The sequence below is a fragment of the Bubalus kerabau genome, chromosome 16 (genome assembly GCF_029407905.1).
Source record: "Bubalus kerabau isolate K-KA32 ecotype Philippines breed swamp buffalo chromosome 16, PCC_UOA_SB_1v2, whole genome shotgun sequence".
Lineage (NCBI taxonomy): Eukaryota > Metazoa > Chordata > Mammalia > Artiodactyla > Bovidae > Bubalus > Bubalus kerabau.
This window is the reverse complement of record NC_073639.1, coordinates 74,455,979-74,672,265: the sequence shown is the minus strand read 5'-3', so window position 1 is coordinate 74,672,265 and position 216,287 is coordinate 74,455,979. Positions and strand designations below refer to the sequence as shown.

General features: G+C 45.6%; 3 protein-coding genes, 1 long non-coding RNA gene, 2 other non-coding genes, 2 pseudogenes and 8 gene segments (V, D, J or C); 7 read left to right on the top strand and 9 right to left on the bottom strand.

The window, feature by feature from the left end:
* Positions 1 to 3,411: 3,411 nt before the first annotated feature.
* LOC129629704 (immunoglobulin lambda variable 5-39-like) lies at positions 3,412 to 4,794 on the bottom strand. The segment is given in 2 exon segments: positions 3,412 to 4,631; positions 4,749 to 4,794. Coding segments are annotated over 2 exon segments (393 nt in total).
* Positions 4,795 to 6,678: 1,884 nt separating this feature from the next.
* Positions 6,679 to 7,810, bottom strand: LOC129629766 (immunoglobulin lambda variable 1-40-like). The segment is given in 3 exon segments: positions 6,679 to 6,791; positions 7,377 to 7,655; positions 7,765 to 7,810. Coding segments are annotated over 3 exon segments (438 nt in total).
* An 11-nt stretch (positions 7,811 to 7,821) lies between these two features.
* LOC129629765 (probable non-functional immunoglobulin lambda variable 5-48) lies at positions 7,822 to 12,626 on the bottom strand. The segment is given in 3 exon segments: positions 7,822 to 7,895; positions 12,147 to 12,464; positions 12,581 to 12,626. Coding segments are annotated over 3 exon segments (438 nt in total).
* A 752-nt stretch (positions 12,627 to 13,378) lies between these two features.
* LOC129629764 (adenylosuccinate synthetase isozyme 2-like) lies at positions 13,379 to 15,332 on the top strand (annotated as a pseudogene).
* Positions 15,333 to 31,725: 16,393 nt separating this feature from the next.
* Positions 31,726 to 32,201, bottom strand: LOC129629763 (immunoglobulin lambda variable 8-61-like). The segment is given in 2 exon segments: positions 31,726 to 32,042; positions 32,153 to 32,201. Coding segments are annotated over 2 exon segments (363 nt in total).
* A 6,110-nt stretch (positions 32,202 to 38,311) lies between these two features.
* On the bottom strand, positions 38,312 to 38,852 carry LOC129629762 (immunoglobulin lambda variable 1-40-like). The segment is given in 2 exon segments: positions 38,312 to 38,691; positions 38,801 to 38,852. Coding segments are annotated over 2 exon segments (426 nt in total).
* Positions 38,853 to 43,164: 4,312 nt separating this feature from the next.
* On the bottom strand, positions 43,165 to 47,021 carry LOC129629761 (immunoglobulin lambda variable 1-40-like). The segment is given in 5 exon segments: positions 43,165 to 43,277; positions 46,136 to 46,238; positions 46,349 to 46,716; positions 46,826 to 46,852; positions 46,994 to 47,021. Coding segments are annotated over 5 exon segments (639 nt in total).
* Positions 47,022 to 49,488: 2,467 nt separating this feature from the next.
* On the bottom strand, positions 49,489 to 49,998 carry LOC129629728 (immunoglobulin lambda variable 5-39-like). The segment is given in 2 exon segments: positions 49,489 to 49,835; positions 49,953 to 49,998. Coding segments are annotated over 2 exon segments (393 nt in total).
* Positions 49,999 to 52,347: 2,349 nt separating this feature from the next.
* On the bottom strand, positions 52,348 to 52,927 carry LOC129629760 (immunoglobulin lambda variable 1-40-like). The segment is given in 2 exon segments: positions 52,348 to 52,763; positions 52,873 to 52,927. Coding segments are annotated over 2 exon segments (471 nt in total).
* Positions 52,928 to 59,060: 6,133 nt separating this feature from the next.
* Positions 59,061 to 60,193, top strand: LOC129629759 (adenylosuccinate synthetase isozyme 2-like; annotated as a pseudogene).
* Positions 60,194 to 76,088: 15,895 nt separating this feature from the next.
* LOC129629657 (solute carrier family 5 member 4) lies at positions 76,089 to 103,779 on the top strand. The gene is made up of 15 exons (XM_055549782.1): positions 76,089 to 76,223; positions 77,246 to 77,317; positions 78,204 to 78,308; positions 80,633 to 80,692; positions 82,396 to 82,500; positions 84,755 to 84,860; positions 86,137 to 86,217; positions 88,387 to 88,607; positions 92,090 to 92,225; positions 93,999 to 94,106; positions 96,195 to 96,345; positions 99,013 to 99,181; positions 102,527 to 102,742; positions 103,112 to 103,214; positions 103,565 to 103,779. The coding sequence occupies exons 1-15, from the start codon at positions 76,089 to 76,091 to the stop codon at positions 103,777 to 103,779; spliced, it is 1,983 nt and encodes a 660-aa protein (XP_055405757.1).
* Positions 96,405 to 96,477, top strand: TRNAG-CCC (transfer RNA glycine (anticodon CCC)). The gene has a single exon. It is a non-coding gene; the product is annotated as a tRNA-Gly (tRNA).
* A 5,913-nt stretch (positions 103,780 to 109,692) lies between the features above and the next one.
* On the bottom strand, positions 109,693 to 127,947 carry LOC129629857 (sodium/glucose cotransporter 1). 6 transcript variants are annotated; one of them, XM_055550021.1, is made up of 11 exons: positions 127,864 to 127,947; positions 126,668 to 126,773; positions 125,535 to 125,615; positions 124,149 to 124,369; positions 123,763 to 123,898; positions 122,425 to 122,532; positions 119,840 to 119,990; positions 116,936 to 117,104; positions 115,641 to 115,856; positions 113,830 to 113,935; positions 109,693 to 112,037 (listed from the first exon to the last, which is right to left on the bottom strand). In XM_055550021.1, the coding sequence occupies exons 3-11, from the start codon at positions 125,566 to 125,568 to the stop codon at positions 111,814 to 111,816; spliced, it is 1,365 nt and encodes a 454-aa protein (XP_055405996.1). In that variant the 5' UTR covers positions 125,569 to 125,615; positions 126,668 to 126,773; positions 127,864 to 127,947; the 3' UTR covers positions 109,693 to 111,813. The 6 variants fall into 6 exon arrangements, with proteins under 6 accessions (XP_055405996.1, XP_055405995.1, XP_055405993.1 ...); XM_055550020.1 differs by lacking the exon at positions 127,864 to 127,947 and adding an exon at positions 127,636 to 127,796; XM_055550018.1 differs by lacking the exon at positions 127,864 to 127,947 and having other exon boundaries at positions 126,668 to 127,617.
* LOC129629858 (uncharacterized) lies at positions 126,726 to 130,513 on the top strand. Its single transcript, XR_008703352.1, has 3 exons — positions 126,726 to 126,845; positions 129,222 to 129,424; positions 129,817 to 130,513. It is a non-coding gene; the product is annotated as an uncharacterized LOC129629858 (long non-coding RNA).
* Positions 130,514 to 168,564: 38,051 nt separating this feature from the next.
* On the top strand, positions 168,565 to 169,648 carry LOC129629854 (small vasohibin-binding protein-like). The gene has a single exon (XM_055550017.1). It carries the CDS (start codon positions 168,617 to 168,619, stop codon positions 168,815 to 168,817), a length of 201 nt encoding a protein of 66 aa, XP_055405992.1. The 5' UTR covers positions 168,565 to 168,616; the 3' UTR covers positions 168,818 to 169,648.
* Positions 169,649 to 180,002: 10,354 nt separating this feature from the next.
* On the top strand, positions 180,003 to 180,074 carry TRNAW-CCA (transfer RNA tryptophan (anticodon CCA)). The gene has a single exon. It is a non-coding gene; the product is annotated as a tRNA-Trp (tRNA).
* Positions 180,075 to 216,287: the final 36,213 nt, after the last annotated feature.

Here is a 216,287-nt window from a genome sequence, read left to right as displayed (position 1 = left end):
GGGGTGCACGGGGTGGGCTCTAGGGGCTCTTCCCTTCCTCTGTTTCTGGGAAGAGTGTGGGGACTGATGACCACCTGACCCCTTCACCCTCCACTTCTAGGTGCTCAGCCCCGGGTGCAGCTTCACTCCCAGCAGGAGGCCTGGGGGCCACAGCTCTGAGTCTGTCCCCTGAGAGGAAGCACCTGCCGCCACGTCCAACTCAGGCTGCTGAGCCCAGGTGCAGGGCCAGCTCAGGGGACCATATGGGTGTGGTGGTGAGGCTTTGCCAGTTCTGAGCAGGTGCACAGAGCCCCTGGTGGCGGATGCGGGGAACGTTCACGGCGGTGAGAGTGGGAGCAAGGTGCTGCTCACCTGCTTGGTTCCCAATCCTGTCTGACTCTTGTGACCCCGTGGACTGTAGCCCACCAGGCTCCTCTGTCCATGGATTCTCAGGCGTGAACAGTGGTGTGGGTAGCCGTTTCTTGCTCCAGAAGGTCTTCCCAACCCGGGGACAGAGCCCAAATCTCTTATGTCCCTTGCATTGGCAGGCAGATTCTTTACCACGAGTGACACCTGGGAAGCCTTATGAAGAAGTAGGGGCTGCCTTTTTTCCTGTCACCAAATACTCTGTCAATGAACAAATAAATGAATTAAATAATAAGTTTTACATGTCTTTGATAACATACGAAGAATTCTCTTTTATTTCCATGTATTTTATTTTCAAAAGATTCTGACTACTTTTTCGCATGATTATTTTTTTTGTTGTTGTTCATTTATCTCCTTTTCCTTAGGACCCAAGAGTGTTTGTATTTGCTCATCAAATAGATTTGAAGATTTATCCCTCAAAATATCTGTCACCTGATTTCCTCATCTGAGGCATCTCAGCATTAATGTCTATGCAATCTCACTTCCCTTCAATAATTAATTTCCTGGTTCTTGATAGAAGTGACAGTTTTTACTGGACCCTGGACTGTGTGGAAATTGCTTGTAGAAACTCTGGGTTCCATTTCCTTTTCCTTTAACAGGAGATGCTTCTGTGGCGGAAGCTCAGGAATGTGCGTTCACTGCCCAGTGACCCAGCAAGGGCGGCACTGACCCCCCTGCTCTGTGCTGCCGACTCCGACCTGGGAACCGGGGGCAACCGCTGTGAGCAGCTCCTTCACCCAGGGGCGTGTGACCACCCCTGTGTGCCACTGGCCTAGGGAGGGGAGTCGAGCTGAGGGGGCAGCTGTGCTGCAGTCAGGGCACACTCAGTCTGCTGGGTTCCGTGGTCTCAGGGACTCCAGGAAGGGAGGGGCAACACCTTGCCCTGGAAGCCCCATGGCTGTTGGGGAAGCAGGTTTTTGTCTCCTTCTCTCTGGCCTGAAGCACTGTGCAAACTTTCAAGCCGTCAGCCCATGAGAAACAGTAATAATCAGTGTCGTCCTCAGCATGAACTGAGGTGGTCAGAGAGGCTGAGTTGTCAGACTTGGAGCTAGAGAATCGATCTGGGACCCCTGGGGGTCGTTTGCTAATTTCATAGGTCAGGAGTCTGTGGGCCTTTCCTGAGAGCTGTTGGTACCAGCTCACATAACTCCCAATGTTGTTGCTGCTTCCAGTACAAGAGATGGTGACTCTCTGACCCAAAGTCCCAAACACGGAGGACGGCTGAGTCAGCACAGCCTGGGCCCAGGATCCTGGAAGGGGGACAGACAGAGATGGTGACTCGGGGGTCCAGACACGAGAGCAGGGAGCAAGGCCTGTGAGGCTTCCCAGGGCCCTTCCCCTGTCCCTGCATCCAGTCACCTGTACAGAGAGCGACCAGGGTGAGGAGCAGAGGGAACCAGGCCATGGTGGACACGGTCAGGGTGTCCTGCCGTCTGTGGCCCCACAGCTGACCAGAGGGTCCCCACACAGCTCCTTCCCCTCTTCATACCCTGAGAGGGGGAGGGTCCATTCATTCAAATGACTCCTACCCACCCGTCCCTGGGCAATGGCTCAGGCCCCTGTGCCTGAGGGTGGCCAGTGGGTGGGCTGGGGCGGGGCTGTGTGTGGCCCTGGGGTGGGAGGTCACAGCTGGGAGCTGTGAGCAGAGGCCACCAGGCAGCACCAGGGTCCCAGCTCCCATCCCCTAACCACCCTCGGAACGCCCCCCGAGCGCCCCCTGGTGTCCTGGCCCAGACACACATCCTGTGACCTGGTGACCAGAGCCCTCAGAGAAGCCCCTGACCTGCTCTGTGCTCTGTCTCTTTCTTGCCTTCAGGCCAGGAGCCCGTTCTGTGTCCCCTGTGACCTCAGGGCCGTCTGTGGGCTCTCCTCCGACCCTCAGGGTCAGTCTGTACACGGCGCGCTTGGCAGCTCAGGGGTCAGGACTGAGGGGGCGTCTGGGACACATACTCCTTTTATCAGGGTCAGGTCAGGACCGTGACGACCCCGTGGAAGCAGCCTCCCGACCGTGCAGGACGGGGGTGCTTTCTCCTTCATTAGAAATGAAGCAGTGCCTTACACACGCACACACACACACACACGGATTGCTTCGAGGTCCTTTCCCAGTGGATAATAAGCATTTTGTTTTTATACTCCGTGACCCCACTGTACTAGTTCCTGGTCTCCTCTTTCCCAAGTGAAATAAAACATTTTCCACGTGTTCACTCCCTGTAGGCTTGGGAAGCAGAAGCCACCTTTCTGAGTGCGGCTAACTCTGCTCCCAGCTCCCAGGACACGGATGAAGGTGTCTGTGGTGGCACCACCTGTGTCCACAGCCCGGATCACGATCAGCCCTGTCCTCCTCCTCTTTCATCCGAGGATAGGAGCCCCCAGTCATCAAGGAACCTGAGCGACCGCGTCTGGAGCCAAAGGACCAATCGCGGCTCCTGAGGGCTGGGGACCCGCAGGCATCGTGGTTTGGGGTCTCTGGCTGGGACCTGTTGGTTCCCGGACACCTCACACCGCCAGCTCTGCCGCTCTTTCCAGGACTAGAGGCCCTGAGCACTGAGCTGGACACTGGGCCCGGCTGAGACAGCGCAGACTGCGCTCAGGACTCTGTGCTCAGCGGGGAGGGGCAGGTGGCACGTCACTGCTGCAGAGCCTGACTCTGAGCAGGCAGAGTGACCCTTGTGTGGCGTCAGGAACCATCATCCTTCCTTTGACCTCTAAGAGCTCCGCCCCGTCCCCGCTGCTCACACCCCCTCCAACTTCTCAAGGGAAACAGGTATAAGGAAGCACCACTGTAAATAATACAGGGACTGCACAGCCCGGCTACTCACTGTTTTCCTGGAAGAAAATATTTCACTCTTGCTCAAATTTTCTTTTATCTTTCTTGCTGAATGTTTATTGTTATCATACAAATGCGGTCAAATCTTAAGTTTTTTTTTTTATTTCTGGGACCAAAGTAACACATTTTTGAACTACTTTTAAATTTACATAATTTAAAAATTATATACTATTTTAAATAATTGTCGACTTGAACATTTCCCTATTCATTCTCATTAATTTTCAGCATAATTTTATATTTATGACTCATTGGAAAACACCTTTTGCTAGGAAAGATTGAGGGCAGGAGGAGAAGGCGATGACAGAGGTTGAGATGGTTGGGTGGCCTCACGGATCCAGTGGACTTGAACTTGGGCACACTCCAGGATGGTGAGGGACAGGGAAGCCTGGTGTGCTGCAGTCCATGGAGTCAGACATGACTTCGCAACTGAACAACAAGTTGCTTTACAATGTTATGTTGTGCTACTTTTAATGACTTATCTCAGTGACACTCAGTGTTTTGAACGACAGATGAGGAGTGACTGTTCACCGTGCCTTTAATTTCTCTTGCATGTTTGTCTTTTCAGCGCACAGCCTTCTGATCTTCCTCAGATTTATCTTTAAGTGTTTTCTGTTGATTGTGTCATACATGTTAGTGGTTTTATTTTCAGAAACTGGAGGTTCGTTACCGAACTACAAAATACAATTCATTTCTGCATGTTGACTTTTATATCACAAAATCCCAAGTGAAACAGTCACAGAAGCCTGTCTTATTGAGCCCTTGACCCTGAGCTGGGCCTGGCCTGAAACCACCTCTTCTGGGCTCAGCCAATGTCTTCATCAAAAAGTTTTTATCTCGGAACAGGCAATGTTTGCCCAAGAAAACTGGCATTGGATAAGAGTATCTTAGCAATCTAAAAGCTAAATTGAAGCAAAAGATACAATATTATCAAATCTGCTGGTGTGAGGAAAATGGGTTGCTTGTCTACCATCTGACAGTTGGAAGTCACCCCCTGAACTAGGCTTCATCCGAGCCACGAGCAGGCTGGGTGGGGAGGCCTCTGTCTCACTGCCTCACTGGTCTGGAGCCGTGTAAGCGCTAGTGTCGCCATGCCACACAGCACAGTAGTAGTCGGCCTCGTCCTCGGGCTGCAGCCCAGAGATGAGCAGGAGCCCTGCGTTGGTCGAGGCATCTTTGGATCCAGAGAAGCGGCTGGGGACCCCGGAGCCCTGGTGCTTATCTGAGTCTGACTTGAACCTCAGGAGGTACCGGGGAGGGCTCCCTGCCTTCTGCTGATACCAGTATATGCTATAGTTGCTCACATTGTAGCCACTGCTCAGGGTGCAGGAGAGTCTGGCTGATGCTCCCAGAGATGCAGAGAGGGTGACCGGCTGAGTCAGCACAGGCTGGGAGAGGGAACCTGCAGACACAGACACAGGGGAGAGGGGGCAGGAGCTGCAGGAAAGGTTCCCAGAGTCTGTGCCCCAGGGGCTGATGAGGCTGGGACTGAGCCCTGGTGCCCGGGGCCTGTGCCTACCTGTGTAGAGAGAGAGGAACACGAGCAGGAGAGGAGTCCAGGCCATGGTGCTCACAGCTTCCTGGTCCCCACCGTGGGGCTGGGCTGCCCCAGGTCTTCTTTTCTCGCCCAGCCTCTGCCTGAGAAGGGGCTGCCATGCAAATAGGGGTCCACCCAGGACCCGCCCAGCCCATCTCTCAGCCCGGATGCTGGAGCTCAGCTCACAGCCCAGACTCAGGGGGTGGAAGGGAGTTCCCTCTTGGGAGACCCTGGAGGAAGCACCTGCTGAGACCACATGACAGGGGACTCTGCAGCCAGAGAGGACACTGCTGAGTGCCCCTAGGGGTGCATACGCCGCCCCCAGCCCAGCTCCAGGAGTCAGTGATGCTCCCTGAGCAGCGGTGCATGGACCCCAGGGCTGTCCCACAGCGCCGCCTGCTGGGCACATGTGGAAAATAAAAACAAAAAGCAAAAAAAAAACCTCTAGAATTAAGGAGGTAAAATGCAAACTTTTCTAGGAAGCTGCATCGCTGAGCTAGTAGAGAAAACAAGCAAGAAGATTAATTTCCTTGGAAAAATATGGAAATCTTACTATTGAATTACTCCACAAAAAGACATAACATGCATTTCCTCACCTGAAATATGTGACAAACTTGAGCCACTACATTGTTCTACATTGCATTGTATGCATGTCTTTTTAAAAACATTGAAAAAGATGCAATTATTTCCTAGTTTTTTGAGAATTAGTTAAAACATTTGTACATATACCTGAAAAATTTATGAGAGGAAATATTACAAGCCACTAACATTAAGTATTGATCAAAATGTTCTAATCAGAAAGTTAACAAAAAATTCAAAATTTAAGAACTTGATACTGATACCGAATGTTATTTTTACCATCTACAAGTTGTATTTTATATTAAGACATATTAAAAAATAAATTTAGAACCAAGAATAAAATCCATGTAAAAATAGAAACACCTAGACATGATTGTAGTATTGCTGGTATATACTCATTTGCTGCTGGTACCTACTCATTTGGTGCTGCTGCTAAGTCGCTTCAGTCGTGTCCGACTCTGTGCGACCCCAGAGACGGCAGCCCACCAGGCTCCGCCGTCCCTGGGATTCTTCAGGCAAGAACACTGGAGTGGGTTGCCATTTCCTTCTCCAATGCATGAAAGTGAAAAGTCAAAGTGAAGTCGCTCAGTTGTGTCCAACTCCTAGCAACCCCATGGACTGAAGCTCCTCTGTCCATGGGATTCGTGTAATTTCGTGCAGGAGGACTTAATGTCTCCATTAATTGGGAAAGTTAAGGGACAAAAATAACGCTAATCAATGTAAAGTAAAATTATGGTTTTGTGTTCAGATTAGATGTTCTTATAACTTAGCTATTTAATAAAATTCATAAGATTATTTTCATTTCTCAACATGTGTTTGTAAGAATCATCTCATATCAAACAAAATGTTCATACTAAATCCTTTTCCTATTATTCCAAAGCATGGATGATTGTGTAGGGAAAAATACAAAAATAGGTGAGGAGAGGAACTGATAAAGGACAGACCATCAGCACCAACCTTGAAGGAGGGTGAGACAGGAACCATGGATGCCCCACACCCTGTGCCCAGATGCCAGGAGCACAAGGCAGGGCAAAGGCCTCCAAACCCACATCCCATCACTTTCCCCTAAAGGACAGTCTTGGTTCAGGAGTGAGGACACAAAGGGAGGGGTCCAGGTCGTGGAGGAGGGCCCCCAGGACCCTGCTCTTGAGACGAAGTTGTTGACATGGAAAAAGTCCCTCCCCTGGGTCTCTTATCCTCTGTCCAGTTATCACTGCAGGTCAAGGTTATTGATATTTTTGTTGTGTAATTTCCCATCCATCCTAGCCTGGACCTCAGGTCTAGGCACTGGCCCCCAGGATAGAGGAGCGGAAGTAAGAGGCAAGACTGTTGCTCACAGCTGACAGCTCTCTTGTTCCCTGGGGCCCAGGTGCAGGAAAGTCACTCTCCAGGGAGCACCCTGCTTCCCACGTGGGCAAAGGCCAGTGGAGGAGGTTCCCAGGTTGCCTGGCCAGGAGCCTGGAGCCCTGGGTGATCCTGAGAGGCTGTCACAGGAAAGGCAGGAGCAGCATCCTGGGCTGCAGCTCAGCCCAGTGATGGCCAAAGAGCCTGAACGCCAGACCAGAGGCCAGGGAACCAAGCAGGGACCCCCTGTGTCCACTATTAGCCTCAGAGAGAAGGAGAGCTGCTGGGACCAGGACACATACTGGATGCATTGATGCACCCAGAGTCAGGCAGAACTGTACTGTGTTCCTCTGGTTCTGACCCGACCCATCATGGACTCTGACCCCAGGGCATCTGCCCCTGGCACTGGGGATTTCTGCTCAAATTGAGAAAATCAGATAATGATTTGCTACAAAGGAAAGCTGGAGAAGGGGTGAATTAAGAAACATGTGAACAGATTTTTCTGGACCAAGTTCCGTGGTGTGACTGAGCACAGTCTTAGGCCAAACATCAAATAAAGCGGCTGCCTTTGCAGAGGATGTTTCTGCCCCCAGAGCCCCGACTCTGAGAGGACAGCAGGTTTTTGTCGCACTTCCCCCTTGACCTGGAGCACTATGGGACCACTAAGACTGAGGTCAGCAGACGCACAGTAATAATCAGCCTCGTCCTCAGCCTGGAGCGAAGTGATGGTCAGGGTGGCTGTGTTGCCAGACTTGGTGCCAGAGAATCGGTCAGGGACCCCCAAGGGTCGTTTGTTACGATTATAGATCAGGGTTTTGGGGGCCAATCCTGAGATCAGTTGGTACCAGCTCACATGATTGCCACGCCCAACATAGCTGCTGCTTCCGGTGCAGGTGATGGAGACCCTCTGGCCCAGGGACCCGGACACGGAGGGCAGCTGAGTCAGCACAGCCTGGGCCCAGGAACCTGGAATGGGGAGAGACAGAGATGGTGACTTGGGGGTCCAGACACGAGAGGAGGGAGCAGCGCCTGTGAGTCTTCCCAGGGCCCTTCCCCTGTCCCCCCATCCAGTCACCTGTGCAGAGAGCGACCAGGGTGAGGAGCAGAGGGGACCAGGCCATGGTGGACATGGTCAGGGCGTCCTGCTGTCTGTGGCCCCACAGTTGAGCAGAGCGTCCCCACACTGCTCCTTCCCCTCTTCATACCCTGAGAGGGGGCGGGGCCTTTCATTCAAATGACGCCCAGCTCTCTGACCCCTCCCTGGGCCCCGAGTCAGGTCCCTGTGCCTGAGGGGGGCAGGGTGTGGACTGGGGCGCGGCTCTTGGGGCCCAGGGGTGGGAGGTCCCATCCAGGAGCCCTGAGCAGTGGTTGCCAGGCAGGGTCAGGGCCTGGGCCCAGCTCTCACCCAACTAACCACCTCAGGAATGGCCCTCGAGTGCCCCCTGGTGTCCAGGCCCAGACACGCTTCCTGTGACCTGGTGACCAGAGCCCTCATGGACAATTCCTGCCCCTGCTCTGTGCGCTGTCCCCGCCTCAGAGCCTGTTCAGGGGTCTCCTCTGTATCCGCTGTGACCTCAGGGCCCCCTGTGTGCTCCCCTCAGGCCCCTCAGGCTGAGTCTGTCCATGGCTCCCTGGGCTCCTCAGGGTCAGGACTGAGAAGGCTTCTGGGGCACAAGTTCCTCTTGCATCAGGATCAGGTCAGGGCGGTGCTGGCCCCGGGGAGGCCCATCCCCTTCTGGGCAGAATAGCGGGTCCCTCCTCTGTGTGTCCCCTCCCTGGTGGCCGGAGCCCTGCTTCCTCTCTGTGTCCCCTCAGCCGTGAGGAGGAGGGGGCTCTTATCTGTTGAGGTGGGAAGGTGCAGGGGGAGAGGCCTGGGGTGGGACCCTTGATTCCTAAACGCCTGGATCTTTACTATGTGCAAACCTTCCCACACTCTGGACCCCATGCCCATGTCCTGTCTTATGAAGTGACCCCTCCTGGGCGTCTCTCCTGAGGCACAGGGCACAGGCTGCAGGGAGCAGGCCTGATGGTGCTCCTGGCCGTTTTTATTGAGACTCTGAAGGGCTCTGAGCAGCATGTGTTCCCAGGGAGCGTGATATGTGGTGGCTGTTAGGACGAATTGTTCCAAGCAGTGGGTTCGAGAAGATACAGTTCAGGGAGTTTGGTTGGAGAAGAGGCCCTACTATAGTTTGCCCCGCACTGAATGTGTGTGGTACACTGTAGGTGTGTGACTGTGAGATTCCTAAAAAATATTTATTTATTCATTATCTGGGTGCTGTCTTAGTTGTGGCTTGTGGGATCTAGTTCCCAGACCAAGGATGAAACCAGGCTGACGGCACTGGGAACATGGAGTCTTAGCCACTGGACCACCTGGGAATTCCCTGAGACAGTAAATGTATGAAAATATGTTAATGGATTAGTGAAAATTTTAAGGTCGTTGCTTTAAATACATGCATGAAATTTAACTGAAGGACAATCTATGTTTATTTCAATTTTTCATTGATAAGAGTTACATATCTGAAATATAATTCTTTGTAAGGTTTTATTAAGAAAATATTAAATAAATGACACAAGACAGATCTTTTGAAATTTTTTCTTAAGAAGTAAAACTTGATTTTTACGCAGATATTTGCATTATTAATATTTAGGAGTCTGAGTGAAGCAGAGCAGGAACCAGCCTCTTTCTGCCACTTATAGCATATCCACTGGGGGATTTTGATTTCTGATTAGGAAGATGTGAAGACCTACAAGACCTTTTAGAACTAACACCCAAAAGAGATATCCTTTTCATTATAGAGGACTGGAATGCAAAAGTGTGAAGTCAAGAAACACCTGGAGTAACAGGCAAATTTAGCCTTGGAGTACAGACTGAAGCAGGGCAACGGCTCATAGAGTTTTGCCAAGAGAACACACTGGTCATAGCAAACACCCTCTTCCAACAACACAAGAGAAGACTCTACACATGGACATCAGCAGATGGTCAATACTGAAATCAGATTGATTATATTCTTTGCAGCCAAAGATGGAGAAACTCTATACAGTCAACAAAAACAAGACCAGGAGCTGACTGTGGCTCAGATCATAAACTCCTTATTGCAAATTCAGACTTAAATGGAAGAAAGTAGGGAAAACCACTAGACCATTCAGGTATGACCTAAATCAAATCCCTTATGATTATAGAGTGGAACTGAGAAATAGATTTAAGGGACTAGATCTGATAGACAGAGTGCCTGGTGAACTATGGACAGAGGTTCATGATATTATACAGGAGACAGGGATCAAGACCATCCCCAAGAAAAACAAATGCAAAAAAGCAAAATGGCTGCCTGAGGAGGCCTTACAAATAGCTATGAAGAGAAACCAAAGCAAAGGAGAAAAGGAAAGATATACCCATTTGAATTCCAAAGAATTCCAAAGAATAGAGTTCCAAAGAATAGCAAGAAGACATAAGAAAATCTTCCTCAGTGATCAATCCAAAGAAATAGAGGAAAACAATAGAATGGGAAAGACTAGAGATCTCTTTAAGAAAATTAGAGATACCAAGGGATCAGTTCATGCAAAGATAGGCTCAATAAAGGACAGAAATGTTATGGACCTAACAGAAGCAGAAGATATTAAGAAGAGGTGGCAAGAATATGCAGAAGAACTATACAAAAAAGATCTTCACGACCCAGATAATCACGATGGTGTGATCACTTATCCAGAGCCAGACATCCTAAATGTGAAGTCAAGTGGGCCTTAGGAAGCATCACTACGAACAAAGCTAGTGGAGATGATGGAATTCCAGTTGAGCTATTTCAAATCCTAAAAGATGATGCTTGAAAATGCTGCACTCAGTATGCCAGCAAATTTGGAAAACTCAGTGGCCACAGGACTGGAAAAGGTCAGTTTTCATTCCAATCCCAAAGAAAGGCAGTGCCAAAGAATGCTCAAACTACCGCACAAGTGCCCTCATCTCACCCGCTAGTAAAGTAATGCTCAAAATTCTCCAAGCCACACTTCAGCAATACAAGAACTGTGAACTTGCAGATGTTCAAGCTGGTTTTAGAACAGGCAGAGGAACCAGAGATCAAATTGCCAACATCCACATGGAAAAGGAAGAGAGTTCCAGAAAAACATCTACTTCTTTGTTGACTATGCCAAAGCCTTTGACCGTGTGAATCACAATAAACTGTGGAAAATTCTAAAAGAGATGGGAATACGAGATCACCTGACCTGTCTCTTGAGAAACCTATATGCAGGTCAGGAAGCAACAGTTAGAACTGGACATGGAACAACAGACTGGTTCCAAATAGGAAAAGGAGTATGTCAAGGCTGTGTATTGTCACCCTGCTTATTTAACTTATATGCAGAGTACATCATGAGAAATGCTGGACTGGAGGAAGCACAAGCTGAAATCAAGATTGCTGGTAGAAATATCAATAACCTGAGATATGCAGATGACACCACCCTTATGGCAGAAAGTGAAGAAGAATTAAGAGCCTCTTGATGAAAGTGAAAGAGGAGAGTGAAAAAGCTGGCTGAAAGCTCAACATTCAGAAAACTAAGCTCATGGCATCTGGTCCCATCACTTCTTGGAAAATAGATGGGGAAACAATGACAGACTTTATTTTTGGGGGGCTCCAAAATCACTACAGATGGTGACTGCAGCCATGAAATTAAAAGACCCTTACTCCTTGGAAGGAAAGTTATGACCAACCTAGACCCGTCCCTACCTGAGCAGTGAGAGAGGAACACGAGCATATGAAAAAGCAGAGACATTACTTTGCCAATAAAGGTCCATTTAGTCAAAGCTATAGTTTTTCTAGTAGTCATGTATGAATGTCAGTGTTGGACTATAAATAATGCTGAGCGCTGAAGAATTGATGCTTTTGAGCTGTGGTGTTGGAGGAGACTTTTGAAAGTCCCTTGGAGTGTAAGGAAATCCAACCAATCCATCCCAAAGGAGATCAGTCCTGAGTGTTCATTGGAAGGACCGATGCTGAAGCTGAAACTCCAATCCTCTGGCCACCTGATGCAAAGCACTGACTCATTTGGAAAAGACACTGATGCTGGGAAAGATTGAAGGTGGAAGGAGAAGGGGAGGACAGAGGATGAGTTGGTTGGATGGCATCACCGACTCAATGAACACGAGTTTGAGTAAACTCCAGGAATTGGTGATGGACAGGGAGGCCTGGCGTGCTGCAGTCCATGGGATCGCAAGGAGTTGGGCACAACTGAGCGACTGAACTGAACTGAACTGAGGAAGATGTGTGTCAAAACACAGCAGTCTGAGCGATCAGAGCCGTGGGTGAGTCTCAGATCTGAGATGAGGGGCAGTACATGACAGGAAACTCAGAAGTGACCACAGGAGGTTAAGCGGAGTGAGAGTGGAACAGCAGTGATGGGCGCAGCAGGGAGGACACAGGGGCGCAGTGCCTGTTCAGCCTTGTGCAGTGTGAAGCACCTCATAAATACCAGTGTTTTGGGGACAGTAGCAGTTATAATCAGCCTCATCCTGAGTCTGCAGCCCAGAGATGAGCAGGAGCCCTGTGTTGGCCAAAGCAGCCTTGGATCCAGAGAAGTGACAGGGGACCCTGGAGCCCTGGGGCTTATCCGAGTCTGACTTGAACATCAGGAGGGACTGGGGAGGGCCCCCTGGCTTCTGCTGGAAACAGGACATTTGGTAGCCACCAACACTGTACCCACTGCTCAGGGTGCAGGTGAGTCTGGCTGTTGCTCCTGGAGACGCAGATGGGGAGGCCGGCTGAATCAGCACAGGCTGGGAGAGGGAACCTGCAGACACAGACACAGGGGAGATGGGGCAGGAGCTGCAGGAAAGGTTCCCAGAGTCTGCGCCCCAGGGGCTGATGAGGCTGGGACTGAGCCCTGGTGCCCGGGCCCGTCCCTACCTGAGCAGTGAGAGAGGAACACGAGCAGGAGAGGAGTCCAGGCCATGGTGCTCACAGGACCCTGGTTGCCACAGTGGGGCTAGGCTGCCCCAGGCCTCCTTTTCTCCCCCTGACTCTGCCAGAGGAGGGGCGCCATGCAAATAGGGGCCTACCAAGGGCCCGTCCAGCCCATCTCTCAGCCCTGATGCTGGAGCTCAGCTCACAGCCCAGATTCAGGGGGTGGAGGGGAGTTCCCTCTTGGGAAACCCTGGAGGAAGCACCTGCCGAGACCACACAGGTCCCTGCTCACGGGTCTCTGCACTCAGACAGGACACACTGCTGAGTTCCCCCAGGAGCACAGGCCCTGCCCCCAGCCCAGCTCCTGGAGGAAGTAGTGCTCCCTGAGCAGCTGTGCAGGGACCCCAGGGCAGTCCCACAGCGCCGCCTGCTGGTATCATGTGGGAAAAATTTGCAGAAAAAGGGAATGAATTTCAGTGTTCTAAGAAGGTACATTTGTTCTAGTAGAGAAAATAAGTAAACAGTGAAGATGCTTAGAAGAAACAGGATATTTTGTCATGAACTTACTCCACAAAAAGACATAATGTATCCTTATTTAGCATAAATATGTAACAAACTTCAGGACTTATATGCTTCCCATACATTGGGTTTGTATTTTTTTAAGCATTGAAAAAGATGTAAAACTTGTGGTTCTCTGAGAAAGCAGTTAAAGTGTTTTACATACAACCCATAAATAAAGCACAGAAGAGGCAAATTTATAGGACTTCCCTTGCTTTCCTGTGTTTAAGGATCTGCCTGTCGATGGAGGGGACATGGTTGCAGTGCCAGATGCAGGAAGCTCCTGCATTCTGCAGAGCAACTCACAGGAAAGCCGAACTGCTGAAGCTCCATCCCCCGGAGCTGGTGGCCTGCAGCAAGAGAATCCGCCCCAATGAGAACCCAGTGCACTGCAGTGAAGAGCGGCCGCGCCGCCCCGCAACCAGAGCCCAGGAGCAGTGAAGACCCCGCACAGCCATCAGTCAACCAATAAAGTGTAAAAAACAACCTGACAACCAAACCAGTAGAAGGGGACATTGCAGACCACGGTCATTAAACATTGATCCAAGTCCTCTCGACAAAATGAAACATTAGAAAAGTAGAAAAATCCTAATATCAGGTTAAGACATTGACAGTGTTACCAAATGTTATTTTTTTGAATATATGTTATATTTTATATTAAGACTCTCAAACATAGATTTACGAGGCAATCCAGTTCACATGCTCCCAGCCGCCCCCAACCCCTTAGGGCTCTTCTCGTGTCTCTGGAGCCTGGGCGTTTTCCAAGACAAATCTGGGGTCATCCTCCTTGTCCAAGGCAACTGAGGCTGCCTCAGGGAGCAGCCTGGGGGGAACCTGGCGACCCTGGTGCTTGGCGGGCAGTGGGACCACGAAGCCAAGGGGAAGGTGCTGGATCTGCTGGTGAGGACACCAGCACACTGTGCCACCGCCGAGGAGGAAGTAATGCTGCCTGAACAGCTGCAGATTCTGTGGAGGGTGATTTTTCTCTTTTACCCAGTGGAATGATTACCCAGTGGAACAACTCAGGCTCCCAGTGGGGCCTGAATATTACTGCGTTCATTGGAAAGGAAGTGGTAATTCATCTAGATGGATTGTTTAAAGAAGCAGAAAAAAACATTCAAACAGGGGAAGGTCTAGAAGGCTGGACAAAGAATTCTCATACCTGACAGAGCTCATATTGTGCTTGATTTTCATCAGACAGCTGATGGTATCCAGGAACAACAGAGAGGAGAACAAGCAGGAAAAAATTCGGGTACCACAAAAAGGGCATTTGCCCCATTTATCCTTCTCAAAAGGACCAGAGTGGACTTAGGATATGTGATCTTGTTTCTGACTTTGAAGGCTTTTCTGAGAGGTTCCAAGTTCTGGCTAACCACTACAAATCTATATACCCCACATAGGAAATAGACATTGAAGATGAATTCCAAAAACTCAAGGGTTAAATGGAAAGGGTGAAACCAACTGTGAGATATATGGAGTTTATTTCCTATATCGGGCTTTCAAAGAAAGACCATCAAAGAAAATCTTGGTAGAAGGTGCAAATGCAGCACTGCTAGATACTGATTTTGAAAGTTATCCTTTCATAACCTCTTTGAACTGTACAGTTGGAGGTGTTTCTACTGGCTTGGGTATGCCGCCTTAAAATGTGGAGAAGTGTATGGAGTTGTGAAAGCTTATACAACTAGAGTTGGGATTGGTCCCTTTCCTACAGAGCAAGACAATGCAATTGGAGAATTATTACCAAAAAGGGATAGAGAGTTTGGTGTAACTACAGGAAGGGAGAGAAGATGTGTCTGGTTGGACCTTGTTTTGATTAAATATGCTCATATGATTAATGGATTTACTGCATTGGTAGTCAAAAATTTTGATATTTTGGACATATTTATGGAAATCAGAGTTGAAGTTGCATACAAGTTAGATGGTGAGGTAATAACTCATTTCCCAGTAAACCAAGAACTCTTAAATCAATGGACTTAAATGTAAGACCCTCCGTAATGGAAGACACAGATATGAAAAGCAAGGACATTTAAGAAACTACCTATTAATGTCCAGAATTGTTTGGTTTATTGAAGATGAAGTTCAAATTCCAGTTAAATAGATTGGCTTAGATAAATCCAGAGTCTATGATTCAACTCTTTTAAGGATTTCCAGTGATACAAGAAGCATTCCTGGAGAGGTGGGGAAAGGACTTTCTTAAATATTTCATTTATGATCTACGAATTCTGAGAATAAAGACACTGAAATGAGGTTTAGGCCCAAGAGTCGCTTCCAATCTTTCAAGATGGATGGCTGGTGTGGAGATACATTTTGGCAATTTGCAGTGTCAGCTGTCTTGCCTGGCATGATTGTCAAATCTTTGTTGTTCCTCTTACTTATGGTGCCGTACAGCTACTGCTAAGTCGCTTCAGTCGTGTCCGGCTCTGTGCGACCCCATAAATGGCAGCCCACCAGACTCCTCCTTCCCTGGGATTCTCCAGGCAAGAACACTGGAGTGGGTTGCCATTTTCTTCTCCAATGCATGAAAGTGGAAAGTGAAAGGGAAGTCAGTCAGTCGTGTTCGACTCCTAGCGACGCCATGGACTGCAGCCCACCAGGCTCCTCCGTCCATCGGACTTTCCAGGCAAGAGTACTGGAGTGGGTTGCCATTTCTTTTAATTTGAGTAGTAATATAATCACTGTTGTTTGAAATCAGATAGAATGATCTCTGTTCATTTCCAAGGCAAGCCAGTCAATATCACAGTAATCCAAGTCTATACCCTGACCAGTAATGCTGAAGAAGCTGAAGTTGAATGGTTCTATGAAGACCTAGAAGACCTTCTAGAGCTAACACCCAGAAAAGATGTCCTTTTCAATATAGGGGACTGGAATGCAAAAGTAGGAAGTCAAGAAATACCTGAAGTAACAGGCAAATTTGGCCTTGGAGTACAGAATGAACCAGTGAAAAGCCTAATAGAATTTTGCCAAGAGAACACACTGGTCATAGCAAACACCCTCTTCCAACAACACAAGAGAAACCTTTACACATGGCCATCACCAGATGGTCAATACCAATATTCTTTGCAGCTAAAGATGGAGAAGCTCTATATAGTCAGCAAAAACAAGACTAGAAACTGACTGTGGCTCAAATCATGAACTCCTTATTGCCAAATTCAGACTGAAATGGAAGAAAGTAGGGAAAACCACTAGACCATTCAGTTATGACCTAAATCAAATCCCTTATGATTATACAGTGGAAGTGACAAATAGATTCAAGGGATTAGATCTGATAGACAGAGTGCCTGAAGAACTATGGATGGAGGTTTGTGACATTGTACAGGAGGCAGGGCTCATGATCATCCCCAAGAAAAAGTAATGCAAAAAGGCAAATGGTTGTCTGAGGAGACCTTACAAATAGCTGTGAAAAGAAGAGAAGCAAGAGGCAAATCAGAAAAGGAAAGATATACCCATTTGAATGCAGAGTTCCAAAGAATAACAAGGAGAGATAAGAAAGCCTTCCTCGGTGATCAATGTAAAGAAATACAGGAAAGCAATAGAATGGGAAAGACTAGAGATCTCTTCAAGAAAATTAGAGATACCAAGGGAACGTTTCATCCAAACATGGGCACAATAAAGGACGAAATGGTATGGGCCTAACAGAAGCAGAAGATATTAAGAAAGAGCTGGCAAGAATATACAGAAGAACTGTACAAAAAAGATCTTCATGAGCCAGAAGATCACAATGGTATGATGATTCACCTTGAGCCAGATCCTGGAATGTGAGTCAAGTGGGCCTTAGGAAACTAGGGATTACTGAGGTGAAATGTGACAAAAACTAGGGTGTTCAGAGGTAAAATCCGACAGAAACTAAGGGGTTCTGAATTAAAATCTGACAGAAACTCGGGGCGGGTGATGATCTGAGGAAAAGTCAGACAGAAACTAGGTATCACTGAGATCAAATCTGGCAGAAACTAGGGGGTTCCAAGGTGGAACCTGAGAGAAATTAGGGTTTCCTGAGGTAATAACTGACAGAAACTATGAACTTCTGAGGTAAAATGTGACAGAAGCTAGGGGGTTCTGAGGTAAAATCTGACAGAAACTAAGGGTTGTGTGGTAAAAATCTGACAGAAAAAAAGGGTTCTGTGGTAAAATCTGACAGAAACTAGGCAGTTCTGAGGTGAAATTTGACAGAAACTAAGGGATACTGAGGTAAAATTTAACAGAAACTATAGTCTTCTGAGGTAAAATCTGGTAGAAACTAGGGGATTCTGTGGTAAAATCTGACAGGAATTAGGTGCTTCTGGCATAAAATCTGACATAAACAGGGGCTTCTGGGGTAAAATCTGACAGAAACAAGGGGGTTCTGAGGGAAAATCTCACAGAAACTAGGGGGTTCTGAGGTAAAAACCTGACAGAACTAGGGGGTTCTGAGGTAAAATTTGACAGAAATGAAGGGATTCTGAGGTAATATCTAACAGAAACTTGGGATTTTGAGGTGAAATGTGACAGAAAATAGAGGCTTCTGAGGTGAAATCTGACAGAAACTAGGGGGTTCAGAGGTAAAATGTGACAGAAACTAGGGGGTTTTGAGGTAAAACTTGACAGAAGATAGGGGCTCCTGAGGTAAAATCTGTGAGAAAGTAGGGGGATTGTGAGGTAAGACTTGACAGAAACTAAGGGGTTCTGTGGTAATATATGAGGGAAACTAGGTTCTCCTTAGGTAAATCTGACAGAATATAATGGGTTTTGTGGTAAATCTGACATAAAGTAGGGGCTTCTGACATAAAATCTGACAAAAACTTGGGGGTTCTGAGGTAAAATCTGACAGAATTACATGCTCCAGAGGTAAAATCGGATAGAAACTAGATGATACTGAGGTTATAGTCCAAGAGAAACTAGAGACTCTTTTGGTAAAATGTGACAGAAACTAGGGGGTTCTTAGGTAAAATCTGACAGAAATCAGGGGGTATGGAGGTAACATGTTAGAGAAACTGGAGGCTTCTGAGGTAAAAACTGACAGAAAGCAGGGGGTACTGAGGTAAAATGTGACAGAAATTAGAGGCTTCTGATGGAAAATCTGGCAGAAGCTAGGGGCTTCTAGGGTAAAATCTGATAGAAACTAGGTTGGTTCTGTAGTAAAAATCTCACAGAAACTAGGGGCTCCTGAGGTAAAATCTGTGAGAAACTAGGGGGATTCTGGGGTAAACACTGACAGAAACTGAGGGGTTCTGTGGTAAAATCTGAAAGAAACTAGGTTTTTCCTTAGGTAAATCTAACATAGTATGGGGCTTCTGAGGAGGAGAAGGGGACGACAGAGGATGAGATGGTTAGATGGTATTATCGACTCAATGGGCATGAGTTTGAGCAAGCTTCAGGAGTTGGTGATGGACAGGGAAGCCTGGCATGATGCAGTCCACGGGGTCGCAAAATGTCAGACAGGACTGAGTGACTGAACTGAACTGAGGTTAAAATCTGACAGAAACTAAGGGGTTGTGTGGTAAACTCTGACAGAAATTAGATGGCTCCATGGTAAAATCAGACAGAAACCAGGGGATTCTGAGCTAAAATCTGACAGAAACTAGGTGGTTCTGAGATAAAATCTGACAGAATTACAGGCTCCAGAGGTAAGATCTGATAGAAACTAAGCAATAGAGAGCTATAATCTGAGAGAAACTAGAGACTCCTTTGGTGCAGTCTGACAGAAACTAAGGGGTTCTGACATAAAATCTGAGAGAAACTAGGGAGTCTCTGAAGTAAAATCTGGGAGAAACTAAGGGATTCTGTAGTAAAATCTGACAGAAACTAGGTTCTCCTTAGGTAAAATCTGACAGAAATTGGGTGGTTCTGTGGTAAAATCAGACAGAAATTAGGGGGTTCTGAGGTAAAATCTGACAGAAACTAGGTGGTTCTGAAGTAAAATTTGACAGAACTTGTTGGGGAGCGTAGTACAAAATAGCCATAAAAGGAGAAAATCCTTGGGAAAATGGCGAAGGGCCAGAAGTACTCGGCTTTGTACTGTGGACAGAAAAACATCTCCTGCCTTTGGTTATGCTCGGCACCAAGATTTAATAATAAATAGGGATGTTACTTGAGAAAACGGGTTGTGGGATAAGCACATGAGTCACTTAGAGCGCGCTGTCCTTGAAATGTTTTTACTGATTATGTGTTAACCCCGTATGCGCTCTGCTGGCCGTATACTTTAAGCTCTTTGTTCCTGCTTCTATAAGAAGGCTTGACTGCAGAAATAAACTTGCCAGTCCTTGCAAGAGACTGTCCGAGTGTCATTCTTTCAGGTTCGTCGCTTCCAAGTCCCGGGGAGAAAATCCCCAACAGAATTATACAGGCTCCGGAGGTAAAATCTGATAGAAACGAGGCAATACATAAGTATAGTCTGACAGACACTAGGGACTCCTTTGTCAAAATCTCACAGAAACTAAGCACTCCGAGGTTAAATCTGACAGAAACTAGGGACCCCTTAGGTAAAATCGACAGAAACTAGGGCATTCTGAAGTGAAATTGACAGAAACTCTGGTCGTCTGAGATAAAATCAGACAGAAAGTGGGATTCTCTTGTGAAATCTGACAGAAACTAGGGGGTCTGAGGTAATATCTGACAGAAACTGGGAAGTTCTGAGGTACAATCTGACAGAAACTAAGATGTTCTCAGGTAAAATCTGAGAGAGTGAAGAGGTTCTGAAGTAAAATCTGAAAGAAACTAGGGGTTCAGAGGTAAAATCTAACAGAAACTAGGAGATTTTGAGTGAAAATCTGACAAAAAGATGGAGGTTCTGAAGCAAAATTTCAGAAAATATGAGGTTCTTAGGCAAATTACAGAAACGAGGAGATTCTGAGGTTAAATCTGATGAAAACTAGGAAGTTCTGATTGAAAAACTGACAGAAGGAGGTTCTCAGCTAAAATATTAGAGGACATACAGAGTCTTCCTGTGACCTGAAAAGACACAGACCTACCAGGAAGCCAACAGCTGAGGACAGAGACCTCATGCCCCTCCCTCTATGTCTGAAGTAAATTCATCATAGCAAATGCTGTATCTGAACTAATGATCCCACCGTTATTGAGTTGAAGTCCACTCTGCTCATTACATGACAGGCCAATGAATTGGAGGAGATGTGCTGTGGCAAGGAATATGACTATTCAGAATGCTGGCTCACTGAGATGACATATTAATGTCTCAAAATAACCAACTCCTAGAGGTCAGAAGGCCAGGTTCTTTTATATTACCAGAGAGTGACATGGTATAGAAATACAGTCAAAAGGCCAAATAGAGAGGGATAGGCTATAAGGAAGCAAAGTGAATAGGGCCACCAGTCTTTAAAACATTTTGATGAAGAGCCAGCCTTTGGAAGTAATGTGTTAATCTCTTCTCTTCACAGGTGAGCAAGGTCAGAAAATGAAGACACTTCAGCTTAGCAATCAGGCAGAGGAGTAGGGCCTTCTGATTGTCACTTTTCAGTTAATAAATCCTGTCTAACTCTTTGAGACTCCAACATGCCTGGACCAAAGACTGCAGCACGCCAGGGCAAAGACTGCCTGGGCCAAGACTGCACCACCCCAGGCTTCCTTGTCCATAGCCAAATCACAGAGCTTGCTCAAACGCATATCCTTCAAGTTGGTGAGACCATAAAGCCATCTCATCCTCTGTCATCCCCTTCTCCTCCTGCCCTCAATCTTTCCCAGCATCAGGGTCTTTTCCAGTGAGTTGACTCTTTGCATCAGGTAGCCAAACTATTGAAGATTCAGCTTCAGCATCAGTCCTTCCAATGAATATTCAGAATTGATTTCCTTTAGGATTGACTGGTTTGATGTCTTTGGTGTCCAAGGGACTCTCAAGAGTCTTCTCCAGCACCTCAGTTCAAAAGCATTAATTCTTTGGCCCTCAACCTTCTTTCTGGCCTGAATCTCACATGCGTACATGACTCCTGGAAGAACCATAGCTTAGACTATAAGAACCTTTGTCAGCAGGTGATGTCTCTGCTTTTAAATATGGTGTCCAAGTTGGTCTTAGCTTTTCCTCCCTGGAGCAAGTAGGTTTTAATTTCCTGACTGCAGTCACTGTCCACGGTGATTTTGGAGCTCAAGAAAATAAAATCTGCCACTGTTTTCACTTTCCCTGCATCTGATTCCATCAAGTGATAGGACGAGATGCCATGATCTTCATTTTCTGAAAACTGAGTCTTAAACAGGCCTTCTCACTCTGCTCTTTCACTCTCATCAACAGGCTCTTCATTTTCAGCCATGAGAGTGATATAATTTGCATATCTGAGGTTGTTGATATTTCTCCTGGCAGCCTTGATTCCAGCCTATGATTCATCCATACCAGCATTTTCCATGATGTACTCTGCATATACATTAAATAAGCAAGGTGACAACATTCAGCCTTGACATACATTTTTTTCCCGATTTCAAAGCAGTTCTTTGTTCCATATCCAGTTCTAACTGTTGCTTCTTGTCCTGATACAGGTTTCCCAGGAGGCAGGTAAGTAGGATTGCTATCCCCATCTCTTTAAGAATTTCTCACAATTTAGTTTAAATAAATCACAAATTAGTTTATTGTGATTCATGCAGTCAAAGGTTTTAGCCGAAGAATTGATGCTTTTGAACTGTGGTGTTGGAGAAGACTCCAACTGCAAGGAGATACAACCAGTCCATCCTAAAGGAGATCAGTCCTGGGTGTTCATTGGAAGGACTGATGTTGAAGCTAAAACTCCAATACTTTGGCCACCTGATGTGAAGAGCTGGCTCATTTGAAAAGACCCCGATGCTGGGAAAGATTGAGGGTGGGAGGAGAAGGGGACGACAGAGGATGAGATGGTTGGATGGCATCACTGACTCAATGGACATGGGTTTGGGTAGACTCTGGGAGTTGGTGGTGGACAGGGAGGCCTGGCGTGCTGCAGTCATGGGGTCGCAGAGTTGGACATGACTGAGCGACTGAACTGAATGAAGCAGAAGTAGAATGGTTTTCTGGAATTATCTTGCTTTTTCTGTAATTCACCAAATGTTGACAATTGGATCAGTGATTCCTGTGCTTTTTCTAAATCCAGCATATACATCTGGAGTTCTCAGTTCAGATACTGTTGAAGCCTAGTTTGAAGGATCTTGAGGATTTCCTTGCTAGCATGTGAAATGAGCACAATTGTACAGTCGCTCCTCCAAATAAAACACAAATGTCAGTGAAAAAATATCCCCTTATTTACACCCTAAAATCCTCTTTAACTGAGTTTTGAAACCAGTGAAGGTGCGTATTTTTCTACAGCCTCAGATCCACTCACAGTGAAGCTGACCATGTGCTTTGGGCCTCGTGAAGGTCCTGGCTGTATCACTGACATTATTATGTTTAATCTGTCAACTAGAAAAGAGGCACTACTTGAGAGTTGTGAGTTAAGTTTTATTTGGGGGCAAAATGAGGACTGCTGCCCAGGAGGCACCATCTCAGAGAGCTCTGAGAGACTGCTCCAAAGGGCAGTGGGGAAAGGTCAGTATATAAGGTTTTGGTGACGGGGGAGCTAAATACCATGAAGCACTCATTTTACAAAAGGTTTTTTGCTAGTCATGAGGATCTGATGTCACCATGAAGGGATTTAGTTCTTCTCTAGATATGAATCAATGTAAATTGGAAATGGTCAACAGAAAATGGCAACAGTGAACATAGACATTTTAGGAATCAGTGAGCTAAAACGGACTGGAATGGGTGAATTTAACTCAGAGGACCATTATATCTACTACTGTGGGCAAGAATCCCTTCCAAGAAATGGAGTAGCCATCATAGTCAACAAAAGAGTCCAAAATGCAGTACTTGGATGCAATCTCAAAAATGACAGAATGGTCTCTGTTCGTTTCCTAGGTAACCCATTCAATATCACAGTAATCCAAGTCTATGCCCCAACCAGTAATGCTGAAGAAGCTGAAGTTGCATGGTTTTATGAAGACCTACTAGACCTTCTAGAACTAATACCCAAAAATGATGTCCTTTTCAATATAGGGGACTGGAATGCAAAAGTAGGAAGTCAAGAAACACCTGAAGTAACAGGCAAATTTGGCCTTGCAGTACAGAATGAAGCAGGGCATGGGCTAATAAAGTTTTTCCAAGAGAATGCACTGGTCATAGCAAACACCCTCTTCCAACAACACAAGAGAAACCTCTACACATGGACATCACCAGATGGTCAATACCCAAATCAGATTGATTATATTCTTTGCAGCTAAAGATCGAGAAGCTCTATACAGTCAACAAAAACAAGACCGGAAGCTGACTGTGGCTCAGATCGTGAACTCCTGATTGCCAAATTCAGATTCAAATGGAAGAAAGTATGGGAAACCACTAGACCATTCAGTTATGACCTAAATCAAATTCCTAACGATTGTACAGTGGAAGTGAGAAATAGATTCAAGGGATTAGACCTGATAGAGTGCCTGAAGAACTATGGACACGTTCATGACATTGTACAGAAGGCAGTGATCAAGACTATCCCCAAGAAAAACAAATGCAAAAAGGCAAAATGGTTGTCTGAGCAGGCCTTACAAATAGCTTTGAAAAGAAGAGAAGCAAGAGGCAAAGCAGAAAAGGAAAGATACACCCATTTGAATGCAGAGTTCCAAAGAATAGCAAGGAGAGATAAGAAAGCCTTCCTCAGCAATCAATGTAAAGAAATAGAGGAAAACAATAGAATGGGAAAGACTAGAGATCTCTTCAAGAAAATTAGAGACACCAAGGGAACATTTCATCCAAACATGGGCACAATAAAGGACAGAAATGGTACGGACATAAGAGAAGCAGAAGATATTAAGAAGAGCTGGCAAGAATACACAGAACTATACAAAAAAGACCTTCATGACCCAGATAATCACGATGGTGTGATCACTCACCTAGAACCAGACATCCTCAATGCAAAGCCAAGTGGGCCCTAGGAAGCATCACTACAAACAAAGCTAGTGGAGGTGATGGAATTCCAGTTGAGCTATTTCATATCCTAAAAGATGATGCTGTGAAAGTGCTGCACTCAATATGCCAGCAAACTTGGAAAACTCAGCAGTGGCCTCGGGACTGGAAAAGGTCGGTTTTCATTCCAATCCCAAAGAAAGGCAATGCCAAAGAATGCTCAAACTACTACACAATTACACTCATCTCACACGCTAGTAAAGTAATGCAAAATTCTCCAAGCCAGGCTTCAACAGTACCTGAAACATGAACTTCAACACGAACTTCCAGATGTTCAAGCTGCATTTAGAAAAGGTAGAGGAACCAGAGATCAAATTGCCAACATCCGTTGGATCATTGAAAAAGTGAGACAGTTCCAGAAAAACGTCTGTTGCTGCTGCTAAGTTGCTTCAGTCATGTTCGATTCTGTGCTATCCCATAGACGGCAGTCCACCAGGCTCCCCCGTCCCTGGGATTCTCCAGGCAAGAACGTTGGAGTGGGTTGCCATTTCCTTTTCCAATGCATGAAAGTGAAAAGTGAAAGTGAAGTCGCTCAGTCGTGTCCAACTCTTTGCGACCCCATGGACTGCAGCCTACCAGGCTCCTCTGTCCATGGGATTTTCCAGGTAAGAGTACTGAAGTGGGATGCCATTACCTTCTCTGAGAAAAACATCTACTTCTGCTTAATTGACTATGTCAAAGGCTTTGACTGTGTGGATCACAACACACTATGGAAAATTGTTAAAGAAATGGGAATACCAGACCACCTGACCCTTGAGAAATCTGTATGGAGGTCAGGAAGCAACAGTTAGAACTGGACATGGAACAACAGACCGGTTCCAAATTGGGAAAGGAGTACACCAAGGCTGTATGTTGTCACCCTGCTATTTTAACTTCTATCTATGCAGAGTACATCATGAGAAATGCTGGATTGAATGAAGCACAAGCTGGAATCAAGATTGCTGGGAGGAATATGAATAACCTCAGATATGCAGATGACACCACCCTTATGGCACAAAGTGAAGAAGAGCTAAAGAGCCTCTTGATGAAAGTGAAAGAGGAGAGTGAAAAAGTTCAATCTCTGTAGAGGCAGGTGGCAAATGCCTTGTTCAGTCGTTGGCAAAGCACTTGACAAGTGCCAATTTGTAGTTGACAAATACTTTGCACAGTACCCTGCAGTGTCAGTGGAGACCCAGCGTGTTCTTGTATGGGCACCTTAGATGGTGCTCTATGAGCCACATGTGCTAGGTGAGGCCTGGCGCTCAAGGTTCTTGATTCACTTCTCCCCTGGTCTGAAGACCCTGATGAGCAGAAGGGTTCACCTTTCAGCTGAGCGGTGGCAATCAGCCTCGTCCTCGGGCTAGAGCCCAGAGATGGTCAGGGGGCTTCACCTGACCAGGGGCCCAAAAGCTTCTCTGAGACTCTGGGGGCGAGTTGTGACTCCTGAGGGTTAGGAGTTTAAGGACCCAGCGTAGATGTGGTTGCAGCCAACCTGTCCCCTCGCTGCCAGCATGGTTAATGTTTCCAGCACAAGTGAGTGTGGCCTTCTGTCCTAGGATGTAGTCACTGAATGTGGCTGAATGAACCCTGCCAGAGCCATGGTCATTGTGAGGGGGCAGAGAGGAGGCTGAGAGCAGGACCCACGCCCTGTGCAGGCGAGGTGAGGAGCAGAATGGGGGCCTCATAGGGGACCTCACCCAGACCTCCCACCTCAGCCCCTGAGCTTCAGGACAGAGAGACACTGTGACTCTGGTGATGGCGATGTGGACCTTCTGTTTCCTTTGAGACCCTCTCCTGGGAATGGGCTGCTGGAGGGACTTTGAGGACAGAGAGGCGAGGAGGAACCTCCACACCCAGGCAGCCCCCCTGGATGACCTGGACCCAGGGTATAGCAGCAACAGCAGGAGAATGTCCAGGCAGAACCTGAGCAGGAAGTCGCGGGGTGGCCCTGCCATCTGTGGCCCCACAGCTGAGCACAGCGTCCCCACACCGCTCCTTCCCCTCTTCATACCCTGAGAAGGGGAGGGGCCTTTCATGCAAATAAACCCCCCAGCTCTCTGACCCCACCCTTTAGCTCTCTGACCACCCCCAGCTCTCTGACCCCTCTCTGGGCCCCGGGTCAGGTTCCTGTGCCTGAGGGTGGCCAAGGGGCGTGCAGGGGTGGTGCTGTGGACTACCCATGGGTGGGAGGTCACAGCTGGGAGCCCTGAGCAGAAGCCACTGGGCAGTGCCAGGGGCCTGTTTCCCAGCTCTCACCCCCAGACCCACAGGAGCGGCTGACAAGCGCCCCCTGGTGTCCAGGCCCAGAGACACAGACTGTGACCTGGTGATCAGAGCCTCTCAGGGACAGTTCCTGCCCCGGCTCTATGCACTTTCCCGCCTTAGGGCCAGATCAGGCGCCCTTCTGTGTTCCCTGTGACCTCAAGGGCTTACCTCAGACCACTCAGGTAAGTCTCTCCACAGCACCCCAGGCTGCTCATATGTCCATGACAACCCCATGGATGTAGCTACCTGGCTGTGCAGGGCATTGGATTCTCTTCTCTTCTATTAGAAGTTAACCACTGTGACTTACACACACACACATACACACACACACAACACTCAAGGTCCTTTCCAAGGGACAATGGCATTTTGTTCTTAAATATACTCCCTGATCCAATTGTACTGTTTTCCTGGTCTCCTCTTTCCTATGTGAGCTACATAAACTATTTCCCACTGTTCCCTCTGTATCTGCTTGGGAGTCAGAAGCTGTCTTCATTAGTCAGGCTTACTCTGCCCCCAGCTCCCAGGACACAGAGGAGAAGGTGACCTTGGTGGCACCGCCTGTGACCAGGTGTCTGTATCATACTCACTCTCCTGGTCTTCCCCTTCCATCCTAGGACGGGAGCCCAGAGTCGTCAAGGAAATTGAGTGGCTGCGTCTGGAGCCAGAGGAACAATTGCGGATCCTGAGGGTTGGGAACCAGCAGACATCAGTGCTTGGGTTTTCGATGGGGCCTGTTGGTGTCTGGGCACATCACATGCCCAGTTTTGTCGCTCTTCCCAGGACCAGAGAACCTGATCGCTAAACTGGATGATGGGCCTGGCTGAGGCAGCACAGACTGTGCAGGGGACCCACGTCGCTGCCGCAGAGCCTGACACTGACAAGACCCCTGCATGGTGACGGAACTAGTGTCCCTCCTTGTGACACCTGAAGGTTCTGCCCCGTCACCTCTGCTCACATCACACCACCTTCTCAAGAGATAACACGTAGAAGGAAGCAACATTATCAATAATGAAGTGCTTTACAATCCGGCTAAGCACTGCTGACATTTCTACTCAGTGTGTCTTATAAGAAAAATGTTACCACTTGTTCGAATTTTCTTCTATGTTCCTTGCTAAATTTTTACTGTTATCCTACTGACATGGTCAAAGTGCATGCTATCTTTTATTTGGCTGGTACCAGAATATCTTACACTTTGAACTACTTATCAGAGATCAGATCAGATCAGTCGGTCAGTCGGGTCCGACTCTTTGCGACCCCATGAATCACAGCACGCCAGGCCTTTCTGTCCATCACCAACTCCCAGAGTTCACTGAGACTCACATCCATCGAGTCAGTGCGGCCCTCCAGCCATCTCATCCTCTGTCGTCCCCATCTCCTCCTGGCCCCAATCCCTCCCAGCATCAGAGTCTTTTCCAATGAGTCAACTCTTCGCATGAGATGGCCAAAGTACTGGAGTTTCAGCTTTAGCATCATTCCCTCAGAAGAAATCTCAGGGCTGATCTCCTTCAGAATGGACTGGTTGGATCTCCTTGCAGTCCAAGGGACTCTCAAGAGTCTTCTCCCACACCACAGTTCAAAAGCATCAATTCTTCAGTGCTCAGCCTTCTTCACAGTCCAACTCTCACATCCATACATGACCACAGGAAAATCCATAGCCTTGACTAGACGAATCTTTGTTGGCAAAGTAATGTCTCTGCTTTTGAATATGCTATCTAGGTTGGTCATAACTTTCCTTCCAACTAGTAAGCGTCTTTTAATTTCATGGCTGCAGTCACCATCTGCAGTGATTTTGGAGCCCCAAAAAATAAAGTCTGACACTGTTTCCACTGTTTCCCCATCTATTTCCCATGAAGTGGTGGGACCAGATGCCATGATCTTTGTTTTCTGAATGTTGAGCTTTAAGCCAACTTTTACACTCTCCTTTTTCACTTTCATCAAGAGGCTTTTGAGTTCCCCTTCACTTTCTGCCATAAGGGTGGTGTCATCTGCATACCTGAGGTTATTGATATTTCTCCCTGCAATCTTGATTCCAGCTTGTGTTTCTTCCAGCCCAGCGTTTCTCATGATGTACTCTGCATATAAGTTAAATAAACAGGGTGACAATATACAGCCTTGACGAACTCCTTTTCCTATTTGGAACCAGTCTGTTGTTCCATGTCCAGTTCTAACTGTTGCTTCCTGACCTGCATACAAATTTCTCAAGAGGCAGGTCAGGTGGTCTGGTATTCCCATCTCTTTCAGAATTTTCCACAGTTTATTGTGATCCACACAGTCAAAGGCTTTGGCATAGTCAATAAAGCAGAAATAGATGCTTTTCTGGAACTCTCTTGCTTTTTCCATGATCCAGCAGATGTTGGCAATTTGATCTCTGGTTCCTCTGCCTTTTCTAAAACCAGCTTGAACATCAGGAAGTTCACAGTTCACATATTGCTGAAGCCTGGCTTGGAGAATTTTGAGCATTACTTTACTAGCATGTGAGATGAGTGCAATTGTGCGGTAGTTTGAGCATTCTTTGGCATTGCCTTTCTTTGGGATTAAAATGAAAACTGACCTTTTCCAGTCCTGTGGCCACTGCTGAGTTTTCCAAATGTGCTGGCATATTGAGTGCAGCACTTTCACAGCATCGTCTTTCAGGATTTGGAATAGCTCAACTGGAATTCCATAACCTCCACTAGCTTTGTTCGTAGTGATGCTTTCTAAGGCCCACTTAACTTCACATTCCAGGATGTCTGGGTCTAGGTCAGTGATCACACCATCGTGATTATCTGGGTCGTGAAGATCTGTTTTGTACAGTTCTTCTGTGTATTCTTGTCATCTCTTCTTAATATCTTCTGCTTCTGTTAGGTCCATACCATTTCTGTCCTTTATCGAGCCCATCTTTGCATGAAATATTCCTTTGGTATCTCTGATCTTCTTGAAGAGATCTCTAGTCTTTCCCATTCTGTTGTTTTCCTCTATTTCTTTGCATTGATCGTTGAAGAAGGCTTTCTTATCTCTTCTTGCTATTCTTTGGAACTCTGCATTCAGATGCTTATATCTTTCCTTTTCTCCTTTGCTTTTCACTTCTCTTCTTTTCACAGCTCTTTGTAAGGCCTCCCCAGACAGCCATTTTGCTTTTTTGCATTTCTTTTCCATGGGGATGGTCTTGATCCCTATCTCCTATACCATGTCACCAACCTCATTCCATAGTTCATCAGGCACTCTATCTATCAGATCTAGGCCCTTAAATCTATTTCTCACTTCCACTGTATAATCATAAGGGATTTGATTTAGGTCATACTTGAATGGTCTAGTGGTTTTCCCTACTTTCTTCAATTTAAGCCTGAATTTGGCAATAAGGAGTTCATGATCTGAGCCACAGTCAGCTCCTGGTCTTGTTTTTGCTGACTGTATAGAGCTTCTCCATCTTTGACTGCAAAGAATATAATCAATCTGATTTCGGTGTTGACCATCTGGTGATGTCCATGTATAGAGTCTTCTCTTGTGTTGTTGGAAGAGGGTGTTTTTATGACCACTGCATTTTCTTGACAAAAACTCTACTAGTCTTTGCCCTGCTTCATTCCGTATTCCAAGGCCAAATTTGCCTGTTACTCCAGGTGTTTCTTGACTTCCTACTTTTGCATTCCAGTCTTCTATAATGCAAAGGATATCTTTTTTGGCTGTTAGTTCTAAAAGGTCTTATAGGTCTTCATAGAACCGTTCAACTTCAGCTTCTTCAGCATTACTCTTGGGGCATAGACTTGGATTACTGTGATATTGAATGGTTTGCCTTAGAAACGAACAGAGATCATTCTGTCGTTTTTGAGATTGCATCCAAGTACTGCATTTCAGATTCTTTTGTTGACCATGATGGCTATTCCATTTCTTCTGAGGGATTCCTGCCCGCAGTAGTAGATATAATGGTCATCTGAGTTAAATTCACCCATTCCAGTCCATTTTAGTTCACTGATTCCTAGAATGTCGACATTCACTATTGCCACCTCTTGTTTGACCACTTCCAATTTGCCTTGATTCATGGACTTGACATTCCAGGTTCCTATGCAATATTGCTCTTTACAGCATTGGACCTTGCTTCTATCACCAGTCACATCCACAGCTGGGTATTGTTTTTGCTTTGGCTCCATCCCTTCATTCTTTCTGGAGTTATTTCTCCACTGATCTCCAGTAGCATATTGGGCACCTACTGACCTGAGGAGGTTCTCTTTCAGTATCCTATCATTTTGCCTTTTCATACTGTTCATGGGGCTCTCGAGGCAAGAATACTGAAGTGGTTTGCCATTCCCTTCTCCAGTGTACCACATTCTGTCAAATCTCTCCACCATGACCCGCCCGTCTTGGGTTGCCCCACGGGCATGGCTTAGTTTCATTGAGTTAGACAAGGCTGTGGTCCTAGTGTGATTAGATTGACTAGTTTTCTGTGAGTATGGTTTCAGTGTGTCTGCCCTCTGATGCCCTCTTGCAACACGTCTTACTTGGGTTTCTCTTACCTTGGGCGTGGGGTATCTCTGCACGGCTGCTCCAGCAAAGCGTAGCCATTGCTCCTTACCTTGGACGAGGGGTATCTCCTCACTGCCACCCTTCCTGACCTTCAATGTGGGATAGCTCCTCTAGGCCCTCCTGTGCCCACGCAGCCATGGCTCCTTGGACATGGGGTTGGTCCTCCCAGCCACTGCCCCTGGCCTCGGACTTAGGGGCTTGGGGTAGCTCCTCCCGCCCGTCGCCCCTGGCCTCGGGCTTGGAGCGTGGGGTATCTCCTCCTGGCCGCCGCCCCTGACCTCGGATGCGGGGTAACTCCTCTCGTCACCGCCCCTGGCCTCAGGCGTGGGTTGCTCCTCCCAGCCGCCACCCCTGGCTTCGGGCGTGGGGGCGTGGGGTAGCTCCTCCCGGCTGCCGCCCCTGACCTTGGACGCTGGGTATCTCCTCTCGGCCACTGCCCCTGACCTCGGACGTGGGGTAACTCCTCTTGGCTGGGGCCCTTTGGGCATGGGGTCCTCCCGGCTTCTGCCCCTGACCTCGGATGTGGGGTGGCTCCTCTCGGCCGCGCTATGGCGCGCCCGTCACAGCTTACTTTATTCTGCATCATCAAGTTAATGAAATTCAGTATGTCTCTTAAAAGTCTTAGAACAAGAAGGGTCGTACTGGCTGTGTTGGGGTCTCTGAGTCTCAATGTTGTTAATAAAATGGGCACCTGAGCCCCCCATTATGGGCTGAGGGGTCCTCTTGGAGACCTGCACGAACCCGCGGGGAGACTGCAAGAGGCACGGGGCCGTGAACAACGGGTCAGGAGATGGGCCCGGAGCCTCCTTCCCCACAGGGGTGCTGACCACTTCCACCCTCTCCTGCCTCTCCTGCCTCTAAAGGCTGACCCCCCGAGCACATGGGCAGGTTAGTAGCGCTTCCCCATGGGCTCCCCTCACTGTGCAGCTGTAACTACCACTGCCCGGTACAGCGAGCAGGGATAGTCAGCCTCGTCCTCGGGCTGGGCCCCTGTGATGGTGAGGGTGGCTTTGTTCCCAGAGATGGAGGCAGAGAAGCGATCAGGGACCCCAGAGGCGCGGGTGTTTGTGTTGTAGATAACATTTCTGGGAGCCTGGCCTGGGGTCTGCTGGTACCAGCTGGGTTCGTTGTTAGTAGTGACTGACCCAGAGCTCAGTCCACAGGTGAGGGTGACCATCCCTCCTGGAGACACCGACAGTGACTGTTCCTGGATCACAGTCTGAGCTTCTACCCCTAAGAGAGACAGAAGAGAGACAGAAGAGAGAAAGCGGTTGTTATGGAGATGAAGTGCCCTGAGACTCTGCTTGGAGGTGCCCCAAGGGTGCAGAGTCCCGGCCCCTGACCTGAGCCATAAGCGAGCAGCCCGAGCAGAAGCAGCGTCCAGGCCATGGTGGGGACCCTCCCAGGACGCAGCCTCCTGAGTCTCCTGGGCTGGAGGTGGGGTCCTGGGCCTTTTCATGCCTCCACCCGCGTCAGGAGGAGGTGCCTCATGCAAATCACTTCCTCCTCTCCCTGCCCAGGTCACCTGAGGTCCCAGGGGTGGGGGGACTTGAAGGATATAGATGCTGGAACTCATGCAGAGCGGGAACAGCACAGGGAGGAGCCCGAGAGATGGGGTGACAACTTTCAGCAAATGTGCCCCCGTGACCTGGTGACCTCGGTCCTCTATCTCCTTCCCGGAGTGTCTGAGGCTGAAGGAGGAGTTTGCAAGTCTGTCTCTCTTGCTGCAATAATCCAGCCTTTCCCGCACCTGAGCCCGTCTTTAGAATACTCTCTGTCTTCTCAGGGAACCCTGAGTCCCGTCTGTGCGGTGCTGTCCATCCTCCTCTCCATCCCTGAGCCGAGCAGGAAATCCGGAGCCTATGTCTGCTGTGAAGGGTGAGCGATCGCCCTGGAACACAGAGTAAAGTGTCTCTGATCCCGGCAGTTGGGGGACTAGGGCAGGGGTGGTGACATGCAGAGCCACACGGCCAGGCTTGGGGTGACAGCCTCCTGTGCTGTAAAGAGATATGACAGTGTGGACTAGCTTCAGTAGAACTTTGGATTTTAGGGGTAAAAAGGTCACCATCTCGTCATGCAATGATGATAGCTGGCAAGTTCAGTTACAACAAAGTTGTCTCATCATCAGAAATAGGAAAACCCCGTGTGTGAAGAGGTAGGTGTGGTGAGCATCGTGGACCTTGTGAAACTCCCTTCCCTGTGGTTCCGGGTGGAGCCAATGGACCCGGGACGGAGGAGGGGTGTCGGGGCAACGAGGAGGAGAAGGAGCTCAAACATCTCAAGTTAACGTGTGGAAGAGACGGGAAAAGTCTTGTTCACCTCTTGTTTCTTTGACATAAAAATGTAAATGCTCTTCTTATTTTGTATTCATGTTAGATTTCCTGCTAAACTAGCTGTTTAATAAAATCCACATGATTTTTGTCAGAGGTATTTGAGAAGCTCAACTCATAGAGGTTAAAACTATGTATTGCTGCTGAATTCTTTTCTTATTATAGGAACATATTGATGACAGTTTGGCAGAGCTTGTGATTTCATATATTTCATGTTACAAGTGTTAATATAAAGTATTAGTATAATGGGAAGGAACGAGTAAGGCCGCCACAAAAACTGACACAATATCAGTTTCCATGGTTCAATTCAAAATGTTGAAATTGCCAAATAACACGTCAGGGAACATTTTTAAATGTCACAAATGTGACAGAGGGTCCTTGCCTGCATCCCTCTTCCACTGGGAACACCCGGGCGTTCTGTGGGCAATGGGGCAGCCTCTGCAGGGGTCTCTCATCCCCTGTCCAGGTATCCCTGGAAGTCGAGGTTCTTGAAGGAAGTTCATTTTTTTTTTGTATGACCGTCCCTCTGTCCTTGGTTGGATGTCAGGTCTGGGCACTGACCCCACGACAGAGCAGCAGGAACTGAGAGGCACGCCTGTGGCTCCGAGCTGAGAGCTGCCGTGTCCCCTGGGGGCCCAGGTGCAGGATGTCACCCTCCAGTGAGGACCCTGCTGCCCACGTGGGCAAGAGGCAACAGAGGAGGTGCCAGCCGGCCTGGTCAGGACCCTGAGCTCTCCAGACAGACACACAGCGCCCCCTGCTGGACTCAGACCTCCTCCTCCCCTACTTCACACCACAGCCTCCTGGAAGGGCTTTCTCACAGTTGCAGCTGGGTCTTCCTGATGTCACCGCCCAGGGCAGTAGTATGAGTCGCCTTCGCCTAGTTTGTCCTGGTCATTGACTTTTCCAAATATCTAATGACCTCAGAGCCCTGAATGGTATGCTGATACACTAATGAATTTCAGGATTCCCTGATGTCTGAGTTTGTTCTGCCTGGCTCGTGGGTTCACTGCCAGAACACAACCATTTGAACCTGAATTTCCAGGGTTCAAACTCCCAGCATGCCCGTGGGTGGTGCCTGGTCATGATTCTGTCTGAGTTTCCTTCCCAGCTTGATAGGTAGTCAAGGTTGAATCTGCAGGGCCTCCTGGGAAGGTCGGACTGCATGGCTCTGTTCTTATTTCTCTCTTTGCAAAGAGGAGGCTCTCAGGAACAACAAATCTCTTCTTGGTCACTTCCAGGGGTTCTCATTTACCTTGATCATGGTCCTCACAGTACATCTTTTTGACTCAGATATTTAAATATGTTTTTAGTCTAATTTTATAATCTTTCAATATTAAATGTTTGATATAAAAGATTATGACACTAAGTGGGAATCTCATTCTTGTCTGGGCTCCTGTTTCATCTCTGGTTGAGAAACCCTTATGACCGTTACCTGATCTTCAATGGACATGGTGAAGTCTAAGGTTCTAACCTTTGATTGTTAGAATCCATTGATTTGATGGAGGTGGGTTTATAAGGTTTAAAATAGTGACATTTAGCCAATATCATCTCAAGCAAGGAACCAGGGAGGGAAAAGGGGGAGAGACCATAGGCAAAAGACAAGGGTATGGGCAAGTGAGGAGTCTGAGAGCCACATCCTAACGGGGAGGGTCTCTCAGTACCTGGAGAGGAGGGCTTTTCAGGCAGCAATCCCTGGAGAAAGGGAGGACCCAGGTTCCCTAAGGGTCAGGGTTCAGGGCAGAGCACAAAGGCTGGAGCAGGAGAGGGTCGTGCAGGGGGTGGGAGAGGCCCCCTGGGGCTCCAGGGCACAGATGCTGGGCTTCTGCTTCCTCGACATCCTGCTCAGTACCCGTGAGGGACTCTGTGTATCTGGGCACATGGGCACTCTGCTTGTATATGGAGACCAGACAGAAAAAGAGACAATTTCATGGACCCCATAATGATGGAGCAGGATGAGAGGTGAGACTGCCTGGATGTAATAGCACAAGTGACAGCAGAGACCTGAACCAGCACTGGGGACGTCACAGTCAGGGTCAGGGCAGTGATGGGTCGACACGGGAGCAGAGGGCAAGCTTTCATCAGACATCCCCATCACACGGGGATTCCCTGTGGCTGTGGTTAGTGATGAGCTGTGTGACGCTGATGACCAGCCTCCTCACCAGGCTGGGGTCCAGAGTGATCCAGGAGGGCATGTGGACCCACCAGGAGCCAGAGAACAAGGTAGAACACCTTAGTGTCTCTCACCTCTTCCTTGGGTCACAAAGGCAGGGACTTTGCCTGGAATCTCTTGTCATCATGGCTATGGTGATCCCCGCTTCCTCACTGTTCCTTCTATAGGACATGGAGCCCTTGGATATGGATTCATCGGGGGCGTTACAAGCATAGGGACATGGGCAGATCTTGGGGAGCCCCTGCTCCTGACAGTCCACAGACCACCCCAACCCTGAAGTAGGAAATGCTCCAATGGGGTGGAGAGGAGAGGAGGGGAGGGCAGGACAGAGCCAGCACCTGTGGGTCAGGAGAACCACTCCCGGGCTTCCCTGCCTCCTGCGATGTATCACCAGTGCCCCTCACCCCTCACGCTCTCTGCTCTGCCCCTTCAGGAGCGGGTTCACACCATGGGGGATCTGCCTGCTGGGATGGTCCACAGACTCTGCTGAAGGCTCATCTGGGAAAGACTCCTGCTCCTGATCTCAAGTGAGGGAGCTCAGCTCCAGGGCTCCCTTGATCACACAGATGACCAGGGTCCACCTCAGTGGTATGAGAATCTGTTTACATTTTTGGAGACTTCAGCAAAACTGACTGTACAACTGGGAGCAGACATACTATGAACCAGAACATACCTCAGGAATTAATGGATTCTGGAGGATTATTTACAATTTGACGGTTCTCTAAGAACAAGCCCCTGACAGGCTGAGGCTCTCGTCCCAGTTTCCCATCTACCTGTGTTGCTGTGAGGAGCCCTGTTGCACCAGCCTGCATGGTCAGAGTCAGCCTCGTCCTCAGGCTGCAGCCCAGAGACGAGTAGGAGCCCCTAGTTGGCTGAGGCATCTTTGGATCCAGAAAACCCGCGGGGACCCCGGAGCTTGGTTCTTACTGGAGTCTGAGTCGTAGGAACAGAGGACCGAGGAGGGCTCTCTGGCTTCTGCTGGTTCCAGTAACAGCAGAGCAGCCGACACTGATGTCACTGCTCAGGGTGCAGGGAGCCACAGAGTCAGCTGTGGTCTGTGAGGGGACAGGGGTCTCCCCCCACACAGGCCCTGAAACCAATGCTGGTCACAAGAGTCCAGGGCCTCAGGGCTGCAGTGTGGTCACTCACAGCAGCACCAGCTCTAGGGGCTAAGCTAGCCTCTCCTCAGAGAAACCATTAATAAACGGGTGGCCCCATCTACCTGCAACTTTTTAGAAGAAAGTTAACAATACAACCATTAAATTAAAATTCTTTCGAGATACCAAATGAAAATATTAGAAAAACACGTGAGTTATGATCAGAACTTAAAATGATCACGTGTCTGTACAAGTCAGTGGGAATGTTGTGGAGTATTCTGGATTCACTTTCCCTTATGCTCTTACATGGAGCAGAAGAACAGGAAGAGCAGGTGAGGGGCTTCGGGGGGAAATATGTGCAGTAAGTTGTGAAGTGTGGCCCCTACATGCTTATTCTCACCACATGAAACGAAATACGACTTTATGTCCATTTCTGAGCTGCTGCTACAGTGTCCGCTTCCACAACGTGCGGTAATTGTGTTCCTTGCTCAGTAGCTGTGTCTGAGGCCCGATTCCACCAGACAAAGATCTGCACTTCTTGATTTGGAGCCTATCAAGCAAAGTTCCTCTGACACAGTGGAAAATATGCCATTTTGTGTGTATGAAAATTGAGGATAAGGCAAATTTAAGGCTTAAAGGAAAAGGGAGAATTAGAAGGAATAATCCCATTTATTCCAAAATACATCACTGTTAACTGTGGCCCCACAGCCCAGGCAGCCAATGTGCAGACCCCGCACGTGTGTGTGAAAAGGCAGTGACAGGGAGCAGGACACAGGCGTGTGACGTGTGCTCCATGAACCCATGTGCGGGTGAGGCCGGAAGCTCAGGGTTGGGGTCATTTCCCGTTGGATGAGGCCTCCTGTGAGCAGCAGGGCTGAGTCCCAGCAGAGCAGGAATAATCAGCCTCTTCGTCAGACTTGGCCCAGAGATGGTCAGGCGGCCCCACCCCACCCGGAGCCCGCCAGCCTTGCTGAGACCCTGCGGGCGGGTTGTGACTCCTGTGCTCAGAGCTTGGGACTCAGCACGACTGAGACGGCAGCCAAGTCGCCCCCTTGGTGCCAACAGTGTTGCTGTTCCCAGCCAGGTGAGTGTGGCTCAGCGTCCATGGAGTCACCGACCCTGGCTGAGTCCCCGTGGCCTGAGCCCCGAACACCAAGAGGGGACAGAGGAGGCTGAGAGCAAGACCTGCTCCCTGTGCGGGAGAGAGGGCCAAGGGCTTGGGGGCCTCCCAGGGCTGAGATGCGCTGATGGACCCCGACCTCGGACACTGAAATAGAGAACTAACAGACCCTGTGTTCCCAGTGATGGGAGACAGATTTTTCTGTGTCTTTTGAGACCCTCTCCTGGGAATGGGCTGCTGGAGGGACTTTGAGGACAGAGAGGAGAGGAGGAGCCTCCATGCACCGGCAAAGCCCCCAGTGACCTGGACCCAGGGTGGGGCAGCAGCAGCAGAAGGTCCAGCAGAGCCTGAGCAGGAAGCCCCTGGGCTGCCCCACCTCCCCCAGTGAGACAGGAGTCCTGGTCTAGTCCCTGAAGGCTTGGAGCCCTGGGGGAGCCTGAGAGGTGGTCACAGGAAAGGCAGGAACAGCAGCCTGGGCCTCAGCTCAGCCCAGAGACAGCCGAGGAGCTGAAGTGTCCTGAATCAGCCACAGCTGGACGCTGTCTGTCTGGTTCTGACCTGACCATCATGGACTCTGTCCGCCAGGACCTGCCTCTGGCGTTCAGGGCCTTCTGCTCAACTTCAGATATTCATATAAATATGGTTGCCGAAAGCAAAGCCTTGGTGAGGGGGCAGAATGAAGCAGAACTGAAAGGATTTCCCGACCAATTTCCTGGTGTGGGGCTCAGACCCCCGTTTTAAATCAAACAAACAACAGAAGTGTCTGCACTGCAGAAGATGCTTCAGCCCGGGAGGCCCGTGACTTGGGGGAGGGCAGGTTTTTGTCTCACTTCCCCCCCGGCCTGGAGCACGGTGCCATTATCGCTACTACTGTCATAAGTTGCACAGAAATAATCCGCCTCGTCCTCAGCCTGGAGCGAGCTGATGGTCAGGGTGGCTGTGTTCCCAGACCTGGAGCCGGAGAATCGGTCGGGGACCCCCGAGGGTCGACTGCTAGTACCATAGATGACGGTTCTGAGGCCCGATCCTGGGAGCTGTTGGTACCAGCTCACAACAACTATTCCAATGTTGTTGCCGCTTCCGGTGCAGGTGATGGAGACCCTCTGGCCCAGGGACCCGGACACGGAGGACGGCTGAGTCAGCACAGCCCAGGCCCAGGATCCTGGAAGGAGGAGAGACAGAGATGGTGACTCGGGGGTCCAGACACGATAGCGGGGAGCACAGCATGTGTATCTTCCCAAGACCCCTCCCCTGTCCCCCCATCCAGTCACCTCTGCAGAGAGCGACCAGGGTGAGGAGCAGAGGGGACCAGGCCATGGTCGACACGGTCAGGGCGTCCTGAATTCTGTGGCCCCACAGCTGAGCAGAGTGTCCCCACACCGCTCCTTCCCCTCTTCATACCCTGAGAGGGGGCGGGGCTTTCATGCAAATGGCCACCCTCCCCGCCCAGTCCCCACAATGCTCTGATGATCTCTGGGACCTGGGTCAGCTTCCTGTGCCTGAATGAGACCAGTGGGTGATCAGAGGGGGTTTGTGTGGGGCTTGGGGGCGGGAGGTCATAGCAGGGAACCCTGACTAGAAAGCACCAGGAGGTACCAGGTCACTCATCTCGGCTCTCATAGCTGCAGACCCACAGGAATGGCTTGGAGCGCCCCCTGGTGTCCTGACCCAGCAATACATCCTGTGACCTAATGATCAGAGCTCTTAGAGTCAACTTGCTCAAAACTGGCTTTGAAGCTACACAGTTCAGGAAGGGTTGTGTTGGAAAAAAAAGATCCAGATGTAATTTACCCTGTAGTGCATGTGAGTGTTACACAGTGGATGCGTGACTTTGAGATTTTAAATGAACCAAAATATGTTCATGGAGTAGTAAAAATCTAAGGTCATCATTTAAAATAGAGGCCTAAACTTAACTGAAGAAAATGTTGTGGTTCAGTCACTAAGTTGTGTCCGACTCTGGCTCTGATTTAATTTTGCATTGCCATGGTACTATTTCTAGAACATAATTTTCCTTGTAGATTCTGTTCTTTAAATAAGATCATTTTAAAGCCTTTCTGACATGTATGGCATCTCCACTGAAGGATTTTCATGTCTTAGCGGGACGTTCTCTCTGTGAAACAGGGCAGGCTGAGTTATCAGAGCCATGGGTCAGTCTCAGATCTGAGATGAGGGACAGGACATGACAAGGCAGATCAGTTGTTCTCAGGAATCTCAGACGTGATCATGGGGATCAAACCTGACGTAGGCATGGTCCAGACAGAGCAGCAATCATGGCCCCGGGGGCAGAGCCCCAGGACAGGGTCTGTTTTCCCAGCCCACGCCCCAGCAGCTTCTCCCGGGCTCACTGGGCATAAAGTCAGTCCCAGAGCAGCTGAGGACAGACACTCCTCAGCCAGGAATCATTTCCCAGGTGTCAGGACCGGGTTTCTCTCCCCTTCTGACTCCTGACTTGATGGGCATACGGGATGAAGTGTGAACGTTCACGGGATAAATCAGCTGCTGGGGGGCCATCACTCGAGCTTGGGTCACACCTGAGAGCCGGAAACCTGAGGCTTCTCGGGAGGAAGGGTTAGAGACGTTCAAGGAGGGGGATGAGGAAGTGAGTGTTTCAGGAAGATCTTGAAACTCGTTCATGACTTTCTAAGAGCATGAGCTTGGTCATCACTGTGGAGGTCAACAGTGTATGTTTGTAGAAAGAGCGAGGCCCAGAATTGGGAGGAAAGTCATGAATGAGGGGAGCGGGAGGGCAGGCTCTGAGCAAAGAGATGAGGAGGAGCGGGCACAGGCTGAGGAGAGCTGGAGGGGTGCACGGGATGGGCTCTGGGGGCTCCTCCCCTCCTCTGTTTCTGGGAAGAGGGTGGGTGCCGGGGTCCAGCCCCAGCTGATCCAGGGTATTAGAAGGAGAGACAGCGTAGGCAAGGGTCAGGGAACAACTGCTTAATTAAACGTTAATTAAGGATATAAAGAGTAATAGAATGAGGATAGCTCAGTAGGAAAATTCAGTGGAGAAAAGAGGCTGAGTAGCTTGGTTTACGCGGGGGACCAATAAAACTTCAAGACAAGAAGTTTGCACCACTTACGTAGGCCGCAGGCGTCCTTCCGTTCTCCCGAAGGAGAGGAGACACTGAGGCCTCCCCGGTCGGATCTTAGAAGCCCAGGCATAATTAGTAAGCATGGTGGGTTCCGCGCTCCAGATGGAGACTCAACCAGAGTGAGAGAGAGAGAGACATGGGGAGACCAGTCTTTCGAGGAACTGATCCCAATTCTTTATTTTCCATGGTCTACTTTTATACACTGAGATGTTATGCAAAAGTCACGCGGGGTCAGCAGTCCTGACTTTTATCAAAGTCAGGTGCTTCATACAAATGTATACAGAGGTCTTAGGGGTGTTACATCATCTTCTGGCCAGGGGGCCTGCTGACAATTTACGACCCTCTCCTTGTGACAGCGGTCAGTCAACCAGGACACTTATTTCTCCAGGGGTGATTATTCTTAAAACAGACGTCACCCAAATAAAGTTACATTCCTATAGGGTGAGGGTGTATTGGGTTTTAGTTAAGGAAAGAATTTACTTAGCCTAAGGTCTAACGTGATTTATATCAAAGGTAATACTTATTTCTTCTATATATTCATTAATGTGTGTAAGGGCAGGGGATATGGAGACTTAGCAACAAACATTGGCTCAACAAATGAAAAACCCTTCACCAATACAATTTCTAATCAGCCCACTATACTTATACTAATGGTTTTCTAACTTCTCTAAAGAACCTGTTTTTAGAAGGTTTAAAGCATCTCTTGCCTCTCACGGTTGGGAGGCTGTGAGCAATCACATGTGGCCGGACAAGCCTGTCAGGCAGGCTAGAGAACCTTCAGAGGAGTTTGTAGGTTAAAACATTCCTATCACACCCAGGAGTTTTTATTAACTGGAGCTCTAAGTTAACTCCTTCTCCGAAAGAGGTGGTGGGGGACAGCCCCCCGTAAAGCCAGAGGTGTAGCAGAGAGCACAAAGTAGTAAAGTAGGCAGGCTCTGGTTATGGGGGTAGATGCTCGAGGATTTCCAGGGGGACTCCTGAGGCTCGATCCCGCCTTTGCGTATGTCGAGCCTCCTTCCTCATGACCTTTGCCATGGGCGGAGTGCCTCACGCCGGCCCCCAACAGGTGGGGACTGATGACCACCTGACCCCTTCACCCTCCAATTCTGGGTGCTCGGCCCCGGGTGCAGCTTCACTCCCAGGAGGAGGCCTGGGGTCGCGGCTCTGAGTCTGTCCCCTGAGAGGAAGCACCTGCTGTCACATCCAACTCAGTCCGCTGAGCCCGGGTGCAGGGCCAGCTCAGGGGACCACCGGGTTATGTTGAGGGGCTGCCAGTTCTGAGCAGGTGCACAGCGCCCCCTGGTGACGCACCCGGGGAACGTTCACGGCGGTGAGAGGGGGAGCAAGGTGTCTCTCAGTCACTTGGTTCTCAATCCTGTCTGACTCTTTTGCGACCCCGTGGACTCTAGCCCACCAGGCTCATCTGTCCATGGGATTCTCCAGGCAAGAACACTGGAGAGGGTTGCCGTTTCTTGCTCCAGAGGATCTTCCCACCCCACGGACAGAACCCACATCTCTTATGTCCCTTGCATTGGCAGGCGGGTTCTTTACCTCTAGAGACACCTGGGATGCCTTATGAGAGGAAGCAGGGGCACTCTTTTTTCCTGTCACCAAACACTCTTTCAATAAACAAATGAATGAATTGAATAGCAATAAGTATTACATGTCTTTGGTAGTGTACACATACTTCTTTTTTATTTCTCCTATTGTATTTTCAGGTGATTCTCACTACTTTTTCTCCTTTTCCTACATTTATCTCCTTTTCCTTAGGATCCAAGAGTGCTTGTATTTGCTCATCAGATAGATTTGATGATTTGTCCCTAAAAACATCTGTCACCTGATTTCATCATCTCAGGCATCTCACCAGTGATGTCTATGCTGTCTCATTTCCCTTCATTATTTAGTTTCCTGGTTCTTGATAGAAGTGACGATTTTACTGGACCCTGGACTGTGTGGAAATTGCTTGTAGAAACTCGGAGTTCCATTTCCTTTTCCTTTAACAGGAGATGCTTCTGTGGTGGCAGCTCTGGGATGTGCATCCGCTGCCCAGTGACCCAGCGAGGGCGGCACTGACCCCCCTACTCCGTGCTGCCGACTCCGACCTGGGAGAAGGGGCAACTGCTGTGAGCAGCTCTTCATCCAGGGGCGTGTGACCACCCCTTGTGCGCCGCTGGCCTAGTGAGGGGAGTCGAGCTGAGGGGGCAGCTGTGCTGCAGTCAGGGGACACTCGGACACCTGGGTTCCGTGGTCTCAGGGACTCCAGGACGGGAGGGGCAGACACCTTGCCCTGGGAGCCCCATGCCTGTGGGGGAAGCAGGTTTTTGTCTCCTTCTCTCTGGCCTGAAGCACTGTGCAAACTTTCAAGCCATCAGCCCATGAGAAACAGTAATAATCAGTGTCGTCCTCAGCATGAACTGAGGTGGTCAGAGAGGCTGACTTGCCAGACTTGGAGCCAGAGAATCAATCTGGGAGTCCTGAGGGTCATTTGCTATTTTCATAGATCAGAAGTGTGGGGGCCTTTCCTGGGAGCTGTTGGTACCAGCTCACATAATAACCCCAGTGTTGCTGCTGCTTCCAGTGCAGGAGAGGTTGACCATCTGACCCAAAGTCCGGGACATGGAGGACGGCTGAGTCAGCACAGCCTGGGCCCAGGATCCTGGAAGGGGGAGAGACAGAGATGGTGACTTGGGGGCCCAGACACGAGAGCAGGGAGTAGGGCCTGTGAGTCTTCCCAGGGCCCCTCCCCTGTCTCCCCATCAAGTCACCTGTGCAGAGAGCGACCATGGTGAGGAGCAGAGGGGACCAGGCCATGGTGGACACGGTCAGGGCGTCCTGAATTCTGTGGCCCCACAGCTGAGCAGAGTGTCCCCACACCGCTCCTTCCCCTCTTCATACTCTGAGAGGGGGCGGGGCCTTTCATGCAAAACACCCCCCAGCTCTCTTACCCCGCCCAGCTCTCTATCCCCACACCTTAGCTCTCTGACCCCCCCAGCTCTCTGACCCTCCCTGGGCCCTGGGTCAGGCCCCTGTGCCTTGGGGTAGCCAGATCAGGGGCTGGGCTGTGTGGGGCTTGGGAGTGGGAGGTCACGGCTGGGAGCCTTTCATGACCACTCCCTGACTCCGAGTTACACTGTGGGTGCATAACTCTTCAGAACTGCCTGGGAATGTCCCCTGGTGTCCCATCAAGACACACTCCCTGTGACCTGGTGATAAGAGCTCTTAGAGTCAACTCTCCTAAAACTGGTTTTGAAATTACACGGCTCAGGAAGTGTTTGGTTGGAAAGGAACAGCCAAGGCAGTTTACCCTGTAGCGCACGTGCGTGTTACAGTGTGGGGGTGTGACTTGGAGATTTTAAATGAACCACAATGTGTTCACGGATTAGTGAAAATCTAAGGTCGTCACTTTAAATAGGTGCATAAATATAACTGAAGGAAATGTTGAGTCACTAAGTTGTGTTGGACCCTGGTTCTGTTTTAATTTTGCATTGCCTCGGTACTGTTTTTAAAACATCATTTCTTTGTAGGTTCTGTTCATTAAATACAATTTTAACTAAATCACATGAGAGGTATCTTATGAAATTTTATTATTAAGTAAAAGAACATATTTAGAAAGATATTGGCATTCTTAATTATACTGGCCTCTGAACGAGGCAGGGCCAGAACCAGTCTTTCTAATAGTTATGGATCTCCACTGAGGGATTTTCACGTCTTAGCAGGACGTTCTGTCTGTGAAACAGGGCAGGCTGAGTTATCAGAGCCATGGGTCAGCCTCAGATCTGAGATGAGACACAGGACATGACAAGGCAGATCAGCTGTTCTCAGGAATCTCAGACGGGACCATAGACATGGTCAGACAGACCAGCAGTGATGTCTCCTGGGGCAGAGCCCCGGGAGAGCATCTGCTTTCCCAGCCAAGGGCCCCAGCAGCTTCTCTGCTCACTGTGCATAAAATCAATCCCACAGCAGCTGAGCACAGACACTCCTCAGCCAGGAATCGTTTCCCTCATCTCAGGACCAGGGTTTCTCTTCCTACCTGATTCCTCACTCGATATGCACACAGATTGGAGTGTGAGCACTCGGGATAAATCAGCTCCTAGAGGGGTTCATGGATCCCCTGGGAAACAAGGGGAACCTGGAGAGGAGCAGGGGGATAACGAACTTGGGTCACACATAGACCCAGAGACCTGAGGCTTCTCGGGAAGGAAGGGTTAGAGAGGTTCAAGGAGGGGCCGAGGAAGTGAGTGTCCAGTTCAGGAAGATTGGAAACACGTCCATGACCTTCTGACATGGTCATGACCATGCAGGTCAACAGTGCAGGTTTGTAGAGAGAGAGGCTCATGATTGGGGGGAAAGTCATGAATGAGGTCAGCTGGAGCAGAGACTCTGAGCAAAGAGATGAGAGGCAGCGGGAGCAGGCTGAGGAGAGCTGGAGGGGTGCACGGGGTGGGCTCTAGGGGCTCCTCCCCTCCTCTCTTTCTGGGAAGAGGGTGGGGACTGATGACCACCTGACCCCTTCACCCTCCAATTCTGGGTGCTCGGCCCCGGGTGCAGCTTCACTCCCACCAGGAGGCCTGGGGCGCATGGCTCTGAGTGTGACCTGAGAGGAAGCACCTGCCGCCACGTCCCACTTAGGCACTTAGGCCGCTGAGCCCCGGAGCAGGGCCAGCTCAGGGGACCATGTGGGTGTGGTGGTGAGGCTTTGCCAGTTCTGAGCAGGTGCACAGAGCCCCCTGGTGGCGGATATGGGGAACGTTCACGGCGGTGAGAGTGGGAGCAAGGTGCTGCTCAGCTGCTTGGTTCCCAATCCTGTCTGACTCTTGTGACCCCGTGGACTGTAGCCCACCAGGCTCCTCTGTCCATGGATTCTCAGGCGTGAACACTGGAGTGGGTAGCCATTTCTTGCTCCAGAAGGTCTTCCCAACCCGGGGACAGAGCCCACATGTCTTATATCCCTTGCATTGGCAGGCAGATTCTTTACCACGAGTGACACATGGGAAGCCTTATGAAGAAGTAGGGGCTGCCTTTTTTCCTGTCACCAAATACTCTGTCAATGAACAAATAAATGAATTAAATAATAAGTTTTACATGGCTTTGATAACATACAGAGAATTCTCTTTTATTTCCATGCAGTTTATTTTCAAATGATTCTGACTACTTTTTCTCACGATTCTTTTTTGTTGTTGTTGTTCATTTTTCTCCTTTTCCTTAGGTCCCAAGAGTGTTTGTATTTGCTTATCAAATAGATTTGAAGATTTATCCCTAAAAATATCTGTCACCTGATTTCCTCCTGTGAGGCATCTTAGCATTAATGTCTATGCAATCTCACTTCCCTTCAATAATTAATTTCCTGGCTCTTGATAGAAGTGAGGATTTTTACTGGATCCTGGACTGTGTGGAAATTACTTGAGGAAAGTCTGAGTTCCATTTCCTTTTCCTTTAATAGGAGATGCTTCTGTGGCGGAAGCTCAGGGATGTGCGTTCACTGTCCAGTGACCCAGCAAGGGCGGCACTGACCCCCCTGCTCTGTGCTGCCGACTCCGACCTGGGAACCGGGGGCAACCGCTGTGAGCAGCTCCTTCACCCAGGGGCGTGTGACCACCCCTTGTGCGCCGCTGGCCTAGGGAGGGGAGTCGAGCTGAGGGGGCAGCTGTGCTGCAGTCAGGGCACACCCAGACAGCTGGGTTCCGTGGTCTCAGGGACTCCAGGAAGGGAGGGGCAACACCTTGCCCTGGGAGCCCCATGGCTGTGGGGGAAGCAGGTTTTTGTCTCCTTCTCTCTGGCCTGAAGCACTGTGCAAACTTTCAAGCCGTCAGCCCATGAGAAACAGTAATAATCAGTGTCGTCCTCAGCATGAACTGAAGTGGTCAGAGAGGCTGAGTTGTCAGACTTGGAGCTAGAGAATCGATCTGGGACCCCTGGGGGTCGTTTGCTAATTTCATAGGTCAGGAGTCTGTGGGCCTTTCCTGAGAGCTGTTGGTACCAGCTCACATGACTCCCAATGTTGTTGCTGCTTCCAGTACAAGAGATGGTGACTCTCTGACCCAAAGTCCCAAACACGGAGGACGGCTGAGTCAGCACAGCCTGGGCCCAGGATCCTGGAAGGGGGACAGACAGAGATGGTGACTCAGGGGTCCAGACACGAGAGCAGGAAGCAAGGCCTGTGAGGCTTCCCAGGGCCCTTCCTCTGTCCCTGCATCCAGTCACCTGTACAGAGAGGGCCCAGGGTCTGCGCTGTCTCAGCTGGGCCCATTGTCCAGCTCAGTGCTCAGGGCCTCTAGTCCTGGAAAGAGCGGCAGAGCTGGCGGTGTGAGGTGTCCGGGAACCAACAGGTCCCAGCCAGAGACCCCAAACCACGATGCCTGTGGGTCCTGCTCCTGAGGAGCAGAGGGGACCAGGCCATGGTGGACACGGTCAAGGCGTCCTGCCGTCTGTGGCCCCACAGCTGACCAGAGGGTCCCCACACAGCTCCTTCCCCTCTTCATACCCTGAGAGGGGGAGGGTCCATTCATTCAAATGACTCCTACCCACCCGTCCCTGGGCAATGGCTCAGGCCCCTGTCCCTGAGGGTGGCCAGTGGGTGGGCTGGGGCGGGGCTGTGTGTGGCCCTGGGGTGGGAGGTCACAGCTGGGAGCTGTGAGCAGAGGCCACCAGGCAGCACCAGGGTCCCAGCTCCCATCCCCTAACCACCCTCGGAACGCCCCCCGAGCGCCCCCTGGTGTCCTGGCCCAGACACACATCCTGTGACCTGGTGACCAGAGCCCTCAGGGAAGCCGCTGACCTGCTCTGTGCTGTCTCCTTCTTGCCTTCAGGCCAGGAGCCCGTTCTGTGTCCCCTGTGACCTCAGGGCCATCTGTGGGCTCCCCTCCGACCCTCAGGGTCAGTCTGTTCACAGCGCACTTGGCAGCTCAAGGGTCAGGACTGAGGGATCGTCTGGGACACATATTCTTTTAAATCAGGCTCAGGTCAGGACAGTGACGACCCCGTGGAAGCAGCCTCCCGACCGTGCAGGACGGGGGTGCTTTCTCCTTCATTAGAAATGAAGCAGTGCCTTACACACGCACACACACACGGATTGCTTCGAGGTCCTTTCCCAGTGGATAATAAGCATTTTGTTTTTATACTCCGTGACCCCACTGTACTAGTTCCTGGTCTCCTCTTTCCTACCTAAGTGAAATAAAACATTTGCCACGTGTTCACTCCCTGTAGGCTTGGGAAGCAGAAGCCACCTTTCTGAGTGAGGCTAACTCTGCTCCCAGCTCCCAGGACACGGATGAAGGTGTCTGTGGTGGCACCACCTGTGTCCACAGCCCGGATCACGATCAGCCCTGTCCTCCTCCTCTTTCATCCGAGGATAGGAGCCCGCAGTCGTCAAGGAACCTGAGCGACCGCGTCTGGAGCCAAAGGACCAATCGCGGCTCCTGAGGGCTGGGGACCCGCAGGCATCGTGGTTTGGGGTCTCTGGCTGGGACCTGTTGGTTCCCGGACACCTCACACCGCCAGCTCTGCCGCTCTTTCCAGGACTAGAGGCCCTGAGCACTGAGCTGGACAATGGGCCCGGCTGAGACAGCGCAGACTGCGCTCAGGACTCTGTGCTCAGCGGGGAGGGGGCAGGTGGCACGTCACTGCTGCAGAGCCTGACTCTGAGCAGGCAGAGTGACCCTTGTGTGGCGTCAGGAACCATCATCCTTTCTTTGACCTCTAAGAGCTCCGCCCCGTCCCCGCTGCTCAGACCCCCTCCAACTTCTCAAGGGAAACAGGTCTAAGGAAGCACCACTGTAAATAATGCAGGGACTGCACAGCCCGGCTACTCACTGTTTTCCTGGAAGAAAATATTTCACTCTTGCTCAAATTTTCTTTTATCTTTCTTGCTGAATGTTTATTATCATACAAATGTGGTCAAATTTCACGTTTTTTTTAATTACTAGGACCAGAGTAACACATTTTTGAACTACTTTTAAATTTATATAATTTTAAAGTTATATACTATTTTTAATAATTGTGGATTTGAACATTTTCCTATTCATTCTCATTAATTTTCAGCATAATTTCATATTTATGACTCATTGGAAAACACCTTTTGCTAGGAAAGATTGAGGGCAGGAGGAGAAGGCGATGACAGAGGTTGAGATGGTTGGGTGGCCTCACGGATCCAGTGGACTTGAACTTGGGCACACTCCAGGATGGTGAGGGACAGGGAAGCCTGGTGTGTTGAAGTCCATGGAGTCAGACACAACTTAGCGACTCAACAACGAGTAGCTTTACAATGTTATGTTGTGCCACTTTTAATGACTTATCTCAGTGACACTCAGTGTTTTGAACGACAGATGAGGAGTAACTGTTCACTGTGCCTTTGATTTCTCTTGCGTGTTTGTCTTTTCAGCGCACAGCCTTCTGATCTTCCTCAGATTTATCTTTAAGTGTTTTCTGTTGATTGTGTCATACATGTTAGTGGTTTTATTTTCAGAAACTGGAGGTTCGTTACCGAACTACAAAATACAATTCATTTCTGCATGTTGACTTTTATATCACAAAATCCCAAGTGAAACAGTCACAGAAGCCTGTCTTATTGAGCCCTTGACCCTGAGCTGGGCCTGGCCTGAAACCACCTCTTCTGGGCTCAGCCAATGTCTTCATCAAAAAGTTTTTATCTCAGAACAAGCAATGTTTGCCCAAGAAAACTGGCATTGGATAAGAGTATCTTAGCAATCTAAAAGCTAAATTGAAGCAAAAGATACAATATTATCAAATCTGCTGGTGTGAGGAAAATGGGTTGCTTGTCTACCATCTGACAGTTGGAAGTCGCCCCCTGAACTAGGCTTCATCCGAGCCACGAGCAGGCTGGGTGGGGAGGCCTCTGTCTCACTGCCTCACTGGTCTGGAGCCGTGTAAGCGCTAGTGTCGCCATGCCACACAGCACAGTAGTAGTCGGCCTCGTCCTCGGGCTGCAGCCCAGAGATGAGCAGGAGCCCTGCGTTGGTCGAGGCATCTTTGGATCCAGAGAAGCGGCTGGGGACCCCGGAGCCCTGGTGCTTATCTGAGTCTGACTTGAACCTCAGGAGGTACCGGGGAGGGCTCCCTGCCTTCTGCTGATACCAGTATATGCTATAGTTGCTCACATTGTAGCCACTGCTCAGGGTGCAGGAGAGTCTGGCTGATGCTCCCAGAGATGCAGAGAGGGTGACCGGCTGAGTCAGCACAGGCTGGGAGAGGGAACCTGCAGACACAGACACAGGGGAGAGGGGGCAGGAGCTGCAGGAAAGGTTCCCAGAGTCTGTGCCCCAGGGGCTGATGAGGCTGGGACTGAGCCCTGGTGCCCAGGGTCTGTGCCTACCTGTGTAGAGAGAGAGGAACACGAGCAGGAGAGGAGTCCAGGCCATGGTGCTCACAGCTTCCTGGTCCCCACCGTGGGGCTGGGCTGCCCCAGGTCTTCTTTTCTCGCCCAGCCTCTGCCTGAGGAGGGGCTGCCATGCAAATAGGGGTCCACCCAGGACCCGCCCAGCCCATCTCTCAGCCCGGATGCTGGAGCTCAGCTCACAGCCCAGACTCAGGGGGTGGAGGGGAGTTCCCTCTTGGGAGACCCTGGAGGAAGCACCTGCTGAGACCACATGACAGGGGACTCTGCAGCCAGAGAGGACACACTGCTGAGTGCCCCCAGGAGTGCACGCACCGCCCCCAGCCCAGCTCCAGGAGTCAGTGAGGCTCCTGAGCAGCGGTGCATGGACCCCTAGGCTGTCCCACAGCGCCACCTGCTGGGCACATGTGGAAAATAAAAACAAAAAGCAAAAATAACCTCTAGAATTAAGGAGGTAAAATGCAAACTTTTCTAGGAAGGTGCATTGGTGAGCTAGTAGAGAAACTAGCAAGAAGGTTAATTTCCTTGGAAAAATATGGAAATTTTACTATTGAATTAGCCCACAAAAAGACATAACATGTATTTCCTCACCTGAAATATGTAACAAACTTGAGCCACCACATTGTTCTAATTGATTTGCATCGTATGCATATTTTTTAAAAAACATTGAAAAAAGATGCAATATTTCCTAGTTTTTTGAGAATTAGTTAAAACATTTGTACATATACCCAAAAAATTTATGAGAGGAAATATTACAAGCCACTAACATTAAGTATTGATCAAAATGTTCTAATCAGAAAGTTAACAAAAAATTCAAATTTTAAGAACGTGATACTGATACCAAATGTTATTTTTCCCATCTACAAGTTGTATTTTATATTAAGACATATTAAAAAATAAATTTAGAACCAAGAATAAAATCCATGTAAAAATAGAAACACCTAGACATGATTGTAGTATTGCTAGTACATACTCATTTACACAGGTGTAAGTTCGTGCAGGAGGACTTAATGTCTCCATTAACTGGGACAGTTAAGGGACAAAAATAACGCTAATCAATGTAAAGTAAAATTATGGTTTTGTGTTCAGATTAGATGTTCTTGTAACTTAGCTATTTAATAAAATTCATATGATTATTTACTTTTCTCAACATGTGTTTGCGAGATTCAGCTCATATCAAAGAAAAGTGAAAGTGAAGTCGCTCAGTCGTGCCCGACTCTTTGAGACTTCATGGACCGTAGCCTACCAGGCTCTGCAGTCCATGGGATTTTTCAGGCAAGAGTACTGGAGTGGGCTGCCATTTCCTTCTCCAGGGATCAAAGAAAATGTTCATACTAAATCCTTTTCATATTATTCCAATGCATGCATGATTGTGTAGGGAAAAATAGGAAAATAGGTGAAGAGAGGAACTGGTAAAGGACAGAACCATCACCACCACCCTTGAAGGAGGGTGAGAAGGTGACAGGAAGCACGGATGCCCCACACCCTGTGCCCAGATGGCAGGAGCACAAGGCAGGGCAAAGCCTCCAAACCCACATCCTGTCACTTTCCCTAAAGGACAGTCTTGGTTCAGGAGTGAGGACACGAAGGGAGGGGTCCAGGTCGTGGAGGAGGGCCCCCAGGACCCTGCTCTTGAGACAAAGTTGTTGACATGGAGAAAGGCCCTCCCCTGGGTCTCTTATCCTCTGTCCAGGTATCACTGTAGGTCAAGTTTACTGACATTTTTGTTGTGTAGTTTCCCATCCATCCTAGCCTGGACCTCAGGTCTAGGCACGGCCCCCCCGGATACAGGAGCAGAAGTAAGAGGCAAGACTGTTGCTCACAGCTGAGAGCGCTCATGTCCCCTGGGGCCCAGGTGCAGGAAAGTCACTCTCCAGGGAGCACCCTGCTTCCCACGTGGGCCAAGGCCAGTGGAGGAGGTTCCCAGGTTGCCTGGCCAGGAGCCTGGAGCCCTGGGTGAGCCTGAGAGGCTGTCACAGGAAAGGCAGGAGCAACAGCCTGGGCCTCAGCTCAGCCCAGTGATGGCCAAGGAGCCTGAAGGCCAGACTTGAGAGAACCAAGCAGGGACCCCCTGCGTCCACTACTAGCCTCAGAGAGAAGGAGAGCTGCTGGGACCAGGACACATACTGGATGCATTGATGCACCCAGAGTCAGGCAGAACTGTACTGTGTTCCTCTGGTTCTGACCCGACCCATCATGGACTCTGACCCCAGGGCACCTGCCCCTGGCACTGGGGATTTCTGCTCAAGTTGAGAAAATCAGACAATGTTTTGCTACAAAGGAAAGCTGGAGAAGGAGTGAATTAAGAAAGATGTGAACAGATTTTTCTGGACCAAGTTCCGTGGTGTGACTGAGCACAGTCTTAGGCCAAACATCAAATGAAGCGGCTGCCTTGGAGAAGATGTTTCTGCCCCCAGAGCCCCGACTCTGAGAGGACAGCAGGTTTTTGCCGCACTTCCCCCTTGACCTGGAGCACTGTGGGACCATTAAGACTGAGGTCAGCAGGCACGCAGTAATAATCAGCCTCGTCCTCAGCCTGGAGCGAAGTGATGGTCAGGGTGGCTGTGTTGCCAGACTTGGTGCCAGAGAATCGGTCAGGGACCCCCGAGGGTCGTTTGTTACTATTATAGATCAGGGTTTTGGGGGCCAATCCTGGGATCAGTTGGTACCAGCTCACATGATTGCCACGCCCAACATAGCTGCTGCTTCCGGTGCAGGTGATGGAGACCCTCTGGCCCAGGGACCTGGACATGGAGGGCAGCTGAGTCAGCACAGCCTGGGCCCAGGATCCTGGAAGGGGGAGAGACAGAGATGGTGACTTGGGGGTCCAGACACGAGAGCAGGGAGGAGGGCCTGTGAGTCTTCCCAGGGCCCTTCCCCTGTCCCCCCATCCAGTCACCTGTGCAGAGAGCGACCAGGGTGAGGAGCGGAGGGGACCAGGCCATGGTGGACATGTCAGGGCGTCCTGCCGTCTGTGGCCCCACAGCTGAGCAGAGCGTCCCCACACTGCTCCTTCCCCTCTTCATACCCTGAGAGGGGGCGGGGCCTTTCATGCAAATCACCCCCCCAGCTCTCTGACCCTTCCCTGGGCCCCTGGTCAGGTCCCTGTGCCTGAAGGGGGCAGGGTGTGGACTGGGGCGCGGCTCTTGGGGCCCAGGGGTGGGAGGTCCCATCCAGGAGCCCTGAGCAGTGGTTGCCAGGCAGGGTCAGGGCCTGGGCCCAGCTCTCACCCAACTAACCACCTCAGGAATGGCTCCTCGAGCACCTCCTGGTGTCCAGGCCCAGACACGCTTCCTGTGACCTGGTGACCAGAGCCCTCAGGGACAGCTCCTGCCCCTGCTCTGTGCACTGTCCCCTCCTCAGAGCCTGTTCAGGGGTCTCCTCTGTATCCGCTGTGACCTCAGGGCCCCCTGTGTGCTCCCCTCAGGCCCCTCAGGCTGAGTCTGTCCATGGCTCCCTGGGCTGCTCAGGGTCAGGACTGAGAGGGCTTCTGGGGCACAAGTTCCTCTAGCATCAGGATCAGGTCAGGCAGTGCTGGCCCTGGGGAGGCCCGTCCCCTTCCGGGCAGGATAGCGGGTCCCTCCTCTGTGTGTCCCCTCCCTGGTGGCCGGAGCCCTGCTTCCTCTCTGTGTCCCCTCAGCCGTGAGGAGGAGGGGGCTCTTCTCTGTTGAGATGGGAAGGTGTAGGGGGAGAGGCCTGGGGTGGGACCCTTCATTCCTGAACGCCTGGATCTTTACTGTGTGCATAACTTCCCACACTCTGGAACCCATGCCCATGTCCTGTCTGATGAAGTGACCCCCTCCCAGGCGTCTCTCCTGCAGGCACAGGGCACAGGCTGCAGGGAGCAGGCCTGATGGTGCTCCAGGCCATTTTTTATTGAGACTCTGAAGGGCTCTGAGCAGCGTGTGTTCCCAGAGAGCCTGATATGTGGTGGCTGTTAGGACGAATTGTTCCAAGCAGTGGGTTCGAGAAGATACAGTTCAGGGAAAGTTTGGTTGGAGAAGAGGCCCTACTGTAGTTTGCCCCGCACTGAACATGTGTGTTACACTGTAGGTGTGTGACTGTGAGATTCCTAAAAAATATTTATTTATTCATTATCTGGGTGCTGTCTTACTTGTGGCTTGTGGGATCTAGTTCCCCAACCAAGGATGAAACCAGGCTGACTGCACTGGGAACACAGAGTCTTAGCCACTGGACCACCTGGGAATTCCCTGAGACAGTAAATGTATGAAAATATGTTAATGGATTAGTGAAAATTTTAAGGTCATTACTTTAAATACGTGCATGAAATTTAACTGAAGGACAGTCTATGTTTATTTCAATTTTTCATTGATAAGAGTTACATATCTGAAATATCATTCTTTGTAAGGTTTTTTATTAAGACAATATTAAATAAATGACACAAGACAGATTTTTTGAAATTTTTTATTAAGAAGTAAAACTTGATTTTTACACAGATATTTGCATTATTAATAATTAGGAGTCTGAGTGAAGCAGAGCAGGAACCAGCCTCTTTCTGCCACTTATAGCATATCCACTGGGGGATTCTGATTTCTGATTAGGAAGATGTGAAGACCTACAAGACCTTTTAGAACTAACACCCAAAAGAGATATCCTTTTCATTATAGAGGACTGGAGTGCAAAAGTGTGAAGTCAAGAAACACCTGGAGTAACAGGCAAATTTAGCCTTGGAGTACAGAATGAAGCAGGGTAAAGGCTCATAGAGTTTTGCCAAGAGAACACACTGGTCATAGCAAACACCCTCTTCCAACAACACAAGAGAAGACTCCACACATGAATCACCAGATGGTCAATACTGAAATCAAATTGATTATATTCTTTGAGCAAAAGATGGAGAAGCTCTATACACTCAGCAAAAACAAGACTAGGAGCTAACTGTGGTTCAGATCATGAACTCCTTACTGCCAAATTCAGACTTAAATTGAAGAAAGTAGGGAAAACCACTAGACCATTAGGTATGACCTAAATCAAATCCCTTATGATTATAGAGTGGAAGTGAGAATTAGATTTAAGGGACTAGATCTGATAGACAGAGTGCCTGAACTATGGACAGAGGTTCATGATATTATACAGGAGACAGGGATCAAGACCATCCCCAAGAAAAACAAATGCAAAAAAGCAAAATGGCTGCCTGAGGAGGCCTTACAAATAGCTATGAAAAGAAGAGAAACCAAAGCAAAGGAGAAAAGGAAATATATACCCATTTGAATGCAGAGTTCCAAAGAATAGCAAGGAGACATAAGAAAACCTTCCTCAGTGATCAATGCAAAGAAATAGAGGAAAACAATAAAATGGGAAAGACTAGAGATCTCTTCAAGAAAATTAGAGATACCAAGGGAACAGTTCATGCAAATATGGGCTCAATAAAGGACAGAAATGTTATGGACCTAACAGAAGCAGAAGATATTAAGAACAGATGACAAGAATATGCAGAAGAACTATACAAAAAAGATCTTCACGACCCAGATAATCACGATGGTGTGATAACTTACCCAGAGCCAGACATCCTGGAATGTGAAGTCCAGTGGGCCTTAGCATCACTACGAACAAAGCTAGTGAAGGTGATGGAATTCCAGTTGAGCTATTTCGAATCCTAAAAGATGATGCTGTGAAAGTGCTGCACTCGGTATGCCAGCAAATTTGGAAAACTCAGCAGTGGCCACAGGACTGGAAAAGGTCAGTTTTCATTCCAATCCCAAAAAAAGGCAATACCAAAGAATGCTCAAACTACCACACAAGTGCCCTCATCTCACACGCTAGTAAAGTAACGCTCAAAATCCTCCAAGCCAGGCTTCAGCAATACGTGAACTGTGAACTTGCAGATGTTCAAGCTGGTATTAGAACAGGCAGAGGAACCAGAGATCAAATTGCCAACATCCACTGGATCATGGAAAAGGAAGAGAGTTCCAGAAAAACATCTACTTCTGCTTTATTGACTATGTCAAAGCCTTTGACGGTGTGAATCACAATAAACTGTGGAAAATTCTGAAAGAGATGGGAATACCAGATCACCTGACCTGCCTCTTGAGAAACCTATATGCAGGTCAGGAAGCAACAGTTAGAACTGGACATGGAACAACAGACTGGTTCCAAATAGGGAAAGGAGTATGTCAAGGCTGTATATTGTCACCCTGCTTATTTAACTTATATGCAGAGTACATCATGAGAAACACTGGACTGGAGGAAGCACAGGCTGGAATCAAAATTGCCGGGAGAAATATCAATAACCTGAGATATGCAGATGACACCACCCTTATGGCAGAAAGTGAAGAACTAAAGAGCCTCTTGATGAAAGTGAAAGAGGAGAGTGAAAAAGCTGGCTGAAAGCTCAACATTCAGAAAACTAAGATCATGGCATCTGGTCCCATCACTTCTTGGAAAACAGATGGGGAAACAATGACAGACTATTTTTGGGGGTTCCAAAATCACTACAGGTGGTGACTGCAGCCATGAAATTAAAAGACACTTACTCCTTGGAAGGAAAGTTATGACCAACCTAGACAGCATATGAAAAAACAGAGACATTCCTTTGCCAATAAAGGTCCATTTAGTCGAGGCTATAGTCATGTATGAATGTCAATATTGGACTATAAAGAAAGCTGAGCACCGAAGAATTGATGCTTTTGAGCTGTGGTGTTGGAGGAGACTTTCGAAAGTCCCTTGGACTGTAAGGAGATCCAACCAGTCCATCCTAAAGGAGATCAGTCCTGAGTGTTCATTAGAAGGCCCGATGCTGAAGCTGAAACTCCAATCCTCTGGCCACCTGATGCAAAGAACTGCCTCATTTGGAAAAGACCCTATGCTGGGAAAGATTGAAGGTGGAGGAGAAGGGGAGGACAGAGGATGAGATGGCTGGATGGCATCACCGACTCAATGAACACGAGTTTGAGTAAACTCCAGGAATTGGTGATGGAGAGGGAGGCCTGGCGTGCGGCAGTCCATGGGGTTGCAAAGAGTCAGGCACAACTGAGCGACTGAACTGAACTGAACCGAGGAAGATGTGTGTCAAAACATGGCAGTCTGAGCGATCAGAGCCATGGGTAGGTCTCAGATCTGAGATGAGGGGCAGTACATGACAGGTCAGATCTGCTGTTCTCACAAAACTCAAAAGTGATCACAGGAGGTTAACCAGAGTGAGAGCGGAACAGCAATGATGGGCGCGGCAGGGAGGACACAGGGGCACAGTGCCTGTTCAGCCTTGTGCAATGTGAAGCACCTGGTAAATACCAGTGTTTTGGGGACAGTAGCAGTTATAATCAGCCTCATCCTGAGTCTGCAGCCCAGAGATGATCAGGAGCCCTCTGTTGGCCAAGGCAGCCTTGGATCCAGAGAAGTGACTGGGGACCCCGGAGCCCTGGGGCTTATCCGAGTCTGACTTGAACATCAGGAGGGACCGGGGAGGGCCCCCTGGCTTCTGCTGGAAACAGGACATTTGGTAGCACCAACACTGTACCCACTGCTCAGGGTGCAGGTGAGTCTGGCTGATGCTCCTGGAGACGCAGATGGGGAGGCCGGCTGAGTCAGCACAGGCTGGGAGAGGCAACCTGCAGACACAGACACAGGGGATACAGGGCAGGAGCTGCAGGAAAGGTTCCCAGAGTCTGCGCCCCAGGAGCTAATGAGGCTGGGACTGAGCCCTGGTGCCCGGGCCCGTTCCTACCTGTGCAGTGAGAGAGGAACACGAGCAGGAGAGGAGTCCAGGCCACGGTGCTCACAGGACCCTGGTCGCCACAGTGGGGCTGGGCTGCCCCAGGCCTCCTTTTCTCCCCCTGACTCTGAGAGGAGGGGCTGCCATGCAAATAGGGGTCCACCCAGGGCCCGCCTAGCCCATGTCCCAGCCCTGATGCTGGAGCTCAGCTCACAGCCCAGACTCAGGGGGTGGCGGGGAGTTCCCTCTTGGGAGCCCCTGGAGGAAGCACCTACCGAGACCACACAGGTCCCTGCTCACGGGTGTCTGCACTCAGACAGGACACACTGCTGAGTCCCCCCAGGAGCACAGGCCCTGCCCCCAGCCCACATCCTGGAGAGAGTGGTGCTCTCTGAGCAGCTGTGCAGGGACCCCAGGGCAGTCCCACAGCGCCCCCTGCTGGTAACATGTGGGAAAATTTTGCAGAAAAAGGAAAGGAAGTTCAGTTTTCTAAGAAGGTACAACATTTGTTCTAGTAGAGAAAATAAATAAACAGATGAAGATGCTTAGAAGAAACAGAATATTTTGTCATGAACTTACTCCACAAAAAGACATAATGTATCCTTATTTAGCATAAATATCTAACAAACTTCAGGACTTATATGCTTTCCATACATTGGATTTGTATTTTTTTAAGCATTGAAAAAGATGTAAAACTTGTGGTTGTCTGAGAAAGCAGTTAAAGTGTTTTACATACAACCCATAAATAAAGCACACAAGAGGGGAATTTATAGGACTTCCCTTGTTTTCCTGTGTTTAAGGCTCTGCCTGTTGATGAAGGGGACATGGTTGCAGTGTCAGATGCAGGAAGCTCACACATCCTGCAGAGCAACTCACATGAAAGCCGAACTGCTGAAGCTCCATCCCCCGGAGCTGGTGGCCTGCAGCAAGAGAATCCGCCCCAATGAGAACCCAGTGCACTGCAGTGAAGAGCGGCCGCGCCGCCCCGCAACCAGAGCCCAGGAGCAGTGAAGACCCCGCACAGTCATGAATCAATCAAGCAATAAAGTGTAAAACCAACCGGACAACCAAAGCAGTAGAAGGGGACATTGCAGACCACGGTCATTAAACATTGATCCAAGTCCTCTCGATGAAATGAAACATCAGAAAAGTAGAAAAATCCTAATATCAGGTTAAGACATTGACAGTGTTACCAAATGTTGTTTTTTTTTTAATATATGTTATATTTTATATTAAGACTCTCAAACATAAATTTACAGAGCAATCCAGTTCACACACTCCCAGCCACCCCTGACCCCTTCGGGCTCTTCTCATGTCTCTGGAGCCTGGGCGTTTGCCAAGATCAACCTGGGGGCATCCTCCTTGTCCAAGATGACTGAGGCCGCCCCAGGGAGCAGCCTGGGGGGAACCTGGCGACCATGGTGCTTGGCGGGCAGTGGGACCACGAAGGGAAGGGGAAGGTGCTGGATCTGCTGGTGCAGGGCACCAACACTCTGTGCCACCGCCAGGGAGGAAGTAATGCTGCCTGAACAGCTGCAGATTCTGTGGAGGATGATTTTTGTCTTTTACCCAGTGGAATCATTCCCCAGTGGAACAACTCAGGCTCCCAGTGGAGCCTGAATGTTACTGCATTCATTGGAATTGATGTGGTAATTCATCTAGCTGGATTGTGTGAGGAAGCAGAAAAATATGTTCAAAAAGGGGAAGGTCTGGAAGGTTGGACAAAGGCTTCTCATACCTGACAGAGCCTCATACTGTGCTTGATTTCCATCAAACAGCTGATGGTATCCAGGAACAACAGAGAGGGGAACAAGCAGGAAAAAATTTGGGTACCACAAAAAGGGCATTCTCCCTGTTTACTCTTCCCAAAAGGACCAGAGTGGACTTTAGGATATGCCATCTTATTTCCGACTTTGATGGCTTTTCTAAGAGGTTCCAAGTTCTGGGTAACCACTGCAAATCTATATACCCCACTTTGGAAATAGACATTGAGGACAAATTCCAAAAACTCAAGGGTTATATGCAAAGGATGAAACCAACTGCTAGATATATAGAGTTTATTTCCTATATGAGGCTTTACATGGACCATCAAGGAAAATCTGGGTAGAAGGTGCAGTTGCAGCACTGCTAGATACTGATTTTGAAAGTTATCCTTTCATAACCTCTTTGAACTGTACAGTTGGAGGTTTTGTACTGGCTTGGGTATGCCGCCTTAAATGTTGGATAAGTGTCTGGAGTTATGAAAGCTTATACAACTAGAGTTGGTATTGGTCCCTTTCCTACAGAGCAAGACAATGAAATTGGAGAATTACTACAAATAAGGGATAGAGAGTTTGGTGTAACTATAGGAAGGAAAAGAACATGTGTCTGGTTGGACATTGTTTTGATTAAATATGCTCATATGATTAATGGATTTACTGCATTGGTACTTAAAACTTTTGATATTTTGGACAAATTTATTGAAATCAGAGTTGAAGTTGCATACAAGTTAGATGGTGAGGTTATAACTCATTTCCCAGTAAACCAAGAACTCTTAAATAAATGGACTTAAATGTAAGACAAGGACATTTAAGGAACATTTAAGGACTTTTAAGGAACTACCTATTAAGACCCATAATTGTGCGACTTATTGAAGATGAAGTTCAAATTCCAGTTAAATAGATTTGCTTAGATAAATCCAGAGTCTATGATTCAACTCTTTTAAGGATTTCCAGTGATACAAGAAGCATTCCTGGAGCAGTGGGGAAAGGACTTTCTTAAATATTTCATTTATGATCTACAAATTCTGAGAATAAAGACACTGAAATGAGGTTTAGGCCCAACAGTTGCTTCCAGTCTTTCAAGATGGATGACTGGTATGGAGATAACACTTTGGCAATTTGGCAATTTCCATAGCTGGCATGATTGCCAAATTATTTGTTGCTCCTCCTGCTCATGGTGCCATATTTTCTTTTAATTTTAATAATAATATAATCAATGTTGTTTGAAATCTAAAATAGAATTGCTTTCAAAAATGAAGTTTTCCTTCATTATTGTTGTGTGTTCATAGGTTTTATCTCTATTGAAAAGTAAGAATAATTAATGCAGTTTTGCACAAATATTTTTACATTCTGATCATTCAATTCTGTCACTGTAACCTTTGCTGTTCAAAAAATGATGAGAGGAATCCTGTAAATGTTTGTAGTGATATAAATTCTGTTTAAATTTTGAACTGTTCATTTTCCTTTGAGACCGCTGCAAATTTGAGCTTTGGTGGTAGGCATGCGTTATACTCAAGGGTCCTTTAATTTGTACAAAACACAAAACATGTTTCTCTCTGTGAATTATTTAACACATTGAACATTTAATTAAATGTTAAAAGGAAAAGACTGTTCCCTAGAATAACTATTGCAATGTTAAAAAAAAAACAGTCATTAAAAGACCTGTTGTGATAAATAAATAAATATAACACCAATAATAGCAAAAACTACATCATATTGAAACACCTAGACATCTTAGTAACATCCTAGTACACACTGAACACACATACCTAACTCCACACAGGTCACCCTACAGAGCCTCTGCCCACAGCTTTGTCTCCTCCTCTGCACAGACGCTCCCAGGATCCACCCTCTCCTTAGAGACACCTTCTGATTCTCAGCTTCCAGCAGCCTCTCCCCAACACAGACTCGGCTAAGATCACACATGGACCAGGAGGTGGGAACCAAATCTGAACTATTGGGTACAGACCAGGAGTTCTGGGGGATGGGCCTCACGGGGATGAGAGTCCCCATCATGGAGGAAAGTTTCAGAGAGCCCTGAGTGGTTTCCCCACTGGTTGGCCTACCACCCATTCTGAGACAGCATTTTGGCCCGTGCTGGCCATGGGCACCTCCTCTAACCTCTGGGATATCCTAGCCCCCATTCAGAGCGGCCCACTGTACAGCTGAGGGGCATTTCTAGGTCCACCCTGGGCACAGGGATATGCTTACATTGGGACTCTTGTCTCCTTGGAAACTGACCTTATTCCAAAATGTGCATCTCTGTTAGCTGTAGCCCCACAGTCCAGACCTGCCTGCAGTCCAAATCCTACATGTATGTGAAAGGACAGTGAAAGAGAGCAGAACACTCGAGTGGTGACATGGGGTACTCTGTGAGCCATATGCTCAGGGTGAGGACAGGAGCTCAGGATTCAGGGTTACCTGCCATTGGTCTGAATTCCCTTGTGAGCAGCACGGCTGCCATCCCAGCTGAGCACAAACAGTCAGCCATGTCCTCAGGCTGGAGCCCAGGGATGGTCAGCGGTCCTCACGGATCTGGAACCGGAGAACTTCTCTGAGATGATAAAGACTGCTTGTGACTCCTGTGGGTCAGGAGTTTGGGGACCCGGCCAGGGTATGGCTGCAGCCAAGATGCAGAAAATAACAGAAACTAGGACATACTGAGGCAAAATCTAAGAAAAAATAAAAAAGAGTTTCTGAAGTAAAAATGTACAGAAAATAAATTAGTTTATGTGATAAAATCGGAAAGAGGTTCAGATGTAAATTCTCGAAGAAACTACAGGGTTCTGAGGAAAAACTCTGAAAGTAAGAGGATATGAAATAAAATCTGTCAGTAAGAAACAGGGTCTGAGGAAAAATCTAACAGAAACTAGAGGGTACTGAGGTTAAATCTGAAAGAAATTAGGGTGTTCAGAGGTAAAATCTGACAGAAAGTAGGGGGTTAAGAGGAAAAATCTAACCCAAAACTAGGGGCTTCAGAGATAAAATTTGAGAAACTAGGGGGTTCAGGGGTATAATCTGAGAAACTACATAAAATTGACAGAAACTAGGGCATTCCAAGGTAAAATCTGACAGAAACAAGGGGGTTCTGAGGTAAAAACTCATAGAAACTAGGGGATTCTGAGGTAAAATTTGACAGCAACGAAGGGATTCTGAGGTAATATCTGACTGAAACTAGGGATTACTGAGGTGAAATGTGACAGAAACTAAGGGCTTCTGAGGTGAAATCTGACAAAACCTAGGGTGTTCGGAGGTAAAATCTGACAGAAACTAGGGGATTCTGAGGAAAACTGACAGAATCTAGGGGGTTCTGAGGTGAAATCTGAGAAACAAGAAGGTTCTGAGGTAAAATCTGACAGATACTAGAAGATTCTGAATTAAAATCTGACAGAAAATCAGGAGATCTGAGGTAAAACCTTACAGAAACTCAGGGGGGGGTCTGAGGAAAAATTGGACAGAAACTAGGGGATTCTGAGGTAAAAATTTGAGTAACAATAGGGTTCTCAGGTAAAATCTGACAGAAACTAAAGGATTCTAAGTGAATCTAACAGAAACCAGGGAGATCTGAGGTGATCTGACAGAAACTAGGGGATTGGAGGTGAAATCTGACAGAAATTAGGGATTACTGAGATCAAATCTGACAGAAACTAGGGGTTTCTGAGGTAGAACCTGAGAGAAACTAGGGTTTCCTGAGGTAATAATTGACAGAAGCTATGAGCTTCTGAGGTGAAATCTGAAAGAAGCCAGGGGGTTCTAAAGTAAAATCTAACAGAAACTAGGGGGTTCTGTGGTAAAATCTGATAGAAACTAGGCAGTTCTGAGGGGAAATTTGACAGAAACTAGGGGATTCTGAGGTAAAATTTAACAGAAACTATAGTCATCTGAGGTTAAAATCTGGCAGAAGCTAGGGGGTTCTGTGATAAAATCTGACATAAACTAGGCACTTCTGACATAAAATCTGACGTAAACTAGAGGCTTCTGATATAAAATCTGACATAAACTAGGGCTTTCTGACATAAAAATCTGACAAAAACTAGGAGGTTCTGACATAAAATCTGACAGAATGTAGGGGTTCTGAATAAAATCTAACAGAAACTAGGGGATTCTGAGGTGAGATTGACAGAAACTATGGTCTTCTGAGGTAAAAGCAGACAGAAAGTGGGATTCTGTTGTAAAGTCTGACAGAAATTAGGGTGTTTATGGTAAAATCTGACAGAAACTAGGGAGTTCTGAGGTAAAATCTGACAGAATCTAAGAGGTTCTGTGGTAAAATCTGACAGAAAATAGGCAGATCTGAGGTAAAATCTGACAGAAACTACGGGGTTCTAGATGATATATGACAGAAGCTATGGAGTTCTGAGGTAAAATCAGACAGATCTAGGGGCTTCTGAGGTGAAATCTGACAGAAACCAGGGGGTACTGAGGTAAAATGTAACAGAAGCTAGAGGGTTCTGAGGTGAAATCTGACAGAAACTAGGTGGTTCTGACATAAAATCTTACAGAAACTAGGGGCTTCTGAGATAAAATCTGGCAGAAACTATGAGATTCTGAGGTGAAATCTGACAATCTATGGGGCTGTTAGGTAAAGTCTGACAGAAACTAGGGGTTTCTCAGATAAATTGTGACAGAAACTGGCAGGTTGTGAGATAAAATCTGAAAGACTTGGTGGTTCTTAATTAAAGTCTGACCAAATTAAGGAGATGGTCTGATATAAATCTGACAGACAAAAGTGATTCTGAGGTAAAAATTTACAGAAACAAGGAGTTTCTAGGTAAAATCTGACAGAAAGTAGGCAGTTCTGAAGTAAAATCTGACAGAAACGAGGTGGTCTGAGGTAATATCTGACAGAAACTGGGAAGTTCTGATTGAAAAACTAACAGAAAGAAGGAGGTTCTCAGCTAAAATCTTAGAGGACATACAGAGTCTTCCTGTGATCCAAAACGGCACAGGCCTATCAGGAAGCCACACGGCTGAGGACAGAGACTTCGTGCCCCTCCCTTTGTGTGTAAAGTAAATTCATCATAGCAAGTGCTCTATCTGAACTATAAATGATCCCAGTGTTATTGAGTTGAAGCCCACTCTGCTCATCAACTGACGGGCCAATGAATTGGAGGAGATGTTTTGTGGCAAGGAATACGACTTTACTCGGAATGCTCGCTCATTGAGAAGATGACATGTGAATGTCTCAAAATAACCAACTCCTCAAGGTCAGAATGCCAGGTTCTTTTATATAACCAGAGGACGACATGGTGAGGAACTACAGTCAAAAGGCCAAATAGAGAGGGATAGGCTGTGAGGAAGCAAAGTAAATAGGGCCACCAGTCTTTAAAACATCTCATTGAAGGGCCAACCTTTGGAAGGACTTTGTTAATCTCTTCCTTTCACAGGTGAGCAAGGTCAGATTATCTCTCCGTGACCATAATAAAGGCACTGTAGTTTAACGATCAGTCAAAGGGGTAGGGTCTTCCAACTGTCACTTTTCAGTCAATAAATCATATCTGACTCTTTGTCCCCCAGCTACTGCAGCACACCAGGCTTCCCTGTCCATCGCCAGCTCACGGAGCTTGCTCAAACTCACATCCTTCGAGTCGGTGAGGCCAACCAACCATCTCATCCTCTGTCACCCGCTTTTCCTCCTGCCCTCAATCTTTCCCAGCATCAGGGTCTTTTCCAATGAGTTGGCTCTTTGCATCAGGTGGCCAAAGTATTGGAGACTCAGCTTCAGCATCAGTCCTTCCAATGAATATTCAGGATTGATTTTCTTTAGGATTGATTGGTTTGATTTCCCCCAAGGGACTCTCAAGAGTCTTCTCCAACACCACAGTTCAAAAGTATTAATTCTTTGGCCCTCAGCCTTCTTTATGGCCCAAATCTCACATGGGTACATGACTACTGGAAGAAACATAGCTTTGATTATAAGAAACTTTGTCAGCAAAGTGATGTCTCTGCTTTTTAATATGTTGTCTAGGTTGGTTATAGCTTTTCTTCCAAGGAGCAAGCTTCTTTTAATTTCCTGGCTGCAGTCACTGTCCACAGTGATTTTGGAGCTCAAGAAAATAAAATCTGCCACTGTTTTCACTTTTACCCCATCTGATTGCATGAAGTGATGGAACCAGATGCCATGATCTTTGTTTTCTGAATGTTGAGCTTTAAGCCAGCCTCTTCACTGTCCTCTCTCACCCTCATCAAGAGGCTCTTCACTTTCTGCCATGAGGGTGATATCATTTGCATATCTGAGGTTGTTGATATTTCTCCAGCAGTCTTAAATCCAGCTTGTGATTCATCCAGTCCAGCATTTTCCATGATGTACTCTGCATATACATAAAATAAGCAGGGTGAAAATATACAGCCTTGACATACTGCTTTCCCAATTTTGAACCAGTTCATTGTTCAATATCCGGTTCTAACTGTTGCTTCTTGTCCTGCATACAGATTTCTCAGGAGGCAGGTAAGTTGGTCTGCTAGTCCCATCTTTAGGAATTTCTCACAGTTTGTTGTGATTCATACAAAGGTTTTTGCATAGTTAACAAAGCAGAAGTAGATGTTTTTCTGGAATTGTCTTCCTTTTTCTATGATCCAACAAATGTTGACCAAATTTGATCAATGTTTTCTGCACTTTTTCTAAATTCAGCCTGTACATCTGGAGTTCTCAGTTCACATACTGTTCAAGCCCAGTTGGAAGGATTTTGAGCATTTCTTTGTAGCATGTGAAATGAGCGCAATTGTACAGTCGCTCCTCCAAATAAAACACAAATGTCAGTGAAACAAAATATTCCCTTACTTACCCCCTTAAATCCTCTTTAACTAAGTTTTAGAGCCAGTAAAGTGCATAGTTTTCTACAGCCTCAGACCCACTCACAGTCACGCTGACCATGTGCTTTGACTCCTTGTGCAGGTCCTGGCTGTATTGCTCACATTATTACATTTAATCTGTCAACTAAAAAAGATGCACAACTTGAGAGTTGCAAGTTAAGCTTTATTTGGGGCAAAATGAGGACTGCAGCCTGAGAGGCAGCATCTTACATAGCTCTCAGAGACTGCTCCAAAGCAGCAGTGGGAGAATCAATATATAAGTTTGGGATGAAGGAGAAGTTCAATACCATTAAGCACTCATTTCACAAAAGGTTTTTCGTTAGTCATGAGGATCAGATGTCACCATGAAGGGATTTAGTACTTCTCTAGATAGGAGGAGATATCAATGATTGAGATTATAAAATCTGTTCCTAAAAACATCAGTTCAGTTCAGTTCAGTCGCTCAGTTGTGTCTGACTCTTTGTGACCCCATGGACTGCAGCACGCAAGGCCTCCCTGTCCATCATCAACTCCCGGAGTTTACTCAAACTCATGTCCATTGAGTCAGTGATGCCATCCAACCATCTCATCCTCTGTCGTCCCCTTCTCCTTCTGCCCTCAATCTTTCCCAGCATCAGGGTCTTTTCAAAATGAGTCAGCTCTTCACATCAGGTGGCCAAATGATTGGAGTTTCAGCTTCAACATCAGTCCTTCCAATGAATACTCAGGACTGATTTCCTTTAGGATGGACTGGTTGGATCTCCTTGCAGTCCAAGGGACTCTTAAGAGTCTTCTCCAACACCACAGTTCAAAATCATCAATTCTTCAGCGCTCAGCTTTCTTTATAGTCCAACTCTCACATCCATACATGACTACTGGAAAAACCATAGCCTTGACTAGACGGACCTTTGTTGACAAAGTAATGTCTCTGCTTTTTAATATGCTGTCTAGGTTGTTAAAACTTTACTTCCAAGGAGTAAGCCTCTTTTAATTTCATGGCTGCAGTCACCATCTGCAGTGATTTTGGAGCCCCCCAAAATAAAGTCTGACACTGTTTCCACTGTTTCCCTATCTATTTGCCATGAAGTAATAGGACCAGATGCCATGATCTTAGTTTTCTGAATGTTGAGCTTTAAGCCAACTTTTTCACTCTCCTCTTTCACTTTCATCAAGAGGCTTTTTAGTTCCTCTTCACTTTCTGCCATAAGGGTGGTGTCATCTGCATATCTCATGTTATTGATATTTCTCCTGGCAGTCTTGATTCCAGCTTGTGCTTCCTCCAGCCCAGCGTTTCTCATGATGTACTCTGCATATAAGTTAAATATGCAGGGTGACAATATGCAGCCTTGACGTACTCCTTTTCCTATTTGGAACCAGTCTGTTGTTCCATGTCCAGTTCTAACTGTTGCTTACTGACCTGCATAGAGGTTTCTCAAGAGGCAGGTCAGGTGGTCTGGTATTCCCATCTCTTTCAGAATTTTCCAGTTTATTGTGATCCACACAGTCAAAGGCTTTGGCATAGTCAATAAAGCAGAAATAGATGTTTTTCTGGAACTCTCTTGCCTTTTTAATGATCCAGCGGGTGTTGGCAATTTGATCTCTGGTTCCTCTGCCTTTTCTAAAACCAGCTTGGGAAAGATTATATAGAAGAGGATCTGACTCAAATATGAAGCTACAGGACAGCCAGACCAAGGAGCTCGTGGTGGTGATAAGGAGGAATCGCAGGTGGAGAAAAGTCACACATCGGTGAGAACACAGTTTGCCCAAATCCCCTGGAGCAAGCTGAGTGGTTTGTCAGCTGTCTGGCACGCCTGCAGTCTCAGGAACGGACGTCACACAGCACCCCCTGCTGGCCATCGGAGCTGCCCCCTCTGGCCGCTGTAATAACAGGACACAGAGCAGCGTTCTTTTTGTACTGCCATTTTTTCCTAATGTCACTGTCTCAGATAGCGTGAGTAGAGGCCTCAGAAGATCCACAACTGGAACGGTGATGCTTTCACATCTGAAGTTTTATTTTGATAGAAGCATATTATTTTTTAACTGTCAATCTCTGTCAACTGTACCCCTACAGCTCCAACCTTGCCTGCTGTCTCCAGACACTGCACACCTATGTGAAAGGTCAAAGGGCACAACAGAAACACACATGGGAAATTACCCTGTATGCATGTTTTTTTAAAAGATTTATATGGACCATTTTTAAATTTTTCATTGAATTTGTTACAACGTTGCTCCTTTTATGTTTTTTAGGGGGTGGGCACGGGGCATGTGGGGGTCCTAGCCTCCTCACCAGGGATCGAACCCATACTCCCTGAATTGGAAGGCAAAGTCCCAACCACTGGACCACAAGGGGAGGCCCCAGCCTGTATGCATGTTGAGGGGCACAGGGAAGTTGGGCCAAAGAAGCCTCAAGAAATCTGATGCCTAGGTTTGGATCCGTAGGCTGTCCGGCGGTCTCCATGGGAAGACAGGAAGAAAGATCCCTGGAGTGAGCTGCCAGGCCAAGGGCAGGAAGAAGGCGACTGATGATCTTGGTGAATGGCCACTCAAGGTCAGAGAGGTGGACCCTCTGAGCACGTGACTCCAGCATCTCCCATTGGAACAGAAAAGAAAAATCTGGAAATAAGTCTATCTCCTTAGTTTAACCTTGTATTCCTTTTTACCAATTTTTACCCTGTGTGAATGTATATAACTTTAAGTTGCTGCAAATATATTCACAACGATAAGTATACACTTACCAATTGTGTAGGTCCAGTCACTTTTACTCATTATTTTCAATGCTCCTGAATAACACACACTATTGTCAGTAGGAACTCACCTCTTGTCTTTTCATGGGCCAGTTAAACAGTGCTCTGTGAGTTTCCCCAGGTGACTGGTGAGGCTTGGGGAGCTCAGGGTTTGTGTCTCACTTCCCCCCTGGCCTGAAGCACTGTGTGAGCTTGGACTGCTGTTCCAGGCTTAGCAGGATTAATCAGCCTCCTCCTCCTCAGTTTGGAGCCCAGAGATGGTCAGGGAGGCCACCTGCCTGACCTGGAGCCAGAGAATCAGGCTGAGACCCTTATTATGTTATAGTACACTGGACTTCTCTGGTGGTCCAGTGGTTAAGAATCTGCTTGCCAATACAGGGACATTCAACCCCTGATGCAGGAAGACTCCACATGCCGCAAAGCAATTAACCCCATGAACCACAGCTATGAGCCTGCTCACCATAGAAACTGTGCTCCCCAACACAAGAAGCCATTGCAGGAAGAAGCCCGGGCAGCACAGCTAGAGAGCAGCCCTTGCTCTCCACAACTAGAGAAAACCCAGGCGCAGCCACAAAGATCCAGCACAGCCAGAAATAACTAACTAAATAAATTAAATTTTTTATATATGCATAAAAATTATCACTTTCACTTTCATAGCCACTTTCCTAGTGGCTCAGATGGTAAAGAATCCACCTGCAATGTGGAGACCTGGGTTCAGTCCCTGGGTTGGGAAGATACCCTGGAGAAAGGAATGTCTACCCACTCCAGTATTTTTGCCTGGAGAATTCCATGGACAGTACTGTCCACAGGGTCACCACAGACTACATATTATAAATTGTATATCATATATAATATTATATGGTATAATGTAAGTTATATATTGTATTATATATATAATGCTATACAATAATGATGCCCTTGGGGATCCAAAGAAATAAAATTCTGCACCACAGAAGACCACAGAACCAAGCTATTTATTTTAGAACAATAAATCTCAAGAAAAATTGAGTATGGCTCCCAGTCTTCTGCTGAATAATTCATAGATCATCACCTGTGACTCCACAGATGTCCCTCCTCATGGGGACACAGTTGCACAGTCCCCAGTGGGGAGCAAAAGTCTCCTGCCCTCAGGCTTGGGGTTCGTCCAGCTGGGAGCAGCTAAAAGCAGAGTCTCCACGATTAGTTCCACAGCACCCCCTGCTGGTTCAAGTTGAACTCCCTCTACTCACAGAGCTGGTAATCCTGGGACCTCTGTTGCTAAGGATGTTACTGATGCTGAAGCTCCAAAACTTTGGCCACCTAATGCCAAGAGCCAACTCATTTGCAAAGACCCTGATGCTGAGAGTGATTTAAGGCCAAAGGAGAAGAGGACAGCAGAGGATGAGATGGTTGGGTGGCATCACCAACTTAATGGACATAAATCTGAGCAAACTCCAGGAGATAGTGAAGGACAAGGGAGCCTGGCATACTGCAGTCCATGGGGTAGCAAACAGTCAGATACGACTTAGCAACTGAACAGCAGTAATGAGAGTTTGCAGCTCACATCGTTTTCATGACTCCAACAGATCAAGCAATGTCCTGGCCTTAATGTTGCAACAATAAATACATGACTCTTTATATGACTTTACATGACTCTGTTTGGTCTCCCAAAGGAGGAAGAACTGGTTCTAGTTCTAACAAGTTAGCAGAAAGAACATTTTAAGGAGAGGAAATAGAAAGCATAAAGCCTCTGTTGCAGTTAAGGTCAAGGGACATCCAGGAGGTGGCAGAAGTCTGCATTGTGTGCCATTTGCTGATGGTGGTAAGGTGGGGAAAGCCTAGGCAGATAAAGAAAAGAACAAGAGAGGCCTGTATGGGGGGAGGGAGGGGTGCTTTACGTGACAGGTAGCAGACAGAGGCATTGTGACCGCGGCAGTGAGGTGAGGACGCAGGGGGTGGAGGGAACCATTCCCAAGGGCCAACCTAGACCCCTGCATGCAAATGCAGGGTTTTTAATAGTTTTATTTGTTTATTTACTTTTGGCTGTGCTGGTCTTCATCATTGCACAGGCTTTTCTCTAGTTGCAGAGAGAGGGGGCTACTCTCTAGTTGCCGTGCGTGGGCTTCCCATTGCGGTGGCTGCTCTTGCTGTGGAGCACGGCCTCTAGGGTGCCCAGGCTTCAGTAGCTGCAGTGAGTGGGCTCAGTAGTTGCAGCTCCCAGGCTTTAGAGCACAGGCTTCGTAGTCATAGTACACAGGCTCAGTTGCTCCTCAGCACGTGGGATTTTCCCGGACCAAGGATCGTACCCGTGTTTTCTGCACTGGTAGGAGGATTCTTTACCACCAGCCCACCAGGGAAGCCCCAAACAAACACAACTGTCAAGCCAAATCTTCTATTTAGATCTCCCAGAGAAGGCAGGAGAACTCGCTTCTCTTCTAGGGTAATAAAGTAATAAAGTTCCTTTATTAATTTTTCAGACTGGTCAATGTTCAGGAACTGTAGACTCACAGGTCTCTGAGGTATCCTGGTTTCCAGACTCCTCCTCCTCCTTCTCTCTCGCCCTGGGCCTGAGATGAGAGAATGTGAGTGCATGGCTACAGGAACTAGAGAGGCTGAAGCCAAATAGCTTCGAGAAGCAAGGGCTTCAGAAGGCCAGGATGCAGCACCTTGAGCCTCCATCCTGCACACAGGATGAGGTAGGAGCCCAGAAGGCAAAAACTCCAGGCCTATAGGTGGAAGACAATGTGATGCCCAAGAGAAATTCCTTACTCAGAAAGAAAAATGATCCAAAGGAGACCTGCTGCTTGGTGGGTTTATTTATTTGGTGAAGGAAAGTTATAAACATGAGCTTTCCAAATCCTTTCCTGCATGCTGTATGAAGGTTTTAGACTCAGGTTCACAGGTCTCTCTAAAAAGCGACATTTTCTTACCTTACTCTAAGGTCAAAGTTTATTTTTTTTCCTAGTGAGATCCATCTTTTATGCTCAAAGTTTAGTTAACTTGGGACTTCTATGGTGGTCCAGTGGTTAAGGGTCCATCCCACTAGCAGGGGGCATGGGTTTGATCCCTGGTCTGGGAACTAAAATTCCACAGCTTCAAGACAAAAAAAAACAAACAAACTATTTTTAAGTAACTAAATAAATTGATTAATTAAAGTGTGCAGTTTGGTGAGCTTTTTTTTTTTTTTAAAGGTTTAGTTAACTTAGCTGTACTCTTATTTTCCTGTATGGGGGCCCATTTGATTTCCCTCTTGGTTCCTACTGAGGCTTTTATTTCATCTGTGTTACTTCCTGACTTGCGTTTAAATGGTCAGAAATGCTGACAGATGTTGCAAAGGAAAGGACGGATACTTTACCCGGGATAGGGTCTCTGGGAGGGTGTGGGGGGTGATGGTAATGACCTGATGAGATGCCTCAGTCTACAGAACTCCACTATAATCATGAAACGGCCAGCAAAATGGTGGCCTATGATATTGCAAGATTTCATTCCCCAACAGAAACATCAAAACAAACAAAGCAGAATGCTATCTGAGCTCTGGAAAACAGTGAAAAGTTGACAGCAATCAAGCAAATGTTCCATCAAGAAAAAGACATCTTTAAAATGGTACAGGGGTTCATGAGGTGACATCAGCAAGACGATGGACTAGAAGGTCTCCAGCCAGTATTCCCCCTCAGCAACAAAAATTCAGTATGGCTCCATTGGCAAACGTGCTTTTGGGAATCATGTGAATCCCTGATAGCGTCCAGGACCAGGGAGGGGCACTTTTAGAAGGTGAGCCCACGCCGAGGTCATTGACTCACTGACTGGGGTCCCAGGTACAGACCTGAAAACAGATGCAGGAAAAGCATTTGACACCTTTTAATGATTAAAAACTCTCAACAAAACAGGCGCTGAAGGAACTTACCTCAACCCAATGAAGGCCATGTCTGACAAGCCCATAGCTAACATACTCAGTGGTGAAAAGCAGAAAGCTTTCCTTCTAAGATCAGGAATCAGACAAGGGTGCCCACTCTCACTACTCCTAGTCAACATAGTACTGGAAGTACTAGCCAGAGCAATTAGGCGAGAAATCCTAAGAACTCCACACACACACACAAAAGTTATTCAAACTAATAAACAAATTCAGTAAAGTTGTGGGATATAAAATCAACACACAAAAATCAGTTGCATTTTTAAACACCAACAATGAGCTACCTGAAAAATAAATAAATGAAATAATCTCATTTACAATAGCAGAAAAAAGAATAAAATAGTAATAAATTTAACCAAGGAAGTGAAAGATTTGTATACTGAAAACTATAAAACCTTGATGAAAATAACTGAAGAAGATATAAATAAATGGGAAGATATCCCACATTCATGGACTGGAAGAATTAATATTGTCAAAATCTCATACTACCAAAGCAATCTAGAGATTCCATGAAATCCCCATTAAAATACCAGTGATATTTGTTCACAGAAATAGGAAAAAATATCCTGCCACAAAAGTTTTCAAATAGATAAAGAAATCTTGAGAAAGAAGAACAAAACTGGAGGCATGACACTCTGGGATTTCAAACTAAATTACAAATCTATAGTAATCAAAATAGTATAACATTGGGATAAATAGAGATACATTGGCCAATGGAACAGAATCAACAGCCCATAAATAAACTCCAGAAAATGGTCAATTAGTCTTTGACAAGGATGCCAAGAACACAATGAAAAAGGATAGTCTCTTCAATAAGTGGTCCTGGGAAACTGCATACCATATGCCAAAGAATTAAACTGGATCCCTATCTTTCAACACTGAAAATAATTAACTTGAAATGGATTAAAGATTTAAATATAAGACCTGAAACTATAAATTTCTAGAAGAAACTATAGAGGGAAATCTCCTTGACCTTGGTGTTGGTAATAACTTTTCTGGATATGACATCAACAACCCAGGCAAGAAAAGAAAAAAAATAAATGTAAATGGGACTACATTAAACTAAAAGTTTTCTGCACAGCAAAGAGATCAATCGACAAAACGAAAAGGCAACCTACAGAATGGAGAAAATATTTGCAAACCATATATCTGGTAAGGGGTTAATATCTAAAGTATGCAAACACTCATCAACTCAAAAGCCAAACTAGGGACTTCCGGGGGTTCAGTGGTTAAGAATCTGCCTTGCAATGGAGGAGATGCAGGTTTGATCCCTGGTCAGGGCATTAAGATCCCACATGCAGTGCAGCTGCTGTGCCCTTGCACTCTTGAGCCTGTGTGCCACAGCTAGAGAGTCCACGCATCGCACTGAAACATCCAGCATGGCGAAGACCCTGAGTGCTGCAACTAAGATCCAGTGCAGCCAGATAAATATTTTTAAATGCTTAAAAAGAAAAAAAAAATCAAAACCAAATAACCTGATTTTCAAATAGACAAAGGACTTGAATAGAATTTTTTCCAGAGAAGACATACCAATTACCAAAAAAGTATATGAAAAGGTGTTCAACATCACTAATTATTTGGTAAATGCAAATCAGCACCAAAATGAGATATCACCTTATTCTTGTTAGTATGACTATTAAATCAAAAAGACTATCCATTGACAGATGAATGGATAAAGAAGTGGTGGTACATATACACAATGGAATATTACTCAGCCATAAAAAGGAACACATTTGAGTCAGTTCTAAACAGGTGGATGAATCTAGAGCCTATTATACAGAGTGAAGTCAGTCAGAAAGAGAAAGATAAATATCATATTCTAATGCCTATATACGGAATCTAGAAAAATGGTACTGAAGAATTTACTTACAGGGCAGCAATGAGAAACACACATAGAGAATAAACTTGTGGTCATGGAGAGAGAGGAGGAGAGGGTGAGATGTATGGAGAGAGTAACATGGAAACTTACATTACCATATGTAAAATAAATAGCCAATGGGAACTTGCTGTATGGCTCAGGAAACTCAGGGGCTCTGTGTCAACCTAGAGGGGTGGGATGGGGAAGGGATGGGAGGGAGGTTCAGGAGGGAGGGGATATGTGTTTATCTATGGCTGATTCATGTTGAGGTTTGACAGAAAACAACAAAATTCTGTAAAGCAATTATCCTTCAATAAAAAAAATTAATTAATTTTAAAAAATCAAAAAGATTAGAACTTACAAGTTCTGGCAAATATCTGGAGAAAAGGGAACCCCTATGCACCATTCCTGCTGTTGCTTAGTCGCTAGGTCATGTCCAACTCTCTTGCGACCCCATAGACTGTAGCCTGCCAGGTTCCTCTGTCCATGGATTTCCTATGCAAGAATATTGGAGTGGGTTGCCATTTCCTCCTCCAGGGGATCTTCCTAACCCAGGGATCAAACCCATGTTTCCTGCTTTGACAGGCAGATTCTTTACCACTGAGCCACTAGGGAAGCCCTTGTACATCATTGGTGGGGTATAAACTGATACAGTCATTAGGGCAAACAGTATGGAAGTTCCTCAAAAAGTTAAAAATAGGGCCATCGTATGATAAAGCAATCCCACATCTTTATATGAGTCCTGAGAATCATTATGACATGCTTTTAGGTTGATACGCCCATTGTCAAAACCTCTGTCCCAACCCACTCCACACCCCTGCCCCGACCTCTCTGAATGCACTGCTGCTAGAGCCACTTTCCCTTCTCGCACGGGCTGCCTCAGTCCTGACGTGTAACACAAAGCCTAACTCAAATTACCTGTCCCAGAGAAACATAGAGGAAACTAGGAAACGCAAAATAACTTCACTTTCAAGGGACAAAATTTCTTGGTCAGGAATCTTATCTGCTCTGCAAGGATCCCTCACCCCTTGTCCTCCTGATTCTTTTCTAGACCCTTCACCTCTCTCTTACCCTTCTCTTTGTCCCCTTCATCTCTCCCTAATCCTCACCCAAACTATTCAAGTTTTCTTAAAGATGCCATCTTTCCACACAGTGAACACCCCTCTCTCCACCTCCAATTTTCACCCCATTTCTCATCTCTCACCCCTCCTTCCCACACTCCACCCGGTCCAACATGACTGCTGGAGGGCCAGGGTCTCAGAGCTTCAGAGAAAGGTTTAAAGGTCCTCCTGCCCAGGAGATGGCTCTGATAGTGCTCCCCACTTGCCCGAGGCTGATCATTAACCTAGAGCACATATAAGAAAAGGGCTGTCCCTTGGATGGGGAAAGCAGTGCCTGCAACCATGGCCAGCACGCTAAGCCCCAGCGCTGTGACTGAGACCCCCAGCCCTCCTGAGACATCAGAGCGTATACAAAATGCTGCTGACATCTCCGTCATTGTCATCTATTTCGTGTTGGTGATGGCCGTTGGACTGTGGGTATGTAGGAGCTTAGTGGGATGTTCAGAGTGGTCTCCAGGCTTAAGGCTCGGGGAAATGACTGAGGGAGGGAAAAGTGTCATGTGACAGAGCAGAGAGGACGTTCAATCAGCTGTCAATGAAATCAGCTGCCGCAGATTTTACTGTCCCTCCCTAAGCAGTCATTTTGGAGAAGACAATGGCACCCCACTCCAGTACTCTTGCCTGGAAAATTCCACGGACAGAGGAGCCTGGTAGGCTGCAGTCCATGGGGTTGCTAAGAGTCGGACACGACTGAGCGACTTCACTTTCACTTTTCACTTTCATGCATTGGAGAAGGCAATGGCAACCCACTCCAGTGTTCTTGCCTGGAGAATCCCAGGGACGGGGGAGCCTGGTGGGCTGCCGTCTTTGGGGTCGCACAGAGTCGGACATGACTGAAGCGACTTAGCAGCGGCAGTAAGCAGTCATTTTCTCACGTGTGAGTCAGCAATGCTTCCACTGATTTACTTCATTCTTCTAACAAGCCCGTCGTGTGAACAGGGCCAAGAGTGGGACTGCAGACCTATCCTGTTTGGCATTTCCAGCACCTGACATCATGAATAAAGATGTTGTGTTATTATCTCATTGATTTTATTTTCCTTTGCTCACTTTCTATCAATAACTTAGTTGATTTGGACGCTTAAGTCATTTGCGTTCATTCTCTCTTTTAAGTAAAGAGCTGGAGGCTGCAAATTTCCTTCCAAGCACAGCTTTGGGGATAGATACCTCACATTGTATTCATCAATGAAAATAAACAGAGGAATTAGGACAGAAGTTGAGAAATATGACTTCTTAAAGTGCCTTGGTTTCTATGAAAGTGTGATTTTGAAGTCCTTGAAAAATTGGTGCTGTATCACAGTTTTGAGGATAATGTTTTGAGGATAATTTTTAGGAGTGCTGGAAAAGTAGGTCATGTCTGTCAGCACCCTAGCAAGAGATTCAGGGGCATCTCAGGGGCTCTTTCTGTGGCTTGACTCGTAAATGTCTTCCCTTCTGCTCAGGCAATGCTGAGGACCAACCGGGGCACCATTGGAGGCTTCTTTCTGGCTGGCCGAGATGTGACCTGGTGGCCGGTGAGTGAGTCAAAGCTTCCTGGCGATAAATTTCCAGTGTGTATGTTTAAGGACAAGCCAATAAAACATGTAGACTGCTGATCATGTCTGAGGTGCATTGCCTGCCTGCTTTCTGGTGTCTCTTTTCCTAAACCCTTGGCCTCAGAGCTCAGCCCTGTCATTCTAATAAATGAGAATACATCACCAATTATGAGAGCAGGTGTAGTGTGGCATTTGGAAAGAGCTGGTTTGGCCCTGATTCATATTTTTTTAATTTATTTTTAATTGGAGGATAACTGTTTGCAATATTGTGTTAGTTTCTCCGTATGGCAATGTGAATCATCCGGAAGTATACATAAGCCCCCTCCCTCTGGAACCCCCCTCCCAGAGCACCAGGCTGAGCTCCCTCTGTGATCCAGCAGGTTCCCACTAGCGATCTATCTTACACATGGGAGTGTATATATGTCAATGCTGCTCTCTCAATTTTTAAAAAACCATTCAGGGACTTTCCTGGTGGCCCAGTGGTTGAGAACCCACCTTCCAATGCAGGGGACATAGGTTTGATCCCTAGTTGGGGAACTAAGATCCCACATGCCAAGGGATAACTAAGCCCAAGTGCCGCAACTAGAGAAGCCCACAAGCCACGACTACTGAGCCCACTCTAGAGCCCATGCCCCGAAACAAGGGAAGCCTGTGCACCGAAATGAAAAGACCCAGCACAGCCAAAAAATGTTTCAAAAATATGAAAACAATCTTATATACCAACCGTGCAAAAACTGGTGACTGGCTAAATTCAGGCCCCAAGCCATATGGAAAAGTAATGGAAACACTGCAACATTTACCTGCTTCCAAGAAGTCTAATTTGGGGCTTTTAACTCTGACCCTAGTCTCTTCCCTTGGATTCCAGATGGGCGCCTCTCTCTTCGCCAGTAACATCGGCAGTGGCCACTTTGTGGGGCTGGCAGGGACTGGAGCGGCTTCAGGAATTGCCATTGCAGCATTTGAATGGAACGTAAGTGACATCACAGGCTTCTTCATTTAAATCAAAACTCTAGGTGTGTTTGTCTGGGCTACCCACTCCAGTGTTCTTGGGCTTCCCTTGTGGCTCAGCTGGTAAAGAATCCACCTGCAGTGCAGATCTGGGTTCGATCTCTGGGTTGGGAAGATCCCCTGGAGAAGGGAAAGGCTACCCACTCCAGTATTCTTGGGCTTCCCTTGTGGCTCAGCTGGTAAAGAATCCACCTGCAATGCAGGAGATCTGAGTTCGATCCCTGGGTTGGGAAGATCCCCTGGAGAAGGGAAAGGCTACCCACTCCAGTATTTTGGCCTGGAGAATTCCATGGACTGCACAGTCCATGGCGTCGCAAAGAGTTGGACACGACTGAGCGATTTTCACTTGCACTTTTCTTTTCTGCATAGGACAAGCCCCTCTTTGGTTTGACTTCTATTTCTCCTTCTTCTTGAACCTCAGGGCCTTCCCTGTGTGGCCCATTTTGCCTGGGCCATACCCTACCTCTGAGATTTCACTAAAGCCATTATTCCCACCAGGGAAGTCATTTCTATATCATTTAACCCCACTTTTACTTGACCTCCTTAATCATTTTAGCTCTCATTTCTATCTCTCCCCCTGCCCTGAGCTGTATTATACATTCAGTCTGAATTAGAAGCAAGAAATCTTAAAATGTACAGATAATGACCCCTTCTTTGAAAAGCTTACATCCCAGTGGGAGAGACAGATAAACATTCGCTACCGTGTAGAAAGTACAAGGAGAGAAGCATGCACGGAGCTTTGAGAGATCTCAACAGAAGGAAACAGAAGGGGCATGGCTGGATGCAAAAGGGGCGTCCATCCTAGATGGTGGGTGGGACCAGGCCCATGTCCAGGGAACTTCCTGAGGCTGATGCCAGACAGAGGAGTAGAAACTGGCCAAGGAAGTGACAACATAGTGAAGAGTAACTGATTTGGAGGAGTAGATGGAATCTCTAAGACTTGGTGACTGAGTTCCTAATTGCTCTACTGCCATCTCACCAGTGCAAGCTGTGTCTTCTTAATTAGACTCTAAGATCTTTAAGGACAAGCGACCATCTCCTCTCGTGTCCCTCACACCACCCCACCATTCAGCATTTGACTGATCACATGCTATAAACATTTCTTGAGTTGACTGGGTGTTTTCGGTTCTATTCTCTTATCCTTTCTAGTGTTTGCTTGTGCGTGTATATGCCTATCAGTCAGAGGGAGATGCTTATGTGGAAGAAAGTTGGATCATTGTAAAATGATCCTGGATCATTTTACATTGAAACTATTTAAACTATTTACATTTAAAACTATCCTGGATAGACTCAGCCAGGGACCTTGCATCATACAAGTAACCGTGCCCCGCCCCTATTGAAGATTTTGCCCCTATTAATTACTTTAGTAGTGTCAGAGACTCAGAATGGACCCAGCCTCCACGTGTGCCTTATGGTCTGGGTTTTGCTTTGATGGTGCCATGGAGTCGAGAAAGGAGCCAGCCTCCAGAAGCGTGGACAAAATGCCCTATGGCCCCAGGGAGTGTGATTATCAGCTTGCTGAGAGCCTGGCTCTTAGCCTGTGACCTTGGATTTCTTTCATCTCTGTGAGGTTCAGGTTACCCCTCCATAAAACAGGAGAATAACTGTGCTTATCGCATCTGCCTAACCTGGTGCTGTGAGAACAGCGTGAGTGATAGAAGTGAAGACTTTTTCATAAACGTTAATATTCATGTAAGATTATACTATTATCATCGTTATATTTGGCAAGGCTTGGGGGGCACTGGGAATATTCTTCTGCCTCTAAATTTCTCATTGGTTTGTCACTCTATATGATTCCTTACATTCAAGAATAATTCCTGGGGACTTCCCTGGTGGCTTAGTGGTTAAGAATCCACCTTCCAATATAGGGGATAAGGGTTCGATCCATGGTGGGGGAACTAAGATCCCACAAGCTGCAGGGCAACTAAGCCCACTAGCCACACAGAAAGATTCCATGTGCTGCAAGGAAGACTCGACACAGCTAAATAAATTTTTTTTAAGAATAATTCCTTTTGGTAAAGATTGTCTGGCCGTCTAGTGGTCCAGCTGGGCTCAGATCTCTGACTGTCCATTTTTCACCACACATCTTTGCCACATCCTAAGCCCCAGGAAATGGTGATCTCTGGATCATGGAAGCAGAAGAAATGGACCCACAGCTGTCTTGGGATCATAACTGTTTGAGTGGGACAGGATCGAAGCAAACGTTTTATTTTCAGACTTGGAGGTTGTGAAGTGAAAAGGGAGCCAAACCTCTCTCACTTCCACTCTGTCCTTGGTTTCTTGTAGGCCTTGCTGCTGTTGCTGGTTCTAGGGTGGTTCTTTGTCCCCATTTACATCAAGGCAGGGGTGAGTATCCACAGGTGTTCTCCGGTGCACATGTCAGGCATTCATTTATTCCTTCATTTTTTCCTGCTCAGCTATGAAACCTGAGTAACATTATTCGTCCCAGAATTTCTGAGTTTATGTTTACATAAGACCACTAACTACTGGACTTCCCTGGTGGTCCAGTGGTAAAGAATCTGCCTGCCAGTGCAGGAGACGTGGGTTTGATCCCTGGTCCAGGAAGATCCCACACGTCACTGGACAACTCAGCCCGTGTGCTACACTACTGAGCCCACGTGCCGCCCACAGAACTACTGAAACCAGCTCCTAGAGCCTGTGCTCTGAGACAAGAAAAAGCCACTGCAATGAGAAGTCCACCACCGCCACCAAGGAGCAGGCCCCACTCTCTGCAACTAGAGAAAGCCCACAGGCAGCAACAAATACCTAGCACAGCCAAAAAATAATGCAAATCATAAAAGAATTTTTAAAAATTGAAAAAGGCCACGAAGTGCTGCAGGATTGCTCTTAAAAATGGCTGCAGTCAGCTATCCTCTTGCTGATCACTGTTGCGGGGATTCCATTTTTCTGACATTCTTACCAATACATAATATTTTCCTTTATTCTAATTTTTGTTATTGTGATGTTTGGAAGTTAGCTTTTTTCTTAATGAGGAGTAGAAAGTACCATGCTCTGGTGGCTCCCCTTCAAACTGGGTGTTGCCAACCAACTGGGGCACTGCTGTGCCTCTTGGAGCCTAACTGCCATATTTACTCCTTCTGCAGCTGAGGGGTGCTGTGTCCTGGGATAATTCCTGGGATGGGGCTCCAGGGGCCAAGCTTTACTGTCTACTGCCTCTGCGTGTCACTGTATAGTCCTTTACTCATCCTGAGTCCCTTCCCATTCCAGGCTGAGCAAGCTCTGCTCTCTTTGGTGCAAGGATCCACAGCACATAACATGCGTGTGTTCATGGACATGGCTTACCATCCTTGAGGTGGTTCTGCACAGTTTCTGAGCCCCAGGAGTTCCCCTTCTGGCTTTTGCTAATATTATATAAATGTTTATTTAAGATTCTTTTATATTGGAGGACACGAAACCATGAGCTTGGTCTGCTTGAAGAAACCAGAAAAATGTACCCTTTAAGCTGATCACATAGCTGATCTAATATTTCAATAATGATAACCTTAGCTTTTTCTCTACATAGAATTTAATGTAACTCTTCTTTTCAATAAAGATAATCATGTGACTGTACATACAGAAGTATATTTGCAATTTATTCAATTATCTATTTATCATGTAACCATAATTGCAGTCCATCATTTATCTTGTTTTTGCTAGACTGCAACATTATCATTGAAAATAATAAATATTATCTCTCGAGCATCACCATTCATTTGGTGTTGTGGTAGTTATTTTACACCTACTTCCATATTAAAGCCCCACATTACAGGTGAGAAAACAGAGGCTCAGAGAGACTGCCATTTGCCAAAGGTCACAATCTGGGAACAGATCCCAAGAATGCTTGAGTCCAAGGCCCATGTTCATTCCAGACTCACAGTTTCCCAAAGGGCTGTGCCTTCTCACTCATGTCTCCCCACTTTGGGGGGTGTTACCCACCCTGAGGGTGACTGCCACATGCAGTTACCTGTCCACAGAGGCTTAATCCATGTCGGATCATCTGAATGTGTGGGACCCTGAGGATGAATCCCTGCTGGTATCTGTCTCTGCAGGTGACGACCATGCCAGAATACCTGAGGAAGCGGTTTGGTGGGAAGCGGCTCCAGGTCTACCTCTCCATCCTCTCCCTGTTCATCTGTGTGGCTTTGAGAATCTCAGTGAGTTCAATGCCCTCCTGGCGTTTTAGCTTCATGAGGGACAAGAGTGCTAAGGTCAGAGAACTTTATGGGTCAAGCCATATATGGATGTTTTAAAACTACCTGGGGTCTCTCTGAACATGTTAATCACTCTGACTCTTTGTGACCCCATGGACCATAGCCCAGCAGGCTCCTCTGTCCATGGAATTCTCCAGGCAAGAATTCTGGAGTGGGTAGCAATTTCCTTCTCCAGGGGATCTTCCCAACCCAAGGATCAAACCCAGGTCTCCTGCACTGCAGGCAGATTCTTTACAGTCTGAGCCACCAGGGGGTCTCTCTACCAAGAGTTTTTGCCAAAAAAGAAAAAGGAGCTTCATAAACCCTGCATTCATAGAGTAAAAGAATTCTGAGTCACAAGAGCCTCCAGAGTATAAACCCATCCTTTCATTAAGACTATGAAAAAAATAATGGATGTACAAAAAGAGAAAAAGTCTCATTCAAGTAGCACAAGAATTCAATAGCAGAAGCTAAGGACTCTCTAGCTCCCACCTCCCCCTGCACAATAACCTTTTCATTCTCATTGTCAAGGCCACTCCAGGTTTACATTTTCCTTTTCAGCTTGACTATCTAACATGAAGACCAGAAGGGAAAGTGTTTGTATTATTATACTGACTTTGCTTAAATGTGCCCTATTTTATCTGAGATTGCCTGTATGAAACGAATACCACAAACAAGTGTTAAAAGAATTCTAAAGTTTTTTTTTTTAAGTTAAGTCTCTTGGAGATAATTATTGAGGAAAGAAGAAATTTGAAGATTCAGCAGTACATGTAGAAACCAAAGAAAAATCTCCTCATGTATCAGTGGCTAGGGACATAATCTCCTGCAAGTTTATAGTCCAGGCAGTTCACTAGAGCAGAAGTTCACTCTGCTTAATGATCCTCTGTTGAGCCAAATCATGATTGGAAGTAAACCAGCTGCTTAGATTAGATGGCCCAAGCCTTCCTAATGCAACGCGAGCATTTCCCAGTACTTATTATAAATTGCTGAGCTCCATGTTAGGGCAACAAGATTCCTGTTCACTAGCAGTTCACCACGTCGTTAAGGGTATAAGAATTTTACATGTGAAATAGCCCTTTATGACATTATATGCAAATATAGTAAACTAAGAGCTAGACTAGAGTGTGTGGATAAGTACAGGAAATATGCTTCAGGCCAGGAAAGAGGATGGCAGTCAATGCTAGGTGGAATTGGAGGTCATCCTCATTGGTGAGGGCTGGGAGCACTTAAGTCCCAGGACAGGAAGGTGAGGAGAGCCCAAGGGAGGCGGAGGAGCCTGCAGGTGTCCAGGGCTTCATGCTTACATGCTCCTCTGGTGGGAGCTGGTGATCTCCGTTCTCCTCTGGCTCTGACATCTAGAGCTTTATGATGCTAGAGTATGAACAAGGTGCTGGAGCAGAATGACAGGTACCAAAGGGAGCCCCCAAGGGAGGCAGCCTCCTGAGGTGGTTGGTTCCTGCTGGTGTGGAGTGGGTGGAAGGTTGGGGAGCTGAATGGAGCAGCACAGAGGCCCAGAGCATGTGTGTGACTGTTCACGGTCTGGCATGGTCAACCGGAAAGAGTCTGTAGCAAGAGTCCATTCTTACCTACAAGGTTATGTCTTAAGTGGCATCAATAATCCTAGACATGACATTTTGTGTACATTTTGTTATCATACAATGATAAGAGCTTCTGTCCTGGTTACTTATTAAACAGATCAACAACTTTCACAGCCTTCCCCTGCCCCAAGTATTAAAAAGATCATATGTTCACTGGTTCTCAACCTCCAGTAATGTGTAGGGTCCAAGAGTGCTCAGTCATGTCTGACTCTTTTGTGCCTCTATGGACTGTAGCCCACCAGGCCCCTCTGTCCATGGGATTCTCCAGGCAAGAATATTGGAGTGGGTGGCCATGCCCTTCTCCAGGGGACCTTCCCAGCCCCGGGATAGAACTGGCATCTCTTAGGTCTCCTGCATTGGCAGGCAGATTCTTTCCTTCTGGCACTACCTGGTAAGCCCCAAAGGATGGTATGGTCTTACTAGGGTTGTTGGTAGGCAGCAAGCAGAGAGAAAAGAAAGGCTTTTCCTGACTGGGAATCGAACCTGGGCCGAGGCTGGGAGAGCGCTGAATCCTAACCACTAGGCCACCAGGGAGCATCAAACATTAGTGGGAAGGCATCAGTGAAGAGCTGAGCGACGCACTGCATGTTTCCATTCCACCCTGACTGTTCTCTCTCTAGTCAGACATATTTTCTGGAGCCATATTCATCACCCTGGCCCTGGGATTGGACCTATACCTGGCGATCTTCATCCTCTTGGCTCTCACTGCTATTTACACAATCACTGGTGAGCCCATGCTATCTTTTGCTGACCTCACTCCAAGCTGCCGTTAGCATTGGCACTGCCATGATGGATACCCTTTTATTTCCATTGTGAGATTCACGCACGGGTGGAGAAACATAACTAGAGCAAAGAAAACAGAATCTTCAGTATGAGGTGTGAGCACCTGGTGACGTGGTAAACGGGATGGGAAAATGGTGACCTGGCTCAGCTATGTGTCCGGTACACAGATCGGCATTTGGAATCCAGCGTTACATACACATGGGAGGTCTGGATGAAATAGTGGCTCACACCCGACATTGGCAACACCAAGGCAGGGTCCGAGTGAATACATGCCAGGGCACAGGGGTGGGGCTATGAGCCGCAGAATCAGGAAAGGAAAACTGGAACAGTGGGCTGGCTGTGGGAGGAAAGGTGTGGTAAATAGTTCAAGCAGGCCTTCATGAGCCAGATACACCAGTGTTCTCCCTCATGCATACTAACATGAAAATCAAACTACACCAGCTCAATTGGAAAAATAAAGAAAAAGTATAGCTGGGACAATAAAGACAGTCCTGAAGCCATTTTTATACATCAAGTACATGTCTCAGAATAAGTGACAGATAAGGGCATAAATCTCCTATTTTCAGTATCCATCTTGTTTCACATTTTACATGTGAAATAGCCCTTTATGACATTATATGCAAATATAGTAAACTAAGAGCTGGACTAGAGTGTGTGGATAAGAGTGTGTGGATAAACTTCCCTCCCATAAAGGGAGTATCTCATTAACTGAGATTCTGTGAGCCCAGAGCTCAAAGGGAAGTTTTTGTTGTTCGAACAACACTGCAGCAAAACACAGCTCATCAAATGTATCTGGTTCTCCACTAATGAAACAATAATGCATTCCAACAGGAGAGCAAAAATGGCCTTGCCCAGTTTTTTAAGAGCAAGTGTAATTGTGCTAAATGGAGCAAACTGAGGGATCAGTGAGGGAAAATCTATTGTATTAAAACTTTGCCTTTATCTCTATTTAATATTCAAAAATTCACACAAAGGTGGAACTCCACTCTAATTCATAGAAACCGAGTCAAGGCAAGGCAAGGCGGACAAGAGGACCAAGGAGAGGCATAACTACCAAGGCAACAAAGATGCCGAGAGGGGCTTGTAGTCCATCCAGGAGCATTTGATATGTTTCTGCTGAGTTATTTCTAGAGTTTGGGTAGAGGAGAACACAGAGGTGACAGCAGATAGATGAGGGCTCATGAGTAAAATGTCCTGATTCCTTTCTTTCTCTTCACAGGGGGCTTGGCCTCAGTTATTTACACAGACACCCTCCAAACGGCCATCATGCTGATAGGTTCTTTTATTCTCATGGGGTTCGGTAAGTGATAATGGTATGAGCAATGCCCTGGGGTCAGAAATCCTGGGACTTGCGTCTGTTCAGTCTGACTGCTCTTGACCGCTGCCTCCCTTCTATTCGGTCACATTTTCCAATCATGCGTATAATTCTGCGAACTTCTTTCTTTCGCGTACTCCTTACGCAGAAAGGAGTGTCTGCGAACTTCTTTCTTACTGTACTATCTCAGCATGAAGAAGTAAGGGAGAACTTTGCCTCCTTTGGGGCTCCCTGCTAGCTCAGACGGTAGAGTCTGCCTGCAGTGCGGGAGACCTGGGCTCGATCCCTGGGTGGGGAAGATCCCCTGGAGAAGGAAATGGCAACCCACTCCAATATTCTTGCCTGGAGAATCCCATGGACGGAGGAGCCTGGCAGGTTATGGTCCATGGGGTCGCAAGGAGTCGGACACGACTGAGTGACTTCACTTTCACTTTTACCTCCTTTGAAAAACTATTGCTTAGATACATTATTTTGTTTAATCTTAATATCCTTGTGTTCAAAATGGACAAAATTAGTACCATTGAGTTGACATTTTATGAAAATATTGGTGCATTGGATCCAATGCACAGTAACCTTTCATTTACATAAAATCCTCATTAAATGAAGGATTAAATATTAGGAAAAATTTAGGTAACTGAATATTAACTTCATTATGACTGATGGAAATTATTAAAGTATATTCCTTACTCTATCATTATATAAGTAACAAATATAGTTTGTATTTTCCTTTATGACTCTCACTTATCAGTACCATCAGTTATTCATTCTTTTAAGTCATGCCAGATTACTATTGATGAATCTGATTTACAGCTTGCTAATTTTTGGCTTCTCTTATTATAGTTTTTGCTTTTGTTTGCATAGAAAATCCATGCATAAAGTGAAAAAGGATATAGGGTGAAAACAAATCCTTTTCATCCCTCCCTTGTCTGGCAGTCACCCTGCTCCAACACCCACTCAGGCTGCACTGAATGCAACATTCCTGAACACGCAGGCACCTAATCAGAGCCTAAGATACGAGGCAGACACTGATCGAACTACCGAGACAACAAATTCATAATGATGACTGATGATTTCGTCAGAACATGGTTGCCATTAACCACATGCGACCATTTAAATTTAAGCTAATTAAAAATTCAGTTCCTCACTTGCTTAGCCATATTTCAAGCACTCAATACATGGCAGTGTCCTGCACTTAGTTGCTCAGTCATGTCCAACTCTCTATGACCCCATGGACTGTAGCCCACCAAGCTCCTCTGTCCGTGGGATTTTTCAGGCAAAAATACTGGAGTGGGTTGCCATTTTCGTCCTCCAGGGGATCTTCCTGACCCAGGGATTGCACCCACATCTCCCGTGTCTCCTGCATTGCAGATTCTTTACCCACTGAGCCATTAGGGAAGCCCCAATATATGGCCAGTAGTTACCCCATTGGACAGCACAGATGTAACAGTTCCATCATTGTAGGAAGTTCTATTGCACAACGCTACTCCTGAAGCAACTGCTACTACCAATTCCTTGTGAACTTGCTACTTAGCCAGAATTTCTGTTATTCTCGTTCACGCTCCTTTGGTTTCTGGCCTCAGTGGTGTATGCCCTGGCATCAGCTTCTCTAAGACTCACTTATCCTATCCTATGGGTAGACTCTCATCTCCTAGGTCCTCCATGTATTTTTGCTACAAACTGTGTTTCCTTTATCAGAACAAATTCCTTGTATTGTCTGCATCTTCCCTTAGGTTGAGTTTCTGCTTTGCACATTCATTTTGCACATAATCCCGCCACAGTATTTGGTACACACAAACGTGTTAGTGCTAAGTTAAATAATGAATAAAGAAGTAAACTGTCAAACTCAACTCCACAAATGTAGAATTGTAATATCTACCACTCTAAAATTTACTCTGATGAATTTTGTGTCATCTGAACCTTTATAAGTTGTCCCAAATGTCTGGGCTTATCTCTCTAAGGTTTCCATCCATTGTGGTTCTTTCCTATACCTGGCTAGCTTTTCTAGACCCTCCCAATGGGGTAAGTTTCCCTATTTCCCCTCAGCACATAGTCTGATTGGAGGTGTTTGAGTACCTCCACGACAAAGAAGTGATTATGAACACTTTAGATGTCTAAGATTTGACAGAAATTTCATTTTATCCAATTCCTTTTCAGCTTTTGCCGAAGTCGGAGGCTACGAGAATTTTACAGAGAAGTACATGAGTGCCATCCCAACCATAGTGGAGGGGGACAACCTGACAATCAAACCCCAGTGTTACACGCCTCAGGGAGACTCCTTCCATATTTTTCGAGATGCTGTCACTGGGGATATTCCATGGCCGGGAACAATATTCGGAATGACAGTTGTAGCTGTGTGGTATTGGTGTACAGATCAGGTAAAGTGTGTGTGTGTGTGTGTGTGTGTGTGTGTGTGTGTGTGTCTGTGTGTGTGTGTGTGAGAGAGAGAGAGATACGTGAATATGTTTATGTTGTTCTTTGTCTACTCATAGAAAAACATCTAGTTTCTATTTCATACACACACATCATTTAAAGAGCCAAACACTTCTATTAATACGATGCTTGTTATAAAAAGTGAAAAGAAAATGGACCCTTTCCTGGTGGCTCAGATGGTAAGGAGTCTGCCTGCAAAGCAGGAGACCCGGCTTCGATCCCTAGGTCAGAAAGAACCCCTGGAGAAGGGCATGACAATCCACTCCAGTATCCTTGCTTGGAGAAGTCCATGGACAGAGAAGTCTGGCAGGCTACAGTCCATGGGGTCACAAAGAATCAGACATGACTGAGTGACTAATACTGTTATGAAAAATAGCTGTCTGGTGTCCAAGTTTCTACCTATTTCTCATCTCCCAAAGGCAAACAATTTCAGCTCCCTCAGTTAAATATTTTGGTATGTATTTTTATTCTCTAAATCCTGTACTCACTGTATAGTTTGTGAATGACTGGCATGGATATTACCTTAGAGTTTATTAGAAATGAATGCTCTTAGATGCTACCCACACCCATTGAATCAGAATTTTCTCATAAACCTGATTCCTGGGAGATTCAAATAAATCCTTATATTGAGCCCTCTTAGTTTTCCATTTTTAGAGTTTTCTACTGGCTTCCCATAAAGAGAGATGAGAGTTTAGCTTTTTCAGTTTTCCACTCTCAATCCCCTACAGGCACACCTCCTGTTCATTCATCTTCCTAATAGATCCAGTCCACAATTTTGGTGAGATGTGCATTCAATGCAGCAATTTTTGTGACTACATAAATGTAACTCACAACCAAGCTACATAATATTCTCTGATTGATTTTTCTTTAGCTTTTTCTTTTCCCTAAAATGAATAACTCTAAATACTTTTGTTTTAAATTTTCTTGGTGATTATTACTCCTTCAATAACAAACCCTCAGCAAATTGCCTAAATCTCCTCTCATTTCTTGCAAGCACATCAAGTATTCTGTGAGCTCCTTCTTTTCTCTTAGAGCCTTCATCTCTCACCAACTCTTGGGTTGTCCACTGTACTTGGCACTCATCCTAACTCAGAACTCCCTTCACTACTGTATTTGACATCCCCTTTGCTTCATTCTTGGCTTGTATTTCCTATCTCCAATATTCTACATCATCATCTTTCTTTGTTTAATCCTGCTTTTTGAGGCAATGAATTATCCAGTTAATTGCTGATAAAGAAGGGAGATACATTTGCTGTGAATTTGCATGTTTCAAAATGTCTTCACTCCAACTCTTAGGAAATTGATCTCTGGCTATGTGCATATTTGTAGGTTGGAAATAATCTTCCCAGAGTCATAGATTCATTGTATTTTGACTTCCACCATCACAGGTGAGAAGCCTGAAGTTATTCTTGATCTTTTGGGTGTGACTCTGCTGGGGAAAAAATTGAAGGCAGAAGTAGAAGAGGGTGATAGAGTATGAGATGGTTGGATGGCATCACTGATTCAATGGACATGAACTTGGGCAAACTCCTGGAGTTAGTGAGGGACAGGGAGGCCTGGTGTGCTGCAGTCCACGGGGGTCACAAAGAGTCAGACATGACTGAGTGACTGAACAACTGCTTTTTCTTTCTGGAAACTTGCCTTTCCTTAGGCCTCAATATTTTGAAATTTCACCACAATGTACTATTGTGTGTGGGTCTATTTTTATCCATTAATGACAAGCCGCTGTGAACTTCTGTGATCAGGTAACTGATGTCTTGAATAGTTTGGGGAGATTCTTTCTTTGCTGCCTTCCATTTTGTTTCCTCATATCTGGAACTCTGCTTTTGGCTGTTGGTCTTCCTCAGCTGGTTCTCTAGTGTTTTTACTTCTTCTCTCCACCATCCGCCTCTTGGTCTTTTGCTCTACTTAATAGGAGACTTTCTTAATTTTATCCTCCAGTTTTTCTGCCTTTGTATTTAAAGCTTCTAAGATCTTATTTTTTTGTTTTCTGGGTGCTCCTTTTTATAGCAAATGAGTTTGTTTTTATTTTGGTGGTTTTTTTTTTTTGAAGTTTTCTTCTTCCTAAATAGTCTCTGTCAACTTAAACCTACAATTTCACAATTTTAACTCACTTTAAATCAATGGCCATACATGATATCAGTGTCAGTTCTCTATATAGTAAACTGATTTCCTTAACATATCTATCAAAGAACACCACCGATTTGTGGAACCGTCTTTATTACGTATATTTTGCCTCTGACTGACTTACGTCCTATAAGTGACCTCACATCCTTCTTAGATGTAGGGGCTGAACCTGCTTGTCTGCTGACAGGGCTTCTCTCCTCACCTTTAATTTGTGTTGCCCCTCCAACCATCAGCTTCCAGGCCTTTGTCCAAAAATATCGCCTGCTCCCTCAGCACTAAATAACACTGTCCCTAACAGATCTGTCTCCCCAAAGACAGTTAAGCAGAAAAAGACATCTTTGTTTTACAACATTCCTTGAGAAGAAAGAGTGACATCAGAATGTTATTATGGTTAGAAGTTCTGCTTTGCTACAAAATTTATTAGTCAAGAAATTGTACAACTTAAGTAGGAATTACGAAATTATATACATTTGTTTTCCCAGGACCATCATATTTGATTCATCATATTTGACCGCACAATGCAGTCTGAAGAAATCTAGAGATGAATATCTCAGAATTCTATTCTGATGGCTGCCTGACTCTGGTGTTTCCGTGTCAGTGAGCTTACTTTCCCTTCAGGATAATTGCCTAACAATAGTTGAGAGAAACCAATGAGTATGTGACTTATTTAGTCACATACTTAGTAAAATATCAAAGACTTCCCAGGTGACGCAGTGGTAAACAGTCTGCCTACCAATGCAGGAGACAGGTTCCATCCCTAGGTCAGGAAGATCCCCTGGAGTGGGAAATGGCAAACAGCTCCAGGATTCTTGCCTGGAAAATTCCACCTGGTGGGCTACGGTCCATGAGGTCACGAAGAGTCAGACATGACTGAGGGGCTGAGCGCGTGCACACGCACACATATCAAAGGCACAACTTGTGGCAAAAATCAATAGTGACAGCTTTGTACCTAGAAGAGCACATGGCCCTTGTTGCAATACAGCCTGGGAGCTGTAAACATGTTTTAATAGTAGTGATAGGTACTGATTTAAATGTAACAAGAGTCTTACAAACATACCAAATATTCAGGATGCCCTACAAGAGATAACCCTATTTAGAGATGAAAAAACTGAGACTCACAGAAGTCAAATAACTCATGTAAGAGGAGCAAGGATTCAAGTTCCAATTTTACTCTGAAGCCCATTATTTTCCACTACCATGACACTCTTTTTCACTGTAACATTAATTCTGAAGAGAGGCACTCCCCTTCATGGAAGTCACCCTCCGGTTTTCTCGTGACTACATCATGTTTCCCTGGCAGGTCATTGTGCAGCGCTGCCTGTCAGGCAAGGACATGTCCCACGTGAAGGCCGCCTGCATCATGTGTGGGTACCTGAAGCTGCTGCCCATGTTCCTCATGGTGATGCCAGGGATGATCAGCCGCATCCTGTTCACAGGTGAGTCTTGAATCCATAGATCCTTTTTTTTTTTTTTAATTACACGTGAATTCTGAGTAGTGGTTTCAAGATAGATAAAAACTTTGATAAACTAGAAAACCCATTACATACGTCAGTAAAAGCAGAATCCCAAGTGGCGAGAACAGCCTGTGCAGAGGCTTAAAAGCAGGAAATGTTGGCACACTTGACATTCTGTTCTCTTATTTCTTTTGTACTGTACGCCTGTCTCCTTGCAGACATTTGAGCTTGCGAGCCTGTTTTCATGAGTGGCTTGGATTTAAGCTAGTCTAGAGGATAATGCAGGAGGATGAGATAGACTGGAAAATGTGAGCTGAGTGAGCTGTGATGGTTGAGTCCAAGACATCTTTGACTGAGAAAGTCTTCAAGATTCACTGTCACTTCTTGGTCCTTCCAAGATGGTTGGAGACTGGACTGGGCTTTGGAATTGGGTTGTATGGGTACTTTAACTTTTGAGCTGAAAGTAGCTGCTAATGTTGAAAATCTTCCTTAAAAAATCAACTCTTCCTTTATTACGAAGGGTACAGGAAATACATTCAGCTAAGCAAGGCCTCTGGTTCTAGTTTGGCAATCCATCAGATAACACTGAATCCACATCATATTTTCTCAACTGGGCATCAGTTTATTTAGCTAAAATCTTGTTACAAAGAAAATCACCTTTTTTCCCAAAAAATGATCCATTTTATTGTAAATAGCTCCTGATAGGTATTCCTTGTGTTTCAATTCCCACTCTCCCTTATTTTTTTGTCTTAAATTTTTTTAATGATGTTTATTTCAAGACTACTGTTTCCTTGGAGGTGTGGTGTCACATTAAAATGATTCCCCTACACAGCAAGTTAGAATGTTTCTTTGTTCTTCTTGCTGCAACATTATAGTGCTGTTGAAAATATCCAACAAGTAAAGAATGGTCAAAGAAATTACTATATCCCTCTTTATAGAAAATTCACACAAGGGGCTGAAGACTATCTCAAAAGTCAGGAAAATGCTGAAGTTATTATGTTAAATGTAAAAAGCAGATTACAAAATATTACCTCAACAATTACCATAGCAATGCAATATATATATATATATTTGGTGAAAAAGGATTAGAGAAGACTATTGAAAAAAACAAAAGAAGTTAAAGTGCTAAGGTATTAGCATTCTGGGTGGGGTTTTTTAAATCAAGTTTTGCTGTCTGTTGTCATTGTTTAAGGGAAAAAAAAAGAAATCGTGCAAATGCCACGGTGAAGTAAGATATCATCCCACATGGGGTAGGCACTCCAACAACCAGCACAGGTGATGCTTCTTCTTAGACATAGGTGGTAAAAGACCGGGCTAAGTGGTCAGACAAGGCTAACTTCCCGGGTGTTGTGGTGGGGGTGGGGTGCTGGGGGTGGGAGTAGGGGTGCAGTTGGCTTTGTCTCTGGAGTTCTGTGCTCCTCAGAGGAGTTGCACTCTTGCAGCTTTGTTGGAGGATGGAGCAGCTCCCTCTGTTTGCTGTACTGCTCGCACCCAGCCACATCCCCAAGAAGAGCCCTGCCCCTGAGGTCAGCGCACAGGGAAGCTATAGGCATGAGACACTTAGGAGGTCGTATTCTGGGCAAAAAGGGAGCAGGTTCAGAGTGCGGAGTTCAAAGTTGAATCTCTAATTTCCATGCATGGAAATTCCTCTCACCCATGATCTTACGACTTGTCTCTATGTCCAATGGTTGTAGATCTTACCTGTTTGGCCCCACTCACTGAACCCACTTTTCTGAATCTGCCCCCCCGCCTCAGAGAAGGTGGCCTGTGTTGTACCTTCAGAATGTGTGAAGCACTGTGGAGTTAAAGTCGGCTGCTCCAACTATGCTTACCCAATGCTGGTGATGGAACTGATGCCCAATGGTAAGAAAACATCCACGCTCAGATGACTGGATGGAGAAAATGTGACGCTCAGAGATAGATGGATGGATGAACGATGGAGAGAGAGAGGTGTTGATAAGTGAACAGTATTCAGCTGTAGGGCTTCCCCAACAGATCAGTGGTAAAGAATCTGCCTGCAGTGCGGACGCCACGAGTTTGCCCTGGGTTGGGGCGATCCCATGAAGGAGGAAATAGCAACCCACTCCAGTTCTTCCCTGGAGAATCCCGTAGACAGAGGAGCCTGGCAGACTACAGTCCATAGGGTCACAAAGACTCAGACACCTCTGAGCAATTGAGCATGCATACATGCTGCTGCTGCTGCTGCTAAGTCACTTCAGTCGTGTCCGACTCTGTGCGACCCCACAGATGGCAGCCCACCAGGCTCCCCCATCCCTGGGATTCTCCAGGCAAGAACACTGGAGTGGGTTGCCATTTCCCTCTGCATTCAGCCTTAAAAAAAAGAAGGAAATCCTGCCACTTGCAACAACGTAGATGAAGCTGGAGGACATTATGCTGAGTGAAACAAGTCAAGCACCTGAAGACAAATACTGCATGACATCACTTATATGTGGAATCTAAAGAAATCAAACTCCAAGAAGCAGAGAGTAGAGGGTGATCATCAGCGGCTAGGGTGGAGAGCGGCAGTCATGGGAAGATGTTGGTCAAAGGGTATAAACTTTCTGTTATAAGATGAGTAAGTTCTAGAGACCTAATGTATATATATTAACTATATATATACACACATATATATGTATATATATTAACTATAGTTAATAATAATGTATGACTAATACTTAAAACTAAGAGAATAGATCTCGAGTATAATCATCACAAAACCAGAATATGGTAACCATGTGAGTGATGGATATGTTAATTAGCCTGACTGTGGTAACCATGTCACACCACGTTGTACACCTTAATACTACAGTTGATATCTGTCAATCATACCTTGATAAATCTTTGTGCTGGGACTGCCTCAGAGGCCAGGTCTGTAGATGGGCCATGAGAAAGGGTTATGGCATAATCCTTAATCATTCTTACTTCCATTAATTCCGTTGTTTTCATCAAACCTCTCTTGAACACCTTCCATAGGCCACCAGCCCTGTTCTTGGCCTGGGGAATACAGAAATTAACCAGATATAATTCTTATTAGAAGAATTCTTACTCCTCTGAATTCAAAACTATCAAGGCAATCAGGGGCATTTAAAAGATTGATTTATCAATAAAAGAGTTTCATAGCAATAAACTTAGAAGTTCAGAGGACTAGAGGTTAAATATTCATTCTGCTTTCTTTACAGCAGTGGTACCCAAATAATATACCTCAATCTATTTAATTTGCAACTGTTTATTGAGTGCCTACTAGGTGCCAGACACTGCCTGGTGCTCAGAAAACATCAGTGAAGTAGGCACAAAATCTCCTATTAAAATTCACATTCCAGTTTGGTGAGATAAAAAACAAACCACACATTATGTGAAATAAGTAAGCTGTTAGGATACTGGATGGTGAGCAGGGTAAGGGGCTCAGTAGTAAGCAGGCGATCCTGTGCCTTAGGCTCATTGAAGGTTGGCTGACACTTTTGCGACCTTTCTCCCCCCAACCCACATGAGCATTGTCAAGAGGAAGGGAGCAGGACCCGCAGGTGACCCCATCCACCCTCTTTCACACTTTGGGAAGCCTACATGGCATCACTAATAAGCAGAGGGAACTGAAGGGTAAAGTTGCCACAATTTTTCAAAACTCTGCTTTGCCCACCAAAGATGTCTTCAAGAGAACCTCCCACCAGGCTTTTCCCTCTCCAGTTCCCTAACCTTCAGGAAGCCAAGAATTCCTCCCCAAAGAAAGGTGGCAGAACCCGGTTTCCTCTCTTTCAAATGGCCTCTAAGTTTATATATACAACCAAAATTATATGCTGGACTGTTATCAAGGCACCAGGAAACGTGCAGGAAGTGCCATATGATAATCCATGTCGACAGGCACACCAAGTCAGTGAATATTCCAGGTTTGGCAAGGTCCTCGTAGATCATGGTGTTCAGCTCCTAACCAGTGGCTGTGCCCTCTCCCGGCTCCAGGACTGCGAGGCCTGATGATGTCGGTCATGCTGGCCTCTCTCATGAGCTCCCTGACGTCCATCTTCAACAGCGCCAGCGCCCTCTTCACCATTGATCTGTACACCAAGATCCGGAAGAGAGCATCTGAGAAAGAGCTCCTCATAGCTGGACGGTGAGACGCTCCTGGTTTCTGTCTAAAATTTCTCTGCAAAAAAAGCAGACATAGGGACTTCCCTGGTGGTCTAGTGGCTAAGACTTTGCACTCCCAATGCAGGGGGCCTGGGTTCGATCCCTGGTTGGGGAACTAAGACTGGGTACAACCAAATAAATAAGTATTTTTAAAAAGAAAGAAAGAAAAAGGCAGATAAATGAACTAGAACCTCCTCAACTTTGGGTTCAGGAAACTAACCATAACATTCTAGAGTAGGAGGAAGAGACCTTTATGCTCAGTCGCTAAGCTGTGTCCGACTCCTTTGAGACCCCATGGACTGTAGCCCTCCAGGCTTCTCCATCCATGGGATTTCCCTGGCAAGAATACTGGAGTGGGTTGCCATTTCCTACTCCAGATGATCTTCTGACCCAGGGATCTAACCCTTGTCTGTTGTGTCTCCTGCATGGGCAGACAGATTTGGAAGAGACATTAGAGGACATTTAATTCAACTTCATCTTTCTAGCTACAAAACTGGGGGCCATATTTTAAGTGAAATAGTTGCTTTGTCCAGACTTTCAAATGCCTCTGTTTCTTATTTCTTCCTCTCCTCACACCATCTCCCAACCACATCATCATGATACTCCTTCCATGCTTTCCTGGGGGTGCAAATGTTCCACTTACTCTGATAGACTAAATGCACTGTCTCTAGAAGCTTCCATGTGTATCTAAACCATCCACACACTACTACAGAGGAGTTTATCAACTACATTCATTAAGAAATGAGGTGTTAAGAGAAACTGACCACCTGTCTAAACAGTTATGCATTATTGAATACAGTTACAATTGCTTTAGTAAATTAAGCACCTAGAGGGGAAAATTCCAAGGGCTCACTTGGTCCAGATCTTGACTCTGGACAAAGGACAGGAAGAAAAATAAGACATCTGTGCTTTTGTGGTGGGGACAGTGTTGGACTAGAATTCAGCAGGTCCCAAGAGGCAGTGGTCACACTAAGAGGTATGTAGTCTTAGGCATCATTCTACATTAAGTCTCAATGATCAACTAATGAGCTTTTCTTTTTATTTCTCTTGTTAAATGTCTACTACATCTCAGAATACAAATATGAAAAAAGGATATATATATGACAAGCAGTTTCCTGCTTTGTGGGATTTATGCCCTTGTGAGAAAGGCAAACAATAAATGTACTTTATACCTGGCTTCCCAGGTGGCTCAGTGGTAAAGAATCCACCTGCCAATGAAGGAGACGCAAGGGACACGAGTTCGACCCCTGGGTCGGGAAGATCCTCTGGAGGAGGAAATGGAAACCACTCCAGTATTCTTACCTGGGAAGCCTCATGGACAGAGGAGCCTGATGGGCTACGTTCTTGAGGATGCAAAGAGTCAGACATGACTGAGCGTGTGTGTGCACACACACACACACTCACACACATTGTATATCTGATAACAAAAAATGTTAGATAGACAAGCAAAACAGGATTAAAGACTGGTGGCTACTGAAGACGGGTGCTCAGGGAGTCCTCCCTTGAGGGTGTAACGTTTGAGCACAACCCTGAAGGAAGTGGAGGAGTGAGTCCCGTGGCTCAATGTGGACAGAACAGTCAGTGCTGCGTGCTTTCAAGAGTCACGTGTCATGCGTGTGAGGACCACAGGGGTGAGGCTGGCACATGAGGAACAGCTGGGAGGGAGATAGGAAGCACAGTCAGAGAGGTAAAGGGAGATAAGGGCACAGAGGGCCATTCAAGCCGTACCAAGACTTTGGATTTCATTCCACGATCAGTCAAAGATAAGAGCAAGGGAGGTGTGTGATTTGCTTTCCAATGAAGATAACAACTAGGATAGCGGGTGTTATCTGCTGAATTTATACTGTGTTCTAGGCACCGTGCTCAGACTTGCCATGGTTTATCACATTTACTTATTGCAAAGTTGCAGAGGTTTTGTAAAGATTAAATGAGACACTTGTGCCTCAATCTCCTGCCCAGATGCTTGCCCCTCTCATCTCTCAATCTTCAGGTCTCTATTCCAGGTGAGCACAGAGTAGTGATAACCTTTTACAGAAAGTCCAGTAAACTATGCTTGTTTGTTTACTTATACAACAAGCATAATTGGAGTTTAGAAGAGTGAATCAGTCATGATCCCTGGACCCCAGGAGCCTCTAGTAGGTTTTTACTGTTTATCAATATTTTAGCCGATTTTTTCTACGTGTCAAAGTACTCAAGTAGTAAAATGCCCAAATCAGCATTTCTGGCCACTTCAGTCAGCATATCTGTTTTAATTCCCAGCTATACAAACCGACTTAGTTTCTCTCAAGCTACGATAAAAGACCACAATGGGAGTCTGCTTTCTTTATCTGCAAATAATTGCTTCTTAATAGAAATAGTGTGTTGTAGTTTCAACTGATATATCGCATAAACCACAGTACAGATTAATCAATTGCTGACATTTGAGTATTTAATCTCATTGTTGAAGATAGTATGACTAATTATAGATAAGCAATTGCTTTATTATAATTTTACTAACAGACAATCACTAGGCACAGTGTGGCTCCATGTGAGGTCAAGGAGCTTGATTTTATTTGGAAAATCAATGAATGGCCTCAGAATGAATTAAAACATAATGCAAGCACCAATAAGTATTTTGTTTAATATTGAAATCATCCTATTTTCTTCCTAGGTTATTTATCATTCTCTTAATTGCCATCAGCATTGTGTGGGTCCCTCTAGTACAGGTTGCTCAAAATGGACAGCTGTTCCATTACATAGAATCTATTTCTAGCTACCTTGGGCCTCCAATTGCAGCTGTCTTCCTGCTTGCCATCTTCTGTAAAAGAGTCAACGAACAGGTAAGTGAAGATCGGGAAACTTCTCCCCTGCTGGAGTGAGAAAAAGGTATATCATTCACTGGTAGAAAAATGCATTCTTCCCACCCTATTTATACAATTCAAGGCCCCTCTCAATTTCAACTGTGGTCAGCTACAATTCCTAATTCTAACTAGAGAGTATAGAAACACAGTGTGCACTCAGAGTACAGTCTTTATATTTCTTACAAAATAGTATCTACATCCTCATCACAGAGCTAAGGAACACAAGGTCTAGAGTAAGACCACCAGGGTCCAGTCCTGGCTCTACCACTGAATATCACTGTGATCTTAATCAGACCATTTGACTCTGTAAAATTAAGACAATCACAGTGCCTACCTTAAAAGATTGATGTAAGAAAATTTAAAAGATGTTTAAAACATGAAGTACTTAGAAAAAAATCTACTACATTCATAAAGATTTTTAAAATGTTTATGTTATACAGATGGCTAACAAACACATGAAAAGATGCTCAACGTCACTCATTATCAGAGAAATGCAAATCAAAACCACTATGAGGTACCATTTCACACCAGTCAGAATGGCTGCGATCCAAATGTCTACAAGTAATAAATGCTGGAGAGGGTGTGGAGAAAAGGGAACCCTCTTACACGGTTGGTGGGAATGCAAACTAGTACAGCCACTATGGAGAACAGTGTGGAGAGTCCTTAAAAAACTGGAAATAGAACTGCCTTATGATCCAGCAATCCCACTGCTGGGCATACACACTGAGGAAACCAGAAGGGAAAGAGACACGTGTACCCCAATGTTCATCGCAGCACTGTTTATAATAGCCAGGACATGGAAGCAACCTAGATGTCCATCAGCAGATGAATGGATAAGAAAGCTATGGTACATATACACAATGGAGTATTACTCAGCCATTAAAAAGAATACATTTGAATCAGTTCTAATGAGGTGGATGAAACTGGAGCCTATTATACAGAGTGAAGTAAGCCAGAAAGAAAAACACCAATACAGTATACTAACGCATATATATGGAATTTAGAAAGATGGTAACAATAACCCTGTGTACGAGACAGCAAAAGAGACACTGATGTATAGAACAGTCTTATGGACTCTGTGAGAGAGGGAGAGGGTGGGAAGATTTGGGAGAATGGCATTGAAACACGTAAAATATCATGTATGAAATGAGTTGCCAGTCCAGGTTCGATGCACGATACTGGATGCTTGGGGCTGGTGCACTGAGACGACCCAGAGGGATGGAATGGGGAGGGAGGAGGGAGGAGGGTTCAGGATGGGGAACACATGTATACCTGTGGCGGATTCATTTTGATATTTGGCAAAACTAATACAATTATGTAAAGTTTAAAAATAAAATAAAATTAAAAAAATAAAATGTTTATGTTATGATTATATAATTGATTATTATGGGCCTTGAAGATTTAATTGCTTTTTTGTTCCCAGGTATTAGCCTTATTATAATAATTTTCAGATGAGGAACAGATGCAGAGAGATTAATATGTATGTTCTTTCCATATGTTACTTAACATTAGTAAGTGGGACCTTGAGATACAGACTAAGGTCTTCCTCCATCTTAAGCTCACAGTCTTAATCCATATGTAATACTGTTTTTCCTAAATATAACATCTTGATCGGGCTTCTCTAGTGGTTCAGTGGAAAAGAATCCACCTGCAATGCAGGAGATGTGGGTTCCATCTCTGGATTGGAAAGATCCCCTGGAGAAGAAAATGGCAATCCACCCCAGTATTCTTGCTTGAGAAATCCCATGCACAGAGGAGCCTGGCGAGCTATAGTCCGTGGGGTTGCAAAAGGGTCAGACACAACTTAGCAACTAAACAACAACAAATTGTTGATCAGGGGAACAGGGATACATGTTTCTACTCCCACCAACTTCACAGATAAAATAAATGCTTTTAATTGTCAAAAGTTTAATAAAGTTGTCAAATTATCTAATATCAATTCTTTAAATTGTATAACCTAAGGCATGAAAGAGATGGGAATACCAGACCACCTGACCTGCCTCTTGAGAAACCTCTATGCAGGTCAGGAAGCAACAGTTAGAACTGAACACGGAACAACAGACTGGTTCCAAATAGGAAAAGGGGTACGTCAAGGCTGTATATTGTCACCCTGTTTATTTAACTTATATGCAGAGTACATCATGAGAAACACTGGACTGGAAGAAACACAAGCTGGAATCAAGATTGCCGGGAGAAATATCAATAACCTAAGATATGCAGATGACACCATCCTTATGGCATAAAGTGAAGAGGAACTAAAAAGCCTCTTGATGAAGGTGAAAGTGGAGAGTGAAAAAGTTGGCTTAAAGCTCAACATTCGAAAATGAAGATCATGGCATCTGGTCCCATCGCTTCATGGGAAATAGATAGGGAAACAGTGGAAACAGTGTCAAACTTTATTTTGGGGGGCTCCAAAATCACTGCAGATGGTGGCTGCAGCCATGAAATTAAAAGACGCTTACTCCTTGGAAGGAAAGTTATGACCAACCTAGATAGCATATTCAAAAGCAGAGACATTACTTTGCCAACAAAGATCCATCTAGTCAAGGCTATGGTTTTTCCTGTGGTCATGTATGGATGTGAGAGTTGGACTGTGAAGAAGGCTGAGCACCGAAGAATTGATGCTTTGGAACTGTGGTGTTGGAGAAGACTCTTGAGAGTCCCTTGGACTCCAAGGAGATCCAACCAGTCCATTCTGAAGGAGATCAGCCCTGGGCTTTCTTTGGAGGGAATGATGCTGAAGCTGAAACTCCAGTACTTTGGCCACCTCATGTGAAGAGTTGACTCATTGGAAAAGACTGATGCTGGGAGGAGGAGAAGGGGACGACAGAGGATGAGATGGCTGAATGGCATCACTGACTCGATGGACGTGGATCTGGGTGAACTCCGGGAGTTGATGATAGACAGGGAGGCCTGGCATGCTGCGATTCATGGGGTCGCAAAGAGTCGGACACGACTGAGCGACTGAACTGAACTGAAGGCATAGTTATGTTTATTCACCAAAATGTCACAAGTTTTAACATATATATATATATATATTTATAAAGTCAAACACAAAGAAAACTTCAGTTTTTGTCAGGGTAGGCAGTAATGTCCTAGAGTTGGAGAACCAACAGTGGAATGATCTTTCAGAATCACAGAGAGCAACAGCCCACTGGGAATACAGGTATTTTCATTTTTCCCCTGCTTTGACGACCTTGTGGTCAAGGTTAGCCATTTGTTGGTCCTTAGTGGAGAAAACAGATAGGATGATAATTATGACTTTCTTGAATGAGTGTGTTGTCTTTTCTAAATACACAAATTTTACTCTTGTTTCTTTCTCAGGGAGCCTTCTGGGGTCTAATTGTTGGATTTGTGATTGGCCTCATCCGTATGATCGCAGAGTTTGTCTATGGAACGGGGAGTTGTTTGGCCGCCAGTAACTGCCCCCAAGTCATCTGTGGAGTGCACTATCTGTACTTTGCCCTCATTCTCTTTTTTGTTTCCATACTGATCACCCTGGGAATTTCCATGTTAACAAAACCCATTCCTGATGTACATGTGAGTAATGAGTAATAGATATGCTCATTTTCAAAGGATTCTTTGCCTTTTAAAGCTTCAACTCGTATGTGAGTCCCATACAGTGGGACCTGGAAATAGGGGTTTTAAACATATAACTGATGATTTTTTTAATAACTACCAGAAAACAGAAATATTATTAAAACCATAAATAACTTTATTTTTTTTAATGCAGAAATAATTTTCAATGATAAATGTTTTTGTGGGTGAGAGTGGTGGCAGATCTCTTCTTTGTTGTCTGTACTTTCCCAGGCTGTCTGATTTTTTTGCACTGTACAATAAACAAATGTATCGTTACATTATTGTAAACACTTGCTATCATTAATATGTCTGTCTCTGGTCTCTGGTTAGCTCTATCGCCTGTGCTGGGCTCTTCAGAATAGTACAGAGGAACGAATTGATTTAGATACAGAAGAGGAAAGGCACGAAGCAGCCGATGATGGTGCTGACAGTGGTAATACCTGGTTTACATTTGGTTTTCGTATATAAACTCTACGTAACTGTCTTTGTTTCTTTTTTTTTTAATGCCATGAAATTCAGCTTTGGAAAAAGCTCTTAAGTTTATGGCAAACTTAGACTTTAAAATCCTACCTTCCCAACAACCAAGACAATTTGCTACATGTGAAGTCCATCCCTACATCCACTTGTCCGTCAGTCTGTCTGTCCATCCATCCACCATCTATCCATGTGTGCCAGGGATTTCTGTAACATTCAGCAGCTATAATCTCCCTTTACAGTCACCTGTACTCCATTGACAGGATTTGTATTTCCCGTGTTCTGTGATCATTTATTTCTTCATTTCAGATAATCCTGAGGAAACTCGTGGATGTCTCAGGAAGGCTTATGACTTGTTCTGCGGTTTGCAGAGGAAAGGCCCCAAACTGAGTGAAGAGGAGGAAGAAGCCCGGAAGAAGAAGCTGACAGACACATCTGAGAAGCCCTTATGGAGGACAGTAGTGAACATCAACGCCATCATCCTCCTGGCAGTGGCAGTCTTTGTCCATGGCTACTTTGCCTGAACTCTGAGCTACTAGAGTATTTATTGAGCAAAGGATAATTTTATTTATTTTTCACTTGTGTAACTTTTTTGTGTTGCAAAGGCAGATAAGCATTTTATTGAATGACATGACCATACACCTGGATTTTGGTTTTTTTTGTTCCTTTGTGTCAGTAAAGAGAAAGAAAGAGTTGATAAGTTGAAAGTCAGTGAGTTGACTCAAGGTGTACATAAACTGGAAGCGCTGGGTCTAAATTTTTTTATAGCTCAACAGGCAGATTGCCCTAACTTACATTCACTTTCTGCAATTTCCAGAGGTTTCCACGTAGAAGGAATGCCTCCCCCAGCTGTGCCTCACATAATAACCTCTTCATCTGTCAAAGTGAACTTCTCTTGTCTTCCCTGCATTGCTCTCAAGGATTTCAAAAATAGAAATATTTCCTAATAGTTAAGAGGAGATGAGTTGAAAATACCAGTTGTAAATATATTTGTGAATTTATTATTAGCTTATATCTCAAATAAAGCCACCCCCTACTAAATGTTAGCATATCAAGCCATTGATTTTTAGACTTCTTTTTTATTTTAATTTGGCCATGCCTTGTGGCTATAGGATCTTAGTTCCTCAACCAGGGATTAAACTTGGGCCCTGGCTGTGAAAGCCCTGAGTCCCAGCCACTGAACCACCAGAGAATTTGCATGATTTTTAGACTACTTTTTAAAATAGTTTGATTCTATTTTTATCAATTTTTAGGCTACTCTTTAAAAATAGTTCACATAATTCGTCTATTTAAAGTGTACAATTAAGTTTATTTTAGAATAGTCAGAGTTGTGCAATAATTACCAAATCTAATTTTCTATATTAACATTAATTCTTTATTTGCTTTGTTACTGGACTATGTCTTTCTCTGTATTTGTTTTATTTTGACATTGTGTGTTGTTCTGTGACTGACTTTTCAATATAAAATTTATCTTGGCGCTCTTCACCTATTAGTATATATAGGTATCCCTCATTCTTTTTAGTAGCACATTATTCCATAAAATCATTTACCATAATTTGACCATTTTTCTACTGAGAAACATTCACATTTGTTTCAATTACTTGGTATTATCTACAGTCTTTGACTAATATGTGTGTGCTAAGTCACTTCAGTTGTGTTCAACTCTTTGTGACCCCATGGACTGTAGCCTCCCAGGCTCCTTTGTCCATGGGATTTTTCAGGCAAGAATATTGGAGTGGGTTGGTATTTCCTCCTCCAGGGGGTCTTTCCCCCTTGGTAACCATAAGATTGTATTCTATATCTGTATCTGTTTTGTAAATAAGTTCATTTGTACCATTTTTTAGGATTCCACGTATAAGCAATATCACATGATATTTGTTTCTTTCTGGCTTACTTCACTCAATATGACAATCTCTAGGTCCATCCAGGTCAGTGCAAATGGCATTATTTTGTTTTTATTGGTGAGTAATATTCCACTGTATACATGCACCACACCTTCTTTTGGAGAAGGCAATGGCAACCCACTCCAGTACTCTTGCCTGGAAAATCTCATGGGCAGAGGAGCCTGGTGGGCTGCAGTCCATGGGGTTGCTGGGAGTCAGACACGACTGAGCGACTTCACTTTCACTTTTCACTTTCATGCATTGGAGAAGGAAATGGCAACCCACTCCAGTGTTCTTGCCTGGAGAATCCCAGGGACGGCGGAGCCTGTTGGGCTGCCGTCTATGGGGTCGCACAGAGTCGGACACGACTGAAGCGACTTAGCAGCAGCAGCAACACCTTCTTTATCCTTTCATCCATTATGGATATTTAGGTTGTCTCTTGTCCTGGCTATTGTAAATAGTGCTGCAATGAGCAGTGGGTTGTGTGTATCTTTTCAAATTATGGTTTTCTCTGGAGTGGGATGCCCAAGAGTGGGATTGCTGGATCATATGGTAGCTCTATTTTTGGATTTTTGAGGAATCTTCATACTGTCCTCCATACATGCTGTACCAGTTGACATTTCCATCAACAGGGTAGATAGGTTCCTTTTTCTCCACACCCTCTCCAGTATTTATTGTTTGCAGATTTTTTGATGATAGCCATTCTGACTGTTGTGAGGTGATACCTTCATTGTAGTTTTGATTTGCATTTCCCTAATAATTAGTGACGTTGAGCTACTTTTCCTGTGCTTTTGGCCACCTGAATGTCTCCTTCAGAGAAATATCTATTTAGATCTTCCACCCATTTTTTGATCAGCTTGTTTGATATTGAGCTGCATGAGCTGTTTGTATATTTTATTCATTGTTAAATGGTGTACAAGTCCATTTGTTTAGTGACTTTCCCAGACTATTGTAGCAATGCCCATATTCTTTATTGATGTGGCCACGGAAGTCTTTGTTCCTTAGCTTCTGTTCAGTTGTTTTGATAGAGATTTCCTTGAATTCCAGGAGTTCTCCCAGTTTTCCAGACTGACTGTTCTGAGGTCCTTCTTCAGCTCCTAACTAGGCTTGTACTGGATCTGACCAAGATGAAAGCTTAGGGTCATCTCAGGCCTTTTCTAAGCATGTGTCTTACCCTGGTCTTTCTAAATATGGCTTTCTAAATTCCCCAGTATGTATAGTTGCTTTTGGATGTCTTAATTTCCCAGTGACATTTCCCCAAGATTTTGCCTTAAGCAGTCTATGCTATACTTTCTATTTTTAGGCCATGCTGCCTGGCACGTGTGATCTTAGTTCCCAGACCAGGGATGGAACCCACGCCCCTTGCCTTGGAAGTACGGAGTCTTAACCACTGGACCACCAGGGAACTCCCTATTGTATATTTTGAAATAACAGGCCTCTGCGGCTGTTTCGGAAAAGGCAATGGCACCCCACTCCAGTATTCTTGCCTGGAGAATCCCAGGGACGGGGGAGCCTGGTGGGCTGCCGTCTATGGAGCCGCACAGAGTCGGACACGACTGAAGCGACTTAGCAGCAGCAGCAGCGGCTGCAGCGGCTGGTTCGTTTGGCTTGCAGTGTTTTCAAGCTTTCTCGCTCTTGAGTCCAGTTAGGTGAAACAGAGCGCCACCTAGTGTCAGTCCTTCAGGTAGCCACCCAGGGAGGAAAGAACAGGCTTACACAGAAATTTACGAACATGGTCTGCTCTACCCTCTAACCTAGGGAAGTGGTTCCACACTGGGAGCATGGGCTACCCCCCTTCTGAGATTGGTGCCGCTTAATGACAGGTGCTGTTCTAAGACTGCCACCACAGAGAGAGAGGGTGAGGGAAAGGAGTAAGAGTGCCACAAAACCTTCCAACCATTTTGTAGTGACTTTTTCTTGCTTCCATGCTTGTTTGTTTGCTATCAACTTTTATAAACCATTTTCTAGAATTCTCACAAAACTGGTTCTGACCGTTTCTGTTCAATTTTCAATGTTTTTATTGGAGGATGAGAGTATGGAGTGGCCTCCTCCACCATACTGCAGATATCACCTTTTTTTTTTTTAATGTTTATTTATTTATTTTTGGCTGTGCTGAGTCTTCGTTGCTGTGGGGGCTTTTCTCTAGTTGTGCCAAGCGGGTGCTACTCTCTAATGGGCTTCTCATTGCGGTGGCTTCTCTTGTCGTGGCGCACAAGTTCTGGGACGCCTGCACTTCAGAAATTGTGGGCTCAATTGTTTCAGCTCCCCGGCCCTGGAGCTCAGGCTCAGTAGTTGTGGCTTAGTTGATCTACGGCTTGTGCTTGTGGGATCTTCCCAGATCAGGGATCGAACCCATTTTTCCTGCCTTACCAGGCAGATTCTTTACCACTGAGCCACCAGGGAAGCCCTAGACATCACCATTTTTAAAGCATTTATTTTCTAAACTTTATTACCTGGGGGTGGGAAGGCAGGATGCCACACCAAATGGCACGTAGGATCTTAGTTCCCATGACCCCTGCAGTCACAGTCTGAGGCACTGGGGAATTAGACTTAACCAAATGAATGAGTGGGAGAAGAGAACACAATTAAGCCTACAGCACAGGTAAAGTCAGTTCTGCATCTTATGGATTTCCAAGTCATAGTTTCCTGTGGAAACAATAATCTGAAGTGGATGTCATGCAGCAAAAGGAAATAGAATTACAAACTGAACACACAGGGCCCGAGGGTGAGAAAAGGCAGGTGGGGCAGGGCCTTTGGATGGCAGGATCACAGAGGTTTTCAACAAAGAGCAAAAGAAAAAGCATCGGGGGCTCCCAGGACTCCAGCACCTTGACTCCTGGACTATCAGAAGATACAAGCCAAGCATCATAATTCTAATTTGAATTTTTCCAATCTGAAATATCTAATGTTTAGTTTGGCCTTTGAGTGTGATTTAAGAATGCAGGTCCACACGAGGACCAGCTTCTCTCAAGCTGGGTGTGCCCTAGAACCAGACAGCATCATTACCTGTGTCCTAGGAGTCTTGGAAGAGCCCTCGTAGAAGAGCGAAGCTAATGTGACAGAAAAAACTGGCGAAGTTACAGATGCAATGTGAAGCTCAGGGACTGAATAACACTCACCGGACCCTCCAAACCCTACCCCGTTAACCTCACCCACATCACCTTAATTCCATCCCCACCAAACCATCAAGGCAATAGCACCTCATTCAAAACCTTGGTTCACCGAAATCCAATTTGGAGGTTAGAAGGAGTATTCTTGGGACTGGGTTGGGGGTAATGTTAAAAAACAATCTCTCTTCTCCAGCTAAGCACACATGTTTTTCTTCCAAGGTTTGCTTTTATGAAGCAGAATACGCTGTAGCAGATATTTCAGGAAATGGTGATTTCAGTACTAGTGAAAAGTGAGAGCTCTAATGAGTTTCAAAGGTAGAATTTGATTAACAGTAGCACTGACATATACACACAGCCATGTGTAACATAGCTAGCTGCAAGAAGCTGCCGTATGGCTCAGGGAGCTCAGTTCAGCGCTCTGTGATGACCTAGCGGGTGGGATGGGTAGAGTGGGAGAGAAGCTCAAGAGGGAGGGGATATATGTATACTCATGGCTGAGTCATACTGTTGTACAGCAGAAACTAACACAACATTGTAAAGCAATTATACTCCAATTTTTAAAATAACTTTTTAAGGTAGAAATTTTTCCATGTAAACACCAATGCCTGACTCAGTTGTACAGAAGTAAGAAATGCTACCAGGTCTGTCAAAGGCCCCAGGACCAACATCATTCTGCACAGAAGGAGCTTTGTCTTCTCATTTTGACAAATTTCTTTTAAAATGGTCCTCCATATGTTCAGTTCAGTTCAGCCACTCAGTTGTGTCTGACTCTTTGCACCTCCATGGACTGCAGCACGCCAGGCCTCCCTGTCCATCACCAACTCCTGGAGCTTACTCAAACTGATGTCCGTTGAGTTGGTGATGCCATCCAACCATCTCATCCTCTGTTGTCCCCTTCTCCTCCCACCTTCAATCTTTCCCAGCATCAGGGTCTTTTCAAATGAGTCAGTTCTTTGCATCAGGTGGCCAAAGTAATGGAGTTTCAGCTTCAGCATCAGTCCTTATGTAAAGAAGCTCCATACGTAAAGAAGCTTTTTTCCTGACAGGGCATGGGTTTTCAGTTCTATAAACTAACATTAATGAGCAATCACTCTGCCCCACAGCACATGCCTTCCATCTGAGGAAAGAAACATCTCTTTCCTGCATCTCTGACATCATTCTAGTACAATTTATCACTTACTGGGCCCTGGTTACCCAAGTGCTTCTCATGGAACACTGTGCATTGAAGGTAGAGTTACTCACCTTGTCTTTACTAGAGGTTTTGAAGTTGAAATCCTCTCCAAACTTTGCTACATGTAGTTAACTTGTTCAAGTTGCTAGATTCTATTCTCAACTTTCCTGGCTTCTGCTTCCTAATCCATATCTTGTGCCAACTAATTCTCACCACAGACATGGTCAGTATTTGTCTAGAATGGCTAGAAAACAGGAACTCAAGATGTTATGGCTTTTCAATGTTTTTATTTTTTTTTACCAAAGTAATAAACTTTAATGAAAAGGACTAAATGCAGTTTAATATAACATCTGTTGGCATTCTTCATGTGTGTAAGAAAGATGCCATCCTCTTTCCACTCATCCACTTTTCAAAGTGACCTCATCACACCTAGAGGAGGTAGGTATACGCTATAAGCACCAAGGTCTTCATTTTTTCAAAGAGAAAAATACACAGTTGAGAAAAAAATAATTTAGCACAATATACACAGTGAATCATTGGCAAGGCCAGAAACAGAATCTAGGACCATCTAGATATTTAATGCCTGCTCTATCCACCAGCTTTCAGTCATCATTCTTTATCCTCTCTGAGCTCAAAAATACCACAAACTCCCCACAAAGCCGAGGACTCTGAGTAATAGTAGCCATGCGAAATTCTCCGCTTTTCCCTCTTCTCTGCCTGGCTTAAGGGGAATATGAGGGCACATCAAATATTTTCTTTTCCTTTCATAAGAACAAGCCATTCTTTACCTGTTGAACCATTTTTACACCCCAGGAACTACTCTCAGCTGCTCCACAGAACCTCAGATCCCACCTATTTGCTAAGCTAGCCTCAAAACAGTCAATACAAACATCATGACTTCCACAGGATTATATTACAAAATGATTAAGAGTTCACAGGTGGAACCAAAAGGATTAATCAAATTTAAATTTAATTTTTAAAATTTCTCCTTAGGAAAGAGGTACAAAGAAAATAAAAATGTTGAACACTACCACCTGGAACAGAGACTGCCCACTCTAACCTTGTTCAATGGATGATCACCAATCAAGACACATAAGGAAAAAGAGCTGTGGCCAGCTGAGCTCACAGAGAGGAGGACTTGGGCTAAAAGTATCAGTGTTTCAGGAGAGTGCGGCTGCTCTGAGATGACAAGCGCCCCCAGAGGTATGTGTGCTCATTATGTGACACAGAATCAGTTACTAAGCCCCCACAGAATCAGTTACATCAGCACCACAAGGAAGTGGAGCCTCTGGAAAATGCACCCCGATTCATTATAGTCACCAGAGAGAGTACTCTGTGCAGCCATAAGGTTAACCAAAAAGAAAAGTGAAGTCATTCAGTCGTATCCAACTCTGCGACCCCATGGACTGTAGCCTGCCAGGCTCCTCCGTCCATGGGATTCTCCAGGCAAGAATACTGGAGTGGGTTGCCATTTCCTTCTCCAGGGGATCTTCCCGACCCAGGGATCAAACCTAGGTCTCCTTCATTGCAGGCAGACTCTTTATCATCTAAGCCACCAGGGAAGCCCCAAAAGAAAACAAGCATTTATTAACAAATACACATGTCATCCATTCAGTCCACAAACATTACTGAGTGGCTAAGATAGTCCAGGCACAGGAAATGCCAAAATAAATGAAATCTCAAACACAAGGAACTAACAATGAACACTTTCAAGAAAGCCAGAAAATCCTCTTGACTCAAGATTATCTGCTTTCCCCCCTGGCCTGAGGCTGGTGCCTGGATCCCTCTCGTTGGCACTGGTACTACCATGTCCAGGCCTCTCCTTCAAAGAGCAAACACCCAGGACACAGACCTTGTCAAGCTCCCATCCTCAGCTTCAATATGTTCATCAATTTATCAGGTTGATTTTTCTTGTGCCAGGAAAACTTGACAAGGATTTCATGAGGTAGGGTGATGCTTTCTTTCAAAAAAAAAAAAATGAGGGGGGAGGTTAGATAGAGAAAGTGGTAGTAACCAGGGGACCACAACTCTTTAAGCAGTATTTAAGGATCACAAACAATGTTAACATGCTGAATCTACCTGAGAAAAATTTGCATCAGACATCATGGGGCTTCTGTATCTTAGTCTGCCTTTTCCTAGACACTGGACTGAGTGGGATTTCCTTCTGCAGCTCTGATATGTACAGGTGACTGTACCACACTGGCCTCGAATATATAAGTTAACAGCAAATCAGTGATTTTTCTTCAGCTAGCCTGTAATTACAAATGTACACATTTATCGACAGGGCAGAGTTTACAACTGGCTGGTGTCCCTCCAACACCACTGAATGGGACCAAAGAGAGACACAATGGAGACTCCAGCCTCCACAAGCACAGCCTCAGAAGAAAGCAGGACTCAGGCAAAGTAGGCATGGCAGAAGACAGCCACAGCCAGCAGAATGATGCCATTGATGTTCACTACCATCCGCCACAAACGATTCTCTGAGGTGTCTGTCATCTTCAGCTTCATGGCTGCCTCCTCTTCCTTCGTCATTTTGGGGGCTTTCTGCTGGTCCAGGCCACAGAACAGGTCATAGGCCCGCCTGAAGCATCCTTTTTTCTCCTCAGAAGCTTCTGTGTCTGGGGAAAGGAATAAAAGGACTGTTGGATACAGAGGCAGGAGGCACTAGAAAAGATTTCCAGAGGAGCTATCAGGCCATGACACACCTGCCACTTTGCACACAACTCCCAATTTTCTTGTTTGCAGGAATAAAAATGGTACAGATTAAGGTTTGAATAAATGTAATTAATTATAAGATGATGTTAATAGTTGGATTCTACATAATATACTGTGGTAGTATATTTTACCTCTGTTGGGCCCAAAGGAAATACATTTTGATTTCAGACACTCAGAATCAAACAAGAAATAATAGCTTATGAGAGAGAAATGTTAACCATTGACTGGGGGACTGTGACATGTGAAGAATGTGGAAAACCCACCTCTCAACCAGAGAAACCCGTATCTGTTTGCTACATCACTGAAAGCAATGAGTTTGGCATGACTTAAGAGTGTACTGACTGCAACTGGAAATCCCAAGGCCTCACAACAGATCCAGTCATGTGGCAAGGATTGGTCTGTTCAGTCCTGATCCAGGGCAGCAAGCGAGCAACACTTCCAGGGCCTAAGATCTGATGCTGCTGAGTCAAACCATTCAACTGACCTTGCCACTAAAAGTGGGTGCCCACCAAGGGAACTAATTCTGTCTTCTGAGCCCAGGTGTGGCATTAAAGGTGAGCAGACCTGGGTTAGAATCCCAGGTTTGTGACTCAATAGATATGAAATCAAGCCCACTGTGTTTTCAGCACCATGGTCAGAGACCACTGCCCTCCCTTCTCCAGCCCAGTACCAGTAAACCACACATGACCTTGTGCTCCCACACCTCTGCACAGCACACATCACCACAACCATCCTCCATGTGTGCACCCCTCCCATGTAGGGAGGAAAAGCTCCGACACAGAAACTGAGGAAAACATTGCTCCATGATCAGGATAAGTCTCTAAGCATTGACTAAGCATTATCTTAGAGCTCTGAAGAACTGATGCTTTCAAATGGTGGTGCCAGAGATGACTCTTAGAGTTCCTTGGACAGCAAGGAGATCAAACCAGTCAACCCTAAACAAAATCAACCCTGAATATTCACTGGAAGGACTGGTGCTGAAGCTGAAACTCCAATATTTTGGTCACCTGGTATGAAGAGCTGATTTATTGGAAAGACCCTGATGCTGGAGGAGATTGAAGGCAAAAAGAGAAGAGGGTGGCAGACGATGAAATGATTGGATGGCATCACCAACTCAATGGACAGGAGTTTGAGCAAAATCCAGGAGAGAGTGAGGGCAGGGAAGCCTAGTGGGCTGCAGTCCACAGGGTCGCAAAGAGTCAGAAACAACTTTGCGACTGAACAACAAACAACAAGCATTATCTTGGTGGACTTGCAGGGAAATCTGATATTTTAAACACGATATGGTAAGCCAGCAAGACACAAGACCCTAAGAGCCTCTATCTCATCCCCCTGATATCACTAGAACTGACCACAGCTGGTTCCAACTGCTTTCAGTTTATAGGCTAGTGTCTTCCCTTGTCCCTAGCCAAGCCCCAAACCAAGTCAGGGTGGTGAATATCTCACCTGTGCTTACTCACTGAGCATTGTAAACCAAAAAGGGAGGAACTAGGACGATTCTGCATCCCCCTCCTCCCCTTGACAAGGCCTTGAGTAAACTAACCAAAACCCATTTATCCATCTCGCCCCATACCCCACTCCTCACTCCCCTCCAGAAGAGAGATCTGAGCTTTGAAGGCACTTGGTGAAGGCTTCAGTAAGGTGGTCTTGTGGTTAGAAGAGTAACTTGGGAATAGGCTCTGAGCCGCAAATCACCTATTTCTAAGGCATCCTCCCGGGCATCTTGAATGTCCTCGTCTTCTGCATCCAGGTCAATACGCTCCTCTTTGCTGTTACGCAGGCTCCAGCACAGGCGGTAGAGCTGTGGAGAAAGCAGAACAGGTTACCAGGAAGATCCGAGTAGTGTCCTGGGCCAAGAAGTTGGGAGAACAAAGAGATGTGTGTCGAGAAAGGAAAAGGAATGTGGCTCTCAACTCCATCAACACAGATAACAGTTCCCATCCACAGCACTATCTCTGAATACGTTGGGAACATGGATATAAATCATACACATGCACATACCATCCCCTAGAATATGGGCATATCCAGAGGCTAAGAGACTGTCATGAGCATAGAAATGTTTTGAATGACTGATCTCTTGTTACATATGATAAATGAATTTGTTCCTTTTAGCACTCATGCTAGGAAACAAGGCCAGGCACCCATTTATCCAGACCAGCAGTGTAAGTAAGATCAGATTTTTGTACCATATTAACTGTAGACTCATGAGCCAGTTAGAATAGGAAGAGCTGGAGGTATACTTTCTATTGACATGAAACCAGAAACTACTTTATTTCAAGAAGCATGGAACTAAATGTGTTTGGGGCTACAATACTTTCAAAAACTGAGGCATCAACAAGCAATTAATACAACATAAAGAGAGTCTGTGACAGATTTGGCCAATAACCATGATGGCAGTTCTGCTGCTATAAAAGCAATCTTTGTTTGACATTAAGGTTGGTCACAGTTTTGAAAATTTGGCCATGAGGTTAAAGGTCTGTTAGGGATTCCTATTTTTGTGTATGCATGAGAAAGGGCCCAGCAAAACCCTTTATCTTTCTCTCCAGACAAATGTGATCTTAGGTTAACTCTCTAGCTCTGTTCCCTGGAAACCTGAAAAGGGTGGAATGCTAGCTGTGCTGGGTTACCAGACTTCACTGGTTATGGTAAAAAGTGACCCATAATTGGTCATGTTTATCTGAATTGGGAGGGCTGCAAACATTCCCTAAACCAAGGGCGACATCTAGAGCCAAAGAAGAGTACTTGTCATCTTTGAAGTCTTGAATCAATTAGACTTTGATACTGTTTGAAATTTCTTAAATTCCATGGGCAACTGTTTGGAGGCTTCATTGGGGAAAAAAAAAATAAAGGATATATCATGCTTCAGATTTCCCTCAGCGTGGTAATTTTTACACCTAGGTATGTCCCTTGCTGGGACCTTTGGAAGCTATGACTTAGAGACTATTATAAGAAATATGCATTCCTATCTGGGACAGAAGCATCCAAGCTGGGGTAACCCTGTGTCAGCCCATGTGATCTCATTGCCGTGCACCTGAGCCGTCACTCGGGCAGCAGGATCCAGAGGCCAGTCCCTTGGGCTGAAACGCAGCCTGCTGAAGACACCCTTGACACTGCTCTGCTGGCAAACCGTGTTTCCTGTCCTGTCCCTCTGTGCTCGCTCAGTTGCTAAGTCATGTCCAACTCTCTGCAACACCATGGGCTGTCGCCCATCAAACTCCTCTGTCCATAAAATCTCCCAGGCAAGAATACTGGAGTGGGTTGCTATTTCCTCCTCTGGGGCATCTTCCCGACACAGGGGTCGAACCCAGGTCTCCTGCATTGCAGGTGGATTCTTTACCACTGAGCCACCTGCGAAGCCCTTGTGTCCTTTTGCATGACACCAAAGACAAGGACAGCCTATTTTAGTCATGAGAGAAGAGACCGCTAACTGAGCCAAAGCAATCAAGTTGAGTGCTGCGGCATGAGCATGAAACCAGGGCAGGACAGCCTCCTACACGGATACTCACATGCACATCTGCAATGGGCTTGGTGAAGAGGGACACGGCCAGGATGACGACGATAGTAATGACAAAGAGGATGATGGCAAAGTACAAGTAGTGCACACCACAGATAATCGTGGGGCAGTTGCTGGGCTCCATGCAGCTCCCGGTTCCATAGGCAAACTCGGTAATCATACGGGACACCCCGATCAAAAATCCTATGATCAATCCCCAAAAGGCTCCCTGTGAAAGAAAAGCCTGGTTAATGAACACTGTATTTGGGAAACAGCTGTGCATTCACTGGGGGACAGAGACAAAAGAATAACAGTGAGAGAAATACAAGCTCCAGGCCATCTGAAACAGGAACACTGTGGTTCAGAATATGACTAGGAATGTTACGTCAGGCCTTCAATGGCTCTGTTTACCACCTTTTAGTAACTCGACTTGGTATTTGCATATGCTTAGTTGCTCAGTCATGTCCAACCAACTCTTTTGCGACCCCATGGACCTGCCAGGCTCCTCTGTCCATGGGCTTTTCCAGGAAAGAGTACTGGATTGGGTTGCCATTTCCTCCTCCAGGAGAACTTCCCAATGGAGGGATTGGACCCGTGTCTCCTACACCTTCTGCACTGGCAGGTGTATTCTTTACCACTGAGCTACCTGGGAAGCCCTTGGTTAGAATACCACCCAAGTTCTCAGTGCCAAAAAAATCCCTTTAACTTTAAAAATACTTTGAATTTCTCTACCTGCACCTACCATTACTACCAGATTCCAGATTTAGGTACATTCAGTTATAACACAATTACTTGAGAGCTAATCTGTATTCCTTGAAGACATGGGAAAGAAATTGGGTCTCTTCGAGGAAGAGGAGAAAGGAACTTTTCCATCAGCCCCTTTTATAGATCCAAAGTCCCCTCACCCTTATCCCTATCTGTCTGGAGTATCACTTCTTGGTCCTTCACTGGGCCCTGAGAAGTGCTGGCTGGAAAACCTAGCCCCCTGCAGAACCCAGGAGGTAGCCTGTGCTAGCGCTTCCTATGGAGCTGTTCGCCCAGAAGCTACCAGCTTCCCAGAGAGTGCCACACAGTCAGAATCACCCAGAGTAGATGGAAAGCACACAGCATTACTTGGGAATTAATTTAGAACCTGCAGCAAGGAGGAGGAAAGTCCCAAGGTCCCTGGAGGATTTTCCATATAAACCTTCACCAGCGCCTTCATTCCTGCTCAAGATCTCTGGAAGTAGAAGTCCTCCCAGAGAATATACAAATCCAGATGGGACTCTCTGTTCCCAAATGACTTTTCTAGACATTCGTGATACCTACCGGCTCATTGACTCTCTTGCAGAAAATAGCAAGCAGGAAGACTGCTGCGATGGGTGGTCCCAAGTAACTGGTGATGGACTGGATGTAGTCGAAGAGCTGTCCACTCTGTGCTGACTGCACGATGGGCACCCAGGCGATGCTGATGCCGATCAGCACCAGCATGAACAACCTGAAATCAAGCCCCACAGCAGGGTGTCAACAAGTGGCTCCACTGGAATAGTTATAGATAGATAGAGAAACTACCTGCAATACAGCAGACTCAGGTTCAATCCCTAGATCAGGAAGATCCCCTGGAGGATGAAATGGCAAATACACTCCAGTATTCTTGCCTGGGAAATCCCACGTACAGAGGAACCTGGAGGGCTACATGCCATGGGGTCACAAAGAGTCAGATGTGACTGAGCGACTGAACAACAGCACCAGTAAAGATAGATAGAAAGGTTTATATGACCAGAGCAGGGAAAAGTAATTAGCAAATTCATTGAGACTCTCTTCTTCTGTATTCTGCTCCTTCAGGAGCTTCCCTTGTGCCTCAGACAGTAAAGAATCCACCTGCACTGTGGGAAATGTGGATTCGATCCCTGGGTGGGGAAGATCCCCTGGAGGAGGGCATGGCAACTCACTCCAGTATTCTTGCTTGGAGAATCCCCATGGACAGAGGAGCCTGGTGGGCTACAGTCCATGGGGTCGCAAAGAGTCAGACAAGCACATAGCACTGCTCCTTCAGAAAATCTTCTTTGCCTATAAGTAAAATGCACTTGATTTTCTATAGTAAAGTAGACCCACTAACCACCAGGAAAGAATCCACTTTGAGAGGCAGTGGAGTTTAGGAACAAAGGTGTGGACTTTGGAGCCAGTCTCCTTTTTTTTTTTTTTTTTTTTGGCCATGCCTCATGACTTATGGGATCTCAGTTTCCCAACCAGGGATTGAACTTGCACCCTTGGCAGTGAGAACACGGAATCCTAACCACAGGACCACCTGGGAATTGTCTGAAAGTTAAAGTGAAGTCAATCAGTTGTGTCAGACTCTTTGCAACCCTATGAACTGTAGCCCACCATGCTCCTCCATCCATGGGATTTTCCAGGCAAGAATACTGGAGTGGATTGCCATTTTCTTCTCCAGGGGATCTTCCCAACCCAGGGATTGAACTCAGGTCTCCCACACTGAAGGAAGGCTCTTTACTATCTTAGCTACCAGGGAATCCCTAGCTCTCTTCCTTTTGTTTTACTTCAAGTCCTGAAAAGATGGGATGCATGCTCAGTTATATATGACTCTTCACAACCCCATAGACTGTAGCCTGCCAGGTTCCTCTGCCCTTGAGATTTTCCAGGGAAGAATAGTAGAGTGGGTTGCCATTTCCTCCTTCAGTGAATCTTCCTGACCCGGAGATCAGACCTGAGTGTCCTGGAATTTCTGCATTGGTAGAGAGATTCTTTACCACTGAATCACCTGGGAAAGATGGAAGGGTTCCTTTTAACCTCTTGATTTAATTAGAAAGAAGGCAGTGGTTCTCTTATCTCTTGAATTTAAGGCAGAAGAGTCTTAAGCTAACCTTCACAAAGTAGTGTTCTTGCTCACATATTTCTCCCTCTAAAGTACCCCTCCCATTGCCTCCCATTGACTCAGATCCTATCCACCATTTAGACATAGATTGGGGTCTCCCTCCCCCAGGAGTCTTGCTCAGCTACTGACCAGTACAGTCATCTCTCCCTTCTCCGAGCCTGTGATTGCTCTTACAGGCACCACAGCACAGTATAGAATTGTTTCTTGTAACTGTAAGCTTATTGAAGACAGGGACAAACCCCAGAGCAGCAACCATTGGATGCACAAAAAGTGTGAGCCCCAGCACAATCTCAGGGCCAAGAGATCCAGCCCTGAGTAAAGCAATAAAATGATTTTCTTTCCGTGTTGCATCTTGAGTCTTATACATAGCAGAGAATGCCAGTAAACATCTTTCAGAGGAAAACCCTGTCAGGGAGCCATGCTGCTTCCTGGGAAGCAGAGGGCAGACTCTGGCCCAGTCTGACCTGCCCTGGGCGCCAGGTGTCTCATCACCTGCAAGGGGCCCATCATGTTCCTTTCCTTCCTTTGCCCCAATCTTGCTCATGAGATTTAGGAGGCGGCAGCACACCCCGGGAAACTTTCCCTGAACAGACATCCCAGGGACTTCTTCACCTGCCCTGAGGAGGTTGGCCTGCCTTTGCCCCCCAGAAAGACACAGCAGAGCTTCTGCTGGTCCTCTATCAGAGCCTCTGCTCCATGGATGATCAAGATAATGGGCACATCTGGCCCACAGATCCATACTTACTGTGTCCAGTATCCTGCTGTGTCCATTAGCCCACTTGACAATAACAAGTGTGCACAGAGTATGGTGTTTTAGACTGTGCAAAGCATATTCACAAGCATAGTATCATCTGACCCTCACAATGGTCCTGTAAAATGCTACAGCAAAGGGTCAAGGCATTGGAGGCACCTGGGCCTAAAAGACGTCCAGAGAGGAGAGTTGCAATGTGCAGGCCTGAGGAAGACAGTGTGGGATGGTATACAGTTGCCTAGACAAGGACTCAGTTGGCCGTGGGTTCCAGTCGTAGCTCTGCTGCTGTCCAAACTTCCTTATTTAGGCATGACAAGCCTCATTTTGTTCACTGATGAACTGAGTTTAGATTAATGATCCCTGATGTTGTTTTGTGCTCCTGATTAAATGATCTCTGATGTCGTTTCACGTTCCAGAGGGACACTGTTTCAATGATCTTGGATTTAAAGTTAAATGCCACTGAGAGCAATATAACTTGCCACGGTGGTTACTCTCATTCTACCCAGCATCTCCCAGTCTTCCCCATCTTGAGGGAACCTCTCTGGTCATTCAAGTTTTCATGGGGCTTGACCGGGGCAGCTGTACTTACCGTCCTGCGATCATGAGCTCTTTCTCAGAGGCCTTCTTCCGGATCTTGGTGTAGATGTCCATGGTGAAGAGGGTGCTGGCGCTGTTGAAGATGGAGGTCAGCGAGCTCATGAGAGAGGCCAGCATGACCGACAGCATCAGGCCTCGCAGTCCTGGGAGAAAAGGAGGTTCTGAGTGGTACATGCAGCATTTCAGCTCTTCTGTGCTTGAAAGGTGTGACAACTCAAGGTTTTTTGCCTTCTGACACCATGCCATATTATTTGATTTATCTCTCCAGAGAGATTAGACGTTTTAAGGAATGGACTGTGTCTTTAAATTATATTGGAAATCCACAGCAGTCAACAGAGCTAGGGACAAAGTATACATGCAGGAAATGCTTTCCAGTTGGATTGCTGGTGGTAGTGGTAGTGATGGTAGTGTGTGTGTGTGTGTGTGTGTGTGTGTGTGTGTTTCCACCTGAGCTTTTATAAGGTCTCTCATCTGAAAGATTAATGATAATGGAGAAATATTTAAACTAGGATTCAAAAGATGAGGTTTCAAGAAAGTGAAAAGACAGCCATAGAATGGGAGAAAATATTTTCGTATATCTAATAAGAGTTTTGGAAAACTATTCTATCATCCTCTAGGTATTGTATCTGTAGATAATTTTATAGTTTTGTTTTAATCTACAGCCTAACAAGAAGAAAAATAAAGGTTGCCTATCCTGATCACTTTGTCCTTTGTTGGGAGGGTTTTTTTAATGGTTCCTCTTGAGAGTCTATCATGTAGACTACAGACTATAGGAGCTACAAAGATCATCCAACTCTCTCATTTTTCAGTCATAGAATAAAATGTTAATAAATAACAATTTATTTAATTAATAACAAAATAAAATTGTTAACATTTCAAGGAATTAGTCTGTAGGGCTTCAAGTCTTAGTTCTGCCCTTTGCTCAGAGTAATTCACCAGTTAATTGCTAAGCTGGGATATAGCTCTCTCCTTTCTGTATCACCTCTTATCAAGCTCACATTCATTTATTCACTCAACAAATATTTGTCAAACGTAATTTTACAGCAGTCCAGGAAACAGATAATGGCATATCAGAGTAGCATGATGGAGACAACAAGAGGAGGTAGATGAATATAAGGAGATAACATTGACACACTTTGGTGAGGGATTGGTGAGGTAATATTTACCAGCTAAGTGAAGAAGGCTGAATCCGCAAATGAGATTTAAAAGGAATAGCTGGAAAGGATGAGGAGAAAACAGGAGAGGATAGTATTATAGAATCCAAGAGAAGGGAATAACTCAAGAAAGAGGAGTGATCAATAATGCTGAATGCTACTGAGGAACATATGGAAAATATCTATTTGATCCAGCATAGGGAGGTCATTGGGGAATCTGGTATTTACAGAAGCCAGATTCCAGCCAAAAAGACTGGCAATGGTTTGTGCAGACACAATATTTTGTCTTGCATGCCACGCAGCTTTCTATCATGCACAATTCACTCCGGTGTAGTGTTCAGAGCTACCTCACTCAGGATTTGCAGGTCTAACAAAACAGCATAAACACCCCAACAGAGGCAAGAATCCCAGCCAGAACTCTAAAAGAGCCATGATTCTTGCTAACTGCAACCTTAATTAATAAGCAGCCCAGCTCAGTGGAATTGTTAACTATTACTCCCATTTTTATAGAAGTTGAATACAAACGATTTGCCCAAGGTCATATATCAAGTCTGTGGTTTAAAAAAAACAAAACAAAACAAATTCCTCAGTTCTCACCTTCAGCAGAGTTAACCATGCCAGACACTGAGTTACTGCGTGACCTTAGAAAATCACTTTCTCTGTGTAGGCCTCAATTTTCCCAACTGTAAAATGAACAGGTTTGACTAGATGATCTTCATGTTTCCTTTCAGTAAAAAAAAATGTTGTTTATTCTAAATTTTCCTGATGAATACCTTTGAATTTTTGGTCTCCTGGGGCCCCTAACCTAAAGAGATTTCCGTGTCTTGAGCCAGAATTAGATTTTCAGTCAACATGAAGATGAACAGTAAACACGCAGGCCTACCCCGAAACTAACTATTCTGGACTGTAAGTCCTCACCCTCCTGGATTCCACCTTCTCTATAGAGAGATGCCCCCTTGTATCTGATCTACCTACTGCCTTGGACTTCCTCATTCTAGAGCTAAAACCGCTCTTTGCCCTTCTCTCCATGTTTTTCCCTGGAAAAACCTAGGTGTCAATTCATTCTCCAGGTAGAATTCCATTTAGTTCAAGCCTCATGTTAATGTCTGTTGGAGAGCGTCAAAAGACCTTAGAGCATGAAAAAGTTGTGTTTTTTCCCTAACACATTTTCAGATGGTCTCCTTCCCATGCCTCACTGATGGATGAGTGCCAGGACTCACAGAGCCCAACCAAGCCAGAGGTCTGCTTCCCACTGAAGCAAAGACAAATTCAAATACTGAGGACCCCAGAGTGAGACTCTCTCTCCTAGACCCCCAGGCTCAGAAACAGCTTTGCTCCAGAAGGCCCACAGACAGTTATATAGATAGACCCCAGGTCCAATCAGTCTCCCAAGAGAGACCCTGCCAGCCAAGACAGCTCTCACCATTGGGCATGAGCTCCACCACCAAGGTCGGGTAGGCGATGTTGGTACAGCCAACCTTGGTGCCGCAATACTTCTCACACTCTGAGGGGACGGTGCAGGCAACTTTCTCTGAGGAGAGATGAAGAGTCATGTCAGCAAGCAGACATCAGAAATGTTTCCAAGATTCAATTCACCTTGTTAAGCAAGCGTGAGTGCTAGGTGCTCACTCACGTCTGACTCTTTGGGACCCCATGGACTGTAGACCACTAGGTTCCTCTGTCCATGGGATTTTCCAGGCAAGAAAATCAGTGGGTAGCCATTTCCTTATATAGGGGATCTTCCCAGCCCAGGGATCTAACGTGCATCTCCTGTGTCCGCTGATTCGGCAGGTGAATTCTTTACCACTAGCGCCACCTAGGACAGCGCTTCAAACAGGACATTCCTGCTCACAGCCCTGAAGTGGTTTCACAAAGAATGCAGCCCCCAAGAAGCCCTTCTATGCCATCCCCCTACCCTGCTGGTCCTGACCATCCCAAGCTCTGCCTGGGGAGGAAAGACAGCTGCTAGGCAGAGGAGGGAAAAGTGAAGAAATGCTTAGGGAGGAAAGCAGAGGGAATAGTCCCCAGACTTTAGCTACTTACAGATGTGAAAATCAGACCATAAAGAAGGCTGAGCACCTTCGAACTGTGGTGCTGGAGAAGAGCCTTGACAGTCCCTTGGACTTCAAGGAGATCAAACCAGTGAACCCTAAAGGAAATCAACCCTGAATATTCATTGGAAGGACTGATGCTGAAGCTGAAGCTCCAGTACTTTGGCCACTTGATGTGAAGAGTCAACTCATTGGAAAAGACCCTGATGCTGGGTCAGATTGAAGGCAAAAGGAGAAGGGGGCGACAAAGGATGAGATGGTTGGATGGCATCACCAACTCAATGGACATGAGTTTGAACAGACTCTGGGAGATGGTGAAGGACAGGGAAGCCTGGCATGTTGCAGTCCATGGGGTCGCAAAGAGTCATACAGGACTTAGCAACTGAACAGCAACACACCACCATAACCTGGCGGTGTGGGGGGACACAGAGCAAAAGATGAGTAAATGTTAGCTAGAAGAAGCCTTAGCTAAGGCATGTCATGAATTCAGAGAATCTGCAAAAGGGGAAACCGTAATTGTCTGTGTAAAGAACCAGGGAACACAATTACACAAGTTCTGTGACCTCAAGTCACTCAGTGTCTGGGGCAGGGGGGACAATAATGCTTTGTAATCATGGCAAGAAAAGAAGAGGGCAGAAAAAAGGAAGAGGGAGCCATGGGGGTTTTTGAAGTGGGAAAGAGAGGTTGGAGAGTCCAGCAGAAGGTGTCACCTGTGAACAGGATGCGGCTGATCATCCCTGGCATCACCATGAGGAACATGGGCAGCAGCTTCATGTACCCACACATGATGCAGCCGGCCTTCACGTGTGACATGTTTTTGGCGGAGAGGCAGCGCTGCACAATGACCTGCCAGGGAAAGCCCAGTGAAGGGGGTTGTAGGGAAGAGACCCCACAACATGTTCTAACCACCCCAGCTTCCACCACCACCCTGGGTCGTCAGCCTGGCACTCCCACATCACCAAGACTCGGCAGCCCTCAGACCACAGGAGCCTGCCCGCCCTGCCTTCCCCAACCCCACAAGCTGCACAAAAGGCAGGAGGCTCTGCAGCACTCTGGGCAAGACCCTCTCTCCTCCCAGGTCCAACAGCATGCGTACCTGGTCTGTGCACCAGTACCACAGGGAGATGATGGTCAGCCCAAAGATGAGCCCAGGCCAGGGCAGGTCTCCCTTGAGAGGATCGCGGAAGATGTGGAAGGAGTCAGCCCTCGGGGTGTAGCACTCTGCCTTGATGGTGGTGTTTCCATAAGAGGTCACAGTTGGAATGGCATTCATGTATTTTGTCACGAAGGCACCATACCCTCCCACTTCGTGGAAAGCTGGAAAACATTGGTGACGAAAGTCAACTTCCTGAAACTCTCAGCTCTTCACAGCAGCTTCTCCTGCAGATGCCTGAGAAACCCACAGCCAGAACTTGCACTGTGCAATCTTGGGCAAGTCATCATCCCATTCTGGGCCTCAGCTTTCTCATCCATAGAATGGGATTATTAACCCTGCCCAGCCCCATCATGGACTACTGTGTGGGTCCAGAGCAATAACCTGTGAAAATACTGCAACCATGAGCTTCTTTACAAAGGGCAAGTATTTGAACTATTAAAAGATAGACCTTGGTTTTGAACCAGATTCAGAGATTCTGCTTTCCCCCTCACCACCTGCTATCCGCAGTGGCCTTTGGGATCCTGGACACAGACTAGGCACCCCCCCATCCCAGCAGTGTGGTGGGATGGAAGGGGATGGGTGAGGAAGTCGGGGGCTCTGCCGCACCTTGGCTGTGGGAATAAGGTATTCCAGCCCTTGCCCTGCAGAATGAGGCATTCAAGGAAAACCAAATGGAAGCTCTTGGAAAATACAGCATAGAGAATAAGAGGCTTCACAGAACACCCAGAAAGCATGGGCCCCCTTAAAAATAAAATGGTATTTTATATCCTCCCATAACAAGTACCCTATTTGCAGGGTTTTCAGTCTTGTCCTTAGGATTTTAAGACAAAATTTCAAAACTGGGGGGACGGGGACTACAGAGTTGCTGAATTTTTTTTTTTTTTTTGTCAAATAGGGAAATAAATAAGAAAATGGTCAATTCACAAAAGAAAGGACATTTAACATTAAAATGTAGATGACACAATCCAAGATTTAAGATGTGACATTTAAATATATTTAGTCTGATAGATATTTAGCCTTATCTTTTTTTTTTTTTTTTTGGTCCGGTTTCTCTGTGGAGAGAAGACCATGACATCAGAGGCCCACCCTGGGGCCCACCAGCTCAGACTGTGTAGAGAGGGCAGCAAGGAATCCAGATGTTGCCTGGGCCAGACCCAACCTGAGACCTCCAGGGCTGGGGAAGGTGTCCCCCGCACTCCCACGGTGATGGCCAATCCAGGCCAGTCCACTCCCCCAGGGAGGGCAGGATGTGCCCAGTTCACTGCCCAGGCCAGTGGCCTCTAACTCTGCCTCCCCACCTCCTCAGCCTGCCCCTGCCCCACTTACCAAACCCAGTCAGGATGAAAGACCCCAGGAGCATAATCACCGTCTGCAAGGTGTCTGTGTAAATCACAGCCGCCAGGCCCCCTAAGAGCAAAGGATGCGATGCGTCTGACCTCAGCTGGGAGGGTACCCCGTCGGCCCACCTCCCTTCCCCACCCTCTCCCCAACTCCCACTCCTCTCCCTCTGCACGTCTTCTGCACCCCTCAGTCACCCTCCTGCCCTCCCTCCTGCCCTCCTTTGTCCTGTGACAGCTGCCTGCCACCCACATGTCCCAGTAGCTCCACTTTTCACAGAAAGGCTGGGAAGGCCTTGGAAAGAAAGTTTCTCCCTATTTGGGGATGGAAAGTTCGATGTGATGGTTTAAGCCAGGAGAAGCATCTGCCACAGACAGAGCAGGGAAGAGCAAAAAGCTGACAGCTCACAAGATGTCTGGGGACAGGAGCAAATCAGCACACTTCAAAGGCTACTTGCATGTCCACTCTTTGTTTTCTCAGACCATCTGAGCACTTGTCCCCAACACTATGGGGCTCCAGCTCGGCAGCAAGTTCCATCACCGACCCTGCCTGCCCCTAATCAGAGTAGAGCAACACCTCTGCAAAGGTGCCCCCAATGGCTACTAATGTCTCCAGCTTCTCCAGTCACATCTTGAGTCTTCCTCTAAAATCTGTGTGTCACTACCCCCCTTCCTCCCTATAGTGCCCCTCACCCCCTGTCATGTCAAACCCAAGGTCTCTGTCAAATGACTTTCAAGACCCCCACACTGTGACCCCACTGCAGCCATTAGGTCTTACCACCTACACCCCCCACCCTCAACTACTTCCCACTGAGCACCCTCCTCCCGCAGGATGCAGCCACTTGCTCACCCTGCCCAGCCCCGCCACTCCCACTCCTGACTCCCTTGTTCCCACCTCTCCCTGCACCCGGCCCTCCCGCTCTGCTTCTCCCGACTAGGCCAATATCACTCCTGTTCCCACCAACACTGGATTTTTCTGGGGCACCTACAACTGTTTGCTCAAACTGTCTCCTGGGTGGATCTCTTCCTCGGGAGGAGAACCCACGTCTCCTCCTGCCTTTCGCCCTTCACAAGTGCCTAACCCTGAGCTGGGTTGGGGCTGAGCCATTCGAGGGGACTCACCTGTGATTGTGTAAAGGGCGGTGATTGCCAATAAGATAAAGATGGCCAGGTAGAGATCCAGGCCCAAGGCCAAGTTGATGAATATGGCCCCAGAAAAGATGTCTGCCTGGAAGGAGAGGAGAAGTGTGTTTGGGGTGAGAGATACCAGCTGAGGCACGTCCATCAGCTGCAGGGACAGGTAGGAGGGCTTGGAAAAGTTAGCAGAAACCGACTCCTAAGTCATGTTAATGCCTGTGATTTCTGGGGCCCCACGCTGGCCCACAACCCCTTAACCTTTGGCTGAAATTTCACAATTAGTGGTTCGTATCCTTATCCCCAGTTGAAAATATGAAAGACAAACAGCGCACAATTCCATGTATATGAGGTTTCTAAAATAGTCAAACTCATAAAATCTGGGGCTGGAATGGCTGTTACTAGGGGCTGGGGGAAGGTGGAGTTATTAGTCAACAGGCATAATCTCTCAGCTAAGTAAGAGGAATAAGCTCTAAAGATCTGCCCCACATTGCACCAGGTCAACTATATGTGTTGTACACTCAGAATCTGTCAAGAGGTTGGATGGCAAGCTAAGTGTTCTGACCACAATAAAAGTAAAAATGAAAAACGAAAGGAGGACTTCCCTGGTGGTACGGTGGATAAGACCCCGCCTGCCAATGCAGGGGACACTGGTTCAATCCCTGTCTGAGAGGATCCCACAGGCCACAGAGCAACTACTGAGCCTGTGTGCTGCAGCTACTGAAGCCCATGTGCCTAGAGTCCGTGCTCTGCAATGAGAGAAGCCGCCACAATGAGAAGCCTGCGGGCTGCAGCAAGGAGTGGCCCCCACTCACTGCAACTAGGGACAGCCCAAACCCAGCAACGAACACCCAGCACAACCAAAAAATAACAATTAATTAATTAAAAATAAACAAAACTAACAGAAATAATAGAAAAATAAGAATATGTATGAAAGAACAAAAGGATATGAACACCTGAAAGACAGTCCTGCTCTATTCCTGAATTTCCCAAAAAGCTTCATTCAAGATGATAATAAATATTCCATGATTTAAAAAAAAAAAAAGAATTCTGTAAAAGAGGCCTGTGAAATGCTGAATTAAACAAAGTTAAGGCCGTTTCTTTACCACACAACTTCTCTGAGCCTTCAGTACACTGTGAATCCCCAGGAGAAAAATGTAGTAAATGACCCTTAACAAACTCACTCAACTGTGGAAGTCCGTGTGCCAAGGAACAACTATTAACACCTTGAGGTGCCTCACAACCCACTTTGTGGGCTGCTGCTGTGAGCTGTTAGCCTTCATTTACACCTCAGTGTAAAAGGTTTATCAGATCTACTCCCAAATACAAGTGTGAGTGCTGGAGTCTGTGAGAGGGAAAAACACCCTCACCCTGGAATGGAGAGAGATGTAAACACCACCATAATTTTATCTCCTCTGTCTAGACAGGATCCATCTGGATTCAAACACAGCCAGAGCATCACCAAGAACCTCCTGTGTGGCAGGCTTGGTGATAGATGGCTTTATCTAGATCGGAGGTGCCCAACCTCTGGGCCAGTACCTCCTGTCAGATCGATGATGGCATTAGATTAGAAATAAAGTGCACAATAAATGTAATGCATTTGAATCAACTTGAAACCATCCCCTGCCCCCCAGTCCATGGAAAAATTGTCTCCCGTAAAACCAGTCCCTGGTGTCAAAAAGGTTGGGGACTGTGGATGTAGATTATCTAATGTAAGTTTAGGGGGAATCCCTCCCTCTTCACTCCTGAATTCACTAGTGCCTGATGCAGTTATTTTTCCCCCTGCCTCATTTAGCCCCATAAAGAACTTTCTACCTGGCTGGTTGGTGCAGTTAAACCAACAGAGAGCCCTAGAGTCACCCAAAATGAATGTTCATGTGTTCTCCAAAATACTACCAGAAGGACAGTATTAAGGGATGATGGTGGTGAACCTTTTGTTTTCAAATCTCTAGATGCAAAAGAACTAGGCTTTCCCTAGATTCAGTGCAAGGACTGTTTTATTGCATAAAACTGAACACATTTCAGAGCATGTAAGGGGCCACCCAGTCAGGCCCTGGGGAAAGGCGCCCTTGCATCTTCTCTCAATTCTTATCGTCCCCTCTACTCCTCCTCACAGCTCTTCGGGGCCTCCAGTGGCTCGGGTCCCACCGACCAAATCTCCTATTCCCTGCCTCTTGGTTGGCAGAGAGCTCATCTCACACCAGCTCTGAGCTTCCAGGCTAATTCCCGGCCTCCTCCCCCAAGTCGGGCCTCCTGAGGACCTAGTGCCTTAGCTCCCGGCAGATTCTCTGGTCCCAGGGGACCTACTGTCCCTGTCTTCCCTGGAAGAGGAAGAGAGGCTGATCCAGGACGTGGGGAGAGAGATGGTGATTTAGAAAGAGACCCCTGCCCTTATGGTTGGTGGTGAGAGGACCTGGGTTTTATCCCCAGTGCTGCTAGGATAGGTCTGAGTGACCCTGGATAAGACATTTCACCTCTCCCTGTCTCAGTGTTCTTCTCTTTAAAGTGGGAAGTTCTGACTCCCAGGGCTTGTGATTCTCAGTGGCTGGACCTGGAGAAGATCTGCAGCTGAGGAAAGCATTCCCCTCCCAGGTCTGAGACCTCTTCTACCTTGCCTTCTGGAGCAGCTAAGGCTGAAGAGGAAGAAAGAGCCCCTGCTGCAAAAAGCCTCGCTACTAGTGAAATGGCCACTCCTGCTAGACTCTGCACTCTGGACCACGTGGAACTGTGATGAGCGTTCACAAAGTCAGTCTCTCCCCTCTGAGGCCTCTGTACTATCACTAAAGTTATTTCAGTTTGAGGAGTTCCATTCATTGGAATGCTGTTAAATGTGCACACTGTAGATTCAGTGAATTAGCTATTAAGCATAAGTGAGCTATAAAAAGATTACAAGGCTGTTTCTCCTGCCTTTAAAATGCCCTTGTTTTATTTTCCAGAGAAGTTAATTTGTAATGCTTTATGACAACAAGCCATAGCAGACTATGATACCCTCATTAATATTTGCCTTGCCATCATTAGTCACAAATAAGTAACACAATTCCTAAAATAACACTATAAAACAAAGTCTATAGAGACTTTGTTTATGGGAACTGCTGGGCTAATCGAAATCCTGTTCTTATAATATGCACTGTTTCCAGTTAACAGGAAAGATAAAGAATTTCAAGAAAAACTCCCTCATGAATTGGAAAAACTCTTCCTTGAAAAATTCTTCCTCCTGTGAGTCATTCTTAACTTCAAGAATGAATCCTCTCTGCCCTTGGAACCCTGAAAGTCAGCAGGTGTGACGAAGGATGTGATAACTAAGCTTATTGTTAACCCCAGGCACTCTGACATGTCTTGGGGTCTCTTAGGTGCCCACACATTTCTCCACTTCATAAGAACAGCTTTTCCTCCATATCTAGGGGATTTTACAGTTGACCAAGGACTTTAGATACATACATTGTTCTAATTCTCAAAACAAGGTAACAGGACAAGTAAACTGACTCCACTTTATAAATGAGAGAGAAAAACTCAATGACTTGCTCAAGGGCTAAAATCCAGGTTTTCCATCTCCAAATCCAATGACTTCCCACAACATTCAAAGGTAAATGTCTTCCTTTCTGGAATATTTTCTGCAGAGAGCAAGGTCTTTTTTTAATCAAAAAAAAATGTGTTTACTTCTTTTTAAAATAAAATAATTATGTTGTACGATTTCAAAACAATAGCACAGAAAGCTATACATTGAAAGTTAATACAGTCTTGCTTCTATCACTAGACCCAAAGATGACCACTGTTGAGAGCCTTTCATCCACCAGTGGATTTTTAGGTGGCTGGCTGAAATCTGTATATCAACTGTTATGCTCCATGGCCCCTAAAAAATAATTGTGAAGATGGAAATATGGGGAAATGTTTACAGTTTGATACTAAGAAGGGGGAGAATGACTACAAAATGGCTTGTGTATTCTGAATGCAGCTCTCTAAAGGAAAACCCACTATAGGCCAAGTCAAACTGTGAAAATGTCTGTGTCATAATTATAAGGTTATGGGTGCTTTTCCCCTCCAGATTTTCTTAAATGCCATCATTATATTTTTCTTACAGTTCCAAAGGTGAGGAAACAGAAATTTAACAACACAATATATTCCCTATGGATATATGAATAATAAACATTTTATAGTAAAAATATTCTTAAAATAGACTAGAAGAACACATACCAAGTTTAACATAATGTTTACCTTTTAAGAAGAAGGAAATGGGGTCAAAAGGTTATAGATGAGCTTTATCTATTATATTTTATTTCTTTTTTTTAATGATAAGCTATTTAGATCTATAGAATCTTGGTGGTAGTACTAGCTATATTATTTTTGTACTTTACTGTATGTTCAAAGCATTTCACTACTTTTTGATTCATAAAATTTGAGGACTGGATGTGGAATATACCACCAGCTTTGATATAAAAGAACTTGCCTCTAATCCTGTGAGATCAATTATCTCATAGCTTATCCCAAATTGCTCCTTCTCTAAACCCCTCTTAGCCCTTACTAAAGAAGGAAGGAAGGAAGTGTGGGGGTGGGGGACACAGAAATTTTTCCCAATGCTGCTAAGCAAAACCAACTTGAACTGAACTAGACATTTATGGTCCTCTAGACCAGGGGCCAGCAAACTTTTTCTGTAAAGGCTCACATCATACATGTTTTAAGCTTTGCAGGACATACAGTTTCTGTCCAACCTGAGCAAAGTCATCTACTGTTGAAGCATGAAAACAGCCGAAGATGATACATAAATTAACAGGGATGACTGTGTTCCAGTAAAACTTTATTTACAAAAACAGGAAGATAGATTTAGCCTTTTAAAGCTTGACTGAACAAGCTCTATGGAACTCACAAGGAACAATAAAATACAAATCCAGTTGGAAACCCTCTTAGAGTAACTAATCTCATTAGCCTTGGACAGGTTATTTGGTCTTAGTTCTGATGCTTTGAAATTCTGTGGTTTTACATGTATGCATTTGCTGCCCATTCTAGTCTGAGTTGTATCAGAGTATCCAGTAAATTTTGCCTGGCAATGAGGTTTGAGATAGAGAACCCCATTATTCAAATTTCTCTATTTGTGAGTGAATGCACAAGGTAATAAGCATTCAAAACTTAAGCAAAAGCCAAAGCTCTTATTTTCAACCAAAGATACAGAATAGATAGTAAAGTTGCTATAGAAGTTTATTACAGTTGTGATTTGTGATAAGAGTCCCAGGAAACATACACAGGGATGTTTGGTCATCACAAGTAATTCAAAAAATCTGAGGCTTTATCTCAAGTAATCCTGTACATTTGAATAAGAGACATGATGCCAGGAAATTTTACAGCACAGAATGCTTCTCCAAACTTGATAAGGCAGGGTGCTAGGGTGGAGTGGGTGGACGGGAAGGAGCCTATAAAATTCTGAGGAATACCTGCTTGTACTGAGTCACTCAGTCATGTCCAACTCTTTGTGACCCCATGGACTATAGTCCACCAGGCTCCTCTGTGCGTGGGATTTTCCAGGCAAGAATACTGGAATGGGTTGCCATTTCCTTCTCTAGGGATTGAACCCAAGTCTCCTATATTGGCAGGCAGATTCTTTACCACTGTTCCATCAGAGGAGCGCATAGAGGAATAATCAAGTCTGGGTCTCAGAAACTCAGAGTCCAAAAGGACATGGCCACAAGATGGCAGCCAAAGTCAAGGCTCCACGCCACCTGTGGTCAGTGGCCTGGGCCACATCTGGGACACCACACCTGAAGTGCATTTCACTTTTTCTCTCCTATCAATTACACTCCCAAAGCCTTCCTGTCAGGTCACTGGTTGTTCCGTCTGGACGTGGATCTCAAAAGGCCACTCTTCTTATCCATCATAAGCTACTCATGCCTCCACAAACACAACAATAGTGATTAATCTCTGTTTGTGTGCAATGACTACCTTATTTTAATTAACGATTCCTTTTGTCCACAAGCCCTGAACTCATGTGCACCTTAATGTGAGTTCCCAGTGAGTACAGTCACTATCGATGTAATTCTTTTAAGGATTTCATGCTCTGTGACCCATGGTGAATCTGAAGTCAGGCTAATTTTTAAAGACAAAGCCTAGCCTGTCTGGCCTTCCCTGTCCCTCCCCACTGCCTAAATGGCCCACCTTCAGATCCTTCATGCACCCAGTGTGACCTGACTTCTCCCTTCACAGTCCTCTCAAATCCCACTCTCAGAGACATGGCTATATTGGAAGGTCACTTAACTGGCTATTTTACTTTTCCCCAAGGTCTTGAATTTTGATCCGTTTATACTGGACTTAGAAGACCCAGGGGACATGTTGTCAAAAGTATCAGAGACTCTGCTTTTCAACCTAGCTCTGCTATAGTTTAACCCCACAAAGCCCCTTCTCTTCTCTGGTCCTCAGTTTCCCCACTGAAAAATGGGAGCGTCAATCATAGAACTAGATAATCTATCCCACTCTGTTATCCTATGTCTTCATCCCCTCCAAGCACAGTGCAGAATTGTGAGAATACAGACAATGGGACTAGAGAAACCCAGACTCCAGTCTTGTCTTTGCCTACACTAGCTACACGACTATTCTCTGAGACTCAGTTTGCTCTTCCATGAAGTGGAAAATAAGTAAAAATCCCCACCCATGCCATACTCTTATGAGGACTGGAGATGGAAGAAGTCAAGGCCCTATTGGAGACTAAATAAAAAGATTGGCACAAAACAAAAGGCAGAGGTCATCCTTCATGTGCATTTTTCAAGGGATCACTGGCTCTGGGCATTGGGTGGACATTGGACAAGGCCTCCAGTAAGCAGCCCCAGAAATCACGCAGAAAGGGTGCAAGTTTCTTCAGTCATGTCTGACTCTTTGTGACCTTCTGGACTGTAGCTCACTCAGCTCCTCTGTCCATGGGATTCTCTAGGAAAGAGTACTGGAGTGGGTTGCCATATTCTCCTCCAGGGAATTTTCCCAACCCAGGGATTGGGTTTCCCAATCCATATCTCTTATGTCTCCTGCACTGGCAGGCAGGTTCTTTACCACTAGTACCACCTAGGAAGCCCACAGTCCATACTAAGTACTATTCAAAAGTAAAATTCAGAAGAAGCCAGGTGCTGAGGAGAGGATGGACTCCATCAGGATCTGAGCTGAGGGAGGCTGCCCCTCAGGTACCTGTGGGCTCCCACATCCAGGAGGTTTAATCAGTAACCTGAACTATAGGTGAGGCGACTGGGAAGGCAGACAGAGAGGCTGAGCCCTGAGCTTATTTATATGACTGCTGCTACATTGCTCCAAGGGTAAAGCTCAGCCAGCAGACTTTCCCCCACCTGAACTGTGGACTTGGAGAAGGTTGGCTTCCAAGAAAGGGAATGCCGGTGCCCCCCTCTACATGCTCACTAGACAGGTGCCACCTCACAAGCTGAATCAGGGAGCAAGGAGCGGTCCCCATCAGCTTCTACAGGTGCCAGGGTCACCTCTGCACCTTTCTGCTTGCGTTCCTTTCCTCCTCTCGCCCTGCCCTCCCCTCTCTCAGGAAGCCTGATTTCTCCACCCCTCCCAGCAACTCCCAGTCCAGTCTATACACACCAGTCTCTAAGGAAATAAGACTGAAATGCCCCGGGGTTTTCATCTTGTAACTAAAAACTACCCTGAAGGAAGGGAGGAAAAAGTGAAGGAGTGGAATCATCACACAGGCACCAGTCAAGGGTAGCAGCCCCTGACGTCAGGAAGCTGGGGAGGGAGAGAAGAGTGAGGCTGGGTGTCAGTCCCAACTCCAATCAAAGCCCTACGGGCCCAATTCCTGAGCCCATGTTCCCAGTGAGACCATTCAGTCAGGACATAACAATCGCTTCAGTGGTTCTGGGAGAACCGATGTCCAAAGAATGCAAAAGAATGAACTTGGACTCTACTTCACATCTATACAAAGATCACTCAAAGTGGATCAAATACCTCAATGTAAGAGCTAAGACTATAAAACTCTTAGGAACAAACATAGCATTCAACCTTCATGATCTTAGATTTGGCAGTGGATTCTTAGAAATGACACCAAAAGCACGAGCGAAAAAAGAAAAAACATAAATTGGACTGCATCAAGATCTAAAACTTTTGTGCATCAGAGGACACTAAAGTGAAAAGACAACCCACAGAATGGGAGAAAATATTTGCAAATCATATATCAGATAAGGGTAAGTTATATAAAGAACAATTTATATATATATAAAGAACAATATATAAAGTTATATATATACATATATATATACAAAAAAATATATGTTTTATATACATATATAAATACATATATACATATATAAATATGTACATATATACATGTATATAAATATACATATATACACATATATAAATATATATATGCATGTATATAAATATACATGTATATTTATATACATATATATACATATATAAATATGTATTTATATATATACAATATATAAAGAACAATTTCAATGCAACAACAATAAGACAACCCAATCAAAAAAAAGTATAAGAATGTAAAAGGTAATAATATAAAACAGAAAAATTATTGTGGTAGTCTGAAAAAAAATATATATATATATATATTTCCTCTAGAGAAAGAAAACAGTCAAATCCCAAGTGTAAATTTCATGTGAACCCTGATTCAAGCAAATCAACTGAAAGAAGACATTTTTCAGATAATCAGGAAAATCTGAATATGGACCAGGTGTTAAACTACCTAAAATAAGAAATTACTATAAATTTTGTTAAACATGATAACAGCAGAATGGTTACGTGTTTTCAAAAGTTAAAGGTGCCTTCCAAAGAATCTACAGTGAAATGACATGATGTCTGGCATTTGACTTAAAATTCTACTGGAGAGAAAAAGGTGGAAAGGAAGAGATGAACAAAGAATGGCAAAATGTTGTTCACTGTGAAAGCCAAGTGACAAGACTAGGTCCAGATTCTGACCCTGACAGGGTATAGAGGCTTACAGCTTTATGTCAGGGTCAGGGCCAGCCCTCAGGTATCCATTATTTCCTTTTAATCTTGTACTAAGAACAGCTTTCACTGAACCTTCTCCAACCATTTATGTCTTCAACCTTCCCCACAGTAAGGAGGTCTGTGTGTTCACTCCTTGATGTGTGAAATAGGACTTTACCCTCAGAAGCAAGAAGGCCTAAGGGACCGAGTTAATAGCAACACAGCACTACCCTTTGTGGGCCAGCATTTGCTGAGGAACAAGAGTGGGCAGGTTCTGAGCCAGCCAGCGCCCAGCACCCGGGGCGGGGCACTCACCGAGATCTTGGTGAAAATGTACAGCACCAGGGACAGGACAGACAGGTAGACCTGGATCCGCTGGCCTCCAAATCGCTTCCGCAGGTACTCTGGCATTGTCACCACCTGTACGGATGGAAGGACGGTCACTGCCAGCCTAGGTGATCAGAAGGCCTAGAGCAAGCAGAGCAGGGCATCCACTCTGGCCTCAGAGGTGTGACCCTGCTGGTCAGAGAAGTTTGAGAGGTGTCCAGGTGTCCCTGTCCTCCAGCCATTTGCTCACCTCAATTCCACACGCCCGACCACTTCAGAGGCAACTTGGTATCATCCCAGGACATAGTAGGTGCCCAATAAACAATATTTTAATGAACACATGACTGCATATAACCAAGAAGACAGATCCTTGCCTTGAAGGAGGGAGGGATAGATAAATAGATAGGTGTGCATCTGTGCTCAGTCATGTCCAACTATTTTTGGACCCCATGGACTATAGCCCCCTAGGCTCCTCCGTCTGTGGGATTTTCCAGGCAAGAATACTGGAGCAGGTTGCCATTTCCTCCTCCGAGGGCTCTTTCTGACCCAGGAATTAAACCCGCATGTCCTGCATCGCAGGTGGGTTCTTTACCACAGTGCCACTGGGAAGCCCCTAAATAGATAGTCTTATACAGAGCACCTACTGTAAACAAGACGCCATAACCACGGCGGGACCTTGTCAGCACACTGAAACGAGGTGGCCAGGCCGGGTGCACGCTTCGCCCTGCTCTGCGCAGAAGCCTTGCCAGGGGCCGTGGCTGCAGACCAGCTCAGCTGCTCTCCCAGCTCCTGTCTGCAAATTCCAACCACACTCTGTCTCGTGTCCTCAACCCTGAGCCTGCCGTCTCCTGGAATCAGACGTGTGTCACCAACAGTCCATGAGCCTCCAGGAGAGAGATGCATGGTCTACCTGTGCTTCCTCTTTACTGCTTTCAGCTCCCAAGGCACAGATGTACACGTAGTAGATGCTCATTACATCTCACTGGATTGATGACGCTAAAGCTGTCTTATGTAAAATGTCAGAGGTTTAGTCAAGAGACTGAACACGCTATTTGGTGGATGAGTGCCAGCTGCATGCTCAGCAAACAAGGACTGCCGATGTTTGTAAACAAAAAGAAACTATTGTTCTTTTTCTCATGCTGCTTCCCTTCCGGGGGCAGAGGCAGACGGTTATGTATCCTGAGCAATGCACAGCAGTACCTTGCAAGTATTCATTCACCCAGTGTGAGGGAATATGACAATTTAGGTGCTGAATAGACTGAGACTGCTTAGGACGGCTTCCTAGAGGGGCAAGTCGTAGCCAAGTAGATCTATTTAATGCCTCTGAGAGCAGTTGGGAACCTTATAGCCCAGGAAAGAGCCAAGTCATAGGCTCTTGTCCCAAAAAGTCTCCTCTGCTTTCCAGGAGGACCAAGTTCACACAAATGCTTGCCAGCAGAAAAATACATCTTACCTAATCACAGAGCAGATACTTACCCCCGCCTTAATGTAAATGGGGACAAACACCCAGCCCAGCACAACCACCAAAATCAGGGCCTAAAACCAAAAAGGAGGCAGAGTCAAACCAGGAGGAGACTTAGCCACACTGCTGCCTGCAGGGCCTATGGCTGCTCCAGAACAGCCACCTGGAATTTTATCTTTGAGCTCTAGAGACATCTTCCTAAGTGACATCAGTGACTGAAGGAGGCCTGTGACGCCTGATGGGCCCATGGGAACAATAGTTGGGCAACAGTGGACAGGGACCCAGGCAGCTACCCACTGGTATCACAGTCCCTTCGGCCTTCTCCCTGGTTTACAGGAGTAAAATACCATTTATAAAGCTTTTAAAAATAATAATAATAATATTGGAAATCTGGTGGTAAGTATTTCCAAACCTCTAATGTGGTTGAAAGAGTACGAGAGGGCTCGGCTTTTTTTAATTTAGTTTTAATTGGAGGATAATTGCTTTACAGTGTTGTGTTGGTTTCTGCCGTACAACAACGTGAATCAGCCATAAGTATACATATATCCTCTCCCTCTTGAACCTCCCCCACCACATCCCATCACTCAAGGCCATCGCAGAGCACCAGGCTGAGCTCCCTATGCTTTATAGCAGCTTCCCACTAGCTATCTATTTTACACATGGTAACGTATATATGTCAGTGCTACTCTCTCAATTTGCCCCACCCTTTTAAAAGAAGAAAGAAATACTAATGCCATCATGTCAGTATTTTCTCGTGGTGGAAGAGGAGCAGGACTCTGGGGGCCTGAAACTGAGCCCCTCCTCCACTGCACTGCAACGTGGCCCCGGGAGGTTCTCTAACATCTAGAGCATCTCTGAGTGTAAACTGAGCTGGCCGACTACTGAAGCTGCTTCCAGCACCAGGACACAATGTCTCTAGAGTTACTCACATTCCATTCAAAGCCCCCAGTGGCAATTCCTGCAGCTGCTCCGGTCCCCGCCAGTCCCACAAAGTGGCCGCTTCCAATGTTACTGGCAAACAGAGAGGCTCCAATCTGGAAACACAAAAAGTTCAGGTGAGGACTCTGTGCTTCACCAGGACACTCAAGGCCAGACCAAAGATAGAAGAGACATGGCAACCAAAAGAAGGATAAGAAAGAGCAGAAGCCGGCCAGGAACCTGACTGCTAGAGTCTGCTGGGACCACTGGTTCAGAAGGTGAATGTGGGGATTTGGGGAATGGTGAAGATAAAAAGGGGAGGACTGGAGGAGCCGTGGGATGTATCCCCAGATGAGATCTCTGTGAGGCCTTTGTGAGCCCAATGCTCAACAGTTAAGGAGGTCTGGTATGCCCCACAGCCCGTCAGGCCTCCTCTGGGTCTCCTCAGAGGCTGGGCGTGCAGGTGCAGGGCCTCCGCCATTCATCTCAGTGGTCTCCAGCACTGCTGACTGGGGACCTTGACCAGTTCAGGCTCTCAGGAAATGGGGACAGTTTCGTTGAAAGAAATCATTTAAAAGGAAGCCTCTGGACCTCAGATCACTAGTTACTTGTCAAAGAAGGCAAGGGGTAGGGCCAATAATTTCCAAGTGACTCCTAGCTGTTACATTCTGTAATCCCATTAGCTCCCAAGTTATAAGGAACGCTACTAGTAATAATACTGTCTAAGGTGCTCAGTTGCTCAGTCATGACTGACTCTTTGTGACCCCATGGACTGTAGCTCACTAGGCTCCTCTGTCCATGAAATTTTCCAGGCAAAAATACTGGAGTGGGTTGCCATTTCCTCCTCCAGGGGATCTTCTCAACCCAGGGATTGAATTCATATCTCCTGTGTCTCCTGCACTGCAGGCGAATTTCTTTACCACTGAGTCACCAGGGAAACCCAATATCTCTCTAAATTTATATATATATATATATATATATTTGGCCTTATTGCAAGGCTTGTGGGATCTTAGTTCCCCAACCAGGGATCGAACCTGAGCCCCCGGCAGTGAAAGCATGGAGTTGTCACCACTGGGTGGCCAGGGAATTCCTTCAATATAGTATTTTTATTTTTTACAAAAATCTCAAAGACCCCATATATATATGTACAAAACACTGTATTTTTCAAAGATATACATATATCTAATAACTTAGGCTAGAAGGCAAATTGGAAGGGTGTGTATTAAATACCCAAGAGTGGAAGCCTGGGAGAGGAAAGGAGAATGGGACTGTGACTAGGAGATGACGGAGGAAGTATCAGGGGAAACGAGAGAGGGATTTTGCACTGACTGATCATGATACTGTACCATCGACTCAACTGCATCTGAGATCCAAGAGAACTCCAAAAAGTTCTAGAGTTTTTCTATATCCAGGAGGAGAAGGCAGAGCAACATTTGAAAAGCACCACACTAGTATTAATATAATTATCTCCAATCTTGCTGAGCAGTGCAGGGAGGCTCTATTTGACTAAAAGTCCCTAAGATGGTTCAAGTCTGGAACAAAACACATATTTCCCAAAAGGCAGATTATTGTTCCAAGGAACTGTCCTAACTCTCCCTCAATATATGATTTATAGCTGATATGCTTAGTGTCATATGCCAAGTCAGAGGAGAGGGTCTGGAGGTCTCCAGAATGATGAGGAGATGATGGTGTAAGTGGCTTCATTCATTCATTCCACAAATGTTAATTAGCACCTATTCAGTATGTCAAGCTCTATTCTAGACACTGGGGATTCCTCTATGAAAAGCACTGACAAAAAAAAAAAACAAAAACAAAAGAAAAAGAGAGATCAGTGCTGTGAAGAGAATAGAGAAGTGTGATAGAGTGATCCTCTGTGGGGTGTCTAAACTGAGATCAAAATGATAAAAGAAGTCGACCACGCTGAGATCAGAGGGAAAGCATCCCAGCAAAGATCGCCCCTCTGGCCAAGTAGGAAGGTCATCGTGGTTGGAAAGCAGAAAGAAGGCCAGAGTGGCTGGGTGGAGTGAGATGAGGTTGGAAAGCTGGGAGCGGTACATCACGTAGGTCCAAGTGGGCCGCAGTAGGAGTGTGGATTTTGCTCTGTGATGGGAAGCCACTGGAGGGTTTCAAGCAGGGGAGGGACAGGATCTAACCTGTTTTCAAGGCTTTCTCTCAAGCATGTGGAGAGTGTAGTGCTAGGGGCAAAAGAGAAAACAAAAATGTGCAAGAGGCAATTGCTGCTTGTAGATGAGAAGGGACAGTGGCTTGGTCTCCGCTGGTGGCAGTTGAGACAAAGACAAGCATAGACATTGGAGTACATTTCGGAAACAAAGTTGATGAGCCTTGTTGATGGATCAGATGTAGGAGACTGGAGAGAGGAGTCATCAAAGATAATGCCTAGAATCAGGACTTCAGTGACTGGGTGGATATCATTCACTGAGAAGGGAAACTGTGTACTTTAATTATTGCAGCTTAAGAATTTTAATCTTTTGTTGCCCATACTTTAAAGTGTGTTGAACAACATATGCTTACTTGCCTTAGTTAAAAAGATATGACCCAGTAAACTCTGCATAAAGAAGTTAATTACCGGGGACTTCCCTGGTGGTCCAGCAGTTAAGGATCTGCCTTCCAGTGCAGGGGACACAGGTTCTATCCTTGGCCAGAGAACTAAAGCCCTCACATGCCACTACTACTGAGCCCACACGCAATGAGAAGATCCCAAACGCCACAACGAAGACCCAACAGCCAAAAATAAAAATAATAAATTAAGTAATTAATAAAAAAAGAAGTAAACTACCATTGTCTCTGATCATAAATTGAATTTTCATGATGTGAAAATTCTATTGCTTCACATTACATTTTATCCTCATTAAACAAACATTAAAATACTTTGTGAGGCTAAAAAGAAAAAGAAAAGGAAAGAGGAGGAGGGCAAGGGGAAACTGAGAGGAAAGCTGGCTGTTTAAGCACATCCACCTCCTCCTCAAAGCTTGGTGGGAATAACAGTCCACCTTTAATCAGAATTCCCTTCTGTGTGTAGCCTGCCTGTCATGATCCATCATCTTTTTTTTTTTCATTTATCAATTCTCAATAAATGATTAAGCCTAATGTTGTATGATTAAGGGCATAATTATCAGTAATGATTAACTGCATTAGATTAACCTTAAGTTTAAGAAGTCCTCTCCAAGATCTTCCCAAAAGGAGACAGTGGACTTTAAGCAGTTGTAGGCTTTCCTGGGGCAGTCTGCACCGTTTAATGGAGTGGCGGCCAGGGGAGCTCTGGGGATGTTGGTCCAGGTTCAGTTCATTTCTATCATGGTCATCACTGTTCTCCAATCGTTCACCTTGGCCTCATCTGAACTCCTACCCATCGCCACAGGACCTGCACTGAATCATTTACACCTGACTCTGCCTTCACAGTGGCACTGGCACCCAGCACTTTTCACATAGTCCTTGTACAGGCTGTCATTATCTCCCAGTTTTTCTTTAAAAAAAATTTTTTAATGTATTGGCTGTGCCAGGTGTCAACACTCGGGCTCCTCGATCTTCGTTGTGGCATGCTGAATCTTTAGTTTCGGCATGAGAACTCTTAGTTGTGGCACATGGGATCTAGTTCCCTGAACAGGGGTTGTTGTTGTTCAGTTGCTAAGTCATGTCTGACTCTTAGCAACCCCATGGGCTGAAGGATGCCAGGCTTCCTTGTCCTTCACCATCTCCCAGAGTTTGCTCAGACTCATGTCCATTGAGTCAGTGATGCTATCTAATCATCTCATCCTCTGCCACCCTCTTCTCCTTTTGCCTTCTATCTTTCCCAGCATCAGGGTCTTTTCCAATGAGCTCTTTGCATCAGGTGGCCAAGTATTGGAGCTTCAGCTTCAGTATCAGTCCTTCCAATGAATATTTAGGGTCAATTTCCTTTAGGATTAATTGATTTGATCTCCTTGCAGGGGACAGAGGTTGTGCCTACCCTCAAATCTTCTGCAGGCTAAGCTTTGTCTTCTCATGTGTCTGCTCCTCAAGAGCCACCTTTGTCTCTCTCTCTGCCGCCCACAGCCCCAGTTGTGACCCCAGAAGGGCTTCAGACCTGAATAGACTGGTCCAGACATGACTGGACTGAATAGCCAGCCTAAGCAGGCTACCCTTCGTGACTTCACATCTGTTTTTGACATCATGTGGTCTCAGGTACTCTTTCAAACCTGCCGCTCAGCACTGGGTTCTTGGGAGCGCTGAGGACAAAGCCAGTGCCTCTGATTCCCATCTCTGTTGGAGACTCTGCCTCTAAATTATCTGGACCATTTAACAGAAAAGGATTTCTTCTCATTGCAATTTAGATTCCTGATAATGTGCAATTATCAATACAGTGGCTCTATCACTTAAAATTCGTTCCTTCAATCCCTCCAGGATTTGGCACAAATTTGATGTCTTCCCATGAGCCTTCTCTAAAGGGACAACTACTGAAACCACAAGGAAAACATCTGGCCAAATTCATTTCTCCATACCAGCCACAGTCAGTCCCCTACATACGAACCTTCAAGTTGGGAACTTTCAAAGACACCAACGTGCGTACCAGCCCATGCACGCCAGCTGTTGTACTACTGTATTTTTCAAGGTGTGTGTGCTTAGTCACACAGTCATGTCTGACTCTGTGCAACCCCAAGGACCGTAGCCTGCCAGGCTCCTCTGTCCAGGGATTTCCCAGGCAAGAATACCAGAGGGGGTTGTCCTTTCCTTCTCCAAGAGATCTTCCTGACCCAGGAACTGAACCCACGTCTCCTACATTGGCATGCAGATTTTTTACCACTGAGCCACCTGGGAAGCCCTTTCAAGGTTCTGTACTGTAAGATTAGAAGTGTTTTCTTTATTTTTTGGATTTGTTTTTTATGTATATATTGTTTCTGTGAAAAGTATTATAAACCTATTCAACTACAGTACTATATAGTTGAGTGTGTTAGCTGAGTACCTAGGCTCACTTACAAGCATGCTGCTATGTATGTAGAGGACTTACTAAATTAATGTCAGGAGTTGGAAGCTAGCAGGAACTACATCTATCTCTCAAACCAAAGGAAAACATCAGTCCATCTAATGATCGTTCCTTCAGTGTTCAGCTCCCTGAACCAATGCTACTCACAGAGTGCCCTGTGGGCCTGGAGCATTGGCTTCACCCAGGTGCTCAGGAGAACTACAAAAGTTCAGTCCGCACCCCAGACCCACTGGGAATCAGAGGAGTAAGGGTGGTTCTTATACACAGTAAAGCTAGAGAAGCCTGCCCTAGACTGTACTGAAAGTCGCTATGCCTTCCTAAACTTGTTTTGACCTCTTTTTTGGGGAGTGGAAGTGCAAGGACTAACTACAAATTTAGGATGCTAAGATATGTAGGACAAAAAATTGGGGGTGAAAGAATCTCCTACTTACCTCTAGAGTTCTTTTGGGGTTTTTTTTAGTAGTATTTTTATTTTAACACTTTCAGAGTTTTAAAGGCCTATTACCATGGCACTCAGGCTACAAAGTGGGAGACACTGTCACTTCCCTGTAGGCCAAGATAACAGCACGTGAACTGGAACAAGCTTTGGCCAATCTCACTGGTGAAACCCTAGAACCGGCAGGCTCAGTTGAATAAAGACTTCCAGAGGACCCTCACACCACAGGAAAGTTATTGAGACATTTCAATGGAAATCTACACAATCCACTCAAAGGCTCTTTGGGAAATTCTTCCACAAACACTTTGTCACCTCAAGAGGTGGAGTCATAAGAGTTCCCAGAGGGTGATCTCAACCACCAGAGTCAATCAATAGTGCCAACTGGAGGGCTCTTCTTTCCTGCCATGGCATGAAACTGGGAAGAGGACTTACAGGCTCTCAGTGGCCTTTGTAATCTAGCCTCGTCCTTCTTCTCCAGTCCCAGTACCCCCCGACCTCCAACCCCTAACGCCTTCCAAGTCCTCTGCACTCCACTTAAATCACACAGACCCGGCCTCCTAGACATACTCAGGAGGCTTTCCTGCCTCCTGCTTCTGTTTGCACCATTTCCTTCTGCTTGGAATTCCCTCTCCATCAAGTTTTACCTGCAAAAACACTACCCCCATGTTGAAAGAGAATCCCAGTCCTATCTCTCTGCTGACACCATCCAGATCCAGGCTCTTCCTCCCCTGACATTGCCCCGCGTGTTGCCTGTTGCACTTTCCCGGTGCCTATCAGGCCCCATTTTGGTAACTGCTTCTGTATAAGTGCTGTTCCCCAAACATCCTCTACTTCTTGAAGAACATTCTTAGCACAGGACCTTCCTTGCACATGGCAAGCACTCTGTAAAAGCCTGCTGAGTGAGCATGTGGGTGGGTGAGTGACAGCAAACCCTTGGAGCCTCCTCTTGGGGAAACAACAGGAACCAAGTGACCAAATGCCCCCGTGTTGCATTGATTCCCACTGGCTGCATGACACCAGGATTCTTAATGGGGACATGCCAAGGGTGGCTCTCTTCTGAGGAAGAGACAATAACCTGTCCTGCCAGGCCCACAAAGAGCCCATAAAAACAGTGGGGCTCACTAGAGACTATGAACTGCTCTGAGATGTCAATAGGGTGACCTGTAAGCTTAGTGTTGGTAAAAACAAGACCTCAAGGAGGAGTCCGACCTTGTGTGCATCTGCATCACACTTGTGTTTCCGATTCCTCCCTCATCCTTTGGGGAACTGGTCTAATCTAAATTAACATCTCGATTCCCTAGTAAAGAGTCTTTCAACAGGGGAGGTTTGAGAAGTTTTAATCTTTGGCCCTCACCATCTCTTAGGGATGACATTTCCTGGTTGGGGACAGAAGAGAAGGTGGGGTTCCTACATTCAGGCTATTTCATTTCTTGAGGCTCTGGTAAATATTTAGACACAGGCCTTCTCAAGAGTCATCATAATCTCTGTTTACTCTACGTCAACTCACATTCCCCATGGACAAAGGTGGCCTTTCACTTCTTATCTTCATGAACTCTCTCTTTGTCCCAGGAACCAAACAAGTGTGAAATCAGGAAACCACTGCCAAAGCTGTCATCTTTCCAGAGGCTGTAGGTGGGTGAGGTCTTCTGCTGGCACTTATAGGTCAAGGAGGCTGGAGACCAGTCCTCTCCCAAACTCAGATAAACTCATCCTTGGGATCATCGACAACTCAGGGCCCCTCACCTGAAGGGCCTGGTCAGGATGCATGATCTCTCCCCTACGCTGGTCCCCCTTCAGTTCCCAAGTATCCCAAGTTCCTCCCCACCTCAGGCCTTTGACCATTCTGTTCCTTCTGCTTGGATTGCTCTTTCCCCAATCTTCACATGGCTGTCTCCTTCTCATTCTTCAGAGCTCAATGTAAAAACGGCCTTCTCTGATCCTCTTGTGTAGGTTAAGACTCAAAACACTGCCTTATTACCAGTCACCACTGTTTGTAATTTTAGATATATTTTGTAAGAAGTTGTGTCACACACACACACACAAATATATACCAGGACCTAACACAGATGTGACACATAGAAGCTAATCAACATGCAAATGTAGGATGAAATCACAGCAATGCAAATATAAGTAAATGATTGAATTCATACTTTAACAAGGAGGATTTGGAGATGAGACACAGGGATAAGGAGGATGATAAGGGATAATGATGATGATGATAAGAATGGCCAACCTGGGTTGCACTAACATATACTATTCTAAGAGATTTACATGTATTAACTAACTCAGTCCTCAAAACAACTCTGTGACATAGGCGCTATGATCTCTATTTTGAAGTTGAGAAAACTGAAGCAGGAGAGGGTGAGTAACTCACCCTAGGCCACAGAGATAGGAATGAATGGAGCTGGGGTTCAAACCAAGTCAGCCTGGTTCTTAATCCCAACTCCAAATCACCCCCCTAACATAAAGCTTACCCAAAAAGAAACAGCCTCAAAATGAGCCATGTCACTGGTAGACAGGGAAAGCCCAGATACATTTCTAACTTGAGTGATCCAAAGACTTCATGTTGGCTGATAGTTTCAGCACTCTTCTGACTTCCACCAACTAGCAACATTGATCATAGGTTACTTTTCCCTTTCTCTGTCAGTGAAAGTACTAATGTGTTAGAGAATGCTGGGAAGGCAGCCAGAGGCAGAGGAGAAGCCAAGAGCTTAGGTACAAACTAGAGGACAGGAACTTGGCTACCCTCCAGGCAGCCAAGGCCTTGGAACACAAAGAATACGTTGGGGGAGTGACCACCTGCATGGGAATCAGAGAAACTCCTCTGAGGAGACCAACAAGCCTTGAAGAATGGGAAGGAAATGGGTCCAGAAAAGAGAGAGGGAGAGAGAAGGATGAGGGGGAGAGCGAGAGAGAGGAGGAGGAGGAGGCGAGCAGAGGGGAGGAAGAGGAGGAGAAGGAAGAGAAGAAAGAGGAGGAGGAAGACAGAGAACAGGTTCTTCAAGAGCTAAGCAGACACTGACACGGCAGGCAAAAAAACTCTTACCAGGAAGGCAACACAGATATGCAGGAACTGACAAGTTTTGCAAAATCGTGACTCGAACTGAGAGAAACTACATGTCTGAAATAACAAGGAAGCATGGTCACACCAGATTTTACCACAGGGTCCTGTATGGGCTAAAATCGGGCACTCTGATTAGGGCCAGGATCAGTTTTCCAGTTTAACCACTAAAACTGAGCCTAAAAAAAAATATCCTAAAGGAAAAAAATGAGGTGTACGTAGGAACAGAAATGTGGAGCACTGCTGGAGGCAGGTTTCTACTTGGACCTCCTGAATTCTTAACACTGCCTTCATGTGCAATCACTGCGCGAGAGTAGAATGTAGGCTGAGGACTCAGGTGACATCAGCAAAGGGATCCGGCCTGAGGGCCTGGGGACACAGCTCTCTTCCCCCTCTCATTCTTTCAATTCAGTACATACTGGACACAAGGCCCTGGACTAGGTGTTGGAAGAGATTTTTTTTTTTAATGATTAAGAAAAATACAGGCTCAGCTCTGAGACAAATGAAAGCACACACAGCTTCATGCAATCAGCAGGAAGAGAGGGCTGCCTGGAGACTCGGCAGTCACCTCCACCCAGGCTTATGAAGGTCAAGTGCCTGTCTGTCTCCCATCTCACATTTTCCCGACCTTGCTCCCCACGCGAGCTCTCTGCTTCTCCTGTGTCCATTCACTTCACTCCTGCTTTTCCTCTCACTCATGAGTTCCCACCTAGGTCTCAGGCCTACCAGTCTCTTCCCAGTGGCCACTCCTAAGTGGCTGACCTTTGATTTGATCCCTAGGTTTTAGACTTAGCGACAAAATTAGATACATTTCACTCAAAAGAGTTTAAGAAGAGGAGAAGGCAATAGCAACCCACTCCAGTACTCTTGCATGGACAATCCCATGGACGGAGGAGCCTGGTAGGCTGCAGTCCATGGGGTTGCACAGAGTCAGACACAACTAAAGCGACTTAGTAGCAGCAGCAGCAGCAGCATGTAATTACAAGCATAATGTAGATGGATCCTAAACTACATATCATGTGTAATTCATAAATGAGATTATCCTTACATAAAGAAATGATCTTCTTAAGTGTAGAATTAATGGACTTTTAGATATGCAGATGATACCACCCTTATGGCAGAAAGTGAAGAGGAACTAAAAAGCCTCTTGATGAAAGTGAAAAAAGAGAGTGAAAAAGTTAGCTTAAAGCTCAACATTCAGAAAATGAAGATCATGGCATCTGGTCCCATCACTTCATGGGAAATAGATGGGGAAACAGTGGAAACAGTGTCAGACTTTATTTTGGGGGGCTCCGAAATCACTGTAGATGGTGATTGCAGCCATGAAATTAAAAGATACTTACTGCTTGGAAGGAAAGATATGAGCAACCTAGACAGCATTTTCAAAAGCAGAGACATTACTTTGCCAACAAAGGTCCATCTAGTCAAGGCTATGGATTTTTCAGTGGTCATGTATGGATGTAAGAGTTGGACTGTGAAGAAAGCTGAGAGCCAAATAATTGATGCTTTTGAACTGTGACATTGGCGAAGACTCTTGAGAGTCCCTTGGACTGCAAGGAGATCCAACCAGTCCATTCTGAAGGAGATCAGCCCTGGGTGTTGATTGGAAGGACTGATGCTAAAGCTGAAACTCCAATACTTTGGCCACCTCATGTGAAGAGTTGACTCATTGGAAAAGACTCTGATGCTGGGAGGGATTGGGGGCAGGAGGAGAAGGGAACGACAGAGGATGAGATGGCTGGATGGCATCACCAAGTCGATGGACATGAGTTTGGGTGAACTCCGGGAGTTGGTGATGGACAGGGAGGCCTGGCGTGCTGCAGTTCACAGAGTCGCACACAACTGAGCAACTGAACTGAACTGAACTGACACAATATCCTTTCTGTATTGGTGCTTGTATTTAAGACTGTAAATCTCATCAGCTTTTGCACAGTTAATGTCTCTATTAGACTCTTAAAAAGTATCTTCTATGGTTAATAAAATGTAAAGACTGCACCTGCTATTATGCTAGCTTTCATTTTACATATTTTCACAGGGATCCTGCTTTAATGAATTTATTTTGAGAAGTTTTAAATCAAATTCTATGTCAGGATTTTATATTACCATCCAATAGGTGGTTAGATTTGTTCAATGTTAAAATAGGTATTATGGTAACTTCTTCATCTGTTAAATTACTAATTTAAAGTATAACATGTTTTTTTATTAAGAGAAACTAACTTATAGAGAAGTTTGGCTGAGAAGAGACAACTGTTAAGGCCTTTTGTTGTACAGAATGCTGTGCTTTAATAAATCATGATGTTGTAATAGGAAAAAAAAAAGAGTTTAAGAAGTATGAGAAGCTGTCCTCTTCTCTTTCCATCAGGGTCTCTGGTCAAACATAAATGAAAGAATGTCTTGGTTTTCAGATAAACCTGTAGACCATGCCTATGCTGCTGCTGCTGCTGCTGCTAAGTCGCTTCAGTCATGTCCAACTCTGTGGGACCCCAGAGACAGCAGCCCACCAGGCTCCCCTGTCCCTGGGATTCTCCAGGCAAGAACACTGGAGTGGGTTGCCATTTCCTTCTCCAATGCAGGAAAGTGAAAAGTGAAAGTGAAGTCACTCAGTCGTGTCCGACTCCTAGTGACCCCATGGACTGCAGCCTACCAGGCTCCTCCATCCATGGGATTTTCCAGGCAAGAGTACTGGAGTGGGGTGCCATTACCTTCTCCGGACCATGCCTATAGATCTCATAAATTTCCATCTCAAAGAATAAGGAGAAAGAGACCTGAGCAACCAGAAGAACATGGAGAACCCTAGCTCTATTCTTATCTTGTGGGAACGTGGGCAACTCATGGGGTTAATCGTCATTCTTGCTGGATGGCTGAGGATTCAATCAGATAAGTAACTGAAGAAAGAACAAGAGCTAAACCTGAGAGTTTATCATACGCCAGATTCTATTCTGAGACTGAATGTGCATCTTCACAACAACCTCAAGTAAGTACTGTTTCTCTGTTATAAGAAAACAAATGTAAGTCACCAAGGTATTCAGTAACTCAAACAGGGTCACACAGCTAGTGAGGGGCAGAGACTGAATTTGAACCCAAGCAGCCTGACTTCAGAGCCCAGGCCTGAATAAGAGGTCAACAAAATAGAGCCTGTGGGCCAAATCTGGCCCTCTGCCTGTTTTATAAATAAAGCTTTATTGGAACACAGCCGTGCTCGTCCATCTTATTGTCCATAGCTGCTTTCATGCTACAACAGCAAGGTTAAGTAGTTGTGACAGAGATTGTATAGTCTCCAGAAATATTTACTCTCCAGGCCTCTGCAAAGAAAGTTTGTCAACTTGTGACCTAAACCACTGTGATGTACTCCTCTCTGATGATTCTCAAATAGTAAAGGAAGGAAAGAAACTATGGCTATTGAGAGACACACAGCCATCCTATCTCCACTGGTGATGGACTGGCTAGGATGATGGTTCCTTCCTCTGTGGTATGGAATCTCAGCATTTCAGTCCTGTCAAGGCTTTGAGATCTTGATCTTACTATCTCCCACATAGAGGAGACTCTCTGAGACTCAGAGAAGCTAATGATTGGCCTGATAATAAATCTAGGACAAGGCAAATCCTCCAGCTCCTTGTGAGATCCCCACTCCCTTTGGATACTAACTTCTGAAGTATTTGAAAATGCCTTGAGGGTTGTTAAAGGGTTGGCTCAGCCCTGTTGTGCCTGCTGCTCCATGGAGCTGGCTCTGCCAGTGGTTCTGGCTGGTTTAACCAAACTCTCCTCCAAAACAAAAGTTCTCTGTGGGGTTGTATACATGGGGCTCTACCTCTCTGAGTAATTTCTGCTGCCACTAGCCAAGGCATGGGGAATTTCCCCTTCAAAGCTCACCTTCCTGGTTTCACATCTCCTACACCCTCAAAAAATCATTACAACACATCACCCAGGCAGTTGTTCATCAACACACCAAGCCATGGTGCTATAGAAAAGGGGACTCCTGGCCCACAGTTACATAAGGTTTCATTTTACTCACGAGGTTTCGTGTTTCTCAGTGGGCTTGGCTTGCCTCAAGTGACTCACACTTCTGAGTCAAAGACCCTTGCCTGGCTATCTTTGTGAGCTAATCCCTCCTATAACGCAGCCCTGGAGTCCTTGCTCCTCCTCCAGATGGTCCCTCACTTCTATCCCCTGGCCGACCACAAACTCTCTCTCTCTCAGCCTCATTAACTTTTTAGGAATGGAATCTTTTTCCAGAGTGCCTGGACCTCCACCTGTTACAGATCACAACTGTACCATTCAAAGTCACCAAAACCCCCAGGTATACCCCAAAAAAACTGGTCTCTCCTCTGTCCAATCTTCTTTCAGACTTTATGAGCTCTGATTTCCACTTGCTTTTCTTGTGGATGACTATCCAAGCCCTTGGGGTTTCAGGTATATCAGTCCAAGGTCAGTGCAAGTCCTCGCCTCCTAAAACCCCTGGGACTATCGTTCTGAAGCGTCTCTGCTTGCTCACCCTTGTTGCTGTTGTTTAGACACTAAGTTGTGCCCAACTTTTTTGCAACATCATGAACTGTAGCCTGCCAGGCTCCTCTGTCCATGGGATTTCCCAGGCAAGAATATTGGAGTGGGTTGCCATTCCTTTCTCCAGGGGATCTTCCCAGCCCAAGGATTGAACCCAGGTCTCATGAACTGCAAGTGGATCCTTTACCATCTGAACCACCAAAGAAGCTCAAAACATAGGTTGGGGGGGTTGCTCACCCTACTACAGCACAAAGCAACAGAGCTAAAGGCAGATGAAGGGGACATAGGGGCCACCGGAGGCTGAGAGAGACGTCAGCTCTGAGAGCCTGTGGTCCCTGTGATGTCCTCCTTGAGCCAGTACACTCGAGAACTGATATTCTGACAATAAACTTACAGACTGATGACAGGTTTACACTGACTTTGTATTTTAGTCCAAAGGGAAATTTAGAAGTATAGAAGTATAGTTTTGATGCAATTTAAACTATTTTTCAAGTTTGAAAAGTACTTTGATTTGCATTTTCTTGCATGCTGTGCTGTCCTTTCAAATGTGTACTGCAATAGTTTTAAACTCAGTTTAAATTTTAGAATGGAAATCATCATTATTATTTTTCTTCTAAATTAGAGGTTTTTAAATTTCATAAGATAGCAGAACATTGACCTCAAACAAAATCTTAGTAGAGCCCCCTCACATAAAGTATGAAAACACCGGGTTGCTGGGAAGGAGAGCAAAAGCAGTCCCTGAAGCATCTCTGCAGCTTCCAAAGGTGTTAGTCGCTCAGTCGCATCCAACTCTTTGTAGGCGGATTCTTTACCACCTGAGCCACCAGGGAAGCCCAAGGGTTGTAGTGAACATTCTTTTAAGGACTACTATCTTAGAATATAACCACACTTTGAAAGTGAAAAGTGAAAGTGTTTGTTGCTCAGTCATGTCTGACTCTTTGGGACCCCATGGGCTATAGCCTGCCAGGCTCCTCTGTCCACTGAATTCTCCAGGCAAGAATACTGGACTGGGTAGCCATTCCCTTCTCCAGGGGATGCTCCTGACCCAGGGATCAAATCTGGGTCTCCTACATTGCAGGTGGATTCTTTACCATCTGAGCCATCAGGGAAGCCTATAACCACACTTTACTGAGTCTAAAACACCAACTATTGTAAGACATACCACGTAGCACAAAGCTTGATGACATGCCACTGACTGTCAGACAGAGTCAGTCTCAGAGCTGTAAAAATGTGGTCAATGTGTAGCTGGAATTGATGATGTACAGTAGGTATAAATAAATTACATATAAATCGTGTTCATTTACTCACACAGTCAATGTGAAAGTTAAATTTAAGTGATGTGGCAGCAATGGCTTTATATAAATGCCAGTTTCCAGGTACTGGGCAGCCGACAAGTGCCAACTGAGGGGTCTGTCCTGAGTCTCCTAACCTTCCTTCCACATGTTAACGTTTGCATTTACTGAGCCCCTGCCAAGCACAGTGCTAAGTGTTGTACATGCATAATCTCATTTAATCCTGACAAGAGTCCTCCACAGTAGGTATTATTCTCCTACTCTATAGGAGAAACTGAAGCTCAGGGAAGTTCAGTGACTTGCCCAAAGTCATACAACTAATACCCGAAGCTGGTCAGATGGGCTGACTTCAAAGCCCGTGCTCATTCTACTCTAGAATTTTTTGGAATTAGAGCATTTTCAGAATCGAGAGGGACTTAGAGGTCACTGCATCCCCATTCAAGAATTCCCTAGGGGTTTCCCTGGTGGCTCAGTGGTAAAGAATCTACCTACCAATGTAGGAGACACGGGTTCAATCCCTGATCATGGAGGATTCCACGTGCGTTGGAGCAGCTAAGCCCCTGTGCCACAACTACTAAGCCTGTGCTCTAGAGCCCAGGAACCACAACTCCTGAGCCCACATGCCCTAGAGCCCATGCTCTGCAACAAGAGAAGCGACCGCAACAAGAAGCCTGCAAATGCAACCAGAGAGTAGCCCTGCTCACCCCAACTACAGAAAGCCTGTGCACAGCAGCAAAGACCAGCACCACCAAAAATCAATAATTTTTTAAAAAATAGAGCTATCCAGACAGGTTAGATTTTTAATTTGTTGCCCATGGTTAATTTCCACCAAGAACCTTCTCCTAGAGCTCTGGGCTTCTTGCTGTTCTCTACGTTTAGGACTTTGAAGGAATCAAAAGGATTCCCCTATTTTAGCACTGGGAAGTGTAGAGTCTTAACCACTGGACCACCAGGGAAGCCCTTGAGAAGCTTTTTGTTAAAAATGCAGATTCTTGGAGCCTTATTTCAAGGTGTTTTAATCTAGTGGATCTGGAATGAGGCCTGGGAATCTGTATTTTTTAAAAGTACACCAGGTGACCTGGATACATGGGAAGTTTACAAACCTTTCATATAATCTCATGAAACCTTAGATACCATTGTTGAAAGAAGACAAGTAAAATTTCAGCCTCATCAAGGAAGCAGGGAATTCTCCACAAAAGAGGAATGATGTCACATTGGTCAGAATAATCCAACACTGAGACAGGAATAAGGAAAACAACACCCACAGGAAACCTACATAAACCTCTGAACCTGACCTGTTTGGTCAGGGTGGGGCGGAGCCAATTCCTCGTATCAACCAACTCTCAACCCAGATCCAAACCCAAGTGTCATCAGAAGGAAGACATCATCAGTGGTTAAGATGTGATGTGCTCCCAGGCCTAACCTAAAATGTCTCTCTCCTAGGGTGGTTCTGCCCCATGCCTCTGCCTTCTCATCAGCTTCTCCAAGACCCAGGGAGTGGAAGCTAAGGCCTTATCCCTAATGAATCAGCCCTAGAAAGTTTACATGAAGAGATACGAGTTTCCTGTTAAGGTTGGGGGAAGGAAGAAAAAAGAGGTCTGGATGCAAACCGAGGCTGTATGAACACATGGCAGGCTTACTTTTGAGGGTGCTGAAGCATTCAGGGGTGTGGGGTGCCAGTTTCCAAACAACTAGAGTAAACTTGAAAGTCCTACTCAGTTTTCTAATTCAGCAAATCTCAAGTCCACATTTCATGCCAGCCTCTGCTCTGAAGCCTGTAGAGCAGCAGTGTCCAACAGAACTCTCTAAAATGATGGAAATGTTCTAGATCCGCAGCATCCAGTATGGTGGCCACCATCCACATGTACCTATTAAGCACCTGAAGCATGGCTAGTGTGACTGAGGAAATAAATCTTCGATCTTATTTTAATTTCAATTTAAAAAGCCAGTGTGGTTAGTGGCTACCATATTGGACACTGCAATTCAACCTTGTCTTGAACTTGGTGGTCACAGCTTTTAGAAAAGCATCAAAGGCCAAAGCATGAGAAAATAAAATGTGTCATGAGAGACCACCACGAGGGGCCCCTACAGAAGTCAGCAGCTGCCCAGTGTTCTTGGCCACCTTAAAGATAAAGAGAAATGACTTCAGGGATAAAGCTAGCAACTGTGAAGATACTAATGTACTTACTTGCTTGTTTTGCATTTTGCTGGTGCAGTGTGGTGTATGGCTCTTAACTCCCCAACCAGAGATCGAACCTGCACCCTCTGTTGTAGAAGCGTGGAGTCTTGACCACTAGACCGCCAGGCAAGTCCCAAGATGCTAATTATTAACTCCCATTTCCAAATAACTGATGAGAGGGCAGCTGCAGGAAGCGTCACGGTTTCCTCCCACCTTCCCTCTTGTGTTATGTCCCTGCTATGACAGTGACATTCTCTGCTTTCTCACTTCTCTTCCTCCAGAGCTGTCACTCTCTTCTCATCGTATGCACGCTTCATTAACCCACTCCTTTCACCAGCCAGTCCTGCTTCTATCGTAGGCCCAAGGAATCGCACGATTTGGTCAATCTGGTCAACAGTAGTTTCGATGAGAACTCTGGATAGAACCGGTCATTGGGCTGACCTGATAACCCAGCAGAGCCCTGAGGTGACAGGACGGAAGGGCCCTCCCACTTTCTCTTCCACCTATGCATATGTCCTATGATTGGGATTCTTCTGCCCGTGTGCACGTGTCAGGGAAAACACCACACATACATACAAAATACAAAATCCACCAAGAGATGAGGAGAACCGTGACTGGGGACAGTAGGGGCCCCTCCTCCAGCTACTCTTCAAGTATTTATTGAGAGCCTCCTGGGTATCAGGCCCTGTGTTAGGCTCCTGATGTAGACAGAGAAGGTCTCTCCTCTGTAGAACTTGAAGCAAAAAGAACTACTATTTACTGAGTTTCTACCCCATAAGAGGGTCTCCACTTCTCATAATCCTCCTAGAAGGTAAATATCATCATACCATCTTACAGAAACTGACGTGGAAGCTCAGACATGCCCAAGATCACCTTGGGCTAGGTGCTCTTTTTGCTCTTCCACACTGTCCTCCTTGTGAAGTCTTTCCTCTATTTATCCCTTGAAAAAAATGTCAAGCGTTATTTCTTTAAAGCTTGTTCCCTTACCACTGCAGATTAAGGTGAATTGGTGACCTGGTGAGAAGGTGATCCATTTTTCAGGATCAAAGGCAAGAAGAAAGAATCACCACCACCCAGAGCCAACAATAAAGTGGGGAATATCATAGTTCAGGGAAATATGTATTTCAGAGAAAACTTACCGGCCACCACACCATACTTCGACCTGCCAGGAAGAAGCCTCCAACAGTCCCACGGTTAGTGGAAAACATGGCCTAGGGAGGAAGTGTCAAAAACTTAATAGAATACCAGAACAGAGTACTCTTGCCAGCCAAGAGGACACTCCCCATCTCCCCATTTACTCGCACTTTCTTCAACCTGCTTTATTTTCTGAAACAATTCCACACTCTAGTACATCAGGTCTTAGCTGGGTACCAGGAAGAATTTCCTTGCCACCAGAGTCGTCCAGGAATGGAAATAGTGCCCCTGGGGGAAGTTTCTGCTGGAAGTTTTGGAATCAAGCGCTGACAATTTGGAGGCTTCTCAGGTGGCTCAGTGGTAAAGAATTCGTTTGCCAATGCAGGAGATGCAGGTTTGATCCCTGGGTTGGGAAGATCCCCTGGAGTAGGAAATGGCAACCCACTCCAGTATTCTTGCCTGGAAAATCCCACGGACAGAGAACCCTGGTGGGCTAGAGTCCGTAGCGTCGCAAAGAGTCGGACGCAACTGAGCGCACACACATGCTGACAATTTGTCAAGGTGATTTTGTCAAGTGGTTTAAACAAGAGATTTGAGAATAGGATGAAGAGGGTTGAACATGACCAAGTTAGGCCCTCACTTTATGAGACTACGTGAGGGACGCTGTAACAGCAGTGGAAGCTGTGGTAAGGACCATGGGAGGGTATTCCCAGAGAGGACAGAGTCTTAGGCAGGGGGAAGGCTGAGATATTGGGAAGAGCATTGCCTTTGGCATAGAAAGTTCTGGGCTCTGGTCCCAGCCCTGGGGCTGATTACTCTGAGTGGCTTCTAGTCACCCTCTCTGATCCTTGTCTGTTAAATAGAAAGGTTGGGCTCCCCCATTACGACTCAGGCATCCAATGATGCTATTAATGCAAATGCTACATAAAGCAGGGGTCAGTACATTTTTTTTTCCATTAAGAAAAAGGACATGTGATGTGAGTTAGTACTCAGTTGTGTCCAACTCTTTGCAACCCCATGGACTGTAGCCCACCAGGCTCCTCTGTCCATGGGATTGTCCAACCCAGGGATCAAACCCTCATCTCCTGCATCTCCTGCATCAGCAGGCAGATTCTTTACCACTGAGCTGCCTTGGACACTCTAAGAAAAAGGGCCAGGTAATAAATAGTTTAGGCCTTATGGGATATATATGATCTCCACTACATATTCTTTTTGTTTGGTTTGGTTTTTCAAAACCCCTGAAAAGCTTTTTTTTTTTTTTTAATCTTAACTTGTAAGCCATGCAAAAATAGGCTGTGGGCCAGATTTGGTCCATGAGCTGTAGTTTAGCAACACCAGCACAATGGGTTTCAGGATATCTTAAGTCTTCCAGAAGGAATAGTCAGCCGAAAAGGATACAAAATTCCCCATAGGAGGTGGTGAAAGACACATGGAACTATACCCTAAAGAAATAAGAAATGAGGCAGCATTTTCCAATGATTAAAAGGATTAAAAAAAGAAAAATATTGGAAGTGACAGGGATGGACAAAGGGATGTTGGCCTGGGTGCCTTTTCTAAGTTGGGGAAGCACAGTGGGCCTGGATCGCTGTTTCTGCAGCCTGGAGATCACACAGGAGTCAGGATATCCGTCCTTGAGCCAAACCACTCTTGACACTCCATTGGAAAAAAGAAACTTAAATTAGAAGCAAGCCAGCGTGTTAAATGATCAGGGGGTCAGAGGCACTGACTAATAGGGAAAGACTAACTGTAGACAAACACTAACAGGCTCATTAGGCAGCATTTAACAAGACAACTAACACGAATTCACAGATATTTGAGAAGTGTAAACACCATTACCGTCGGCACTGGCAGGGCTAAAATGAGATTGGTTAGGGGAGTTGAGCTTGTCGACAATTGTCAGGGAAACAGGAGGTGCAGCTAGCAAACGATGGATACCCATCTCACGTGCAGCACTTGTTAATATAAGCTGGGGTGAGGGATGAAGGCACGCAGGGTGACAGAGCAGACGGTGCCATGGAAAACTGAGAGTCTGTGACCTGAGTTCCGTAGACCACAACCGTAGGCATATCACAATCACACAGAGCTTCGATTTCTTATTCTGTAAAATGAGGATTAGCATTCCCACCCTCCTTGTGGCTTTTTGTGAGATGTCCTACCCATCTGACCACTTTTGCCCATTTTACTTAAAAGAACAAAAATAATTCAGGGTCCGACTCATAGCCTGGAGAGCAAATGATAATATTGGGTTAGTCAAAAAGTTTTTTGGGTTTTTCTGTAAGATGTCGGACAAACACAAATGAACTTCTCGGTCAACCCAATTATATTTTTAAAAGATTCCTAGAGTCCATAATGAGCTTTCAGATGCATCTCCCAGACCCTCACAGCCATTTATAAGGAGTCATAAGAACAGGTAAGATTGTACCCATTACACAGCTGAATAAACTGAGACTGGGCAGAGTTACCAACATTGAAAGAACACTGGAAGGTATAGAAGCCAGTGCTAAACCTGAGAACCTTGGCCCCTGGCCAGACTTTCCACAGAGTCTAGTAAGCTGAGGCTACTGAGCAAGAATCAGTCACATAGACCCCTTGTGACCCTTAAGGCCTTCACTCACATCTGGTTTCTTTTTAAATTACACTTTTCTTTTTAAAAATCAATACTTCCCTTTTTCTATTAAAAAAAAAAACAACACTCTATGACCATGAAGGGGTTAATGTCCATTCTCCTCTCCTCTAAGTTAAAAGACTTCGATCAGCTGCTAGCCCCTCAGCTTCCTGGCCTGCCCACCCCCACCTTGAAGGCCTTTGAGAGCGACTGGAAGATGTTCGCACTTAAAACACCTGTCTTTCAGTTGCTGGGTGTGCCAGAGTCTGTCCCAAGTGAAATTTCCAAGTTCAGGACTGCTAAGAACAAGTTTCTCTGGTTTGGTGTGTCCCCAGAGTCCCAAGAGGGAGCCCAGTCATTTCCCTCTCCCCAGCCCAGCCCAGGCCACACTCCAGCCTTCCTCCTCCTTCTCCTCTCCCTGGGCCCGGCTTTCCCAGCTCTCTCTCACTCCAGCCCCTGCACGAGGCACAGGGCCTCTCCCAGAAGGGGCCACCCCAGAGCATCTGCAGCTGGCAGGTGCTGTGTCCTCCCCGACCCACCTGTTTTTCTTCCATCTGACTAAAGGCAGGAAGTAGTCACCTCCCTGGGGCTCACTGCTCAGCCCTGGGACCCTCCCTGCAGCTTCAAGATGGTCCTCTGCTGCCTCTCAAGCCCCCAGCCTCTCCAATCTCTCACTCTCCTTCTCTGCCCACTGGCCTGGGATGCAGGAGCCTCCCTGGACACTGACCAGCATCCCCTCACTTCTGCTTACCCTTGCTTGCCCCCTCACCTCACATGGTGCCCCCTAAACTCCTCTCAGACGTTTCCAAATCACTTCCACCTGGCTCCACACACACTTCAGCCCACACTCCCCTCCTCGGGCTTCACCAAGACCGTGGCTTCTCCATGGGCCCCCTTCTCCCTCCCTCCCCTTGGCCCTTGCACCCTCAAACCCTGTGTTTCAGGACCCCCCACCTACCCACAGCCCGACAGCCATCACCACCACGAAGTAGATGACGATGACAGAGATGTCAGCTGCATTGCGGATGCGCTCGTAGGGCGGGAGGGGCCCGGTGGTGGTCGTGGCCGGGGGGCTCCAGGTGCTACTGTCCATAGTGGCAGCTGCAATGAGTCCCTTCTGCCCGGGCTGTTGGTTCCTTATATGGCCTCCAGGTTAATGATCAGCCCAGGGGAGGGGACCCGGGAGTCTGGCAGCAGGACTGTCATGCAGGTGCCCCAGCGCTGGTCAGGGAGCAACTCTGAGTGCAGAATGAGGAGGAGCTGGCAGAGCTGTTGGCAGGAGGAAGGCGGGTAGGTAAAGGCTCTCCAGAGAGCTGGGTGGGGCCAGCCAGGCGGTGCTGCCCACAGAGCACAAAAGCCTGCTGTGCTCCCATCGCTGGGCACCCGGCAGCCTCGCCTGGCCTGCTGTGGGGCCACACCCAGGCCAGGGCTCCAGCGGCTCTATTGAGGAGCCAGGCTGCCTGGTGCTGGGAACCTAGAAGCTTCAAATCACCTGCCCATGGACCGGTCTCGTGTTCTCTGCAGACCTGGCTTCTCCATATGTAAAAGGCATGCAGGACTGTCCCAGAAATCAGCCAAGTTCTTGGTCTCCATGGAAAACATTCTGGGGAAAATCAGAAGTTGCTGGATGTTGCTGAAGAAAAGTCAGCATGGTGACAGTATCTTAGCCAAAGGGATGACCACTCACCCATCCACCTTTCTGCCCCTCCCTCTACAGCCTGCAGCCCCCCATGCATGGTCATCCCAACTTAAGGACGGAGACACCGAGACTGGGAAAGGGGATCCCCTGGGAGCTATTTCCTTGCCCTGTACCTCACCCAGTGATGTTGGGACCTTTCTAAGGCAAGGAGGGAAGATGCTAGAGAATCCCTCCCAAGGAGCTCACCAAACCCTGGCCCTCTCTGGGACTCAGCCTGTCCACCTGGAAGCACAGGTCTAATCTGGAAGTCAGAAGAGAGAGGGTGGTAAGGAGAAGCATGGCTCACCCAAGGGCTCACGGTGATCCAGTGACGGAAGTGACCATGCAGCCCAGGCCAAGGCAGGCCTCATTCAGAGGAGGGCTGGGATGCTTTCAGGGGCTGGTGCTGGAAACCCCCAAGCAGGCACTCTAGAGAGGGGAGCCTTGCTGGATGATGAGATGCTTAGAGTGGGGAAGGCCCACCCAAAGCCTGCCAGGGTGCTATGATGCCTTGGGCCCTCCCTGCCCACCAGACATCCAACCACTGCTTAAAGTCAAGCAGCCCATTCCTTTGCACCTCACTGCCTCCAAGGGCCACTCCCCTCCTGTCCCTCCAGTGCCTGTTCATCCCCACTTCCCTGTCCATTCCCCAGGACGATAAACTCTATGAGGCTATGTCCAAGGCCCATGATAATACCCGTCCACCAAGTGTGTACCTATGGCTGATTTTTGTTGGTGTTGATGTATGGCAGAAACCAACACAACATTGTAAAGCAATTATCCCCCAACTAAAGAAACAAACAGTGAAAAAAATAATACCTGTCCACAGGAAAAAGAAGTTCCCCATCTGGGGATCTTGGGAGCAGGGGCTCTTCACCATGGATGCCTCCAGTGACTTAGAGCTCAGCCATCAGCCACAGTGTGGAGCCACTTACCTTCAATCCATGTCTATCTGCTCCCGCATTGAGCAAAGCTTTTTTTTCACCTGTCTCTGTGCCAAGCAGAGTCCTTGTCCTCAGGGAACTTCCAGTCTAATCTGGAAATGAATCCACCCCCAGGAAAAGTCCAGCATTGAACCCTCAGCTGCAGGCAGCCAGCCCATGCCCAGTTCTAAAAGTGAAGTCTGTGGAAATGAGAAAACTTAAAACATGAGTGGGAGGAAGGCTCAGAAGTGCTAATGGACCGCGGTGGGGGCGGGGGACATAGCTGTTCTTTGACCCTTTGTAGGGCAGCAGAATATAGGTGGCCAGAGCAGGTAAGGCATGGGTAGCAGCCAGGGAGAGACACAGAGAATGCACTCATTCATTTATTCATTCATTCATTCTTGCAACAAAAGAGCAGCTTCTGTGTGCCTGGTCATGCGCGATGACACTGGGGTTACAGCTATGAATGAGACCCACAGGGTTCCTGCCCTTCTCACAGGGCTTCCAGCCCAGGAGTGGAAATAGACTGTCAGCAAAGATGAGACATATACCTCTAAAATTAGCACAGTGATGTGTGCTTTGCAAGAGAAGCACTAATGCTCCAAATATCTAGCAAGGATTTTGACCCGGGAATGAGTTGAGATTGTGGGAAGGTCTGGTTTGGGCAGGGTCCTGAAACAGAAGGAATGAGTCAGATAAGAGGGGAGTGAGGGATGTACCAGGAGAGGGAAGCATGGTGGGGGAGGGAGAGGATTTGTCTACAGTGTGGTGCTGGGAAAACTGGTCAACCACTTGTAAAAGAATGAAACTAGAACACTTTCCAACACCATACACAAAAATAAACTCAAAATGGATGAAAATCTAAACGTAAGACCAGAAACTATAAAACTCCTAGAGGAAAACATAGGCAAAACACTCTACGACATAAATTGCAGCAGGATTCTCTATGACCCACCTCCCAGAGTATTAGAAATTAAAGCAAAAATAAACAAATGGAACCTAATTAAACTTAAAAGCTTTTGCACAACAAAGGAAACTATAATCAAGGTGAAAGAAAAGACAGCCTTCAGAATGGGAGAAAATAATAGCAAACAAAGCAACTGACAAAGAACTAATCTCAGAAATATACAAGCAACTCCTGCAGCTCAATTCCAGAAAAATAAACGACCCAATCAAAAAACGGGCCAAAGAACTAAATAGACATTTCTCCAAAGAAGACATACAGATGGCTAACAAACACATGAAAAGATGCTCAACATTACTCATTATCAGAGAAATGCAAATCAAAACCACAATGAGGTACCATTTCATGCCAGTCAGAATGGCTGCTATCCAAAAGTCTACAAGCAATAAATGCTGAAGAGGGTGTGGAGAAAAGGGTACCCTCTTACACAGTTGGTGGGAATGCAAACTAGTACAGCCACTATGGAGAACAGTGTGGAGACCCAGAGGGATGGAATGGGGAGGGAGGAGGGAGGAGGGTTCAGGATGGGGAACACATGTATACCTGTGGCGGATTCATTTTGATATTTGGCAAAACTAATACAGTTATGTAAAGTTTAAAAATAAAATAAAATTTTAAAAAAAGCACAAAAACAGCAAACAAAAACAGAGAAAAGCTACTAAATAAAAAAAAAAAATAAATGTAATAAATTTAAAAAAAAAAAAAAAACTGGAAATAGAACTGCCATATGACCCAGCAATCCCACTGCTGGCCATACACACGGAGGAAACCAGAATTGAAAGAGACATGTGTACGCCAATGTTCATCACAGCACTGTTTTTAACAGCCAGGACATGGAAGTAACCTAGATGTCCATAAGCAGATGAATGGATAAGAAAGCTGTGATACATATATACAATGGAGTATTACTCAGCCATTAAAAAGAATACATTTGAATCAGTTCTAATGAGGTGGATGAAACTGGAGCCTATTGTACAGAGTGAAGTAAGCCAGGAAGAAAACCCCAATACAGTATACTGACACATATATATGGAATTTAGAAAGATGGTAATGATAACCCTATATGTGAGAGAGCAAAAGAGACACAGATGTATAGAACAGTCTTTTGGACTCTGTGGGAGAGGGAGAGGGTGGGATGATTTGGGAGAATGTCATTGAAACATGTATAATATCATATGTGAAATGAATTGCCAGTCCAGGTTCAATGCATGAGACGGGGTGCTTGGGGCTGGGGCACTGGGATGACCCAGAGGGATGGGGTGGGGAGGGAGGTGGGAGGGGGGTTCAGGATGGGGAACACATGTACACCCATGGCAGATTCATGTCAATGTATGGCAAAACCACTACAATATTGTAAAGTAATTAGCCTCCAATTAAAATAAATAAATAATAAATAAAAAGAAGAAGGTGTGATATATATTACACAATGGAATGTTATTCAGCCAATCAAAAAGAAGGAAATCTTGCCATTTGCGACACCATGAATGAACCTTAAAGGCATTGTGCTAAATGAAATGTTAGGCATGGAAAAACAGTTGCTGCGTGATCTTACCTACACTCCAAAAAAGGAAACTCATAGAACCAAAAAGTAGAATGGTAGTTAGCCAGGGGCCGGGGGTGGAGGAAATGGTGGAGACATTGGTCAAAGGATATAAGTTCTAAGATGAATAAATTCTGGAAATTGAAAGCACAGTATGGTGATTATAGTTAACAGTATTTTACTGGAAGTTGCTAAGAGACCTTAAGTGTTCTCATCACAAAAAAAAAGAAAAAAAAAGTAACTACATGAGGTTAGTTAACTTAATGGTGGTAATCATTTCACAGTGTATACACATATTAAATCATCACATAGTACACCTTTTAAAAAGTCTTGTGGTACAACCTAATTTTTTTTTATTTCCCCTGAACAGATGCTTCCAGAGGACGAAAGTATGATGCACCATCTGCCGTCACAGCTGGCCAGAACTGCTGAGTCACTGCTCATTGGTGAGGATCCTATTCACCTCTCTCCTGCCCTCCCTGTTGCCAACAAAAACCAGGGTCTGGTCTTTTAAAAGGACTTTGTTACCAGAACCTCAGAGAAAAAAAGCAGGCCAATCAACCTGACGTGGGGAGGATGAGGCTGATGAAGAAAGACAGATGTGACAGCATGAAGCAGAACCCACCTGAATCCACACAGGTTCACAACCTCTGGTCAGATTGGGGTCTTAAGTTTGAAAAGCCAGGTACTCGCAGGTTCACAGCTAAACCTGACTGTTGGAGAAAAATATTCAAATGACTCAGATTGCTAAGCTAGTATCTACAGATGGCCAAGGAGAGACCCAAGATTTGGAGAGTTGTTGTTTTCATTATTTCATCACTAAGTCATGTCTGACTCTTTTTGTGAACCCATGGACTGTAACCCACCAGGTTTCTCTGTCCATGGGATTTCCCAAGCAAGAATACTGGAGTGGGTTGCCATTTCTTTCTCCGGGGGATCTTCCCAACCCAGGGATCGAACCAGAGTCTCCCGAGAACCCTGCAAAAAAGGCAGGTTCTTTACCACTGAGCCACCTGGGCAGCCCTCATTATTAAATGGGAATTGTCCCATCTCCTCTTCCTGCCTCCCTCCTCACTGCTCATCTATGCAGGTCTCACAAGAGTCCAACCTGCTCCTGCCAGCCAGGAAGGTCCTCCCCAGCAGGCCCCTCTGTCTCTCAAGGGCCAAACTGTGCTACTCAGTGAGGACCGCATGGTGGGATGGTCGGCTCCCGAACTCTTGTCCCACAGTAAAGTCGACAGCCTAGGTGGGGAGGCCGTGAGTTTGGGAGATTGTCTGGGGAGGGGACCCATGTGTCTACCCTGAATCTCAGCTCAGCCATCACCAGCAGCAGACCATGGACAGCTCACAGGCATCTGTGACTCCCATTTGAAGAGAGACAAAGGACAGTCAGACAAAGACTGTCTTATGTACCTATGAGGTGCAAATGAGATGTGAAGAGGCCTGTTGACAATGAAAGGGTGAAAGTGAGGGGCTGAGGCGGCTACCATGACTTTTCTCTCCTTTACTGTTTCCTGGTTATAAGCACAGGTGTGAGAATCAGGTTGTTGATTAGTGTAAGTATTAGATTCCTCCATCTGAAATTACCACAAACTCAGTGGTAAATTACCACAAAACAGAAATTGGACTTCCCTGGTGGTCCAGTGCTTGAGAGTCCACCTACCAATGCAGGGGACACAGGTCCGATCCGTGGTCTGGGAAGATTGCACATGCCGCAGGGCAACTAAGCCTGTGCACCACGACTACAGAGACTGTGCCCTAGAGCCCGTGAGCCACAACAAGAGAAGCCCACGCCAAACAACCGAAGAGTGGTCCCCACTCAATGAACGCAGCTAGAGAGAGCCCACGTGCAGCAGTCAAGACCCAGCTCAGCCAAATAAAATAAAATTAAATTGTTTTAAAAAACAAATCTATTCTCTCACTGTTCTGGAAGGCAGAAGTTCAAAATCAGTTTTACTGACCTGAAATCAAGGTGTCCACAGGGCCACACTATTGAGGTTTGAGGGGCGAGTCCTTCCTTGCCTCTTCCAGCTTCCCATGGCTGCCAGCATTCCTTGCTTGTGGCAACGTCACTCTAATCTCTTCCCCTGTCTCTTTGGGTGTGTGAGTGGTTAAATACACATAGCATAAAATTTACCATTTTAACTATTTTAAAGTGTATAGTTAGTGGCATTCAGTACATTCACCTTGTTGTTCAACCATCACCACCATCTATCTTCAGAACCTTTTCATTTTCTCAGAATGAAACACTGTACCCACTAAACAGTAACTCCCCATTCCCTCTTCCCCAGCCCCTGGAGACCACCATTGTACTTTCTGTCTCTACGAACTTGACTACTCTGGGGGCCTCCTGTAAGCAGAATGATACTGTCTGCCTCCAACTTCATATTGCCTTCTGCTCTGTGCTTGTCTGCCAAATCTCCCTCTCTCTCTCCTTTACAAAAACATTTGTGATGGCATTTAGGGCCCACCAGAATTATCTAAGATAATGTATCTTTATCTCAAGCTCCTTAACTTAATCACAACTGTTAAAACCCTTCTTCCAAATAAGGTAGCATTGACAGGTTCCAAGGTTAAGACCTGTTACCTCTGGGTGGCCATTATTTGAACCACTGCAATCAATGATGGTAAAGAAGTCTGAATGTGGAAAGCATTGATGGGCCGAGACTGAATCCCCCTAAAACTTATGTTCCCTGCTGAATTTATGATTCACTTTTCTATTCGAAACTTTATTCTCTTTCTTGTCCAGTCCCTGCTCCCCTAAGGATTGAGGAATATTGAAGAAAAGCTAGCTTAAAACTCAGTATTAAAAAATCTAAGATCATGGCATCTGGTCCTATCACTTCATGGCAAACATTAATAGAAAGGGTAAAAAATGGAAGCAGTGACAGATTTTATTTTCTTGGGCTCCAAAATCACTGCGACAGAGACTGCAGCCATGAAATTAAAAGATGTTTGTTCATTGGAAAGAAATCTTTGACAAATCTAGACAACATATTAAAAATCAGAGACATCACTTTGCTGACAAAGGTCCATATAATCAAAGCTGTGTTTTTCCAGTAGTCATGTATGGATGTGAGAGCTGGATCATAAAGAAGGCTGAGTGCTGAAGAATTGATACTTTCAAATTGTGGTGCTAGTGAAGACTCTTGAGAGTCCCTTGGATAGCAAGGAGATCAAACCAGTCAATCCTAAAGGAAATCAACCCTGACTATTCACTGGAAGGACTGATACTGATGCTGAAACTGAAGCTCCAATCTTTGGCCACCTGATGCGAAGAGCCAACTCATTGTAAAAGACCCTGATGCTGGGCAAGATTGAGGTCAAAAGGAGAAGGGGGAGACAGAGGATGAGATGGTTAGATAGCATCACTGACTCAATGGACATGAATCTAAGCAAACTTTGGGAGATAGTGAGGGACAGGGAAGCCTGGCGTGCTGCAGTCCATGGGGCCACAAAGAGTTATATACAACTTAGCGACTGAACAACAACAACAACAAAGAAAAGAGGGGACTGAAACCAAGCAGGACCCTGCAGGGCTTTCCTGAGTCCCACCATGTCTCCTGCTTCTTGTTTGGTCTTCATCAAGTTCCAGTGGACTTCCCTAGTAGCCCAGACAGTAAGGAGTCTGCCTGCAATGCAGGAAACCCGGGTTTGATCCCTGAGTTGGGAAAATCCCTTGGAGAAGGGAATGACATCCCACTTCAGTATTCTTGCCTGGAAAATTCCATGGACGGAGGAGCGACAGTCCATGGGGTCGCAAAGAGGCAGACACAACTGAGTAACTAACACTTTCATTTTCACTTCAAGTTCCAAAGAGCAGACATAAGCATTTAACAAATAGAACAATGGTCAAAGGATCCCTAGTTCCTCCTGAAGAGAGGTAGATAACAATCTGATTCATACCTTTGAGTTGTTTTGCAGAAACTAAGACACCGCGCCCCCTCCCAGTGGTGATTACATGCTGACCACAAGCACGTGGACCCCAGACTGGCTGGAACCAGAAGGTTGATAATGAAGATTCCTGAAGCATCACCCTGTTAACTCACCACCAACCAATCAGACTAATGTCCATGAGCTGATCCCTCATGGGAGCACCCTACAAGCTTCCCCTCAATATTGCCTCTCCTCAATGCTCCCTTGCCTGAAAGGCACTGAGCAGTCCAGGTCTCCCAGCAATAGCCCCCATTCTCCTTGCCTGGTGCCCTGCAAATTGCTGCTGCACTTTGCTTCACCACAACCTGAAGAGTCTGTTGCTGAGCTGGGCAAGCAGACCCAAGTTCAGTTTGGTAACAGGAGGAAGGGCGGGGAGGGGAGGAGGGAGCTGCTGGAGGGGGTAAGTCTAGACCCAGGGGTAAATGTCAAAAAGCTTCCAAAAGAAGAGGTGAAGATGAATAGAAGAGTTAGGAGAGGGAACAAATGAGTTGGCCTCAGCTGTCCACCCCTCTCTCCTGAACTACTGTCTGGGCCCAGGGGGAGTAGGGGCAGAATGGAAAGCTGAAAGGGACAAAGTGCTCCTGACTCTCACTCAAAAGCTAAAGTCAACAGGGTGTTGACCCCTTGTGGTCTCCATCCCAGCATCAGAGCCCTGGCTAGGCCTCTTTCATGCTGGGTGACCTTGGGCAAGCATCCTATGTCATCTGAGAATCACCTCTACAGTGGAAGGTGGCAGCTGCATGCATTCAATGCCACTGAATTTTTCACTGTAAAATGGTTAATTTTATATTATGTAAATTTCACTCCAATCTTTTAAAAAACCCATGCACAAGGTACCAGTTCTGGAGATCATAAAAATTTAATTCCCCATGCAGATTATTTCTCCCCAACCTGTTGGCTGATCCTAAAAGTTTCAAGAGTTTCATTCATTTGTCCAACAAGTCATTTGAGCAAAATGAAAAGGTGAATTTATTTCTCCATCAAAAGAATTCTCTTGGCAGGCTCAGAAGCTAGGCCAGGAGGTTAGAGCTGACTAAGAAGTATACAGAAATCAAGTCATGGATCCACCTGCACGTAAAGAAAAGCCCAAAGTTAAAGAGCCTGTCAGCAGAATCGAGAAGGCCAAGAAGAAATCAGCCCAGCAGGAGCTGAAGCAGAGACAGAGAGCAGAGATCTATGCTCTCAACAGAGTCATGACAGAACTGGAGCAGCAGCAGTTTGATGAATTCTGTAAACAGATGCAGCCTCCCAGAGAGTGAACCAACCCTGCGTTCACACTAGATGGGACCCTAGAAGCTTTGTTTATGAATGTGTTACCAGTTTTAAGCTGAGATGGCCCATTTGGAGCCTTACACAGCTAGACAAGAAGAGATTTGTGTTATTCCTGAAACTGGATAAATCAGAACTTCCTGTATGTAACTTGCTTCACTAGTTCCTCCAATATGAATTGGCTCATTACTTGCTGAAGAGACTTCTATTCTTCCAAGATAATACATTCTTTTGGTTTTTAACTTTTTTATTGTTTGGAAAAAAATCAGTGTTTCTTCTGAAACTGTAAACGTTCTCCAAAAATACAAATAAAATACAAAAAAAAAAAAAGAAGAAGAAGAAGAAGAATTCTCTTTGCCGTCTAATGGCTGGTCCTGATCATCATACATTGAGAGCCTTCATTCATGGATTCATTCATTCAGGCGATCCATCATACGGCAGGTACCGGGGGTTACAAACTTGAATAGGATACAATCTTTGCAGTGAACACAAGAGTGTAGATATCTCTTTGAGGTATGGATTTCATGTCCTTAAAATGAATACCCAGAAATGGGATTGCTGAATCACATAGTATTCTATTTTTGATTTTTTGAATATCTTTCATATTGTTTTTCCATGATGGTTGCACCAATTTACATTCCTACCAACTCCACATCCTTGCCTGTTGTTGTTATCTCTTGTCTTTTTGATGATAGTCATTCTAAGGCGTATGAGATGTGGTTTTCATTTGCATTTTCCTGATGATTAGTGATCTTGAGCACCTTTTCATGTACCGATTGACTCCTCAAATATTGTTTGCATTTCTTCCATTTGGGGGGTATTAAATGATAACTGTGTGAAATGATGAATATGTTAATTAATTTGATTGTGGTAATCATTTATAATGTATCCACATATCAAATCATCACATTATACACCTTAAACATATACAGTTTTGTCAGTTACATCTCAACAAAGTGAGCAGGGAAGAAAATACTAGCCAAAAAAGAAAAAAAGACACAGATTCTGCCTTGGGGCCCTCCCAGTCCATCAAGGAAAGTTTACATCTGATATGCATGTGCTGTTCCCTATGCAAGGATGCCTTCTCCCCTGCTCTTCACCTGGCTAACTCTCAATTCTTTATCTCAGCTTAAATTTCTTCCAAGAATCTTCTTGACCTGCACCCTACCCCTAGCCTAAAAGCTCTCTGAGAACCCTGTTCTCAGTTCCTAGTCTTGCCCTTCCTGTCCTTGTCTCAATTTTCAATTGACTTTTAGTTGTATAACTATATATCTAGGGTTCCCTCTAGACTATGAGTTTGATGTGGTAGCCCCAGTATTTCCTGGACATTCCTGTGCCTAGGACTGGGGCTGAGATATAGTAAATGCTCAATAAATATTAGCTGGACAAATGAATGAATTAAAATAATGAACACAAAAATTTATAACATGATAGATGATGAGGCAAGCTTGGTAAGGTAAATCAGGCTTAATTTTGTTCCACTAAAGGATACATTTATTGACTATGCCAAAGCCTTTGACTGTGTGGATCACAATAAACTGTGGAAAATTCTGAAAGAGATGGGAATACCAGACCACCTGACCTGCCTCTTGAGAAATTTGTATGCAGGTCAGGAAGCAACAGTTAGAACTGGACATGGAACAACCAACTGGTTCCAAATAGGAAAAGGAGTACGTCAAGGCTGTATATTGTCACCCTGCTTATTTAACCTATATGCAGAGTACATCATGAGAAACGCGGGGCTGGAAGAAGCACGAGCTGGAATCAAGATTGCGGGGAGAAATATCAATAACCTCAGATATGCAGATGACACCACTCTTATGGCAGAAAGTAAAGAGGAACTTAAAAGCCTCTTGATGAAGGGGAAAGAGGAGAATGAAAAAGTTGGCTTAAAGCTCAACATTCAGAAAATGAAGATCATGGCATCTGGTCCCATCACTTCATGGGAAATAGATGGGGAAACCGTGGAAACAGTGTCAGACTTTATTGTGGGGGGCTCCAAAATCACTGCAGATGGTGACTGCAACCATGAAATTAAAAGACACTTACTCCTTGGAAGGAAAGTTATGACCAACCTAGATAGCATATTCAAAAGCAGAGACATTACTTTGCCAACAAAGGTCTGTCTAGTCAAGGCTATGGTTTTTCCTGTGGTCATGTATGGATGTGAGAGTTGGACTGTGAAGAAAGCTGAGCGCCAAAGAATTGATGCTTTTGAACTGTGGTGTTGGAGAAGACTCTTGAGAGTCCCTTGGACTGCAAGGAGATCCAACCAGTACATCCTAAAGGAGATCAGCCCTGGGTATTCTTTGGAAGGAATGATGCTAAAGCTGAAACTCCAGTACTTGGGCCACCTCATGTGAAGAGTTGACTCATTGGAAAAGACTCTGATGCTAGGAGGGATTGGGGGCAGGAGGAGAAGTGGACGACAGAGGATGAGATGGCTGATGGCATCACTGACTTGATGGACCTGAGTTTGAGTGAACTCCGGGAGTTGGTGATGGACAGGGAGGCCTGGTGTGCTGCAATTCATGGGGTCGCAAAGAGTCAGACACAATTGAGCAACTGAACTGAACTGAACTGAAAGGATACAGAGGGGACAAAAGAAATCATCGATTAAGCAGGAATAGAAGGAACATACCTCAACATAATAAAAGCTATATATGACAAACCCACAGCAAACATTATCCTCAATGGTGAAAAATTGAAAGCATTTCCTCTAAAGTCAGGAACAAGACAAGGGTGCCCACTTTCACCATTACTATTCAACATAGTTTTGGAAGTTTTGGCCACAGCAATCAGAACAGAAAAAGAAATAAAAGGAATCCAAATTGGAAAAGAAGAAGTAAAGCTCTCCCTGTTTGCAGATGACATGATCCTCTACATAGAAAACCCTAAAGACTCCACCAGAAAATTACTAGAACTAATCAATGACTATAGCAAAGTTGCAGGATATAAAATCAACACACAGAAATCCCTTGCATTCCTATACACTAATAATGAGAAAACAGAAAGAGAAATTAAGGAAACAATTCCATTCACCATTGCAACGGAAAGAATAAAATACTTAGGAATATATCTACCTAAAGAATCTAAAGACCTATATATAGAAAACTATAAAAAACTGGTGAAAGAAATCAAAGAGGACATTAACAGATGGAGAAATATACCATGTTCATGGATTGGAAGAATCAATATAGTGAAAATGAGTATACTACCCAAAGCAATCTATAGATTCAATGCAATCCCTATCAAGCTACCAACAGCATTCTTCACAGAGCTAGAACAAATAATTACACAATTTGTATGGAAAGACAAAAAACCTCGAATAGCCAAAGCGATCTTGAGAAAGAAGAATGGAACTGGAGGAATCAACCTACCTGACTTCAGGCTCTACTACAAAGCCACAGTTATCAAGACAGTATGGTACTGGCACAAAGACAGAAATATAGATCAATGGAACAAAATAGAAAGCCCAGAGATAAATCCACGCACATATGGACACCTTATCTTTGACAAAGGAGGCAAGAATATACAATGGATTAAAGACAATCTCTTCAACAAGTGGTGCTGGGAACTCTGGTCAACCACTTGTAAAAGAATGAAACTAGAACACTTTCTAACACCATACACAAAAATAAACTCAAAATGGATTAAAGATCTAAACGTAAGACCAGAAACTATAAAACTCCTAGAGGAGAACATAGGCAAAACACTCTCTGACATACATCACAGCAGGATCCTCTATGACCCACCTCCCAGAATATTGGAAATAAAAGCAAAAATAAACAAATGGGACCTAATTAACCTTAAAAGCTTCTGCACATCAAAGGAAACTATTAGCAAGGTGAAAAGACAGCCTTCAGAATGGGAGAAGATAATAGCAAATGAAGCAACTGACAAACAACTAATCTCGAGAATATACAAGCAACTCCTACAGCTCAACTCCAGAAAATAAATGACCCAATCAAAAAATGGGGCAAAGAACTAAATAGACATTTCTCCAAAGAAGACATCCAGATGGCTAACAAACACATGAAAAGATGCTCAACATCACTCATTATCAGAGAAATGCAAATCAAAACCACTATGAGATACCATTTCACACCAGTCAGAATGGCTGCGATCCAAAAGTCTACAAGTAATAAATGCTGGAGAGGGTGTGGAGAAAAGGGAACCCTCTTACACTGTTGGTGGGAATGCAAACTAGTACAGCCACTATGGAGAACAGTGTGGAGATTCCTTAAAAAACTGGAAATAGACCTGCCTTATGATCCAGCAATCCCACTGCTGGGCATACACACTGAGGAAACCAGAAGGGAAAGAGACATGTGTACCCCAATGTTCATCGCAGCACTGTTTATAATAGCCAGGACATGGAAGCAACCTAGATGTCCATCAGCAGATGAATGGATAAGAAAGCTGTAGTACATATACACAATGGAGTATTATTCAGCCATTAAAAAGAATACATTTGAATCAGTTCTAATGAGGTGGATGAAACTGGAGCCTATTATACAGAGTGAAGTAAGCCAGAAAGAAAAACACCAATACAGTATACTAACGCATATATATGGAATTTAGAAAGATGGTAACAATAACCCTGTGTACGAGACAGCAAAAGAGACACTGATGTATAGAACAGTCTTATGGACTCTGTGGGAGAGGGAGAGGGTGGGAAGATTTGGGAGAATGGCATTGAAACATGTAAAATATCATGTATGAAATGAGTTGCCAGTCCAGGTTCGATGCACGATACTGGATGCTTGGGGCTGGTGCACTGGGACGACCCAGAGGGATGGAATGGGAAGGGAGGAGGGAGGAGGGTTCAGGATGGGGAACACATGTATACCTGTGGCGGATTATGTAAAATTTAAAAATAAAATAAAATTTAAAATCTTCAAAAAAAAAAAAAAGAAAAGAAATCATCGATTAGAGGGGATATTTACACTGAGTGTTCAGGGAAGAGTTCCTACGGTGCCACAGCTGGGGAACGATTTTGAGATGTGAGAGAACACAGTGTGCATATTCAGGGAACGGTAAGTGCTTGTGGTCTACTTATCTGGCCAGAGAGAAGGCCAGAGAGATGGGCAGGAACTGAACCACAAGGGACCTTGTGTGGCATACTAAGCATCCTGGAATTTATAATTTATCCCATAGAACACTGGGGAACCAGAGAAGCAGGTGTTTTTGACCTTGGACCCCTCAGAGGTGGGTTTTTAACATCTATGGACTTGCTAAAATTGTACACACAATTGTGATCAGATTAATGTTTTCTTGGAGAGAGGGCCCATAGCGTTCATCAGATTCTCAGCAAGATCAGTGACTCAAAAAAAAAACAACAGCTACCATCTTCTCTGACCGCCTTAACTAAAACAGCCCCACTCCTGCCCCAGTTCGAGAATTTCACAGTACTCATAACAAAATATAAATATCTTGCTTATTTCCTTGCTTACTTTTTTTTTTTTTTTTTTGGCTCTCTTCCCCTCTGTGAGAGCAGAGACCATATTTCTTACTCAGGGTTTATCTCCTGTGCCTAGCACACATGGCCTGGAATTTACAGAACACAGTAAATATCTGTTGAATACATAAATCTTACTATAGATGTGTTTTAAAGCAGAGACATTACTTTGTCAACAAAGGTCTGTCTAGTCAAGGCTATGGTTTTTCCTGTGGTCATGTATGGATGTGAGAGTTGGACTGTGAAAAAGGCTGAGCACTGAAGAATTGATGCTTTTGAAATGTGGTGTTGGAGAAGACTCTTGAGAGTCCCTTGGACTGCAAGGAGATCCAACCAGTCCATTCTGAAGGAGATCAGCCCTGGGATTTCTTTGGAAGGAATGATGCTAAAGCTGAAACTCCAGTACTTTGGCCACCTCATGCAAAGAGTTGACTCATTGGAAAAGACTCTGATGCTGGGAGGGATTGGGGGCAGGAGGAGAAGGGGATGACAGAGGATGAGATGGCTAGATGGCATCACTGACTCAATGGACGTGAGTCTCAGTGAACTCCGGGAGTTGGTGATGGACAGGGAGGCCTGCGTGCTGTGATTCATGGGGTCGCAAAGAGTCGGACACGACTGAGCAACTGAACTGAACTGAACTGACACAGAACATAAAAGCTACCATCTTAACCATTTTTAAGTTCAGTTGTATTAAATACTTTCACGGTGTTGTGCTACCATCACCACTATCCCCCACAGAACTCCTTTCATCTTGAAAACTAAAGCTCTGTACCTATTATACACTAACTGCCCACCCCCCTACCCCCACCCAGCCCCTGGCAACCAGCATTCTACTTTCCATCTCTAAGACCTTGACTACTCTAGGTATCTCATATAAGTGGGATCATATAGTATTGGGCCTTCTGCGACTAGCTTATTTCACTTAGCCTCCAGGTTGCAGCATGTGTCAGAATTTCCTTCCTTTCTAAAGCTGAATAATTCAATTGTTTAAATATAGTACATTTTGCTTATCCACTTATTAATGGACATTTGGGTTGCTTTCACCTTTTAGCCATTGTGACTAATGCTGCTATGGACATGAATGTGTAGATATTTTTAGATCCTTTTTGAAATAAGAGTAATCACTTATTACTCTTGGATGGATGGTGGATGGATGAAGAGTGGATGGGTAGGTGGATTAATGAGTGATAGGGGGACTGATAGATAAGCTAAAGAGCCCTAAATGGAGTTAGATCTGTTTCCTGTCCTGGCTGTCACACTTTCTGCCTGCATGATACACCTGACATCAGAGATACTGTGAAGTAACAGTGACCCCATTGTAACAGTGGCAGTACACGCATGTGTCCTGTCTGACTGCAGTCACTTAAGTCCTGTCTGACTCTTTGCAGCCCCGTGGACTGTAGCCTGACAGGCTTGTCTGTCCATGGCATTTTCCCAGCAAAAATATTGGAGTGGGTTGCCATGCCCTCCTCCAGGGGATCTTTCCAACCCAGGAATTGAACCCGTGTCTCCTGCGTCTCCTGCATTGCTGAGCCACCAGGGAAGCCCAGCAATAGCAGTAGTATTGAGTTAAAGGGAATTTCGAAATACTTATAAGGATGAGTAACTCTCTGTGCTATTTCATTATCACAGTTGACATATAAAAAGATTATGTATGAAACCTGAAGGTATTTCTGACTAAGAAGAATGGGATTTCCCAGAGTGATAATCCTGGGAAGGAAGACAGTATCCGAGGTGGGTAAAAATCATACTCAGTATCAAATATTGAACAAACCATAACATCAGTCAAAACAAAAAACAAAGTCACTGAAAATTCAGCACCTTGAGCTACAGATGATGCTGGCAGTGAATGGATCTAAGTGTCAAAGTAGTATGTGAAAATGAGGAGTGTAGAGAGGACATTTTTGAGGATACTGAGCTCTGCTCTAGTCCACAGAATTTGTTTATTCATAGTCTCACCAGCCACAGCAATTGTAAGAGCCAATCCTAACTGAAAAATGAACAAAAAATACAAATAATTCATATAAAATAAAATACAAATGGCACATAAACATACTAAAAGATAACCAGTCTCTCACTAATAAAGTACATGGAAATCAAGACTACAGTAAGTACTATTTTTTACTTATCATACTGGAAAAAATCACAAATTGATAATACACTGTGTCATGAGAGAAAATGTTTACTCTCACACATTACAGGCGAAAGTACAAATAGATGCCAATTTTAACAGAGTAATTTGAGAATGTCTATCAAAATTATATCAAGAGAATGAGAAGACAAGCCACAGACTGGGAAAGAATATTTGTAAAAGACACATCAGATAAAGGACTATTAACCTATACAAAGAGCTCAAAACAATAAGAAAATGAAGAACTTTATTTGAAAATGGGCAAAAGATCTCAATAGACATCTGTTCAAATATTCAGATATCTTCTGACATGCAAATAAGCATGAAGGATGCTCAATGTCACATGTCATTAGAGAGTTGCAAATTACAACAACGAGATGCCACTACACACCCATAGATACGGCCAAAATCCAAAACTCTGATGACACCAAATGCTGACAATGTGGAACAACAAAAGCTCTCATTCATTGCTGATGAGAATGTAAAATGGTGTCGCCACTTTGGAAGGCAGTTTGGCAGTTTCTTGCAAAACCAAACAGTCCTACCATACAATCCAGCAATAGTGCTCCCAGATATTTACTCAATTGAGCTGAAACACTTCTGCATAAAAACTGTTTTATGCAGATGTTTACAGCATAACTGCCAACACTTGGCAAAAACCAAGATGTACTTTAGTAAGTGAATGGACAAACTGGCCTACAGCCAAACAATGGAATATCATTCAGTGATAAAATAAATATTCTATCAACCAAGAAAAGAAGAGGAATGTTAAATGTGTACTAATGAGTGAAAGAAGTCAGTCTGAGGACTTTCCTGGTGACACAGAGGATAGGAATCCACCTGACAATGCAGGTGACATGGGTTCAATCCCTGGTCTGGGAAGATCCCACATGCCTCGGAGCAACTAAGCCCATGTGCCACAAGCCCTGAGTTCACACTCTAGAGCCCATGAGCCACAACTACTAGGCCCATGTACTACAACTACTGAAGCCGCTCACCTAGAGCCTGTGCTCTGCAACAAGAGTAGCGCCACAATGAGAAGCTTGCAAACCCCAGCGAAGAGTAGCCCTGGCTTGCCCAACTAAAGACAGCCCACAAGCAGCAACAAAGACCTAGTGAAAACAAAATAAATACGTAAATAAATAAAACTTATAAAAAGAAGTCAATCTGAAGAGGCCATATACTGTGTAATTCCACCTTTATGACATTCTGGAAAAAGCAAAACAATGAAAACAGTAAAAAGATCAGTGATTGTCCGAGGTTAGAGAGGAAAAGGAGATAAACAGAAGGACATAGATAATTTTCAAGGCAGTGAAATTATTATGTATGATAGTCTGGTTATAGATACATGTCATTGCTATATATTTGTCAAAACTCATAGAATGTGCAATGCCAAGAGTGAGCCCTAATGTGAACTATGGACAATAATGAGGTATCAACGTAGGTTCATTGATTCTAACAAACGTACCATTCTGGTGCAGCATGTTGACAGTGACAGAGGCTGTGCATGGAGGAGGAAGCTATATGGCAACTCTGTACTTTCAGCTCAATTTTGCTGTGAACCCAAAACTGCTCTTAAAATCTATTTAAAATTATACTGCACATACCCTTTGACCCAATCACTTTTTCCTAAGAATTTATGCTACAGATAGACTTACATGAGGGCAAATGATCTATGTTCAGAGTTATTTATTGCAGCACTATTTGCAATGGGTAAAGATTAGAAGCAACTTAAATCCCTATCCATAAAGTATTGGTTAAATATATTAGTTTATCTACTTAATGGAATAATAGTACACAGCCACTAAAAATAAAAAAGAAAGCTCTTGTATATTGATAGGTATTGATCTCAAAGCTAATTTTGTTAGGTTAAAAAAGCAAAGTATACAAAACAATGTATAGTATGCTAAAATTAGTGTAAAATATCAGGGGATAAGAGAAGCATATAGATACGTATTTGCTTAGATGTACAATTTTAAAATCTCTTGGAAACACAAGAAACTGGCAAAATTGATTGCCTTCAGGGAGAATATCTGGATGACTGGGAGACTTTATATATGCTTACATTGGAAACATGAGAATGTCAGATTAATTAGTTCAATAGACAGTAAGAAGGAGGGAGGGTACGAGAGAAAGAGGAAGAACACTACGCTAGGATCACTGAATATTCAAGTATTTGGGGACCTCAGAGATCTTCCAACTTGACTTCATAATATATTCACTGGCTCAAGAAATATATTTTGAGGGACTTCCCTGGGGGTCCAGTGTCTAAGACTCCACACTCCCAGTGCAGGGGGCCCGGGTTCAATCCTTGGTGAGGAAACTATTAACAGATCCCACATGCCACAACTAAGACCCGGCACAGCCAAACAAACAAATGTTTTTTAAAAACAAAGAAAGAAAAGAAATATATTTGGAGTGTCGTATATACGCCTGGCACTGCTCTGGGTGCTGAAGATAGCAAGATGCAAAGATGTAAGAGTACAGAAGCTAATAGGGAAAAGACCTTATAGTAAGAAACCGAGGCCTAGAGAAGGCACGACCTCGTCAAGGTCGCCCAGATTGTTGGTGGAAGAGCTGGGTCGGAAACCCAGGTCTGCAGGTTCCTGCTTGGTTTTATTTTCTACCCTGGGATTAAAGTACAGTGAAGCAAATGGACTTGATTACCCAGGCAATGCTTATAAGTGTAAAAATAAGTGAGCCACAAAACTGGCTTCCCAGAAAGAGTTTTCTTCTTCTACACATGCTTTCTAGTGGTCATAGTCACCGCCAACTCATGAAAGATCTCCCAGTACGATCTTCAGCCTTCATTCACATGAACAGTATTTGTTGTTGTTTACTCACTCAGTCGTGTCTGACTCTTTTGTGACCCCATGGACTGTAGCCTGCCAAACTCCTCTGTCTTTGGGATTTCCCAGGCAAGAATACTGGAGTGAGTTGCCATTTCCTATGAGTCATTATAAATAAATACTAACACACACACACACCTTTCCAAATGATGATTCGTTTGTCCTTGTTGAGACACCAAAAATGCTAAGACAAAGTAATAAAACATAGACTAAGAAAGATCTTCTGTCTGACCAAGACGAAAGACCTAACCCACAGTCAAGTATAACTGATCCTTGGGATTTTTTTAAGGGTCTTCACCAAACTCTTCAATACATTTTTTCCAAGTTTGGAAAATCCTACCAGGAGGCAAGAAAAGAAGAGCATCACTCTCATTACATTGAATAACAAAGAGGTAATCATTAGTGGCCTGGGGTTTAGCCTAATGTTTTAGGCTAACTTAAAGTATTATATATATGTAAACATATAGCTGATTGACTTTGTTGTACAGCAGAAACTAACACAACATTGTAAAACAACTATACTCCAATTAAAAAAGTATTATAGAACAGGTATAAAAATGAAATCACATATACACAAACACATATGAACATCCCCATAAATATAAACCCACATAGACATACACAAAAATATCAACTCCAAAGCACAGAATAAAATTCTTAGTTGAAGAACCATCAATTCTAAATTGGCTACCTTTAAAAAAAGAACTTCTTAGGTTCTTTAAGTTCAGGCTTCCCTGGTGGCTCAGTTGGTAAAGAATCTGCCTCCAATGCAGGAGACCTGGGTTCAATCCCCAGGTCGGGAAGATTCCCTGGAGAAGGGAATGGCAACCCACTCCCGTATCCTTGCCTGGAGAATTCCGTGGACAGAAGAACCTGGTAGACTACAATCCATGCGGTTTCGAAGAGTTGGACACAACTGAGCAACTTTCATTCACTCAAAGAAAGAATCACTGTGATGTTACAAAATGCAAAATCCTGAAATCTCTGTCTTCCAAGTGATTCTATGATTGAAGGAGGACCTCCTGGTTGACCTTCCAGCTTTAATTTGGCTCTGACAGGTAGGTCGAATAAGGAATTGACCTTTGCTGAGACTGTAATTGCTGATGGGTGAGAGCAGATGGTTCAGGGTTGTGTTTGAAAAAAGTGGAGAAGGAAACTGAGATTTTTTTAATTACAGACTTAGGACATGGATCCAACCATAAGGCCTTATTTTTAATGGAGGGCGGCCACAAAGCCCATTTGCTCTTCTAGCCAGCCAGCAATCATCACAAATATTAGTTTAATCTCTTGTTTCCATTCATCCTGAGTCAATACCCACTTGTTTCCCATTTCCACTCCTTGTGAGAGCTTCATCTGATATTCTCCAAAGTCAAGTCAAAGTCATTGTTTCATGTGAAAGAACTGTGAGCTTTTGGGGGCAAAGGCCTCTTCAAATCACCACTGTCATTAACACTGTGATTACATTCACATAGCCCTGATATGGAGGGCTGCTTGTACCTTCTTGGGCACCAGAAGTTGCTGGTGAGTGGCCTTGAGGACCAGTTCTTTTAATACCTGAATCAGACATGTGTCAGGCTTTCAATTTCCACAATCTCTAAGATATAAAGACTCTTCAGGCTGAAAGAGGTTTAAGAGCACTTAATCCACCCTGTCACTTCCGAGGTGGCATAGTGGTAAAGAATCCACCTGCCAATGGAGGAGACACAGGAGACGCAGGTTCAATCCCTGAGTTGGGAAGATCCACTGGAGTAGGAAATGGCAACCCACTCCAGTATTCTTGCCTAGAAAACCCCATGGATAGAGGAACCTGGTGGGCTACAGTCCACGGGGTCACAAAGAGTTGGACACTGCTGGGCTACTGAATATGCACATATGCCCATTTTATAGTGGAAATTGAGATCCAAAGAGGAAGGGTGATTTGTCCAAGGTCATTGCCTGATCTCTGAGCTCCCAATCCAATGTTCTGACTTATTCTCAGATCAAAAACATTGTTCAAACAAACTCTTACAATTTCTTATGAAGTTAAACCTACATGTAGCCTATGACACTGCAATTCCACTTGTAAGTATTTACTCAAGAGAAATTAAAACATGTGGCATGGTCTAAATGTGCCCCCTAAAATTCACATGTTGAGTCCTAACCCCAAAAGGTAATGGTATTAGGAGGCAGGGTCTTCGGGAGATGATTAGGCCATGAAGGTGAAGCACTCTTGAATGGGATTAGTGCCCTTATAAAAGAAGTCTCAGAGAGATGCTTAGCTCCTTCCTCCAGGTGAGGACACAGTGAGAAGGCCCCAGCTCGGAACCAAGAAGAGGGCCTTTACCAAAACTCAACCCTGCTGGCACCTTGATCTTGAACTTGCCAGATTCTGGAACTGAGAAATAAATTTCTATTGTTTACAAGCTACCTAGTCTGTCGTATTTTGTTATAGCTCTCCAGAACAGACAAAGACAACATATATCCACAAAAGGACTTCAACAAGTGCTTACAATAGTTTTATCTATAGCAAGAAATTAGATGCAACCCAAATGTCCACTAACAGCTAAATAAATAAACAGACATTGGTATATTCATTCAGTGTAATACTACTCATCAATAAAAAAGGAACAAACTGCACAGTGCAACATGGAGGAATCTCACAGACACTGAACTAGGAAAAGAGGGCAAACATGAAAGAATACAAACTGTATTATTTCCTTTATACATAGTTCTTGAAGAGGCAAAATTAACTATAAGCCTACAGTTTTCTGGAACCAGAGAGGGGTGATTAACTAACTGCAGAAGGGCATGAGAAAATTTTCTGGAGCACTGGCAATGTTATATTTACTCACCAAGATGGTGTTACATGGATGTAAACACTTTTCAAGACTCACCAAACTAATAAACCTACTGAAAGAGACAAAAAAACCTGTACTCTGAAAACTGTAAGAAATCAAAGACACAAACAGATAAGAAGATATACCATGCTTGTGGATTGGAAGAATCAATATTGTCAAAAATGTTTATACTACCCGAGGCAATCTACAGATTCAATGCAATTCCTATCCAATTGCCAATGGCATTTTTTCACAGAACTAGAACAAAATATCTTACAATTTATATGGAGACACAAAAGACCCCAAGTAGCCAAAACAGTCTTGAGGAAGAAAAATGGAGCTGGAGGAAGCAGGCTCCCTGACTTCAAATTACTCTACAGAGCTATCATCATCAAAACAGTGTGGTAATGGCACAAAACCAGAAATATATATCAATATTTAGATCAATATAGATCAATATTTAGACCCTAAATAGAAATATAGATCAATTAAAATATAGAACAGGATGGAAAGTCCAGAAATAAATCCATGCACCTATGGTCAGTTAATCTATGACAAAGGAGGAAAGATTACAGAACAGCAGAAAGGCAGTCTCTTCAACAAATGGCACTGGGAAAACTGGACAGCTAAAAAAAAAAAAAAAAAAAAAAAAAAGACGTTAGATCACTTTTTAACACCATACATAAAAATAAGCTCAAAATGGATTAAAGACCTGAATAGAAGGCTGGAAATCATAGAATTCCTAGAGGAACACTCTGACATAAATCATAGCAATATTTTTTTTCAGATCTGTCTCCTAAGCAAAGGAAATGAAACTTTGAGAAAAAAGGAGAAAATAAACAAATAGGACCTAATTAAACCTAAAAGCTTTTGCACTGCAAAGGAAATCTACTGAAAGGGAGAAAATAGTTGCAAATGATATGACTAATAAAGGGTTCAAATTGCCAACATCCACACAACAGAGTCGGACACGACTGAAGCGACTTAGCAGCAGCAGCAGCAGCCGGATCATGGAAAAAGCAAAAGAGTTCCAGAAAAATATCTATTTCTGCTTTATTGACTATGCCAAAGCCTTTGACTGTGTGGGTCACAATAAACTGTGGAAAATTCTGAAAGAGATGAGAATACCAGACCACCTGACCTGCCTCTTGAGAAACCTGTATGAAGGTCAGGAAGCAACAGTTAGAACTGGACATGGAACAACAGACTGGCTCCAAATAGGAAAAGGAGTACGTCAAGGCTGTATATTGTCACCCTGTTTATTTAACTTCTATGCAGAGTACATCATGAGAAACACTGGGCTGGAAGAAGCACAAGCTGGAATCAAGATTGCCAAGAGAAATATCAACCTCAGATATGCAGATGACACCACCCTTATGGCAGAAAGTGAAGAGAAACTAAAAAGCCTCTGAATGAAAGTGAAAGAGGAGAGTGAAAAAGTTGGCTTAAAGCTCAACATTCAGAAAATGAAGATCATGGCATCTGGTCCCATCACTTCATGGGAAATAGATGGGGAAATAGTGGAAACAGTGTCAGATTTTATTTTTTGTGGGCTCCAAAATCACTGAAGATGGTGACTTCAGCCATGAAATTAAAAGACGCTTACTCCTTGGAAGCAAAGTTATGACCAACCTAGATAGCATATTAAAAAGTAGAGACATTACTTTGCCAACAAAGGTCTGTCTAGTCAAGGCTATGGTTTTTCCAGTGGTCATGTATGGATATGAGAGTTGGATGGTGAAGAAAGCTGAGCACCTAAGAATTGATGTTTTTGCACTGTGGTGTTGCGGAAGACTCTTGAGAGTCCCTTGGAGTGCAAGGAGATCCAACCAGTCCATCCTAAAGGAGATCAGTCCTGGGTGTTCATTGGAAGGACTGATTCTAAAGCCAAAACTCCAATATGTTGGCCACCTCATGCAAAGAGTTGACTCACTGGAAAAGACCCTGATGCTGGGAGAGGTTGGGGCAGGAGGAGAAGGGGACGACAGAGGATGAGATGACTAGATGGCATCACCGACTCGATGGACATGAGTTTGAGTGAACTCCGGGAGTTGGTGATGGACAGGGTGGCCTGGCATGCTGCGATTCATGGGGTCTCGAAGAGTTGGACATGACTGAGCAACTGAACTGAACTGAATAAAGGGTTAATATCCAAAATATGTAAACAGCTCATACAGCTCAACATCAATAAAAACAAACATCCCAATTTAAAAATGGCCAGAAGACCTGAATAAACATTTTCTTCAGTCCATGGGCTCCCTTCATCCCCTCTGGCATCTTGCTACTGACCCCCTCTTCTCATATTTCCAGTTGAGCCAGACTTAGGTTCTGACTGGGTCTCAAAGTCTTGATAGCCTGTGGGTAAAGGGACAGACAGGAGATTCCCAGAAGCTCTGCTCAGCTCAGGACCCTTGGCTCTTTCTCTGTGACCTTTAGCAGGGCCCATATCTTGAGCCTTATCACATAATGAGTTTGGTACATTCATAGGCCAGTAAATCAGAAGGTACTCCTCTCGCAGAAGGTACATAATTTAGGTGATAACCTCAGTCATACCAACATGCTGCTGCTTAGTCGCTTCAGGCCTGTCCAACTCTGTGTGACCCTATGGATTGCAGTCTGCCACACTCCTCCATCCATGGGATTCTCTAGGCAAGAGTCAGAGAAGGCAATGGCAACCCACTCCAGCACTCTTGCCTGGAAAATCCCATGGGCAGAGGAAGCTGGTAGGCTGCAGTCCATGGGGTTGCTAAGAGTTGGACATGACTAAGCAACTTCACTTTCACTTTTCACTTTCATGCATTGGAGAAGGACATGGCAACCCACTCCAGTGTTCTTGCCTGGAGAATCCCAGGGACGGGGGAGCCTGGTGGGCAGCCGTCTATGGGGTCACACAGAGTCGGACACGACTGAAGCAACTTAGTAGTAGTAGTAGTAGGCAAGAGTACTAGAGTGGGTTGCCATGCCTTCCTCCAGGGGATCTTCCCAACCTAGGGATCAAACCCAGGTCTCCTGCATTGCAGGCAGATTCTTTACCACTGAGCCACCAGGGAAGCCTCATGCCAACATAACACCACTGCAAAAATGTTTAAGGGAGCAGTTTCTAATTCTGTTGACCATGTAAAGTCTCTCAGTTGTGCCCGACTCTTTGTGACCCCATGGATAGTAGCCTGCACCAAGCTCCTCCGTCCATGGCATTTTCAAGGCAAGAAGTACTGGAGTGGGTTGCCATTTCCTTCTCCAGGGAATTGTCCCAACCCAGGGATCAAACCCAGGTCTCTCACATTGTGGACAGACACTTTACCATCTGAGCCACCAGGGAAGTTCCCTCATGGCTCAGACAGTAAAGCATCTGTCTACAATGCTGGAGACCCAGGTTCCATCCCTGGGTTGGGAAGATTCCCTGGAGAAGGAAATGGCAATCCTCTCCAAGACTATTGCCTGGAAAATCCCTTGGACAGAGGAGCCTGGTAGGCTACAGCCCACGGGGTCGCAAATAGTCGGACATGACTGAGAGACTTCACTTTCTTTTCTTTCTTTCTTTTCTTTCTAATTCTGTTATCACAGCTCCCTGATTACACATGTGTCAAAGGCATCAACGGCTTCAACACCTAGGAGCCCAGAGCCAAAGTCTTGCCAAAGCCAGCTCACCACCCAGAGGAAGACAACTGGTCTACATTTCCAAATCTGCTCACCTAGATTGCAACTTGCTCAGCTTCTTTCAAAGATCTGGAAATTCCATGGCTTGACTATGAACCCTGGAAAGTTCACTAGAGATGGCATGACTCATCCTCCATCTTTAACAAATGGGACACCAAGGCTTAGTGAGGCCATGTGGCTCAGCCAGAACTCAGGCCTGCTGCTGACTTAACGCTTGCCCCATTTCACCCCTCAGGTTTCTGGGCCCATGGAGTCAGCCTTTTAATGCTTCTTCCAGTGCTTTCCTCACCCCTTCCCCCAGCAGCCTCCCAGACCATCATCTCTCCCCAAATTGTTGCTGCAGACTCTTGTGGTTTCCCTCCTCCAAGTTTCCGCTTCTACCAGTCCATCCTGGGTGACGTGTCAAGTCACACTTTGACCTGAAAATTGTCAAGGGCTCCCCCTTTCTGCCAAAGAAAACCCAAAAGCCTTGACCTGGTGTTCAAGGCCCATCACCATCTGACACCAACTTGCTAATAGCTTCTCATTCCCCTTGACCTCCCCTCCCCACAGACCTTGCTGCTGCTGCTGCTGCTGCTTAGTCGCTTCAGTCATGTCCGACTCTGTGCGACCCCAGAGACAGCAGCCCACCAGGCTCCCCCGTCCCTGGGATTCTCCAGGTAAGAACACTGGAGTGGGTTGCCATTTCCTTCTCCAATGCAGGAAAGTGAAAAGCGAAAGTGAAGTCGCTCAGTCGTGTCCAACTCTTTGTGACCCCATGGACTTCAGCCTTCCAGGCTCCTCCACCCATGGGATTTTCCAGGCAAGAGTACTGGAGTGGGGTGCCATTGCCACAGACCCTAGGCCTAGCCTGAATCAGCTGGTTGCTGTTCCTAGTATCTCCCTTCTGCTTCTGCATTTGGTCATGCTACTTCTTCTACTGAGTTTGCAAGACTGGACTACCCACTGCTCACCTGTCACCTCCACCTGTCCAAACCACCTTCCTATAAGGCTTGACTCAAATGCCCTCTCACCCCAAGAAGCTTCCCCATACTCCATTCCCAATGTACATGATTGCTCCCACCTCAAGACCCTTGGGCTCAAGACCTTGGGCTTCCCTGGTGGCTCAGACGGTAAAGCGTCTGTCTACAATGCGGGAGACCTGGGTTCCATCCCTGGATCAGGAAGATCTGCTGGAGAAGGAAATGGCAATCCACTCCAGCACTATTGCCTGGAAATCCCATGGACAGAAGAGCCTGGTAGGCTACAGTCCATGGGGTCGCAAAGAGTCGGACACAACTGAGCGACTTCACTTTCCTTTCAAGATCCTTAGGCTCAAGACCTTGGGGTTCCCAGGTAGCACTAAAAAACAAACAAACAAACAAACAAACAAAAAAAACCTGCCTGTGAATGCAGGAGACATAAAGAGACACAGGTTCAATCCCAGGGTCAGGAAGATCCCCTGGAGGAGGGCTTGGTAACCCACTCCAGTATTCTTGCCTAGAGAATCCCTTGGACAGAGGAGCCTGGCAGGCTACAGTCCATAGGGTCGAACAGAATCGGACGGGACTGAAGTGACTTAGCACCACACACAAGACCCTATGATGGATAAACCTTAAGCCTTAGGTATTTATGTACCTGTTTTCTCTCCTAATAGGATACAAACTTTCTCAAAAACAGAGTAAATATTGATTTGTCTGTATGTTTCCCACAGGCCCAGCATGGTATCTTTTATTCATTGATTAATTCTTTCATTAATAATTTACTGAATGGAATTTTGGAGTCCAAGAGACCTGAGCCTGAGTCCATAGCTCTATTTATCTACTACTAGATAGATCATTGGAGAAGGAAATGGCAACTCACTCCGTGTTCTTGCCTGGAGAATCCCAGGGACGGGGGAGCCTGGTAGGCTGCCGTCTATGGGGTCGCACAGAGTCGGACACGACTGAAGCAACTTAGCAGCAGCAGATAGATCCTGCTAGTAGTATGATCTTAAGCAAAGCACTTAGCCATTCTGAGTCTCAGGTTTTCTCCTCTGTGAAATGAGGATAAGACCTAAGTCACAGTGTTACTGTAATGATTAATGAGGTGACATATAGGATATGCTTAGCACAATGCCTTACACATATTAATAGTAATTATTCAATTAATAAGGCAATACTAATAATAAAAATAAACATAGCTCCTGCTATGTGCCTAGAATTGCGGAGAATGCTAGGTATACAGAGGTAAATAAAACAAGGCCCATGCCTTTGAAGACTTAGAGACCAGTGGGAAAGCAGACAAGAAGGGACATCTAGGCTCCACATCGTACAGGATGAGAAGAGCTATGACAGACACCCATAGGGTGCTCTAGAACTTCTGGAAGGGGCCCTGAATCACGGCTGTGCCCCAGGAGACAGGGGCTCAGGGAAAGCTCCCAGAAGAGTGATGTCAGCAGTTTTGGAAAAACTAGTGATAATGATCAGGGGAAAGAGGCAAAATAAGCAAGTGGGGCACAAGGCACAGCACGAGACAAAGGAGCACAGCGCGAGTCAGAGCACCACTGTACCCTGCACACAGCCGGTGCTCAGCAAGTATCTGCCTAATAAGAGGCAGCCTGGGGTGCGGGGCGGAGCCACGGATGATCTGCCACAGGCATGGCGGGTGACCCTGGGTAAGCCCCGTCCCTGTCTTGAGCTCACTGCCCTCTGGTGACCCGCTCCCTGATGCTGAGGTCTGGGAAGGACACTGAGCCTCTGCTTGGTGTTCCCTCACTCCTCCAGCTGAGTCAGGTTAGGGCATGTTTCCACCTGCTCCATTCAGGAGTCTGGCCTAGGAGGTTGGCACCACCCTCTTTAGGCCACACCTGTGTCTGAAGCAAGAAACACTAATCACCTTACGAGCATTGTCACACCCTCTTTCTGGGAAACTCCTTTTCACAGCTGGGGTGGGGAACCCAGAGACTCCAGAGAGCTACCTGGCATCAGGTTCTATCCACAAGACACCTGTTGCAGACTAGGGGCAGTCACAGAATTCAAGGCAAAAATAAGCATCCTCAGTGAGTGTAATTTTCGTTTATCTGGTAAGAAACAAATAAACTATATTTTAAACATTTTAAAACAATCTTTTTGAATGGAAAATTACTGATTTGGTCAATTTTTTCAATGCAATATTTTCTTCTGATTTTATTAAGATACAACTGGTATGCGTGCATATTTGCCCAGTCACTAAGTCATGTCCTGCTCTTTTGCAACCCCATGGACTGTGTAGCCTGCCAGGCTCCTCTGTCCATGGGATTTCCCAGGTAACAACACTGGACAACAGCAAGAACAGCAACCTGAACATCCAGCCCCTCCAAGAAGGGAAGGGAGGGTAGATGGGGAGAGGGCAGGTGTGCAAGTTACCTATGGCTTCTCTAACAAATTACCACAAATCTGGTGCCTTACAACAACACACAACTTTAATTCAAGTGATGGAAACCTAGTTTAAGCTTGTTGTTGTTGCTCAGTTGCTAAGTCGTGTCCAACTCTTTCACAACAGTAAACCGCCAGGCTCCTCTGTCCATGGGATTTCCCAGGCAAGAATACTGGATTAGGTTGTCATTTTCTTCTCCAGGGGATCTTACCAACCCAGGGATCAAGTCCACGTCTCCTGCATTGGCAAGCAGATTCTTTACCACTGAGCCACCTGGGAAGCCCAGTTTAACCTTACGTAAGAGGAAACAGAACAAGCAAAAACCAAAGTGTAAGTAATGTATTTGCATATTCAACAAAATTGTGAGAAGGACGGGGAGCTGATTTATCCATGACTGGATCCAGAAATCCAAATGACGTCAAGACTTCCTTGTTCTAACTTTGTGCTTCATCTCTGCTTTTTCTATGTTGACTATCAGACTGTAGCTGAGCATTCCCATCTGGCGTAGAACATGTTCACAATTGAAAAGTATTTTTAAGTCATCCAGGACCCAAAAGAAAGCACTACTAACAATTTGCCTTCCCAGGTTTTATGTATGTTGTTGTACACACATCTGACACGCCCTAATATGTGTGCTCACATACATACAAACATGCATACATAATTATTTGTTGTTTAGTTGCAAAGCTGTGTCTGACTTTTCTGCGACCCCATGGACTGTAGCCCCCAGGGTCCTCTGTCCATGGGATTTCCCAGACAAGAAGCCAGGAGTCAGTTGCCATTTCCTTCTCCAGGGGATCTTCCTAACCTGGGGATCAAACTCGTGTCTCCTGCTTGGCAGGCAGATTCTTTACCACTGAGCCATCTGGGAAGATGACATAATTTTCTAGGGAGCATTTATCATGTGCATATGGCTTTGTAGCCTACTTTTGTTACTTAGTACTCTTTTATAAAGATTTTCCTTGTTATTAAACTTTATTTGAAAATGGGGGAAAAGCACACAACTATTCTTACAGTTTTGGCTCCAAGGTCAGAAGTCTAAAATTAGTTTCCCTGGGCTGAAATTAAGCAGGACTGCACTGCCTCCCCACTCCAGTACTTTTGCCTAGAAAATCCCATGGACAGAGGAGCCGGGTGGGCTGCAGTCCATGGGGTCGCTAGAGTCGAACACGACTGAGAGACTTCACTTTCACTTTTCACTTTCCTGCATTGGAGAAGGAAATGGCAACCCACTCCAGTGTTCTTGCCTGGAGAATCCCGGGGACAGGGAAGCCTGGTGGGCTGCCGTCTCTGGGGTCGCACAGAGTCAGACACGACTGAAGCGACTTAGCAGCAGCAGCAGCACTGCCTCCAGGAGCTCTAGAAGAGAATCTGTTTGCTTGCCTTTTCCCCTTCTAGAATTACATGCCCATGGCCCCTTTGTCCACCTTCAAAGTCTTCTGTGTCAAGTCTTCCTCCGTCTCTCTCTTACAAGAACATTTGTGATGACACTGGGCCACATGGATAAACCACAATAATCTCCCCATCTTAAAATTCTTACATGCACATCTGCAAAATCCCATTTAAGGTAACATCGGCAGATTCTAGGGATTCAGACATACATGCTTTGAGGGACCATTAATCAGCCTCCCACCACAGGGAATCCCCCACCAGCTGACGAAAGGAGACATGCCTCAAACACACCCAACGAGGAGGAGGCAGCCAAGCCAGCTGCCAAACTGGAGTCACATCCCACACTCTTCTGGAAAGTCATGAGTTGAAACTCTCGGCCACCATCCAATCTTGTGGGTTTGTGATTTAAATAAATGCTCCCATAGACCCCTACCTCCACCACCATATATTTAAAGCAGAAACTTGGGGAGCAGAGTCTCAGAGCCTGGAAAACTTTGCTGCCCATTCACTCCTGCAAAGAGCCCACTCCTCCTAGGGTTCCTCACAACACTAACTGGAAACCAACCATGAAGCCCACCACCCTTGATTTTTTTTTTCCCACTGCTTCAAGACTTAGTTGCGGCATTCAGTATTTTTCGTTGTGGCAGCATTCGGACACTCTAGCTGTGAGGTATCATGTGGGATCTTAGTTGCCCTACCAGGAGTTGAACCTGTGCTCCCTGCATTGCAAGGGCAAATTCTTAACCACTGGACCAACAGGGAAGTCCCCCCCGCCCTTGATTTTAGACACTTCTCATCTGCCAGAGCTCTTTTGCCTTGCCCACCTCATAGCTGACTCTCACCAGGCTGCCCTGAATAACGCCCTACACATAGCTCAGTACCAGGGAGTCCAAAGATAATCAGACACTGTCTTCAAGCTCACTGGAGAGATGCCACTTACATAACTCACTGTTGCTTCCTCAACAGTTTTACTTCTGCGCAGACTGCCCTGCCCTGTAATAATAATATGAACGATAATACTAACACTGCTGTGTTAATATTATGGCAGCTACTCAGCATGTACCAGGCACTAGGCTAGGCATTTTTCAATATATTGGCTAGCTTAATTTTCATAAGAATCTGATATAAGGTGAGATCTATTACCAGGTTTCATAGATGAAGAAATTAAGATGCACAGAAGTGAAATAAATGGCCCCAAATCAGAAGTAGTAACAGACAAAGCTGAAATCTGAAATTTATATCTTAGTCTATGCCTTTGGCATAACCAACCATCATTCAAGTCTTCCATAATTAACCACACCCAGCAACTATTCTACCCTTTCTCTGGCATCTCAAAGCCAGATAATAATAATAAAAAATAACCTGATTTTAAATTTCAGCAAAGGACCCTAAATAGACATTTTTTCTAAAGAAGACACACAAATCACAACCAAGTATATAAAGGTGCTCAACATCACTAATCATCAGAGAGAAGAAAACCAAAACCACAATGGCTATGGAAGACTTTGCCTTCCAATGCAGGAGGTATGGGTTCGATCCCTGGTCAGGGAACTAACACTCCACATGCCTTGAGGCCAAAAAAACAAAAACACGTAATGGAAGCAATGCTGTAACAAATTCAATAAAAAAATTTTTAAATGGTCCATGTCAAAAAAAAAAATCTTGAAAAAAAAAACCTCAATGAGATATCAATTCGCACCTGTTAAGATGGCTGAGTCTAAAGTTTGTATGGGAACTTCCCCGGTGGTCCAGTGGTTAAGAATCCTCCTTGCGGTGCAGAGAATGTGGGTTCATCTCTGATGGGGGAACTAAAATCCCACATGTGACAGCACAACTAAGCCTGTGCGCCACACGGAAAGATCTCACATGATGCAATGAAAACCCCCTGTGCCACAACTAAGACCGGATGCAGCCAAATAAGTATTTTTAAAAATAAATAAAGTTTGTATGCAGGCAGAAGTCCCAGGATAGACAACACAGTATCGAAGATGAGGAACAAAGTTGGAGGACTGACACTATCCAACTTCAATAGTTATTATAAAGCTACAGTATAAAGACAGTGTGTATTGGCAAAAGAATAGACAAACAGATCAGAAACAGGCCCAGAAAGAGACCACATAAGCATAGTCAACTGATGTTTGACAAAGGAGCAAAGGCAATATAACAGAGAAAAATAGTCTTTTCAACAGAGGCTGGGAGAGCTGGACAATCATATGCAGAAAAAAAAAAAAAAAGAAATTAATCAAGACAAAAATCTTACACCCTTCACAAAACTTAACTCAAAATGGATCATAGACCTAAATGTAAAATGCAAAACTATAAAATTCCTAGAAGGAAACACAGGAAAAAACCTAGGTAAACTTCAGTATGGAGATGACTTTTTAGATACAACAACGAATGTATAATCCTTGGAAGAAATAATTCATAACCTGGACTTCATCAAAATTAAAAACTTTTGCTCTGAGAAAGACACTGTCAAGAGAATAAGGAGACAAGCCACAGACCAGGAGAAAATACTTGCTAAAGACACATCTGATAAAGGGCTGTTATCCAAAATATGCAAAGAATTCATAAAACTCAACAATAAGAAAACGAACAACTCAATTTAAAAATAAGTCAAAGACATGAAAGCACATCTCACCAAAGAAAATGTACAGCTGGAAAATAGCATATGGAAAGATGTCCAACATTGTATATTATTAAGGAATTATACAATTTTTTAATAGTGCTGAAAATAAAAAAGAATGCAGGGTGTCAGCCCCCCTGCCCAGAGTGCTGAAGCAGAAGCTGCATTAACAGATCCCCAAGTGACATGGGCTTCCCAGGTGACTCAGTGGTAAAGAATTCACCTGCAATGCAGGAGGCCCTGGTTTGATCCCAGGGTTCAGAAGATTCCCAGAGGAGGACATGGCAACCCACTCCATTATTCTTGCCTGGGAAATCCCATGGATAGAGGAGTCTGATTGGGCTGCAGTCCACAGGGTCAGAAAGAGTGGGACACAACTGAAGCGACTGAACACAAGTAACGTGCACGAGAAGGTCTGGAAAGTATTGAGAGAGAGGAAGGCACAGCTGGGACACTGGTGCTGCTCCCTGCTCATCAGACAAATAAAACTTATTTCTTCTTGACTAAAAAAATTAGGGACTTCCCCAATGATCCAGTGGCTGAGGCTCCATGCTCCCAATGCAGAGGGCCCAGGTTCAATCCCTGATTGGAGAACTAGATCCCTCAAGCTGTGCTTAAGAGTTCACATGTAGCAACTAAAGATCCCGCATGCCACAACTAAAGAACCAGCATGCTGCAATTAAGACCCGACAGACAAATAAATAAATGCATATATTTTAATTAAATTTTAAAATAATAAAACAGTGCTGGGAAAATTAGACATCCTTACACACAGGTAAAGTTCAATCTAAACTTCATACCTTATATAAAACTTAAGTGTCATAGACACAAATGTAAAATGTTAAACTACAAAACTTTAAAACTTAGAAAGTCTTCATGATCTAGAGGTAGGCAAAGAGTTCTTATACTTGACACGTAAAGCACACAGGGCTTCCTTGGTGGCTCAGATGATAAAGAATCTGCCTGTAAGGTGGGAGACTTGGGCTCGATCCCTGGGTTAGGAAACTTCCCTGGAGAAGGGAATGGCTACCCACTCCAGTATTCTTGTCTGCAGAACCCCACGGACAGAGGAGCCTGGCAGGCCATAGTCCATAAGGTCTCAAAGAGTCAGACATGACTGAGCGACTTTCACTAAAGCACCATATCAAGCATCGGAAAGGATGTAGGGCAACTGGAACTCTCATATGCTGGCAGGAGTGTAGAATGGTACAGCCATTCTGGAAAACAATTTGTTGTTTTCTTCTAAAGTCAAACATATAATTACATGTGCCCCAGCAATTCCCATTCTTAACTATTTATTCAAATAAAATGAAAACCTACCTTCACACAAAAACCAGTCATGCTAAAAACTGGGAACAATGTCCCTCAACTAGAGAATGGATTAACAAATAATAGTATAGCCATAAAATGGACAATTATTCATGAGTAAAAAGTAACACATTACTGATTCATGCAACAACACTGATGAATCTCAAATGTGTTTTGCAAAATGAAAGAAGTCAGAGTCAAAAGGCTACATGCTGTATTGTTTCATTTATATACATTCCGGAAAACAGAAAACCATAGTAATGGAGAACTGATCACCAGAGTGGCGGGGTTTACTACAAATTGACAAAACGCAGGAATTTGCGGGGATGATGGAAATTTTCTGTATCTTTATTGTGGTGGTAGTTCTATGACTCTGCATTTGCCAAAATTCATAGAACTAAACACTCAAAGAGAGTGAATCTTATTCTATATAAATTTAAATTAAAAATTAAAAAACTGCTGTGAGGGACTTCCCTGGTGGCCCAGTGGTTAAGACTCCACACTCCCAATGCAGGGGGTTCAATGTGTGGTCAGGGAACTAGATGCCCCAGGCTGCAACCTGACTCAGGCAAATAAATTTAAAAATAAATAAATTTTTTAAAAACTGCAATGAAAGATCTGTGATTTACAATAAAGTGTAAATTAATAAATTACCTTTTTTTTTCAGTTCGGTTCGGTCACTCAGTCATGTCCCACTCTTTGCAACCCTATAGACTGCAGCACGCCAGGCTTCCCTGTCCATGACCAACTCCCAGAGCTTGCTCAAACTCATCTCCATTGAGTCAGTGATGCCATCCAGCCATCTCATCCTCTGTCGTTCCCTTCTCCTCCTGCCTTCAATCTTTCCCAGCATCAGATCTTTTCAAAATGAGTCAGTTCTTTGCCTCAGGTGGCCAAAGTATTGGAGCTTCAGTTTCAGCATCAGTCCTTCCAATGAATATTCAGGACTGATTTCCTTTAGGACTGACAAAAGTTCAAGGGACTCTCAAGAGTCTTCTCCAACACCACAGTTCAAAATCATCAATTCTTCAGCGCTCAGCTTTCTTTACAGCCCAACTCTCACATCCATACATGACTACTGGAAAACCATAGCTTTGACTAGATGGACCTTTGTCGGCAAAGTAATGTCTCTACTTTTTAATATGCTGTCTAGGTTGGTCATAGCTTTTCTTCCAAAGAGCAAGTGTCTTTTAATTTTATGGTTTCAGTCACCATCTGCAGTGATTTTGGAGTCCAAGAAAATAAAGCCTCTCACTGTTTCCATCGTTTCTCCATCTGTTTCCATGGAGTGATGGGACTGGATGCCATGATCTTTGTTTTTTGAAACTTGAGTTTTAAGCCAGCTTTTTCACTCTCCTCTTTCACTTTCATCACGAGGCTCTTTAGTTCTTTACTTTTTGCCATAAGGGTGGTGTCATCTGCGTATCTGAGGTTATTGATATTTCCATTTTTTTATTGATATTTACTGATGACCATTTTTTTATAATGTAATAAAGGAAAAATCCCCCAGATGGTTCCAAAATGGTATCAAGGCTAAGAACCATAGCCCAAGGCAGTTATCTTCCCACACAGGTGTGTACATAGCTCCCCTAGAGCTACCTTTTCTTCCCAGTCTTCTCAAGAGAAGTCAAGTCTCCCCTCCCACCCCAGTGGGTCATTAACAAAGACTCACTGAGTTGTAAAAGATGATCCATGAAGGCTTTCAGAATGAAAGTGGAGATTGACTGAACTAGGAATATTTCATTTGGTGAAAAGGAAACTCAAAACATACAAGGTTATTGTCTTTAGGGTGAAGGGTGGGTCACCCAGATAAAGGGTCATCCTTTATCTGAAGGGTGACCGGGTGGAAAGAACAGAAATGCTTAATGTTTCTAGTGGGAAGCCAGGAAACAATGGGCGGAAAGGGGGCAAAGTCCAAAATAAGGAAAAGACTTCTAACAACCAGTTAATTTAAAAATAGAATGAGATGCCTCATGCAAGAAGTAAACTTCTCAGCCTCAAGGACTAAACAACAGAAGTGGGTTGACCGCTTATCTAAGATTTCATACAGGGGATTTCATCACTGTATTAAAGATTAGAATCAATGGCATCTTACTTCTAGATCAATTCTAAAATTCCTGAAGTTCCAAGCACTGCACAGCAGAAGCTGAATTCCCCTAGACTCTCTAACTTAGTAAAATCTGAGAAATACTATGAAGTCCTACTGCCCCAAATCTCTCCTCTGCCTGAAATTCCCTCTTACTTCCACAAACACTAAATAATGCTCAAGTGGAAGGTAATGTGTGGAAAAAGTGTTGCTAGGGAGATGAACAGAGGAAGAAGATATGGCCCAGTTCCCCAGCTGGCTACCTCATCCCCCAGGAACTCAGATTAACTATCACTTCTAAGGAAGCCTCCCACTGCACTTAAAATCTGGCTTAAATATTCTCCCTACGTGTCTTTAGTTCTGGGTACTTCTCATAGCACACATCATACTTCATTTTCCACTCTCTTCATCTGACTGTGAAGTCCATGAGGACAGGGAATAAACAGATGCACAAAATAAACACCCAGAATATCTAAAGAACTCTTATGTTTACACTTTCTTTCTGGAAAGCTCTCCACAGGCTTTAAGAGCAACCCGAAGACTAAAGCGAAAGTGTTAGTCGCTCAGTCGTGTCCGACTCTTTGTGACCCCATGGACTGTAGCCCACCAGGTTCCTCTGTCCATGGAATTCCCCAGGCAAGAGTACTGGAGTGGGTAGCCGCTGTTCCCTTCTCCAGGGGATCGTCCTGACCAAGGCTCAAACCCGGTCTCCTATATTGCAGGCCAATTCTTTACCATCTGAGCCACCAGGGAAGTGCTTAAAAGTGAAAGTGAGAGACTAAGCCCTGCCTTTTCATGTCCCCAAGGCATATATGCTAGTGTCTTTACATAGACTAAATAGCTAATAAAAAAGATAGAATGAAAGCAATGTCATCTAAGGAGCAAGAGGGTCCACAGGCTCCTAGAGTTTTGCAAGAAGGAAAGACCAAATTATTGCCTCTTTTTCAGAGAACTTATAAGAAGGAATGTAGCAGAAAGTTCTGGAAAATCCATACATGTAAGATGAGAGTTAAGGTTTCAGTTCAGTCGCTCAGTCGTGTCCGACTCTTTGCGACCCCATGGACTGCAGCACACCAGGCTTCACTGCCCATCACCAACTCCCAGAGCTTGCTCAGACTCATGTCCATCTAGTCGGTGATGCCATCCAACCATCTCATCCTCTGTTATCCCCTTCTCCTCCCGCCTTCAATCTTGCCCAGCATCAGGGTCTTTTCCAATGTCAGTTTTTCATACCAGGTGGCCAAAGTATTGGAGCTTCAGCTTCAGCATCAGTCCCCCAGTGAATATTCAGGACTGAATTAAGGTTTAGAGAACCTCTCTTTTCTAGTGTAACGCCATTATCTTAAAAGCACAGCAAAGAAACAGATTTATTTGTACCTATCTGAAACCTAATGGAACATGAAATAGGATAGTCAATTAAATTATCTATTTAAATTGTGAAGCCACCCCTTGGTCACAGTTCTATTTGTTGAATGACAGTGTGCAAATTTAGACATTTTCCATCAAGATAGAAACTAAAAGCGAAGAAGGATACAGCGCCATCTTGCAGTGAGACCCAGCACTGCGCTGAGATGGTTCCTCCCCAGCTGTTCTCTGGCTGTATGTTGTCTGGGTGTGGAGTCACTGGAGACAGGTGGGAGTCCTCAGAATCTAAGAACTAGAGTAAACAACAGACATGACTAGGAATCAGGAGAACCTGTTCTGGGGTTCCCTTGAAGGAATTGGAGGCCTGGAGGCCTCCCTTCTTCCTAACACACTTCAGGCAAGATCAGGACCACCTAGATCAGAAAGCCTGAAGGTGAATGAAACAGGGGAAGACAGGAAGAATAAATAGTATATTACCACTGATGTTCCCAGGGGGTGAGTGAGCTGGTATTGGATTATCTATGAACCTCAAACCTTCTTGAAAAATAAGTTAACCTTTTGGGACTCCCCTGGTGGTCCAGTGGTTAAGATTCTGCACTTCCACTGAGAGGGGCACGGGCTCAATCCCTAATTGGGGAACTAAGATCCCACATGCCTCGGGGCAACTAAGCCTGAGAACACAACTAGAGAGAAGCCCACGCACCATACAGAAAGAGCCTGCATGCTGCAACTATGACCCAACACTGCCAAGAATAAATAAATATCTTAAAACTTTTTATTAAAAAAAAAATGATAGGTGTTATGAAAATAGCTGCTCCTTCTTTTTTTTTTTTTTTTATTTTTTTTTTAGCTGCTCCTAAGCTGGACGATGGCTGAGGAAGATGTCATGTGTTGCTTTTTAGTAAAAATTAATCTATGTTTCTTCTCTCTGTCACCATTATGGACATATAGACAGGTAAAATCCTAGTGGTGTACACTTAGAACACGACTAAGTTCACTGCTTGCATCTGTGACTTACCAGTTGTATACACTCCTGTAAGCTATACCACAAGGCAGCCAGACTTTGATGAAAGTATAAACTCCTGGAGCATCCAGACTTCAGCACAGCCTCAGCCTCCCAGTGGGAAAGCAGGGAACTCTAAAAGGGTTGCCATAGAGATTAGCTGAAATGGCACAATGTAAAGTGCTTAACACAGTCTCTAGCACCTGGAGCTCTCAATGAATGGACACCAGTATTACTATTCTTTCATTTAGTCTGTGCTTCCAAACTTGAGTCATCTGAAGGTTTTACGTGTGTGCGCGTGTGGTTGTTTTGATTTTTGCCATGTGTGCAGAATTGCATAGATAAGAGCCCTTGCACACAGGGCAAGTTCCTCACAAGACAGTTTCTGTTCCCAAGAGTATGTGGACCAGTGCCCCGAGAGTATGTCCCCGAGAGCCACGTGTTTGGGTGTCTGCAACTGAACAGTGCATGCAGGCGTACATATGTATACACATACTGTGTATACATAAAACACGGTTTCCTCTGAAGACTTTTGTTGTCAAGGAACAAATTCAAAAGTCATTTCCTCGTGTTTATCAGCATATCAGCCAAGGTTAGTGAGCGGCCAGATAATTAAAAATTGATTGTTCAAAGGGGCAGATCTTATTTTAATTGAAGCCTCTTAGAGGCTTAGATTGGAGAAGGCAATGGCACCCCACTCCAGTACTCTTGCCTGGAAAATTCCACAGACAGAGGAGCCTGGTAGGCTGCAGTCCATGGGGTCGCTAAGAGTCGGACACGACTGAGCGACTTCACTTTCACTTTTCACTTTCATGCATTGGAGAAGGAAATGGCAACCCTCTCCAGTGTTCTTGCCTGGAGAATCCCAGGGACGGGGGAGCCTGGTGAGCTGCCCGTCTACGGGGTCACACAGAGTTGGACACGATTGAAGCGACTTAGCAGAAGCAGCAACAACGGAGGCTTAGATATATATAATATATATCTATATCTTAGGTATATAGATACCTAAATATCTCCTAGATAGTGGAGAAAAATGTGACGACTGGTTATAAGCTTTCTGGTCTGTAGGTTGGTGTGGGTCACCCGGCTGTAGACGTCACAAGGCCCTCTGCCCAGGCTTCCCGGTCAGAGTAGGAACCCTATTCTACGGTGCCCCTTTGTCTTGGGATACCCTTTTTGTTGCCCTTCCAAGGAGGTCCACTCAGGCTCAGGAGGGCTAAAGTCTAGGAGACAGGACTCCAAGCTCTGATCAGCCTCTGCAGTCAGCTCCCTTGACTGTGCCAGGACTCTGGGGTCACCCCTGCAGAGGGGTTGCAGTGTGATGCGATGGTTTCCTGTACCAACATCAAAGCCAGACAAACCTGGGCTTAACTCCCAGTGCCTCCACCTTCCAACTGGTAATTCAGTGATTTTCTCTTCCTAAGCCTCCATTTCATGTTTCAACTATGAAACATGGATTTTTTTCTATATTTTTTTTAATTTGTGTATTTGCAGGTCTTTTTATGGCACACGGGATCTTCAGCCTAGTTGTGGCAGGTGTGATCTAGTTCTTCAGCCAGGGATGGAACCCAAGGAGTCTCAGCCACTGGACCACCAGGGAAGTCCCTGAATTTTTGGAAAATAAAATTCACCAGGTTATTGAGAAAATTAAGAACTTGAAGTGAAAAATCCTTAATAAAGTGCCTGATATAAATTGATGTTCATTTAATAATTATAGCTAATCTTTATTAAATATTTACTCTGTGCCTGTCTACACAGGTATCATCTCACTCAATCTTTACAACATTGGCAGAGTAGTAGATAAAAGTATTATAATCCCCATTTTACCAGTGAGAAAACTGAGGCACTGGCACAAAGTCACACAAGTAATAAGAGAGAAATCTGAGCCCAGGTAATCTAACTCATACACTGTCATTTTTAATATTACTATTATCAACAAAAACAAAACTCAAAAAGGATTCCAGTGCCAACTGTGGAGGGAATTGCTCTGCCATCAGATTCCCCTCAGATTCTTTTAATGTTAACGTTAATGTGCATCCTTTCTCCCTGCTTCTTATCCAGATTTTAGCCACCATTCACTTATTCTCTCAACAGACATTCATTGAGCAGCTGCTACGTGCCAGGCACTGTGCTTGGCTCTGAGGACACAGCACTGACAAAACAGTGAAGGTTCTTGCCCTCAGGGAGCTAAGGGCTGAAGAGGAGCCAGTCCTGCAGAAACCAGAGACTCTAAGGTGGGCATGAGTGTGACTGGCATGAGCTAAGACAGGACAGAAGGGCAGAGTGGCTGCAGCACTGAGCAGGAGGAGATGGCCCCTGCCCCTCCCTGATCTCCAGACCTGCAGTTCACAAGCTGAAGGCACACATCTCCCTGGTGGTGCCCAGAGCCCTTGAATACAATATATCCAAAACACAAGTCATTATTTTCTGCAGCCCACCCTCCTCCCCTTCCCTGAGCAGCCACTGCTCAACTAAACATCCGGTGGCCCAAGCTAAAAACCTGTTAAACATCTCTTGAATTTGTCCTTTCTCAATCACCATAATCCTTAGTTTGGTCCAGCCCTCATCATCACTTGCCTGAGCTGCTGGACTGACCCTAACTGCCTCTTCACCTCCAACACCTCCCTCAGACTGCTGCCAGAGTTCTTCCCAAAACAAACATGTGAATATATAACTCCCCAGGTGTAAAAACCCTGGTGGTTCCTTTGTAGTCTCAGGATGAAATCTAAATTCCTTGGCCTGGCAGATAACACCCTTCATAATGAGGGCTTAAGCCACGTTTCAGCCTTATCTCCCACTAGTTGTCCACATGTCTCAGAGCACTAGCCATATCTAATGACTTTTCCATAGCACCAGGAACATGATGTTCCCTCTGCTTAGAATTCCATCTTCTGTTCCTCTCTCCCGGAAGTACTACTATTCAACCTTTCAGATACAGCTCATCTCCTTGATACAGCCTTCCCTGATGTCTCCAGGAACAACCATCCACCTCACTCTCCTAGGACTCATCAGCTCAGTTCAGTTCAGTTCAGTCACTGTCGTGTCTGACTCTTTGTGACCCCATGGACTGCAGTATGCCAGGCTTCCCTGTCCATCACTAACTCCCAGAGATTGCTCAAACTCATGTCCATCGAGCTGGTGATGCCATCCAACCAACTCATCCTTTGTCATCCCCTTCTTCTCCCACCTTCAATCTTTCCCAGCATCAGGGTCTTTTCCAATGAGTCAGTTCTTTGCATCAGGTGGCCAATGTATTGGAATTTCAGTTTCAGCATCAGTCCTTCCAATGAATATTCAGCACTGATTTCCTTTAGGATGGACTGGTTGGATCTCCTTGCTGTCCAAGGGACTCTCAAGAGTCTTCTCCAACACCACAGTTCAAAAGCATCAATTCTTTGGTGCTCAGCTTTCTTTATAGTCCAACTCTCACATCCCTACATGACTACTGGGAAAACCAAAGCTTTAACTAGACTAACTTTTGTTGGCAAAGTAACGTCTCTGTTTTTTAATATGCTGTCTAGGTTGGTCACAACTTTTCTTCCAAGGACACATAGTACATGATATTTACAAAACAGCTATAGCATTCAATAAATGTGTTCCTGGTTACTTGGCTATACAGCTATCTCCCCACCAGACTGAGCTCAGAAAGGCAGGGACTGTGCCCTGTTGAGCACAATGCCTAGTACACAACAGATGCTCAGTGAATGTTTAGTGAAAAAAATGAATGAAAAATGATAGGTCCTAGAAAAAAGTCAATGAGTCCCTTAAAAGCCAAATTTCCAAACTTGGTCTCATTAGCTGAAATCAAAAGTCTACAAGAAAGCCTGAAGGCTGAGAAATAACCAAAACTAACCTTGTCTTACCACCTGGGAATCACAGACTGTTAGGAATAACCAAAGCCAAGGGAGATACTAAGGTCTCAAGATTAGTAATTTATCCAAGGTTCCCCAGTCAGATGTCATGAGAGCAGAACTGGAAGCCAAGACTCCTACCTCCTAGTGCAGGAAGGGCCTATCCAAGCTAACCTCCATCCACAATTCATAGATGAGGGGAGAAGGGACTTCCCTGGTGGTCCAGTGGCTAAGTCTCTGCCCTCCCAGTGCAGGGGTGGGAGGCAGGTTCGATTCCTGGTCAAGGAACTAAGATCCCACATGCTACAACTAAGAGGTCAAATGCCACAGCTAAAGATTCTGCATGTTGCAACTAAGACAAAAAAAGATTCTGCACACCACAACTAAGACATAGTGCAGCCAAATAAATAAATAAATAGTTTTAAAACAATAAAAAAAAAGCCCTCTGTTTAAAACAAACACAAGGGGAGCATTGTTTTGTACAAAGATCATTTTTTACACAGGGCCTCCAAGAAGGTATCCCTAACTCAACAAGTTAGTTCTGCTATTGGGTGAACCGTGTCCCACCAAAATTCATATGTGGAAGTCCTAACCTCCAGTAGCTCAGAATGTGACCTTTTTGGAGATGGGGACTTCACAGAGGCAATCAAGTTAGAATGAGGTCATTGGGGTAGGCACCAGTATGACCGGTGCCCTTATAAAAAAGGGAATGTTTGGATACAGACACATATACAGGGAGAATGCCATGCAAATGTGAAGGTGGCCATTTTATATAAAGGACTTGAGCATCACTGGATTTTGGTATCCATTGGGGGAGGGGGAGGTCCCACTGGACCCTGTGGGGCCAGTCTCCCACAGATATAAAGAGACAACTATACTTTGTTATGGCAGCTGGAGCAAATTAACAGAAGCTCTCTAGCAAAGTGGTTCTCAAAGTGCAGTCTTCCAGTGGGAAACAAGGGAAAAATAGAATCAGCACCACCTGGGATTTGTTAGATAGGCAAGACCTACCAACCAGAAACTCTGAGATGGGGACCTAGCATCTATGTCTCAGTAAGCCCTCCAGGTCATTTCTGATGCACACCCAACTTGAGAACCATGGTCAAGAGCTACTACTCCAGCTATGCTGGGTTCTTATTTTTTGGCTGCACTGGGTCTCGTTATGGCACTCAGGCTTCACTTGTTGCAGCACATAGGCTCTAGAGTAAACCAGCTCGGTAGTTGCAGTGCACAGGCTTCTCTAGTTGTGGCTCGGGCTTAGTTGCCCAGAAGCATGTAAGATCTTGGTTCCCTGACCAGGGATCAAACCTGCATCTTGTGTGTTGGAAAGTGGATTATTAACCACTGGACCACCAGGGAAGTCCCTACCCTGGGTTGATTAATGTACCCCCAAAATTTATGTCCACCCAAGAGCTCAGAATGTGACCTTATTTAAAATTAGGGTCTCTGCAGATGCAATTAATTAAGATGAGGCCATACTGAATTAGTGTGGGCCCTAAACCCAATGACCAGTGTCCTTTTACATAGAGAAAACAGAGACACAGACACACAGGGAGAATACTGTGTGACAACAGAGACAGAGACTGGAGTGATGTCTCTACAAGCCAAGGAATGCCAAAGATTACCAGGTGTCACCAGAAGCTAGGAGAGAAGCAAGGAAGGACTCTTCCCTAGAGTTTTCCATTCCTGCTAATATCATGATTTCAGACTTCTAGATACTTTCAGCCTCCAGAACTGTAAGGGAATAAGTGTCTGTTGTCTTAAGCCATCCAGTTGGTGGCACTTTGTTACAGCAGCCCTCAGAAAATAATTCTGTATTCAATACAAGAGTCATAAGCCATATGTGGCTGTTTAAATGTAAATCAGTTAAAGTGAAATAAAATAAAAAATTCAGTTCCTCAGCTGCACTGGTCACATTTCAAATGCTCAATAGTCACATGTGGCTTGTGGCTACTGTATCTGATGGCACAAATACAGAACATTTCCATCAGAACCAGAATGGCTTTCACGTTTTTAAATGGTTGATAAATTAAAAGAATAATAATATTTTGTGCATATAAAAATTATACAAAGTTCAAATTCAGTGTCTATAAATAAACTCTTATTGGACAATGGTCTATCTGTTCACTTGCACACTATGACTGCTTTTGTGCTACAACAGCTGAGTTGAGTGGGTGTGACAGAGATTACATGGCTCATTAAACAAAATACCTACTATCTGGCCTTTTTCAGAAAATGTTTGCCCTACTTTTTTCTACAGCAAGTTTACGCTACTCTAGAGGATAATAAAGAGTGACAGGAAAAGATATTTGAACAAATTTGCACAATGCTGAGCACAAAGGGACCCGTTCTGAGATGTCCATTGGCAGGTACTTCCCAGAACAGAGTGAATTCAAGATTACACACTATCTTTTATTTATATGCATATAGTATACATATAAATAATAACCATGTATGAACACTCAGACATGTACATTATTCACAGTCCCATACACACAGTATATGTTTTGAGAAGGAACTAAAAGGACATCGACCTAAGTATTAATGATGGCTGTCTAAGCAGGAAGGGGAGAAGGGGACTGTGGAGTCTATTTCTTCTGATATTATTGCCCTCGGTATCTTCTGATTCTTCTGTAATAAGAAGATATTGCTTTTTTAATAAGAAAAAAATCTGCCTGATTCTAAAGCCAAGCTCCTAACCTCTATAGCATATTGAAAAGGCTGGGCTTCATGCTCTCTTTCCCCAGGAAAGGCTCTGCTTGCCCCATTTATACTGACATATTGCCAACTGACTCTTCCTCTCAGGGCAGAACAGTGTTACCTGTATCTGTGGCCATGAAGTTCTACCAGAGGAATGTTAGCAATCAGTAGCCAAGTAGGAACACAGAGGGCCTTCTGGTCACCCATGAAATCCCTGGGAACTGCCCATCTTGGTTACATACAGGAGCCAAGCCAGTGTGCAGTGTTAACCTCTACTTCCAGAACAATCAGCAAATACATACAGCTACTCTTACAAGTCAGGATCCACATTTGAGGTTTACCCAACACTAGGCAGAAAGCTTCTGAAAACCAGCCCACTTTTAAGACCTAGTTGATGATGACCAAAACTCAGGAGACCTGAGTTCAAGGTCCTGCTCTGTAACTAACTCCCTGGGAAACCACAGTCCCTCTATTTGTCCTCTCCTGACCTCAGTTTTTGCCTCTGGTAAAGGGTCAGCCTTGGATGAAGTCACTTCCAAGTTTCCCCTCAGCTCCAGTCTGGGCCACTCTGGACCCTCCAGTTGTGTGTGTATGCCTGGGACAGGGTCCAAAGAATTCCTCAAGGGTCAAATGATTAACCATTGTACTGGGTCAGCTCCAGAAAGGACTCAAAAATTAACCTGGTGGCTCTTGCTTTCCCTTCAATCTTTACCATCCGTACTCTGGTGAGGCACCATTCCTCTCCTGGCTGCACGGTCCTGGTGCCATCCCCTAACCCTCTATCCAAAGTGCCCCAGTCCCTGCCCCCCATTCCCCCTCCTCCTAACTAAACCACATCAATCCTCACTCCTTAAACCCTTTTTAACTTCCCAAGTCCCTGTGACCACAGCTCTCTGTTCACCTCAGTATACTGCACTCTATCCCAGTGGAAAGCATTTAACACAGACAGACTGAGGTTGTAGTGCCCACTCCTATGGTTACTTCTTCCTACTTGGTTACTTCTCTTGGGAGTAGAAACTGCACTGTGTTCCACCTTTTATTCTATGTATGGGTTCATTGTTGAGAATGCAGGAATATTTGAAATGCCTTTCACTGAGCTGAGAACAAGGCCTGGCCACGAGGAAATATTCCTCACTCTTCAAAGTACTTGTAAGCTCTCTTAGCTCCTGAGATTCTCATGGGACCTCTGTGAAACAAGTCAACCACTTAACTGGAGTGTGAAGCATGTAACATGGACATGAAGCATCTCCTTAAGGCCACATGGCAATTTGGTGGTACAGCCCCAGCATATGCCAGAGTTTTCACCTCCCAGTTCTAGGCTTCAGAGTGTGTGGCACACAGCAAAACCAAAGCCTCACCCTCTTTTTAAGAAATTATAGCTAGCTGCAGCCTCCATACCAACATGTGGATACACATACACACTTCATGAATACCTCCCTCTGGGCTCCAGCCTGCTCAGGGCTTCACCTCTTTAGAATCTCAGGCTGTTTTCCTCCCCTCTTTTGATGTATCATTTACTTGGCTAGGTCTTGGTTGTGGCACACAGGATTTTCCATCTTCGCTGGGGCATGTGGAATCTTTAGTTTCAGCCTGTGAACTCTTAGTTGTGGCATGTGGGATCTTGTTCCCTGACCAGGGATCAAATCCAGGACCCCTGCATTGGGAGGTCAGAGTCTTAGCCGCTGAACCACTAAGGAAGTCCCTCCCCTCTTTCATCATCATCCTTTAAGGGAACAACAGTTCCCAACCAGTACACTTTTTGAAGAGATTACAAGAGGCCAAGAGATGCTGAACTTGGTCCTACTTGCTCTGGTGTGCTCCCCTCAGCCCCTCCTTGTGCACTAAACTGCTTACCAGGGAGAAGAGAAGCATAAAAGCTTTAGACTGTGGGCAAGCACTCCAGCACACACCTGGGAGCTGGGCTTCCCAGTGGAAATATCTTTGCCCTGTCCTGTGTCCATGGAACCATACTGTCTCCTCGCAGTCACCACCCTTGCTGTTTAGCAGGGTCATTTGGGAACCTATAGATAAATTCACATGTTCATATATATATGACTTTTAGGTGCCAGTGCTTTTAGACAGGTGCATTTATGCTAGTGTGCGTGCAGTATGTAGGTATAATGTAGACATCCATGTGTGGCATCTGCAAGTCCCCTCCTGAAAATGCATATATGTGTAGATGAGTATGTGCATGGGCATAAGTCACCATTCACCCATCAGTTCAACACAGATGTGTTGTTATTTCAGGCACTGTGCCAGGCTCTGGGCTGAATAAGACACAGTAGATGGGTACACACCAGCGTACATGGGTGGAAGGTGTGTTTTTCAGTGCTATGTAAATGTCTGTGAAATCACTGCACACATGTAAGTGTACATTAGGCCCACAGCAAGCTAGGATTGCATATGTGAGGGCACATCTTGTTGATGCTGCTACGCTCTCTTCCCAAGCCCCAAGGATCAGATCTAAACAGCCTTACCTGAGCCTCGGGCAATAGAGGCATCCTCTGCCCCCTGCTCTGCCAAGGAAGAAGCCTAAAGTGCTTTGTCCTCCTCAACATTCCAGCCATGACACCCTCCCCACCCACAGGGGGGTGAGGCAACATTTCTTGATAACAGGGCACCAAGAGTCCAGGCTGCTGGAAACCACCTGAGCTTCACGTGGTTTTATGGTTTCACAGTTAATGTTTGGCCCTGGGTTATTTCTATCTAGGAGGTAAGCCAGAAAAGGCAGAGGAGAGATGGAGGCAGGGGAGATAAGGTGTCAGGTCACTTGCAGGAGGCACCCACACCAGCAGTCACCTCTGGCACCCCAATACCTGCAGCATTCCAGGCTCTACCAAAGGAGGGAGCCACTCAAGCAGGAGAGAGCAAGGGTTTCTGGGAGCAGGCGTGGAAAAGACAGCCCTTGCAAAACACACCTCAGGAGGCCAGCATCCCCTCTACAACCTTCAAATGGATCCAGGAAGCCCCTCCACCAACACGTCAGCTGGCCTCTGTATGGTCACCTCCTAGGATACAAGAGCTCACTATCTCCAAGATGCTCTCTTGAGAATTTCTCTTTTATCCTGGGACAAAAATCAACCTCCCAGCAACTTTCATTCATTGGTCCTACTTTCCCTTTCAAAAAAATTATTCTTCCTGGGAAAAATAAATTTGATTAATAAATTTGATTGATGTCTCCAGAAGGTTCCTATTTCAAATGCTAATACATAACCTGCGGAAAATATGGCATTAGTTTAGCTGACTTTCTCTAATTGCTGAGCACAGGCTCTAGAGCTCATGGGCTCAGTAACTATGGTGTGTGGGTCTAGTCACCCTGTAACATGTGGGATCTTAGCCCCCTGACCAGGGATCAGGGCAACTAAGTTTGTAACTGTATATGTTTCCCTTTGGGATGATAAAAATGGTTTGGAACTAGACAGAGGTGATAACTGTATCAATTGAATTTGTACTAAATGCCACTGAATTCTACCTTAAAATAGTTTACTTTATGTTGTGTGAATTGCACTTCAATAAAAAAAAAAAAAGGAAGAAGACCTGGGCTACCAAAGCCATTTAAATAACTTTGTGGGCACTGCCTTCTCACCAAACTGGACACGCTTCTGCTTAACAAAGGCAGGGAACCACAGCTAGGGACCTTTCCAACCCGACAAGCCAGGGAGTCAGGGCTCCCTTCCTCACTCTGTCTCTACCTCAGCAACTCTGTCTCTCACTCTCTGCCTAGTGAGGCCACAGTTGCCCCCAGAGCCCTCAGAGGTGTCAAAGCAGGAAATCAGGGCAGAGGGGAGCTCCTGAGCACTGACCATCCTCTAAGCTCACGGTGTGGCTCCTTCACAGTTCCCATAATAATTCACCAGCTGCCCAAAGCATCAGTCCTGTTAAAGGGGACTACGCAGGGGGCCCAGGTTCTATCCTTGGTCAGAGAACTAAGATCCCTTCAAGCCTTGAGGTGCAGCCAAAAAAACAAAACAGTTATAAGACTACAGTTCAAGTCCAGGTCTTCCCTCTCCCAAAAGAATGCTTTTAACCATGACATGGCCCCACCTTATTTGTAGGCTGACTAGTCCCAGAAGGGTTCTTTATCTCCCTCCTTTCCCCATACAGCCTCCTGTTTCACACTCTACCTTGTCCTGTCCTCTGAGCACCAAAAACTCCAGGCAAGTGGCTTCTTCTTCCTAAGTGGTTTCTGTTTCTAAGCACTCTCCTCAATCATTCCCGACTATCTACAGTCTAAAGCCAAATCTCCTTAACCTGAGAATCAAGGCCTCTCAAGATCTGGCACCAGGTTTCTTTTCCTATCACTCTGCTCCACACACCCAATATTCTAGCCAAGCAATTCTTTCTCTGCCCTTCCCTGAATCATGTCCTTTCTTGATGTACCGTGTCCCTGGAAAATCCTCTCTCCCCACCTCCGCAGCATAGCCAAATCCTGACCCTTAGCTCTGATCCCACTTGGTATCTTCTTTGAGTTCAAAATTTACACACACATAGACACACACACACAGGCTTTCATTCTTCCTCTAGTTCTCATGGGTCTCTATATAGACCTTTATGCATGTGTCCCTGTGTTAAGGTATTTCAACATATATTCCTTAGAACAGCACAGTAAACAACCCAGAGCACCCAGCCCCAGTGTTTGGTACACAGTGGTACTCACAAAAATCATGCCCAACTAACTGAAGTGAATTCAACCTCACTCCCTCCCTCAATTCATCTCACTCACTCAATCACCTCATTTCTCCTTTCTCCTAATGGCAGTTTTCCTGCCAATTAGAAACACTGCAGGCAATTCGAGGAAGGTATTTAGAATGCTAATGAGTGAAAATAACTTTCAGTCACATCTATTTCATATAAATCAATCACTATGAGTTTTACAACCTTGGTTGCCTTGACTGCACAACTGTTGGTGGCATACCCTGCTCAACTCAAGGAGTGGAAGTATTCCCCTACCAGATGATGCCAGCCAGGGGAATATGAAGGGAATGAGAATGCGACATCTGAGCTATCCATATCTTCCTGAGTTCATTGAGATCCCTCCTGCCTCTTCCTCAACTCCAACTGAGAGAACCAAGGAGTTGGGAAGTCCAAAGGCTGAAGGCGAGCAAGGAAGGGTCAAGCCAACAGTCCTCACCTAGGTGTAATGTAAGGCTGCCCTCAGCAGAAGTGCCCTTCCATTTCCTAACCACCACTGCCCCCTGGTGCCCTGACTGGCCACATCTGACAATGTTTGTGCAGCCCAAATCTCTAGTGCAGCACTGCCCAACAGAAATATAATGCAAGCAAAGATGTAATTTTTTAAATAGCTACTTTTTAAAAGGTAAAAAGAAACAGATGAAATTAAGTCTAATAATATATTTTATATAACCCAATATATCCAAACTACTATTACTTCAACATGCAATCAATAGAAAAAATATTAATAAGATAGTCTATGCTCCTTTTGCCATGCTAAATATTCAAAATCTGGTGTGTATTTTATACCTATGGACACCTCAATTCAGACAAGCCTTTTATGTTAAGTGCCCAACAGTCAAGTTATCCAGGGGCTACTGTGATGGACAGTTTAGCCCTAGTGCCTTGACCTGCCCTGTCCTTGCTGGCCTAACTAGCATTATCTCGTGTCCCAAGCCAATGGTAACTCTAGATCAATCCTCTCCCCTGAGCTCCAGGCTCAGAAAACTAGCTTCCTTCTTGGCCTCTCCACTTGGCTATCTAACAGAAATGTCTGTAAGTTCTCCAAAATGGCATTCTCATTTTCCACCGCCAAAAACTGTCTCAACAGCCCACTCAACTCAATGACATCACCAACCAGCTGGTTGCTGGAATTAAAATCCAAAAGGTTATCCTTTTCCTTCACCCCTGCCCCACTTCCAAGCAGTCATTGAGTCCTATCCGTTCAGCCCATAGATATGTCTGATTATTTGTCTCTACCTCCACTACCACCACCCTCATTCAGGACAACATCATCATTGCCCTGGACTACTGCACCAGCCTCCAAACTGCTTCCACTCCTACTCTCCCACCCCCTCACTCCACACTCACAAGGAGCACGGAGGGATCAGACTTCTCATATCCTTCACACTATCCACATCTCTCCATCAGCTTCCCAGTGCCTCTAATAAAATCCAGAGGCTTTCCTGGCAGTCCACTGGCTAAGAGTCTGTGCAACTGCAGGGGGCACAGATTTGATCCCTGGCCGGAAAACTAAGATCTCACAAGTCAAGAAGTGCAGCCACACACACACACACAAAATCCAAACTCCTCTCCTGGCTTGGCCACTCCCTTCATCACCTGCTCCCTGCACCTGGCTGCCCATCACTAAACTACCAGATATATGCTGCAAACAAAACATGCTAAATTCATTTCCATGTCCCTCTGTCTGGAATATTCTTCCCCCTCCTTGCATGGCTGTCTCCTCTTCATTCTGGTTTGAGAAGCCTTCCCTCACCAGCCCATCTGCCATAGCGCCCTCATCTTCAGTCATTTTCTATCCCACAACCTTGTTTTTATTTTCTTGATAGCATTCATCATTCCCTGAAGTTGTCTTCTGTCTCCTCCCGCTAGAATATAAGCTCCATGAGAGAAAGAACTTCCCTTCCATTGTCCACCTTCGTTTTTCTAGCAACTAGAACAACACCTGACACTCAGTAACCTAGGAATGAGAGCGCGAGTGAGCGAGCTCCATTCCCTCCATTTGGAGCGCGCTCTCCTTTCCATGCTTGGTTCCTTCTCCAGGTCTTAGGTTGAGTGGCACGAGCCCAGAGAAGCCTCCCAAACTGCCGTGCTTTATCTTTTTTCTCAGCATCCTCTCTGCTGCTCTCATAGCACAATTTTGACCACAGTCAATTTGTTTACTTCATATTTAGTCTTCTCTGATCTCTCTTACTACCGCTCTATACTCTGCACCCCAGAAACAGGGCAGCATCTGCTCCATTCGCTCTGTCTCTCACAGCCTAGCGCAGAGCTGCACTTGTGGGCGGCGCACAAATCCTAGTTGGATGAACAGCTAACTCCACTTGGCTCCTCCCAGACCTCCGCCCCCCGGGGTGTCCTGCAGGCCCCGCCCCCTCCGGCTCTGGAGCTGCGGTTCCACCTCGAGGACTCTGGCTCGCACCTGGCAGGAGAGGGTCCCCAGCTTGGAGGAAAGGGAAGGGACCGGGGCGGAAGGCGGGGAGACCCGCCTCCAGAGGGAGCCGAGTTCAGCAGCCCAACCCTTTCCCCACCTCCCTCTCCGCATAGGTAAAGCCTCCTCCTCGCGAAGGTCTCGGAAGCTCCGCGGGCCACGCTGCGGGCGCCTTCCGCCCGGAGACCCTGCCGCGCCAGGCCCATCCGCAGTCCCCAGCGTGGCTGCTCCAGCGCCCCCGTGGCCCCGGACGATCCTCCTTCCCTCAGTCGCGGGCCGCGGGGGCCGCGGGGCCGCGAGTCCGGCCGTCCAGTCACTGAAGCCCGAGCAGGAGCAAGGACACGGTCTGGTCAAGCCGCCCCTCCTTCTCTGAGTCCCTCCGTCGCCCCTGGGAAGTCACCGAAACCGGGTGGTGACCCCAACTCCCCCGGCTGCGGCGCCCGCAGAAGCCCCGCCGCGTCCGCCGCCAGGTCAGGGTCCCGCCGCCGGGCTCCTCTCTTCCCCACGGACCCTCGGCCTCGACGGCAACAGAGCCCCGAAATGGCACAAGGGCCGACGGGAAAGTGCGGCCGTGTGACCTGACCAACTGACCTACTGACTGGCTGACCGACTGACGGGACCGACAGATTGGCTGACAAACTGGCTGACAGGATGGTTGACAGAAATGACAGGCTGACTGGACTGACAGGCTGGCTGACTGGCTGAAGGAGCTGACAGGTTGACGGACAGAACTGACAGGTGACTGACAGGCTTGCTGGCAGGATTGACAGGCTGAGTGACTGGACTGTAGACGGCTGACGACATTGACTGGCAGGCCGGCGGCTGCGGAGGTTGCCATGGCCTCTCAGCCTTGGCCTCCACATCCCGCTCACTTCACGCCAACTCACCCACCACGAAAGGGTTCCACAGAGCCCTGTGGCCGCGACTTTATGCGGTCCAAGGGGTCACCTAGTGGCCTCACTCTGAACGGAGGGGCAGGGTCGAGGGGCGGGGTAAGGGCTGTGGGCGGGGCCATTGGTGGGGGGCGCGGGAGGGCGGGGTCGGTGGTGGGGACGACAATGGGGGCGGGGCAAGGGCTAAGGGCGGGGCGACGGGTGGATAAGGGGTTGTGGTGGGAGGGGTCGGTGGGTGGGCGGGGTAGAGGCTAGACTATGGCTGGAGAAATTAAAAGACGCTTGCTCCTTGGAAGGAAAGCACTAACAACGTCGTAGACAGCATATTAAAAAGCTGAGACATCAGTTTGCCGACAAAGATATGTAGAGTCAAAGCTCTGGTCTTTCCAATAGTCATGTACAGATGTGAGAGTTGGACCGTAAAGAAGGCTGAGAGCCCAAGAATTGATGTTTTCAAATTGTGGTGCTGGAGAAGACTCTTGAGAGTCCCTTGGACTGCAAGGAGATCCAACCAGTCCATCCTAAAGGAAATCAATCCTAAATATTCATTGGAAGGACTGATGCTGAAGCTGAAGCTCCAATATTTTGGACACCTGATGCAAAGAGCAGACTCATTGGAAAAGATCCTGATACTGGGAAAGATTGAAGGCAGGAGAAGGGGACGACAGACGATGAGATGGTTGGATAGCATCACAAACTCAATGGACATGAATTTGAACAAAATCCAGGAGATGGTGGAGGACAGAGGAGACTGGCCTGCTACAGTCCATGCGGACCCAAAGGGTGGACCCGACAGCGACTGACCAGCAACAACAGCAACAGCTGGAGAATGGCGGATTTTCCCTTCACCCCCGGGCCTCCTCCTCCAGAGCAGAACAGGCGCGTCCCCTCAGGAGCCTAAGCCGTGCTGCAGGACAGTCAGGCGACCTGTTGGAGAGAGAGGTTCCAGGCTTCCTTAGAACCCGGGCATCCTGGGCTTCCAGCTTCAACAGGGGATGGACAGGGCCTCTCAGGGGCAGGCCGGCACAGAGCTCCACAGTGATGGAAACCTCAGTATGCCTGGGGCCCCAGAAATCCTGGAGGACTCTTCAGGGACCTGGGGGACCTAAGTGAGCAGGTGGGGACAGGAGCCAGTGGGATATTCTTTGTGTCTGTACTGAGCCCACACTCGCCTCCACCTACTCCCTCCCCCCACCCCGCTGGTCCTGGTAGCTTACCCGCCAACTCATCTGCCTTCCCAGGGCCTGTGTGGAGCGTAGCAAACTCCAGCGAGCCCCCTAGGTGGCGGCAAAGGACCAAGAAAGTGCTCCCACAATGGCCTCTTGCTTCAGCCCTAAGCCCAGAAAAGTCTGGAAAGATGGAACCACCTCGCAGAGAACCGAAGGCCGGAAATTCTGGATCGCCTCACATCATGCGATTTGAATTCTGACTTCTGGTCCAGGAGAAGAGACAAAGCGAGAGAGGACAGGCCAACAGGGAGGGGCCGGACACCTGCCATCCCAAGGGGTCCTCACCTATCTGAGGCTGTTTCCTTACCTGTAGAATTAGGTACAAGAAGGGCACCTGCTCTTACAGGAAACTTTGGGGATTCACTGATACCTGCATGGAAATCACTTGGTACATTGCCTAACACATGTTAAGTGCTCAGTAACTACTCACATTAATAAACATAAAGCAGCTTCCCACACGCCTCCCAAAGCATGTCTAGCTACAAACTGAGTGTGACAGTCTTGTTTACTGTGTCAGCTTGGCCAGGTTACAGTCCCCAGTTATGCAATCAAACCCTAATCTTGGTGTCGTGATGAAGGTAGATGCAATTAAGTCAATTGACTTTAAGGGAGATTATCCTGGCTAATCTGGATGGGCCTGATTCAGTCCCATTTGGAAGGACAGAGCTTAAGAACCTGAGCAGAGGCTTCCCTGAGGAAGAAGTTATTCTGCCCTTGGACAGTAGCTCCCGCCCTTGGCAGGAGTTCCAGCCTGAACCTCACGATTTCACACTCACTTCGCCAGCTCCACACTCACATAAGTCAGCTCTTTGCAATAAATCTCTTAATGTGCATCTCCTATTGGTACCATTTCTCTGGCTGAACCCTGATGAATATACGCAGAGGAAGCAGGGGTGAGCAAGTATGTCTGTATATGTGTGTGCTGGCGTCATAGGACCCAGTCCTCTTGTTAATTCACTCTTTTTGCAGCTCAAGGTGGCCTGTGTCTTTAGGGTCCTATCAGTTTAGTCGCTCAGTCATGTCTGACTCTTTGCGACCCCATGAACCACAGCACGCCAGGCCTCCCTGTCCATCACCAACTCCCAGAGTTTACCCAAACTCATGTCCTTTGAGTCGGTGATGCCATCCAACCATCTCATCCTCTGTTGTCCCCTTCTCCTCCTGCCTTCAGTCTTTCCCAGCATCGCGGTCTTTTCAAATGAGTCAGCTCTTCGGATCAGGTGGCCAAAGTATTGGAGTTTCAGCTTCAGCATCAGTCCTTCCAATGAACACCCAGGACTGATCTCCTTTAGGATGGACTGGTTGGATCTCCTTGCAGTCCAAGGGACTCTCAAGAATCTTCTCCAACACCACAGTTCAAAAGTATCAATTCTGCGCTCAGCTTTCTTTATAGTCCAACTCTCACATCCATACATGACTACTGGAAAAACCATAGCCTTGACTAGATGGACCTTTGTTGGCAAAGTAACGTCTCTGCTTTTTAATATGCTGTCTAGGTTAGTCATAACTTTCCTTCCAATCAGTAAGTGTCTTTTAATTTCATGGCTGCAATCATCATCTGCGGTGATTTTGGAGCCCAGAAAAATAAAGTC

What these genes read in the sequence shown, in the direction of transcription:
- LOC129629854 (XM_055550017.1), top strand. Translation starts at nt 168,617, where the DNA reads ATGGATCCACCTGCACGTAAAGAAAAGCCCAAAGTTAAAGAGCCTGTC.
- LOC129629657 (XM_055549782.1), top strand. Translation starts at nt 76,089, where the DNA reads ATGGCCAGCACGCTAAGCCCCAGCGCTGTGACTGAGACCCCCAGCCCT. An exon ending in TTGCAGCATTTGAATGGAAC is followed by an intron (nt 78,309 to 80,632) that starts GTAAGTGACATC and finishes GGTTTCTTGTAG; the next exon opens with GCCTTGCTGCTGTTGCTGGT. An exon ending in GTGTGGCTTTGAGAATCTCA is followed by an intron (nt 82,501 to 84,754) that starts GTGAGTTCAATG and finishes TTCTCTCTCTAG; the next exon opens with TCAGACATATTTTCTGGAGC.
- LOC129629857 (XM_055550018.1), bottom strand. Translation starts at nt 126,830, where the DNA reads ATGGACGTGCCTCAGCTGGTATCTCTCACCCCAAACACACTTCTCCTC. An exon ending in CAGCCGCATCCTGTTCACAG is followed by an intron (nt 122,533 to 123,762) that starts GTGACACCTTCT and finishes ATCTCTCCTCAG; the next exon opens with AGAAAGTTGCCTGCACCGTC. An exon ending in AGCCCATTGCAGATGTGCAT is followed by an intron (nt 113,936 to 115,640) that starts GTGAGTATCCGT and finishes CTTTCTCCACAG; the next exon opens with CTCTACCGCCTGTGCTGGAG.